This window comes from Molothrus ater, chromosome 27 (assembly GCF_012460135.2).
Source record: "Molothrus ater isolate BHLD 08-10-18 breed brown headed cowbird chromosome 27, BPBGC_Mater_1.1, whole genome shotgun sequence".
NCBI classification, from domain to species: domain Eukaryota; kingdom Metazoa; phylum Chordata; class Aves; order Passeriformes; family Icteridae; genus Molothrus; species Molothrus ater.
In genome coordinates this window covers 5,285,959-5,555,117 of record NC_050504.2, presented here as the reverse complement: position 1 = coordinate 5,555,117, position 269,159 = coordinate 5,285,959, and the positions used below count along the sequence as shown (strand labels likewise).

At 58.3% G+C, this 269,159-nt stretch overlaps 19 protein-coding genes across 38 annotated transcripts in view; 9 read left to right on the top strand and 10 right to left on the bottom strand.

Annotated features, from left to right (window-relative positions):
- Positions 1–18,603, top strand: part of KPNB1 (karyopherin subunit beta 1) — a 25,247-nt gene extending 6,644 nt beyond the window's left edge. The window contains exons 4-22 of one of the 2 annotated variants that reach the window (XM_036398874.2): positions 441–641; positions 2,363–2,515; positions 3,091–3,150; positions 3,252–3,341; positions 4,226–4,336; positions 6,205–6,306; positions 7,136–7,360; positions 8,005–8,196; positions 8,643–8,773; positions 9,712–9,859; positions 10,125–10,196; positions 12,249–12,393; positions 12,992–13,074; positions 13,704–13,811; positions 14,451–14,594; positions 15,075–15,180; positions 15,683–15,797; positions 16,404–16,565; positions 17,109–18,603. In XM_036398874.2, coding sequence (XP_036254767.1) covers positions 441–641; positions 2,363–2,515; positions 3,091–3,150; positions 3,252–3,341; positions 4,226–4,336; positions 6,205–6,306; positions 7,136–7,360; positions 8,005–8,196; positions 8,643–8,773; positions 9,712–9,859; positions 10,125–10,196; positions 12,249–12,393; positions 12,992–13,074; positions 13,704–13,811; positions 14,451–14,594; positions 15,075–15,180; positions 15,683–15,797; positions 16,404–16,565; position 17,109 — 2,349 coding nt within the window. In that variant the 3' untranslated portion in view covers positions 17,110–18,603. Of the gene's footprint in view, positions 1–440; positions 642–2,362; positions 2,516–3,090; positions 3,151–3,251; positions 3,342–4,225; positions 4,337–6,204; positions 6,307–7,135; positions 7,361–8,004; positions 8,197–8,642; positions 8,774–9,711; positions 9,860–10,124; positions 10,197–12,248; positions 12,394–12,991; positions 13,075–13,703; positions 13,812–14,450; positions 14,595–15,074; positions 15,181–15,682; positions 15,798–16,403; positions 16,570–17,108 lie in introns of those variants that run through there. The other variant, XM_036398873.2, reaches the window with a different exon arrangement.
- Positions 18,604–25,108: 6,505 nt separating this feature from the next.
- Positions 25,109–35,522, top strand: TBKBP1 (TBK1 binding protein 1). 2 transcript variants are annotated; one of them, XM_036399147.2, is made up of 11 exons: positions 25,109–25,332; positions 26,636–26,942; positions 28,099–28,323; positions 28,398–28,520; positions 28,608–28,712; positions 29,054–29,195; positions 29,275–29,435; positions 29,681–29,730; positions 32,448–32,566; positions 33,345–34,087; positions 34,312–35,522. In XM_036399147.2, exons 3-11 carry the CDS (start codon positions 28,102–28,104, stop codon positions 34,438–34,440), a joined length of 1,794 nt encoding a protein of 597 aa, XP_036255040.1. In that variant the 5' UTR covers positions 25,109–25,332; positions 26,636–26,942; positions 28,099–28,101; the 3' UTR covers positions 34,441–35,522. The 2 variants fall into 2 exon arrangements, with proteins under 2 accessions (XP_036255040.1, XP_036255038.1); XM_036399145.2 differs by having other exon boundaries at positions 32,426–32,566.
- An 11,951-nt stretch (positions 35,523–47,473) lies between these two features.
- Positions 47,474–56,937, top strand: TBX21 (T-box transcription factor 21). Its single transcript, XM_036398678.2, has 6 exons — positions 47,474–47,898; positions 54,422–54,576; positions 54,667–54,788; positions 54,866–55,024; positions 56,072–56,133; positions 56,214–56,937. The coding sequence occupies exons 1-6, from the start codon at positions 47,474–47,476 to the stop codon at positions 56,857–56,859; spliced, it is 1,569 nt and encodes a 522-aa protein (XP_036254571.2). The 3' UTR covers positions 56,860–56,937.
- Positions 56,938–57,308: 371 nt separating this feature from the next.
- OSBPL7 (oxysterol binding protein like 7) lies at positions 57,309–65,891 on the bottom strand. 3 transcript variants are annotated; one of them, XM_054517442.1, is made up of 23 exons: positions 65,847–65,891; positions 64,473–64,665; positions 64,207–64,323; positions 64,024–64,077; positions 63,789–63,902; positions 63,609–63,707; positions 63,401–63,521; positions 63,221–63,324; positions 63,045–63,143; positions 62,835–62,964; positions 62,617–62,741; positions 62,421–62,501; positions 62,210–62,341; positions 61,316–61,406; positions 60,829–61,118; positions 60,045–60,182; positions 59,907–59,970; positions 59,720–59,798; positions 59,474–59,618; positions 58,697–58,838; positions 58,492–58,618; positions 58,292–58,414; positions 57,309–57,779 (listed from the first exon to the last, which is right to left on the bottom strand). In XM_054517442.1, exons 2-23 carry the CDS (start codon positions 64,563–64,565, stop codon positions 57,671–57,673), a joined length of 2,577 nt encoding a protein of 858 aa, XP_054373417.1. In that variant the 5' UTR covers positions 64,566–64,665; positions 65,847–65,891; the 3' UTR covers positions 57,309–57,670. The 3 variants fall into 3 exon arrangements, with proteins under 3 accessions (XP_054373417.1, XP_036255029.2, XP_036255030.2); XM_036399136.2 differs by lacking the exon at positions 65,847–65,891 and having other exon boundaries at positions 64,473–64,775; XM_036399137.2 differs by lacking the exon at positions 65,847–65,891 and having other exon boundaries at positions 63,051–63,143; positions 64,473–64,775.
- Positions 65,892–66,618: 727 nt separating this feature from the next.
- Positions 66,619–70,131, bottom strand: MRPL10 (mitochondrial ribosomal protein L10). The gene is made up of 5 exons (XM_036398713.2): positions 70,068–70,131; positions 69,175–69,344; positions 68,269–68,433; positions 67,767–67,911; positions 66,619–67,314 (listed from the first exon to the last, which is right to left on the bottom strand). Exons 1-5 carry the CDS (start codon positions 70,105–70,107, stop codon positions 67,070–67,072), a joined length of 765 nt encoding a protein of 254 aa, XP_036254606.1. The 5' UTR covers positions 70,108–70,131; the 3' UTR covers positions 66,619–67,069.
- LRRC46 (leucine rich repeat containing 46) lies at positions 69,970–73,536 on the top strand. Of its 3 annotated transcripts, none has more exons than XM_036398704.2 (8): positions 69,970–70,303; positions 70,632–70,717; positions 70,796–70,856; positions 70,937–71,045; positions 71,720–71,766; positions 71,846–71,955; positions 72,121–72,190; positions 72,973–73,536. In XM_036398704.2, exons 2-8 carry the CDS (start codon positions 70,687–70,689, stop codon positions 73,511–73,513), a joined length of 969 nt encoding a protein of 322 aa, XP_036254597.1. In that variant the 5' UTR covers positions 69,970–70,303; positions 70,632–70,686; the 3' UTR covers positions 73,514–73,536. The 3 variants fall into 3 exon arrangements, with proteins under 3 accessions (XP_036254597.1, XP_036254596.1, XP_036254595.1); XM_036398703.2 differs by having other exon boundaries at positions 71,846–72,190; positions 72,973–73,133; positions 73,215–73,536; XM_036398702.2 differs by having other exon boundaries at positions 71,846–72,190.
- On the bottom strand, positions 73,369–77,304 carry SCRN2 (secernin 2). Its single transcript, XM_036398701.2, is given in 10 exon segments — positions 73,369–73,453; positions 73,885–74,054; positions 74,439–74,616; positions 74,695–74,860; positions 75,882–76,097; positions 76,194–76,393; positions 76,523–76,704; positions 76,995–77,194; positions 77,197–77,265; positions 77,268–77,304. Coding segments are annotated over 9 exon segments (1,407 nt in total). The 3' UTR covers positions 73,369–73,453; positions 73,885–73,895.
- A 3,713-nt stretch (positions 77,305–81,017) lies between these two features.
- On the bottom strand, positions 81,018–82,145 carry SP6 (Sp6 transcription factor). Its single transcript, XM_036398705.2, has one exon. It carries the CDS (start codon positions 82,122–82,124, stop codon positions 81,018–81,020), a length of 1,107 nt encoding a protein of 368 aa, XP_036254598.1. The 5' UTR covers positions 82,125–82,145.
- Positions 82,146–90,536: 8,391 nt separating this feature from the next.
- Positions 90,537–100,333, top strand: SP2 (Sp2 transcription factor). 3 transcript variants are annotated; one of them, XM_036398694.2, is made up of 7 exons: positions 90,537–90,587; positions 91,917–92,018; positions 93,237–94,205; positions 94,784–95,069; positions 96,909–97,083; positions 97,790–97,983; positions 98,908–100,333. In XM_036398694.2, the coding sequence occupies exons 2-7, from the start codon at positions 91,935–91,937 to the stop codon at positions 99,006–99,008; spliced, it is 1,809 nt and encodes a 602-aa protein (XP_036254587.1). In that variant the 5' UTR covers positions 90,537–90,587; positions 91,917–91,934; the 3' UTR covers positions 99,009–100,333. The 3 variants fall into 3 exon arrangements, with proteins under 3 accessions (XP_036254587.1, XP_036254591.1, XP_036254588.1); XM_036398698.2 differs by having other exon boundaries at positions 91,917–91,997; positions 98,908–100,239; XM_036398695.2 differs by lacking the exon at positions 90,537–90,587 and having other exon boundaries at positions 90,988–92,018; positions 98,908–100,239.
- Positions 100,334–100,928: 595 nt separating this feature from the next.
- Positions 100,929–104,442, top strand: PNPO (pyridoxamine 5'-phosphate oxidase). Its single transcript, XM_036398714.2, has 7 exons — positions 100,929–101,023; positions 101,382–101,506; positions 101,952–102,051; positions 102,585–102,638; positions 103,142–103,270; positions 103,373–103,443; positions 103,522–104,442. The coding sequence occupies exons 1-7, from the start codon at positions 100,979–100,981 to the stop codon at positions 103,685–103,687; spliced, it is 690 nt and encodes a 229-aa protein (XP_036254607.1). The 5' UTR covers positions 100,929–100,978; the 3' UTR covers positions 103,688–104,442.
- A 3,298-nt stretch (positions 104,443–107,740) lies between these two features.
- PRR15L (proline rich 15 like) lies at positions 107,741–109,083 on the bottom strand. Its single transcript, XM_036398717.2, has 2 exons — positions 109,003–109,083; positions 107,741–108,313 (listed from the first exon to the last, which is right to left on the bottom strand). Exon 2 carries the CDS (start codon positions 108,310–108,312, stop codon positions 108,013–108,015), a length of 300 nt encoding a protein of 99 aa, XP_036254610.1. The 5' UTR covers position 108,313; positions 109,003–109,083; the 3' UTR covers positions 107,741–108,012.
- Positions 109,084–110,042: 959 nt separating this feature from the next.
- On the top strand, positions 110,043–117,499 carry CDK5RAP3 (CDK5 regulatory subunit associated protein 3). The gene is made up of 15 exons (XM_036398699.2): positions 110,043–110,051; positions 110,290–110,347; positions 111,526–111,657; positions 112,049–112,149; positions 112,235–112,283; positions 112,697–112,875; positions 113,529–113,665; positions 113,989–114,136; positions 114,610–114,690; positions 114,819–114,887; positions 114,980–115,058; positions 115,539–115,627; positions 115,733–115,941; positions 116,897–117,068; positions 117,153–117,499. The coding sequence occupies exons 1-15, from the start codon at positions 110,046–110,048 to the stop codon at positions 117,216–117,218; spliced, it is 1,575 nt and encodes a 524-aa protein (XP_036254592.1). The 5' UTR covers positions 110,043–110,045; the 3' UTR covers positions 117,219–117,499.
- A 5,697-nt stretch (positions 117,500–123,196) lies between these two features.
- On the top strand, positions 123,197–133,821 carry NFE2L1 (NFE2 like bZIP transcription factor 1). Of its 4 annotated transcripts, none has more exons than XM_036398690.2 (7): positions 123,197–123,256; positions 123,962–124,166; positions 124,572–125,023; positions 129,194–129,409; positions 129,825–129,914; positions 130,295–130,456; positions 130,651–133,821. In XM_036398690.2, the coding sequence occupies exons 3-7, from the start codon at positions 124,574–124,576 to the stop codon at positions 131,980–131,982; spliced, it is 2,250 nt and encodes a 749-aa protein (XP_036254583.1). In that variant the 5' UTR covers positions 123,197–123,256; positions 123,962–124,166; positions 124,572–124,573; the 3' UTR covers positions 131,983–133,821. The 4 variants fall into 4 exon arrangements, with proteins under 4 accessions (XP_036254583.1, XP_036254584.1, XP_054373386.1 ...); XM_036398691.2 differs by lacking the exon at positions 123,197–123,256 and adding an exon at positions 123,573–123,835; XM_054517411.1 differs by lacking the exons at positions 123,197–123,256; positions 129,194–129,409 and adding an exon at positions 123,573–123,835.
- A 3,295-nt stretch (positions 133,822–137,116) lies between these two features.
- On the bottom strand, positions 137,117–144,654 carry CBX1 (chromobox 1). Of its 3 annotated transcripts, none has more exons than XM_036398715.2 (5): positions 144,563–144,654; positions 141,802–141,974; positions 140,011–140,188; positions 138,953–139,047; positions 137,117–137,516 (listed from the first exon to the last, which is right to left on the bottom strand). In XM_036398715.2, exons 2-5 carry the CDS (start codon positions 141,939–141,941, stop codon positions 137,372–137,374), a joined length of 558 nt encoding a protein of 185 aa, XP_036254608.1. In that variant the 5' UTR covers positions 141,942–141,974; positions 144,563–144,654; the 3' UTR covers positions 137,117–137,371. The 3 variants fall into 3 exon arrangements, with proteins under 3 accessions (XP_036254608.1, XP_036254609.1, XP_054373387.1); XM_036398716.2 differs by having other exon boundaries at positions 141,802–141,971; positions 144,563–144,643; XM_054517412.1 differs by lacking the exon at positions 137,117–137,516 and adding an exon at positions 137,613–137,709.
- Positions 144,655–145,478: 824 nt separating this feature from the next.
- SNX11 (sorting nexin 11) lies at positions 145,479–150,816 on the top strand. Of its 6 annotated transcripts, XM_036398712.1 has the most exons (8): positions 145,479–145,543; positions 146,356–146,417; positions 146,634–146,682; positions 147,098–147,184; positions 147,746–147,846; positions 147,938–148,036; positions 149,280–149,480; positions 150,093–150,816. In XM_036398712.1, the coding sequence occupies exons 3-8, from the start codon at positions 146,662–146,664 to the stop codon at positions 150,379–150,381; spliced, it is 798 nt and encodes a 265-aa protein (XP_036254605.1). In that variant the 5' UTR covers positions 145,479–145,543; positions 146,356–146,417; positions 146,634–146,661; the 3' UTR covers positions 150,382–150,816. The 6 variants fall into 6 exon arrangements, with proteins under 6 accessions (XP_036254605.1, XP_036254599.1, XP_036254601.1 ...); XM_036398706.1 differs by having other exon boundaries at positions 146,634–147,184; XM_036398708.2 differs by lacking the exon at positions 145,479–145,543 and adding an exon at positions 145,631–145,985 and having other exon boundaries at positions 146,634–147,184.
- A 682-nt stretch (positions 150,817–151,498) lies between these two features.
- On the bottom strand, positions 151,499–214,031 carry SKAP1 (src kinase associated phosphoprotein 1). The gene is made up of 13 exons (XM_036398676.2): positions 213,962–214,031; positions 212,784–212,889; positions 210,013–210,038; positions 204,552–204,659; positions 169,332–169,409; positions 168,597–168,680; positions 168,145–168,269; positions 167,794–167,857; positions 167,233–167,418; positions 165,384–165,440; positions 164,623–164,735; positions 152,534–152,641; positions 151,499–151,852 (listed from the first exon to the last, which is right to left on the bottom strand). The coding sequence occupies exons 1-12, from the start codon at positions 214,029–214,031 to the stop codon at positions 152,543–152,545; spliced, it is 1,116 nt and encodes a 371-aa protein (XP_036254569.1). The 3' UTR covers positions 151,499–151,852; positions 152,534–152,542.
- Positions 214,032–235,786: 21,755 nt separating this feature from the next.
- Positions 235,787–237,579, bottom strand: HOXB1 (homeobox B1). The gene is made up of 2 exons (XM_036398979.1): positions 237,024–237,579; positions 235,787–236,097 (listed from the first exon to the last, which is right to left on the bottom strand). Exons 1-2 carry the CDS (start codon positions 237,577–237,579, stop codon positions 235,787–235,789), a joined length of 867 nt encoding a protein of 288 aa, XP_036254872.1.
- A 10,472-nt stretch (positions 237,580–248,051) lies between these two features.
- On the bottom strand, positions 248,052–249,927 carry HOXB2 (homeobox B2). Its single transcript, XM_036398675.1, has 2 exons — positions 249,552–249,927; positions 248,052–248,512 (listed from the first exon to the last, which is right to left on the bottom strand). Exons 1-2 carry the CDS (start codon positions 249,925–249,927, stop codon positions 248,052–248,054), a joined length of 837 nt encoding a protein of 278 aa, XP_036254568.1.
- A 6,144-nt stretch (positions 249,928–256,071) lies between these two features.
- HOXB3 (homeobox B3) lies at positions 256,072–260,498 on the bottom strand. 2 transcript variants are annotated; one of them, XM_036398912.1, is made up of 2 exons: positions 260,075–260,498; positions 256,072–256,856 (listed from the first exon to the last, which is right to left on the bottom strand). In XM_036398912.1, the coding sequence occupies exons 1-2, from the start codon at positions 260,496–260,498 to the stop codon at positions 256,072–256,074; spliced, it is 1,209 nt and encodes a 402-aa protein (XP_036254805.1). The 2 variants fall into 2 exon arrangements, with proteins under 2 accessions (XP_036254805.1, XP_036254806.1); XM_036398913.1 differs by having other exon boundaries at positions 260,093–260,498.
- Positions 260,499–269,159: the final 8,661 nt, after the last annotated feature.

The window sequence follows — 269,159 nt, the reverse complement described above, 5'->3', positions numbered from 1 at the left end:
GTTCCCCGGTGATCTGTGGCCGGTCTTTCCCGGGTTCCCCAGTGATCTGTGGCCGGTCTTTCCCCGGTTCCCCGTGATCTGTGGCCGGTCTTTCCCGGGTTCCCCAGTGATCTGTGGCCGGTCTTTCCCCGGTTCCCCGTGATCTGTGGCCGGTCTTTCCCGGGTTCCCCGGTGATCTGTGGCCGGTCTTTCCCGGGTTCCCCAGTGATCTGTGGCCGGTCTTTCCCCGGTTCCCCGTGATCTGTGGCCGGTCTTTCCCGGGTTCCCCAGTGATCTGTGGCCGGTCTTTCCCCGGTTCCCCGGTGATCTGTGGCCGGTCTTTCCCGGTTCCCCGTGATCTGTGGCCGGTCTTTCCCCGGTTCCCGGTGACCTGTGGCCGGTCTTTCCCGGGTTCCCCAGTGATCTGTGGCCGGTCCCTGATGCCCGTTTGTGCGGCGCAGGTGCTGCAGACGCTGGGCACAGAGACGTACCGGCCCAGCTCGGCGTCGCAGTGCGTGGCCGGCATCGCCTGCGCCGAGATCCCCATGAACCAGTGGCCCGAGCTGATCCCGCAGCTGGTGGCCAACGTCACCAACCAGCACAGCACCGAGCACATGAAGGAGTCCACGCTCGAGGCCATCGGCTACATCTGCCAGGACATCGTGAGTGCCCGGGGCGCTGGGGCTGCGGCTGGGATAGCGCGGAGGCCGTCACGGCCTGCGATGGGTGGCTGGGGTCCTTGGGCTGGAGATTTTGGGGTTCTTTGGGTTCCATTCTCTGGGTTGGAGATGTTTGGGTTCTTTGGGTTCCATTCTCTGGGTTGGAGATGTTTGGGTTCTTTGGGTTGGAGATTTTTGGATTCTTTGGGTTGGAGATTTTTTGGATTCTTTGGGTCGGAGATTTTTTGGATTCTTTGGGTTGGAGATTTTTGGATTCTTTGGGTAGGAGATTTTTGGGTTCTTTGGGTTCCATTCTCTGGGTTGGAGATTTTTGGTTCTTTGGGTTCAGTTCTTTGGGTTGGAGATTTTTGGATTCTTTGGGTTTAAGTTTCTTGGATTCTTTGGGTTCAATTCTTTGGGTTGGAGATTTTTTGGATTCTTTGGGTTGGAGATTTTGGATTCTTTGGATTGGAGATTTTTTGGATTCTTTGGGTTGGAGATTTTTGGATTCTTTGGGTTCCATTCTTTGAGTTGGAGATTTTTTGGATTCTTTGGGTTGGAGATTTTAGATTCTTTGGGTTCCATTCTTTGGGTTGGAGATTTTTTGGATTCTTTGGGTTTGATTCTTTGGGTTGGACATTTTTTGATTCTTTGGGTTCAATTCATTGGGTTGGAGATTTTTGGATTCTTTGGGTTCCATTCTTTGGGTTGGAGATTTTTGGATTCTTTGGGTTGAAGTTTCTTGGATTCTTTGGGCTGGATTTTGAGTTGGATTGGTTCTTTGGGTTGGAGTTTTTTGGATTCTTTGGGGTGGATTCTTTGGGTTGCATTTTGGGATGGATTGGAGTTTTTTGGATCTTTTGGGTTGGATTTAGGTTTGGGTTTTGGCTTGGATTCTTTGGATGGGATTTTGGGTTGAAGTTTTTCGGATTGGTTGGGCTGGGTTTAGGATTGAGTTCTTTAGGTTGGACTTTTTTGGTTGGATGTTGGATTGGGGCTTTTTAAGTTGGATTTTTTGTTTTTTAAGGATTCCCAGGAGATTTTTTATGGTCTGGGGCTTTTCCAGCCTTTAGGAAATCCTGATTTCCGGGAGACTTTAAAATTATCTTGGAGGGCTTTCCTGACATTTGGATTCCCAGGAAACTTTGGTGATGCTTTGATGATTCCCAGCCTTAAGGAATTCCTGATTTCCAGGAGATTTTTGCGGCTCTGGAGGGGATTCCCTGGTTTCCAGGAGATTTTCCCCCTGCTGGCAGCTCCAGGCAGGTTCCTGGAAGGCCTGACCTCCTTTCCACCCCAAATCCAGGTCACCATTCCTGAAGGGAATGCGGAGCCTCCGTGTCCCCACAGGGCTGGGGAAAACCTCAGCTCAGCATCCACGTCCCAGAGCAAACGGGGATCAGCCTTGGCATCCTCCCTGGGCTGGAAAATCTGGAATTTCCTCTGGCCAGGGGATTTCTGGAGGATTTGTGCTCAGTTCAGGTTTCTCCTTCCCATCCCAAGTGCTGCAGGAATTCCTTGGATTTCCCATGATTTCCTGGTTTATCCTAAAATTTTTCAAAAACATTTATTTGTAGATCCTGACCAAAAAAAAAATCCCTTTTATTTGTAGATTCTACTGCTTGGAAACAGAAAAAAATCTATTTAAATAATAAATAAATTTAAAAAATCTATTTAAAGAATAAATAACTTTATCCAGATTTTTTTTAATATTTTTTTTTCAGGATCCAGAGCAGCTCCAGGACAAGTCCAATGAAATCCTGACTGCCATAATCCAGGGAATGAGAAAGGAGGAGCCCAGCAACAATGTGAAGCTTGCAGCTACCAACGCACTCCTGAACTCTTTGGAATTCACCAAAGCAAACTTTGACAAAGAGGTGAGGGAAACAAAACCCCAAAAAAGCCAAAATCTTGGGGAGGGATTGCAGGGGGAGCTGCTGATCCACGGTCAGTGATGAGGGTTCATGCACCACGCTGAGTTTTGATGGATAAATCCTGTGGAAACTGAGACTTGGATCCAGCTCTGGCCAGGGAGGGGAGCACTGGACCTTTCCCCTTTCTTTCCTTCTTTTTTCCCTTTTTCCCCCCCCCTTTTTTTTTTTTTAAGAAATTGCTGAAATAATTCAGGGACCAGCACGATTTTTGAATTCTGAAGTTCTGCTGTGTCTTTATTTTGGACAGCCTTGAAATGGAAGTTTTGGATTCCGGTTTTGGGGGGGAAAAAAATTTCCATTTTGGTGGAAAAAACCACTTCACTTTTGGGGAAAAATAGACCCATTTTGGGGGGAAAATATTCCCACTTTGGGGGGAAGATGGTTTAAAGTAGAGCAGGGAGTGGTGCCCTGTGTCTGTGCTGGTCCAGACCTAAATTCGCCCTCCCTGGGGAGCCTTTAAAAGCTTAAATTCTTCTTTGAACCCCTTTTAAGGTTCTTTTATTTCTCTTTTTTTTCAGTCTGAAAGGCACTTTATTATGCAAGTAGTCTGTGAAGCCACACAGTGTCCAGACACAAGGGTGAGTAAATTCAAAATTCCCTTCCTGGGGAATCTCTGCCTGCCAAAAATATCCTAAAAATAGGAAAATTGTGTGAAATTGGGCATTTTTCTCTGCCCCAGGTACGAGTGGCTGCCTTACAGAACCTGGTGAAGATAATGTCCCTTTATTATCAATATATGGAGACCTACATGGGGCCTGCCCTCTTTGCTGTGAGTGATTTATGTTTTATTTATAAAATAATTTTAATAATTAATAATAAAATTATTTATATATTTCTAATGAACATGTATTAATTTCATATATAATTAGCATATATTAATATAATGTAATAGTATAATAATATTTATACACTGGTATAATAATAGATGTTAATAATATGTAAGTAAGATATTAAATTAATCTATAATGAATTATTTATTTATAATAAGTAAATTTTATTTCTAATTCTCATATTTATTTCTCTGATTTTTCTCTGCTCGTATTTTCCCCCATTTGTATTTTTATTTCTCAGGTTTATTTCTCTGATTTCTCCCCATTTGAATTTATATTTCTCACTCTTTTTGGCTGATCTCCCTGTGTTTATATTGATATTTATTTTCTTGATTTTCCTCTACTTATACTTCTGTGATTTCCCCCATTTGTATTTCTCATATTTATTTCTCTGCTCTCTCTGTACTTGTATTGGTATTTCTCACATTTATTTCTCTGATTTTCCTTTGTTCATATTTATATTTCTCATGTTTATTTCTCTGATTTCCCTTATTTATATTTCTCATGTTTATTTCTCAAATCTCCCTCAATTTCTGTTTCTGTTTTCCATTTTTATTTCTCTCAAGGCCATCTCTTTAAAAAGTTCCTTTCCTGATTTTCCTTTGTATCCCTGGGAATCCCAATCCCTAAAAACCACATCCTTGAAATTCCAAATGGGACAAAAACCTCAGTTCGAGGTGATAAAATAAGGGCGAAAAATCCGATTTGTAATTTTCAACCTCAATAACTTGAATTTCCCCCAATCTCCTCCTGATCTCCCACAAACCAGGATGAATTCCAGGCAGGATCAATCCCTAAAATCTCCTTTTTTTTGGCATGGCAGATCACGATTGAGGCAATGAAAAGCGACATAGACGAGGTGGCTCTGCAGGGCATCGAGTTCTGGTCCAACGTGTGCGACGAGGAGATGGACCTGGCCATCGAGGCCTCCGAGGTGGGGCTGGGGTCCCCTCATCCATGCCCTGGGATTCCCCTCATCCATCCCCTGAGAATCCCCTGAGATTCCCCTCATCCATCCCTTCATCCATGCCCTGGGATTCCCCTCATCCATCCCCTCATCCATCCCCTGGGAATTCCCTCATCCATGCCCTGGGATTCCCCTCATCCATCCCCTCATCCATCCCCTGGGAATTCCCTCATCCATCCCCTCAGATTCCCCTCATCAATGCCCTCATCAATGCCCTCATCAATGCCCTCATCAATGCCCTCAGATTCCCCTCATCAATGCCCTCAGATTCCCCTCAGATTCCCCTCAGATTCCCCTCAGATTCCCCTCAGATTCCCCTCAGATTCCCCTCAGATTCCCCTCAGATTCCCCTCAGATTCCCCTCAGATTCCCCTCATCCATCCCCTCATCCTTCCCCTCATCCATCCCCTCATCCTTCCCCTCATCCTTCCCCTCATCCTTCCCCTCATCCATCCCCTCATCCATGCCCTGGGATCCCCTGCTCTTCCCCTGAAATTTGCCGTTCCTGGCTTTGGCCACCCTGGGAGCTCCTCCTGGCGTTCCTGGGGGGAAATGGAGAAATTCCTGACTGGTTTTGGGCTCACAGCTCCACCTGAAAAGCCCTAAAAGAGATTTTGGCTCCTCTTTTTGGGAGCTTTAAATTCTTCCTTTGGGGGTTTTTAGCTCCTCCTTTGGAAGTTTTTTGGCTCCTTTGGGAGTTGAGTTTTTGCTCCTCCTTTGGGGATTTTTGGCTCCTTTTGGAAGTTTTTTGCTCATTTGGGAGTTCAAGTTTTGGCTTCCCCTTTGGGACTTTTTAGCTGCTGATTTGGGAGTTAGTTCCTCATTTGGGGCTCGAGTTTTTAGCTCCTCACTTGGTTCTGGCCCAGGTCCTGCTCCCCCCAGGTAAATTGGAGGTTTTTAGCTGACACTGCATTCAGAATTCCTGTTAATCCCAAAATCCTGACATGGTTTGGGTTGGGAGGACCTTAAATCCCAGCCATGGGCAAGGACACCTCCCACCATCCCAGCTTCTCTCCAGCCTGGTGGGTTTTGTTCAAATAACCCAATTTTACCATTCTTATTCCCTATTTCCACCTAAATCCACATGCAGCTCCTATCACAGAGCTCTCCCATGCTTTTCCTGGAAATAATCCGTGGGATTAATGAAATAATGCCCAAAATTTTGGGGTCTGCCATGGTTATGACAGAGTTTTTCTTCCAAAAGATGGTACACATTCCCTAAAATCCATGATTTATGAGTCAGACCTGGAATTCTGGATGAAATAAAAGTAATTATCCTGTGGAATGGCTGGGGCTGGAGAGGAATTTGGGGAATTTGTTCTGCGTGCAGATGCTGTTTGCAGAAATTGTCTGTGGAGATCAATAACAGCTGAAACTTTGAAGGGCTCTGCATGAATCACATCCATTTTTTTAAAAGCAGCTAAATCTATATTTATGCTTGCATTCCCAAAAAATAAAAAAATCAAGGATAAAAGGACAGGCAGCAGCAGTGGGGTGGGGTTTATTTGCTCCAAACCTTTTGCTCCTTCACCTTGGGGTCACTTGGTAATTGCACCTGACAGCCAAGTGAAAATGGGGATAATTGTGCCCTGTGAGGAGGGATGAGGAATTAAAGTGGATTTTGGAATATTTAAAGTGGATTTTGGAATATTTACCTCAGTGCCAAAGTGCCCTTGAGGCAGCTCAGAATTTGTGCTGGGGAGGAGGGGGGGGGAAAAAGGGAATTTATGCCTCCTGGAGTTGATCATTCAGCCTTTTAATGCTGAAAAAATTATATAAAACCAGATAAAAATATTGATGAAAATAAACTTTTCACCTCTTCTTTTTCCCTGCAGGCAGCAGAACAAGGACGGCCCCCAGAGCACACCAGCAAGTTCTACGCCAAGGGGGCACTGCAGTATTTGGTCCCTATCCTAACCCAGACCTTAACGAAACAGGTGAGTGCCACATTCCTTGAGGGAATTGCAGCTCAGGAGCTCTTCCTGCCCCCCTGGCTCCTTCGGGAATGGGGTTTTGGATTCCTCAAAATCCCTTTTGGATCCCCAAAATGCCTCAGGAGGCGGCAGTCCCTGGTCTGTGATGAGTTTTCATGCACCACTCTGAGCCAGTGATGCAGCAATTTTTGGGCTGAGACTGGGACTTGCCTCCTTTTTTTCCCTGATCACATCCCAGCATTTGTGGTTTCCAGAGGGTTTGGTGATTCCCTGTATTCCTGAAAGAATATTTGGGATATTCAACCAAATATTGCACAGCCCCTGCCTCATCTGAGCTCCAGTTCCTGGGATTTTTGAGGCCTTAGTCCCTGTTAAACTATATCTAAAATAATTCCAGGGATTTATTGGAGCTGTGCTTCCAAGATTTGTGGTTCCCAGAGGGTTTTAGTGATTCCCTCTATTCCTATTTGGAATATTAAACCAAATATTCCACAGCTTCCTGTGAGCTCCCAATCCCTGGAATTATTGAGGCCTAGGTTTATTTACTTCCTGTTAAACACTTCCAGGGATTTATTGGAGCTGTGCTTCCCAAGATTTGCGGTTCCCAGAGAGGTTTGGTGATTCCCTCTATTCCTGACAGAATATGCTCCTGTAACTTGTATGGTTGTCCTTGTTCCCAAGCTGTAAAAGGAATTATTTTATCTCCCTGCTCTGTGAAGAGAGCTCACCAACCCTTAATATGTATCTCAGACCCACACTGTAAAGCAGCACAAAATCTGAGAAAAACTAAAGTTCAACTTCATTGCATCGCCGGGTGATGTTCTTCCCGCAGGATGAGAACGACGACGACGACGACTGGAACCCCTGCAAGGCAGCAGGGGTGTGCCTGATGCTGCTGGCCACGTGCTGCGAGGACGACATCGTCCCGCACGTGCTGCCCTTCATCAAGGAGCACATCAAGAACCCCGACTGGAGGTACCGCGACGCGGCCGTCATGGCCTTCGGCTGCATCCTGGAGGGGCCCGAGCCCAACCAGCTCAAGCCTTTGGTCATACAGGTCAGTGCTGGGCACGGCCTGCAGCTCAGAATCCTGCGGGTCTTCAGGGGAGGCTGTTCGGTTTGCGTGAGGTTTTCGTTTAAGGAAAATCAGGAGGGTGCCATCTGGTTTTGGAGGTAAAAATGCCCTTTTTAGGGGCTGCTAGAGCTAAAAGTCTTGTGGTTGTCTGGAGGAGAATGTCTGACTTCCACATGCTCTTATTTAAAAAAAAATCAGAAGGATATCACCTGTTTTGGACGTTTCCGGAGCCTGAGTTTTGTAGGGTTTTAGAGCCCAAAATCGCTGGGTTAATTGATCTTATTTTAAGGAAAATCAGAAGGATGTCACCTGTTTAGGACATTTCTGGAGCCTGAGTTTTGTAGGGTTTTAGAGCCCAAAATCGCTGGGTTAATTGGGAGAGAATGTCTGGTTTCTACATGATCGTATTTTAAGGAAAATCAAAAGGATGTCACCTGTTTTGGAGGCTTCTGGAGCCTGAGTTTTGTGGGGGTTTTGAGGGTTTCTTTTGAGGAAAATCAGGAGGGTGTAATCTGGTTTTAGAGGTAAAAATCTCTTGTTTGGGGGTTTTTAGAGTTTAAAATTGCATGGTTATTTATAGGAGAAATTTTTTTTCCCCTCACGTGGTTTCTCCTGGCTCCTTCCAGGCCATGCCAACGTTGATAGAGCTGATGAAGGATCCCAGCGTGGTGGTCAGGGACACGACAGCCTGGACCGTGGGCAGGATCTGCGAGATGCTGCCCGAGGCCGCCATCAACGACATCTACCTGGCCCCGCTGCTGCAGTGCCTGATGGAGGGGCTGAGCGCCGAGCCCCGGGTGGCCACCAACGTCTGCTGGGTGAGGAGCCCCCCAAACCCCGCAGCAATCCACACCCAGTGGGAAAAGCAGCTCCCGGTGGGATCTGGAAGGGTTTTGGTGACACCAGGTCTGAGCGTTCTGCCGGGAGCAGCGCTGAATTGTGCTGGCTCTTCTGTGCTCATCTGTGAATTTGGTGGGCAATTCCAGAGACTGGCAGTTCAGCCCTGCTCCAGGCAGCTTGTGCAGATGCCTGGGACTTTTTCCATGAGGGAATTTTCCTTAATATCCAGCCTGGACATCCCTTAAGGCTGTTTGGTCTTGGCTGTCCAAATCTTGCCCGTTTCCCCTCACGAATCTCTCCTTTTTTCCCTCACGTTTTCCCCTCACGGATCTCCCCCGTTTTCCCCTCACGGATCTCCCCCGTTTTCCCCTCACGTCTCGCCCATTTTCCCTCAAGTTGGACATTTTGATATTTTGTGTCCCAGGCCTTCTCCAGCCTTGCTGAAGCTGCCTATGAAGCTGCAGATGTGGCTGATGATCAGGAAGAACCAGCAACCTACTGCTTATCCTCCTCCTTTGAGCTGATAGTGCAGAAACTGCTGGAGACTGCAGACAGGTAAAGCAGCCTCTCCAGAAAGCCTTTTCTCATTTATTTCCCGCTCCACGCTCTCAGGCTCTTCTTGGCAGCTGAGATCTGGTGTTGGATTAAAACGTGGCTTTAGTTGGTATAAAAAACCCCAGAGGAACAGAGGATGCAAATCCCAGGAAAACAGCTCTTCCCACTGAATAATTTCTCATAATTTTGTCCATATCTGGTTTTAGGAAGTCCAGAAGTGTCCCTTCTCCCTTTTCCTTCAAATTTCTCCCGTTTCCCCTCACATCTCCCCCATTTCCCCCTCACATTTTCCCCTCACATCTCCCCCATTTTCCCCTCACGACTCCTCCATTTTTTCCTCACGTTTTCCCCTCACATCTGAGGGAAAATATTTTGCTCTCAGATGCAGGGGGAAAAAAAAGGCTAAAACTCAAATTTTATGGTGGCTCGAAGGTCACAAAAATCTGACAGCTCCAGGTTCAATCCCTGGATCAGCTCCATGGACTGATGGAGCTCTTTTTGCTGCTGATTCTCCTTAAAGCCTTGTCCCAGTTCAAAATTTAAACTCTTTCCCTGTCTTCATTTGCATCCAGCCAGGAGTGGAGTGTCTGGCTCAAGGCTCTGGAGCCCATCAATCATCTCCGGTGCCTCAATTCCAAATTTCACACCCTCAGGGGTGGCTGGGGAGGGGCTCTGAAGTGCTGCTCACCTGACACCAACTCCGAGGCTCCTTCTGTCCCTCTCCTTGTTGTGAGAGCTGCTGAAAATCATTTCAAAAACTGAAAATCGTTAGAAAGAAAACTGCCAGAAGCGGCTTCACAAATTCCCTTTATTTCAAGGCTTTTCAAGTGGCTCCTGCTTGTCACAGCACTCAAATGGAGCTGTTGCTGGTTTACTAAAATTAAAAAAAATCTGTTTCCAAGCACTTGGAGCTGCAAATCTTCCTCCTTCTGTTGCAGACCTGATGGACACCAGAATAACTTGAGGAGTTCTGCCTATGAATCCCTGATGGAAATAGTGAAAAACAGTGCCAAGGACTGTTATCCTGCTGTCCAAAAAACCACCCTGGTCATCATGGAGAGGCTCCAGCAAGTGCTGCAGATGGAGGTGGGTAAATCCTGATTTAAAATTAAAAATTTAAATTTAAAACTCTATCCCTGAGAGTGTCCAAATCCAGGGATGGTGGGAGGTGTCCCTGCCCATTTGGGATTTAAGGTCCCAAACCACTCAGGGTTTCTATATTCAGCTTCTTCACAGCCCCTGTGCTCTGAAATCTGAAAAGAACAAATATTTAAAGTACAACCTGGCTCTCCCTGGAGCTGCCAGGATCCCAGGCAGCCTCTTCACATGTGGGATTTTGTTCTTGTTTCAGTCTCACATCCAGAGCACCTCTGACAGAATCCAGTTCAACGACCTCCAGTCTCTTCTCTGTGCTACTCTCCAGGTAAGTTCCTCTCTCCTGCGTTTGCTGTGGGAATAAAGTGGTTTTTGAGGTGTTTTTGTGCCCCTAAAGCTGCAACCTCAGCTCCTGGTGCTGAGAATTGAATGAAAAAAGTGGATTTTGGGTCCCAGCTGACACGTGGGAGGTGATGCAAGGTTCAGAAGTCTCTAAGTTGTGCTCTAGTGACAAAATTCAGGGCAATGTGACTCAAAGAATGCTGCTGGGGATTTTATAGGTTGTCTGTGCTGTCAGATTGGTTCTTGGGTTGGCTACAGCCTCAACAATCCCACAGACAACAACAACAACAAAAAAATTCCCCCAAGGCTTTGATTCCCTCATCTGCCTCTTGTGCTCAGTGCACTTGATCCAAATGGCACCAATTAAAATGTTCTGAGTGTCCTCAGAATTCCCAATTAAACATCTGCTAATGAGCAGGAGCCACCAGGGCGGTGCTTACTGCTGCAAATACTGCTCAAAAAAGGGTTTTTTTTCCCCAAAAAATCAGCTCAGAGCAACCCAGGTGCTCTCCAGGTTGATCCCAGGTTGTCCCTAATTTCATCCTCAAAAGCTTCATGTTTGCTTTCACTCTCCAATTTTACGGTAATTTTTGAAAATAATGGGAAATGGGAATAAACTGTCCTTGGAAAGGGTTTTAATGGAGAATTTTTGCCCTGGAATCTCACAGGATGGGCACTGATCTCTGCCTGGGGAGTGTAATTGAGGTGGAATTAAGATGCCAATTTTAATGTCTAAATGTGGTTTTTTATTATCATCCCAGAACCTGAACCTGAATTTTTTACCCAGTTGCAGCAAATGCTAAAAAACCACAGAGTAAAACTCAGCAGAGGGACTTTTTTCAGTATTAAAAAGATAAAATATATGGGGGTTTTTCCCAATTTTTTTTTTGTTGTTGTTTTGCTGGAAATGCAATTACGAACATCCAGCAGAAGAAAAAACATTTGTTAATATTGAAAATTAAGTGAGAAAATCCCATCCCTGGAAGAATCAACTTGGTTTAGTGGGATGTGTTACTGTCCATGGAATTTGGGGATTTTTAAGCTCCCTTCCCACCCAAACCATCCGGTAATTCCATAAATCAAATCTTAATTATATAAACAGCCAAAGTCCATTTTTGTGGAGTGCAAAATTAAACTTTAAATAATTACGTTCTTCTGGAAATTAAGGATTTTTTTTTTCTTTTCCTGGGAACTGTTGTATTTTGACCACTTCAAGCATTTCTAAACTTTTAATTCAGAAGGGTTCAACCCCTACAAGCTCAGCTGCGACAGAAAAGAAAAGGATTTCATTATTATGTTTTTTTTAATAGGCTAAATTTGGGCTGGTCACATTTAATTCCAGCTTACACATGGCAAAGCTTTGAGAACAGCCCATGCAGCAGGAAAGGGAAATTCAGCTGGAAAATCTGAATGCAGCCAAATGAACGGGACTTTGCAGCCACAAAAGCAGATTTTTTTGGCTGCAAAAGGGTTCAAACAGCAGCTCTTTCATCCTTATCAAAGCTCTCAGGGCTGTGGGAATGCTTTATCTGTAGGATAAGCAGCAATTTTTGCCCAAATTCCACGATTTTTCCCTCAGAATGTGCTGAGGAAGGTGCAGCACCCATTGGTGTGGGAATGCTTTACCTGTGGGTTGAGCAGTTATTTTTGCCCAATTTCCATTATTTTTCCCTCAGAAGGAGCAGACCCATTGATGTGGGAATGCTTTATCTGTAGGATAAGCAGCAATTTTTGCCCAAATTCCACGATTTTTCCCTCAGAATGTGCTGCAGAAGGTGCAGCACCCATTGGTGTGGGAATGCTTTACCTGAGGGATGAACAGTGATTTTTTCCCATTTTCCATGATTTTTCCCTCAGAACATGCTGAGGAAGGTGCAGCACCCACGGCTGTGGGAATGCTTTACCTGTAGGATGAGCAGTGATTTTTTCCCATTTTCCACGATTTTTCCCTCAGAAGGAGCAAACCCAGGGCTGTGGGAGTGCTTTACCTGTAGGATAAGCAGTGATTTTTGCCCGTTTTCCACGATTTTTCCCTCAGAACGTGCTGCGGAAGGTGCAGCACCAGGACGCGCTGCAGATCTCGGACGTGGTGATGGCGTCGCTGCTCAGAATGTTCCAGAGCACGGCCGGCTCCGGGGGGGTGCAGGAGGACGCCCTGATGGCCGTCAGCACCCTGGTGGAAGGTCAGGAATGGGGTTGGATCCGGGAATTTTGGGCAAAGTGGTGAAAAATGTAATTTCTGGTGCAGGGAAGGTGGGGGGGGCTCCGTCCATGGAAGTGGCCGAGGCTGGAGGAACTTGGGATAGTGGAAGGTGTCACTTTAAGGTCCCCTTCAACCCAAGAAATCCTGGGATTCTGAAATCCAAACCACCTTAGAGAGTGGAGTTTTGGTTTCTTGTATTTTTTTATTATTCCCAAAGAAAATGTGGATAAGGCAGTAAAGGAGAGTTGGGGGTGTTCACATGGCTGAAGTGTCCAAGGCCAGGCTGAACAGGGCTTGGAGCAGCTTGGGAGAGTGAGAGGTGTCACTTGAAGGTCCTTTTTATCCCAAAAAATCCTGGGATTCTGAAATCTAAACCACCTTGGAGCATGGAATTGTGGCCTGGTGTATTTTCTTACTATTTCCTGTAAGAATTTGTGAATTTCACTGTTCTCAGTTGTCAAGTGGGACGTTGCTTTTCGCTGGGTTTGGGTGGAATTTGAGGGATTTCTGATTTATTGTTTATGGCAAATGCCAGGAATCGGGATTTTCCTTCTCACTGGAATGTTTTCCCTGCACAGTCCTGGGTGGAGAATTCCTGAAGTACATGGATGCCTTCAAACCTTTCCTTGGGATTGGTCTGAAAAACTACGCTGAGTACCAGGTGTGGATCCTATTTCTCCCTTTTCCAGGGAAATTGTGGCTGCCCCACCCCTGGAATTTTCCAGGGCCAGGTTGGATGAGTTTGGGGATAGTGAAAGGTGCCCCTGCCCATCCAGTGGGGTCACTTCCAACCCAAACAATCCCAGGATTCTCAAATCCAAACCACCTTGGAGCGTGGAATTTTGGTGTCTTAGGTTTTCTTAGTTACTTCCAAGGAAAAGTGTGGATAAGGCAGCAAATTCCGCTTGGAATGTCAAATCCTGGTGTCCCCCAGGGGAATTTGGAGGTTTTTTTCCCCAGCCCAGATCCTGGCTGGGATTTGCCCTTGGTTATCAATCCTGATGGCCTCCATGGGAATTTTGGAGTAGTTTTTCCAGCCCAAATCCTGTCTGGGATTTCCCCTTTGGAATTGGAATTTAGGGATGTTTTTCCAAGCCGAATCCCTGCCACTCCTGGATGTGCTGCCCTCATGCCTCACCCCCGTGCTGTCAGCCAGCTCGTTATCCCCTTTAGGATTTAATCACCCTCCCATCCCTCCGGAGCACCAGGACGACCCCAAATTCCTGGGGGACGACCCCAAATCCCTGGGGATGATCCCCAGTGCCAGAGCTGATCCCTGCTCCGTTGCAGGTCTGCCTGTCAGCGGTGGGGCTGGTGGGGGACCTGTGCCGAGCCCTGCAGTCCAACATCCTCCCCTTCTGCGACGAGGTGATGCAGCTGCTCCTGGAGAACCTGGGGGTGAGTGGGAGATTCCCGAGTAACAGTTGGATGCTCACTCTTCCCAGGGGAGTGGGAGGTGGGAGAAGCCTGGGAAAAGTGGGAGGAATTCTCCGGGAATGTCTCGTGTTTGGCGACGCCGTGCGGTTTGAACGGCGGCCAGGAGGTGCTGGGGGCAAGGGCGTTGGGTTCTGGGGGAATGTCTCATTTATCAGCTTGCTGAATTCCTAAATCAATTCCTTCTTGAATTCCTGAATTCCTCCCAAATTATTTTCTCTCTCCCACTCTGCATTGCTCCCCCTGAATTCCTGAATTCTCTCCCTGAATTCCTTCTGAATCCCTTCCTGAATTCACTCCTTCCAAGTTCCTTCCTTCCTTCCAAATTCCTCCCTCCCTTCCTGTTGAATTCCTTCCTTCCAAATTCCTTTCTTCCTTTTGGATTCCTTCCTCCCTTTCCCACCCTCTCCCACGTTCCTGGGACATTTCCAGGCATTTTCCAACCCCTGGCTGTAGTTGCTCCAACATTTGACACCCCTTCCCCTGCAGAAGCATTCCGAAGCACCCCACACAACCCCCCCGGCGCAGCCTGAGGCCATTCCCTCCTTCCCTTTGCCCCTTCCCACACCGATCCAGGACCTTTTTGGGATGCTTTTTTCCCAGAATGAGAACGTGCACAGGTCGGTGAAGCCGCAGATCCTCTCGGTGTTCGGGGACATCGCCCTGGCCATCGGGGGCGAGTTCAAGAAGTACCTGGACGTGGTGCTCAACACCCTCCAGCAGGCATCCCAGGCCCAGGTGGACAAGGTGAGCTGTGCCCAGTCCCAGGGGGCATTCCCAAGGTCTCGCCTGGAAGCCTAAAGGGGCTGGGCAGAGTTAAAGGATTAAAGTAGGCATTTGTTAAAAGGCTTCAAGGGTACACCTTGGGCAGCACAAGAGCCTGGCCGTGGCTACACCCAAGATGGACTCAGAGTCAGGAGTTTTCTCACTTTTACAAGTTTTGGTCCATTTCCATATTGGGGTTAATTGTCCATTTACAGGCTATGCAGTCCCATCCTCGCAGATTGCTCCCCTCAATTTGCCTTGTTCACACTTTTTGGGCCTTTGTGTTGTTCACACTTTTGGGCCTGAAGCTGCAAGGTTGTCCTTGGCCCTGGGGCTGGAAAGGGATTGTTTTGTGTGCCTGAGCTGCGAGCAGAACGTGCTGACGCTCCGTGTGAGTGCAGAGTCTGGGAAATGAGGGAGCTGGAGCTGAAGGCAGGGCTGTGTCCGTGTGTCTGTCCCCAGTCCGACTACGACATGGTGGATTACCTGAACGAGCTGCGCGAGGGCTGCCTGGAGGCCTACACGGGCATCATCCAGGGCCTCAAGGGAGACCAGGAGAACGTGCACCGTGAGTGGGAGCCCTGTGGGATCCACCCTGGAAACCAGCCACCTCCTGGCGTGCTGGATATTCCCAGATACCCGATGCAAACCTCCCCAGGCCTCCTTTTGGGGTTGTCGTGTCCCTGCTCCTTCCCTTCCTTTGAAATCGTCCAGTGTCACCTCCAAACCACATCTCCTTTTTTTGCCCTTACTCCCCTGAATCCCTTTTCCCCCATGAATTCCCTTTTTCCCCTGAATTCCCTGAATTCCCTTTTCTCCTGTTGATTCCCCGAATCCTCTTTTTTCCCTGAACTCCCAGTGCCACATCCCCACATTCCTGGGACATTTCCAGGGATCCAGGAGCCCCCCTGAGCCTCCTTGTGGGGTTCTCACATCCCTGCCACAGCAAAAACCCCAAACAATCCGGGATCGTTTCCGCTCCCCAGAGGGAGGGTCCAGGTGGGCCCCGGGCTGTTTTTTGGGAGCATCCCAAGCGCTGCCAAAGCTCTGACCAGGCCTCTGCCCTGCAGCTGACGTGATGCTGGTGCAGCCCAGGGTGGAATTCATCCTGTCCTACATCGACCACATCGCGGGGGACGAGGACCACACGGACGGGGTGGTGGCCTGCGCCGCGGGGCTCATCGGGTGAGGCCTCCCCGCCCGCTCCTCCCAGGAAAAACCCTGGCATCGCCCCCTTCTCCTGCCTCCCTGAGGCTTTCCGGGTCCCTTTTGGGGTTGGAGTTGGGTGTTTGGCTCCAGGAGGGAAGGGATTTCGCAGGTGAGAGAATCATCACCACAATCCCAGGTTTAGGATTTTTCCAGGTGCTCAGTGCCCAAAACCCGCATCCTTGGGGAACAGAGGAAGCCAGGTTAAGATTCTGGAATCTGCCCTTTTTTCCTGCCTGGCTGAAGTTTTTAGTGTCAGTTTTGGGGTTGGGCTTCGGGTGTTTGGCTCAAGGTGTGAAGCGGTTCTGAAGGTGAGAAACTCGTCACAGAAATCCCAGATTTAGGATTTTTCCAGGAGTTTAGAACCAAAAAAAATCCTCATCCTTAGGTAACAGAGAAAGCCAGGTTGAGGCGTTTTCATTTCTCCTGCTGAATTGAAGGAGAATTATGGCGAAATCAACCTTTGGCCAAGAACTGGAGCATTTTTAATCCCATTTCTAACTGCGATTTTCCCAAAATCAGCCCCCGACCAGCATTTTGTGCCACTCACATGGGGTTTATTTCCCAATTCTCCTCTGCATCCAGGGATTTGTGTACAGCTTTTGGGAAGGATGTCCTGAAATTAGTAGAAGCCAGACCCATGATCCACGAGCTGCTAACGGAGGGGAGGAGATCCAAGACGAACAAAACTAAAACCCTCGCGACCTGGGCCACGAAAGAGCTGAGGAAACTCAAGAACCAAGCTTGGTGAGGGCTCATCCCCCTTTTTATCCCACCTAAAACATCATGGAATTGGCTCAGCTTAGCCTTGGAAGACTCACGATCCCAAAGTTCTGTTTTCCTGCTTTTTTTGGGGGAAAAAAAGCCCCATTTGGGGGTCTCTTGACCCTACAAAGTCGATTTTTCTCTATTTTCAAGTTGGAAAAGTCTCTGAGATTGAATTCAAGCCAGTTTTTTCCCTCACATTTTTTGTTTATTATTATTATCTCTTGATTTGATGTGTTCAGGTTTGGGGGTCTCTGTTGTAATCCTGGACTGTTAAATTTGGGAAAGTCCACAAGGTAGAGTCCAGCCCAAGAGCCCCATTCCCACGTTTTTAAACACTTCCAGGGCTTTAACTCCCTGAATTCCCTTCTTCCTCCTGACTCCCCTTTTTTCTCTGAATTCCTTTTCCCCCTTTTTTTCCCCCTCAATTCCCTTTCCCCTCTTGAATTCCCCAAATCCATTTTCTCCCCCACAAAATCCCATTTTTTCCCGCCCTAAATCCCCTTTTCCTTTTCCCTTTTCCAGATCTGTTACCATTGGGACGACACCTGAGGACCCCCACTGGATTAAAAAACCAACAACAACACCAAGAAAAAAAAAAGGAAAAATCTCCAATCTCCTACAAAACCCCCCAAAAGCCCCGGGAGTGAGGACGTGTGCGGAATGTTTGGGAATGAGAGGATGCTGAGGATGCGTGAGTGAGGCTCGGAACAAAAATCCCAACCTTTGGTGACCCCCGGCATCCAGGAGGGAATTCTGTGCCCTAAAATTTCCAAAAAAAAGGGGGAAAAAAGCAAAATTCCCTCCAGCCCAAGAGCGGCTGAGCTCGGAGGAGAAAATGAGGGAAAAACGGGGAAAATTGGGATTAAAGTGGTGCTCTGTGAGGTTTTGGCTGCTGGAGAGAGAGAGAGAGAAAGGTGGAAAATTGGGGATTTCCCAGGGATTTGGGATTTTCCCAGGGATTTGGGAGTCTCCGGGATGAGGCAAATCCCAGAGCAGAGAGAAGGAGTTTCAGGAGGAGTGAGTGTGTGTGAGTGAGGTCATATCCACATTCTCAACTTCCCAAAAAAAAAAAAAAAAATTCATTGCAGTTTCTCTTTTTTTTTTTTTTTCCCCAAAACTACAAAAAAAAAAAATTCCGGGAAAAAAAAAAAATAAAAGACAAAAAAAAAAAGACAAAAAAAATCTAAAATATACAAAATTTAAGGGTTCAGCTGTTGCATTTCATAACTGAGGTTCAGGCAGTAAGAGATAGGGAAGAAAAAGTAGAAAAGAGGGAAAAAAAATGAAATTTAAGGAAAGTCGCTTTTTTTAGGGATTTTATTTTTAGGGAATGCTGAATGTTTGGAGCTCTTGGCTTGTCCTGCTCAGCAACAAAAGCGCCTTTCCTTCCTTAAATATTCAACTGTGAATGTAGAAATGGGGGAAAAAAACACAATTTTTGGGTTGCGGGGAATAGAAAAATCCATTTGTCCAGCGAGTTTCAGGCTTCAAAAAGTCCAAAAAAAATTTAAAAAAAAGTCAGGAAAAAAAATTTAAAAATCAGATTTTTTTTAAAAAAGTGCTGCAAATTGGGAAAAGAGATCTCCTGACTCGGACTGTAGCAGAATCAAAATTGTGCCAAAGAGGTGAAAAAAAAAAAAATAAATAAATAGAAATGTGCACAAAAAGAAAGAAAAAATTTAAAAAATTCAGGTGATATTTGGAGAGGAAATTGGATGTGGAAAGAAAACCACAAAAAATGGGATTAAAAGCTGTTTATTTGGAATTATTTGGGATTTTTTTTTTTTGCTTTCTCAAGGCTCGATTCGGATCAGGCTTGATGTGGTTTTTGGTCTCTTGCTGCACTTGGAAAAACACAAGGAAAAAATAAAAAACAGGAAAAAAAAAAGGAAAAAAAAAGAAATTTATATAAAATATATAAATATATAACTTGAGTTGAGCTGACAACGCCGGCGCTTGTAAAAGGTTTCTATTTTTCCACTGCAGTTGAAGATGAATAAAATGGTGTCAAACATTCCCCAATATTTTCCTTTTTTTTTTTTTTTTTTTTTTTTTTTGGGATACTCTTGGCTCTTTTCCAGAGGGAAACCCAGGAAAAAATTGGGATTTTTAAATGGATTTTGGGGGTTTTTCCCCAGTAATCCACAAGGAATTTTTTCTTTGCCGCTTCCTGAATTTCTCGCCGTGTTGGGAGCGGAATTTTTCCTCTGGAAAAAGGAAGAAAGGGGGGAAAAAATCAAAATAAAAAGGTTTTGTTTTTTTCTTAGGATGTTCAGGGTTTGGAGATTTGGAATTTTCACTTTGTTTGCAGCTCTGTGGAGGTGTCGGGAAAGCTCCTGGGAGGGGGAGCAGGAAAACTGGGCAGGATTTGCTCCTCAGTTCCTACAAGGTTGATTTTTATTTTTCCTTTTAATTTTCCAATTTTTTCCATTTTTCCCTTAATTTAATTTTTTTTTATTTTTCTCATTTTTAATTTTATTTTTCCTTTTTTTCTTCATATTTTTAGCTTTTATTTTTCCAATTTTCTTTTGGTTTTCCTTTTAATTTCTTTTTCATGTTTCTTCTAATTTTCATCTGGTTTTCTCTTGATTTTTTTTTTCTCTGAATTTTTCCTTTATTTCCCTTTTAATTTTTCTTGGTGTTTTTTTTTTTCCTGTCCCTAGTTTTCTGTTTTCCTTTATTTTTCCTTTTTCATTTTTTGTTTTTCCTTTCCTATCCATTTTTATTTTCCATTATGTCTTATATTTTCCACTTTATTTTACTTTCATTTCTTTTAATTTTTTTTATTTTATTCTTTCTCTTTTTTTCCCATTTTTCTTTTTTTTTTCAATTTTTCTTCCTCTTTTTTCTCAATTTTTTTCGATTTTTTCTCACTATTTGTCTTCTTTTTTTTCCAATTTCTTCTACTTTTTTCCCTTTTTATCAATTATTTCTATTTTTTTTCCTTTTTTTTTTTCAATTTTTCTTCCTTTTTTTCCATTTTTCTTCCTTTTTTTCCTTTCCCCTTCAACTTTTCCCCATTTCCCCCAACCCTTTCAACCTCTTTTTTTTTCCCACCATATTTCTTCATTTTTCCTTTTTTTTTTTTAATTTTTCCCCCCATTTTTCCTCCTCCCCTTCCCTTCTGATTCCCCTTTCAGTCCCTCCCGGCTGCCCCAGCTCGTACAGGGTATCAGACGTGAATGTGCCTTCAGTGCTCTGCCCACCGCGCAGAACCGACAAAAACGACCCAAAACACCCCAAAAAACCCCAAAAAACCCCAAATCCGAGGAAAAACCCCGCGGCTCCCGCCGGGATCCCCTCCCAGCGATGCCTTTTCCCTCTCCTTGGGGCGCGGGCGGCGATGCCCAGAGGGGGAACACAAAGAGAGAAAAACGCGAGAGAAAATAAATACAAAACCTCTGAAACAAATGGAATTACAGACAAAAAGAGAAAAAGAGAAAAAGCCAAAAGCCAAAAGCCGCGCCCGGGCGGGAGGAGCCGAGCGGCGCCGGGGCCGGGGCTGCTCGCGGCTGAGGCAGCGCAGAATAAACACTGAGAGTAGTGCAAGAACGCGCCTCCAGACTCGTCTTTTTGGGGGGTTTTGGTTTCTCTTTTGGGGTTTTTTTGTTTGGTTTTGGGGGGTTTTCGTTTGTTTTTTTGGGGTTTTTTTTTTAGTTTTGAAGAGTCTTTTGGGGCCTTTTTAGGGCCGTGTTTGGGGGCCATTTTGGGGGCTTTTTTTGGCTTTTTGAGAAGTTCTTTAGGGCTGGGTTTGGGGGCCTTGCTCAGGGGTTTTGAGGCCTTTGTTGGGAGGGTTTGTTTTGGCTTTTTGAAGGGTGTTTTGGGGCCTTTTCAGAGCCGTTTTTGAGGGGTTTTGGGGCCATTTTGGGGTCGTTTTTTGGCTTTTTGAAAACTTCTTTAGGGCTGGGTTTGGGGGCCTTGCTCAGGGGTTTTGAGGCCTTTTTTGGGAGGGTTTGTTTTGGCTTTTTGAAGGGTCAAAAAAGCCTTCGTTTTGGGGCCTTTTCAGGGCCGTTTTTGGGGGCTTTAAGGGCTTTGGTTTTTTGGGGGGTTTTGTTTTCTTTCTAAGGGATTTTTCTGGTTATTGGGAACCTTTTTGGGGTCGGTTTTTGGCCTTCCTGGGGTTTTTTTTGGTGGGATTTCCTTGGGCTCTTTTGAAGGTTTTTGAGCTTTGTGAGGGGCGAGGGCTTTTGGAAGGGTTTTTGGGACATTTTTGGAGCTTTTTTTTGGGACTGGGTTGGGGCCTTTGCACTTCTTTTTGCCTTTCCTGGGGCGTTTTTATGGGGGCTTTTGGGGCCTGTTTTGGGTGGTTTTTATGGGGGCTTTTTGGGGCCTGTTTTAGGGGGTTTTTGGAGGGCTTTTTGGGCCTGTTTTGGGGGTTTTTGGAGGGCTTTTTGGGCCTGTTTTGGGGGGTTTTTGGGGGGCTTTTTAGGCCTGTTTTGGGGGTTTTTGGAGGGCTTTTTGGGCCTGTTTTGGGGGGGTTTTTGGAGGGCTTTTTGGGCCTGTTTTGGGGGGTTTTTGGAGGGCTTTTTGGGGCCTGTTTTGGGGGGTTTTTGGAGGGCTTTTTGGGCCTGTTTTGGGGGGTTTTTGAGGGCTTTTTGGGCCTGTTTTGGGGGGTTTTTGGAGGGCTTTTTGGGCCTGTTTTGGGGGGTTTTTGGAGGGCTTTTTGGGGTGTATCACAAGGAATTTCCTCCTCAAATCCGCCCCTCCTCGATCCCGTCGCTGCCTGGGCATGGATCGAGCTCTTCCAGCATCCTCTGGGATTTCTGAGGGGCTTTTTTGGGGCTGCACCACCAGGAATTTGGTGGTGCTGGAGATGCCAAATTCCTGGGCATCCCACATTCCCAGAGATCCCAAACTCTTGGAGATTTCGGAATCCCCGCTGGAGATTCCCAAATTCCTGGAGATTCGGCTCCGTCAGCAGCTCCAGGCCCCTGATCCCTTTCCCTCGGGATGGATCCCTCATCCCCCACAACCCCAAAGCTGCAGCTCCACCTTCATTAATTAATCAATCAATCAATCAATCAAATCTATCAATCAGCAAATGAACCAACCCCTGGCTGCTCCTCCAGCTCCACAAAAACCCCAGGAAAACCCTGGGCAGGATCCATTTACTCACCTCCCAAACCAAACATTAAAACCCCCACTTTTATTTTCATTTTCCCTAATTTTTAACTTTTTTTTTTTTTAATTTTTTTTAATTTTGATTTTTCCCTGCTGCCTCATTTCCCGGGAGCCTCTGCCAGGCTCCTGCCCCCGCTCGGAGACGCCGTGGGAGGGGAGCGCCGAGCTCGCGTTTCCTCTCCGGGGGAGCCGGAGGTGGCAGCGCCGTGTCCCCGGTGCCACCTGTGCCACCGCCCCGGCCCGGGGACACGCCGCCGTTCCCGGGCTCAGCCAGGAGCGGCCTGATGCTCTCACCCCCTGAAAGAGGAGGGAAAGGGCCTTTCCTTTGGAAAAAGTGGGGAAAAAAGAATCCACAAGTGGATTTTGGAGGCGGCAGCGCTGTGTCACCGGTGCCATCTGTGCCACCACCCCGGGGACACGCCGTTATTCCCAGGATTATTCCCAGGATTATTCATTCCCAGGATTATTCATTCCCAGGATTATTCCCAGGACTGGCACTTCCCAACGCTGATGGGCTGAGCTCCCACCTAAAAGAGAAGGAAAAGCTGATTTTCTTTGGAAAAAGGGGCAAAAAAAAGGAGCCAGGAGTGGATTTTGAAGCCTCAGAAGTGACGCCAGGCATCCGCGCCACCGCCCTGGCCTGGGGACGCCACTGTCACTCCCGGGATCAGCAGCTCCCCACGTGGATTTATCCAGGAGCCTTTCTCTGGGTCTGGGCTGGTGCTCTGGACTCCCACTCCGGGGGAAGAAGCTGCTTTTCCGTGGGAAAGGAGGGAAAACCCAGCCACGAGTGGGTTTTGGAGCCTCGGACGTGGCACGGTGGCCTCGGGAGCTTTGCCCAGGCGCTGTCACCCGCAGGGGACAGGACACCCTGGAGCCGGTGCCACCCTCTGGAATGGGATTTTCCAGCCGAGAAAACGTTGGGAAGGGGGAAAAAGGACACGGGGGACAGAGGGGGGTTCCCGATGGGGCTCCATGGACAGCCCAGCCTTGGGAAGAGCAGGGGATCCATGGGGTGGCCCAGCGCTGTCCACAGAGGCTCTGGGGACCCCGAACTCCCCAAATCCCAGGGCGGGGACAATTCCAGCAGCTCGGACCTGTCCTGCCTCCCTCTGCTCCTCCGTTGGTCCCCACGGTTTGTCCCCAGCTCCCGGGGACCTCCGGGGGGGTCCCTGCATCCACCGGGACACCCCGGGATGGTTTTGCTTCCAAATTAACGCCCGGCCTGGCGGAAATCCTTCATTTGCACTTCAAAGCGCTCGGCAGCCAATCCCCGGCAGGAGCGGCCGCTCGGGGCTGTTCTGGGGCCCTGTTTGCGGCAGATCCCGTCCCTGCTGATCCCCGCGGGTCCCTGCGGGTCCCCGCGGGTCCCGCCCGCCCTTCCCCGCCGCTCTCCCACCCTCGGGGCACCTTCCAGGGGCTCTTTGCCTTCCCCAGGCCGCGCACCGAGGGCCGTTCCCGGCTGGAAATCCCGACGGGAGCGGCCTCCGGCATTGGCCTCCCCGAATATTCCCGGCCTCGTGGTGCGGTTTGGGCTCCGCGGGAGCCTCCTGGGATCTCGGCATCCCCGGGCGGTGCCCCCGATGCCAGGGATCCGCCTGTGCCCCCAGCGCAGGATCCAGAGCCTGGATCCCCTCCAGGCTCTCCAGGACGCCCGATCTGCATTGGGAATCCCAGTCTGAAGCTCCCAGTTTGAGGCTTTGCTCCCTCTGATTCCCCTGCTGGGACCCCAAATCCCGAGCTGGATTTTCCAGCGGTTCCTTTGCCCCCTCGTGCCAGAGCCACGCTCAGCACCAGGATTTCTCTGCGCTGGCATCTCCCAGCTCAGCTCTGGGGCCGGAGCCCCCTCCGTGCCCATCCCTGGGGCTGCTCTTCCCCCTCAGCTCCCCCAGAGGCCTCGGCAGGGATGTTTGGAGCGTCGGGGCCCCGCAGATTCCCCCTGGCCCCAGCCCTGAGGCTCTGCCGCCCATTCCAGCCCCTCTGCCGGGGGGGATGAGGCCCTGGTGGGAATCTGGTGCCACGGGGGTCACTCAGGGCCGTGGCTCTGTCCGTGCCGTGGGTCTGTCCATGCCCTGGGTCTGTCCGTGCCGTGGGTCTGTCCGTGCCATGGCTCTGTCCGTGCCGTGGGTCTGTCCGTGCCGTGGGTCTGTCCATGCCATGTGTCTGTCCATGCCCTGGGTCTGTCCGTGCCGTGGGTCCGTCCGTGCCGTGTGTCTGTCCATGCCGTGGGTCTGTCCATGCCGTGGGTCTGTCCGTGCCGTGGGTCCATCCATGCCATGGGTCTGTCCATGCCGTGGGTCTGTCCGTGCCATGGCTCTGTCCGTGCCGTGGGTCCGTCCATGCCATGGGTCTGTCCATGCCGTGGGTCCGTCCATGCCATGGGTCTGTCCATGCCGTGGCTCTGTCCGTGCCATGGCTCTGTCCGTGCCGTGGGTCCGTCCATGCCATGGGTCTGTCCATGCCGTGGGTCTGTCCGTGCCCTGGGTCTGTCCGTGCCCTGGGTCTGTCCATGCCCGGGGTCTGTCCGTGCCGTGGGTCCATCCGTGCCGTGGGTCTGTCCATGCCATGTGTCTGTCCATGCCCTGGGTCTGTCAGGGCCGTGGGTCCGTCCATGCCCTTGGTCTGTCCGTGCCCTGGGTCTGTCCGTGCCGTGGGTCTGTCCGTGCCGTGGGTCTGTCCATGCCCTGGGTCTGTCCGTGCCGTGGGTCCATCCGTGCCGTGGGTCTGTCCATGCCCTGGGTCTGTCCGTGCCGTGGGTCATTCCAGGCTCTGTCCTGGGGCTCTGTGGTGGCACTGACCGCACCGAGGGCTCTGCAGGGCTCTGTCCGTGCCGTTCCCGGCTCTGTCCTCGGCCACCAGCCCTGCAGTGACCCCTCCCGGGGGGGTTTTTGTCCCCCGGAGCCCCCGGCAGCCGCGGCGAAAGGAGAGCAGCTATTAATAACCCTGCGCACCCGGGGAAAAGATGTGATTCCATCATGGAAGCGGCTCCGAGAGCAACCCAGGGAATAAAATGTTCGGGGAGGGGGGAGGGGGGTTGGGGGGCGGGGGCAGGGGCAGGGGGGGAGCCCAGCCCCCCCCGCGCGGGGCCGCGGCTCCGCGGTGCCGGAGCCCCCCGGGATGGGGGGGAGCCCCCCGGGATGAGGGGGAGCCCCCGGGATGGGGGGGAGCCCCCGGGATGGGGGGGAGCCCCCGGGATGAGGGGGGAGCCCCCGGGATGAGGGGGAGCCCCCCGGGATGAGGGGGAGCCCCCGGGATGAGGGGGAGCCCCCGGGATGAGCCCCCGGCCCCGCCGCCACCCTGGGGGCTCCGGGCGGGCGCGGGAGGGGCCGGGGGTCGGTGGGGCCCCCCCGGTCAGGCCATGGCGGGGGTGTCGGGGTCCGGTCCCGGGGATGCTCCGGGGGGGGGGGGGGGGGTCACAGCCCCGGGGGCGGCCCCGGCGCGTGGCGGGGGAGGGGCTGGCGGCCGCCCGGTGCCCACGTGGTTTGTCGGTGTCTCCGGAGCGGAAGAAACGGCGGCGGGGCCGGGGCTGCGGCGGGGACCGGGAACGGGAGCGGCAGCGGGACCCGGCGGGGCGGGGACGGAGCCGCATCCCGGCGGGCGCCGCCGCAGCGCAGCAGCAGCGCCGGTGAGTGCGGGGCCTGGGCCGGGGGCACCGGGAGCGGCGGGGGGGCAGAGCGGGCAGCCCCCGCCCCACCGGGCCTGTGCTCCCCCGCCACAGCGCGACCCCAGCCCCGGCCCCAGCCCCATCTGCCCCCGCCGCCTTCGCCAGCCCCGCTTCATCCTCATCCGCGGCTCCATCCTCAGCCCCATCCTCATCCTCACCCCCATCCTCACCCCCATCCTCATCCTCACCCCCATCCCCATCCCCATCCCCGGCTGGATTCGCATCTTCATCCCCACCCTCATCCCCATCCCCGGTTCCGTGCCCATCTCCGCCCGTGCTTCCATCCCGCTTCCGTCCCCATCTCCTGCTCCATCCTCATCCCCATCCCCGGCTCCATCCTCATCCTCATCCTCATCCCGTCCCGGCTCCGCCCCGGACCCCTCCTGCGTTTCCGTCCCCGTCCCCCGCCCGGCGACCCCCGGCGCGCTGCGGCCCCGGCCCGGGGGCGTTCGGGGACGGTTTCCCGGAGGCTCCGGGGCCGCCGCAGGCCGGACCCCCCCCGCTCACCCCATTGCGACCCCCGGCCGCGCTCACCGGCGCTCCGGGCCTGGCTCCGGGGCTCGGGGGCGCGCTCGACCCGCCCCCCTTTCCCCGCCCGTTCTCCCCCGGTTCTCCCCCGGTCCCCCCCCGGTCCCACGGCGATTCCACGCCCGCTGCCCTCTCTCGTGGCCGTGGCGGTGCCCCCAGCCCCCCCCCCCCCCCTTCGGCCCCTCAGAACCGGGACAGCCCCGGGGGGGTTCCGGCAATGAGGAGGGGGCTCGCCCCGGCCGCGGCTCGGGGCAGGGGGGGCTGCCCCAGGCCGGGCCCTACCGAGCGCATCCTCCCGACCCCAAAAAGGTTTTTATGGGGGGGCCAAGGCCTGTCCCCAACCCAGCCGGGTGCCAGAGGCCCGGCAGCACCCACAGCCTGGCACATCCCATCCCATCCCCATCCCATCCCATCCCATCCCATCCCATCCCATCCCATCCCATCCCATCCCATCCCATCCCATCCCCATCCCCATCCCCATCCCCATTCTCGTTCCCAGTCCTGTTCCCGTTCCTGCTCTTGTTCCCAGCCCCGTCCCCATTCCCACTGGAGCCCTGAGCCGGCCGAGCCCTCCAGCAGTGTCCCAGTCCCGGGGAGCTGCAGCCCGATTTTTGCTCATTTCCAAATCCCATTTTTGCTTTTTCCCAAGCCCCATTTCTGCTTTTTCCCAAACCCCATTTCTGCTTTCCCCAACCCCATTTCTGCTTTCCCCAACCCCATTTCTGCTTTCCCCCAGGCATTTTCAGGCCTCGAGGAGGGGCCGGGAGCGTGGAGGGAGCGGCGGTGCCGCGGGGACCCCGCCTGGACCCCGATGAGAGCAGCTCCGGCTCGCGCCGATGTCCGGAGCTCTCGCACCTGAGACACGCCCGTGCCAGCCCGTGACAGCCTGTGACACGCCTGTGCCACGCCTGTGCCACGCCTGTGACACGCCTGTGACACGCCTGTGACACGCCTGTGACACGTCTGTGACACGCCTGTGCCCGCCCGCAGCCCTGCCCAGCCCGCGCCGCTTCGCCCCGCGCCTGGGGCCCGCTGCAAGGCAGGTGTCCCGGGGAAACTGAGGCACGGCAAGCGGGGAGCAGCAGGGACGGCCCGGGGGGCTCCGGGCCAGGCCGGGGACCCGCAGCCGCCTCCAGGCCCTGAGTGCTGGGGACAAAGGGGGCGCTGTCACCGCGGTGCCTCCGCTGGCAGGGCCTGGGACCCCCCCAGGGCTCCGGGGATCTTCGTTTGGGGGGTCCCCAGAGCTTGGGTATCTCATCCTGGCTTCGGGGGTGCCTCAGTTTCCCCAGGCGCTGACGGCAGTGCCCTCCCTGCCCGAGCAGAGCTGCGTCCCCTCTGTCACCGCCCCGGGGGTGGATTGAACACCCCTGGTCCGTGATTTATCCCCCGGTGCCCAGGGGAGCCCCGGCCAGGGGGTGCCAGCGGGGCCGCGCTGTCCCCAGGCCGCACCAGCGGCTCGAGGGGGCCGCGCTGTCCCCTCCCCGTGCCCCTGCAGATCCCTCCTCCCTCTGCCAGCTTCGTGCCATGAATTATTCGTGCGGCGGTGCCTCCCAGAGCTCTGCCAGGGCTGCGCCTGCCCGGGACAGGGCACAGCGCCACAGCGGCCGCGCTGCCTCCGGGCGCTTCTCCCACCGGGAATCGCCCCGGGAGCCCCGGGCGCGGCCGAGCCCCGCGCGGGGTCAGCGCTGCGGCAGAGCGGGACGGGCGGGGCGGGGACCCCGGCAGGGGCTGGGGACAGCGCCGGGAGCCAGGCGGCCCCGGGGGGTGAGCGCAGCTCCGGTATTTAGGGCACGGCTGCGAGGCGTGGGAGGCCGGGAGCAGCTCGCGTGCGGCGCGGGGCGGGAGCGGCGGCACCGGCCGCTATTTCTGGTGCTCGTTCCCCCGAGGGGACGGCGGGAATGTCACCGTGTCCCCCCCCCGGGGTGCTCTCTGCTCCCACCCTCGTGCTGAGGGAGCCTGGGCGGTGTCAGCAACTCTGTCCCCATGGAGGTGATGGCACGGCATGGCCAGTGTCCCCTTGTCACCCTCGGGGACGGCGTGGGGTTGGAGTTGCTGGTGGTGGCAGCTCCTGGCGCTGTCACCCGGCGCCACTGAGCTCCCACAGACCCCGCCCTGGCTGGGTCACCACCCCAGAGCCCCAGCGCCGCCCTGGCCGGGCCCAGCCCTGCCCCGGGGTCACCCGTGTGTCCCCACAGGCAGGACATGGACTCCATGTTCGAGGACGACATCAGCATCCTGACGCAGGAGGCGCTGGGGCCGGACGAGGACTGGCTGGACAGCCCCAACACCGACCTGTCGGGCGAGATGTGCTCGGCCTCGCACTTCGCCCTCATCACCGCCTACGACGACATCAAGAACCGCCTGACGGGGCTGGAGAGGGAGAACTCCACGCTCAAGCGCCGCCTCAAGATGTACGAGGTCAAGGTGAGGGGTCGGGGGGGCCCGGGGGGCGCGCGGGGCCGGGGGGACCTCGCTGACCGCCCGTCCCACGGCTGCAGTACCCCCTGATCGGAGAGTTCGGCGAGGAGCACATCTTCTCCCTCTACGAGGCCAAGGAGAACTCGCTGCTCAAGAGCGAGAAGGCGTCGCTGCAGCAGCAGCTCAACCAGTTCCAGCACGAGGTGAGGGGGACAGGGGGCCTGGGGGGGCTCTGGGGGGTTCCCCGAGCCGGCACCCACCCCCAAATCCCCCCCACCTTTCCCCGGCAGCTGCAGAAGAGCAAAGAGCGGGAGGAGCAGCTGGAGGAGATGATCCAGGCCTACGAGAAGCTCTGCGTGGAGAAGGCGGACCTGGAGACGGAGCTGGGAGAGATGGTGGGTGACAGCCACCAGCAGGGGACAGCGGGGTCCCTGTCCCTTCTCCGCCGCAGCCCCCGGGCCCCCGGTGTCCCTGTCTTTGGGGATGCAGGGCTGGGGGGAGTTTTGACCACGTTGGGGTTTTAGGGATGCTCGGGTTCATCCATCTCCACACTGTCCCGGGCACCCCCGGCTCCCCTTTCCCAGCCAGGGAGCCACCGCTGCCACGCCGCTGTCACCAGATCGACCCCACTCCGAAAAGCGACCCCAAAATCCGCGTGTGCCGGGCTGGGGGGGCAGGGGAGCCCCGGGGAGGGGCCGAGGCTCAGCCGCGTCCCCTCTGTCCCCTCGCCGTGCAGCGGGCGCTGGTGGAGACGCACCTGAGCCGCATCCGGAGCTTGGAGCAGCAGCTGCGGCAGCGCGACGGCGGCGCCTTCCCCGGGCTGGGCGCCCAGGACGTGCCGTTCATCGCCCTGCACCCCAACCCCGGCCTGAGCCACGGTGAGCCGCCCCCTCCCCGCCCCGCCGCGGCCCCGGGAGCCCCGGGCCGCGCCGGGGCTGAGCCGAGCCGTGCCCGCAGTGCTGGAGCGCGCCGGGGGCTGGCAGAGCCGCGGGCTGGAGGCCGAGCTGGAGGCGGCGCGGCAGGAGAACCAGCGCGCCCAGCACCGCGAGGAGCACCTCAAGGCCGAGTGCGAGCGGCTGCAGGCGGAGCTGAAACACCTGCAGGACACCCGCGAGCAGGTGCGGGGCAGGGCCGGCCTGGGACCGGCCCCGTCCGGGTGGGGGGGACTGGGAGAAGGAATGGGGCAGGTGCGACCCCAAAACCCCCCCTATCCCCCCTTCCTGCTGGGAGGTGTCTGAGGAGGAACAGGGCAGGGTCTGACCCACAGGGCCCCTCATTCCCGGTATGTGGGGTTTGGGTGCTGGGAAGCGCCTGACCCCGCAGGACCCCGGTGCTGGTGCTGAGGGGGCTCTGCTGTCCCCAGGAGCAGTCGGAGCGGGACATGGCCTGGGTGAAGAAGGTGGGCGACGACCAGTAAGTGCTGGGAGGGGACTGGGAGGACACTGGGGGGACACTGGGGGGAGCCCCTCACCGGCTGTGGGGCACGGTGGCCACCCCACACCTCCGCACGGGGGTCCCGGGGGGCTCCCTGCATTGAGTGCTGCAGTGGGGGGATTCCGCACCCCAAAACCGCCAACTGCGCCCCGGGGGCTGGGGGCTGAGCGGGGCTGCGGGCGTGGGGTGCCCGCTCCCGGTGCCTGGTGCCCGGTCCCGGTGTCCGTGCGTTGTCCCGGTGTCCAGTTCCGGTGTCCGTGCATTGTCCCAGTGCCCGGTTCTGGTGTCCGTGCGTTGTCCCGGTGCCCGGTCCCGGTGTCCGTGCATTGTCCCAGTGCCCGGTCCCGGTGTCCGTGCGTTGTCCCGGTGCCCGGTTCTGGTGTCCGTGCATTGTCCCAGTGCCCGGTTCTGGTGTCCGTGCGTTGTCCCAGTGCCCGGTTCCGGTGTCCATGCATTGTCCCAGTGCCCGGTCCCGGTGTCTGGTGCCCAGTCCCGGTGCCCGGTTCCGGTGTCCGTGCGTTGTCCCGGTGCCCGGTGTGGGCTCGGCGCTGCCTCCAGAGGGCACTGACGGCTCGCGGCTGCCGAGAGAGCGGCACCGAGCGGCACCGAGCGGCACCGAGCGGCACCGAGCGGCACCGAGGCGGTCGCGGTGTCCCCGGACCCCCCCAAACCCCCCCGGTGGCACCGAGGCGGGGGCGCTGTCCCCGCTTTCACCCGGTCCCCAGGGCGGCGGTGACAGCGGGGCCGAGCTGCGGACAGATGGGAGGTGACACGCGGCCGGGAAGTGCTCGGGAGCGGTGTCGGGGCCTGGCTCCAGCCCCTCGCTCCGGAGGCGTTGGAAGCTGTCGCCGTTTCTGTCGTCCTGGCGCAGATCAGAGCCCGGGGAGCCGGGGAGCGCTGGGTCCCTGCCGGGGCCGCTCCCGCCTCTCCCTTCCCCTCCTGAATTCCCTCGATTTCCACAAAATCACCCGAGCTCACCCCCCGATCGCCCCCACCCCTTTCCCGCAACATCCACGGAAATTAAAACTCCCGAATGTCTCCATTAACGTTCCCCCATCACCCAAATCTTTATTTTTTAAGCCCGAATTCACCACGCTGGGATGGGGAAACTGAGGCAGGGCTGGCTCCTCACCCCCTCCCCGGGCACAGCTGTTCCCTGCGCGCTCTTTTCTTGCCGATTCAGCTCTTTTTTGTCACCTGCTTCTCTCCGCCGCTGTTTTCTTGGGTGTGAAAAGCGCCTTATCGGCGTTTTCCATCTCCGGGTGATTTTCTGGTGCTTCTGCCGCGCTGTGCTTGGGGCGGGGGTCCCCCCGCGTCCCGATCTTCCTTTTATTTTGGTTTATTTTCTGAGATTTGAACTTTTTTTGGCTTTCTGAGCTCGCGGTTATTCCCTCTTGCACTCCCTCCCAAGAAAAGCCAAATCTTGAGGAAAGCCCTGGAGAGAGCAGGGTGGGGATTTGGGGGGGTCAGACCGCCCCTCCCACTGCCCCGCCCCGCGTTTTTGGGGGGATTGTGTGGGTTTCAATGACTCTTGCACCCATGGGTGCCAATGTCGGGCACGTCCCCACCCCTGGCTCCTCCAGCTCTGCAGCAAAAAGGGCCTGGGGGACACAAAGGTGACATCCTGCGGGTGTCCCCTAAGGTTTTTGTTTTTCTTTTCCTCCTTTTCTTTCTCTTCCTTTTCCTCCTTTTCCTCCTTTTCCTTCTTTTCCTCCTTTTCCTGCTTTTCCTCCTTTTCTTTCTTTTCCTTCTTTTCTTTCTTTTCCTCCTTTTCCTTTTCCTCCTCCTCTCTTTTCCTTCTCTTCCTCCTTTTCATACTTTTCCTTTCTCTCCCATTCCTTCTCTTCTTCACCTATTTTCTTCCCTTTTGCTTTTCTCTCTTTCTATTATTTTCCTCCTTCCCCCCTCACTCTTTCCCCTCCTTTCCCTCATCCTTTTCCTCGCTTTCCCCTTCTCCTCCTCCTCCTCCTTTCCCACCTCTCCGGGCCGCCGTGCCCGGGGGCTCGGCGGGGCCCGGCGCTGTCAGCCGCGGTTACGAGCGGCGGCTCCGGTGCCCGCGGTGTCACAACGGCTCAGCGGGGCCGCGCCGGGACGCGCCGAGCTCCGGCCCCGCGGCTCCGTTCTCCCCTCGCGTCCCCGCCGAGAATCCCGGCTCGGAAAGCGACACCAACTTGGGGCAGGATTGATGCTTTTGGCAGCGCTGCTGCTGCTCCGGGGCGCGATCCGCGGCCGCAGCTTCGCCCCTCGGAGCTGGAAAAATGAATTTGGGTCGGGTTTGAGTTGGTGCTGGGGCTCCGCGGGGCCGTGTCACCCGCAGAGCCACTGTGTCCCCTTCGGGAATTGTCCTCTGGGTTGGGTGGTGTGGCAGGGGTGGAGAGAGGCAACCTCAGACACCCTGAGGTGCCTTTTTTGCACCCTGGGCCATTATTTCCCTCCCTTTCCTATTTTCCTGGGGGAATGCTGGAAGCACCATCCAGGCAGCAGCCCCAAACCTTTTCTAGTTGTATTCATTAAAAAACCAAACCAAAACAAAAACCAAAAACCAAACCAACCAAAATCCCGGGGGGAGGTCAAGCCCTGCTGAAGGATTCAACCCCCGCTGAAGGATTTAACCTCTCCCGAGGGGTTTAATGGGATTTAACCCCTGCTGAAGGGTTTCTCCCGGGAACCCCAGGGCCCCCTTTGCCCCTCTGCAGGGTGAACCTGGCGCTGGCCTACACGGAGCTGACGGAGGAGCTGTGCCGCCTGCGCAACCTGAGCTCGCTGCAGAGCCAGATCCTGCGGGCGCTGCTGCAGGACAAGAGCCCCAACGGGGGTAAGGGGGACCCGGGGCTGCCAGGCCGGGATGGGGGGCACGAACACCGGGAAAAGGGGGGGTGGGCTCGTCCTGCGGGTGGGGGTGTCGGTCCCCAGGGGTGCCCAGCCCCGGGGGTGTCCCACAGCAAGGGCGTCCCCAGCTGGGTGTACCCGTACCTGGGAGCCTCTCATCCCAAAATGTCCATCCCTGGGAATATCCCATCCCAAAACCATCCAGAATTGGGAGCATCCATCCCTGGGAGTATCCATCCCAAAATATCCTCACCTGGGAGTATCCATCCCAAAATATCCACACCTGGGAGTATCCATCCCAAAATATCCTCACCTGGGAGTATCCATCCCAAAGCAGCCGTACCTGGGAGCCTCCCAGCCCCAAAATTCTCCAGAGCGTCCATAACTGGGAGCGTCTCATTCCAAAGTATCTGTACCCGGGAACATCCGTATGTGGGCTCACCCACACCTGGGAATGTCCCATTCCAAAACCATCCACACCTGGTGGTATCCATCCCAAAATATCCATCCCTGGGACCATCCATCCCTGGCTGTATCCCCCCAGAATCTCCCGGGGGTCCCCACAGCCGCATCCCCCCCGCTCCCTCCGGGCTGCCCCTGGATGCCGAGGCACATTTTCCACATTTTCCACATTTTCCACATTTTCCACATTTTCCACATTTTCCACACTTCCCACACTTTCCACATTTTCCACATTTCCTCGCTTTCCGAGCCGCGGCGCTGACGCGGAGCACTTCCCGCGTGTCCCCCTTGTCCCGTGCCAGGCCAGCGCCACTCGCCGCTGTCCCAGTGCCACTCCCCGGCCCAGCAGCGCCGCTCGCCCGCCCCGCAGTGCCCCTCGCCCGTTCCTCCGGGACGCTCGCAGTGCCAATCCCCCGCCCTCCAGCGCCGCTCGCCGGGACCCCCCAGCCAATCTCCGGCCCAGCAGCGCCGCTCGCCCGCCCCCGGCCCGTGCCAGTCGCCGGCCCAGCAGCGCCGCTCCCCGGTGCCGCCGCCCAGCCAGTCCCCGGCCCAGCAGCGCCGCTCGCCCGCCCCGCCGCCGCCGCCCTGCCCCTCTCCGAGCTCGGCATCCCCGCACCGCCTGCCCGGCGAGAGGATGGAGCTGGCCTACGCCAAACCCTCGAGCCGCCACATCAAGGCCGGCTTCCAGGGCCGCCGCAGCTACTCGGAGGTGACCAACGTGGCCCTGTACCAGCAGAGCCGCTCGCTCTGGCTGCAGCCCGAGGCCTCCACGCTGCCCAAGCACCGGCCCTACGGCGAGGTCTACCTGGGGGCCGCGGGGGCCCCGCTGAGCGCCCACGAGCCCTTCGAGGAGCACGTCCGCTTCGAGAAGCAGTCGTCGGACGAGGAGGAGTGGGCGCTGCCCAGCCCGCCCAGCCCCGAGGCCGGCGCCATCCGCTGCGCCTCCTTCTGCGCCGGCTTCCCCGCGCCCGACGCCGACGCCGCGCACCGGACGGCGGCCGCCTACGCCCGCGCCGAGCACGCCCAGTCCTGGCCTTCCATCAACGTAAGGAGGACCCCCCCCCCCCCCAAACTCCCCGCGGGGTTTTGGGGTGGGTTTGGTCGAGGGAACCCCCCCGGCGCGGTGGCGCCCGCAGTGAGGTGGGTGCCTCAGTTTCCCCGTTCGTCACCGGGCCTCGCGGCCGGCTGGGGGCAGCGGGGGGTTCTGGGGGGTGGCAGAGGGGATGTGGCCGGCGCGGGGGTCCCAGCGCCGCCCTGTGCCCCCCGCAGCTGCTGCTGGAGACGGTGGACTCGGAGGTGCGGAGCTGCCCGCTGTGCCAGCTGGCCTTCCCCATCGGGTACCCGGACGATGCCCTGGTCAAACACATCGACTCGCACCTGGAGAACAGCAAGATCTGAGCCTCGCCCCCTTCCCCACCTTTGGATGCTGCATGGAAACACCGGGAGCGCCCGGCTCCCGAAATACCTCCAAGTCTTGAGTAGCTACGGAAAGACTGAGCCCCCCCCGCCCGCACCCAGAGCCCCCCGGAGCCCCCGGCCCGCTCGGAGCGGGTTCAGCCCCGTGCCAGGGGTACCAGGATCCCCCCGAGCCCCCGGCCCGCTCGGAGCGGGTCCATCCCCGTGCCAGGGGTACCAGGATCCCCCCGAGCCCCCCGGAGCCCCCGGCCCGCTCGGAGCGGGTCCATCCCCGCCCGCCTCACTCCCGTGCCAGGTCCGGGTGCTCTGCCCGGGGCACCGTCCCCACCGTGCCAGGCGGTGGCCGCAGGGGACCCGTCTGTGCCCCTGGGTGTCCCCTGTCCCCTCGAGTGTCGCTGCTTGATCTCAGGGAGGATCCGAGGGGCCGAGTCCCGGATCCGGCCCCCAGGAAGGAGGAGAGGGGAAGGGGCCGCCCCTTCCCCGGCCCGAGGGGTCACAGGTGGGGTCGGGGGTGGGAGCGGGGGCAGCTGCTCGTTCTCGGTCCCCTTTGAACCTTTCCTCTCTTTTACATTAAAAGCACCCCCCAGCCCCCGGATTTCCCCCCCTCCCCACAACGATGCTGCTGAGAAACGAGCCCGGAGGAGCAGCATGGACCCCCCCCCCCCCCCCGACATTGCACTGGGCTCCCCGGGGCTCCCCCTGACCCCCCCCGCGCGGCGTGGGGACAGCGCAGCCCCCCAGCAGCCCCCCCCAACCCCCCGGCCCCCCGCTTTAACCGGGGGCTGCAGGCGGCTGCTCTCGCTGAGCCCCCCCCGTCACCCCCGTCCCCCCACGTTCGATCTACCTCAAAGCCGCCGGGAGAGGGGGGGGCGCAGCGCTGTCCCCCCTCCCCGGCCGCTGGCGCTGCATGTCCCCCCCGTGTCACAGCGCACACCCCCCCACACACACACACACACAACGCCGGGGCGCGGCCCCCCCGCCCCACGCCGGGACCCCCGGAACGAGGGACCCGCCCGCCCTCGCTGCGACCACCGACTCCAATAAAACCTGCCCGAAACGCCTCGGACGGGGCGGAGGCCTCTCCTCTCTGGGGGTCCCGGGGGGGGCTGGATTTGTCCCCCCGGGAATGGGGCTGGGGTCGGGGGGCCCTGGGGGTGGCAGGTCTGGGGCGCCCTGCAGCTCCCGGCCCGTTTGGGGCTGGCTGGGCAGGTGGGTGACACAAACGGGACAACCAGAACCAGACCAGAGCTCGGCAGGCTCGGGGTGACAGAAGGGGCACGGCCGGAGCTGGGGGGGCGGATGGCGGGGGGACTCTCCCGGGTTTCCTGGGGGGCTCTGGGCAGGGGGGGCTCTGTCCGTCCCTCCCTGCTCTGCTATTGGGGGTCCCACAGCCCCTCCTGCGGGAGCGCCCACCCCGGGCTCAGCTCCGGGAGCTGGGGGGGTCCCGGCGCGGTCCCCGAGCAGGTGCGCAGGCGGCTCCCAGCGCCGCGGGCCGATGGTGTGAAGGAGATAAGCGCGCGCCGCAGCCTTATCGCCGCCCATCTCCCGTGTGCCCGGGCACGGGGCAGGAAGAGCAGCCCCTGCCCATTGCCCCCCCCCCCCCCGGTGGGCACCGGCAGCCCCAGCGGGGCCGGAGGGCGCGGGCAGGGCCGGGGGGCACTCGGGGACCCCCTTGGGGACGGCGCCCGCGCCGTGCCCGGGGTGCGCGGGGCGGGGGCCGGGCCGTCCCCAGCCGGGACCGGGAGCGCTGGGACGGGGCCTCCCTGCGCTGGGGGGGGGCCGGCCCCCACCTTCTCCCCCGGTTTTTCTCTCTTTTTTTGAAATCACGTGATAAATGCCAAACGGCGCTGCCGTTACTCATCCCGGCCCCTCCCGGCGCCGCTTCCCCCCGGGGGCGGCGGCGCTGACTCAGGACCTGCCGGGCTCCCCCGGCACCGCGGGGACCCCCCCGCGCCCCCGAACCGCCGTCCCTTCAGGAGGCGTCACCTGGCGCAGCAGCAGCAGCGTCCCTGCGATGCTCAAGTGAGTCTGGGGGCTCCCAGCACCCCAAAGCCGCTGCCGGGGGCTCTCCCCGCTCCCGGGGCTCTCCCGGGGCTGTCCCGGGGCTGTCCCGGGGTGCCCGCGGGGCTCGCTGGCCGCGGCTCGGGGCCGTGCTGCCCATTTTGTCACCTCCCGCCACCGGGCGGGGCGCAGCCCCCCTCTGTCCCCCGTGGGGAGACTCCGACCCCTCCCCGGTGCGAGAGGGAGGGAGCGGCTCCCACGGCTGCCCCCGTGCCTCAGTTTCCCTTTCCCACCGCCTGGCTCCGCTGCCCACTGCGGAGGGAAGTGGGGGTGTCCGGGGAGGGCGTTGCTGGCCCCGTTTCCTGTGACCCCCCCCGGAGCTGCCAACCGCAGGCCTGGGCTGTGCCTTTGGTGGCAGCACTGTCCCACGGGGTGTCCTCGCCCTGCCACCCCCGCCGTGTCCCCAAGGCCACCCTGAGCCCCCCTCGGCTGCGCCGCCCCAGGGAGGCTGCGGGGGATGTGGCCCCGCTGTCCCCAGGGGTAGGGACAGGGGACAAGGTGGCGTTTGGTGGCTCTCGGTGGCCTCCCGAGCCCGGCTGGAGGCACCAGGTCCCCCGTGTGGCCTGGCCGTGACAAGGACAAGCCAGGCCTGCCTCGGCCGTGAGGATGGGGAGGGCTACGGGTGCTTCTTGCGGGGACAGGGGCTGGGCTTTGTCACCTCCCGCCTGTCCCGAGGGCAGTGGGAGCATCCCGGGGGGAATTGTCCCCTCTAAGCGCCGGGGGTGTCACAGCAGCGCCACAGGGCACCGTCCCCAGGGCCAGCCAGGGGTGCGCAGCGCCCTCACACCCTGCCCTGCCTGTGTCCCCCGCCCCTGGTGGGACACACCTGGCTCCTGTGCCCTCTGTCCCCCGTGTCCCCATGTCCCCCGTGTCCCCATGTCCCCATGTCCCCATGTCCCCATGTCCCCGTGTCCCCTCTGTCCCCCATGTCCCCGTGTCCCTCATGTCCCCTCTGTCCCCCATATCCCCATGTCCCCGTGTCCCTCATGTCCCCTCTGTCCCCCGTGTCCCCATGTCCCCGTGTCCCCATGTCCCCATGTCCCCATGTCCCTCATGTCCCCTCTGTCCCCCATGTCCCCATGTCCCCATGTCCCCGTGTCCCCATGTCCCCGTGTCCCCCATGTCCCCCGTGTCCCCTCTGTCCCCCATGTCCCCATGTCCCCGTGTCCCTCATGTCCCCTCTGTCCCCCATGTCCCCGTGTCCCCATGTCCCCGTGTCCCCATGTCCTTCATGTCCCCTCTCTCCCCCATGTCCCCATGTCCCCGTGCCCCCATGTCCCTCATGTCCCCATGTCCCATGTCCCCATGTCCCCATGTCCCCATGTCCCCATGTCCCCGTGCCCCCATGTCCCCTCTCTCCCCCATGTCCCCATGTCCCTCGTGTCCCCATGTCCCCGTGTCCCCATGTCCCCCACGTCCCCGTATCCCCCATGTCCCCATGTCCCTCATGTCCCCATGTCCCCATGTCCCATGTCCCCATGTCCCCCATGTCCCCATGTCCCCATGTCCCTCGTGTCCCCATGTCCCTCGTGTCCCCATGTCCCTCATGTCCCCATGACCCCGTATCCCCCATGTCCCCATGTCCCCATGTCCCCGTGTCCCCCATGTCCCCCGTGTCCCCTCTCTCCCCCATGTCCCCCATGTCCCCATGTCCCCCATGTCCCCATGTTCCCATGTCCCCATGTTCCCATGTCCCCATGTCCCCGTATCCCCCATGTTCCCATGTCCCCGTGTCCCCATGTCCCCCATGTCCCCTCTGTCTCCATGTCCCCATGTCCCCATGTCCCTCATGTCCCCATGTCCCTCGTGTCCCCATGTCCCCATGTCCCCATGTCCCCATGTCCCATGTCCCCATGTCCCCATGTCCCATGTCCCCATGTCCCCATGCCAGCGGGTCACACCTTGCCATCTCCTAGGCAACAACTTCATTTCATTGTTTTTCCCATCAAAACCCCCTCTTATTTCGGGCACTTTCAAGGTTTCTTTTTCCAGCTTTCAGTTGGGTCGGTTTTTTTTTTTCCCCTTTTCTCAGTGTTTTTATCATTTAGGGGAAAAACGAAACAATTCTCCCTGCTCGGGCCCCGCTTTCCCCTGCCGGGGGGAGGAGGGACCGAGGCCGCTTTGGAGGGACGGGACCGTCCTGGTCCCGCTGGCTGCGGGTGTCGCTCGGGGATTCTCCGATGCCCTCTGAGTGGCGCTGGGGTCTCATTCCCGGCCGTGCCTTTGTCCTTCCGGGGGGATCCCTGCGAGCACCAGCGCGGGGGGGCTGCCGGGACCCCCAGCCCGGCTCGGGGGACGCGCCGCCGTCCCCGTGTCCCCTCCGCGGCGTTTATAGGAAACGGCTCTGCGAGGAAGTGCCCGGCTGGCTGCCCCCGTGAGGGTTTTTTTCCTGCCGTGGGCGCCCCGGGGCTGCGGGGGATCCGGTGTGAGTCAAAGCCGGAGCCCCGGGGTTCAACCGCAAGCCCGGAGCTGCCGTGTCATGGCAGAGCCGCGCCAGAGGCGTTTATAAGAAATGGAGGGGCTGCCCTGAGGGGGGAGGGACCCCGCTGGCACCGCGGCCGTGCCCGCCACCCCTCGGGGACCGCTGCCCTGGCGCCGGGGCTCGGGTCTCAGCCCGGGGCTGCTGCAAGGGGCCGGAGCTGCTGCGCCTCAGCCTCGCAGCTCAGCCCCTGCCCGGGGTGCCTGGATCCCCCCAAAGTGCCCGAACCACCCAAGGGTGCCCTTGTCACACTGAGGTGACCCCAGGCACCTCATCCAGCTGGAGGCCTGGTGCCAGCATCACCCCTGAGTGGCTCTGTCCAGGCTGGAAATCCAGTGCCAGCATCACCCTGGGTGCCAGCATCACTCTGGGGTCCTCAGGTCACCCTGGGTGCTTCATCTAACGGGGGGTGCCGGTGCCAGCATCACCCCTGGGTACCTGTACCCAGCTCTGTTCAGGTGCCAGCATCACCCCTGGGTACCTGTACCCAGCTCTGTTCAGGTGCCAGCATCACCCCTGGGTGCTCCCATCACCCCCAGGTGCCTCAATCCTGTTCCTGCCTCACCCTGGGGTACCCACACCCCGAGCGGGGCTGCTCCTGTGTCCCCCCGGTTCTCCTGTCCCCCCTCCTGTGGCTGCCCTGCTGTCCCCGCTGGCCCCGTCCCACTCGTGTGCCAGCAGCTCCTGGCCTCTCACAGATGCTCTTCCTGGAGGTTTCCACACCTGGGGACAGCGGTGGTGGCGCTCGCGGTGCCTGGGGACCTCCTGCCCTGCACACTCCGGGGAAGGCCACGCCGTGTCCCCTCCTGGCCGAGCCGCCGCGGTGTCCCCGCTGCCCGTGACAGGATGGGCTCTTTGCTGTCGCCCCCTCCCCGTGCCCAGCTATGGCGGCCTCGAATGACAGCGCCGGGGGGACAGGGCCCCACACACACGGCACAAACGCGGCCCCGGCTGCCATGTGCCCAGCGCCATCGCGGCTGCCGCGGAGCGACAAGCGCCACCGGCCCCTCGGGAGCCGCGGGCCGCCCCGGAGCCGCCGCCGCGCTGCGGGGAGGTGACGGAGCCAACGCGCCGTGACACGGGGCTGGCGGAGCCCCCCCCGCCTCGGCCAGCGCCTCGGCAGCGCCCGCCGGGGGCAACTCTCGGCTGTCACAACCCATCTGCGCTGGGGACAGCGTCTGCCGGCGCCGTAAGTGGGGTTAAACTCGGGGTCACCCCCACCGAGCATCCAAAGGGAGGGGGCCGGTCCTGCTGGAAAGGATCCCCCCCTCCCCAAATCCCTCCGTGTCCCGGCCCTGCTGTCACCAGGGTGGGGCGGTCGGGGGGGGGGGACAGTGAGCGCGTCCCCCGGTCCCCCGTGGCTCTCGGGGACAGCAGCGATGGTGGCCGGGCACGGCGGTGGCCCCAGGGCCGCTCCTCAGCGCTCGCTGCGGGTCGCGGCGGCCACGGGGACCCGCGGGGCCCCAGGTCCGGCACCCGCCTGAACTGCGGTGACCCGCGGGGAGCGCGGCCAGCGCGGCCCCCGGCACCGCGCCGCCCTCCCGGGGTCGCAGCCCAGCGCTGCCGGGTGGATCCGGCCCCGATCCCCACCGGGGCTGTCCTGGAGCCCTCCAGGGCCGCGATCTGGGGACAGTCGGGCCCCGCCGGGCCGCAGGAGCCGGGTGCCGGGCAGGTGCGGTTTGGGGCCGGGGTCCCAGGGCCCTGGCAGAGGATCGTGGTGTGGGTGGCGAGTCCCCTTCCCCTCACCTCCACCGCCCCCCGTCCTTTTCGTCCCCCCCGCCACCGTCTGGGCTCTCGCGGTGCCGCCGGACCCACGGGCGGCTCCTTTTAACCCGCGGCTGAAATGAAACCGGCTCCGGCTCCTTCCCCGTGACCTATTTTTAACATTTGATTGGAATCTGTTTGTTTCCTTTTTATTTTCCCCTCCTCTCCTCGCCGTTCCCGCGCGCCGGCCCCGGGTGCGAGCGCGGTGTCAGCCCCGCGTCACATCAATTAACGCGCGCGGGGCGTCATTTGTCACTTCGCATTTCCCCAAGGCCACCTCGCCGTGGCCGCGGCGGTGGCGGGGGGCGCACGCCGGGCTGGGGGTGGCCCCCCCTGGGGTGAGGGGAACGAGGATTCTCCTCCTGCCCCGTGGTTTTGGGGCTGGGGCGGGGGGGGAGGCACCGGGACGCGGCTGCCGCCGCCGCCCGCCCCTGTCGGTGGGGTCCCGGTGCCGGGCGCGAGGGTCGCTGGCGGGGGCCGGGACACCCGAGTCCGGCCCCCCCCGGCCCCGAGCAGCCGGTGCCGACACCTCCACTTCCGTCGGCAGGGCCCCCTCGGGTATTTTTAACCGCCGGCGCTGCCGCTTGGCACGCTCCGAGCGTCCGTCCCTGCCTCCAGCTGCCTCCCCCGGCCCGCGCCGCCCCCCGGGGCAGCACCGGGGCCTCCGGAGCCGCACCGGGCGCTCCGCGACTGCACGGGACAGGATCGGGACTGTGGGACTGGGGTGGGCCCAATGGGGCCGACCCGAGCAGGGTGGGACCCCACGGAGCGGGACGGGGCCGTGCAGGGCAGGAGGGGATCCTGTGGCGGATGTCAGTCCCCAAAAAGCAGCGCGGGACCCCACAGAGTGGGGAACTTCTGGAGCAGGGTTGGGGGATGGAAAGCAGGAATAGGATCAGACTGTAGGGGAACATGGGACCCGGCAGGGTTGGACCCTACAGCTCCTGCAGGGCAGAACCTTCCAGATCGTGGTGGGATGCTGCGGGACAGGATGGGACCCGGCAGGTGGGACAGTCCCCTATGGGACAGGACTGGTCCCAGTGGGTCCGGATTGGTCCCAGTGGGGCCGGATTGGTCCCCTTTGGTCAGAATTGCTCGCAGTGGGGCAGGAGCGGTAGCTGTGGGGCAGGATCCACATCTCCACCCCTTCCGCCGGGCAGGACCATCCTCATCCCCATCCCAGAGGGGTCCAGCCCCCCATGTCCCCACGTCACCCACGTCCCCCAGCCCGCGGGACCCCTCCCCTGGCCGGGTCCCGGGCCGGGGGGGCTCCGTGGCGGGCGGGGGCAGCGATCCCGCACACGCGCTGCCCGCGGGGCCCGCGCGTTGTCAGAAGCTGTAGCCCGTGTCTCGCCCGCCGTCCCCCCGCCCGGGCAGCGCACATCACTCCCCGGCCTTCGCCTCCCGCTGACGAAGAGGAAGGGCCGGGGGCGCCGGCCCGGAGCCCCCCGCGCCCCCGTCACGCTAAGCCGGCCGGACAGGGGCTGCAGCCCCGCGGCGCTCCCCAGGGAGCCGCGCTCCGCGCCGAGGATGCGGCTCCCGCTGAAGAAAATCACCTCGTACAGGAGCGGGGCGAGGGGCCGGGCACGGCGGCGGGGGGTGAAACGGACTCCCCCGACTCCCCCCGGACCCCCCCCGGACTCCCCCGGACTCCCCCGGCCTGGCGCACCGTGGCGGCCTCATGCGCGCACACGGGCGCAGCTGCGTCCCTGCACACCCGCGGTGCCGCCCTTGCGCATCCCGGCCCCCACCCGGCCCCCGCGCACACTCGGGGACCCCCTGGCACCCCCTCGCCCCCTCAGCCCCCCTTGCACACCCACACCCCCCCCCGGCCGTCACACACCTTCGCACACCCACGGGCAGCCCCAGCGCGCTCTTGCGCACCCCCGCAGCCGCTGACGGCCCCGGTGCTGCGGCCCCAGGCGCGGGGGGCGCCCCCGAGGCGGTGACACCCGGACACGGCGGGAGCTGCCCGCGCACGCCGCCGCCTCCCACGCGGGGCTGCCATGGCCAGGGTGAGGAAGAGGAGGAGGGACCGGAGCCCAAGCGCGGATCGGTCTCCGGGGGGCAGGAGGGGACAGGAGGGACCAGGGAGCCGCCACCGCTGAGTCCCGGCAGCGGGACCACCGCAGGGAGGGGTTTTGGGGACCCCCGGTGCCACCCAAGCCAGCGCTCCCCGGGGGCGCGGTGACAGCGGGGACGGGGGGCACGGGGGGCACGGGGGGCACGGGGGGCACGGGGACAGCGGTGCGGGCGGCGCGGGGCTCAGCACCAGCCGGGTTTTGGGTGGCAGCGGCTGGAACGATGTTAATGACTTTTCTTCCTGTCGCTCTCCTTTTACACCGAGGGCAGCTCCGTAACCAGAGCCGCTTCCTTCCCCGAGATTAAGGAGCCGTCTGCTCGCCCTGCCCGGGCCGCTGACCCCCCCCCGCCACCGAAGTGTCACCCCCGGCTGGCCCCGGCCTGGCCCTGCTGGGGACACCCGCCCCCGTCACCCTTGGGTGCCCCTTCCCCGCGAGGGCCGAGAATCCTCCCAGGGCCGCCCAGGACTTGGGGTTCGGGGCTCCTCAACGGGAACGGGGCTCGCCGCGACCCCCCCGCTCCCCTCCCTCCCTCCCTCGGTGCCCCCGGGGGGCTCCCCCAAAGCCCGGGGGGGGCGCAGCGCCCGCTGCCAGCTCGGGGGGCGCTGGGGCAGGGAGGGGAGGGTGACAACGCCGGGCTGAGGAGCCGCGGGGCGGGGGAACAGCGGCTGGGACCCCCCAAACCCCCCCAGCACCGGCTCTGCCCGTGCCCACTCGGTGCCACCCGCGACTCGATTTCCCCGCTGTGACTCAGAGGAGCTGGGGGACCTGGCCAGGTCCTGCGGGGGGGACAAAGAGCTCAGGGTGGCCTGGCCGTGGGACGGGAGGGGGCCCGGGGGAGGGGGTCAGGAGGGCTCCGGGGGAAAGCGGGGATGCGGCACCGGCTGCGGGTGGGCGGCGGATGCGGCCCGGGCCGGGGGTCCCGGGGGGGGCGGCGGATGCGGGGCCGGGCCGGGGGTCCCGGGGGTGGCAGGTGGCCGGGCCGGGCCGGGGGCCCCGCGGTTTGTGCACTTGGTGGCTCCGTGGAACGCTCGTCACCGCGCTGCCTTCGAGCAGCGGCGAGATGCAAATTCCTCTGGGGTGGGGGCAGTAATTTTGTATTTTTGGTTCTCCCTGAGCCCAAATTTAGCCCCCGCGGGTGCCCGGTGCGCTCGTGCTCATTTTAATAATGAAAACAGGAACGATGCCACCGAACAAGAAAATTACCCGCAAGTTTCCCCTGGTTCCTCAGAAGCCAAATTCCACGGCAGAGGCAGAACCTGCCTGGGGGCTGGGCTGCAGGGGCGCGTGGGGACGCTTCGGGGACACTTTGGGGACGCTTCGGGGACACTTTGGGGGCTACAGAATTGCCCCCCCCCGGCTGGGTGCGACCCTCGCCCCTCCGCGGGGTTTTGGTCCCGGGATGATGCCGGGAGTGGGGACATGCAGGGTGGCGGCGCTCCCCAGAGGGAACAGGGGACAGGGGAAATCCGGGGTAATCCCCCCACGGCGGGTCCAACCCCCACCCCGCGACCCCCTGGAGACCCCAGGGATGGAGGAAACTGAGGAACGGGGGCTGTGCCGGGGTTGGCTCAAGGGACGCAGAGCTCGGTGCCGCCGCTTCGCAAGGGAGGTGGCCCTTGGTGACAAATGTGTCCCCAGCCCCGGGCGCATCCTGCAGCCGAGCCGCTTCCTCCCGGCCCCTCTGTGAGGGCGTTGGGCACCCCCGAAGCCGCGAGGGTGGCCGGGAGGGACCGGGCGCGGCGGCCACACGGAGCTGGCCTCGGCCACCCCGGGCTGTGCGACAGCAGCCACCCACAGAGGGGAAACTGAGGCACGGGGCTGCCAAAGGAGGGGGTTCAAGCCCGAGGAGGTGCCGGAGCTCCCGCGCTGCGGGAAGGGCCCTGCGGGGGAGGGTGCCCGGCCGTGGGCAGGGCTGGAGCCCAAATCCCCGCGGTCCCTCTCTGTGGAGGGCCCAGCTCGGGCTCGGAGTGTCCCGAACCAAGGGACGCTGTGTCCCAGAGGGGGCCGGGATGTCCCAGAGCATCCCCGTGGCCGGCCAGTGGAACGGCTGGTGGCTGTTCAAGGTGATGGTCAGGACACGGCTGCTGTCCCTGCTGTCCCTCCCGGCCCTGCACGGGGACACCTGTGACAACCATCTCCCCAGGAGTCCCGCCGCGTCTTCCAGTGTCCCTGGTGTCACTTTACGGTGCCAGGGGGAGGCTCAAGGCCGTGACATCCTGAGGACAGGGCCCTGTCCCGCCCCTCCGGACCCCGCTGCTGGCCCGGCCAGGCCCGGGAGCCCCGGGGCGCGGGGGGCGGTGGTGGCGGTGGGGGCGGTGGTGGCGGTGGTGGCGGTGGTGGCGGTGGTGGCGGTGGGGGCGGTGGTGGCGGTGGTGGCGGTGGTGGCGGTGGTGGCGGTGGTGGCGGGTCCCCAGCTGCGGCCGCGCTGGGGACCCTGGCGAGCCCGACACCCTCTGGGTGCCACGGCGGCTGCTCCCTCAGCGGGGGGGTGTCCCTGTGAATTTGTCCTCGGCGGCGATGGCAGAACGGGGATGAATTAGCGCGTGGTGACGTCAGGAGCGCTGGTGCCCCGGCGCTCGCTCCCCCCCCCGTTAATGAGTCGCTCCCCCCATCCTTAACCCCCCTCCGGCCTTGATTTTCCCTCCTAGAAAAAAACAATTCTGGAAATTTCCTTGGTTTCCTTCATTTTCTCACTTGGGGTCTCGGCGTGGGGGTCCCTGCCGGGTGGGTGGGAAGGGGGTGGCAGCGCCCTGGGGGTCTGGGGGTGCCCCGGAGGGTGGGGACAGCCGGACGGGGCGATGCTGGCCCCACCGCCAGCCTCAGGGAACCAGAAAAGGGCGGGGAGGGGGCGGTGGGGGGCAGCAGGGGGAGCTTTGCATAGAGATTGAAGGCCGGGACCGCTCTGAACAATGGCAGCGCTGCAAGGGCGGCCCGAATGGTGCTAAGGTGTGTGTGCTGGGGCAGTGCAGAACCGCCGGGACACCCCGGGACACCCCGGGACACCCCGGGACACCCTCGGGACACCCCGGGACACCCCGGGACACCCTCGGGACACCCTCGGGACACCCTCGGGACACCCCGGGACACCCCCGAGCCTGGGGACCCGGGGGTCCCGTCCCGGCCGCCCTGCCCATCCTTAACTCGCCATTTCCTCCTGCTGGGCTGGGCCGCTCCGGGGAGAGGCAGCGCTGTCCCCATTCCTCATCCTCATCCCCGTCCCTGTGACCGACCTGTCCCCATCCCGGGCCACATCCTCATCCCTGTCCCCATCCTTATCTGTGCCTTCATCTCCACCTTTGTCATCCTCATCCGTGTTCCCATCTCCAATCCTGTCCCCATGCCCATTCCTGTCCCTTGTCTCCATCCCTGTCCCCATCCCCAGTCCTGTCTCATCTTCATCCCCACTGCTGTCTCCATTCCTGTCCCATGTCCCCATCTCTGTCCCTGTCCCTATTCCTGTCCCCATACCCAGTCCTGTCCTTGTCCCCATCCCTTTCCCTGTCCCCATTCCCATCCCTTGTCCCCATCCCCATTCCCATCCCTGTCCCCATTCCTGTCCCCGGGGTCACACCCATGACCCTGATCCCCGGGGTCCCGGTGTGGGTTCGGTACCGCCCCCCGTGTCCCCCTGTCCGTCCGTGCCCACCCCAGCTCCAGCGGGGTCCCGCAGCTGCCAGGAGCGGGGACAGTGGCAGTGCCACCGTCCCTGGGTGCGCTCTGGGGGTGGCACCGCGCCGCTGGCAATGGAAAATATTGACGGGACCGGGCTGGGCTCCTGCCAAGGGCCGCGGCCACGGCGGGGACAGCGCCTGGGGGGGCTCCGGGGGACACCGGGACTTCCCCGGGCACCGCGGGGTCAAGGACAGGGGCCGGGATGGCCTGGCCTGGGCTGGGCACGGGACCGGGCACGGGACAGGGCACAGGGGGTGGGCACGGCCGGGCCGGGCTGAGCCTCCCGGGGATCTCAGGCCACCCCAAAACAGAGAAGGGGAGGGGGACCAGGAGCCCTCAGCGCCACCCCCCCAGCGCGTGCAGTGTCACCAGAGCAGGGGAGGACCCGAATTGTCCCTTCCCTGTGTCCCCCCTGAGCCCCGAACAGCGACAGGAGCGTGGCCCCCGTGGCCCCCCTGTCCCCGCGCTGTCCCTGCCGCCATCCCTGTCCCCGTCCCGCGCTCCCGCGTCCCCTGCCCGCGTCCCCCGTCCCGTGCCCGGCTCCCCGCGTGTCGCGGTCCCCGCGCTGTCCCCGGCCCGCCCCCGGCCCGCCCCGCTCGGGGCTGGGGAGGGGCTGCAGGCGGAGCTCGGCAGCGGAGCCGCTTCTTTGGATAAGAGGCGCGGGGCCGGGCAGGTGGAGCGCGTGAGGCACCGGCACCGGCACCGGCAGCGGGCGCGGAGCCCCCGCGGCACTTTCGGGGTTTTTCCGGCTGCTTTTGGGGATTTTTGCCGGGTTGGTTTTTTTGCCCCCGCTCCCTCTTGGCCGTCCCGGAGCCGCCGCCGCCGCTCGGCCCCCCCGGTAGCACCGGGCATGGAGGGGGCGGCGGGAGCGCGGCCGGGCGGGCAGCGCTGAGCGGCGCCGCGTCCCGGGGACCCCCATGAGCGGCTGAGCGGGGCCGGCGCCCCCCGCCCGTCCATGGGCGCGCTGGAGCCGGGCACCGGAGCCCCCCGGCCCGCCGCCCCCATGCTCAGCGCCGCCGCCGGCTTCGCCAAGGAGCCGCCGGGCCCGCGGGACGCCGCCGCCGCCGCTTTCTTCGGTGATGGAGGGGCACCGGAACCGGGAGCCCCCCCGCTCCCTTACGGCGCTCCCGGCGGCTTCGGCGGCCGCTTCCTGGGGCCGTGCCCGCCGTACCGGGCGCCGCCGCCCCCCGCCCCGCCGCTGGAAGGTTACGCGGGCGCCGAGGGCGGGTTCGGCGGCGGGGGGGGCCCGCTGTGCCCCCCGCTCTGTGCCCTGCCCGGGTACCGGGCGGCCGGGAAGGTGCAGGTGATGCTCAACAATTTCCCGCTCTGGGCCAAGTTCCACAAGCACCAGACCGAGATGATCATCACCAAGCAGGGCAGGTGAGCACCGGGGGCACCGGGGACCATCGGGGACCACCGGAGAGCCGGGGGCACCGGGAGGGCCTGGAGGGGACTGGGCTGGGCTGGACAGGGACGGAGCGGGACGGGGGCCGGCGGGGACCGGGCTGTGCGGGCACAGGGAAGGGTCTCGAGACGTGTGAGGCGACGGAAGGGACGAGGTGGGGATACCGAGGGGAACCTGAGAGCCCCGGGGGAACGGGGGCACCGCCGCAGAGATGGGCAGCGCCACCGGCGCCGGGCAGGGCGGGGGTCCCGTGCGGGCACCGGGGGTGCGGGGATGGGGACACAGCAGTGACGGGGTGGGACAGACCCGGTGAGGGGCTGGGGGGGTCCTGCCTCGCCTCCCCAAGGGCTGGAAGGGCGGGAGGTGTTTGTGGAGCTGGGGGTGTAAGAAGGGACCCCCGTCCCCTCGCGGGTTTTAAGAAAAGCCTGGGAGGGGGAGGCAAAGCATCCCGGCCGTCCCCTGGTGCTGTTTCCTCGGGGGTTGAGGCTTGTGGGAAGCAGAAAAGGGTCTGGGGGTGTCCCCAGCTGTGTCAGGGAGGGTCAGGGGGTCAGGAGGGTGGCAGCGGTGGCGGCGCTGCCAGGGGCCCGCAGGCGGCTCTGATCCGGCCCCAGCCCACGGGCCGGATCCGGAGCTCGGCCCTGCAACAAGTGGAGAGGAGCTGCTGCCACCCCAGGGCGCCGTGGGCGGGTGGGTGGCACCCTGTCCCCTCCCTGTCCCCTCCCTGTCCCCTCTCTGGGCTGGAAACCCCCCCGAGCTCTGTGACCAGGGCAGGGGCAGCGTTTTGGGCACGTCCCGGCTGCCAAAATGGCCCTTGGTGACGCCACCGCCGGGCACTCGCTGTCCCCGCCGTGCTGGGCTGGAGAGGATCGGGGGATTTTGGGGGCTCTGCCCGAACCCCAGTTTGGGGGGTCTGGGCGCCCTACAGGCCCTGTGGGGCCGTGGAGTGGCCACGACGTGGAGCAAGGGGACTCCAAAATGTCAACCCCGTCCTTGAGCCCCACACTGGGGTGATGAGGATGAGGAGAACCCACCCTGGGCTGCACTTTGGGGTCCCCCTGGCAATGGGATCACGGCAGGGATCCCACACAGCCCTGCCGCCCCCAGATCACCCCGAGGGGCCCCAAAACCCCGAGCCAAGAGCTGCGCCCCCGCTCTGTGCCCTCAGCAGCTGGCACGGACCCCCCAGGCCCTGCTGCCCCCCCTGCCCAGGGGTGCCTCGGTGCCCCCTCGGCCGCAGACAGATGGTGTCACTTCGATGCTGAGCCCGACCTGCTGGATGCGGTGGAAGTCTAAACACGTTAGGGCCGCTTGGTTTGGCACGGCCGAGCCCGGGGATGCTCCGAGCCCGGCACGGAGGGGGGGACGCGTCCCCAGGGGGTGGCAGGGGGGGCGGCCACCCCAATTTGTTGTTTGTCGCCCGCCACCCCTCAGGCCCCGCAGGAATGTGCTGAAATTCCGCCTTCCCCCCCCTTTTGTGCTCTCTTTCCCAGCTGGGCGCTGGGGACGTGCCCTCCCCGCCGTGTCAGGGCCGGAGCTGAGGGTCTGGAGACTGAGGCGGCCCCGCAGATTCCTCCCCCCTGCCCCGCTGCGCCTCTGCGTTCCTCTCCCAGCCCGAAACCGCCAATTTTGGGGTTTTTTTCCCCATCTCCATCCCCTGGCACGCCGGGGCTGCGGGCTGGGGGGGTTCGCCCGCTGCAGGGGGGGCTCACGCAAGCCCAGCCCATGGAGAGCGTCAAACCCCGAGCCACAGAACATCCGTTTCCCCCGACCCTGAGCTGCTTTTGCAGCGTGCAGGGCCGGGCTGCAGCGCTGCAGAGACAGGAAAGAAAAGGAAAGAAACCCCAGCGGGGCTCGAGGGAGCCGTGAGCCCCAAAGGGGACCCCAAACCCCGGGCTGGGGGGCTCTGGGGCAGGGAGGGCGCGCGGTCCCGTCCCGCCCGCTCCTCAGCACCGATGGGTGCAGGACCCGGCGGGATTGAGCCTGGGGGGACACGGGGGCGCTGGGCGGAGCTGGCCAGGCCTGCGATTGACCCTGCTGGCACCGCTCCTGCTGTCCCGTGCCAGCCCGAGCCGTGCCAGCCTGAGTGTTCCAGCCTGAGCCGTGCCAGCCTGTCCTGGGCCACCCCAGCCCAACCATCCCCGTGCAGACCAACCCCGGCCGGCTTCACACGACTGTCCCCGTCCCTGTCCCTGTCCCTGTCCCTGTCCCTGTCCCCGTCCCTGTCCCTGTCCCTGTCCCTGCCCCTGTCCCCGTCCCTGTCCCTGTCCCCGCTGTGTCCCCCGTGGCTCCTGGGCCCGGCAGGGCAGGATTCCTGCAGAAACCCCCAGGATTCACCAGCACCCCGGCAGTGCTGGGCACGGGGAATTCCTGCCGGGGCTGGCTCTGCCCTTTGGGGTCTTTTGGGGCACTGCCTTTTGGGACAGGGCCCGTCTTTGCATTTTGAGGGGACTCGGGGGCTGGCCCTGTGCTTCGGGGTGACACAGGGGTTGGCTTTGCCTTTCGAGGGGACACAGAAGGGCTGTCCCTGTCACTGGGGACACGAGGGGCTGTCTCTGCACTTGGAGGTGGCTCAGAGCCGCCTTTGGGGGTGCAGGGGCTCTCTCTGCGTTTGGGGACACCAGGGACGGCTTTGCCTTCAGACAGGACACTGGGGTGGCTTTGGGGACACAAAGCGGCTTTGATCTGAGGGGTGGCCGTGCCTGAGGAGGGACCCCAGAGGTGGCAGCGCATTCTGGGGACCCTGGGGATGGCTCTCTGGGCCGGTCGGGCTGGGGACACGCAGGGCCCGGCCGGCAGCTCGGCGGGGTTGGTGCAGACATGTTGTGACTTGTCACCGTGTCCCGCTGCGCTGTGACATTTGACTGTGCCCTGTCACCCACACGGGCGGTGCAGCTGTGCTGTGCAGATGTGCAGTGCCACGCAGCCCTGCCCTGTCACCGGCTGCCACCGGGACTCGTCCAGCTGTGCCACCGCGCTGTGGCACCACGGCGTGCATTGCCGTGTCACCGTGCCATGTCCCCCTGCCATGTCCCCATGCCATGTGTTGGTGTGTCACCATGTCCAGCAGCTCTTCCATGTCACCATGCCATACATTGATGTGTCACCGTGCCATGTCCCCGTGCCATGTCCAGCAGCCACGCCATGTGACTGTGCCATGCTCTATCATCACACCATGGCACCGTGCCGTGCATTGCCGTGCCACCACCCCATGTCACGCTGCCCTGTGCCCTGTGCCATGCAGCGGGGGCTGGCCCATGTCCCATGTCCCATGTCCCGTGTCCTGTTCCCATGTCCTGTTCCTGTGTCTCATGTCCCATGTCCCTTGTTCCACGTCCCGTGTGCCACATCCCATGTCCTGTTCCCATGTCCCTTGTCCTGTGTCCTGTGTCCTGTTCCCGTGTCCCGTGTCCCATGTCCCACGCGGCCCCGGTGGCTCCTGTGGTCCCTGCGCTGCCTCCGGGTGAGGAGGAGGATGAGGAGGAGGATGAGGATGAGGATGAGGATGAGGATGAGGATGAGGAGGAGGATGAAGATGAGGACGAGGACGAGGATGAGGATGAGGAGGAGGAGGCTCAGGAAGCCGCAGCCCCCCCGAGCCTGCCGGGGGCTGGGGAGGTTCTGCCGGGGGTTTGGAGCCCCCGGCCCTCCTTTGCTCCACCTGGCTGCCCTCCGTGTGTCCCCAGCCCCGCAGTGTCCCCAGTTGTCCCCTCGGTGTCCCCTCGGTGTCCCCTCGGTGTCCCCAGCCCCGCAGTGTCCCCAGCTGTCCCCTCGGTGTCCCCTCGGTGTCCCGGTGCCGCCCCGAACCGAGCGGTTCACACCGGGACAAGCCCCGAGCGCCTGAACAAAACCGTCCGAGGGTGAAACCAGCGGTGCCCACCCGCCTTTTGGGGAGGGGGCACCTCCCAAACCGCAGCGCCCGGGCCCGGGGGAGCCGAGTGCTGCCCGGGCCGGGCTCGGGCTCCGGGGGTTTAAAAATAAAGGCGAGGCGAGCGCGGTTTCGGCTCCTGCCCCCGCCCTGCCGTGCCCGTGCGGTTTCCCCGCAGCGTGTGAGCGCCGGGGCTCGGCTGGCAGCGCGGGGGAACGCGCTGGGGAGAGAAAGGCAAAAAAAAAAAACCAAAAAAAGCTTTTTTTTTTTTTTTTTTTTTTTTTTTTCCTCTGTGCTCCTTGCAGAGCTGGGGCCGGTGCAGCAGCGCGCTGGGAGCTCGGCCCGGCCGGGGCCCAGCCTCGGCTCGCAGCTCCCGGGTGGTTTTGAATGCGGTCGCGATTTTCGATCAGCGGCTGGAACCCCCCGTGCTCGCTGATGTGAGCAGATGCGAGCCCGCGGGGACGGCCCCTGTGGGGACACAGAGGGGACAGCGGGGTCTGAGCGCGCTCGGGGGCGCCTGGGGGACCTGGGCACGGCCGGGATGCTCGGGGACAGCGCCGGTCCCCAGCACGAGCAGCTCCTCACCCCGGCTGCTGCTGGCTCCGCTTCTTTCTCTTTTTACTTCTCTTTTTATCTTTATCTTTTTCTTTATCTTCATCTTTATCTTCTTCTTTATCGCTTTCTTTATCGTCTTTTTATTCTTATTCTTACTATTTTCATGCTCTTGTTTTTAGTCTTTATCTTCTCCTTCGTTCTCTTCTCCTCCTGATTCTTCATTTTTTCCTCTTATTTTTTTCATAGTTTTTCATTTTTCTCTTCCTTTTTCTACTTCTTTTTCTATTTTATCTTCCTCCCCCGCCCCTTCTTTTTCTTAATCTTAATTTTCTTCTATTTTCTTTTTCTGTAATTTTTTTTCTTCTCATTTTTTTCTTTCTCTTTCTATTTTTTTTTTCTTTTTCTTCTCTTTCTTTTTCTATTCCTCACTCTCTCGCAAGGGCAATTTTGAGTCAGCCTCCACCCGCTGACTTTTCTTTCCACTGCTCTTCCCCCGGCCCCGCTTCCTGCAGGGGGGGGCCCGGACCCCCCTTTTCCCCCCGAGTCCCCCCTCCCCTCAGGAACTGGGGGTGAAGGTTCCCCGGGTGGGGAATTGAGGGGTGGTGGCGCTGGTGGCGTTCTGGCGGGGGTGACATTAATGGGGTGACCGGACAGCAGCGGGGGGGACACACCGGTGTCCAGCTCCGGCCATCGGGGCTCCAGGAGTTGCCAAAATTCCATGGCCGGGAGCCACGGGGGGGCCTGAACTGGTGCCCACGGCCGCGGCTGGAGGCCCCGACACCAACCTGAGCTGGCTACTGGGAATATTGGGGATACTGGGGATACTGGGGACACTGGGGATACTGGGGATACTGGGGACACTGGGGCTGCTGGGGACATTGGGAATACTGGGGATACTGGGGCTGCTGGGGATACTGGGGATACTGGGGACACTGGGGATACTGGGGATACTGGGGATACTGGGGACATTGGGGACACTGTGGACACTGGGGATACTGGGGATACTGGGGACATTGGGGACACTGGGGACACTGAGGATACTGGGGATACTGGGGATACTGGGGCTACTGGGAATACTGGGGATACTGGGGATACTGGGGATACTGGGGATACTGGGGATACTGGGGATACTGGGGATATGGGGACACTGGGGATACTGGGGATACTGGGGGTACTGGGGACACTGGGAATACTGGGGATACTGGGGATATGGGGATATGGGGATACTGGGGATACTGGGGACATTGGGGATACTGGGGATACTGGGGATACTGGGGATACTGGGGATATGGGGATATGGGGATACTGGGGATACTGGGGACATTGGGGATACTGGGGACACTGGGGATACTGGGGGTACTGGGGATACTGGGGATACTGGGGACACTGGGGATACTGGGGATATGGGGATACTGGGGACACTGGGAATACTGGGGATACTGGGGACATTGGGGACACTGGGGATACTGGGGACACTGGGGTTATTGGGGACATTGGGGTACTGGGGATATGGGGACACTGAGGATATGGGGACACTGGGGATACTGGGGACACTGGGGATACTGGGGATACTGGGGACACTGGGGATATGGGGGCACTGGGGATATGGGGGCACTGGGGACACTGGGGATACTGGGATGAGTCCCCACGAGGGGCAGAGCAGCGGGCAGAGCAGCGGGCAGAGCTCTCCCAGGGCAGCGCTGTGGTTTGAGGGGACGCCCGGGAGGCAGCGGGTGCAGCCCCGGGGGGGTGGCAGCTGCCACCCCGTGGTCCCCCCCGGTGCCACCGTGTCCCCTTCCTGCCCTTGGCGCGGGCTGGCGCCCGGCCCGAAATAGCAGCGGTGTTGGTTTCCGATCCGGAAGGTGCTTGGGGAGGGGGAGGAAGGTGCCGGGGGGGGCTCGGCCCCGAGAGCAGCCCCCAGCTGCCGGGGTCACTCAGCTGCTCGCGGGCACCCGCCGGCCGCGGCAGCGGGGGGGGCAGCGCCTGCCTCAGTTTCCCCATCACCCCCGCCCCAAACTGCCCCGTGCGCACGGGCCGGGCGGGGGCTGACGGTGTCTGTGCCTCTGTCCCCTGCCCAGGCGAATGTTCCCCTTCCTCAGCTTCAGCCTGTCGGGGCTGAACCCCGCGGCGCACTACAGCGTCTGCGTGGACGTGGTGCTGGTGGACCAGCACCACTGGCGCTACCAGGGCGGCAAGTGGGTGCAGTGCGGGAAGGCCGAGGGCAGCATGCCAGGTACGGGCCCTTCATCCCCCCTCCTCCTCCTCCTCACCGTCCTGCCGCTGCCGGGGCGGGGGTGACGCCGTGGCCGCTGTCCCCGCCCAGGGAACCGCCTGTACCTGCACCCCGACTCGCCCAACACGGGCGCGCACTGGATGCGGCAGGAGGTTTCCTTCGGGAAGCTGAAGCTCACCAACAACAAGGGAGCCTCCAACAACGTCGGACAGGTGAGGGGAGGGTCCCGCCGCCCTGGCAGCTCGCTGTGACCCCCCCTGACCGCTGGCCGTCCCGTTTGACCCCGCAGATGATCGTGCTGCAGTCGCTGCACAAGTACCAGCCGCGGCTGCACGTCACGGAGGTGAAGGAGGGCGAGGGGGAGGACGGGTACCCCTCCCCGCACACCCACACCTTCGCCTTCCCCGAGACCCAGTTCATCGCCGTCACCGCCTACCAGAACGCCGACGTGAGTGCGAGCCCCCCGCCAGTCCCCCCCAGCATGGAACCCCCCCAAAAACCCCCCAAGAGCACAAAAATCCCAGCAACTCCCGCAGCGGCCTCCCAGAAACCAGCTGGGATATCCCAGCGCCACCACAGCCACCCAAAACCGCCCCCAGGGCAGCCCCGTTAATCCCCCCAGCAGCATCCAGGGGGTGCTGGGCTTCAGGGAAACCCCCCGGCCTCGGCCCAGGCCACCCCCGTCTGCCAGCACCCGGGGCTGCAGCGTCCCTGCGACCCCAGGTACATCCCCTTGGCATCCCAGGATCGTCCCCCGTATCCCCTCAGCCTCCCAGGATCTCCCCCTGAATCCCCCCAGCATCCCAGGATCGTCCCCTGCATCCCCTCGGCATCCCAGGATCTCCCCCTGCATCCCCCCAGCATCCCAGGATCGTCCCCTGCATCCCCTTGGCATCCCAGGATCGTCCCCTGCATCCCCTTGGCATCCCAGGATCGTTCCCCGTATTCCCTCAGCCTCCCAGGATCGTCCCCTGCATCCCCTCGGCATCCCAGGATCTCCCCCTGCATCCCCCCAGCATCCCAGGATCTCCCCCTGCATCCCCTCGGCATCCCAGGATCGTCCCCTGCATCCCCCCAGCATCCCAGAGGCCTCCGTATCCCCTCAGACTCCCAGAGCCTCCCTGTGGATCCTCTGACCCCCTGACACTTTCAGCCACCCCCTGGTCCCTTCAGCACCCACCATCCCTCCCAGAACCATCTCACGCATTCCCACATCATCCCAGGACCTCCCCCTGTGTCCCCCCAGCATCCCAGGGGCTCCCAGTGCCCTCAGATCCCCTCAGGTTTCCAGAGCCTCCCCTGGATCCCTTCAGCCTCCCCCAGGGTTCCCCATTACCCCCCAGGACCATCTCTCACATCCCAGTTCCCCCCTCCCAAACCCCTTCAGCGTCCCCCAGCCCCCCAGCACCGCCTGCCCAGGCGAAGGGCGGGATTCTGCTGGGATGGGGGGGAAGGAACGAGCTGCCAGCAGCGCCCCCAACCCACATTCCCCCAGATCACGCAGCTGAAGATCGACCACAACCCCTTCGCCAAAGGATTCCGGGACAACTTTGACTCGTGAGTGTCACCCCCGCTCCCCTCCCGGCCCCATCGGGCGGGAGCAGCCCCCCAAAACCCGCACCGTGTGCCCCCCCCAGGATGTACCCGGGCCCGGAGAGCGACCGCCTGACCCCGTCCCCGCCGGAGGCTCCGGGCTGCCAGCAGCTGCTGCCGGCGCCGCGCTTCCAGCCCTTCCTGCCCGAGCAGTTCCCGCTGCCCCCGGGCCGCTTCTTCGGGGGGGAGCGGGGGGCGGCAGCGCTGCCCCTGCCCCCCAAGGACGCCCCGTCCTGGTTCTTCCCCCCGCAGCAGCCGCCGGGCCCCGGCGCGCTGGACTACGGCGGCTACGAGGGGGGCTACGGGGGGGGCAAAGCGCTGCCCTACGGGGTGAAGCCGCTGGCGCTGCCGCCCGGGCCGCACCCGCCCCTGCCCTTCTACCCCGCCGAGGGCCCGGGGGGCTTCGCGGGCGGCTGGAGCCCCGCGCAGTTCGGCCCCAAGGGCGGCGCCGCGGCCCTGGGCTGGTACCGGGAGCCCCGCGAGGAGAAGGGCAAGGAGCTGGAGGGCTGGGGCAGCGAGGCCGCCGCCGCCGGGGACCCCTCGGACTCGGGGCTGTACGAGTGCAAGCGGCGCCGCGTGTCCCCCCCGTACCCCTCGAGCACCGAGAGCTCCTCCCCGCCCCGCAACGGCGACAGCTACGACAAGGAGCCGCTCGCCGACGGCGGCTACTACGGCTACTACGGCAACTGAGGCACAGCGGGGCTCAGAGCCTCCCCGGACACCCCAAACCTGCGTCCCGTGTGCCCCCCAGCCCCACATCCCGGGGCTCAGCCTGACAATCAGCCCCCGGTGCCACCCCGGAGCGGCGGCGGGGGCCAGCGGGGAGGGCAGGGCGGGGAGGGCCGTGGGGAGGGGGTTGTTTTTGGTGTGGGTGGTTTTTAAGGGAGGGGGGGTAATGCTGAAGTATTTATTGAGCCCCCCCGCGCCCGGTGTGGGGCGGGGGGCAGCAGCATATCGCAATAAAGGGGGCACTGTGGGACACGGCTCTGGGCAGTTCTGTGCGTGTGGGGAGGGAAACTGAGGCACGGCAGGGGCGTGGGAGGGGCTTGAGCGTCCCCAGCTCAATTTGAGAGGGGGTTCTGAGCCCCCCGGGGCTGGCGATGAGGGGAGGGAGAGAAGGAATCTCTCTGCACACCCCAGCTCTTCACAGCCTTTATTAGAGCAGCCCCTGTGCACAATTTGGGGGGGGGGGCAGTGGGGTCCTCCCGCCCGCGGGCACCCTGCGACCCCCGAACCCCCCCTTATCATCCTGTGCCCCCAGGGCAGGGGGGCACTGCCAGCCCCTGCCCCAAAGTGCCTCAGGTGTCCCCAAGGCTCTGCCCCGGGGCGGGGGGGAGGCATTGCCAGTGCCCCCCTCCCACGTTTCTATCACAGTTTTACTGAAACAGCGGCAAAATGGCTCGGAAAGGGAGGGGAGGGGGGCTCTGCACCCCCAGTGCTGGGGGGACCAGCCCCGCTGCTGTGAGGGGCTGGGGGGCTCAGCACGCCCGGGTTTGGGGCGCTACCAGAGCACGGCGCTGTCCAGGTGCGAGAAGCCGGGGTCCAGGCGCAGCTTCCAGTAGGTGTTGTTGGTGACCCAGGACTCCTTGCCACTGGCATCTGTCACACGCCTGGCGCGGGGCGGGGGGCACGGTTGGCACTCCCAGGGGGCTTTTCCCATTCCCTGAGAGCCCCACGCTCCTCTGAACCATGAGGCCTCCGGAGGGTCTCACAATTCCCTTAAATCCCCCACACCTCCCTGAACCATGGGGTGCCCTCAGGACGCCCATGGCGGGGGGGTTTCCCCATTTCCTGAGAGCCCACATCCTCTTGAGCCTTGGGGTGCCCTCAGGACGCCCATGGTGGGGGGGTTTCCCCATTTCCTGAGAGCCCCACATCCTCTTGAGCCTTGGGGTGCCCTCAGGACTCTTATGGGGGGGCTTTCCTCATTCCCTTAAAGTCCCCCCACCCCTGTGAGCTATGGGGTTCTTTCAAGACTCCTGGGAAGGGTCTCCCCATCCCATAAGATCCCCACATCCCCCGAGAGCCCCACATCCCCTGAGCCAAGAGCTGCCCTCAGGACCCCCAGCAGGTCTCCCCTCCCCCTGATGCGGGGGTCCCAGCCCCGGCAGCCCCCCCAGACCTGAAGAAGCGGGCCTGGTGGGTGATGTTGTTCTCCTCCATGACGCGGCGCCGGTCGCGCTGCAGCTGCTCGATCTGGCGCTTCTGCGCCTCGGCCGCCGGCACGTTCCCCTCCTCCAGGTACCTGTGGGGACACGGGACAGGGCTGTGACCCCGGGCCGGCCCCAGCCCGCCCAGCCCGGCCCCCGGGGCGCTGCTGACCGCTGGTCCGGCCGCAGGCGCGTGTCCGTGGAGGGCAGCACCCGGCGCAGCTCCGGCGTCAGCTCGTTCAGCTCCAGCGCGAACTGCGTGAAGCCGTAGCTCCTCTCGTGGTCGCGGGGCATGGGGTCTGCGTGGGGGGCGCGGGGGCGGTCAGAGAGCCCCCGGAGCGGGGGAACCCCCCCGGGCGTCCCCCCCAGGTCCTTACTGGCTTTCCAGACGCACTGGCCCGGGGCGGGCCCGCGGCGCAGCCCCTCGTGCCACTTGCCCGCCAGGCGCTCCACGGCCGTCCCGGCGCGGCTCAGCACGGCGCCCTGCACCTCGTTGGCCCCCGCGCCCCAGTACCGGGCCTGCGGCCACCGGGGCTCAGCCAGCGGGGCCTCAGCGGGGCGGGGCCGGGAGCGGGGGGCGGGGTCATTGGGGAGGGGCGGGGCCGCTGGGAAGGGGTGGGGCTATGGGGAGAGGGCGTGGCTAGGAGCAGGTGGGGCAATTGGGAAAAGGGTGGGGCCATGAGGAGGAATCTTCTGGAAAGAGTGGGGTAATCTGAAAGGGGCGTGGCCACTGGGAAAGGGTGGGGCCACAAGGAGAGGGTGTGGCTATTGGAAAAGGGAGGGGCAATGAGGCTTTGGGTGGAGGCTTCTAGAAAGGGCAGAGCCAATGGGAAAGGGTGGGGCTATGATGGGTGGGGTCATTTGGAAAGGGCGGGGCTACTGGGAAAAGGGTGGGGCCAGGAGAGTAATTGGCAGAGGGTGGGGCACTGGGGGGTGGGGTCACTGGGGAAGGGGTGGGGCTATCAGGAAGGGGTGGAGCCATAAGTGAGGGGTGGGGCCAGACAAGGGGCGGGGCAACAACACAGTGTTTAATTGCCAAGTCTGTAAAGGGGCGGGGCCACACCTGAGGGGGCGGGGCCGGGCCATGATAATGCAGAGGGGCGGGGTCAGGGCAGCGTGTGGGCGGAGCCCGGGCAGGAAGGGGCGGGGCACACCTTGCAGAAGGTGAGCTTGCAGTGGTAGGAGGCGTCGCGGGTGTTGCGGATCAGCACCTCGCCGTAGTGCTCGATCCAGCGGGGCCCGCTCAGCACGTTGTGGATGCACGTGGTCACCTTGTTCCACTCGTAGTGGTCGCCGGTCCTGCGGGCAGCGCCCTCGTGGGTGGGCACGGGGGGCAGGGGGCACGGGGGGCAGGGGGCACGGGGATGTGGGGGCGCCCATCTGTGGGGCTGGGGTCTCACCTGGGCAGCTGGACATTGACGGTGCCCATGGGGACGATCTCCAGGGATTTGCCCCAGAATTTGTTCTTCCACCTCATGTCTGGAGGAGGAGGAGGAGGAGGAGGAGGAGGAAGAGGAGGTGAGACCCCCCCAATCCCCCCGCCCTGGGGGGACCCTCCCAGTGCCCAACACCCTCCCGGGCTCTCACCTTGCCAGAAGACAAAGTTGTCGGACTCGGCGTGGCAGGCGGAGATGGGAGGGTGGTGGGAGACCTGTGGGGACAAGGAGGGACGTGCCAGCGCCCCGCCCAGCCCGGGGAGCCCCCCAGGACCCTCCCCGTGCCCACCTGCTCGCTGATGAAGCGGAAGCCGCGGTCGGGCCGCACGCACTCGTAGGTCTCGCCCAGCACGGGGTTGAAGGGTTTGCTGCCCGCCCGGTAGTAGGTGGAGGCGTAGGCGGACACGGCAAAGGCGGCCACGTACACCTGTCACCATGTCACCATGTCACCGTGTCACCGTGTCACCGTGCCACCGTATCACCATGGCACCGTGTCACCGTGTCACCATGGCACCATGTCACCGTGCCACCATGTCACCGTGTCACCGTGTCACCGTATCACCGTGTCACCGTGTCACCATGTCACCATGCCACCATGTCACCGTGCCACCATGTCACCGTGTCACCGTGTCACCGTATCACCATGGCACCGTGCCACCGTGTCATCGTGTCACCCCGTCACCGTGTCACCGTGTCACCGTTTCACCGTGTCACCATGCCACCATGTCACCGTGCCACCATGTCACCATGGCCATCGCGACGCTGTCACCACACCCGGCACGGGCACACACCCGCCCTCCCCCGTTCTCACAAGTCCCAGGAGACCCGTGTGTCCTCAAGCACCTCTGAGCCCACTGAATCCTCAAATTCTCCCCTGTTCCCCGTGACTTTGGGGTCCCCTGTGTCCCCAAAATCCTCAAAGTCTCCCTGTTCCCACATAACCCCTGGTGTCCCAGCTCCCCCCGGTGTCCCGACTCCCCCCGGTGTCCCCTTTGCCCCCCGGTGTCCCCTCTGCCCCCGGTGTCCCGGCTCCCCAGTGTCCCCTCTGCCCCCGGTGTCCCCGTTGCCCTCACCAGGCGCTGCCGGGGGTCGCGGGCGCGGCTGGCCCTGTCCAGCAGCTCGCTGTACTCCAGCTCCTCGCAGAGCCGCTGCAGGGTGTTCAGCGGCTCGTTCAGCTGCACGGGCAGCGCCACGCGGGACAGGTCCTTGCCCACGCTGCTCCGCAGGAGCCCCCACAGGCTCACGTCCCCCGAGGGCGCGGGGGGCGCGGGCAGGCGGCTCCTCCGCCGCGGGTCCGGCCCCGGCAGCTCCAGCGGCGGCTCCAGCGGCGGCGGCTCCGCCGGCAGCCCGGGGCGCTCCGCTCCTGCCGGGCAGCGGCCGGTGGCACGGAGCGCCCCAGTCCCCGGAGCTGTCCCTTCCCCCGTTCCCCCGTCCCGTGCTCCCCCGTTCCCGTGTCGGGAGGCAGAGCTGCCGCCGCCTCGGTTCCCCCTTCCCGCACCTCCGCCGGTGCCGCTCCCCCCCCGGTGCCCTCCCCGGTGCCCTCCCCGGCGCTCCCCGCACCTGTCGGGGGACGGCCCGGCCCCCCCGGCTCGGTGGGCTCCTCGCAGACGCTGGTGGTGACCTCGCTGATGCACGACTCGTCCTCCGAGGGCTGAGGAGGCGCAGGGACCGTCGGCGGCTTCGGGGGTCCCGGGGGGATGTGGGGGGGACCCCACGGAGGGGGCGGGGGGGGGCGCTACCGGGAAGGGCCCCCCGGAAAGGGTGGGAGGAGCCCCGGGATCCTGGGATGGGGGTGTCGGGATGGGGGGGTGGGGGAGCAGCGGCGGGGGCAGCACCCGCCCCCCCCCGGGGCTCAGAGACTGCGGAGACCCCGAGAGCGGGGAGAGAGGGGGGAACCGGGGGCTGGGGGGAACACGGGGAGCGGGGGGGAACCGGGGCCTGGGGGGGACACGGGGAGCGGGGGGATCCGGGGGCTGGGGGGAACACGGGGAGCGGGGGGGATCCGGGGGCTGGGGGGAACACGGGGAGCGGGGGGGAACCGGGGGCTGGGGGGGACACGGGGAGCGGGGGGATCCGGGGGCGTGTGGGGACACCGGGAGCGGGGGGGATCCAGGGGCTGGGGGGAACACGGGGAGCGGGGGGGAACCGGGGGCTGGGGGGGACACGGGGAGCGGGGGGATCCAGGGGCTGGGGGGGACACGGGGAGCGGGGGGGATCCGGGGGGCTGGGGGGAACACGGGGAGCGGGGGGGACACCGGGGGCTGGGGGGGACACGGGGAGCGGGGGGGATCCGGGGGCTGGGCGGGACAGCGGGAGCGGCTCTCGGGCCGCCTGATGAGGTGGGACGGGGGAGAGAGAGGGGACCGATGAACCCAGAGCAGAGAGGGGTGGCGGGGGGTCTGCAGAGCCGCCCATAGCAGAGCCCCCCATAGCAGAGCCCCCCAAGCCCCTCACCTCGTTCTCAGACGAGCTGGCGGAGAGGAAAACCTCGCAGGCATCGAAGAACTCGGTGTGGGAGTCGGCCAGCGAGACGATGCTGCGGTTGGAGAGCTGCTGCTCCCGGCCCTTGGCGGGCAGCGCGTCCGGCTGCGGGCACAGCCACCGGCTCAGCCCCGCGCCGGGGGCGCCACAGCACCCCCAGACCTCCCCTTCCCACCGCCCTGACCTCATCCGGGTGCAGCGAGGCAAAGGAGTCCAGGGTGGTGTCGGAGGAGACGGACAGGGAGTGGAAGCGGCGCAGGGCGGGCTGTGGGAAGGGCGAGGCTGAGCCGAGCCCCCCGGCCGGTCCCCTGCAGCCAGGACAGGGCTGGCAGGGCCAGGGGACCCCCGGAGCAGCCCCCGAGGCCCCCGTGCCCCCTCACCCCGGCGGTGCCGGCGCTGCCGGGCCGTGGGGCCGGGCCCTGCCGGTCCAGCGCCCGCCGCATCTCCTCCAGCCGGGCCCTCTCGGCCACCAGCGCCGCCACCACGCTGCTCAGCGAGCCGTGCACTGCCGGGGCACACGGGGGGGTCAGGCTGAGCCCCAGCAGCCCAAAACCCGCCCCGGGACCCCCGCCCAGGCTCGGCCCCCGGCCCATCGCACCTTTCTGGGCCAGCACCCAGAAGCTGCGCTGCAGCTGGCTGTACTCCGGGGGCACGCTGAAGGGCAGCTGGCTCTGCGACGGCTCCAGGTAGCGCGACAGGTTGGGGACAGAGCCGTGCAGGCGGCCCACCTGGGGGGACACGGGGCTCAGGGGGCTCGCCCGGGGGGCTCCGTGCCCAGGCAGAGCTCGGGGTGGGGGCTCCAGCTCACCCTCACCCTGCCGATGGTGTCGTCCTTGGCGAAGCTCTGCGTGCACCAGATCTTGGTGCTCCTCCGGCCCTTCTTGGGCCTCTCCGTGGCAGCTGAGGGCTGTGAGGGACAGGAGGGGGCTGCAGCCGGGAAAGGGGGGCCCGGGACCCCCTCCCTCCCCCGGCTGTCCCTCTCACCTGGCCGCCGGAGATGAGCGGGGCCGAGGGGATGCGGTGCAGCGCCTCCAGGTGCTGGAGCATTCCCGTCAGCTCCTGCAGCTTGGCCTGGCACTCCGACAGCTCTGCCAGGGGCACGGGGGTCAGGGAGCGGCCACGGGGACCCTGCCCGGCCCCACACCCCCCTCGGGCCCCGCTCACCGGCCGAGCAGCGCTCCAGCCCCTCGCTGTCCTTCAGCCAGGCGCTCACCTTGTCCCGGGAGCTGGCCAGCGTGGACAGGGCAGGGGCGCTGCCCGAGGGCAGCATCCGCGTCCACTGGCCCTGCAGCGGGGCACAGAGGGCATTGATCGTGCCAGGGGCCGCCTGCCCAGGCCCTGCCTGGCGCTGTCACCCCCAGCTGTCACCCACCTGCGTGCTGGCCCCCGGGGGACACGGCCCCGGCCGCTCGCCGTGGTGGTGGGAGCACAGGCTGCTGACCCAGCTGGAGAACACCTCCGGGGACTTGATCTGGGGACAGGGCCGGGTTGGAGGGACACCACCCGATGTCCCCAAGCCCGTCCCAGCCCAGCTCCGGCCTCCCAGTGGCACCTTGAGGTGGTAAATGTTGTCCTCCGTGTCCAGGTCAACCCTCTGAGCCTTCTTGTTGACGGACATGACGGACTGACGGACATCGATGGCACCGTGCAGCTTGCCCTTGAGGACCTGGGGGAGCGCAGGGACGCCTGTCAGGGGACAGAGCCCCCTCCTCAGGGGGACCACGGGGGTGTCCCCAGCCCTGAGCCCCCGGGGAGGCTGCGTGGCCACAGCCTGGGCACACACTCACGTCCTGGCGCGTGGTGGAATATTTCAGGATCCCGTTTTCCAGCACGAAGTACCGCTGGGGATGGAGGGGAAAGGTTTGTTCTGGGAGGGGGTGCAGGCAGCAGCCCCTAGAGCCAGCCCCCCCTGCCCAAATCCTGCAGGCCCAGCCCGGATCAGGGCTCCTGGTGCCAGCTCTGCCCCTTACCTTGTGCCAGCCCTTCAGGGGCCATTTCCTCTTCTTGAGCAGGTACCCCTCGTGCCGCTGCGGCTGCTGCCCGGGGCTGCCCCGGGGCTCCTCCACCACCTCCCAGCTCTCCGAGCCCTGCGGGGACAGGGGTCAGCGCGGGGGTCCCTGAGCACCACAGGCTGCTGCCCACCTCGTCCCCAGGCAGGGACATTCGGTACCCACAGCCCCCAAAGCCTCCCTGTGCTCATTCCGAGCCCCCCAAATCCCGATGCAAACCCTCGGACCTGCTGCACGCTGCTGTGCTTGGAGGACACGGTGCTGTTGGAGCGGGACAGGGCCCTTTTCGGGGAGCACGGGTCCTTCTCGTGGCTGCCCATGGCCGGAGAGCGGAGGGGCCGGGGGGCACCGGGCCGGGCCCCCGCTCCCGTCGGGGCTGCGGGGCCGGGGCTCCGAGCTCGGCCGTCAGGGCGGGAGCCGCTGCGGGGAGGGCACGGCCGGTCAGGGAGCTCGGGGACGGCCCCTGCAGCCGCGCCGGGAGCGGGGAGGGCGGGGATGGCCCCGTCCCCAGCCCGCGGGGGGCTCTGCATGGCAGCGCCGCCGGCACCCGGAGACTTCTGCGTGAGCCGGAGCCTTTGACCCCGGCAGCGTTATCGCGGCTGTGCCACCCAGTCCGGGTCCAGAGTCCGGCCCCGCCGCCCCACGGGCCGGCGAGCACGGGGCGAGCCTGGCACAGCCCGGGGTGACACCGGGGCCAGCCTAGCACAGCCCGGGGTGACACCGGTACAAGGACCAGCCAGCCTGGCACAGCCCGGGGCCAGCCTGGCACAGCCCGGGGTGACACCGGGGCACGGACCGACCAGCGCGGGGCGAGCCTGGCACAGCCCGGGGGTGACACCGGTACAAGGACCAGCCAGCCTGGCACAGCCCGGGGCCAGCCTGGCACAGCCCGGGGTGACACCGGGGCACGGACCGACCAGCACGGGGCCAGCCTGGCACAGCCCGGGGCCAGCCTGGCACAGCCCGGGGTGACACCGGGGCCAGCCTGGCACAGCCCGGGGGTGACACCGGTGCAAGGACCGGCACCGACCCCGGCTCCATCCGAGCCCTGCAAATCCCGGCGTGGCCCCGCGCCCTCCCGGCACGGCGTTTGTTCCCCTTCGCCATTCCAGAGGGGGAAACTGAGGCACGGGAAGCGTCTCCTGGCCTTGCCACCCCCCCCCGGCGCTGTCCCTAACGGGGCATCCATGAGTCCCGGCCGCTGCTGTAGGATGGATCCCGGGATAACCCCGGGACAGCGGCCAAGCCCGGGCACCGGTGAGCACCGTGCCGGTAACGGCGGCACCGTCACCGCCGTACCGATACGGTAACCACGGCACCGGCAGACAGCCACGCTGCCCCAGATAACCCGGCACCGGTATCGGCGGCTCCGAGGGGAGGCACCGGGGGTCTCCCGGCTCTCTGCCGCAGGTGCTGCCCGGGATCGGCACCGACCCCTCGCACCGGAGCGGGGCTGCGCCGGTACCCCCGGGGCTCTCCATCCCCCGGCGGGGCAAAGCCCGTCCCGGCGTCCCCGCGCCGGTGTCACCGCCCGGGGCAGCGGGGCCCGGGGGTCGCGGGGCCGGCCGGACCCTCCCCCCGTGCCGGTGGCCGGTGCTCACCTGGGCGGGCGGCGGGCGGGCGGCGGGGGCCGAGCGCATCCTGCCCGGCGGCGGCGGCGGCAGGAAGCGGAACACGGAGGGCGGTCCGGAGCCGCTCGGCTCTGCCCCCTGCTCCGTGGAGGACCGGAGCCGCCAGCGCCGGCGGCCGCCGGGACACCGGGAGCGCCCGCACGGAACCGGGGCAGCTCCGGAGCCCAGCCGAGAGCAGCCCCGGGGAAACGGGCGGGGAGAGGCAGCACCGGCGGGGGTCCCGGGGTTGGTCATCCCACGGGGGTCCCGGGGTTGGTCATCGTACGGGGGTCCCGGGGTTGGTCATCGTACGGGGGTCCCGGGGTTGGTCATCCCACGGGGGTCCCGGCAACCACCGACCCGCGGCGGTCCCGGGATGGGTGTCCGAGGGTCTCAGGATCATCATCCCTTGGCGACTGCCAACCCACGAGGGTCTCAGGGATCACTGACCCACCGGCATCCCGGGAATCCCCAGCCCATGGGGGTCTCAGGATCATCGTCCCGTGGGGCTCTCGGGGCTGATCATCCCATGGAAATCCCGGGAATCTCCACCCCGTGGGGATCCCGGCAATCCCTGACCCACGGGGGTGTCCGGGCCCACCCCTCCAAGGTGGTCCCAGGGCATTCCCACCCTGGGTTTGCCTCTCCCACCCCCAGCTCTTCTCCCTCAGACCCCCAGAGCAGCCCTGGCCTCTCCCCCCACCCTCGGGGGGCAGGACCACCCCCCACCCACCCCCAAAATCGCAGACAAGGCCTCGGCATCTCCACACAGAGACTTTAATGGGCAGGACAGGGAGCCCGGGGTGGGCTCAGTGTTACAGCACAGCCCCATCCCAAAGCCACGGGGCTGGGAGTGCCCCAATCCCCCCGGCAGGGTCCACCCCGCGCTCCTCCTCCTCTGGCTGCTCCCAGAGAGCCCCGATCACAGCTGGAGCGATCACAGCTGGAGCGATCACAGCTGGAGCGATCACAGCTGGAGCGATCACAGCTGGAACGCCGCTGGGACGATCCCGAGGGAGCACAAGGGAACGGCCACGACTCCCTGCAGGGCTGGGGGGGCAGCGGGACCCTCAGTGCCAAACCCCCAGCCCCTGACCCCGCTCTGTGGGGCTGCAGAATTCCATGGGAATCGTGTCCACCACCCTCCAGCCCCTCACCCGGGGCGCTCCCCGCTTCCCGTGGCCAGGGCAGGAGCTGGTTCCCGGCTCCCAGTGTCAGTGGTTGCCGGTGCCGGGGCCCGGGGGAGGCTCCGCGGCTCCGCCCGCGCCCCGCAGCCGCCGGATGTGCTGCTCCAGGAGCGCCGTGAGGTGAGCGGGGCCGCGCTGGAGCAGGGAGCAGGTCTGCGAGGGCAGCAGGGACAGCGCTGCCACCGTCTGGCCCTGGGACACCTCCAGGGGCGGCAGCCGGGCCACGTTCTCCACCCCCTGCCGGCTCAGGATGGTGTCGTCGATGCAGGCGCCTGGAAAAGGGAGCCGGGGGTGGAATCCCAGAGCCCCTGGGAGGGGCTGCTGGCTCCTGCGGGCTGCCTGCCCCGTCTGCAAGGATGCAGCTCCATCAGGGGCCTCATTCCCAGCCCCGGGCCGGCATTCCCAGCCCTGATGAGCCTCCCGAGCCCTGGGCAGGCCCTCCTTCCCAACCCTGGGCTCACATTCCCAGTCCTGGATGAGCCTCCCGAGCCCTGGATCCCCATTCCCAGCCCCGTTCCCCCACTCCCAGCCCCATTCCCCCATTCCCAGCCCCATTCCCCCATTCCCATCCCCGTTCCCAGCCCCGTTTCCCCATTCCCATCCCTGTTCCCAGCCCCGTTTCCCCATTCCCATCCCCATTCCCATCCCCACTCCCAGCCCTGTGCCCCCACTCCCAGCCCTGTGCCCCCAGCTCAGTGGCGTGGGGAGCAGGCCAGGCTCTCACCCAGCAGGTTGACCTGTGGCACCCCCTTGAGCACTCTCAGCATCTCCCTGGCCCGTGGCTCCGGGCTCACCAGCAGGATGTTCCGGCACACGAACAGCGGCAGCAGATTCCTGAGCTTGGACTGCGCCAGCACCGGCCGGGCCACCTGGGACAGAGCTCAGGGTGAGACCCGGGGCCACCGGGACAGCCCAGAGCCACCGGGACACCCCCAGGATATCCCCAGGATACCCCCAGAGCCACCGGGACAGCCCCAGAGCCACCGGGACAGCCCCAGAGCCACCGGGACAGCCCCAGGATATCCCCAGGATACCCTCAGACCCACCAGGATACCCCTGGAACCCCCAGGATACCCCCAGAACCCCCGGGATACCACCAGAACCCCTGGGATACCCCTGGAACCATCAGGATACCTCTGGGATACCCCTGGAAGCACTGAGATACCCCCAGAACACCCCAAGAACCCCCAGGATACCCCCGGATCTCCCGCGAGGCCCAGCCCCACCTCGTTGAGCACGAACTTGACGTGGATGTCGTGGCGGCGCAGGAAGTGCCGCAGCGTGGCCACGTCCTCGTCGGCCATGGCGTTGTACTGGCACACGGCCACCATGCGGCTGGCACGCAGCGTGGCCTCCAGCTGGGCACGCAGCACGCGGGCATAGCCGTCCTCCTGGGGACACCAGGCACGGCGGTGGCACGGGGGACGGCACCGGTGCCACAGCACTGCCCGTACCCGTCCTCCTGGGGCCAGGGAGTGTGGGGACGGGAGGGACCACTGGGGACAGGGAGTGTGGGGACAGGGGACAGCCCCGGTGTCACAGCAGTGCCCGTACCCGTCCTCCTGGGGACAGGGAGTGTGGGGACGGGAGGGACCACTGGGGACAGGGAATGTGGGGACAGGGGACAGCCCCGGTGTCACAGCAGTGCCCGTACCCGTCCTCCTGGGGACAGGGAGTGTCAGTGTGGGACAGGGCACAGGGGACAGGGTGGGACCCCTGGTGTGATCCCGCAGCTGGAAGTGCTGGGGGGAGATGGTCCCAGGGATTGTGAGGTGGTGCTGTGGGTTTTGGGGTGTTCCCATGGATCCCAAGGTGATCCCATGGATCCCAAGGTGATCCCATGGATCCCACCATGTTCCCAGGGATCTCAAGGTGTTCCCAGGGATCCCAAGGTGATCCCATGGATCTCAAAGTGTTCCCAGGGATCTCAAGGTGCCCCCCCCAGATCTCAAGATCCCATTCATGGGGTCTCACCTGTTTCCCAGCCCCCCATCCCACCCCATGGGATTACACCCTTCCAGGAGCTCCAGCCGGGCTGTGTCCCCCACCCGTGCCCCCTCCCGCAGGAACCCCCCCCAGAGCCATGCCGTGCCATGCCATGCCATGCTGTGCCATCCCGTGCCGTTCCGTACCTGCTGCTGGCGGGGCGCGGGGCGGGGCAGGCAGCGTGGGGGCAGGGCGGGCCGCGGGGGCAGGTACTCGGTCAGGGCCAGCAGCTTCTGCCGCTGGAAGTGCATGGCCTTCCAGTGCCGCGTCACCGCCTTGGAGCCGCGCCGCAGCAGCTGCAGGGCGGGCAGCCAGGCTGCAGGGCAGCGCTCAGTATGGGCACCGATACCGGCACCGGGCAGCCAGGCTGCGGGGCAGCGCTCAGCACGGGTACCGGCACCGATACCAGCATCGATACCGGGCTGCCCGGGGCTGCGGGGCAGCGCTCAGCACGGGTACCGGCACTGGGCTGCCTCGGCCCGGCCCCAGTCCTGGCCCTGGTTCCTGATCGTGCCCCAGACCCACTCGTGTTCCCGGTCTCTGCCCCCTCCCGTTCCCTGGCCCAGGCACGTTCCCAGTCCCGTTCCAATTCCAAGCCCCTGCCCCAGTCCCGTTCCCAGTCCCATTCCCATTCCCATTCCAAGCCCCTGCCCCAATCCCGTTCCCAGTCCCATTCCTATTCTAAGCCCCTGCCCCAATCCCGTTCCCAGTCCCATTCCTATACTAAGCCCCTGCCCCAGTCCCGTTCCCAGTCCCGTTCCCATTCCAAGCCCCTATCCCAGTCCTGTTCCAGTCCCATTTCAGGCCCTTGTCCCGTTCCCATTCCCACTCCCAGTCCAATTCCTGTCCCAGTCCTGCCCCGTTCCCATTCCAAGCCCCTGTCTCAGTCCCAGTCCCAGTCCCAGTTCCGTTCCCATTCCTGTCCCTGTCCCGTTCCAGTCCCAGTCCCGTTCCCATTCCAGGCCCCTGTTCCATCCCGTTCCCATTCCAGGCCCCTGCCCCAGCCCCGTTCCCCTTCCCGTTCCCGTTCGTCTCTCACCCCGCCGCCATCGCGTCCCGCTACCACTGAGCGCCGCCATCTTGGTCGCGCCGGCGCAAGGGCCTATGGGAAGGTGGACGATTCGTCACTTCCGGCGCGCCCGTCTCCATAGCAACGGCGTAACGCGGCCTAGGCGCGGCCTGGTTGCTCGGATACTCCTGGGATGCCCCTGGACCGGGGGTCGCTGAACCCCCCAAAGTGAGGGACTGAGCCCCAAACCCAGGGAACCGCTCCCGGTGAGCCCCCTGCCCTTTCCGAGGCTCTCTGAGCCCCAAACCCGCGGTACCCGCTCCCGCTGAGCTGCCGTGGCTCCATCTCAGGGGTCTCTAAGAGCCCCCGTCCAGTGGGGCCTGGTCCCGGTGACCCCCAGGCCCCATCCCTGGGGGTCTCTGAGATCCCCAGACCGGGGCTCCCGGTCCCACTGATTCCTGCAGTGCCATAATCGCCCTGGGTACAGAGCCCCTCCGCCCACCGTGGGGTCCCAGCCCTGACCCCACCCCAGCAATCCTTTCCCCACTGACATCCCCAACCCACAGGATTGTTTAGAACCCTCTGTTCCCTCAGACACTGCTCCTCCATCACCCCTGAGTGGGGACAAGGACCCCCAGGCCACCCCGCCATGGCTGAGCAAGGGGACGCCCTTTGTGGGGGTGAGTGAGGCACTGGGGGGCTCCTCCCGGGCAGGAGGGGCTGCCCCTGCCCTGGACCCCCTCTCTGAATCCCCACAGCCCCCGAGGAGCCGTCCCCAGGAGTGACCCTCAGCGACGGCCTCATCATGGCCCACACCCGGTGAGGATCCCCCAGAGCCCCCCTGGGCTGGAAGGGAGGGGGCTCAGGGCACCCCAAAACCCCCCCTGTGCCCCCTTTAGCTCCACGGGGCCGCTGCCCACTGGCACCGTCCGCTTGGACCGGGAGAACATCTCCTGCATCGGGAAAACCCGGGGGCAGGAAAGGATCCACAGCCTCTACCTGCAGCAGGTACGGAGCTGGGGGGGCAGAGACAGCCCAGGCTTGACACCCCCAGTCCTGATCCCACAGACACCCCAGTCCTGATCCTGGGGGCACAGACACCCCCAATTCTGATCCCACAGACACCCCCAGTCCTGATCCTGGGGGCACAGACACCCCCAATTCTGATCCCACAGACACCCCCAGTCCTGATCCTGGGGGCACAGACACCCCCAGTTCTGATCCCACAGACACCCCCACTCCTGATCCCACAGACACCCCCAGTCCTGATCCTGGGGGCACCCCCAGTTCTGCTCCTGTTTTCCCTCCCCAATATCCAGAAGGGAACAGTTTCCCCCCACCCTTGAGGGTTTCGGGGGGTTCCAGTTTGGTTGGGTTCCAGTGACCCCCCCGGTCCCCCCACAGGGGTCTCTGAGCCTCCCTCCATTCCAACCCCCTGGAATTCCAGTATTCCCAAACCCACATAGGATAACGCAGCTGGATTTTGGGATGTCTCCATGTCCTCCCACCCCATTCCCTCCCCAGAATCTCCCGTGTTGCCCCCAGGATTGGTTGGAGCAATCCCAGCACATTCCCAAAATGTGAATTTTCACTCAGCAGGCAAAAAAAAACCCCAAAAAAACCAAAACAACAACAACAACAAAAACACGTTGGGTTTTTTTTTTTTCTATTTTATTTTCCAGAACCAAATTGAGAAGATGGAGAATCTGGAGTGTTTTCCCAACCTGAGGTACCTGAGGAGGGCTGGGGAAGGGGACCAGGTGTCCCCAGGGGGCTGTGACACCCCCCTGCCCTCCTGAGCCCTGCAGGTTCCTGTGCCTGGCTGGGAACCGCATCCAGAGGGTGCAGAACCTGCAGGGGCTGTCCCAGCTGAGCCTCCTGGACCTGTCCCACAACCTGATCCAGGTGCTGGACACAGGTGGGAGCAGGGACCCCTCCAGGGCTGTCCTCGATCCCATTCCCACCCTCCTGCCTCAGTTTCCCCGGCTGTGGGGGTGCAGTGCTGCTTTGGGGGGGGTTTGGGGAGCAGGGATTTTGGCTCCCAGCTCAGCCCCCCCGTGCTTTCCCTGTTCCATCCTGGCAGAGGAGCTGCCCCGCAGCCTCCGGATCCTGGACCTGGCCGGGAACCAGTGCACCCAGCAGGAGGGATACAGGTGGGGCAGGAGGGGAGAAACAGCGCCCCAAAATCCGGGAGGAGCCTCGGGGGGACCTGACTGTGGCATTCCAGCACTTGCCGGAGAGCTGGGAAAGGATTCTGGGCAAAAGGGGAATGGATTCACATCGCCAGAGGGGATTTGGGGAAGGAATTCCTGGCTGGGAGGGTGGGGAGGGGCTGGGATGGGACTCCCAGAGGAGCCGGGGCTGCTCCTGGATCCCTGGCAGTGTCCCAGGACAGTTTGGATGGTGGGATGTGTCCCTGGGTGGAGCTGGATGGGATTTAAGGTCCCTTCCCACCCAAACCATTCCATGGAATATCAAACACAGCCTGGCCCTCCACACCCCAGGGATTGAATCCCTGCTCAAACCCCAGGGACTGAATCCCTGCTCTCCATCTCAGGGATGTGAATCCCTGCTCAAACCCCAGGGATTGAATCCCTGCTCTCCATCTCAGGGATGTGAATCCCTGCTCAAACCCCAGGGATTGAATCCCTGCTCAACCCCAGGGATTGAATCCCTGCTCTCCAAACCCCAGGGATTGAATCCCTGCTCTCCATCTCAGGGATGTGAATCCCTGCTCAAACCCCAGGGATTAAATCCCTGCTCAACCCCAGGGACTGAATCCCTGCTCTCCAAACCCCAAGGATTTGAATCTCTCTTCTCCAAACCCCAAGGATTTGAATCTCTCCTCTCCCCCCTCAGGCTCTGGTGGGCTGAGGGAGGATGGGACCCCCACTCCCAATCCCACAGCTGCAGAAAATTCGGCTTTTCCGCGCAGGGATGGGGTGCTGGCAGCGCTGCCCCAGCTCCTGCAGCTGGATTCCCAGCCCGTGCAGGGAAGCGTGGCCGAGGAGGAGGAAGGAGGAGGCTCCTGCAGCAGCGAGGAGGAGGAGGAGGAGCTGCTCCCGGTGCTCCGGGCTCCCTTCACGGTGGACAGAGGTGCGGGGGGGCACAGGACACGCGGCCGGGTCCCGGGGCCGGCAGTGCCGCGCTCTCTGCAGCTGCCGTCGCTCCGGGCAGGTTTCCTCGGGGACGTGCGCCGGGAGCTGGCGGGGCGGGCGCGGCTGCGGCGCACCCTGAGCCTGGAGGAGCACCGGGCCCGGCTGCAGGAGCTGCGGGAGCGCCGGGCGCTGCTGCTGGGCCCGGGGCAGGGCGGCACGGCCCGGCCGTGTCCCCAGCCCTGTCCCCAGGGGCACCCGGGGCCACCGCCGCCACCTCTGCCGGCATCCAGCGGGTCCAGCCAGCCCCCAGGCGAGGCCCTGCAGATGGAGACCCGTGCCAGCAGAGCAGAGAATGGGCAGTTATCCCAAATACCCTGAATAAAGGCTTTATTCCCACCCCAGTCCAGCCTGGTGCCACCCTGAGGGGCTGGAAAATGGGGAAAGCATTGGGCAGGACCCCCAGTCCCATATCCCATATCCCATATCCCATATTCCTGTCCTTCCCTGGAAGGATAAAGGGGCTGGAAAATGGGGAAAGCATTGGGCAGGACCAATCCCATATCCCATATCCCATATCCCATACCCCATATCCCATATCCCTGCCCTTCCCCTTGCACCCCATTCCAGCCTGAGCCCACCTCCAGGGCAAGCTGGGGACTGGGAGTCAGGAAGAGTCAGGGTCGGGCTCTGGGAGTGTTTTGTGATTCCCTGTCCATGACAAACGCCGTGAGGAGGCTGAGCCCACTCACCTGTGTGGGGTTTAGGTGTAAAACTTCATCTCGGCCTCCACGCAGTCGAAGAAGAGGTCGGCCAGCTCCTGGGGGCTGGGGCTCACGGTGCCCTGCAGCAGCTCCCGCATGCCCTGCAGGCCCTGCTGCTCCAGCTCCTGCAGCGTCCCCAGGAGCTGCCGGCCCCACTCCTGCAGGGAGCAGGGACGGGTCAGGGAGACCAGGGAGTCCGGAATGGGATCAGAGAGCTCAGAGCTTGATCCCATTGCAGGGTGGGGAGGGGTCTGTGAGGGCTGCAGGGTCTGAGAGGTCTGTGGGGTCTGTGGGATCTGCAGGGTCTGTAGGGCCTGTGAGGTCTGTGGGATCTGGGAGGTCTGTGGGTTCTGTGGGATCTGGGGGCTCTGTGGGGTCTGCAGGATCTGTGGGATCTGTAGGGTCTGTGGGTTCTGCAGGGTCTGCAGGATCTGTGGGGTCTGTGGGATCTGCAGGATCTGTGGGATCCACGGGCTCTGTGGGATCTGCAGGCTCTGCGGGCTCTGTAGGATCCATGGGGTGTGCGGGGTGTGCTACGGTACCCGGTCCCGCTCCATGAGCTCCAGCGCCGCCTGGTGCCGCCGGTAGAGCTCGTGCCGCCGATCCACGGAGCTCCGGAACCGCGGGATCTGCCGGGCCGGGTCCTGCGGGAAGCTCGGGGATCGCACCTGCGGCGCCGCCTTGATGCCGGCCACGAACACGAAGGGCTTGAAGACAGAGCTGGGGGAGGAGCCGGGATGAGAGAGCAGAACCCGTGCCGGGATGAGAGAGCAGGAACCGAGCCCGGCCGAGCCTCACCGGGAGGGGTCGGGGGTGCCGGTGAGGAAGTGCACGCAGGGCAGGGCGGGGTCGCGGGGCAGCACGGACACCATGCTGCCCGCCGTGCGGAACCCCTCGCTGTCCACGCAGATCCCGCTGGCCTTGTCCCGCAGGATGGACATCAGCGTCTCCTCCGTGATGTGACCTGCAGGGACGGGCAGGGCCACCTCAGCACCGCCAGCCTGGCCGGGGGCAGCGGGGAGGCACTGGGGAGAGGCGTGGGTGGCTCTGGGGACACACCAGGGTGAGATGTGGGGTGGCTCTGGGGACACACCAGGGTGAGGTGTGGGTGGCTCTGGGGACACACCAGGGTGAGGTGTGGGTGGCTCTGGGGACACACCAGGGTGAGATGTGGGGTGGCTCTGGGGACACACCAGGGTGAGGTGTGGGTGGCTCTGGGGACACACCAGGGTGAGGTGTGGGTGGCTGTGGGGACACACCAGGGTGAGGTGTGGGGTGGCTGTGGGGACACACTGGGGTGAGGTGTGGGTGGCTGTGGGGACACACTGGGGAGAGGCGTGGGTGGCTCTGGGGACACACTGGGGCGAGGTGTGGGTGGCTGTGGGGACACATTGGGGCGAGGTGTGGGTGGCTCTGGGGACACACTGGGGCGAGGTGTGGGTGGCTGTGGGGACACACTGGGGTGAGGTGTGGGGTGGCTCTGGGGACACACCAGGGTGAGGTGTGGGTGGCTGTGGGGACACATTGGGGCGAGGTGTGGGTGGCTGTGGGGACACACCGGGGTGAGGTGTGGATGGCTCTGGGGACACACTGGGGCGAGGTGTGGGTGGCTGTCCCCACGCCAGGCCCTGTCCCCAGGAACTGACAGCACAGAAGCAGTCTTTGGCGAGCCATGGGTGGCCATCCCTGTTCCCATCCCTGTCCCCACCTGAGCTGCCACAGGAGCTCCTTGCCAGCGTGGAAGCAGCCCTTGGGGAGCCATGGACGAGTATCCCCATCCCTGTCCCTGTCCTGTCCCTATCCCTGTCCTCATCCCCATTCCTGTTCTCATTCTTGTCCCAATCCTGTCCCCATCCCTGTCCCTGTCCTACCCCCCTTCCTGTCTCTATCATGTTCCTATCCCTGTCCCTGTCCTGTTTCCATCCCCATCCCAGTCCTTATCCTATCCTTGTCCTGTCCCCAGCCCATCCCCGCCCTGTCCCCACCTGCGTGCCGCTGCAGCAGCTCCCTGCCCGCTCTCAGCCGTGCCTTGGCAGCCTCCATGCGCGGGGGCTCTTTCTCCAGGGAGAACGCCCGTGCGAAGCTGAACTCGCCGTGCCCGCTCCACCAGCCCTGGCTCCGTGCCCGCTCCCGCAGCCCCGCGTGCTCGGCCGTGATCTCGCTGCCGATGCTCAGCTGGTTGGAGATGTTGCGGCTGCCCTCTGTGCCAGCCGGGCCCGGGGGTCACTCAGGGCGCTGTGGGACCCCCGGTGCCCCCCGTGCCCCCCGGTGCCCCCCGTGCCCCCGTGCCCGCTCACCGCGGATCCGCTGCGCTGCCCAGTAGCGCCCCGCGGTCTCCAGCAGCCAGGCCTCGTTGCGGTCGGCCAGCAGGAAGGTGTTGTGGTACACGAAGGGCTCCGGCTCCTCCTTGCAGCTCCCGCCCTGCCCGTGGCGCTCCAGCAGGGCCGTCATCACCTCCAGGGCCTCCCGGGCAGAGCTGCCCCGCTCCAGACCCAGCCTGTGCCAGCAGGGCCCGTCAGGCAGAGCCAGGGGCTGGGCACGGGGCTGTCCTCATCATCCTCATCATCCTCACCATCCTCACCACCCTCACGTTCATCACCTTCCTCGCCATCCTCACCCTCCTCACCTCACCAGGTCCATGCCCAGCAGCGCCTCGGCCTCGCCCAGGGGCTCTCGGGTCCACACGCCCTCGTTGCCCACGCAGACCCCGCAGTCGTTGGCGCCCATCTCGGCCCCCCAGAGCCAGGCGGGGCGGCTCAGCACCACGGCGTGCGTGTGCTCTGCCTGCTCGATCTGCAGGTACGTGCACTGCGGGGACACGGGGGACAGGGGGACACCGGGCATGGCCAGTGCTCTCAGCCACCCCGGCACACAGGGGTGACACCTGGCACACTGAGTGCTCTGTCCCTGCAGCCACCCAGGTACACCAAGGTGCTGTGCGGGGACACGGAGGTGACACCTGGCACCCTCAGTGCTCTCAGCCACCCCGGCACACAGGGGTGACGCCTGGCATGATCAGTGCTCTGTCCCTGCGGGGACACACTCGGGTGAGCTGGCACCTGACGCCTGCAGCCCCTTTGGCCCCAGCACGGTCTCACCTGGACTTTGTCCCCAGGCCGGTGGGTGGCAGCGGGGACATAGACGATCTCCTGCACCTCGTCCCGGGGCCGATCGGCGTTCTTGGCGAAGATGACGGCGGGGGACGCCGTGTGCGGGGGCATGGCCACGAAGCAGTCGCAGGACGAGGGCACCGGGCCGTGCCCCGCCATCCTAAACTGGGTCAGGGCGGGCACCGAGGCGATGTCAACCCCCGGTCCCTGCCCCGGATGTGTCCCCGGGGTCCCTTTGGGGCTGGGCATGGAGGGGCTGCCGTGGTCCCTGAAACTTGGGGGACATCAGGGACCCCATGGCGGGGTGACCTGGGGGGCAGCCCCCGCCCCGGGACCCCGCAGCTCCGCTCCGACCGGAGCCACCCCCCTCCCAGCGCCGGTAACCGGGACCCCCCAGCACCGACCGCGGACGGGAGCCCCTCCCTCCCAGCGCCGGTAACCGGGACCCCGCGGGGGCCTCCCGTCCCCACGGACCTGCCGCTGCTTCCGCAGCTCCGCCGCTGCCCGGACCCGCCCCGGCCCGCCCTGTCCGGCCCCGGCCCGCCCTGTCCAGCCCCGGCCGTGCGACGGCGGCGCCCGGTGGCCGGAGGCCGCACGGCGGCAGCGGCGGGGACCGGCACCGGCACCGGGACCCGCGTGGGTCGGGGGCTGCGGGTCCCAAAGGAGCCCGGGGACGGGGGTCCCAATTTTCCTCCCGTGGGGCAGGGACGGTGCTGGGGCTTCCCGTGGGCAGCGCCGGCGTGGGCAGCGCCCGGCCCGCGGGGGGACCCTGCCCGCCCGGCCGGCCCGGGGGGCGCAGGATGGGACCCGCAGGGGGGGCTCGGCTGTGTCACCCCCAGAGCCCGCGGCTCCCGGGGTCCCCGTGCTGAGAAGCCTTGGAGAGCCGAGGCCGGGCTGGGGGACCCTGAGCCCCTCCGGGGGGATGGTTTGGGGTCGGGATCCCAGACCCCTGAGCCCCTTAGAATGAATGATTTGGGGTCGGAATTCCGGACCCCTGGGTCCCTCGGTGGGGAGGGTTTGGGGTCGGGATCCCAGACCCCTGAGTCTCTTGGGCAGGGCTGATTTGGGATCGGAATTCCAGACCCCTGGATCCCTTGGAATGAATGATTTAGGGTCAGGATGCCGTACCCTGAGTCCCTTGGCAGGCCTGATTTGGGGTCGAGTTGCCAACCCCCTGAATCATTTGACAGGGCTGATTCGGGGTCCGGGTGCGGGACCCCCGCGTCCTTGGGCAGGGATGGAGCCGGAGAGCCGGAGCGTGGAAAACACGCGGCGTTTATTCCAGTACAAAACCCAAACCCCGCAGCCCCGCAGCCTCTTCACAGCACAAACGCTCCCCTCGCCGGGCCGGGGGCACCCCCGGGGCCGCCCCGCTCCGTCCCCCGCAGCCGCCCCCAGCCCGGGGCCCCGCCGGGCCGGTCCCTCCCTGCCCCGGGGGCGGGCGGGGGACGCGGCGGTTCGGGGCGCGGGGCCGGGATCCCCACGCCGCAGCAGGCTGGACTGGTTTCCCGGCCGCCGTCCCTCCCCACCCGGTTTTACAGCCTTCATTGCCCCATCGCGGCAGGCAGAGCCCCGGGGCTGCGGGGGCTGAGCGCACCTGGGGGGGCTGAGCGCACCTGGGGGATGCTGAGCGCACCTGGGGGATGCTGAGCGCACCTGGGCCCCCCCGCAGCCCCCCAGGCTGGATCAGCTCGCTGAGGCTGAACCCCGAGTGCCGGCGTGGCCGTGGGACCTCCCCAGCCCAGGCGTGGGGTGCCCCTGGTGCAGCCCCCCCCAGTCTGGCCCCAAAAGGCCGGAGCCCCCCTCCCGCAGGTGCTGCTGGAGCCGGGCTCGGCCGCTAAAGTCCCGTTGGTGCCACTCTGAGGGACATTGGGGAGGGTCCAGAGCCCCCCCAGGGTCCCTTTGGGAGGTGAAATCCCATCTGGGGGACCCCGAGGGGGGGAATTTTGTGCTGGAAAAGGCAAATTCCGGAGTCGGGGACGTCCTTCGAGAGCTGGGAGAGCCCAGGTCACCCGAGTCCTGCGGGGGGACAGCGGTGGCCGGGCTGGGGACACGTCCTGGGACCCCCCCCAGCGAGACTTCACCTCGTGCTGGGGGTCCCAGCCCCAGGGCTCGCCCCGCCCGCTGCTGCAGCCCCTGCGCAGCCCTGGGGACGGGGACAGCGGTGGGGACAGCGATGGGACCCTTGCAGGGGCCCGAGCCCTCCCCATCCGCACAGCCCACGGCCACAGCTCCGGCCTGGGACCTCCACTCTGCCCGAGCGGCAAAGCCTGGCTTCACCTTAATAAAATAATAATAATTAATAATTAATAATAATAATAATTAATAATTAATAATAATAATAAAACACTCAAAACCGAAGGCCTTGGGGCGCCCTCTGGGCACGGACCCCACTCGACTTCACCTCTACCCCTTCCCCCCCTGACCTCGGGGTGCTCCGAGCCTGGGCAGCCCCTGGCACGGCCCCCCCAGAACCCCAGGAGGGGCCGGGCCGGGGCTCAGCGCCCCCCAAATCTCCCTCCCTCCCCAGATTCCCAACTGGTTCGAGCTGGTGCTGGCTGGGGGGCAGCGCCGGGGGGACCCCGGGTGCCTGGAGCAGCCAGCGAACCCCCACCCCCCCAAACCCCCCTCCCCAGGTCCCGCTTCAGCTTCTCCTTCTGTGTCCGAGGGGTTCTGCCAAAATCGGGGTGTAAGACCCCAAAAGATCTAAAAACCGAGATTCACGGACCCGCAGCCAGGGGTGAGGGACAGATACGGGGTGCCCCGGGGACAGGGAGTGTCCCCAGGGGAGGGAAACTACGGGGTCCCTGGTGGGGGAAGGCCCGGGGGTCCCGGGAGGGAAGGGGCAGCTCTGGGGTCCCCGGGGGGACGGGCAGCATGCAGGGGCCGGGCAGAATTCCCTGGAGCTACGGGATCCCGGGGAGGGACGGCTACGGGGCACAGGGGACGGGCAGCATGCACGGAGGGGACGCGGGGTCCCCGAGGGGCCCGGGGGGCGGCTGCGCTCCCCGGGAGGGGCAGGGGGCGCGGGCAGCCGGCCCGGGGCGGGGGTGCCCGCAGGGAGGGGCGGGGGTCGCGGGCGGGCAGCGCGGCCGTGCCAGGCCGGAGGAATGCGGCCGCCCCGGCTCTCCCGGGCCCGCGGCCGCCCCGGTGCTTCCCGCGGCGGTGGGTGTGGGAAAGCTGCAGGTGTGCGCTCGGGCCACCGCCCGCCGCGGCCCCCGCGGCCCCCCGAGCTCCCCACGGCTCACACTCGCGCAGGAATTCTCTTTCTTTTTTTTGGTTTCCCTTTTTCTCCATTTGAGCCACGATTCGGGCCAAAAATGGGTTTCGCATCCTCGAGCCCCACAGCCAAAGCGGGGCTGCAAGGGCGGGGGACCCCCGCCGGCTCAGCCGCCCCAGCTGGGGCCGGGGGATGTCGCCGACCCCCGCGTGTCGCCCGTGGGTGGCTGCGCCAACGCCTCGTGAGCGACGGGAGAGCGGGGCAGGCACGGGGGCGGCTGAGCCCGGGGTGCCGCAGCTCGGAGGGGACCGTGGGGAGGGCCCGGGGGGCTGCGGCCGCCCCCACCCCGAGCGGAGGCTCCCGGGTTCCTCCTCTACCCTCCTCTCTCCCTTTCTCCTTCTCCTTCCTCCCCTTTGGGCTGGACGTGCCCGGGCAGCTCCCGCTCCTTCGGCTGCCATTGATGTTCCTCCCAAACAGCCCCGCCGCCTGCCAGCAGCCTCCCGAAAAAAAAAGATTTGGGAAGCCGGGGGAGGATGAGTGCGGGGGGGAGGGAGGGAGAAGCGGGGCGGGAGAGCGGCAGCGGCACAAGTGAAACCGCCGCGGGGCAGCTCCGGCTGCGGCGCTCCCCAACGCCGCGCCGGGGCCGGGGCCGCGCCACCAGCGCCGTCCCCGGGCTCGCCGCCGCTCCCGGCACAAGGAGCCAGCCCTGCGCCGCCCCCCGGCCCGAGCCCCTCCGGAGACCGGCCCCGAGGGCTGCCCCCGGCCCCCGCCCCCGCTCGGGGCTCAGCGGCTCAGTTTGTGGGGGCGGCCGTGCCCCCCTCCGGCTCCCTCTTGCCTCCCTTGGCGGCCGCCGCGTCCCCGGCGCCTTTGCCCTCGGGCTCGGGCCCGTCCTTGCCCCCGTCGTGCGTCTTCATGTGCTTGCCCAGGTGGTCGCTGCGCATGAAGACGCGGCCGCAGACGGGGCAGGAGAATTTCTTGGCGCCCGTGTGGGTCTGGAGGTGCCGCTGCAGCTCGTCGGAGCGGGTGAAGCGCTTGCCGCAGAAGAGCCAGTTGCACACGAAGGGCCGGTCGCCGCTGTGCCAGCGCAGGTGGGCTTTCAGGTGCGAGGTCTTGGCGTAGGCCTTGCCGCAGCCCGGGATGTGGCAGTTGTGCAGGTGCTTGCGCTTGGCCCCCTCGGGGCAGGGGCCGCCCCGCTCGGCCTCCTGGCAGTTGGGGCAGCGGCACGCCGCCTGCCCCCCGCCCCGGGGCACGGCCCGCCGGGCCCCCTTGGGCCGCCCCCCGCCCTCGCCCTCCGCGCCCCGCGGCTCCGGGGGCCCCTCCAGCGCCTTCACCCCCTCGGCCGCCAGCAGGTGCTGCGCGGGCGGGGGCAGCAGGTGGGCGGGGGGCGCGCAGAGCTGGTGCTCGGCCCCGCCGTACCCGCCCAGCCCCGCGGGCAGCCCGGGGTGCGCGGGCACCGGCAGCCCCGCGCCCTGCCCCGGCGGCAGCTCCATCCAGCTGGCCCCGGCGTGCAGCTCCCACCAGTTGACGCCTCCGCCCTCCTCGCCGGGGGCTCCGGGGTGCGGGGGCCGAAACCAGGGCTCGTAGGGATGCGCCATGTCCGGGGCGGCCGGCAGCAGCTTGGCGTAGGCTCCGGGCGCGGCGGGGCCGTCGGGGGGCAGCTCTAACCTCGGGGGGCCATGGGGCTCGTAGGCGGCGGCGGCGGCGGCGAACGCGGCGTCCTCGGGCCCCGGCAGCGGCAGCTCGGGCGGCGGCAGCGGCGAGGCGAAGTCGGGGGCGCCCGGCGCGGCGGGGCCGTGCGGCTGGAAGGGCTGCAGCGGCTGCAGGTCCAGGTGGGTCGGGGAGGCGCGGGGCGCGTCCGAGGGCTGCGATCCCAGGGAGCCGCAGACCGCCGTCAGCATCGCGGGGCGGCGCGCACGGACCTGCGGGGCCAAGCGGGGCGGGCGGGGAGGGGGGAGAGGAGCTGTGAGAGGAGGAGGGGGCGCAGCTCCGCGCCCCCCGACCCCGCGCGCACCGGAACCGGCACCGGCACCGGCAGCCGCGGCCTGGGAGTAGCTGAGCCCCCACCGAGGGGGTTGCGCTGCTCTGCGACACCGCTGTGACACCGGGATGGTGGCACCAGCCGGGGGGGGGCACCCCTCACACCCGTCCCCGCCCCCTGTGCCAGCCCCTGGTGCCGCTCGGTCACGTCTGCAGCCCGGAGGGGTCGGTGCCTAATTCCAAAATCCGAGGAAGCCTCCAACGTCTGCTCGGGCACCTCCCCGACTGTGTCCCCCAACACTGCCAAGGGGACGGAGGTGGCATCCCCAAACCCACGGCGGGGACACGCGAGGCCAACCTGTCTCTGCCGCGTCCCAGGCGGGCTGGGAAAGCCTCGCCCCCCGCCGCTGCCGCCCCCAGGCCAGGCCCAGCTGGGAGCCCTGGGGCTGCTTTTGGGGGGCTGCCCCCCCGGGCCGGCCGGCAGCGGGAGGAGGCAGCGGAGCCCCGGGCCGAGCCCCCGGCAGCGCTTTGAAGCCAGGCCCGGGACGGCTTCGCCCGCACCCCCGGGGCACCCCCGGGGCAGCGGCGGCGCCCCCAGACCCCCGGGCAGCCGCAGCCTCCAGCAGGGCGGCCGTGACTCAGCGGGAGCTGCGCAAACCCCACGGGGCCGGGGACGGGCCCCACCCCGGTGTCGAAATCCACCTGCCGGCACCGGCTCCCGCCCCCCGGCACCGGCTCCCGCCCCCCGGCACCGGCTCCCGCCCCCCGGCTTCCCAGCGGCGCCGCCGTGAGGGGCGGCCGGGACCCCCCCACTCCCACCGGCCGCTCTCGTCACCATCCCCCGGGCCCGGCCACCCCCAGGGCCCGCGGGGGACAGGGACAGACCCTCGGAGACGGGGACAGACCCTGAGGGACAGGGACAGACACTCGGGGACAGGGACAGACCCTCGGGGACAGGGACAGACCCTGAGGGACAGGGACAGACCCTCGGGGACAGGGACAGACCCTCGGGGACAGGGACAGACCCTGAGGGACAGGGACAGACCCTCGGGGACAGGGACGGACCATCAGGGACAGGGACAGACCCTCGGAGACGGGGACAGACCCTCAGGGACAGGGACAGACCCTGAGGGACAGGGACAGACCCTCGGGGGCAGGGACGGACCCTCGGGGACAGAGTCGGACCATTGGGGACAGAGTCGGACCCTCAGGGACAGGGACAAACCCTCGGGGACAGACCCTGAGGGACAGGGACAGACCCTCGGGGACAGAGTCGGACCACTGGGGACAGGGACAGACCCTGAGGAACAGGGACAGACCCTGAGGGACAGGGACAGACCCTCAGGGACAGCGACAGACCCTGAGGGAGAGGGACAGACCCTCGGGGACAGGGACAAATGTCCCTGCTTGGGGGGTGCTGGAAGATTTGGGGTGGGGGATCCCCCGAACGGCCCCCCGTGCCCCCCAATGCCCACGCTGTGATTCCGGGGTCCCCACAGTGCTGGAGACCCCTCAGCCGCGTGGGGACCCCGTTTTCCCCTGCCAGGCGTCACCCGGGCAGGCAGGGGGACCCCAAAGACCGGGGTGGGAGTTTGGGGGGGTCCCAAAATCCCCCCGACGGGACCCGCCCGTTCCTGTACTGCCGACACAGGTGGGGCTCGGCCCCCAGGCTGGGGGCAGGATGAGCCCCCCGGGGTGGCAGCTGAGCAGGTTTGGGGGTCCTGCTGCCCCGTGGGGGCTCGGCTCTGCCCACCCCAGCCCTGGGGACTGTCCCTGCCTCCCGGGGGCACGGGTGGGCTCGGGGGGGGCTGGCACTGCCGGCTCCATCGCCGCCTCAGGGGGTCCTGAGACCCCCGACCCTGATCCCCACGAGCTCCGAATTGGGGTCAAAGCCACGAAGTGCGGGCCCCTCACGGCCTTTCGGGTGCTGGCACGGATGGGACCCCCAGGGCTGAGGGACATCCCGCAGCCCCCCAAACCCCCGCGGGACGGGAGGGACCCTCCGGGCGCTCCGGGGCCGCTCCAACCCCGCCGGATCCAGAACGGGGCTCTCCTGGGACACCCCAATCCCAGCGATCCCCCCCGGCTCGGGGGTCCCACCGACCCCACCGTGACCAGCGGCACCAGAGCCCATCGCAGCCCCCAAAGGCGGGAAAGGGCCGCGACCGGGATGGGGGAGCGCTGGGAGCACCCCCCTGCACGGGCCTGTCCCGGCCGGGCACGGAGCCTCCCAGGACATTTTTCCATCCGGGAATGATGACAAAAATCCCCAGGGGCCCCCAGCGTCCTCCCTCCCTCCCTGGCGGGGCTCAGCGACGCGTTGGCCATTTCACCGCAGGGAAACTGAGGCAGCGGCGGCTGAAGCGTCCCGTGAGTCACGGCCCGGGCTGGGCACAGGCGGCCCGGCCCCGTCTCCCGGCTCCGCCGGTGCCTCGCCCCGCGGCGGGGCCGGGCGGGCGCCGCTGCCCCCAGCACCGGCAGCCCCGACGGGGGCACGGGGGCGGCGGCGGGGCCGGGCTCGGGGGATGCCGCGGCTCTGGGGGCGATGCCGCGGGTCCCGGGGGATGCCCGGGTGCCGGGGGGCGCGGTGGGATCGGGACCGTCCCCCCCGAGCCGCGGCGGAGCTCCCGGGGGGTTTGGGAGGGGAGCGCGGCCGCACCGGTGGCGGCGGGGGGGTCCAGCCTGTGCAGCCCCCGCAGGACTCGGCACCGCGCGAGGGTCTCGGAGCCCCGGGAAGAGCCGCGGCCGCGAGGGGCGGGGGTCGCGCCGGAGATCGGAGGGAGGGGACGCAGCGCGGGGTCCCGGGAGGCGGCGGGGCCGGGAGCGCCGCGCTCGGGGGCCAGCGGGGACTCGGCGGGGCCGGAGCGGCAGCGTCCCCGCCGTGGGTCAGGGCGGCCGCGTCCCCGGGACCACCCCGAGGGTCCCCGGGACCATCGCGAGGGTCCCCGCGGCACCGGGGGTACGTACGGCTCTAGCGGCGGCTCGGTCCCGGCGGCTCCGTCCTCATGGGCGCGGGCGCTGCTTCCCGAGGGGACCCCGAGGGACCCGCGCGGCTCCCCAGGGACGGGGCACCCACTGGGCCGGGCGAGCAGGAATGGCCGGGTCCCAGCCCGGCCGCCGGCTCTTCCCTCCGCCCCCCCGCCCAGCTCCACCCCCGGCCCGGTGATTTTAACCCTTGGAGGCAGAGCCGCAGCCCCGGCGCTTGACAGGAGCCGGCTCCGGTCTCAGGATCCGGCGGATGAAAGCGGAGGGAGGGGACGGGAAGTTCGCAGCAGACACCGCAAACAGGGGGGTAATTAAAGAAGAAAGCAACAACCGCCTCCCTCCCGCGGCCCTGGCCGCCTCCTCCTGCCACCCCCGGGGACCCCCGGGCGCCCCTTCTGTCCCCACGCCCCTCCAGGCCCCCCCTCGCCTGCTGGTGACACACGGGGGTGGCCGCCCCCCGCCTGCCACCCCCGCTCTGTGTGCCCGCACAGGGGCGGGCACCTGCTCCTGCCCGCAGGGATGTCACCTGTCCCCGTGGGGGGCTCAGTGCCCCCCACTGCCCCTCGGTTCTGCCCGTGGCACCAGTGGGACGGGGGGGAATACACAGGGGACAATTTTGGGGTCACAGCTGGCAGGAGGGAGTGGGACACAGGACCCAGCGTGACCCCGATGGATTTGGGGCGACCCAGAAGCACCCGGGAGGCGCTGGCGGAGCCTGTCCCCGCTCGGGCGGGGGTGTCCAACCCCCGTGTCTGCCGTGTCCCCCCCGAGGCTGCCGGGAGGGACAAACCCCGCGAGCCGCCGGGTGACAACACCGCGGCCGCTGGAGCCACTTAATCACCGGCGCGTCCTGTCCCCATTTCCAACCGCTGCGCCCGCCCGGCGGCCCCCGCAGCCCCCGGGGACCCCGGTGGGCACGGGGGGAGTCCCCGGCTCCCCAGATCCCACGGGCGAAGGCGGCGGGGGCCCCGCGGAGCCGGGCCGGGGCTGGCAGCGCCGCGATCGCGGCCGGCGCGTGGGAGCCCGCAGCTCCCGGCGAGCGCCCGGCCCGGCCGAGGGAGCAGCGAGCTCCGCCCTGGCCGCGGGGAAAACTCGGCTGGGTTTTCATCATCCCGGCACGGACGGGCCCGCCGCCGCCGCCAACCAAACGCGGCTGCCCGGTGGGCTGAGAGCGGCACCAGCGGAGGGGATCGGGGCACCGGGACGGGGGCACCGGGATGGGGATGGGGACATTGGGATGGGGACACGGGATGGGGATGGGGACACCGGGATGGGGACACGGGGTGGGGACATGGGATGGGAATGGAGACATTGGGATGGGGACACAGGGATGGGGGACACTGGGCTGGGGACACTGGGATGGGGACTCCAGGATGGCCCCTTTGGGGTTTCTGGCTGTGCAGAAATGGGGCTGAACACACGCACGGGGCTCTGTAGGGCACATCTGGGGGGATTTGGGCACACCCCAACCCCAGGGTCCCACTGCGCTCGCTCTCCTCTGCCTCCCCAGGAGGATCCAGGGCTGTTCCCGCGGCTGCTCCAGCCTGGGGACCCCCGAGTGCTCTTGGGGTTGGGGTGGCGCCTTGGGCTCCCTGGCTGGCCCTGGGGGCCGGATCGTGGCCTCCAACAGCTCTGGGGGGCAGACTTGGCATGGGCAGCTCCAGCCACCCCAATTCCCATCCCCATTCCCATCCCATCCCCATTCCCATCCCAATCCCAGTTCCCATTCCCATTCCCATCCCAATCCCAGTCCCCATCCCTGCTGTGCCACCACAGGGAACACGGACGGTGCCTCCTGGTCCCCAGCTGCCCCTCAGCCACCCCGCACACATGGCCTGTCCCCGTCCCTTCGCCCCAGGGGCTGCTCCCAGTGCTCCCAGTGCTCCCAGTGCTCCCAGTGCCCCCAGTGCAGGATGATCCCAGGCTCTCCCATCCCGGCCATTCCCGCTCCAGGAAGGGGCTGCAGGGTGGGAGGACGTGGGGGACACGAGGGGACAGGGATGGGGGTCTGGGAGGGCCAGGACCACCTCAGGACCACCTCATCCCACCAGCACCACACCCCAAACCTCCCGGGACCCTCCAGACCCACCCCAAAACAGATCCTGGGCTGGGACCCTGCTGGGAGGGGTCTGGGAGCAGGAGGAGGCTGCGGCACCGCACTGGGGGCACGGGGGGCACGGGGGGCACGGGGGGCACCAGGATTTGGGGTCTGGGGGCTCCCGGAGCCCCCCCCGGCAGAGCTGGGACCACCCAGGGCAGGGAATCACAGGGGGGATCCGAGTGTCTGAAACCCCGAGCAGTGCCTTGAAATTACTGCTAATTACAGCTCATTTGCATAAATTATAAGGCAAGAGGCAAATGCCGCCAATCCCTCCGAGTGATCAGGCAGCGGGGGGGGGGGGGCAGAGGGGGGACAGGGGGGGTCGGGGCTCCCCAAAACTGCAGCGCGACCTCGGGGTGTCCCCAGAGCCCGGCAGGGGAGGGACACGGCCCTCGGTGGGTGACAGGGAGGGGGACAGGGCTGGGGGTGGCACTGGGGGGTTCCGGGGGTGTCCCGGGGGTGTCCCACCGTGTCTCGGAGCTCCTCCCTGTCCCCGCCCCTGCGTGCCCCCCCTTGGCCGGTGCCGCTCCCCGCTCGGGGTGCCGGGGGGGCTCTGCCGCGGGGCTGCGCCGTCTGGGCCGCCCCGTCCCTCTGGGGACAGCCCGGGGGCGCCCGCGGGGCCCAGACGGGCCCGGGCGGAGCCGCCGGATCCTCCCCGCGGGTCCGGGGGGGCCCCACGCCCAGACGGGCCCGGGGGGGGACGCGGGGGTGACGTTGGAGCTGCCGAGCCCGGGGGGGACCCGGGGCTGCTGCAGGTGGCGCATGGGGACAGGGCCAGGTGAGGGGGGGACGGGGGTGGCACTGGGGGGGCACGGCCCTGGGGAGCGGGCACAGTCCTGGGGGGGTGTCACGGTCCCCACGGGGGTGTCACAGCCACCATGGGGGTGTCACAGTCCCCACGGGGGTGCCACGGTCCCCACGGGGGTGTCACAGCCACCATGGGACTGTCACGGTCCCCACGGGGGCGTCACGGCCCCACGGGGGTGTCCCAATACCCGCCAGGACACCCCCGTGTCCCCCCTCGCTGTCCTCCAGCAGTGCCACGGCCGGTGCCCGGGGCACAGCTGGCACACCTGGCACGGCTGGCACGGCGCTGCCCCCCGCTGCCCGAGGCCAGGGCGGCCTGCCATCCCGGCAGAGATCTCTATCGCGATTATCGCGACGGGGTTGCCCTGCCCGCAGCGCGTGCCCGCGGGCGGCGTTTCCTCAGCGATCGCTGTCGGGACTCGGGCTCCGCGCCGGGGCTGGGGCTCGGTGCAGCCTTAAACGCGAGTTTTAATTGGAGTTTTAATTAGTCCCGTGCTAATCTCGCTGCCGTATCTGCGCCCCAGCGGCCCCGCTGTCAGTCACGGCCCGGGGAAACCGGCCCGGAACGGGCGGGAGAGCGGGACAGGGACAGGGGACAGCGGGGACAGGGACAGGGATGGGGACAGGGGACACTGGGCTGAATTGGGGACAGGGGACAGCGGGGACAGGGACAGGGACGGGGACAGGGGCACGGGGGGACAGGGATGAGGACAAGGATGGGGACAAGAATGGGGACAGGGACAGGAATGGGGACAGGGATGGGGACAGGGACAGGGATGGGGACAGGGGCACGGGACAGAGACAGGGATGGGGACAGGGGCACGGGGACAGGGATGGGGACAGGGACAGGGATGGGGACAGGGGCACGGGACAGGGATGGGGACAGGGACACCTTTCCCCAGCAGAGACCCAGCCCAGCCCCCGCGCTGCCCCCGGGGGTGTCCCCGAGTGTCCCCAACCCCGCGAGCCCCCAGCGCGGGACTGAGGCGGGCCGGGGGGAGCCGGGGAGGGTTTTGGGGCGCGGGCCGGGGGTCGGGTGAGTAAGCGGAGCGGGGAGGGCGGGGGTGAGGGCGGGGAGGCGCTGGCCGCGGCTGCTTCCCACAAATGGAGGCCCCGCGGCCACAGACACGGCACAACAAAGCACCGGGCAATTATTTGGCTCCAGTGGGAGCTGCCGGGCCCGTGGGGGCTGGAGCCAGCTGGGCACCCCCGGCACCCCCGGGCGGCACCGCCGAGGGGACCCCGGGAGGGTGAGGGACCCCCCAAAAGGGGATGCGGGACATTGAGCACAGCCCAGGTTTTGGGAGGGGCTGGGGATACCCATCGCTTTTGGGAACCCCGAAATCTGCGAGGGGATTGGGGATCCGCGTCTCTTTGGGGACTCCGAAATCGGCAAGGGGATTTGGGATCCCTGGCCCTTCTGGCAGCCTGAAGACCCCAAAGCTCTCCAAGAGCCCCGAGCCCACAAAATTTAGAAGGGGACTGGGGACCTCCATCCCTTCTAGCGCCTTGAACACCCCAAAACACTACAAGCACCCTGAACCCCCAAATTCTGTCATGGGAATGGGGACCCCCATCCTCTCAGGGAACCCCCATCCCCTCCGGGACACTGAATCCCCCCTCGCCCCTCGCACCCCGATTGTTGTCAGGGTTTGGGGACCCACATCCCACCCCAGGTTCCGCAGGGACCCCCCGAACCCCGCTGTGCCTCCTCCCCGCGGGAGTTGGGGACCCTCGGGGGCGCCATCGCCCCGGAACCCCCCGATCCCCTCCCTGGGACCCCCCGGATCCCCTCCGTGCCCGCCCCGGGACCCCCCGGATCCCCAATCCCGGGACCCCCGGACCCCCCTCACTGGGACCCCCCGGACCCCCCTCACTGGGACCCCCCGGAACCCCTCCGCGCCACCTTTGATTGGGGAGGGGGGGGGCGAGGGGGATCCCCGGGACTCCCCACCCGCCGGGGGACCCCGTGACGTCATCCGGCTTCAGCTGCCCCCTCCGCCAATCGCAAGCGCAGCTCCGGCGCCTCGCGACTTCCATTAATTCATTAATCTGTCAATCAAATTATTGTGACCAATCATAAGGCGTGTTTTGTGCGGATCACGCCCAAGAGTAACTCCGCCCCCTTGAAGGCCTGTCAATCAAACACGATAGCCACAGGCTGGGCTTGCGTCCATTGGCTGTCGATGCTGTCAATCAGAGATATTCCCTGCTATTGGCTCTCCGCTGCCGTCCGTCACCTCAGAGCTCCGCGCCCATTGGCGGAGCCATCCCTCCATCACGCGCTTTACTGCTCGGCGCAGCTGCCCATCAACCGTTTCCCCTCCTCGGATTGGCCGTCTCTCCACCATCTCACCGCCCATTGGCCAGATCGCAAAGCAGCCGGGCGGCGATTGGCCCAAACCCCCTCTGTGGGCGGGCGCAGCAGGGCGGTGCCCGGCGGAGGAAGATGGCGCCGTGAGCGGGTCGGAGCCGCCGCCGCCCCCGGCCGGTCAGTGCGGGGGGAGCGGGGCCGGGCCGCGGCCGCTGCGAGGCCGCCGGGGCGGGGAGGGACCCGCGGCCGCCCCGAGCCGCCCTCCCCCTGCGCCCGGCGGGCGGGCGGCGCTTCCGGCAGCGGGGCCCGGTCGGGGGCGGGCCCGGCCTTTGGGACCCGCCTCCCCCGGGACCGCCCGGAGCGGCGGGGGCGGCCCGGGGGGACCGGGGAGAGCCCGGGGGGGGCTCCGGGGGGACCCTCGGGGGTCGCGGCCTCATCCCGGCACGGGGGCGGCGGGGCCGGTTCGGGGATCCCGGGATGCTCGGGGAGCCCCGGGGATGCTCGGGGGTCCTGGGGATGCTCAGGGGTCCCCGGGATGCTCGGGAGTCCGGGGGATGCTCGGGGAGGTCGCCGAATTTCCTTATGGGATTCATTCCCCTGATGGGATTCGGGATGGTTCCCAAATTTCCCTGGTGGGATTCAGGATGATTCCCAAATTTCTCTCATGAGGTTCATTTCCCCAATGGGACTTGGGCTGTTTTTCCTTATGGGATTCCTTTCCTTGGGATTCATTCCCCTGATGGGATTCGGGATGGCTCCCAAATTTAGGGGCCTCTGCTTCACCACGAGTGGGAAACACACGGAGGGATCACGCCAGGCTTCCCTGCATTAATATCCCCATTTATTGTTCTGGGAAAATAGGATTTCTCCAGGGAAAATGGGATTTCTCCAGGGAAAATGGGATCTCTCCCAGAAAAATGGGATCTCTTCCAGAAAAATGGGATTTCTCCAGAAAAATGGGATCTCCCTGTCCGGGATCTGGCTCCTCCCTGGCCGGCCCAGCCCCGCTCTGATTCGCGGTCGGGGCTGTTGATCCTCAACTCTGCCCTAAATTCCGATGGAAGGGAGGGAACAACCACACAAAATCCCCGGAAAAACGAGAATATTTCAGGCTGGGAATGGGAAGACTTGGGGCTAGAAATGGGAATATTTCAGGGTAGGAACAGGAATATTTCAGGCTGGGAATGGGAAGATTTGGGGAGATTTCGTCTCTCTGGGCACACCTGCTTTGAAGCTGGGCTCTGCCAGCTTTTAGGAGGCTGCTCCTTCAATCCAAGGCTATGCTGGAATTCAGGAGAACGAGGGAAATCCAGGAGTGCTCCCTGGGATTTCCCTTGGGAACCAACCAAAGCCCCAACCCTGGAGAGGGGAGAAGGTGGCACATGGGGGGCAGCCCCCCGGGGTGAGGTGGGATGGGTCTGGGGCGCACCAGGCAGATCCTGGGGGGGCCAGAACCCCGGGCTGGGCTCCCCGAGGAGCTGATCCCCCCCTGCTCTGTGCCCACAGCCCGAGGGACAGCACAGCATGGCTGCCACTGCTGCTGTCAGCCCCAGCGAGTACCTGCAGCCCGCCAACGCCGCCGCCCAGGTGAGCCCAGCCCCTGCCCAGGTGAGCCCAGCCCCTGCTCAGGTGAGCCCAGCCCCTGTCCGAGTGAGCCCAGCCCTGTCCAGGTGAGCCCAGCCCCTGCCCAGGTGAGCCCAGCCCCTGTCCGAGTGAGCCCAGCCCTGTCCAGGTGAGCCCAGCCCCTGCCCAGGTGAGCCCAGCCCTGTCCAGGTGAGCCCAGCCCCTGCCCAGGTGAGCCCAGCCCTGCCCAGGTGAGCCCAGCCCCTGCCCAGGTGAGCCCAGGCCCTGTCCAGGTGAGCCCAGCCCCTGCCCAGGTGAGCCCAGGCCCTGTCCGAGTGAGCCCAGCCCCTGTCCGAGTGAGCCCAGCCCCTGCCCAGGTGAGCCCAGCCCCTGCCCAGGTGAGCCCAGGCCCTGTCCAAGTGAGCCCAGCCCTGCCCAGGTGAGCCCAGCCCTGTCCAGGTGAGCCCAGCCCCTGCCCAGGTGACCCCAGCCCTGCCCAGGTGAGCCCAGCCCCTGCTGGGGGAGCCAGGAGGGCAGGACAGCCCCTGGGGCATTGCTGGGGGCTCATTCCCTGTCCTCATCCCAGTGTTCTTCCTCCTGCCCGAGCATCTCTGATGTTCCCAGCCCATATCTCGGGGTGGGTTTGGGATTTGAGCTGCCTGTGATGTTCCAAGGGGAAATCTCTGGGAGTTTCCAGGATGTCCACAGCTTTGGGATGGTTTTAAGGATGGTTTGAACCTTTAGGATGTCTTTAAGGATGGTTTGAAGCTTTAGGATGTCTTTAAGGATGGTTTTAAGGATGGTTTGAACCTTTAGGATGTCTTTAAGCATGGTTTGAAGCTTTAGGATGGCTTTAAGGATGGTTTGAAGGATGGTTTGAAGCTTTAGGATGGTTTTAAGGACACAAGGATGGGATTTAAAGGGATTTAGGGACACTGGGATGGGATATTAAATGCCACCATGGCTGAAAGCAGTGGGTGCTGGACATCTGCAGGAATTCCTTCGCAGAAAAAACTGGGATTGGGATGGGCTGCCCGGAAAGGTGGTGGAGTCACCTGGGGGTGTTTCAGGAAGGACTGGACGTGGCCCTCAGTGCCATGCTGGGGTGGCAAAGTGTCCCCGGGTTGGACTGGACCATCCCAAAGATCCTTTCCAGCCTCGGTTGTTCGTTAATTAACGCGGGTAATTAATCAGCTCCCTGGGTCAGGGCTGTGTCATGAGCCGTTCTGCGGGTGCTGGGCACTAACTGCCCTCTCTCCCCAGGACTCCCAGCCCTCTCCCCTGGCCCTGCTGGCAGCCACATGCAGCAAGATCGGTCCCCCCGCCGTGGAGGCGGCCGCGGCGCCGCCGGCGCCCCCCCAGCCCACCCCTCGCAAGCTGGTGCCCATCAAACCCGCCCCGCTGCCCCTGGGCTCTGCCAAGAGCAGCATCGGCATCCTGTCCTCCAAGGGGAACCTCTTCCAGATCCAGGGCTCCCAGGTGGGCACCTCCTACCCCGGGGGGCAGCTGGTGTTCGCCATCCAGAACGCGGCCGTGCTCAGCAAAGCCTCGCGCTCCTCCTCCTCCTCCTCCTCCTCGTCCTCCTCGTCCTCCTCCAACATCCAGTACCAGGCGGTGCCGCAGCTGCAGCCCAGCGGGGCTCAGACCATCCAGGTGCAGCCTAACCAGATCCAGATCATCCCAGGCACCGGCCAGGCCATCCTCACGCCCTCCTCCTCCTCCTCCTCCTCCTCGCACAAGCCCGTGCCCATCAAGCCGGCCCCGGCGCAGAAAGCGGCGGGAGCGGGCGGCGTGGTCAAACTGCCCGGGGGCGCCAACGTCACCCTGAGCCTGCCCCCGGCCCTGGTGAGCCCCGAGGCGGGCGGGCAGCCCCAGCTGCTCACGGACAGCCCTTCCAAAGGCGGCAAAAAGCCCCGGAAAAAGGCCCCGTCCCCCGGGCAGCCCGCGGCCGTGGCCGTGGCCGAGCAGGTGGAGACGGTGCTGATCGAGACCACGGCCGAGAACATCATCCAGGCTGGCAACAACCTGCTGATCGTGCAGAGCCCGGGCTCGGGGCAGCCTGCAGTGGTGCAGCAGGTGCAGGTGGTGCAGCCCAAGCAGGAGCCGCAGGTGGTGCAGATCCCGCAGCAGGCGCTGCGCGTGGTGCAGGCGGCCTCGGCCACACTGCCCACCGTGCCCCAGAAATCCTCCCAGAACTTCCAGATCCAGGCGGCCGAGCCCACCCCCACACAGGTACGGCCTCCTTGGGACCTTCTCCCTGCTGCTCCCCTCTGGTCCTCACCCAGGGTTTGGGAGCTGGGGGGTTTGGGAGATATTCCCAGCTTGGAGTCTGGTTTGGGCATTGCTGAGGGGAGGTTGGGAGTGCAGCCATGCCCTCTGCAGGGATTTAGGAGCTCCAGCTGCTTTCATAGGTGCTTTTTCAGTGTCCCTGAAAGCTCCTCAGTGCCACAGCTGGGGCTGGGATGAGCCAGCCTGCTGGAAGTTCCTGAGTCACAAAGGGAGGTGGGAGAGGGATGGTGTCCTTGTGTCACCTTGGGCAAAATCCAGGAGCCTTCTCCTTTCTCCAGAGGTCCCACAGAGGTGCAGATTCACCTCCCAGTGAGGGTGGGGAGGAGCTGGGCTGCACTTCCCACACAAGCTATGACTCCCCCATCCCTGGAAGTGTCCAAGCCCAGCTGCAGCAGAAGGAAATTAAAACACGACAGCCTCCAAACCCCCCCCACCCCACCCCAAACCATTCCAGAATTCCCGAGCTGCAGGGGCGGATCCTGTCCCCACAAACCCCAGCCGTGTTCCCTCCTGCCGTCCAGGTTTACTTCAAGACCCCCTCTGGCGAGCTGCAGACCGTGCTGCTGCAGGAGGCCTCGTCCATCCCGCCGCCGCCGGGCGCGTCCTGCGGCAGCCCCGGTACCGGCCCCGGCAGCGCCCGCAGGCCGGCCCCGCGCAAGGAGCGGCCGCTGCCCAAGATCGCCCCGGCCGGGGGCATCCTGAGCCTGAGCGCGGCACAGCTGGCAGCAGCTGCACAGGCCATGCAGACCATCAACATCAACGGCGTGCAGGTGCAGGGCGTGCCCGTCACCATCACCAACAGCGCAGGTGGGTGGCACTGATGGCACGGATGGGGACATGGGGACATGGGGACATGGCAGGGGCAGGGTGTGCCCGTCACCATCACCAACAGCGCAGGTGGGTGGCACTGATGGCACGGATGGGGACATGGGGACATGGGGACATGGCAGGGGCAGGGTGTGCCCATCACCATCACCAGCAGCGCAGGTGGGTGGCACTGATGGCATGGATGGGGACATGGCAGGGGCAGGGTGTGCCCGTCACCATCACCAGCAGCGCAGGTGGGTGGCACTGATGGCATGGATGGGGACATGGGGACATGGGGACATGGGGACATGGCAGGGGCAGGGTGTGCCCATCACCATCACCAACAGGTGGGTGGCACTGCTGGCATGGATAGGGATGGATGGGGCAGGTGCAGGTGAGCCCCCCAAGGATGGGAGGTCCTTAAAACAGATCAGATCAGATTAAATCAGATCCCCTGAGGGACATGGGGACAGTGGGGAGCTCACTGAGCTTCCAGAGGAACGAGGAGCTCTCCCAAGCTCCCAAACCCAGGAGAGGCACATTCACACACCCAGCTCCGTTTTTCCAGCTCCACTTTTCAGGGATCAGAATTCCAAGAGTGAACCCCTCACTCCAGGGATCATTCCAGGGAATGAACCCCTCACTCCAGGGATCATTCCAGGAATGAACTCCTCACTCCAGGGATCATTCCAGAGTGAACCCCTCACTCCAGGGATTATTCCAGAGTGAACTCCTCACTCCAGGGATCACCTGAACCCCTCACTCCAGGGATCATTCCAGGGTGAACCCCTCACTCCAGGGATCATTCCAGGAATGAACCCCTCACTCCAGGGATCATTCCAGGGAATGAACCCCTCACTCCAGGGATCATTCCAGAGTGAACCCCTCACTCCAGGGATCTCCCCAGACCCCAAACCAGCCGGGCCCCGCTGCTCCCCGTGCCAGGAGTGTCACGTCCCTGCAGCCGCCCTGTCCCCGCTGCAGGGCCAAACCCTTGCCCAGAGCCGCGGGGAGGGTTATCCCTGTGGGGAGCTTTATCTGCTCCCTGAGATCAGCCCAGCCCTGCTGCCTGCTTGCTTGGTGCCCCAGCCCTGGCTCTGCTGCTGCTGCTCCTGGCCAGGCGTCAGCAGAAATCCCAACCCCACTTTCCCACTGTGCTGTCCTCCCAGGACCGCCTTTGTGGGGGGGGGATTGAATTTAATTAGCTGTTCCAATTAACGTGGAGGGGACTGGCAGGACCTGCTGCGCACAGCCCAGCCAGGGCTCAGCTCATCCCCGGCGCTGCCTTCCCTCGCTTGGCGCTTCCCCGCCGGCTCTGCCTGCTCTCCCTCCCCGCTCTGCTCCTCTGCTGCAATCCCCCTTGTTCTTCCCCTCCTCCTCCTCCTCCTCCTCCTCCTCCTCGTGGTGCTGCCCTGGGAGCAGCAACCCCAACCCCAACCCCAACCCCAGCCCCAATCCCCATCCCAGCCCCGCTTGCTGACGCTGACCCCCTGTTCTTCTTTCCAGCCCCTGTCGCGGCTGCCAGGGACGCCCGAGCCTGGAGCGGCCCTTAGGCTGCGGGGTAAGTCCCGTTTTTTTGCTCAATATATTGCACGTTTTTTCAAAGTTTCTTTTTTGTTCCCTCTTTGAGCCCTTTTTTTATTCCCCGCCCCCCTAAAAGGGTCGAAAACAACTTTTTTGAAAACTTTGAAAAACCGCACAGTATATTCAGAAAAAAGGGGACTTACCAGGAGAGGCACGTGGCAAAGGGGGCCGTGCTGCATGTGGGGGTGAACTCGGGGTGTTCCCTGTCCGGAGGGCGCAGATGGATCCTGACTGCCCCTTTCCCCTCTTCCCCAGGCCAGCAGCAGCTGACGGTGCAGAACGTGTCCGGCAACAACGTGACCATCAGCGGGCTGAGCCCCACGCAGATCCAGCTGCAGATGGAGCAGGCGCTGTCCGGGGACATCCAGCCCGGCGAGAAGAGGAGGAGGATGGCCTGCACCTGCCCCAACTGCAAGGACGGCGACAAGCGGTGGGTGCTGCGAGTGGGAAGGGCTCAGCCCGCTTGGGTCTGCCTCTCCTGGGCTGTCTGAGAGCGGTTCAATCTCTGGATCTGCCCCTCCTGGGCTATCTCAGAGCGGTTCAATCTCTGGATCTGCCTCTCCTGGGCTGTCTCAGAGCGGTTCAATCTCTGGATCTGCCCCTCCTGGGCTGTCTCAGAGTGGTTCAATCTCTGGATCTGCCCCTCCTGGGCTAACTCCAGGTTCATCCCCCTGGATCTGCCCCTCCTGGGCTGTCTGAGAGCGGTTCAATCTCTGGATCTGCCCCTCCTGGGCTAACTCCAGGTTCATCCCTCTGGATCTGCCTCTCCCGGGCTAACTCAGAGTGGTTCAATCTCTGGATCTGCCCCTCCTGGGCTAACTCCAGGTTCATCCCTCTGGATCTGCCTCTCCCGGGCTAACTCAGAGCGGTTCATCCCCCTGGATCTGCCTCTCCCGGGCTAACTCAGAGTGGTTCATCCCGCTTGGATCCACCTGTCCTGGCTTTAACCCAGAGCAGCTCATCCTGCTTGGATCTGCCTGTCCTGGGTCTAACCCGGAGCGTTTTACCCCCCCGTCCCACCTGGCCGTGCTGACGCCACCTCTCCCTCTCCCTCTCCCTTTCCCTCTCCCTCTCCCTCTCCCTCTCCCTCTCCCTCTCCCTCTCCTCTCCTCTCCTCTCCTCTCCCATCCCTTCAGGCCGGGTGATGGTGGGAAGAAGAAGCACATCTGCCACATCCCCGAGTGCGGGCGCACGTTCCGCAAGACGTCGCTGCTGCGGGCGCACGTGCGGCTGCACACGGGCGAGAGGCCCTTCGTGTGCAACTGGGTGTTCTGCGGCAAGCGCTTCACCCGCTCCGACGAGCTGCAGCGGCACGCGCGCACCCACACAGGTCTGCACCGCGCCGGGGGCCGGACGGAGCCCCGGCAGGGCTGGGACGTCCCTGGGGTGTCCCCGTTCCTCCCAACAGGGCTGGGAAATCCCTGGGGTGTCCCCGTTCCCAAAGCAAAACCCCCAAAAGGGCTGGGGTATCCCTGGGGTGTCGGGGTGTCCCTGTTCCCAGGGCAAAACCCCCAAAAGGGCTGGGACATCCCTGGGGTGTCCCCGTTCCTCCCAACAGGGCTGGGGTATCCCTGGGGTGTCGGGGTGTCCCTGTTCCCAGGGCAGAACCCCCAAAAGGGCTGGGGTATCCCTGGAGTGTCCCCATTCCCAAAGCAGAGCCCCCAAAAGGGCTGGGAAATCCCTGGAGTGTCCCCGTTCCTCCCAACAGGGCTGGGAAATCCCTGGGGTGTCCCCGTTCTCAAAGCAAAACCCCCAACAGGGCTGGGACATCCCTGGGGTGTCCCCGTTCCCAAAGCAGAACCCCCAATAGGGCTGGGGTATCCCTGGAGTGTCCCCATTCCCAAAGCAGAGCCCCCAAAAGGGCTGGGACATCCCTGGGGTGTCCCCGTTCCTCCCAACAGGGCTGGGGTATCCCTGGAGAGTCCCCGTTCCCAAAGCAGCTCCCCCAAACACATCTGGGACATCCCTGGAGTGTCCCCATCCCCAGGGCAGAGCCCCCAAACACATCTGGGGTATCCCAGGCTCTCCTCCATCCCCAGGGCAGAGCCCCCAAACAGGCCTGGGGGACCCCCAGGTGCCACCACCCCGTTGGGAGCACGGGGATGATCTGGGCAGGTTCTGCCCGGGTTCTGGGGGGCACTGGGGGATTTTGGGGGGGTCTCTGGTGTCAGGGGCTAACGGGGCCGTATCCTGGGGTGTCCCCTGAGGCCCCTGGCCGTCCCTGGGGGTGACCCCGTTTCCCCTGTCCCCGCAGGTGACAAACGCTTCGAGTGCGCGCAGTGCCAGAAACGCTTCATGCGCTCCGACCACCTGACCAAGCACTACAAAACCCACCTGGTCACCAAGAACCTGTAGGGTGGGGGCACCCCCTGCGCCCCACGGCCCGGCCCCACAGCCAGGGGCCACCCACAGCACTCCAGGGAGGGACCTCGGGGACGTCCCCGGCCTCCCGACCGCGCTGGGCACCCCGAAAACGGCGCTGGGGGCGTCCCTGGGGCCCCACGGGTTTGGGGGGTGCCCCAGGGTCCCCCCTGTGACCCCACAGATTTACGGGGTGCCCCAGACCCTCCCCTGTGACCCAGAGCCTCCCTTGTGACCCCAGAGGTTTAGGGGATCACCCAGAGCCCCCCAGCCCCATGGGGACCCCCAGAGCCCCCCAGCCCCATGGGGACCCCCAGTTTCCCCCAGAGCCCCCCAGGGCGTGGGGCAGGAGCCCCGAGGGGAGAGGCTCCAGAGCACATTCCTACTTTATATTTAAAGTCTATAAATAGCTATAAATATCTATATCCCCTTTGGAAAATCCCTGTTTTCTATCGGATCGTTGCCTTACACTCCCCTGTCCCCGCCCTGTGGATCATGAGTGCTTTTTTAATCTATTTAATCCCCTGCCTTCCTCTCCCTTCCTCTCCCAAAACTCCGTTTTTCCCCCCCCTCATGGCCAATTCCTCTCTCCCAGTTTTTATTTCCGAGCAACGTTGGTAATTCCCCCTTTTTTTTTTAATTTTGGTTGCAATTTTTCCATCCCTTTTTTTTCCCTTTTCCTTCCTTTTTTTTTTCTTTTTTCCCCTTTTCCCTTCCTTATTTTTTATTTTCACCCCTTTTTCTTTCCTTTTCCCCCCCTTTTTTCCTTCCTTATTTTTTCCCCTTCCTCCTTCCTTAGTTTGTATTTTTCCCCTTTTTTTCTCCTTTATTTTTTATTTTTCCCCCTTTTCCCGTTTTTTTATTTTCTCCTTTTCCCTCCCTTTTTTTCCTTTCCCCTCCTTTTTCCTTCCTTATTTTTTATTTTCCCTCTCTTTCCTTCGTTTTTTTTTCCATTTTCTCTTCCTTATTTTTTCTTTTTTCCCCCTTTCCGTTCCTTATTTTTTCTTTTCCCTCCTTTTTCCTTCTCTTTTTTTTTTTTATTTCCCCCCCTTTTTCCTCCCTTGTTTTTTTCTTTCCCCCTTTTCCTGTCCTTATTTTTTATTATTTTTTCCCTTCCTTTTTGTTTCCTTTCCCCCTTTCCCGTGTGTGCCCCCCGTGTACAGTGTACATTGTATCATAGATTCTATTGCTTTGGAGCTTTTAAATTAAACAGAAATTCCGTTTATTTTTGCCTGCTGTGCCGGGCCGTGCTGTGCCTGCCCTGTGTGATCCTCCGGGAGCTTCCCCTGCTCAATAAAAACCCCGAGGCGCCTCCAGGTCCTGCTGCCTCCGGGCTCTGGGGATTTGGGGGAGTTGGGGGGGATTTGGGGAATGGGTGGGAATTGGGGGAATTGGGGGAATTTATGGGATTTGGGGGAATTTATGGGATTTGGGGGAATGGATGGGATTCACAGGAATGGATGGGGTTTGGAGGCATGGATGGGAAATTGAGGAATTTTAGCAGGAAATGGTTCAGCTCCTGCTGTGAGCTGCTGGCTCAGGAGTGGGGGATTGTCCCCAAACCCTTGTGCCCAAACCCCCGTCCTTGTCACAGCATCCCAAACACTCCATACCCACATCCCTGTCCCCAGTGTCCCCAACTCCCTGTTCCCACCATGTCCCAGCCCCTTGTCACCGCCTCCCGAGGCCCAAATGTCCCAAATCCCCACATTGCCGTCCCCGTGTGTCCCCGCTGTCCCCTGGGTGTCCCCCTCCCGCGGTCGTTGCCCCTTTAAGGGCCCCCGCACCTCTCTATACCAGCCACTACTTCCGGGTCTTTTGTCCCCGCCCCTTCCACCTCCTCCAATGGGCAGCCAGCTCCTACGGAGGCGCGCACGCTCTGCCGCTGTCTATTGGCTGCGCTGTAGGAGGCGTGGCCGCTCTTGGCCACGCCCCCGGGGCCGTGGGGGCTCCGCGCGGCCGCGATGGAGCTGGAGCAGCTGCGGAAAAGCTACCGGGGGGACAGCGAGGTGGGACCGGGACCGGGGGGACAGCGAGGTGGGACCGGGACAGGGGGGACAGCGAGGTGGGACCGGGACAGGGGGGACCGCGGGGGTACCGGGACAGGGGGGACCGCGGCGGTACCGGGAGGGCCCCCCAAAGCCCGGAGAAGCCCCTCCCGGGCAGGGTGACCGTCCCCGAGGCTTGGGGCCACCCCGCAGCCAGGGCGACGCTGCCCCAGGTTGCCCCCAAGCCCTGCGGTGTCCCCACGTTCCCCTTGCTGCCCCTCAGTGCCGTCCCCGCTCTGTCCCCTGTGCTGGCCGTGCCCTCGGGCGCGGTGCCCTCCCCCGGTGTCCCCTGAGCCCCGGTGTCCCCCGGTGTCCCCAGGCGTTCGAGGAGTGCCACCTGGTGTCCCTGGAGCCCCTGGAGCAGTTCCGGGCCTGGCTGCAGGACGCGCTGCAGTGCCCGGACATCGCCGAGCCCAACGCCATGTGCCTGGCCACCTGCTCCAGGTGACACTGGGGGGACACAGGGGGGACACTGGGGGGACAGGGGCCATGTGCCTGGCCACCTGCTCCAGGTGACACTGGGGGGACACAGGGACAGGGGGGACACACAGCGGGGACGCCGAGGGGACATGGGTGACACACAGAGGGTGACACAAGGGTGACACAGGTGACATGGGTGACACACAGAGGGTGACATGGGCGACACTGGGGTGAGACAGGGGTGACACACAGGGTCACCCAGTGTGTGTGGGGGGACACCGAGCGGTAGCACAGGGGACACCGGGGACACTGGGGGGTGGCACGGGGGGGGACATTGGGATGATACAGGGGGTGACACTGAGGTGACACAGAGGTGACACTGAGGTGACACTGAGGTGACACAGAGGTGACACTGAGGTGACACAGAGGTGACACAGAGGTGACGCGGTGCCTGGGCGCTGTCCCACAGGGACGGGCGGCCCTCGGCGCGCATGGTGCTGCTGAAGGGGCTGGGGCCGGACGGGCTGCGCTTCTTCACCAACTACGAGAGCAGGAAGGGCCAGGAGCTGGTGAGGGACACACGGACACACACAGGGACCCCCAGAAATCAACCCCGAGAAATAAATCCCGAGAAATCCCAAATTCCGGGAGCTGGTGAAGGACGGGGACCCACAAACACCGGGAACCCCGATAAATAAATCCTGAGATATCCCCATAAATCAATCCAAATAAATCCTGGAGCTGCTGAGGGACAGGGACCCTGAAACACCAGGAATAAATCCCGATAAATCCCGATTAATAAATCCTGATAAATCCCAATAAATAAATCCCAATAAATCCCAATAAATCCAAAATTCCTGGAGCTGGTGATGGACAGGGACCCAGAAACACCAGGAATAAATCCTGAGAAATCCCAATAAATCCTGATAAATAAATTCTGATAAATCCCAATAAATCAATCCCGATAAATAAATTCAAATAAGTCCTGATAAATAAATCCCAATAAATAACCCCCGATAAATCACGATAATAAACCCCGATAAATGCGGAATTCGGCCCCGGAGCAGCGCGGTTCTGCCTCAGCTCCCTCCTGTTCCCGCAGGACTCCAATCCCTTCGCCTCCCTCGTGTTCTACTGGGAGCCGCTCTGCCGGCAGGTGAGGGGGACCCCAAATCCTGGAGGGGGATTTGGGGCTGGGCGTCCCCCCCGGTGGGCACTGGGGTCAGACAGGGCGGGGGCGGCTGCGGTTTTGGGGGAAAATCACGGAATGGGGGTTCTGTGTTTGGGAGCACCTTTGGAGCCACTGGCCGGATCCCAGGGGATGGTGGTCCCTGAGTTTTGGGTGGAAAAGTCGGGAATCGGGTGGTTTTGTGCTTAGGAGCCCCTTTAACACCACAGGCCTGAGCGCAGGGGATGGTGGTCCCCAGCAGGCATGAAATCCCTGCATTGTTTGGGTGGAAAAGTCAGAGGATGGGGCAGTTCCATGCTTGGGTGCTGCTGGCCAGACCTCAGGGGATGGTGGCCCCTGAGTTTTGGGTGGAAAAGTCGGAGAATGGGGCAATTCCATGCTCGGGAATGGGAACTGGGGTGGCCCAGGTGCGCATCGAGGGCTCGGGGCTGCCCCAGGCGAGGGCTGAGGTCCCCAGGTGCCGTCCCCAGGTGCGCATCGAGGGCTCGGTGCGGCGCCTGCCCGAGGAGGAATCCGATCGCTACTTCCAGTCCCGGCCCCGGGGCAGCCAGATCGGGGCCCTGGTCAGCCGGCAGAGCTCGGTCATCCCTGACAGAGAGGTGAGCCCAGGGCGGGATCGGCGCTGGGATCCCTGTGCCCTTTGGGATCCCCGTTCCCTGTGGGATCCCCTCACTCCCCATTGTTCCCCTGGCTCCCCGCAGTACCTGCGGAAGAAGAACGCGGAGCTGGAGGAGCTGTACCGGGACAAGGCAGTGCCCAGGCCGGATTACTGGTGAGACCGGGGGGCTGAGCCCCCCCGAGCCCCCCAGATTCGCCCAGAACCGCCCCCGAGCGCGGGTGTCCCTTGCAGGGGCGCGTACCTGGTGGAGCCGGAGCTGGTGGAGTTCTGGCAGGGCCAATCGAACCGGCTGCACGACCGCATCGTGTTCCGGCGGCTGCGGGACCGCGCGGCGCCGCTCGGGGCCATGACCCACCGCGGCCACGGCGACTGGGTCTACGAGCGCCTCTCGCCCTGAGCCCGCCCGGAACGGCCCGGGAACGGCCCGGGAACGGCCCCGGGAATGGCCCGGGAACGGTCCCGGAACGGCCCCGGAACGGTCCCGGGAACCGCCCCGGAACGGTCCCGGAATGGCCCTGGAACGGTCCCGGGAATGGCCCCGGAACGGCCCCGGAACGGTCCCGGGAATGGCCCTGGAATGGCCCCAGGGAATGACCCCAGGTGTCGCAGCCGCCCTGCCCTGTCCCTCGCTGTGTGCTGGGGATGGGCCCGGAGCTGCCCTCACCCCATCTGCAACCATTCCCAGTGGTTAATTAATTATGTAAATGATCGTGCAGGGTCCAGCTGTGACCCCAGTGACCCCCCTGTCCCCGTCCCTGTCCCCGTCCCCGTCCCTGTCCCTGTCCCTCGCTGTGTGTTGGGAATGCCTTCAGAGCTGCCCTCACCCCGGGGTGTGTCTCCAAATCCATCTGCAGCCGCTCCCGGTGGTTAATTAATCGTGTTAATGATCGTGCAGGGTCCAACTGTGATCCCAGTGACCCCCCTGTCCCTGTCCCCGTCCCTGTCCCTGTCCCTGTCCCACCACTGCCGCCCATCTCTCCATGCTTTGGCTGGAATCGTGGAATGTGCTCAATTCCCAGGTCGTTAATTGTTGTTTAATTAACTTAAATCGTGTCGCCGCTGTCGTGGGCTGCCCCGGGGCCATGAGACCCGAAACCTCGGCGCGTCCCCTCCTCCAGCTGCCGGAAAAGAATAAATCGGGATTTATGTGGAGGCGTGGAGCCTGTGGGTCCGTACCGGGCTAATGTTTAACCAGGCAGGGCTGGGCACTCCCGGGGCGGCCGGGGGGGCTCGGAGCTGCCGCCAATCCCGGGCCTGGACCCGGCCCTGGCTGGAACCAGCCCCAAAACCGGCCCCGGTTCCGTGTTCGCTGTCCCGGAGTGGGACCAGCCCCAAAACCGGCCCCGGTTCCGTGTTTGCTGTCCCGGGGGAGTGGAACCAGCCCCCAAAACCAGCCCCGGTTCCGCGTTTGCTGTCCCGGGGGAGTGGGACCAGCCCCCATAAACCGGCCCCGGTTCCGCGTTTGCTGTCCCGGAGCAGAACCAGCCCCCATAAACCGGCCCCGGTTCCGTGTTCGCGGTCCCGGAGCGGGATCAGCCCCAAAAGCGGCCCCGGTTCCGTGTTCGCCGTCCCGGAGCGGGATCAGCCCCAAAAGCGGCCCCGGTTCCGTGTTCGCTGTCCCGGAGCGGGATCAGCCCCAAAACCGGCCCCGGTTCCGTGTTTGCTGTCCCGGAGCGGGATCAGCCCCCAAAGCGGCCCCGGTTCCGTGTTTGCTGTCCCGGAGCGGGATCAGCCCCCAAAGCGGCCCCGGTTCCGTGTTTGCTGTCCCGGAGCGGGATCGTGCCCGTCCCGGGGGCGGCAGCGCAGCCCTCGCACCCAGGCACGGTGGCCCCGGCGCTGCCGCCCCCTTTGCGCCTCTGTCACAGCCGCCGCTGGCTCTGGGCCCTCCGGGCTGTCCCTCGGGGAGGACGGGAGGGGACCGGGCGATGTCGCCGGATTTGAGCTGTCCCAAATTCCAGGGGAGGGGCAAAGGGACCGAGGGGCTCCTCCCGTTCCCGCCAGGACAAAGCCCGGGATCCGAGCGCCACAGGAACGGGGCTGTGAGCACACAGAGCCGGGGCGGGACCGGGACCGGCCCCGGGGCAGCTGGCACCGGCCCCGGGAAAGCGGGAAACCGATAAACCGGGAAACCGGGAAACCGATAAACCGGGAAACCGGGAAACTGAGAAACCGGGATACCGGGAAACCGATAAACCGGGAAACCGGGATACCGGGAAACCGGGAAACTGAGAAACCGGGAAAGCGGGAAATCGGGAAACCGAAAAAACGGGAAACGGGGAAACTGAGAAACCGGGAAATCGGGAAACTGAGAAACCGGGAAATCGGGAAACCGAAAAAACGGGAAAACGGGAAACTGAGAAACCGGGAAATCGGGAAATCGGGAAACCGAAAAAACGGGAAATCGGGAAACTGAGAAACCGGGAAACTGAGAAACCGGGAAACCGGGAAATCGGGAAACCGAAAAAACGGGAAACCGGGAAACTGAGAAACCGAGAAACCGGGAAACCGGGAAACCGAGAAACCGGGAAACCGGGAAATCGGGTAACCGGGAAACTGAGAAACCGGGAAACTGAGAAACCGGGAAACCGGGAAACTGAGAAACCGGGAAACCGGGAAACTGAGAAACCGGGAAACTGAGAAACCGGGAAACCGGGAAATCGGGAAACCGGGGCTGGGCTCGGGCTCGTGGCGCCCTCCGGAGCCGGCCGGGGCTGGAGCTGCGGAGCTCGGGAGCGGCCGCGCCCTCCCCTCCCGGACCCGCCTCTGCTCCCTCCTCCTTCCCCGGGTCAGGGATTCCCCGGCACGGCCCCGCGCCCTGCAGGGTGGACAAGGGCTGGGAAACCCGGCCCGGAGGGAAAACCCCCAAAATCCCGCAAAATCCACCCAAATCCACCAAATCCCCCCATTCCTACCCGTTCCGGGAGAAATCTTACCCTCCCCGGGTCCAATCCTGCCCACCCCCGAGGGTCCAATCCTGCACCCATTAGGGTCCAATCCTGCCCAGCCCATGGGGTCCAATCCTGCCCCAGGGAGGGTCCAATCCTGCCCGGGGAGGGTCCAATCCTGCCCACCCCCGAGGGTCCAATCCTGCCCCAGGGGGAGGGTCCAATCCTGCCCCAGGGGGAGGGTCCAATCCTGCCCAGGGAGGGTCCAATCCTGCCCACCCCCCGAGGGTCCAATCCTGCCCACCCCCGAGGGGTCCAATCCTGCCCAGGGAGGGTCCAATCCTGCCCCAGGGAGGGTCCAATCCTGCCCACCCCCGAGGGGTCCAATCCTGCCCCAGGGAGGGTCCAATCCTGCCCCAGGGGAGGGTCCAATCCTGCCCACCCCGAGGGTCCAATCCTGCCCGGGGGAGGGTCCAATCCTGCCCGGGGGAGGGTCCAATCCTGCCCAGCCCCTTACAACCCCCCCCCGAGGGTCCAATCCTGCTCTCCTTGGGGTCCAAGCCGGCTCTCCTTGGGAGCGATCCTGCCCCGTTTGCGTCCGACCCTGCCCCGTTTGCGTCCGACCCTGCCCCGTTTGGGTCCAATCCCGATCTAAAGGGACCAATCCCAACCTAAAAGTACAAATCCTGCTCTCCTTGGGACAAATCCGGGGCAACTGGAAACCGGGAAACCGGGGCTGGGCTCGGGCTCTTGGCGCCCTGCGGAGCCGGGAGGGGCTGGAGCTGCGGAGCTCGGGAACGGCCGCGCCCTGCGGAGCCGGGATCGTGGATCGCGGATCCCGGGATCGTGGATCGCGGATCCCGGGATCGTGGATCGTGGGTCCCGGGATCGTGGATCGTGGATCGCGGGTCCCGGGATCGTGGATCGTGGGTCCCGGGATCGTGGATCGTGGATCGCGGGTCCCGGGATCGTGGATCGGGGATCGTGGATCCCAGATCGCCGCTTTCCCCGCCGGCTCACGGAGCCGGGAGGGCTCCCCGGGCTCCGGCCGGCCCCGTGTCCCCCCTTCCAGGGGTCAGGGATTCCCGGCATGGCCGCGCTCCCTCCGGGGCTCCAGAGGGATCCAGAGGTGCCAGGAGGGATCCGGGGATCTGCGGGAAATCCCTGGAGCCGCCTCTGCCTCCAGCCCCGCGTGTCCCCTTGTCCCGCGGGGTCAGGGATTCCCCGGGATGGCTCCCAGAGGGGTCCCAGAGGGATCCAGAGCTTTCCATGCCGGGGTTGGGGATCCGCGGGGCTCTCCCGGAGCTGCCTCCGCTCCCAGGCTCGCTTTATTAATCACAGTTAATTAGCGGCGGGCGCGAGCGGCGTGGGATCCCCGCTTCCAGCAGCGGGGACGGATTCCGGGGGAACGCGGCTCCTCCGGGAGGGATTCCCGGGGAAATGCGGCTCCTCCGGGACGGATTCCCGGGCATGGGTCCCGCGGGGTCGTTCCCTGGGCACAGGGAAGCGTCGCACCCCCCCTCGGGCGGGACTCGGCAAGGACGCGGCTCTGCAGCCCCTCGGGATCGGGACACGGGCGGGGCTCGGCCCCAAAAAGTGACGGGAGGAGGGGATTGGGATTGGGAATGGGATCGGGATCGGGGCAGAGCCGGGCGGGCCCCGCGGGGAGTGTCCTCATTCATCCCAGTACGGACCAGTCCGCGCTGGGCAGCGGCAGGGACGGGGAGCGCCGGCCCCGCTCTGCCCCGGGGTCAGTCCTGCGGCTCCGGGATCATCCCACAGGTAAATTCCATTAAATTCCATCCTGAGTCCTCCCCGGGGCCGACCCCCGCCCCGGTCACTGCTCCTCGCGCTCGCCGGCCCCGCACAGGCTGGGATGCTCGGCCAGCGTCGCCCTCACTTTCTTCTTCTCCTTGAAGCGCCCGGAGTGCGAGACCTTGACGTGCTTGCCCTTGGTGCTCTTGTCCACGATCTTCTCCAGGCGGGCGGCGAAGCCGGGGGTGCCCTCGGGGCCGGTCCCGTCCGCGCTGTCCCCGCCGGGCGCCGCGGGGCCCTCGGGGCTCTCGTACAGCACCGTGGGCGCTGCCTGGCGCTTCCGCAGGAAGGTCAGCTTCCACCAGCCGTGCCCGTCGGCCATCCTGGAACGGCACCGGGGCTCGGGCTCCGTCCCGGGGCTCCCTCCGCCCTCCCGCAGCCGCATCGGGGCCGCGGCGCTGCCCTCCCGCGGGATGCTCGGGGCGGGATCCGCCGCGGGCACCGGCACGGGGCGGGCGTTCCACGGCTCGGGCATTCCGGGAAAAGCCGGGAAAAGGCGGCGGGCAGCGCCGGGAGCTGCCCTTATCAGCCACGTGTAGCGGGAGGGAGCGCGGAGAGCAAACAGGAACAGGAACTGGGCGCAGGTGGCACCGGGGAGTGCCGGGGGCGCTGCCCGGGGTCCCCCCGGCCCCACGCCGGCCTCGGGGCTCGCTGCTCCCGCTGGGGCCGGGGCAGGTTCCGGGAAGGCTCCGGAGCCCAGCGTGGCGGGCACGGAGGGGATTCCCAGGGCCCGGGGCCGAGCCCTGCCCCGTGTCCCGGTCCCTGTCCCCGTCCCTGTCCCCACCCCTGTCCCCGTGGCGCTCAGCCACCAGCGAGCCCTCCCCGATGTCGCTTTGGGGATAAAAACCCCTTTTCCCTCAGCGACACGGGGACAGGGGCACAGAGACCGCGGCCACCGCCCCGCTGGTGGCCCCTGTGTCCCCAGCGCCAGGTGGGACCGTCCCCGGCCGTGTCCCCAGTGTCCCCGGGGGTCCCACAGCCCATCCCCAGCCCGGACACCGCACCCCGGTACCTGCTCCTGCCGCCTCCGGGGGTCCCGGGGGTGTCCCGGGGGTGTCCGGGGGTCCCAGGGGTGTCCCGGGGTGTCCCGGGGGTGTCCCGGGGTGTCCCGGGGTGTCCCAGGGTGTCCCGGGCGTGTCCCGGGGGGCAGCGCGGGCAGGTGCCGCTCACCTGCGGCTGTCCCGGTGTTCCCGTCAAGGTGAACCCGCTCCCAAACCCCTCCTGCCGGAGCAAACAGCGGGGCCGGGCCAGGCACGGCTGAATATTCATGACAGGGAGCGGTGCCAGCCCCGGGAGGGTGGCCCGGAGTGGCCTCGGGTGGCCCTGGGTGGCTCTGGGTGGCTCTGGGTGGCCCCGGGTGGCTCTGGGTGGCCCCGGGTGGCCGGGGATGTGTCCTGGGGCTCCCAGTGGATCCCAGTGGATCCCAAGGGATCTGGGATCTGCTCTGGGGATGCTGGGGACCCCGCAGGGTTTGGGATCTGCCCGGGAGCCTCCTGTGGATCCCCGCAGGGACGGCTGGGGGCGATCCCGGGGATCCCGGCTCGGTGCTGGGGCACCTTGGGACCCGGACCGGGATTGGCGCCAGGTTTGGGACCGGGATTAAGGCCGGGATCGGGATCGGGACCGGGACCGGGGTTTAGGACTGGGACTGGGATTATGGCCGGGATCGGGATCGGAATTGTGACCGGGAGCAGGATCGGGATTGGTTCCAGGTTTGGGGCCGGGATCGGGATTGGTTCCAGGTTTGGGGCCGGGACCGGGATTGGTTCCAGGTTTGGAGCCGGGATCGGGACCGGGACCGGGATTTGCTCCGGGAGCGGGATCAGGACCCCCAAACTCCCACCGCCCGCTCCGATTGGTCCGCGCTCATCCCGCCCCTTTCACCTCCAGCCAATGGAAACACAGGGACGTGGCGCTGCCTCCGAGCTGCCGCCTTCTGATTGGTGAGAGTTCGACCTCTGGGCGGAGCGCGTTTTGATTGGCCGAGGCGCGGGCGCTGAGGGAGGCGATTGGCTGGGGCGGGAGGGCGGAAGTGGAGAGGCGGGGCCGGGAAAGATGCAGGTGCGGACCGGGAGCGGGACCGGGAGCGGAAACGGGAGCGGGATCGGGATCGGAGAAGGGCTCGGGAGCGGGATCGGAAACAGGAGCGGGGAAGGGTCCGGGATCGGGTCCAGGCGCGGGGCAGCGGGGACAGCCCGGGCCTGGCGCTGGAGCGAGGGGTCCCGGCCCCGCTCCCGGTGCCGGTGCCGGTGCCGCTCCCGGTTGCCGCAGCCCCGCCCCTGCCGTGTTCTCCCCGCAGGCCGCTCCCCAGGACTACCAGAATGTGCCCATCGACATCCAGACCAGCAAGCTCCTGGGTACGGGAGTGAGCCCCGGCTCTGGTCTCTCCCGGCTCCGCTTTCCCTCCAGACTGGGCAGGAGCCGGGAATTTATCCCGGTTATCCCAGCCCAGCTCCCGCTTTCCCCTCCAGCTGCGGATCCGTCCCAGGCTTTGGGAAAAGACTCGGGAATTCCTCCCGGTGTTTGCTCCCCGTGTCCCCAGAGCCCGGGGATGTCCCCAGAGCCCGGGGATGTCCCCAGAGCCCGAGTGTCCCCTCGGTGACCCCCCTGCTGGACCTGGGGCACTGCGGGCGGCGCTGTCCCTGCAGTGTCCCTGTCCCCATGGCGATGGCACTGTCCCCATGTCCCCGTGTCCCCATGGTGATGGCACTGTCCCCATGGTGATGGCACTGTCCCCGTGTCCCCATGTCCCCGTGTCCCCATGTCCCCGTGTCCCCATGGTGATGGCACTGTCCCCATGGTGATGGCACTGTCCCCATGTCCCGGCGGTGTCCCTGTCCCGGTGTCCCCATGGTGATGGCACTGTCCCCATGTCCCCATGTCCCCATGTCCCCGTGTCCCCATGGCGATGGCACTGTCCCCATGTCCCCGTGTCCCCGTGTCCCCATGGTGATGGCACTGTCCCCATGGCGATGGCACTGTCCCCATGTCCCCGTGTCCCCATGGTGATGGCACTGTCCCCATGGCGATGGCACTGTCTCCATGTCCCCGTGTCCCCATGTCCCCATGGTGATGGCACTGTCCCCATGTCCCCGTGTCCCCATGTCCCCGTGTCCCCATGGCGATGGCACTGTCTCCATGTCCCCGTGTCCCCTGTCCCCACGGTGATGGCACTGTCCCCATGTCCCCGTGTCCCCATGGCGATGGCACTGTCCCCATGTCCCCGTGTCCCCATGGTGATGGCACTGTCCCCGTGTCCCCGTGTCCCCATGGTGATGGCACTGTCCCCATGTCCCCGTGTCCCCATGTCCCCGTGTCCCCATGGTGATGGCACTGTCCCCGTGTCCCCGTGTCCCCATGGTGATGGCACTGTCCCCATGGCGATGGCACTGTCCCCATGTCCCCATGTCCCCATGGCGATGGCACTGTCCCCATGTCCCCGTGTCCCCATGGTGATGGCACTGTCCCCATGGTGATGGCACTGTCCCCATGGTGATGGCACTGTCCCCGTGTCCCCGTGTCCCCGTGTCCCCAGACTGGCTGCTGGACCGCCGGCACTGTGGGCGGCGCTGGCCGGCGCAGGTGGCGCAGGTGCGGGAGCGGATCCGGGCGGCGCTGCAGGACATGCCCGAGCACCCCGAGATCCGAGAGCTGCTCCAGGGCTCCTGTCAGTGCTCCGGGACCGGGGGGGATCGGGGTTTGGGGGGATTTGGGGTCGGGGTATTGGGAATTGGGGTTTGGGGATTTCAAACTTGGGGTTTGGGGGTTTGGGAATTGGGGTTTGGGGTCTGGGGTTTGGGGATTTCAGATTTGGGGTTTGGGGGTTTGGAATTTGGGGGTTTGGCGGTTTGGGAATTGGGGATTTGGGGTTTGGGATTTGGGATTTTGGCATGGATCTCCCCCCCCGGCAGAGCCAGGATTTGGGGTGGAAGGGTTGTTCACAAAGGGGTGGTGGTGGCAGCTCAAAAACCTCCCAAAACCTCCCGGGGGTCTCCTAAAACCTCCCAGGGATCCCCCAAAGCCCCCCAGGGCTCCCCTGACCCCGTTGCTCCCCCCAGACCTGCACTATTTCCACTGCCTGCGCATCGTGGAGATCCTCAAGGGCACCGAGGCCTCCACCAAGAACCTCTTTGGGCGCTACTCGTCCCAGAGGATGAAGGTGGGAACGCCCTCCTCTTCCTCCTCATCCTCCTCTTCCTCCTCTTCCTCCTCCTGCTCCTGCTGACCCTCGTGTCTGTCCCCAGGACTGGCAGGAGATCGTGTCCCTCTATGAGAAGGACAACGCCTACCTGGGTGAGAGGGAATGGAAATAATGGGAATACTGGGAATAATGGGAATAATGGGAATTCCCCGAGGCGTCCCAAAGAACGCCCTGGGTGGGTGGAATTCAGTCCCCAAACTGGGATGGACTGGGATGGGACAGGATGGGATTTGTGGGAAGGCCAAAGCCCAGTGGGATTTAAAGGGGAATTTGGTCCCCAAACTGGGATGGGATGGGATGGGATGGGATGGGATGGGATGGGATGGGATGGGATGGGATGGGATGGGATGGGATGGGATGGGATTTAAAGGTGAATTCGGCCCCCAAACCGGGACAGGGCAGCATTTAAAGCCCAGGGCTCATGGGAACGCCCAGTCCCAGTGGGATGAGCCCCCCGGGATGCCGGGACCCCCCTGGCCCCCGGGGTGACCCCGGTGTCCCCCAGCCGAGCTCTCGAGCCTGCTGGGGCGCAGCATCAGCTACGAGCTGCCGGCGCTGCGGAGGCAGCGGGGCCGGTGCCTGCAGGCGCAGCAGGAGCTGGCGCGGCGCGAGGACGAGTGCCAGGCGCGGGCAGGGGAGCTCCGCGAGCGCTTCCTGGGCTCCTGCCGCCAGTACGGCATCGCCGTGAGTGCCCCGGGGAGCCTGGAACAACGGGCTGGGAATGGCCCTGAACAGAGCCTGGAACGGGCTGGGAATGGCCCCAGGGGGAGCCTGGAACGGGCTGGGAACGGCCCCAGGGGGAGCCTGGAATGGGCTGGGAATGGCCCTGAACAGAGCCTGGAACGGGCTGGGAATGGCCCTGAACAGAGCCTGGAACGGGCTGGGAATGGCCCCAGGGGGAGCCTGGAACGGGCTGGGAATGGTCCTGAACAGAGCCTGGAATGGGCTGGGAATGGCCCCAGGGGGAGCCCAAAACGGGCTGGGAACGGCCCTGAACAGAGCCTGGAACGGGCTGGGAATGGCCCCAGGGGGAGCCCAAAACGGGCTGGGAATAGCCCCAGACCAACCCTACAATAACCCCAAACAGACCCTAAAACAGGCCTGGAATAACCCCAAATGGGGCTGCAATGACCCCAAATGGGCCCCAAAATAACCCCTGAGCAGAGCCTGAAACAGGCCTGAAACAGCCCCAAACAGGGCTGAAATAACCCCAAAATGGGCCCCAGAGTAGCCCCTGAACAGAGCCTAAATCAGCCCTGAAATAACCCCAAACGGGCCCCAGAATAACCCCAAACAGAGCCCAAAACAGACCCCAAGTGTCCCCGCGGTGTCCCCAGGGCGAGGACGTGCGCCGGGAGCTGCTGGCTCAGGTGCAGGCGCTGCCGTCGCTGCTGTCCCGCGTCGGGGACGGCGCCAGCGCCCTCGGGGACGCCATCGAGCTGTACCAGGCCTGCGTGGCCTTCGTGTGTGACAGGTGGGGGCAGCCCTGACACCCCAAAGTCAGCCCCAAAACAGCCCTGACACCCCCGAAACAGCCCCAAACCAACCCCAAAACATCCCTCAGCTCCCCTAAAAGGGCCCCAGCTCCCCAGACCTCCCCAGAACAGCTCCTGGTCCCTCCAAAACCCTGGAACTGCGGATGCTGAGGTGTCCCCATCCCCGATGTCCCCATAACCAACCCCGTCCCCAAATGCTGTCCCCCTGCTCCCTGTCCCCATGCTGTCCCCATGTCCCCGTGCTGTCCCATGTCCCTGTGCTGTTCCTGTCCCCATGTCCCTGTCCCTGTCCCCGTCCCAGCCCCGGAGCGCAGGCGCTGCCGCTGCTGCGGCACGTGGTGTCCCACGGGAACTCCTCGGTGTTCCGGTGGCGCACGGGGCAGGAGCCGCTGCGGCTGGAGCGGCCCCAGCCACCCCCGGAGGCACCGGAGCCGCCCCCGCAGGACACGGTGGGTGCTGGCCAGGGGACACGGGGGACACGGGGGACATGGGGGACATGGGGGGACATGGGGGGGACATGGGGGGGACATGGGGGGGACACAGTGAGTGCTGCCCGGGGGACACGGGGGGACATGGGGACACCTCTGGTGCTGCCGGGTGGGTTTGGGGCCGGCCGTGCCTCACGGGGTGTGGGGTTTGGGGTTTGGAGTTTGGGGTTGGGCTGTGCCTCACGGGGTTTGGGGTTTGGGGTTTGGGGTTAGCCGTGCCTCACGGGGTTGGTGTGTGGGGTTTGAGATTTGGGATTTGAGGTTTGGGTCAGGCCGTGCCTCACGGGGTTTGGGGTTTGGGGTTTGGGTCAGGCTGTGCCTCACAGGGTTTGGGGTTTGGGGTTTGGGTCAGGCCGTGCCTCACGGGGTTTGGGATTTGGGGTTTGGGGTCGGGCTGTGCCTCACAGGGTTTGGGGTTTGGGGTTTTCCCGCAGATCGATTGGGGGGATTTCCCCACGGAGCCGCCCCAGGGCGGGGACATCGACTGGGGCATCACGGTGGAGCCCAGCCCCCAGGTGGGTGACATCCCTGTGTCCCCCCGTGTCACCCTTTGTCACCTTTCCTCCCTCAGGGGGACGGTGGCGTTGGTTGGGGCGATGTCCCTGTGTCCCCAAATCCCCCCGTGTCACCCTTTGCTCCCCAGGGGGACGATGGCATCGACTGGGGTGATGGAGAGAAGGGACAGGAGGGGACGATCACAGTAGAGCCCCAGGTTTGTGACATCCCCATGGCCAGGGGTGTCCCTGTGTCCCCAAATCCCCCTTTGTCCCCTTGTGTCCCCCTTTGTCACCCTTTGCTGTGCAGGGGGACGATGGCATCGACTGGGGTGATGGAGAGAAGGGACAGGAGGGGACGATCACGGTGGTGGAGGCTGGAACTGACGGTGAGCAGGGCTGGGGGGTCCTGGGGGGCACAGGCAGCTCCCAAATCCCCCCAAATTCCCCATTCCCAGTGCCCCTGGAACCCCAGAGGGGTTTGGGATGGGGCAGGGAGTGGGGTTTGGGTGCTGGGCAGGGATTTTGGGTTCTGGGCAGGGTTTCTGGGTTCTGGGCAGGGATTTTGGGTTCTGGGCAGTGTTTCTGCGTTCTGGGCAGGGTTTCTGGGATCTGGGCAGGGTTTTTTGGTTCTGGGCAGGGTTTTTGGGTGCTGGGCAGGGATTCTGGGTGCTGGGCAGGGTTTCTGGGTTCTGGGCAGGGTTTTTGGGATCTGGGCAGGGTTTCTGGGATCTGGGCAGGGTTTTTTGGTTCTGGGCAGGGTTTCTGGGTGCTGGGCAGGGTTTTTGGGATCTGGGCAGGGTTTCTGGGTGCTGGGCAGGGATTTTGGGGTGAAGCTGAGCAGGCTTTGGGGTCCCACCCCGCTGCAGCCCCCGAGGGCGTTGCCCGTGGCTCGGACGCGCTGACCCTGCTGGAGAACCCCGAGACTCGGAACCAGTTCATCGACGAGCTCATGGAGGTGGGCACCAGGGACACCGGTGGCCCTAGGGGTGGCCCTGACAGTGGCCCTGGTGGTGGTGTCCCCGTTGCTGTCCCTGACGCTGTCCCATTCCCTGTCCCGCAGCTGGAGCTGTTCCTGGCGCAGCGGCTGCTGGAGCTGGAGGACGAGGCCCTGGACGTGGTGGCCCTGAGCCAGTTCCAGCTGGCCCCGGCCGTGCTGCAGGGCCAGAGCCCCGAGCGCCTGCGGGCCCAGCTGGCCACGGCCCGGGGGCTGCTGGCCCAGCTCTGCTCCCGCAGCGTGCAGCACCTCTGCATGATCCTCGCCTCGCCCAGGTGCCTGCCCTGCCCCAAACAGGCCCCAAACTGCCCCAAAACAGACCCTAAAATGATCCTTGCCTCGCCCAGGTGCCTGCCCTGCCCTGCAGGGACAAACTGCCCCAAAATAGACCCTCCAATAGCCCCAAAACAGACCCTCCAATAGCCCCAAAACAGCCCCTAAAATAATCCTAAAAAAGAGCCTAAAATAGCCCTAAACCAGCCCCTAAAATAGGCTTAAAGAAGCTCCCAAAACAGACCCTAAATAGCCCCAAAAAAGCCCCTAAAATAGCCCTAAAATAGCCCTGAACCATCCCCTAAAATAGCCCTAAACTGGCCCCTAAAATAATTCCTAAAACAGCCCTAAAGAATCCCCCAAACCAGCCCCAAAACAACCCCAAAACAGCCCCTAAAGTAGCCCTAAACCAGCCCTTTACTGGGGCAGGAGGGGGGGCCCTGCAGTGTGTCCCCGCTGTCCCCAGACAATGTGACCCATTGGGGTCTCTGTCCCCATGTCCCTGTCCCCGTGTCCCTGTCCCCATGACCCCGTGTCCCTGTCCCCATGACCCCCTGTCCCCGTGTCCCTGTCCCCATGACCCCATGTCCCTGTCCCCGTGTCCCTGTCCCTGTGTCCCTGTCCCCATGACCCCCCTGTCCCCCTGTCCCCAGGTACGTGGAGCGCGTCACGGCCCTGCTGCGGCAGCAGAGTCTCCAGGCCGAGCTGTACCCCAGCCATGCAGTGTGACCCTGTGTCCCTGTCCCCGTGTCCCTGTCCCTGTGTCCCTGTCCCCATGACCCCCCTGTCCCCTGTCCCCAGGTACGTGGAGCGCGTCACGGCCCTGCTGCGGCAGCAGAGTCTCCAGGCCGAGCTGTACCCCAGCCATGCAGTGTGACCCCATGTCCCTGTCCCCGTGTCCCTGTCCCCGTGTCCCTGTCCCCATGACCCCTCTGTCCCCCTGTCCTGTGTCCCCAGGTACGTGGAGCGCGTCACGGCCCTGCTGCGGCAGCAGAGTCTCCAGGCCGAGCTGCTGCTGGCCAAGCGGGAGGCGCTGGGTCAGCGGCGCCGCCAGGCCCTGGCCGAGCAGGGAGCGCTGGAGCCGCGGCTGCAGCAGCTGCAGGAGAGAACCAGGGAGCTGCAGAGGCTGGTGAGGGCCGGGGGGACACCCCGGGAATGGCCCCGAGCCCCCCGAGCCCCCGGTGGCCCTGAGCCCCCCCCGGTGCCGTTGCAGATCGAGGCCGACATCTCCAAACGCTACGGGGGCCGCCCGGTGAACCTGATGGGCGTCAATGTGTGACACCAAGCTGTGACATCTGGGGGACGTCCAGCTGGGGCCCCTGGGGACACCAACCTGGGACACCCGATGGGCGCCAGCCTATGGCAGCTGAGGGACATCAAAGTGGGACAGCCAGGGAACACCAGCCTGTGACAACCAAGGGACATCAGCTGGGACACCCGGGGAACACCGGCCTGTGACCCTGGAGGGACACAGGGAGTCCCAGCCCTCCCAGCCCCCCTGGCCACCCGGGGGTGCTGCGGGGTTTGGGGGTGTCGGTGAATAAACGCAAATTTGTGTCACATCGGGGGAGAGGAGCTGTGTGTCACTGAGGGGAGGGGGGACAGGGACAGGGACAAGGACAGGGACAGGGACAGGGACACCCGAGTGGGGGGCGAGAGCTGGAGCCGGGCTGGGACCCCTCTGAGCCCTCCCCGGGGCCCTGGGGCTGTGCCCGCCGTGGGGACAGGCCTGGGGACAGCCCCGCGGCTCTGGGCGGGCTCGGGGCCACCAGCGCCCCCTCCTTTGGGCGGCCCGGGGCTGTCACGGCACAGCGGGCACGGATGGCGCCGTCCCTGGCGCGGTGACACCGCTCGGTGACAGCCGCGCTCCCCCCCCCGCCACCGGTGATTAACGGCCTCGTTAATTGCCCGCCGCCTGTCGCGGAGCCGGGAGCCGCCGAGGGTCCCCCGGGAGCGGCTCCGGGGGTCACCGTCCCCATCGTCACCACAGCGAAGGCACTGGGGGGGCCGGGGAGAGCCTTCATCCCCCCCCGGGACCCCGGCCCTGACCCCGGGACAAGGACAGGAGGGACAGAGGGGACAGAGGGACAGGAGGGACAGAGGGACAGAGGGACGGGAGGGACAGGAGGGACAGAAGGACGGGAGGGACAGAGGGGACGGGAGGGACAGAGGGACAGGAGGGACAGAGGGACAGAGGGGACAGAGGGACAGAGGGACGGGAGGGACAGAGGGACAGAGGGGACAGGAGAGACAGGAGGGACAGAGGGACAGAGGGGACAGAGGGACGGGAGGGACAGAGGGGACAGGAGGGACAGAGGGACAGAAGGACAGAGGGGACAGAGGGACGGGAGGGACAGAGGGACAGGAGGGACAGAGGGGACAGGAGGGACAGAGGGAAGGGAGGGACCTGCAGCAGCCCCAGCCCCCCCAAAACCCGGGGTCCCTCGCGGGTCCCTGTCCCCTCTCGCTGTCCCTGCCATGCGGTGGCTGTCACAGCCTGGGGGGCGTCCCTGGGGACAGAGGGCCGGCACCGGGCCGGGAACGGGGACCCCGGCAGTGTCCCCTCCCCCCGGCCGGCTGCTGCTCCCTCTCCCCTGCCAGGAGGGCTTTAATTACCAATTAACGTCGCTCCATCTGTCCCGGCCCTGTCCCCGCGTCCCCGCTCGCTCCCTCAGCGCCGGGACCCCCCCGCCAGCTGGGGGCGGCTCCGCGCCCCCTCCCGCTGTCCCCAACTGTCCCCAACTGTCCCCAACTGTCCCCGCGGCCACCCCCGGCCCCGCCTGTCCTGTGCGCTCCCCGTCTGTCCCTCCGTCCATCCCTCCGTCCATCCCTCTGTCCATCCCTCCTTCCATCCCTCTGTCCATCCTCCCCTCCCCGATCTCTCCTCCATCCCCTCTCCGCCGCATTTTTAGGGCCGAGCAGCCGCTCCCAGCGGGGCGGGGACCCCCCGAGCCCCCCGAGCCCCCTCCCCAGGGCAGCGCTGCAGCTGCTCCGCCGCCCCCGCATTTCCCCGCTAACACCGCGCGGAGCGGGGCCGCAGCTGCCCCGAGCCCGGGCACCGAGGTGCCACCGAGGTGCCACCGAGGTGTCACCGATGTGCCACCGAGCGGCGACAGCTCCGCGCGGGGAGGGGGGGACACGCTGGGCCGGCTGGGGAGGTCCCGGTGATCGGGGGGTCCCGGGAGTTGGGGGATCCTTGGAGGGGAAGGGAACAGAAACCAGGGAGCAGTCGAGGCACCGGAGAGGGGAAAACTGTCGGGGGTTATTTTTGGGGGGGGGGCTCACCCCCCCATGGGTGTGATGAGCTGGGGAGGCTCAGCCTGAGGATTTTGGGGGGGGGGGGGGCACCCCAAAACTGTCCCGCCCTGTTCTGTGACCGCTGTTCTCCCCAAACCGCCCTGCACCCCACACGGCTCTGGGGTGTTTGGGGTGCTGTGGGATATTTGGGGTGTTTGGGGTGCTGTGGGGTGCTGCATGATGCTGTGGGGTGTTTGGGGTGCTGTGGGGTGTTTGGGGTGCTGTGGGGCCGCTGTCCCCCCGCCCTGTCGCCCCCCGCTCAGCCCCTCTGTCGCCGGCAGCGGTGCCTTTGTCCCCGTGTCACCCGGGGGGCACCAGCTGTCACCGCCGGGGCCTTCGCGCTCCTCCTCCTCCTCCTCCTCCTGCCCCTCTTTGTTCTCGGGCTGCGGAGGGAGGGGGGCACACCCAGGGTCGCCATCCCGAGGGGACACGGGGGGGACACAGAGCCCCCAGGGATGGGGACACCCCCAAAGCGGGGACAGGAGGGGACTGGGCTGGGGTTTGGGGGGCGCTTCGTGCCCCCACCCCCGGCTGGCGCCGCTTTGGGGGTGCCCAGGGTGTGCATAGGGGGGTTCCCGGGTTTGGGGCGTCCCCGGGGGGTGCCAAGGGAGGGGACCCCCTGTGATTGAGGGGGGCGCTACAACTGGGGAGGAGGGGAAGGGGGTTATGGGGCGCAGAGTTTTGGGGCGTCCGGAAGGGGGATTCAGGTTTGGGGGATGAGGACGGGGTCAGGGCGGGGTCTCGGTTTGGGGGTGAGGGCGGGGTGAAGGCGGGGTCCCGGTTTGGGCGGGGTCAGGGCGGGGTCCCGGTTTGGGGGTCTCGGGGCGGGGCCCTGCGCGCTGCTGCAGAATCACCGGCAGGCGGCGCTGCAGGACCGCGAATGCGCGACCCGGGGCGGGGCACGAGGGGCGGAGCCACGGTGGGAATGGGCGTGGTCATTCACCTAATAAGGACATCGTGATGTGTAAGGGGCGGCGCTATGCAAATGAAGCCGGTGTCGCAAGGCGCGTTGGGAAAGAGGCGCGCTGGGGCCGCGGCCTTGGGGGGGAGTAGGGGCGGATTTTGGGGTCCCAGGGATGAATTTTGGGGTCGCATTGGGGCGTGGGGGACTCTGGACAGGCTGTGCCAGCCTGGGGGGCTCTGTAGGGTTGGGGTTACCCGGGAATGGGGCGAAACCCGAGTGGGGGGGTCCCAAAAAGGGAGTGACCCCAATGTGGGGTGGGGTCTGTGGGGTTGGGGGTTCCCGAAAAGGGGGTGATCCCAATGTTGGGGTGTCCTTAGGACGGTTGTCCCAAGCCTGGGAGGGTCTGTCGGGAACATCCATGGGGAGTGGGGGGTCCCAGCCCCATGGGACCCCTGTGCTGGACCCGTGGAAGTGATCGCTCCATAAAGGTTGGGATTTAACAAAAACCCATAAACACCCCAAAAAGCCACCCTAGCAAGGAAGGGAAGAGCCGGGTCCGCCCCAACACCGGATTGGGCGGGAAAATCTTTAATTGCGGCTGGATGCAGCTGGGAAGGACAAACTTCATTAGTGCCTAATTAATCCCTGGATGTCATCAGCGCTGGGGGCAGATCCCAGACCTGGGAAGGGGCTCCTGGATCCATCCCAAATAATCCCAACCCCTGCTCCCATTCCCTGAGCTCTCCCAGTCTGGAATTTTCCAGTGACTCACCCGAACCCTCCCTCCCTTGTTCGTTTTCATTTTTGGGGTGGGGCGTTTCCCTGGAGGAGAAAAAAATGGGGAAGGGGCTCTTGGATTCAGGGGATCTTGGATTTGGGGACCCCAAATAATCCCTGTCCCTGCTCCCATTCCCTGAGCTCTCCCAGCCTGGAATTTTCTGGTGACTCACTCGAATTTTCCCTTGCTTGGGAAGATTTTTTCCTTTAATTTTTGGGGCTGGGAGCATTTTCCTGGGGGGCAAAAATGGGGAAGGGGCTCCGTGCCCCCCCCTCCAGTGGCACGAGGTGGGCACGGGGACAGGGCCAGCTGTCCCCAAATAGCCCTGGGGACACCAAAAATAACCCAGAGGGACAGCCCAGCTCGGGTTCCCAGCTGGGAACTGGCACGGGAGGGGTTTGGGGGGGCTGCCAGACACCCCCTTTTCCCTTTGGGGGGGATTTAGGGTGGGCAACACCCCCAAAATCCAACCCAGGGGGGATTAGGGTGGAAAAGAAGCCCAGATCTCGATCCCAGGGGGAATTTAGGGTGGGCAACAACCCCAAAATCTATCCTGGTAGGGTTTAGGGTGGAAAAAAAACCCCAAATTCAACCCAGGGGGGTTTAGGGAGGGAAACACCCCCAAATCTCCATCCCAGGGAGGTTTAGGGTGGAAAACATCCCCAAAATCCATCCCAGGGAAGGTTTAGGGTGGGCAACACCCCCAAAATCCATCCCAGGGAGGGTTTGGGGAGGACATGACCCAAAATCTCCGGGATCCAGGCACTTCCAGCCCCTCAAACACCTTCCCTTGTCTCCCTGGAGTCCTCCCTGGATCTCTGGAGGTTTTGGGGGGCACAAGCAGCCTGGACAACCCTGGGGTAACCTGGCCAGCCTCTCCCTGCCGCCAGGCCTCAGATCCCACGGTTTTTTCCCATGGGATTTTATTTTTCCATGGTTTTTTATTTTTTTTTCCCGGGATGAAGCAGCGTCTGTGGCATCCTGTCTGTCCCGGCAGGTTTCTGGGGCAGGGCAGGGGTGTCTGGGACGGGCAGGAATGGCAGGATCGGGGTGGCGCTGCCCCAGCCGCCCACCTGCCGGGCTGGCACCGGGCCGGGCAGGAATGGGGCCCAGGGATGGGCAGGGATCCGTGTGGGGTGGGGAGAGCAGGCAGGAATCCCACACAGATCCATGGGGGAAGGAGTGAACAGGCAGGAGTCCCAAATGGAGCAGGGGTGGGCAGAAATCCAACAGGCATCTGTGTGGGAAGGGGAGAAAGGGCAGGAATCCCACAGGGATCCGTGTGGGAAGGGGCAGGAATCCCACACGGAGCTGGGATGGGCGGGAATCCCATGTGGATCTATGTGGGAATGGGAGAAGGAGCAGGAATCTCACAGGGATCCATGTGGGAAGGGCAGGAATCCCGCACGGATCCATGCAGGCAGGGGTGAATGACCCGCTCCGGGTTTGAACCCTGCCCTGTAGATGTTTAATTAGGTTACGGGGTTTTAGGCTGGGTTAGGGGTTGATGACCCTGGAAAGGAAAGGGAAGGCCAGGGCCTGATGCTAGCAGCGCTTTTCCACCTTTTTTCACACAGATCCCGGCCCGGAGCAGATTTTTGGGCAGCTGAGGTGGTTGGGAAGAGCCCCAGCCTGGCCCTCACCTGCTGACACCCAGCAGTCACTAACACCGGCCCTGGGACCCCCGGGGGCCATCGCCCCCAGATCTCCCTCCATGTCCAAGGCCTGTGGGTGCTCCCGAGGGGAACAAGGCTGAGGAGCCGCCTCGGGAGCGGCCCCCTCAGAGCCCGCCGGGGGTGCGGGCCCAGCGCGGCCCCGCCATGGCGGCCTCACCCCACTGAGGGCCCGGGCCGCCCGTTGCCTTGACAACCTCTGCAGGGCGAGGGGGCGGTGCCCTTGCCCCTCAGCGATTGGTGAGTGATGCTGCCACTCAAGCGCGTGAATCCTGTACGTCGTCTCATTGGTTTCTGCCGCTGTCACTCAGTAAAGACTTTGCGCGCTATTGGATGGGTATGTTGTCAATCAATCGCAGAGCGGGGACAGCTGCTCTTGTCTATTTCTGATTTCCCATTGGCTTGGCTGCGCTGAGCGCGAGGGCCGCCCGCGCCTCTCCGCGTGCCCATTGGTCAGTTTGCCTGCCAATCAAAGCGGCGCCGGGGAGGCGGGAGGAACTCTCCGCCGCCCGCTTCCCATTGGTCCGCGCCTCGCTCCCGCCTGCCCTCGGCGGGCGATGATTGGCGGCGGCGCCAGGCGAGGCGGGCGGGGGGGGCGGTTGGGCCGGGGCGGGGAGCGGGAGCGGCGGCGGCGGCGGGGCCGGAGCAGCGGCGGAGCCCGGCGGGTACCGGCGGGGGCGGAATCTGTGGTGGCGGAGGGTGCGGGGGGGCGGTGGTGGCGTGCGGGTGGTGGCGGCGGCGGCGGCGCGCGCGGGGCGGGGCGGGCGGCGCCGAGAGGGACGGCGAGGCCGCGGGAGCGCGCGCGCGGGTGGGGCGGGGTCACGTGGCCGCGCCGGGGGGGGGGGTGTGTGTGTGTGTGTGTGTGTGTGAGTGTGAGGTCACGTGGGGCCTTAAAGGGCCCCGGGAACGGGGAGCGCACGTGGCCCCCACCGAGGACCCCCCGAAACCGGGGAAACCCCCCCAAAACCGGGGAAACCCCCCCCAAAACCGGGGACCCCCCCAAAGCTCGGCATCCCCCCAGCTCAGGCTCCGCTCCGCGGGAGCCGCCCCGGCGCGCTGGGGGCGGCGGGAGCGGCGCGGGGCGGGCCCGGGAGCGTGGCCGGTGTTCCATGGAACAGCCCCGGCCCGGCTGGAGCTGGGCTGAGCAGGGACGGGCGGCCGGATTCCTCCGGGCTGCGGGAAGTTGACGCACCGGCCTAAGAATAGCTCGGGCAGGGGCAGCGCGGACGGTGCTGCCGCCGGAGGTAACTCGGCCGAGGCAGGAGAACCGGGAATCGCGGTGAAATCCCCCGGGTTCGGCGCGGGGCAGGCGCTGTGCGGGCAGGGTGGTGCCCCGGTGTTACCGTGTTTGCTCTCTGGTTACATTTCAGCTGCTGATGAAATCGCAGCCGGGAGCGTTGGAGTCTTTGGACCTTCCCATGCTCGGGACCTTTGACTCATAAAAGGCTCCTGCAGAAAGCGTCGGGAGCAGAAGAGGAGAAGAAGGAGGAGCTGCTGGAAGGAGCAGAGCCCGTGCCGGAGCGGGGGCAGCTGCGGGGGCACACGGAAAGTCGCTGCATGTGGAGTTTTCGGACAGTAAGTCACATGGATCGCGGAATTCCGCGTCTCCGCGTGCTCCGCGGGATAAAAACAAAAGGGAAGGCGAGGGTGGAGCTGCCGGCGACAATTCCCGGCTTCAAACTTTGGTTTTCTCCAGTTCTCCACGCACCAATTTCCTGCCTTTTCAGAGGAAAACCAAACCTCGTTGAACTAAAAACCTTTCGAACGTTCTTTAAACATTCCTCCTGGCTTTTAGCTCTGCCCCGAAGGGCAGAAATGATTATTTGAAAGTGGGGCAGAGCAAAGCCAAACCCACCCAACCTGTTGTGTGTTGTGTGCGGAGGCTTCGCCCTCCGACAGCTCCTCGCTGTCCGTCCCCAACCTCCATCCTTGTTTGTTTTTAGCTTTTATTTATTTATTTTTAATTTTTCCCCGAACCAGAGATGCTCTCCCTGAAGAAATACTTCACGGAAGGGCTGATCCAGTTCACCATCCTGCTGAGCCTGATCGGGGTGCGCGTGGACGTGGACAGCTACCTGAGCTCGCAGCTGCCGCCGCTGCGCGAGATCATCCTGGGCCCCAGCTCGGCCTACGCGCAGACCCAGTTCCACCAGCTGCAGAACACGCTGCACGGCTATGGCATCCACCCCAAGAGCGTCGAGCTGGACTCCTACTTCAGCGCCCGCCGCCTGCTCAGCCAGGTGAGGGCTCTGGACCGGCTGCAGGTGCCCAGCACCGAGCTCAGCGCCTGGCTGGTGCACAGGGAGCCCGAGGGGCCGCAGGACGGCGGCGGCGGCGCCGACAGGGACGCCGGGGCCGAGCAGGGCTTTGGGGAGGAGCTGGAGGACCTGGGAGCCGTGGCAGCGCCCGCCAACGGGGATCTCACCAAGGAGGTAGGAAGCGGGGGGCTCTGGGGTGCGTTGAGGGAGGGCTTTGGGTTCGGCTTGGGCGTTGCTGCGTTTGGCACTCGGGGTGTCGCAATCCGGGAGCCGGGCTGGGTTTCAGCGCTCCCGGGGTAATTCCGGGGTGGTTTTCCCTTTTTGTCTGCTCTGTTCTGGCTGCAGAGGAGCAGTGAAAGGAGGGGGAAGGAGCTGGGGCCCCTCGTGACTCTGGGGATTGGGAAAGCGAGCAATGCAGCTGGGAAATAAACAGGGCTGTTGGGAAAGAGCCTGGCCCAGGTGTGGAGCAGGTGGTTGGGCTGCTGGGCTGGAGCCCGGCCAGGAGCCTGCTCCTCCCTCAGTGTTCCTCCCCAGGAGTCTGCTCTCCCTCAGAGTTCCTCCCCAAAATTCAGCTCCTCATGCAGTTTTCCTCCCCAGAATTCAGTTCCATGCTCACTTTTCCTCCCCAAAATTCAGCTCCTCATGCAGTCTTCCTCCCCAGAATTCAGTTCCATGCTCACTTTTCCTCCCCAGAATTCCATTCTTCACTCAGTTTTCCTCCCCAGAATTCCGTTCCTCGCTCAGTTTCCCTCCCCATCTGGCTGGGCTGGGCTGGGCTGGGTTTGGTTTTCCTGCTGGAGCCCTGACCTTTGGGAAGGCTGGGATGTGATTCTGGCCCCGGGAGCTGCTGCTGAGGCTGTGGCAGGGCTGCCTTGGTCACGGCTCATCCCGGGTTCCGTGGGGGCTGATCCGCGGCCTTGGCTCCTGCCAGGGCCAGGGAATTGGGCTGTCAGTGCTGATCCGTGTCCCCAGGTCCTTCCAGGTCTATGGAATGGGAGTCTCAGTGCTGATCCATGGCCTCAGGTCCTTCCTGAGGGCTGTGAAATGGGGCTGTCAGTGGTAATTCCCAGCCTTGGGTCCTTCCAGTGGTGTTAAATGGGGTCTCAGTGCTGATCCGTGTCCCCAGGTCCTTCCAGGTCTATGGAATGGGGCCATCAGTGCTGATCCGTGTCCCCAGGTCCTTCCAGGTCTATGGAATGGGGCTGTCAGTGCTGATCCGTGTCCCCAGGTCCTTCCAGGTCTATGGAATGGGGCTGTCAGTGCTGATCCGTGTCCCCAGGTCCTTCCAGGTCTATGGAATGGGGCTGTCAGTGCTGATCCGTGTCCCCAGGTCCTTCCAGCACGGCTCTGCCCTCCCAGCAGGGCACCGGGAGCCACTGGCATGTGCTGCAGCAGGGGTTGGGATTGGGGCTGGGGTTTGGGATCGGGATCAGGGTCAGGCTGTGGGAACAGCTGTGGGGGGAGCACTGCAGAGACTGAGCTGGAGGTGATGATGGAGCAGGCCCTGGGAACGTCATCCCCATTTCCCCGCCTGTTCCAGGGGGAAAACCCCGCTCTGGGCTGGCAGCAGCGACCTTGGAGGTGCCAGAGGGACACGAGGCTGAACGTCCCCCTGGGGATCCCCAGGGAGGCCATTCCCAGCCTCGGGAACGGGATCGGGTGGATCCTTGTGCAAGGTCACTCCCGGGAGGCTCCGCCACCCTTCCTGAGCTGGGAATTCCTGGCTCTGAGGAGCTTTCGGCAGGGAAACCGGGCTCAGATTTGGGGGAATTCGGGCACAGAGAGGCCGGGAGCTGCCTCCCTCCCCGGGCAGGGAAACCGGGCTCAGATTTGGGGAATTCGGGCACAGAGAGGCCGGGAGCTGCCGTTTCCAGCGGCCTCCCCGGGCCTGGCTGTGCTGGGAGTGGAGCCCGGGCATCAGGGAATCAGGGAGGGGTGGGTGGGGGAGATCCCGGCCCTTCCCGCATCCCCCTGCTCATCCTCGGGGCTCTGTTTCCCATCATTTCCCCCTGATCCCGGCTTTTCCTCCATCTCTGCTCACTCTCAAGGCTCCGTTTTCCATTATTTCCCCCAAAACCGTGCCAGACAGGATCCCTGGCACTCTCAGGGCTCTGTTTTCCATTATTCCCCCCCAGTCCCGGTTTCTCCCCCATCCCTGTCCCTCCAGGCTCTGTTTCCCATTATTCCCCCCCATCCCAGTTTCTCCCCATCCCTGTCTCTCCAGGCTCTCTGTTCTCCATGATTCCCCCCGATCCCGGTTTTCCTCCCTCCCCGCTCCCTCCAGGCTCTGTTTTTTCCGCGGTTCCCGGAGCGGTGCGGGCCGGGAGCCGCGGCCGCGGTGGCTCCAGGAAATCCCGTCTGGCTCCCACGTCACTCCCTCGCCCGATCCCGCGCCCTCCTCCCCCGCAGTTTCATTTTGGGGCTGTTTCAGGGGGCGATTTTCCAGCCCGGCTCCCCGGAGGGAGCTCCGGGGGCTGTGCCCGCCGGCCCGGGCGGGGACCGGGCTGCAGATGGCTCCGGGGGCCGGCCTGGAAATTTTTCCATGACTTTTCCTGGCACATTGCGACTCCCGGTGGGTTGTGCGCGGTCCAGGCGCGACCTTGCCGGGGGAATACGGGCGATATAAATAATTTTGGGAAGAGCTGGAACTCGCTCCGGGAATGCTGTGCGGGATTTTTTTTTCCTTTTTTTTTTTTCTTTTTTTTTTTTTTTCCTTTTTGGGCGTTGCAGCACCCGGAGAGCGGGCGGGGCGGGAGGGGAATTATGAAATCCACTTGATTTTTATCCCACGGATAAAAAAATGCCCATTTTGAGCCGGGGCTAAAGACAAAGCTGGGATTAAATCCCGGCGCTTCCCTCTGCAGCATTGGGGGTGGGGAGGGCGGCGGAGGCTCCGTGCCCGGGGCCGTTTCCACAACACGAGGATAAAAATACGTGGGGCATGTGATGAGCTGCGGGGGCTCCGCGCCGTCCTCCCCCGCCCGGGGGATCTCCTTACACTTGGCCGCGGTTACCGGGGCCGGGGCGTGCCCGGGCCGAGGCGCACCGTGCGAGGAGGGGAGGGGGCGCGCCGGGGGTCGCGCCCTGCGGGCCGGGGTGTCCCGGGGGCCGGGCCCAAGGTGACCCCGGGCTGTGGCGGCTCCGGGCCGGGGGTCCCGGTGTTCCCCGCCCCCATTCCCCATTCCCGGTGCGGTGCGGGCGGGGCCGGAGGGGGGGGGGCGGCCCCGCTGCGCCAGGGCGGGGGCGCGGCCCGGTGGGCACTGATTGGCTGAGCGGGCGGCCCCCGCCGGCGCTGATTGGTCAGGGCGGCGGCCCCCATTGGCGCTGATTGGTCGTGGCCACCGCCCGGGGCGGGGCGGGGCCATCGGCGGAGGGGGCGGGGTCTGGGAGCGCCGCATCCCGGCGGGGCGGGGGCGTGGTCTGGCGGAGGGGGCGGGGCTTGGCGGCCGCCGCAGCCGGGAACGGCGGGGGGAGGGTTGGCGGGGGGGGGGGGTGGGGGGGGCGGCCCCGCCGAGCCCCTCCCGGTCCCTCCCGAGCCCCTCCCGGCCCCGCCGAGCCCCTCCCGGCCCCGCCGCCCGCCCGGGGGCCGCCGCCGCAGCCACAGCAGCATCCTCCGCACCGGGGGCGGGGGCGGCTGCTGCCGCCGCAGCGGGGCCGCGCGGGCACCTGTGGCCGGTGGGGCGGAGCGGAGCGCGGCTCCCCCCGCCGCTGCCGCCGCCGCCCCGGCCGGCGATGCGTGCGCGGCGCCGCGCCCCGGCCAGCCCGCCCCGCCGCCGCCTCCTCCTCCTCTTCCTCCCCCGGGGACCATGATCGGCGTGCGCCGCGGCCCGGGCGGCAGCTGGGGACATGAGAAAGGTACCGGGGCCGCCCCGAGGAGCGGGGGGCTGCGGGGGGAGCCCGGGGGGCTGCGGGCAGCCCGGTGCCGGCGGGGAGCGGGCAGGGGCCCGGCGGAGCGGCACAGGCGGCGGCGGCTCAAGTTGCATCAGGTGGGTGGGAATGCGGGGATTTTCCTGCCACCCCACCCCTTATGCAAATGGCCGGGATGGCACCACGGGCTGATGCAAGGCGGGCACGGCGCAGCCACCGCCGCGACGCGGGCCCGGGCGGCCCCCGCCGCCTCTCCCGGCGGCGGGCGGGCGGCCATGGGCGGCGGGCAGGGCAGCGCCGGCCATGCGGAGCCCGCAGAGCCGCTCCCGGCCGGCCCGCCCGGCTCCGGAGCCCCGGCCGAGGGGGGCCCGGCGGGTGGGCTGCGGGACGGGCGGGGGTCCCTGGGGAGGGGCCGCTGGGCGGGGACCCCCCCCAGGGCAGGCCAGGGGGCTGAAGGAAATGTGGTCTGTCTTGCAGGACATCGATTTGATTGACATCCTGTGGAGACAGGATATTGATCTCGGCGCTGGGCGAGAGATTTTTGACTACAGCCACCGTCAGAAAGAGAGCGAAGTGGACAAAGAGCTGAGCGATGGGAGGGAGCGCGGGGACAGCTGGAGGAGTGCAGGGAATGAGGTCTTGGATAGAATCCCGCTAGTTGATGGAGAGACCGGGGAGAGTTTCCCTGCGCAGGTAACGCCCCGGGCCGGCCGGGCTGGGGCTGCGCTCCCGGGGCCCTGCGGCTCTGCCGGTGCCGCTGCCCGTGCGGGGGCTGCTCCAGCAGCAGCAGCAGCAGGGCTTGCCCAGGAGGGCAGCAGGATTTGGGCAGGGCCGTGTCCCCATGGGCAGCCGCAGAGTCGCCCTGGCCCGTGTGGCCGGCGGGGACAGCAGGGACAGCAGGGACAGCGGCTGGCCGGGAGCGGCGGCGCTGGCGCTTTCCCGTAGCCCCGAGCGAGCAGGAGGATGGAGCCAGCACAGGAGCACTGGGTGGGGCTCTGGCTCTTTTTGGATGCGCTGCGATCCAGCCCTGCTGGAAGGGAGCTGATTCCTCCTCAGCAGCAGCTCCCAAGGCCCTTGGCTCCCATGCCCTGTGTTTGCTGTCCCCCAGGTGCCCGGAGCGGAGGACCAGACAGCCCTGTCCCTGGAGGAGTGCCTTAGGCTGCTGGAGGCCACCTTCCCCTTCGGGGACAATTCCGAGGTGAGCCCGTGGGGTGGATCCCCAGGCTCTCCCTGCCTCGCTCGCTGGGGTTTCGGTGCCTCCCGTGCGTCTCCTGCAGCAGCAAATTGGGTTTGGCTGCTCCAGGAGGCTCCAGGCACCCTGAGAAAACACGCGGGGAGGGAGGGCTGTGGTTAATTAAAACCTCCTGGCTTTGCTCCTCGTTAGTTCACGGGAAAGCGGGCGGGAAGGGCGCTGGGCTGGGGGGTGGCTGCATCACTGAGCATCCATCCCTGAGCATCCCTGAGAATCCATCCCTGAACATCCCTGAGCGTCCCCAATCATCCCTGAGTGTCCCCAGTCACCCCTGCTCATCCCCGCTCGTGCCCGAGGTGCCAGCCCTGACTCCCTGGCGTGCTCAGTTCCCAGCTGCGGATGTCTCGGCCCTGAGCGAGGCCGTGCCCGGGCAGAGCCGGGCCCCGGGCGGCCCCCCCAGCCTGCTGTCCCCTCTGCTGGCCGAGTCCGAGTCGCCCTTCGACCTGGAGCAGCAGTGGCAGGACCTGATGTCCATCATGGAGATGCAGGTGAGGGTGGGAAGGGCCTCGTCCCTCCAGGTGTGAATTCGGGTCCTGGCCCGCGCGGTGACACTGCGGTGACACCGTGCCATCCCCGTGCCATCCCCGTGCCATCCCCGTGCCACCTGCGAGCTCCTGGGTGGGATCTGGCCGCGTCCTTGGCACGGGGGCTCCTCCACCGAGCTGTGCCGCGTCTCTTGCAGGCCATGGAGGTGAACAGCACGAGCGCCGAGAGCCTCTACGGTGGCACCGGCGGGGACCTCCTGGCGTCCAACTACAGCCTGGCCCCCGGCACGCCCATCAACCAGAACGTCAGCCTGCATCAGGCCTCGCTGGGCAGCTGCTCCCAGGACTTCTCCCTCTTCAGCTCGGACATCGAGAGCCCCCCCATGGCGGGCGGCTCGGCCCTGCTGCAGCTGGCGCCCGACAACTCCACCGGCCTCAACAGCACCTTCGGCTCCACCAACCTGAGCGGGATCTTCTTCCCGCCCCAGATGAACGGCACGGCCAACGAGACGGCCGGGCCCGAGCTGCCCGACCCCCTTGGGGGGCTGCTGGACGAGGCCATGCTGGATGAGATCAGCCTGATGGACTTGGCCATCGAGGAGGGCTTCAACCCCGTGCAGGCCTCGCAGCTGGAAGAGGAGTTCGATTCCGACTCAGGTCTTTCCCTGGATTCCGGCCACAGCCCCGCGTCCCTGAGCAGCTCCGAAGCCTCGTCCTCGTCGTCCTCTTCCTCTTCGTCCTCCTCCTCCTCCTCGTTTTCCGAGGAAGGCGCCGTGGGCTACAGCTCGGACTCGGAGAACGTGGACTTTGAGGAAGCGGAAGGGGCGGTTGGCTACCAGCCAGAGTACAGCAAGTTCTGCCGCATGAGCTACCAGGACCCGGCGCAGCTCCATTACCTGCCTTACCTGGAGCACGTGGGCCACAACCACACCTACAACATGGCCCCGGGCGCCCTGGACCCCGAGGAGCCCAAAGCGCCCGGCGCCGGCAAGAAGAGCGGCAAGGAGAAACCATCCGAGCTGCTGGACAAGCAGCTGAGCCGCGACGAGCACCGCGCCAGGGCCATGAAGATCCCCTTCACCAACGACAAGATCATCAACCTGCCCGTGGAGGAGTTCAACGAGCTCCTGTCCAAGTACCAGCTGAGCGAGGCCCAGCTCAGCCTCATCCGCGACATCCGCCGGCGCGGCAAGAACAAGATGGCGGCGCAGAACTGCCGCAAGAGGAAGCTGGACACCATCCTCAACCTGGAGCGCGACGTGGAGGAGCTGCAGCGCGACAAGTCCAAACTGCTCAGGGAGAAGGTGGAGTTCCTCAAGTCCATCCGGCAGATGAAGCAGAAGGTGCAGAGCCTGTACCAGGAGGTGTTTGGGCGGCTGCGGGACGAGCAGGGCCGGCCCTACTCGCCCAGCCGCTACGCGCTGCAGTACGGCAGCGACGGCAGCGTGCTGCTGATCCCGCGCGCGCCCGCGCCCGCCGAGCCGCAGCCGCGCCGCCAGGAGCGCAAGCAGAAGGACAGGAGGAAGTGAAGGCGGCGGCGGAAGGGAGAGCTGGGATGAGGGCCGAGCCTGGAGGTGCTTGCGGAGGGAACTTTGATGCCTTCTTATCCGATTCTGTCTCCTGGAGCCGCGCGCGGCGCCGGCGGCGCCGGGGACTCTGCGGGAGCGGCCGTTCCCGAGGAGCCGGGGACGGGGCCCAGCCCAAGCCCAGCTGCCACCGGCCACCCCCGGGGTGCTGGGAGAGCAGGGACGAGCTGGCATCGCTGCTGGGGAGGTTGGCACGAGGTGGATAAAACAAAAAAAAAAACAAAAAAAAAAAAAACCCGACAAAAAAAAAATCCCACAAAAAAAAAAAAAACAAACTACTGTTAGGAACTGGCTTTAAGTAAGAGAAAAAAAAAACAAAAAAGAAGAAAAAAAAAAGAGATTTAAGCGAATGGACTTCAAACCAAGTTATAGGAGAGACGTTTTTCTGAACTTCCAAAGTTCTGTGATTTCAGGTAGTTGGTTGTTTTTAATTTTTTTTCCCTCTTTTTATTTTATTTTATTTTTTTGGTTCCTTTTTTGGTTTTTTTTTTCCCTTTTTCCTTTCATCCCGACCCCGTTTTTTGCCATCGGTGTGTGTGAGATATTCCAGATTTCTCCTTCCTCGATGGAGATCAGACCAGGGCACACGTGGAGAGACACAAAAAGTGGCGTGACTTCCATTAACCCTTTCCAGCCCGAGGAAGAGCAGAGCCGGGGGGGGGGGTGACTCCCGTTAACCCTTTCCTGCCCGAGGACGCTCGGAGCCGGGGGGAAAGGGCAAGAAATCCATCCTGGGAGGAAGGAGAGCGAGGGGGGATCCGGGCAGAGCTCGGGGATGGGGAAGGGATTTTGGGTCAGGAACAGCACAAGGGGAGCGCTGGGACCCCGATGCCGAGCTCGGCCCCGGCCTTGGGGCGCCCCCTCGAGCATTCAGCAGCTGCAGGGCCCCGTCCCACAACCACGCTTGGCTTCTCTGGGGGTTCCAGCCTTGACTTTTTCCCTCCCCCTTTTAGGGTCTAGAAGTGCTTGTGTTGAGTAAAAAACAAACAAACAAAACAAAACAAAAAAAAACCTAAAAAAAAAAATTACAAAAAAAAAAAAAATAGAAAAAAAAAAAAAGGGAGAAGCCCAAACGTTCAAAGCTGCTCAATGTTCTCTTTGCCATAAAGATTCCGTGTAACCGTGTGATCACATTATAGGATTCTCTTCTGTCCCTAGAGGTGTTGGTCTGACTTCCTTTGTTTTTCAGGAGGGGGGTGGGGGTAGTGCCTTGATCACTGTCAGGTCTCCACACCTCGGAGACCATCCTAGAGCTGTATTTCCATATAGCACAGCTGGGAGTGTTCTGACTTTACCAGCAACCAGAAAAAAAAATATAGAAATTAACAAAAAAAAAAAAAAAAAAAGGAAAAAAAAAAGCTTAAAAAAAAATAAATAAAATGAAAAAAATGAAAATAACGGCTTTTCCGAGCCAGTCCTGTGCACGGGATCCAGGGAGGATCCCGGGGTGGGGCTTCCACCTGGGAAAGCAGCAGGGAAGGCCCGCTGGCAAGATGTGTGTGGGTTTGTGGGAATGGTTTCCAGGTTTTTTTGGGAATGCTTGGAGCTGGGATGGGCCGGCCGGGAGCCCCGAGCCCCCTCTGGCCCCCCGGGAATGAAGCACAAGAGTTGGGGTGTGGGGAGGTTGGAATGCAGAGAGAGCCCTGTGCGTGTGTTTAAATTATTTCTTTTTGTTTCCTCTTAGAAACTTATTTTGATTTGAATGATCTGTGACCTGTCAGGGAGAGAAAAGAGATTGTTGTGAGCACAGGACAAAAAAATAAAAACGGCTTATTCACTGTACCAGCCTCGGCTCCAGGGCTTTTATTGGGGATTCCAGGGGCTCTGGGATGAAACGGTGGGAATTTGGGGATTTTCTGCCATCACTGCAGCTCCAGGTCCAGCTTGGATGGGAGGGAGCTGCTCCAGCTCTGCAGGGGATGGAGAAGGAGGAGGAGAAGAAGAGAAGAAAGAAAAAGGAGAAGAAAGGAGGAAAAATGGAAGGAAAAGGAGAAGAAGGAGCACAAAGCGTCCACATGAGCTCTGCAGTAACTCCACGCTGGACCCACGCTGGATCCACACTGGACCCACGCTGGATCTACACTGGATCCCTGCTGGATCCACGCTGGATCCACGCTGGATCTACACTGGATCCACGCTGGACCCACACTGGATCCACGCTGGACCCACACTGGAACCACGCTGGATCCACGCTGGATCCACACTGGATCCACACTGGACCCACACTGGATCCACACTGGATCCACACTGGATCCACACTGGACCCACGCTGGATCCACACTGGACCCACACTGGATCCACACTGGACCCATGCTGGATCCACACTGGACCCACACTGGACCCACACTGGATCCACACTGGATCCACACTGGATCCACGCTGGATCCACACTGGACCCGAGGTGCTCCTCGCTCTCCTCCTGGTGGGGATTCCGGACATTCCTCAGGGCCAGGCTTAGGCTGGGATCCGCGCTGGCAGAAAACCCCACGGGGATGGAGCTCACGGGAAGGGACCCACGGCTCCTCCTGGGATCCACCCTCCAGGAGCCATCCTCTTCCTCCAGGAGCCATCCTCTTCCTCCAGGAGCCATCATCTTCTCCAGGAGCCATCCTCTTCCTCCAGGAGCCATCCTCTTCCTCCAGGAGCCATCCTCTTCCTCCAGGAGCCGCCACTGCCTCCAGGAGCCATCATCATCCTCCAGGAGCCATCATCATCCTCCAGGAGCCATCATCATCCTCTCCAGGAGCCATCATCATCCTCTCCAGGAGCCATCCTCTTCCTCCTGGAGCCATCATCCTCTCCAGGAGCCGCCACTGCCTCCAGGAGCCATCATCATCCTCCAGGAGCCATCATCCTCCTCCAGGAGCCATCATCCTCCTCCAGGAGCCATCATCATCCTCCAGGAGCCATCATCATCCTCTCCAGGAGCCATCATCCTGCTCCAGGAGCCATCACCCTCCTCCTCCTCCAGGAGCCATTATCCTCATCCAAGAACCATCATCCTCCTCCAGGAGCCTTTATCCTCATCCAAGAACCATCATCCTCCTCCAGGAGCCTTTATCCTCATCCAAGAACCATCATCCTCCTCCTCCTCCAGGAGCCATTATCCTCATCCAAGAACCATTCCCCCACTCATCCTCCAAGAACCTTCCTCCTCATCCAAGAACCCTCCTCTTCCTCCACCAATAAACCCCAATCCTCCTCGTCCTCCTCCTCCTCCTCCAGGCCCTCAGACCCCCCCGTGCCCCGTCCCCAGCCCTGCCGGGTCCCTCCCAGCGCCCCCAGGCCCTGAGCAGGGACCCCGAGGTCACTTACCCGCTCCCAGGCAGGGCTCAGGGCTCTCCTCTGCAGCCGGAGGCCAAAATTAACCCAGAACCTGCTCCAGAACCTTCTCCAAAGCTCTACCCTGGCTCAGGGCTCTCACCTTCCCTCCGTGTCCTGCTCTACCTGGTCACTCATGGCTGGAGGAAAGGGAGCAAGGTAAAGAAACGATTAAAAAAAAAAAAAAAAAAGGATAAAACCAAAATCATTAAAAACAAATAATTTGAAAATCGGGATTATAAATCTAAAATTTTATTGAGACAAAAAAAAAAAAAAAAAGGCAAAACAAAACAATAAAACCAAAATAAAAACTGGACAGAGCTCGGTATGAAGTTAAAATCCAAACACGAACTTTTACATTTGCACACGGATTTTTGCACAGGAACCCAAACACATGCTCATAAAAAAGGTTTGTACAACGCACCTCGAGATCCCACCCCTGGAGTCACTTAAATAGTTCAGGATTTGGGAAATAAATCTGATTTCAAAAATCAAAAAACCCCCCTGAGGTTCTGGGAAAGCAGCAGCTCCCAGCCTCGATTCGGGGAGAAATTGGGATTGATTGGAGTTTTGCTTGTGCTGCTGTTGGTTCCTCTCCCTCCCACATTCCCTCCCTGCTGGCTGGGCAGGAAAATCCAGGGTGAGAAAAAGAAGAGAAATTCAGGAAATCTCTTTTTTTTTGGGGGGGGGGGATTTTCCCCCCTAATTTGGAGAAATAGCACCTTAGAACGGAAAAACAAAAACAAAAAAAAGGGTTAAAAAGGCAATAAAAGGGTTAAAGTCCATCCCCCCCATACAATGCACGTGTCAGGAGTGGCAGTTCTGCTGCAGGACGATACAGAATCACAAAGTTGCGTTTTCACAAAGTCTCCCCTTTCGTCCCCCTCCCACCCCAAAAATTCCCTCCCCCTTTTCCCCAAAAGTTCCCCCTAAAAATCGCTCGAGGATCAGCTCCGGAGATTTTGGACATTCACAGTTTCAGTGTCTCTGTCCCCAGTTCTGGCAGCAATTCTGGGATCTTCTCCCTTCCTCCCTTAATTTTTTTTTTTAGTACATTGATTTTCTTTGCTGAATTCAGGTTCTTTTTTAGGAAAAACAAAAACCCGAATTCAGGTTCTTTTTTTAAAAAAAAAAAAAAACCAAACAAAACAACCCCAAAAATATGGAAACGATCTGGGAACGTCATCACCAGACCTCATTTCCCTCCTTGATTAAAAGTGATTGAATTCCCCCCAAAATATCCCTCCCTTCCTTCCCAAAGGATAACACCAGGAAATAGCAAAAAAAAAAAAAAAAAAAAAAAGGAAACAAAGAAAAAAGGAAAAAAAAAGGAAAATAAAAGGAAAATAAAGATCCGAATCAAAAGACCTACACACATGCTACGCCTTAAAAATGCAGAGTTAACACTATTGGGAACAAGGCTGGGGCTGTGGGGTGGGCTCTGGGGGGAGCAGGATCCATCTGCAGTCCCAGTCCCAGTCCCAGTCCCAGTCCCAGTCCCAGGCCCAGGCCCAGTCCCAGTCCCAGTCCCAGGCCCAGTCCCAGTCCCAGTCCCAGTCCCAGGCCCAGTCCCAGGCCCAGTCCCAGTCCCAGGCCCAGTCCCAGGCCCAGTCCCAGTCCCAGGCCCAGTCCCAGTCCCAGGCCCAGTCCCAGTCCCAGTCCCAGTCCCTGTCCCGGCCATCCCGGCGAGTCCTTCATGGAAGGGGCTTTGCTTCCGCTCCCACTGCTCCGAGACCCCTCCCCACCCTCGGTTCCCACCCACCCCAAGCCTCCACGTCCCCCTGGGCGCTGCCTCCCTCCCCCATCCATCCCAATGGAATCTGCAGTTCCAGGGGATCCTGGGGAACGTGGGCACGGCCGGGAGCAGAGGAGCGGCTGCAGGGCACAGAGCCCGGCCTGGGGGCCCTTCCAGGGCACCTCCAAACCCCTCCTTTGCTCACACCCCACAAGAGTTCGGATCTTCTTCCCAAAACAAATCCCCCAGAGCTGCCCGGAGCGGGGCCAGCGGGGCTTAGTTCTTGTCCTCTTTCTTGTCATCGTCCTCTGAGGGGTACGAGTGCCATGTCAACCTCTCCTCGTAGAACGAGATCACCACCTGCGGGCACTTGATGTTGGCTTCCTTGGCGGGCACCAGGTCGGCCTCGTCAGAGTTCTTCCTGTAAGGGCAGAGCAGAATGGAACTCTCCTGATATCCCAAAGACCCCTAACCCTGACCCTGACCCTAAACCCTGACCCTGACCCTAAACCCTAAATCCTGATCCTGACCCCAAACCCTGACCCTAAACCCTGACCCTAAACCCTGACCCTAAACCCTTGGCGGGCACCAGGTCGGCCTCGTCAGAGTTCTTCCTGTAAGGGCAGAGCAGAATGGAACTCTCCTGAGTCCCACAGACCCCTAACCCTGACCCTGACCCTAAACCCTAAATCCTGATCCTGACACCAAACCCTGACCCTAATCCCTGACCCTAAACCCTGACCCTTGGTGGGCACCGGGTCGGCCTCGTCAGAGTTCTTCCTGTAAGGGCAGAGCAGAATGGAACTCTCCTGAGTCCCACAGACCCCTAACCCTGACCCTAAATCCTGATCCTGACCCCAAACCCTGACCCTAATCCCTGACCCTAAACCCTTAACCCTGACCCTTAACCCTGACCCTAAACCCTGACCCTTGGTGGGCACCGGGTCAGCCTCGTCAGAGTTCTTCCTGTAAGGGCAGAGGAGAATGGAACTCTCCTGAGTCCCACAGACCCCTAACCCTGACCCTGACCCTAAACCCTGACCCTAAACCCTGACCCTGACCCTAAACCCTTGGTGGGCACCAGGTCGGCATCGTCAGAGTTCTTCCTGTAAGGGGAGAGGAGAGGAGTCAGGGAGGGAACAGGAGAAATGGGGGAGCAGGAGGAGAATAGAATTCCTTGGATGACCCAGGGAACCCTAAGCCCTGACCCAAAGCCCTGACCCTAAGCCCTGACCCTAATCCTAAGCCCAGATCCTAACCCCTAACTCTAACCCTAAATCCTAAGCCCTGAGCCTAACCCCTAATTTTAACCCCTGACCCTAACTCCTAACCCCTGACCCTAAATCCTAACCCCTGACCCTGACCTTTGGTGGGCACCAGCTCAGCCTTGTCCGAGTGTTTCTTGGGATGCAGGAGGAAGAGGAAGTCAGAAAAGGGAGGGGAGAGAAGGAGGAATGGGAAAAATCAGGGACCAGAAGGGGAATGGAATTCCTGAGGGGCTCAGGATGACCCACAGACCCCAAACCCTGAACCCCAAACTTAAACCCTGAGCCCAAGCCCTGACCCTTCCCTGGGATCGGAGCCTGACGTCCCCTCCTGTCCCGATCCCCTTTCCTTTCTCCAGGACCAACATTCCCACATCCCCACTGCTGGAGCTCCAAACCCTTCCCTGGGATCGGAGCCTGACGTCCCCTCCTGTCCCGATGCCTCCTTTCCTTTCTCCAGGACCAACATTCCCACATCCCCACTGCTGGAGCTCCGAACCCTTCCCTGGCCGCGCTGCAGCCCCTCCAGGAGCGGGCACGGCACACAGGGACGGTGCCGAGGGAGCCCCGGGAGCAGCCCTGCAGCCCTCACCACTTCATCAGGAACATCAGCTCCCCGCTGGAGTCCGTGGCTCCGATGATCCGCTCCGGCTCGAAGCCTCGCGCGAAGCCTCGCGGTTTCTCCGACTGGGAAAAGGGGGAAAAGAGGGAGAGAATTCCATGGGTGAATTCCCAGGGTGACGTTCCCGGCTCTGGGAGGGGCAGGGAGGATCAGGCCGGGGCTCCAGGCCTGTGGGGAGGCCCCCAGGGCTCCAGGAGAGCTGGGAATGCTCAGCTGGAGAAGGGAAGGAGCCAGGGAGAGCTGGAGAGGGGCTGGGATAAGGCATGGAGGGACAGGACACGGGGAACTGGTTAAACTGGGAACGGACTGGGAAACCTGAATGGGATCAGACTGGGAACCCAGACTGGGATCAGACTGGGAAACCAAACTGGGATCAGACTGGGAAACCAAAATGGGATCAGACTGGGAAAACAGACTGGGAACGGACTGGGAAAACAGACTGGGATCAGACTGGGAAAACAGACTGGGATCAGACTGGGAAACCAAAATGGGATCAGACTGGGAAACCAAAATGGGATCAGACTGGGAAACCAAAATGGGAACAGACTGGGAACCCAGACTGGGATCAGACTGGGAACCCAAACTGGGATCAGACTGGGAACCCAAACTGGGATCAGACTGGGAAACCAAAATGGGATCAGAGTGGGAAACCAAACTGGGAACAGACTGGAAAACCAGAATGGGATCAGACTGGGAACCCAAACTGGGAAACTAAACTGGGATCAGACTGGAAAACCAGACTGGGAACAGATTGGGAACTCAAACTGGGAACAGATCCAGGGAGAGCTGGAGAGGGACTGGGATAAGGGATGGAGGGACAGGACACAGGGAACTGGTTAAACTGGGATCAGACTGGGAACCCAGACTGGGAACCCAGACTGGGAAACTCGCCAAGCCAAGCTCAGCCATCCCCTCCTTCCCCCTTCCCAAACCTCCAGCCTCCCATTCCTTGGAGAAGCCCCTTGGAAAGGCTTTTCCAGGGATTTTCCTTGGAATCCCTTTTGTCCAGGGTCCCACTGCAGCCTCACCTCCTCCTTCTTCTTCTTTGGTTTGCTCTCCTCCCCTTTGTCCTCCGTGTCGGACTCGGCCTTGCGCTTGCTGCCCTCGGATTTCTCGCTCTCGTGGGCGGTTTTCTGGGACTGCAGGAATTCCGCGATCAGGTCCGGGCAATCCAGGTTCTCCTCGGGCTCCCAGGTGTTGTCCTCGCTGCCAGCAAACACAAACCCCTCGTTTTTTCCCGTTTTTCCCCGCTTTTCCCAGCCCAGAAACCCCAGGATGCGGCACCACCGGGGTTTGGGGTGTTTGGGCTGATCCGGGTGGGAATGCTGGATCCAATCCCACATCCAACTCCCCTGGCTGGATCACGGATACTCTGGGATGTTTATCCACCTCTTCATCCCAGAGTTTTTTCCCCTCAGCTTCCACAGCTGTTCAGGGAATCAAAAATTCCCAAAAATCCATCCGGAGCTGGCTGGGAAAACTCTGGATTCAGAGCTTGGAGGAAAGGCAGGAAATTCCCTTCTCAGGAGAGAATTCCTTGGATCCCACACTGGGATTGAGGGGGGAAATCCCCCCAGGATCTGTTTCCAGGTGGCAATGGGATATTCCCACCCTGGCACTTTCCAGGATTCTCTCTCCCTCCCTGCTTGGCATGGGAAATCCTTGGGAACCCCGGGATTTTCCAGGATTTTCTCTCCCTGCCTGCTTGACATGGGAAATCCTTGGGAACACTGGGATTTTCCAGGATTTTCTCTCCCTGCCCTGCTGGAGCTCCTTCGGAGCACTGGGATTTTCCCTGGGATGGGAAACCCTTGGGAAAACTGGGATTTCTGTGAACTCCAGGGCGTTACACGAACTCAAATTCCATCAGTTGTTAATCCGGATTAATCCCAGGTCACACTCCCAGATCCCGACCTCTCCATGATTTTTTCCCTCCCTGCTCTCCCTGGGATGGGGAATCCTTGGGAACAACATGATTTTTGTGGGAACACCGGGATTTTCCACGATTTTTTCTCCCTACTCTCCCTGGGGTGAGAAATCCTTGGGAACACCGGGATTTTTGTGGGAACACCGGGATTTTCCTTGGGAACACCGGGATTTTCCAGCAATTTTCCTCCCTGCTTTCCCTGGGGTGAGAAATCCTTGGGAGCAGCATGATTTTTGTGGGAACACCAGGATTTTCCTTGGGAACACTGGCATTTTCCACGATTTCTTCTCCCTACTCTCCCTGGGGTGAGAAATCCTTGGGAATAACTGATTTTTGTGGGAACACCGGGATTTTCCATTATTTTTTCTCCCTGCTCTCCCTTTGATGGGGAATCCTTGGGAACAACATGATTTTTGTGGGAACCCCGGGATTTTCCATGATTTTCCCTCCCTGCTCTCCCTTTGATGAGAAATCCCTTGGGAACCCCGGGGTTTTTGTGGGAACCCCAGGGTTTTTGTGGGAACCCCGGGGTTTTTGTGGGAACCCCGGGGTTTTTGTGGGAACCCCAGGGTTTTTGTGGGAACCCCAGGGTTTTTGTGGGAACCCCAGGATTTTTGTGGGAACCCCAGGGTTTTTGTGGGAACCCCAGGGTTTTTGTGGGAACCCCAGGGTTTTTGTGGGAACCCCGGGGTTTTTGTGGGAACCCCGGGGTTTTTGTGGGAACCCCGGGGTTTTTGTGGGAACCCCGGGATTTTTGTGGGAACCCCGGGGTTTTTCCGGCACCGCGGGGATTTATTTCCCCCTTTTCCCAGTGTCCCCCCGGGGCAGGAGGAGCCCCCGGTCCCACCCCATCCCCGTTCCAGGGGCGGATCCGTGGGGAACGAGGACTCACTCGGAGAAGCCCTTCCACTTGAGCAGGTATTCCACCTTGCCCTTGACCACGCGCCGGTCCAGCACCTTCTCCACCACGTACTCCTCCTCCTCCTCCTCCAGCACCTCCTCCACCTTCTTCTTGTTCTGCTTTTTTCCCATTGTGCTGGCCAGCTTCTCCGCTTTCCCGGGCTGCTGCGGGGGGACACGGCGGGAATCCGGGATTGCGGGAATGCTGGGAATGCTGGGAATGCTGGGAGTGCTGGGAATGCTGGTTTGGGATGAGCCGGGCGGGGATTGGGGCCCCTTCGCAGCAGGGAATTCCCTGGATCCCACACTGGGATTGAGGGGGAATCCCGCCAGGATCTGCTTCCAGATGGGAATGGGATTTCCCACCCTGGAACACTGGGATTTTCCTTGGGAACACTGGGATTTTCCCTGGGATAGGAAATCCTTGGCAACACTGGGATTTTCCTTGGGAACATTGGGATTTTCCTTGGGAACACTGGGATTTTCCTTGGGATTTTTCCACCCATGTTCCTCTCTTCTTGCCCCGCTGGAGCTCCTTGGGAACACTGGGATTCTCCTTGGGAACACTGGGATATTCCTTGGGAACACTGGGATTTTCCTTGGGAACACTGGGCTATTCCCTGGGATAGGAAATCCTTGGCAACACTGGGATTTTCCTATCCCAGATATTCTCCCTGACCCCACTGGAGCTCCTTGGGAGCACTGGGATATTCCTTGGGAACACTGGGATATTCCCTGGGAGCACTGGGATATTCCTTGGGAGCACAGGGATATTCCCACCAAAAACAGGCGAAAAATAAAGCTGGGATCAGGGCAGGAATCCAGGTGGGAACTCCCGGAGCAATCCCAGTGGATTTTGACACAAAGATTTGGATTTCTGCCTTCCCCGCTCTTCGATTTCAGCAATTCCATGACAATTTTCTTTCCTAAAAACTGCTCCAGGTTTTTTTTGGTTTTTTTTGTTTTTTTTTTTCTCCCAGCCTTTCCCAAATTTTTCCAGCTCATTCATCCCAGAGCTGTTCAGGGAATCAAAAATTCCCGAAATTCCACCCAGCGCTGGCTGGGAATATTCTGGATTCCGAGCTGGAAAAACTCTGGATCCAGAGATGGGAAAAGCCTGGATTCTGAACGTTTTGGGGCATTTTCTGGGATCTGTTTTTTCCCAGATTCCCACAAGGAATTCCCAAGGGCTGCATTCCAAGCCCATTCCCAGGGCTTTTTGGGCATTTCCCAGCTGAATTCCGTGGATTCCAGGAGCCCGACCCGACCCTCTCCGTTCCCGGAGGAATTTTGGGATTCATCCCTCTTCCCTTCCCACACTTCCAGCCTCGTTCACAGCAGATCCCAGAGTTATCCCGCCAGAATCCCAATCCCGGGACCCCTCAGTTTTATGGGAAGCTGCTCCCAAACCCATCCCCGGCATCCCCCCCATCCCCATTCCAGGGAGAATCCCCCCGCAGGATTCCCAGGATAACCGCGATCCCAAATCCGCTTTTTCCTGGGGAAAGCTTTCCCAGCTCCTTCTCCAGGCACGCGAATCCCGCCGGGATCCCACAAACCTTTCCCGGCTCCCAAAATCCCGGCAGGTTTCCCCCAGGGCAGCTCCTCCTCCCCTCCCCGCACATTCCCGACCCCAGCTCCGCCCCGAATTCCTGAATTCCCTTTCCGAGCCCGGATTCCCGGGATTTTTCCCGTTTCCCGCCAAAAGCTGTCGCTTGTCCCTCCCCGGTCCCGCTTCCCATCCAGACCCCTTCCCCTCACAACGCGGGGTGTTTGCAGCCCCGTCCCCCAAAATCCCAGTTTTTCCCCTCGCAAATCCCCTTTTCCTCCACCAATCCCAGTTTTACCCCTCGCAAATCCCCTTTTCCTCCACAATTCCCACTTTTTTCCCCTCACAAATCAAAACCCATCACTGACCCCTTCCCTATCCCCCAGAGTCCATCCCTGCACTGATCCCCAAATTCCTCCTTAAACCCCTCTCCATCACCCCAAAATCTGTCCCTACACTGATCCCAGCCCTAAAACCCTCCCCTACACCGATCCCAGCCCCAAATTTATTCCTACACTGACTCCATCCCCGAATCCATCCCTACACTGACCCCAGCCCCAAATCCCCTCTCCATCACCCCGAATCCATCCCTACACTGACCCCATCACCCCAAAATCCCTCCCTACAGACCCCAGCGCCAAATTTATTCCTAATTACCCCAGATCCATCCCTACACTGACTCCATCCCCAAACCCCTAAATCCATCACCCCCAAATCTCTCCCTACACTGACCCCAGCCCCAAATCCATCCCTGCACTGCCTCCATCACCCCAAAACCGGTCCCTACACCGACCCCAGCCCCAAGCCCCCTCCCCAAACCCCCTTACTGACCCCAGCCCCAAATCCCTAAATCCATCACCCCAAAACCGGTCCCTACACCGACCCCAGCCCCAAGCCCCCTCCCCGAGCCCCTCACTGACCCCATCCCCAAATCCCTAAATCCATCACCCCAAAATCGGTCCCTACACCGACCCCAGCCCCACGCCCCCTCCCCGAGCCCCTCACTGACCCCATCCCCTCTCCCCTCTCCGCCCCCAACCCCCCCCCACTCTCCTCCCCCCCCCCAGCCCCCCTTTCCCCCCTCCCCCCTCCTCCCCTCCCCCCAGGGCCGCCCCGCCCCCCCTCACCCCTCTCACCACCGACCCCCCCACGCCGCCAGTGGCCGCCGGGCCCCCCCCGCGGCCGGTGCCGGTTCCCCGCTGACCTTGCACAGCCCCGCCGCCGGTGTCCGAGGGAAGGGGCGCGGGGAGCGCGCACGGGGGTCGGGGGAGGCCCGGGCCTGGCCGCGCTCCGTCCGCCGCCCTGAACAAAAGAGCCCGGCCAGCGCCGCTGCCCGCCGCGCGCACCGCGCCTGCGCCGCGCCCGCGCGGGGCACGCCGGGAGCTGTAGTCCGCGCCGCCGCCGAGCCGCAGTGCGTTCCGTTGTGGGGCGCGAGGTGTGATGGGAGGTGTAGTCCGCGGAGAGCGGCGGCGCTGCGTGCGCGCGAGGCGGGATGGGCGGTGTAGTCCGGGATGGTCAGGCCTCTCCGTTCTGCCCGTTGTTAATAAAATTAGAGTCATTAACGAGGAGAAAGTCTTTGAGTTCAAGCCGTGACTCAAAAGCGCCTTTGTCCTTCAGGTCAGAGCCCCGAGTGCCACTTCCAGTGGGCTGTGCCCAACCTGTGCCAGCGCCCAGGGAAGGTCCTGTTTATGGGTTTCATAAATAATCTTATTTAGGGAATCTTGGAATCGCTCAGGCTGGAAAAGCCCTCTGAGATCGCCAAGTCCAACCATTCCTCTGGGGATGGGGACTCCAGCACCGCCCTGGGCAGCTGTGCCAGTGAGGTATCCCCATTTCCACGGAGAAATTCCTGCTGATGCCCAGCCCGAGGCTGTTCCCTTTCCTCCTGTCCTGTCCCCGGGAAGCAGAGCCTGACCACCACGGCTGCCCCATCTGTCAGGGACTTGTGAAGAGCCAGAAGGTCCCTCCTGATCCCTCTTTTCTCCAGGATAAACATTCTCAGCTCCCTCAGGTGCTCCAGCCCTTCCATATCCCTCCTTGTGCCAGGGCAGGGGCGGCGCCCGCCACCACAGGAGGGCCCGGACTACAATTCCCAGCATGCCCCGCACCGGAAGTTCCGGCACCGCCCGCGCTATAAAAGCCCGCGCGGGCCGCCGCCGCTTAAAGGGGCCGCGGGCTGTGCGAGGTGAGGGGGCCCTGAGGGGTGGGCGCGGATTTGTGGGGGGCTCCCGGTGTCCCCAAACCCCCGGGAGGAGGAGGCGGCGGCGGCGCTGGGATGAGCTCACCCCCGTTCCGCGGCCTCTCCCGGCGGGGCCGGCCCGGGGCTGGGTCCGGCTCGGGGCTCGGCTCCGATCCCGTCCCGAGAATTCCCAAACAGCCTCGGCAGTTCCCGCCGCGGCGTTTTCCAGCCGGCCTGGGAGAGGAATAAATGGGGCTCATTCCCGTTTTCCCGGCTTTTCCCCGGGTTTGGGGGCTCGTGGCGGTCCCCGGTCCGCGGCCTCTCCCGGCCTGGGCCGGGCCCGGCTCCGGTCCCTGTCCCGAGGAATCTTCTCCTTCCCTGGAAAGGCGAAACAGCCCCGGGAGTTCCCCCTGCGGTGTTTTCCAAGCGTGGGAAAGGAATAATCGGGGTTCATTCCCGTTTTTCCGGCTTTTCCCGGGGTTTTGGGGCTCGCTGTGGTGCGGGGCATTGGGGTGGGATGAGGAATCCTCTCCTTCCCTGGAAGGCAAAAGATCCTGAAAAAAGATCCTGAAAAAAAAAACCACTTCCAATGTTTTAGTGTGTCCAAGGAAAATAGGGAATAAATGGGGTTAATGAAGATCCTCAGGAACTCACCCACTGCAGGGAAAATCAGGAATAACTGGGGTTCATTCCCGTTTTTCTGGCTCTGGATGGGAATGAGGATTCTTGCTGTTCCGGAGGGTTGGGAAAGGTTTTCGGGGGTGGATCAGGATAAAAGATAAGGAGCCCGCGATAACAATGAGCACTTTCCCTGGCAGGCATTTCCCTGGAAATGAGGAATTTCCCTGGAATTCTCTCCTTGAACCCCAATCCCGGGCAGGTGAGAGGCAGCAGAGCCTTCGGAAAATCCCGAATTTGAGGAAAACGACCCCAAACTGAGAATCCCAGAGCACCTTCAATTGAGGCTTTCCCCAAATTCCAGGGATTTCCATTCTTCCCAAAAACTGCAGTATCCCGGAATTCTGGGGGCTGCAGGATCTGTGGAAAACCCGCAGAAAGGATTTCTCTAAATCCCCTTTTTTTTTTCCTTTCCCAGATGTTTCCCGCTGGGCTCTGGCTCTAGGATGTTGGAGAACCGAGAGGAAGTGAGGAGCGGTCCTGGTTTATCCCCCAGATCCCGGAACTGGGGCGAGCGGAATTCTTGGGAATTCCATCCCTGTGGACAATTCCTGGGAGAACGTGGGGCTGAGTCCCACGGGGCGGCTGGGAGTGGGAATGTCTGGAAAAGCGGGGATGGGGATGGGGATGCCTGGAGGTGTTTGTGCCATTCCCAGGAAACGGGAAAAGCAGCGATGGGGGGGATCCCGGTTCTTTTGGGCCCCTGATCCCATTTCTGGGAAGCTGGGAAGGCAGGAATGGGAATGTCTGGGAATGTCTGGGGGTGTCTGTGCCGTTCCTGGGAAGCTGGAACAGCAAGGACGGGCTGGATCCCCGTTCCCAGTCCCAGTCCAGGACAGCAGGGTGGGGATGGTCCCTGAGCCCGGTCCCGGCCTCCCGCAGGAGCTGACCACGGTGCGGGTGCAGGACCCGCGCGTGCAGAACGAGGGCTCCTGGAATTCCTACGTGGATTACAAGATCTTCCTGCACGTGAGCTGGGAACGGGGCACACGCGGGAGGGTGGGCTCGGGATGAGCCCCGGGACGGGCTCTGGGCCGGGATTGTCCCCAGGAGAATGGAGGGGATGGGAATCCTCGGGATCAGGGGGATCCTGCAGGGACTGAGATCCTGGTCCTTGATCCCACGGGGAGTTCCCATGGAGAATTCCCATCCTGGATCCTCTGTCCAGGCCAGATCCAGCCCCTTGAGCCCATGGGTAATTCCCAGAGATCAATCCCAGGCATCGTTCCCGTCCTGGATCCCTCCTGGGGACCATTCCCAGGGATTCCTCCCAGGGATTCCTCCCAGGGTCATTCCCGGGGATCTCTCCTGGGGATCCCTCTTGGGGATCATTCCAGGGATCATTCCAGGGATCACTCACAGGGATCACTCACAGGGATCCTCAGGGACCACTCCCAGTGATCCTTCAGGGATCCCTCCCGGGGGTGATTACCATTCATCCCTGAGGGATCCCTGAGGATCCCATCCATGATCCCTGAGGATCCCACCCATGATCCCTGAGGATCCCACCCATGATCCCGGTGCTCCCAGACCAACAGCCGGGCCTTCACCGCCAAGACCTCGTGCGTGCGGCGCCGCTACCGGGAGTTCGTGTGGCTGCGGCGGCAGCTCCAGCGCAACGCCGGCCTGGTGTAAGGGCTGGGCTCCCGGGATCCCCCCCAAACTGACGGCACCTGGGGTCCCCACGGCGCCCAGACCAAAGCTCCACCCCAACTTTTCCAGGCCGGTGCCGGAGCTGCCGGGAAAATCCGCGTTTTTCGTGGGGAGCACGGATGAGTTCATCGAGAGGCGCCGGCAGGGGCTGCAGCACTTCCTGGAGAGGTGGGCAGGGGTTGGGGGTTGGGGTTGGTTGGGGTTTGGGAGGGTCTGGGATTTGGGGTCTGGGATATTTGGGGTTTGGGATGGTTTAGGATTTGGGATGGTTTGGGATTTGGGGCTTGGGGGATTTGGAGTTTGAGATATTTGGCGTTATTTGGTATTTGGGATATTTGGGGTTTGGAGTTTGGGATTATTTGGTATTTGGGGTTATTTGGAGTTCAGGGGATGGGATTTGGGGCTCGGGATTTGGGGAGGGTGCAGTGCCCCGGGGTGGCCAGGAGGTGGCAGCAGGGAGGGCTGGGTCACCCTCGTGTCCCACTCCTGTCCCACTCCTGTCCCTGCTGTGCCACTCCTGTGCCACTCCTGTCCCTGCTGTCCTGCTGTCCCTCCTGTCCCACTCCTGTCCCACTCCTGTCCCACTCCTGTCCCTCCTGTGCCACTCCTGTCCCTCCTGTCCCACTCCTGTCCCACTCCTGTCCCTTCTGTCCCACTCCTGTCCCACTCCTGTCCCTCCTGTGCCACTCCTGTCCCACTCCTGTCCCACTCCTGTCCCTCCTGTCCCTGCTGTCCCACTCCTGTCCCTCCTGTCCCTGCTGTCCCACTCCTGTCCCACTCCTGTCCCTCCTGTCCCTGCTGTCCCTGCTGTCCCACTCCTGTCCCTGCTGTCCCACTCCTGTCCCACTCCTGTCCCTCCTGTGCCACTCCTGTCCCACTCCTGTCCCTGCTGTCCCCCTGCTCTCCCCCTGGTGTTCCTGCTGTCCCTGTGGTGTCCCTGCTGTCCTTCCTGCCTGTGTGCCCAGGGTGGGAGGTGCCAGCAGAGGGGCCAGCAGCGGTGCCGTGTCCCTGTGTCCCTGCGGGTGCCAGCAGCGGCGCCGTGTCCCTGTGTGCCCGGGGTGGCAGCAGGTGCCAGCAGTGGTGCCGTGTCCCTGCGGGTGCCAGCAGCGGTGCCGTGTCCCTGTGTCCCTGCGGGTGCCAGCCGCGGTGACGTGTCCCTGTGTGCCCGGGGTGCCAGCAGCGGTGCCGTGTCCCTGTGTCCCTGCGGGTGCCAGCAGCGGTGCCGTGTCCCTGCGGGTGCCAGCAGCGGTGCCATGTCCCTGTGGGTGCCAGCAGTGGTGCCGTGTCCCTGTGTGCCCGGGGTGCCAGCAGCGGTGCCGTGTCCCTGTGTCCCTGCGGGTGCCAGCAGCGGTGCCGTGTCCCTGCGGGTGCCAGCAGCGGTGACGTGTCCCTGTGCTGTGCCTGTCCCCAGGGTGCTGCAGAGCGCGGTGCTGCTCTCCGACAGCCGCCTGCACCTGTTCCTGCAGAGCCAGCTGCCCGTGCCCGCCATCGAGGCCTGCGTGCAGGGCCGGGGCCCGCACTCGGTCACCGAGGCCATCCTGCGCTACGCCATGGCCGGGCCTGCCTGGGGACAGCGCGGGGACGGCGGCGGCGCGGGGCTGCCCGGGCCCGGGTGAGGGCAGGGGCAGCGGGGCAGGGGCTGGGCTGGGCAACGGAGCAGGGGGAGCAGCCCGGGACAGCTCCAGGACCTCCCCGTGGATCCCAGGGCATTCCCAGCTCCTCCCCGTGGATCCCAGGGCATTCCCAGCTCCTCTGGATCCCAGGGCATTCCCAGCTCCTCTGGATCCCGGGGCATTCCCAGCTCCTCTGGATCCCGGGGCATTCCCAGCTCCTCCCCGTGGATCCCAGGGCATTCCCAGCTCCTCCCCGTGGATCCCAGGGCATTCCCAGCTCCTCCCCATGGATCCCAGAGCATTCCCAGCTCCTCCCCGTGGATCCCGGGGCATTCCCAGCTCCTCTGGATCCCAGGGCATTCCCAGCTCCTCCCCGTGGATCCCAGGGCATTCCCAGCTCCTCCCCATGGATCCCAGAGCATTCCCAGCTCCTCCCTGTGGATCCCGGGGCAGAGGAGCCCAGGCGGGGGAGCTGGAGTGTCCCTGAGGTGGGAACATCCATGGACCATCCCTGCCCCTTTTCCAGCTGGGATGGAGCTGCCTGGGTGGGGCCGTGCCCGGGAATTCCCGACATTCCCTGGGTCATTCCCTTTTCCTGCTCTGTTTTCCAGCTGTGCCAGCCTGGGGAGCACCCAGGGCTGCCTGGAGAGCTTCCCCTACTGGGGTGACCTGGGCATGGACGAGGCACGGCCGGAGAGCCCCGAGCGTCCGGCCGGACACGGAGTGACCCCTCTGGACAGCCCTGAGTGTCCGGCTGGACATGGAGTGACCCCTCTGGACAGCCCCGAGCGTCCGGCTGGACATGGAGTGACCGCCCTGGACACCCCCGAGGGTCCGGCTGGACATGGAGTGACCCCTAAGGAGAGCCTGGAATTCCTGGAATTCCCAGCTGGACACTGAGTGACCGCTCTGGACACCCCCAGGCCCCGCAGGCCTCGCTGGGAGAGGGATCAGCGCCACTGGGGTGGCCGGGCTGGATGCACTGGGAGCACTGGGAGCACTGGGAATGCGGCCCCAGCCGGGGCCGAGCTCTTCCCCAGCACATTCCTGATATTCCCGATATTCCCTGATGTTCCCAGCAGTGTTTTCCTCACTCTGCTCCTGCTCAGATCCCTCTGGAATTCCCAAACTGGGACAGTCTGAGCCTGGCATCCCGCCGGGAAGAGCGAGGGATGGGGCTGGAATTTGTGTCCCCTTCCCTCTCGGCTGCTCCAGGGATTTTTGGGAAAGCGGGAGCAGCCCGCGGGTGGTTTTGGTGTCTTCCCCTCCCTCAGCACTTGGTGTGGGCAGGAAATAAAAATAAATAAAAATTAAAATAAATGAATAAAACTCAAACTGGAAGTGGAGGAGATTTTCCGGGTTCTGCCGGGCTCGGGGGTGGGAGAAGCGCCGGGAATTTCGGGATTTGGGAATTCCCCACCCCGGGCGGGGCTTTTGGGGAGGTTTTGGGGAGGTTTTGGGGAGGTTTTGGCTCCGGGAATGTTGGGAATCCCTTGGGGGCAGCGGGAATGGCAGGAGGAGTTGGGGACCCCGAGTGCGGCTGTGATTGGCTGGGCCCCTCTTGAATATTCATTAAAAAATCGTTAATATTCATGAGCCTGTCGCTGCCGTGGCCTGGATGTGCCCGGGATGGGATCGGAATCCAGGGATCCACCCAGATCCTATGGATCCGCTCCGATCCCAGGGATCCATTCTGAACCCAGGGATCCGCTCCAGAGGGATCGGAGCCGAATTCCAGAGGGATCCGAGCCCCGTTTGGGAACTCCGGAGGGATTGGGGCCGGCAGGGCCCGGCCACCATCTGTGAGGGAGGGGAGGGAGACCAGGAAAAGCCAGGAAAAAAACCAGGAAAAAACCAGGAAAAGCAGGAAAAACAGGAAAAAACCAGGAAAAGCAGGAAAAAAACCAGGAAAAAACCAGGAAAAGCCAGGAAAAAACCAGGAAAAGCAGGAGGAGGAGGAGGCACTGGATTCACCCTCACTGCAAAGGGGCCATTGGAGAGGAAAAAGGGATTTATTGAGGGGAAACACCTGGGTTTGGGATAGGGGAACACCTGGGTTTGGGATCTCCAGGGCATTTGGGATTGACCCAGGAAAAGTGGGATAACGGGAGCGGGAGATCTCCAGGGGATTTGGGATTTTTGGGAACACCGGGGTGCGTGCCTCAGTTTCCCCACGGAACGGCTCCAGGAGGGATTTTTGGGATAATTCTGCTCGATGCCAGCGCTGGGTCCTCTGTGGGTGGCTCCGCTGCGGGAATCCCGTGGGATTTGTGGGATTTGTGGGATTTGTGGGATTTGTGGGATATTTGGGGCCCAGGGAATGCCCTGGGCTGCGCTGGCGTTGTCCCCACGCCGCCGTTCCCGGCCCCACCTGTTCCAGGGAAAAGGGGGGATGGAGACGAGGACACCACGGGCACCCGGGCATGGATCCGGGACCCCAAACCCAAATACCAAACCCTGCAGCCCAAACCCCAAACCCCAAACCCGCAGCCCAAACCCCAAACCTGACCGCAAACACAAAACCTGACTCTGAACACCCAACCCCAAACCACGCACCCCAAATCCGACCCCAGACCCCAAATCCCAAACCTGACCCCAAACCCCAAATCCCAACCATGGCCCCAAACCCTGCACCCCAAACCTGACCCCAAACCCCAAATCCTGAACCCCCAACCCCACTCCCCAAATCCCAAACCCCAAAACATGACCCCAAACCCCAAACCTGACCCCAAACCCCGAATCCCAAACGTGACCCCAAATCCTGAACCCCCAACCCCATTCCGCAAATCTCAAACCCAAAACCTGAACCCTCACCCCAATCCTGACCCCTGACCCCAAATCCCAAACCTGACCCCAAACCCCGAATCCCAAACGTGACCCCAAACCCCAAATCCTGAACCCCCAACCCCACTCCCCAAATCCCGCACCCCAAACCTGACCCCAGGGCTGACCTCAGGGCTGACCCCTGACCCCGCAGGTGACCCCGCACCCCAAACCTGACCCCTGACCCCAGGGCTGACCCCTGACCCCGCAGGTGACCCCGCACCCTCACCTGTCCCGGTCACGGCTCCAGGTCGAAGGCGGGCGCCAGGAATTCCCTCGGGACGATCCCGATGTCCCGGCCGAGCTCCCCCACCCACCACCCGTGCCCGGGGTACTCCTGTGGGGCCGGCACCAGGGTCAGGCCCTTCCTTTGGGCTCTGACCCCAAATCCCACAAAAATACCCCCCAAATCCCACCAAAAAATTATCAAAATCCCACAAAAAAAAAAACCCAAATCCCACAGAAATACCCCCCAAATCCTACAAAAAATTATCAAAATCCCACAAAAAATACCCCAAATCCCACAAAAATGCCCCCCCCAAATCCTACAAAAAATTATCAAAATCCCACAAAAAAAAACCCCAAATCCCACAAAAAAACCCCCAAATCCCACAAAAATAACCCCCAAATCCTAAAAAAATACCCCACATCCCACAAAAAAACCCCAAATCCTACAAAAAATACTCCAAATCCCACAGAAATACCCCAAATCCCACAAAAAAATTATCAAAATCCCACAAAAAATACCCCAAATCCTACCAAAAAACCCCCCAAATCCCACAAAAAATACTCCAGATCCCACAGAAATACCCCAAATCCTGCAAAAATGTCCTAAACGCCACAAAAGTACCCCAAATCCCACAAAACTACCCCAAATCCCCTGGGTCATGGTTTGGGGTTTGCGCCAGGAGGGGTAAAAACCCCAAATTTAATCCTAAAATCGAAATTTATCCCAACAGCCCCTAAAGCAGACTGAGCTGTGTCTCAGACGCTCCGCGGTCCCAGGTTCAAAACAGTCCCAATTGTAAACCAATTTTAACCAATTTTAACCAATTTTAACCAATTTTAACCAATTTTAACCAATTTTAACCAATTTTAAACCAATTTTAAACCAGTTTTTACCAATATTGAACCAATTTTAATCCTTCTCTGCTGAATCTCGGTATAAATCTCAGGACAAACCTGGGCCTAAATCCCGGGATTTTCCAGCATCCGAGGGGATGGAAAAAACCCCAAATTTATCCCTAAACCCCGAATTTATCCCTAAAATCCGAATTTATCCCTAAACCCCGAATTTATCCCCAAACCCCGCAGGCTGGGCCGTTCCACAATCCCAAACCCGATTTTAACACCCGATTCCTTCCCTGTTGGATCTTGGGCTAAGCCTGGGCCCAAATCCAGCCCAAATTTCCCAAAATCCCGGGATTTTCCAGCATCCGAGGGGATGGAAAAAACCCCGAATTCATCCCTAAAATCCGAATTCATCCCTAAAATCCGAATTTATCCCTAAAATCCGAATTTATCCCTAAAGTCCAAATTTATCCCCAAACCCTGCAGGCTGGGCCGTTCTGCAATCCCAATCCTGATTTTAAAACCCAATTCCTTCTCTGCTGAATCTCAGGCTAAACCTGGGCCTAAATCCAGCCCAAATTTCCCGAAATCCCGGGATTTTCCAGCATCCGAGGGGATGGAAAAAACCCCGAATTTATCCCTAAAGTCCGAATTTATCCCCAAACCCCGAATTTATCCCCAAACCCCGCAGGCTGGGCTATTCTGCAATCCCAATCCCGATTTTAAAACTCCATTCCTTCCCTGTTGGACCTCGGGCTAAGCCTGGGCCCAAATCCAGCCTGAATTTCCCGAAATCCTGGGATTTTCCAGCATCCGAGGGGATGGAAAAAACCCCAGATTCATCCCTAAACCCCAAATTTATCCCTAAAATCCGAATTTATCCCTAAAATCCGAATTTATCCCCCAACCCCGCAGGCTGGGCCGTTCCGCAATCCCAATCCCGATTTTAACGCCCAATTCCTTCCCTGCCGGACCTCGGGCTCAGCCTGGGCCCAAATCCAGCCCCAATTTCCCCAATCCCGGGATTTCGGGGGCGCGCGGCCCCGACCGCGCCAGCCCAGCTGCGATTTCCCCCGCGCGGCGCAGGAGGAATTAAAAGCGCATTAAAAAGCGGCGGCAGCGGCGCTCGCTCCTCGGCTGGCGCTGCCAAATTGCCCCGCGCCGCCTGGCGCAGATGTTCGTTAATTATGCTAATTTTTATTAAATCATTAACGCCGAGCCCCGGCTCGGCGGAGGAGGCGCCTGAACCCTGCTCCGCTCCTGCCCGCTGGAATTCCGGGTTTGGGGGGAGCAGGAGGAGGAGGATGATGATGGTGGGGTTTTGCTGGAGTTTGGTTAATTAGGGCTTAATGAAGGCTCTGCTGCGCTGGGCGGGGGGGGAATTTTGGGGGGTTTTATGGGAATTTTGGGGGGTTTTATAGGAATTTTGGGGGGTGTTATGGGAATATTTGGGGGGTTTTTTGGGAATTTTGGGGGGGTTTTATGGGAATTTTGGGAGGGTTTTATGGGAATATTGGGGGCTTTTTTGGGAATTTTGGGGGGTTTTATGGGAATTTTGGGGGGTTTTTATGGGAATTTTGGGGGATTTTATGGGAATTTTGGGGGGTTTTATGGGAATTTGGGGGGATTTTATGGGAATTTGGGGGGTTTCATGGGAAGGATTGGAAAGGAGCGGATGAGTGGGAAAAGGGATGCCGGGAGTGGTGTGGGGGACACTGGGAGCACTGGGAACAGCTGGGAAGTGGAGCAGCGTCCTCCCCATTCCCGGGAATCCGCGGGAATCGGGAAATTGGGAATCTGGCGCCATTGCGAAGCTGGGAGTGGATTCGGGGTCGCTGGAATTCCTGGGAATTGGATTTGGGGTGGCTGGGAATGGGATTTGAGGTCAGCCGGACTCTGTCCTCCCCATCCCAGGAATCCCCAGGAAACGGGGAATCCCATCCCACCGAGACCGGTCCCATCCCAACGGGGTCCACGTGTCCCATCCCAACAGGATCCATCAGATCCCACCAGGATCCACGTATCCCATTGGGATCTGTCCCATCCCATTGGGGTCTCCATGTCCCATCCCAACCCGCCAGAGCCCACACGTCCCAAAGATCCAGGATTTGTCCAATTGACCATTCCCCATAAAAACACCAAATCACAGCCCCAGCATTTACCCCACCCTGCCCGAGGGACCCCGGGGTGACACCGGGGTGATACCGGGGTGATACAGGGGTGACACTGTGGTGACACTGGGGTGACACCGGGGTAACACTGGGGTGACATCAGGGTGACACTGGGGTGACACTGTGGTGACACTGGGGTGATACTGGGGTGACACTGGGGTGAGACCGGGGTGACCCTGGGGTGACCCTGGGGTGACACTGGGGTAACACTGGGGTGACCCTGGGGTGACCCTGGGGTGACCCTGGGGTGACACTGGGGTGACACTGAGGCGACACTGGGGTGACCCTGGGGTGACATCAGGGTGACACTGGGGTGACACTAGGGGGACACGGGGGTAACACCGGGGTGACACCGGGGTGACACTGGGGTGACACCGGGCCCGGCTCCGTCCCGGTTCCCGGCCGAGGCCCGGCGAGCGCGGCGCCGCTCGTCGCCGCTCGTTCCCGCTCGTTCCCGCTCGTTCCCGCTCGTTCCCGCTCGTTCCCGCTCGTTCCCGCTCGTTCCCGCTCGTTGCCGCTCGTTCCCGCTCGTTCCCGCTCGTTCCCGCTCGTTGCCGCTCGTTCCCGCTCGTTCCCGCTCGTTCCCGCTCGTTCCCGCTCGTTCTCGCTCGTTCTCGCTCGTTCCCGCTCGTCGCCGCTCGTTCCCGCCCGTTCCCGCTCGTTCCCGCTCGTTCCCGCTCGTTCCCGCCCGTTCCCGCCCGTTCCCGCCCGTTCCCGCTCGTTCCCGCTCGTTCCCGAGCGCGGCCGGAGCCCGAGGCGGGCTCGGCTGGGGCCGCCGCTCCGCGCTCGCTTCACCGGCCGGGCCCATCTGCGCCGCGCGCTGCCGCCCCGAGAGGCGCCGCCGCAGCTCCGCATCGCCGCTAATGCGCTCCTAAATCACCTCCCCCGCGCGCTTCGAGGGCCATTGCCGCCGCCGCCGCCGCCGCCGCCGGTTCATCTGGAGTGCACGGCGGAACGGGGGGCGCGGCGAGGGCACGGCCAGGGCAGGGCCGCGGTTCCGCCGGGACTCCCGGGGAAAAGGAAAAAAATCGAAATAAAAATCTGCGGGGAGGGGCTGGGAGGGTTTGGGGGCGCAGGGATGTTTGGGTTTGGGGGTTCCGGGGGTGCGGGGATGGGGGGGATGCTCGAGGTTCAGGAGTTTTTGGGGTTCAGGGGGATCCAGGGGTGCGGGGATGAGCAGGGATTGAGGGATGCTCGGGATTCAGGAGTTTTGGGGTTCAGGAGGATCCAGGGGTGCAGAAATGTCGGGTTCGGGGGTGCAGGGATTGAGGGATGCTCGGGATTCAGGAATTTTGGGGGTCCAGGAGGATCCCGGGGGTGCAGGAATGTCGGGTTCGGGGGTTCGGCGGTGCAGGAACTGCAGGGATGCTCAGGACCCTGAAGCATTCGGTGTCCGGGAGGATTTGGGGGTACAGGGAGGGTTTGGGGGTGCAGGGATGAGCAGAGAGCAAGGGGATAGGCGGGACCCAAGGGATTTGGAGGTTCAGGAATGCAGGGATTGGGGGAAAAGCGCAGGAATTGGGGGGAAAAGCGCAGGAATTGGGGGGTTCACATCTCCACGATTACCTGGGGGATGAACTCGGGGGTTTGGAGTTTCAGGGGTGCAGGAACTGGGGAGAAATACACCAGAAATGGGGGGCGGGAATGTGCCAGAATCGAGGGTTCGCATCTCCAGGAGAACTCGGGGGTTTGGAGTTTCAGGGATTGCAGGAACGGGGGTGAAACGCGCCGGGATCGGGGTGAAATGTGCCGGAATCGGGGTGAAATGTGCCGGGATCGGGGTGAAGCCCCCCAGAATCGGGTTCAAGCACCCCAGAACGGTGTGCAGCCCCCCATAACCGGTGTGAAACACTCTAGAGTCGGGGTGAAGCCCCCCATAACCGGTGTGCAGCCCCCCATAACCGGGTTCGAACACCCCATAACCGGTGTGCAGCCCCCCATAACCGGGTCCAAGCCCCCCATAACCGGGTCCAAGCCCCCCATAACCGGGTTCGAGCCCCCCATAACCGGGTTCAAACACCCCATAACCGGGTTCAAACACCCCATAACCGGTGTGCAGCCCCCCATAACCGGGTTCGAACACCCCATAACCGGTGTGCAGCCCCCCATAACCGGTGTGCAGCCCCCATAACCGGTGTGCAGCCCCCCATAACCGGTGTGCAGCCCCCCATAACCGGGTCCAAGCCCCCCATAACCGGTGTGCAGCCCCCATAACCGGCCTCGAGCCCCCAGCACGGGCGCTCCCCGCTCTCCGGCGGTGCCGGCGCCGGGCCCGGGGCTCCGCAGCGCGGCCGGGGCAGCGCTCGGGCTCTGCCGCATCCCCGGCGTTGCCGCGGCAACCGGAGCGGCCCCGCCGCCGCCGCTGCCCCCGGGGCCGCTCCCGCGGCTCCACCTGCGCCCCGCGGCCCCCGGCGGGGTCAGCGCGGGGTCGGCAGAATTAATGAAGGCGGGCGCTAATGAGGTGTCGGCGGCTGTTGATGCTCTCCGTGTGTCGGGGGCACTCGCGTTTCCAGAGCTCATTATGGGCTGCAATTAGGCTGCGGCACCGCCAGATATTGAGCTCCGCTTTTTGGGGGTTTTTTTCCTTTTTTTTTTTTTTTATCTTTTTTTTTTTTTTTTCTCCTTCCACCCTTAAATTAGCATTTTAATAACGCCGCTGCCGAGCGGGGAGAACAACACCGAAATTGGCCGTTTTTCACGGGGAAAAACTTCCCGGCTCGAGTTAATGGCAGAGTTGTGAGGGAGAGAGGGGAAAAAAAAAAATAAAAAATAAAAATGAACCTTTCCCGCCTATCCCAGCGGGAAGGGGAAAAAAAAGGGGGAAAAAAATGAAATGAAATGAAATAAAAAAGCGGGAGCGATTTTTATTTGGTTTATCGCACGCTCCGGCTCCGGAATTCGCTCCGAGGCCGATGATTTTCGGCTTTTTCGGCTTTGAAGCCGCGCCGCGATGCAGAGGAGCGGGCGGAGGAGTCGGGGCCGCCGCGGGCGGGTTTGGGGCCGTTCCACCCGCCCCGAACCCCAAATCCCAAATCCCCGGGGAAGGCAGCGGGGTGCGGATCTGGGAGCAGCAAGCGCCGGTTCCGGGATGGGTCCGAAACAAAATCGGATCCAAAACCCGATCAAAAATCAGATCCAAAATGCGATTCGAAAAATCAGAGTAAAAATCCCATTTAAAAAAATCCGATCAGAAATCCCATTAAAATCCCATTAAAATCCCATCAAAAATCGCTTTCCAGACAAAACCCCGGGGTCGCTTCCCCCTCCAAGAGTCATCGGGATTGTTCCCCGAGATTCCCTGGATTTGGGGCAGGGAAAGGGGATTTGGGGACAAGGCGGGGAGGGCGATTGGGAAAGGGGACACGGACACGTCGCAGCTTTAGGGGGAATTGGCAGAACCGCCCCTTTTCTTCCTGGATTTTCAACCCAGTCCCGATCCCGATCCCGATCCCGATCCCGATCCCGATCCCAATCCCGATCCCGATCCCGATCCCAACCGCTTCCTTTTCCAGCAGAATTCCCGATCCCGGTTATTTGGTGATCCCAAATCCCCTGGGATTGGGAATTTTGGGATGTGGGGAAAAGGGGAGGGACCCTGGGGACGGAGCTGGGAGAGGGGCCTGGACTGGGAGAACTGGGAGAACTGGGAATGGGGGAACTGGGAGAACTGGGAATGGGGAACTGGGAGAACTGGGAGAACTGGGAATGGGGGAACTGGGAGAACTGGGAATGGCGGAACTGGGAGAACTGGGAATGGGGAGAGCTGGGAGAACTGGGAGAACTGGGAATGGGGAGAGATGGGAGAGCTGGGAATGGGGAACTGGGAGAACTGGGAATGGGGGAACTGGGAATGGCAGAACTGGGAGAACTGGGAATGGCGGAACTGGGAGAACTGGGAATGGGGAACTGGGAGAACTGGGAATGGCGGAACTGGGAGAACTGGGAATGGGAGAACTGGGAGAACTGGGAATCTCATTTGGGAATCCCATCCTTGCCCCCGATCCCTGAATTCCCTGCTCCCGGAATCCCTCGGGATCAATTCCCGGGGTTTTCGTTCAATCCCGCATTTACTGGGGGCAATTCCCAGGAATTCCAGCCATTTTAGGGATCCCGAATTCCCTTTTCCCCTTCCATAAAACCGGGATTTTCCCTCCTTTTCAGTTGGAAAAGGGAATTTTAAAAAACTCGGGAATAAAAGGGCAGAGCCAGCGGGATCAGGGGGATTTGGAGCTGGGAAATTCCCAATTTCCCCCCAAATCCAGGCTCCCCCCCATCCCGGATTTCCCACCACTCCTTTTTTGGTTTGTTTTGGGTTTTTTGGTTTGCTTTTTGTGGGATCGTTTTAAACTCGGGATTTGTTTGGGATCTGCGGGAAGGGCTCGGGAATTCCGGGAATTCCACGGATTCCAGAGGGAACCGGAGCCCGGGGATGTCGGGAATGCGCAGAATTCCCGCCGGGATTTGGGGCCAGCCCCGGGAAAAGGAGCCCTGGGATGCTCTGGGATGTTGTTCTGGGATTTCTGGGATGTTCTGGGATTGTTTTTTCCCCCCGCAGTTTCTGCGTTTCTCCCGTGGTTTTCCATGGAAAAATTCCCGAATCTGCCGGCAGGGGTGGGTGCGGACGGAACGGAATGGAGGCGGAACGGAGAATGCAAAATAGAAAACAGAAAGCAGAAAGTGTAAAAATTACAATATAATATCTGAAATTTAAAAATTTTTAAAATATAAAAAGTATAAAGTATAAAACGGAAAATATAAAATATAAAAAAAATATATAAAATGTAAGAAAAGAGTAAAATATAACATATAAAATGTAACATATAAAGTATAAAATATAAAAATATTTGAAAAGAAAATATAAGCTATAAAACATAAAAAATAAAAAATATTTTAAAAATGTAAAATATAAAAATGAAAATGTAAAATGTAAATATAAAAGTAAAAAAAAAAATTAAAATGTAAAATGCAAAATGCAAAAATGTAAAATGTAAAATGTAAAAAATCAAAAACTAAAAAAAATTGAAAATTTCGATTTAAAAATATTTAGTGGGAATTATAAAATGCAAACTACAAAGTATTAAATATAAACTGTAAAATCGAAAACAGAAAAGCAATGGAAAATCTCCCATTCTGTGGAGCGCATCCAGGAGTGAATGGAATTCTCAGGATCCAGGAAAATCCGGGAATTTCTGGGCCAGGAAGAGCCCCCGGAGCCTCCCCCAGCCCCAAACCCCGAATTTCTGCTCAGCCCCGGAACAAATCCCAGAGAAAAATCCCAGTTCAATGCGAGGACCCAGGAATTCGGTTTATTTTCCTGTGTATTTATTAATTCTACCATTTATTAAATTAAAATACTATTTATGACTGTTTTAATTGTCATTTTATTACTTTTAAATTTTATTTATTATTCATTATTTATTATTCTTAATTTTTCTATTATTGATGAACACGAATTTCCCTCTTTGTTTACCTGTTTGTTTAGTGATTGATAATGAATTAAAATTCATTTACCTCTTTGTTTTCATGTTTATTTGCTAATTTATAATGAATTAATAATTAGTGGGTTCTTGTACCTGTTTATTTACCTGTTTGTTCAGTAATTGATAATGAATTAATTAACATTTATTTATCTGTTTGTTTACCTCTTTATGTATTAATTTATAATGGATTTAAATAGCTGTTTATTCATTAATTAACATTAATTTACCTGTTTGTTTACATGTTCATTTATTAATTTATGATCAATTTATTTCTCTATTTTTATTAATTAATTAACATTAGTTTACCTGATTATTTATTAATTGATTAACATCAATTTACCTGATAATTTATTAATTTGTAAGTAATTTCCTTCCCTGTTTTTTTATTAATTTATCATTAATCCACCTCTTTATTTAATAATTAAGAATTAATTTAGAATCGATTAATGCCCCTATTTATTAATTAATCCTTTTATTCCATTAATTAATAAATTAATGACATTTATTAAATTAATTCATTGTCCCAGCCGAGGCTCATCCCTGGAAATTCCCAAGGCGCTGATCCCAAATCCCTCCCGGTTTTCCAGGATCCTTTGGGATTCCCAGTTCCTATGGAAATGTGGGAACATCCCGGAATTCCTGGGAATCCCAGCCCCGATTGCCGCCGCATTCCTGGGGCTCACCCCGGGACTCCCGGCTTTTCCTGGAGAGCCGATCCCGGAATGGGCGAGGGAATCCCCGCGGAGGGAGAAATCTGGGGTGGGGATCGGGGGTGGGCAGGTGAGGATGGACGGGGAGGAATTCGGGATCCGGGATCAGGAATGTGCAGGTGAGGCCCTGAGTGGGGAGAAATTTGGGATCCGGGATCAGGAATGCGCAGGTGAGGCCCTGAGTGGGGAAAATTCGGGATCCGGGATCAGGAATGCGCAGGTGAGGCCCTGAGTGAGGAAAATTCGGGATTTGGGATCAGGAATGCGCAGGTGAGGCCCTGAATGGGGAAAATTCGGGATCTGGGATCAGGAATGCGCGGGATTCATTCCTGAGGATGAGGAAAATTCGGGATGCGGATTTGGGGATGCGCAGGTGAGGCCCTGAAGGTTGGGCACAGTTTGGGATCAGCCTCGTCCCTGTCCCCATCCCCATCCCCATCCCCATCCCTGTCCCCATCCCTGTCCCCATCCCCATCCCCATCCCCATCCCCATTCCCGTCCCTGTCCCCATCCCTGTCCCTGTCCTGGGGGAGACTGGGAATGACCCGGAGTGACCAGAGGTGACCAGAGGTGACCAAAGGTGACTGGGGGGTGATCAGGGGTGACCAGGGGTGGTCAAGGTGTGACCAGCGGTGACTGGGAGTGACCAGAGGTGACCAGAGGTGACCGGGGATGACCAAGGGTGACCAGGGGATCACTGGGGGGTGTCTGGAAGTGACCAGGGCTGACCGAAGGGTGACCAAGGGGTGACCAAGGGGTGACCAAGGGGTGACCAAGGGGTGACCAAGGGTGACCAGGGGATCCTGGGTGACCAGGGGGTGTCTGGAGGTGACCAGAGGTGACCGAGGGATGACCAGGGTTGATCGAGGGGTGACCAAGGGGGTGACAGAGAGGTGACCGAGGGGTGACCAAGGGTGACCAGAGGGTGACCAAAGGGTTACCAGGGAGTGACCAGGGGGTGACCAAGGGGTTACCAGACGGTGACCGTGGTGTGACCGTGGTGTGACCGGGCGGTGACCGGGGGTGGCCGCTGCCTTCCAGCTGCCGCCACCGCGGCGCTGCCGCCGTTCCCAGCGGGATCATTGCGGGCACCGGGCGCAGCTGAGCCCGGACCGAGCTCATCCCGCGCCGCCTCCGGGGACGGAGCGGGGCGGGGAGCTCGGGGCCGCTCCCGTCCCCGGATCCATGGAAATGCCACTAGATGTCACCCCGCGCCTTCGGCTGCCGGGCGGGAGCGGGAATTCTCTGCCGGCGCTTCCCTCTCCCGGTTTTACCGGGCAGGGATGGAGGGAATGAACGGATCCCGGTTTTACCGGGCAGGGATGCAGGGAATGAACGGATCCTGGTTTAGGGCAGGGATGCAGGGAATGAACGGATCCCGGTTTAGGGTCAGGGATGGAGGGAATGAACGGATCCTGGTTTAAGTCAGGGATGGAGGGAATGAACGGATCCCGGTTTAGGGCAGGGATGCAGGGAATGAACGGATCCCGCATTCCCACAATTATCCTGGAGGAGGAATCGCTGGGATGGGAAAAGGGGAGCAGGGCCAGGAATTGGATGTGGGAATGGGGTTTTGTTGGGATTATGGAATTCCAGGATCGAGTGGGTGGGAAGGAGCTCAAACCCCATCCCACTCCCAGTCCTGCCATGGGCAGAGACTCCTCCCGCTATCCCAGCCCAGCCTGGCCTTGGGCACTGCCAGAGATGGGAATTCGGGATGGGAATTCGGGATGGGAATTCGGGATGGGAATTCGGGATGGGAATGACTCTTCCCTTTTCCCGAGTGAATTCCCGGTGTGTTCTCCTGACAGGGGTTTCGGGAACGCGGCATTGGCCCCTTTGGGGTTGTCACCCTGCACCTCCCAGGTCCACGGGCCCGGGATCGCTTGGGATCAGCATCCCCGGGGTTCCTGGGATCAAACAGGGCCCGGTTTCCCTGGAAGTGCCGCAGGAGCACCGGGGCAGGGTCGGTTTCCTCATCGGGGATCAGGCCCTGATCCAGCCCCAACAATTCCACCATTCCCTGACCCCATTCCAGCTCCCGGTGCCCAGTTTTCCCGGGAATGCCGGGCCGGGAGGGCGCCAGATGGGATTTTATAGGAGCCGCTATTCCGTGGTCGGAGCCAGCGGGCGCCGCGAGATTAATTCCGCGAAATTAATTGGGACAAGATTGAAAAGGAAATTAAGGCGCAGCTGAGTGAACATTCCCAACCTTTTCCCTCCTCCTCCTCCTCCTCCTCCTCCTCCTCCCATCGCTGCCTCTCTCTCCTCTTCCCGTATCCGGAATTTATGGGGAGAAGCCCCCGGGCTCCGTCGGTTCTGAGCGAGGGATTCGCCCCTGGAGCCGCCGGAATTCCCGCCGGGATCGCGGGGTGTGGCCCCGAGCTGATCCCGGCGCCGCCAGCCCCGGATGAACGCGGCCCGGGGGACCCCAGCACGGGCAATTCCCCAAACTCCCAAATTGGGAATCCCCAAAAATGGGGAATTCGCAGGTTTCCAGAGCGGGGTGCAGGATCAGGACGGGGAGCTGCTCCTCTGACTCCAAAGCAAGGCCCAAGTAGGCCCCGATTCCAGTAAAAACCAATAAAAAACAATAAAAACCCAGCAAAGTCCAATAAAATCCCCTCCTGACATCATTAATTCGCTTTTTAATCTTAATTTTTGAGTGATTTTAGCACCTTTTGGCCTTGAAAATGAGCCCGAATCCCAAAAAATTCCCACTCCTATCTCACTGAGGACGTGGACGAAGCCGCCCCGTTGGAAACGGGAAATAGAACGGAAAATGAGCCAAATTCCCAAAAAATTCCCAAAAATTTCCCCCAAAAAATTCCCAAAAATTTCCCCAAAAATTTCCCAGAAATTCCCCCCAAAAATTCCGTCTCCTACCTTGCTGAGGATGTGGATGAGGTCGCCCCGTTGGAAGGAGAGCTCGTCGGGATTGTCCCCGCGGCAATCCCACAGTCCCTGGTAGTAATTGGAATAATCCCAGCCGGAATTTTCTGGGAAAAAGGGAGGAGAAAAGGGGTCAGGTTGGTGGGGGATTCATAGGAACGGGATCACGGAGGTGATTCCAGAGCCAAAAGTTCTCCTGGAGCTTCTCCGGGGTGGGAAAGGCCCCCGAAATCCATCGGGAATGTTGAATTCTGAGGTTGGGAAATGTCGGGAATTCCACGGAATTCCATCACGGGCTCGCTGGCTGAGGGGTTGGTGCTCCCCAAAGAGTTTGGTCCCAGTTTCCCAGGAATCCCTTTCCCAGGAATTCTCATCCCAGCCCCTTTCCTGCTCCCCAGAGGGACAGGAGGGTGTTGGGAGCATCCTGGGAATATCTGGGGGGATCCCGGGGGGGTTGGATCCCAAAATTCCTGTGGGAAAATTCCTGTGGGAAAATTCCTCCCTGGCTTTTTAGGGATAAAAATCCCACTAAAAAAAAAAAATCCCCAACACCTCTTTTATCCCAGGAATTTTGGGAGATGTCTCACATCGGGAAGAGTCTTCCCAGGTGGAATTCCACCGGTGGGGGAGGAGTCAAATCCCAGGAATTCTCCCGTTCTCCACATTTTCCACAGCCCAGGATGCTCCAAGGCGGCCGAAATCCCAAAATATTCCCCCCATCCATATCCTGGGGATTGTTTGGATTGGGATCTCACCCTCCTCGCTCCCGAAATCCTCCTGATCCTCTGGGAATGGTGGCTCCAGCTCCTCACCTGGGGAGGGGAAAAAAACAGTGGAAAAATCCAGGGAAAACAGAGGAAAAACCAGGGAAAATCCGGGAATGTCGCAGCTGCTGCAGGCCCAGGGCTCCGAGAGAATCCTGGGAATAAAAAATTCCCAGAGGGATGGTGGGGACAGGAGGTACCGAATAAGATTTTGATGGAAAACCAAAATTGCTGTGGGCACCGGGAAAGAGAAATCCCTGAATTCTTGGGGAAAAGAAATCCGTGGGAAGAGAGGAAAAGGAAATTCCAGAGGGGGAAATTCCCGGCTGGGAACGCGAGGGAGGAAGGAGGAATTAGGGAGGAAGGGATGGAAGGAACGATCCCGGGAAAAGGCAGATTCCAGAGGGGCTGGGAAGGCTTGGAAAAACGGGAAGGGAGCGGAGCTGGGTGGAGCATCCCGAATTTCCGTCCCCATCCATGGAAAACCTATTTCCCATCCCACGGACACCCCTGCCTGCGCCTTGTCCCATCCCCAGGCACATTCCTGGAGGATTCGGAGCTGGGAAATCCAGGAATGGGATCCATGGGGACAAGAGCAGCCCCTCCCCACCATCCAGGGCTTTTCCTGGGATCAAATCCGATGGATCCAAGGGTTTTCCTGGGATCAAATCCGATGGATCCAAGGGTTTTCCTGGGATCGGGCCTGCAAGTGAAGCTCGGCCTTCCCCACCCCACCCAACCCTTGGGTTCTCCAGGACGGAATCCAAAAGGGAAAAGCTGGAAAACTTTGGAAAATTCCACTTCTCCCTCCCACCCCACTTTTGGGATCCTCATCCCGGGGGTCCGGAGCCGCCGGCGCATCCCGGGAAGCTCCGGAATCTCTGCGGAGCCGAGTTTTTAATGGAGCAATTTGATTCAATTTTCCAGTCGATAAAATTCCCCGGCAGCGCTCGGCGCTTCCGAACGGACACCTTCACTCCTGATTTAACATTCCCATCGAATCCTTCCCGGGAAATTGGAAAAATTTATCACCTGTGAAATTTTATTTGGCCTCGGCCGCGTCTGTTTTTGTAAAACTTCATTAACGCCGAGGAAATTATCTCTCCGTGGCTTTTCCCGGTTTTTTTTTATTCCCGTCTCCCGGGTTTTTGGGGTTTTTTTTTCCGTGGTTTTTTTTGGTCAGGAGGTAAAGGAGGGAGAAGGGTGGGATTGGGGATTTTCCTGGGGTTTTGGGGGGTTTGGGATGGAGGAAGATCCCAAAACTTCCCAAGATGAGGAGTTGGGTTATGCCAGGGAAGCTGGGAAGGCTAATCCATGGAAATCCATGGAAATCCATGGAAATCCATGGAAATCCATGAAAAGGCATGGAAGTCCACGGAAATGCATGAAAACCTATGGAAATCCATGGAAGTCCATGGAAATCCATGAAAAGCTATGGAAATCCATGGAAATTCATGGAAACCCATGGAAATCCTTGGAAAACCATTAAAACCCATGGAAATTCATGGAAATCCATGGAAAACCATTAAAACCCATGGAAATTCATGGAAATCCATGGAAACCCATGGGAAGCCACGGACATCTGTGAAACGCCATGAAAATCCATGAAAATCCATGAAAACTCTGAGGGCTGCTCCACCAGAATCCCTGGGATCTGAAATTCCCAGGAAAGCGAGGTTTGGATTTGGGAGGTCCATCAAAAGCTGGGAATAAAGAAACGGGATAAAACCCTGGAATTTTGGGTGGGTTAAAAGCAGAGACGCGGGAACGGCGCCGGTGTGGGAACAGTCGAGGTTTCCTCGCGGTTTTCCAAGAAAAAGTTGGGAATCTGGGAGCTCACCTGGCATCACCTCATAGATGTCATCACCTTCCAGCTCCGGCTCCTCCGGATTCAGGGCGGAGCTTTGGGAATTGTTCATGGAATCGGAGCTGTCCCGGTCCTTGGAGAGCTCTTCCTCCTCCTCCTCCTCCTCCTCCTCCTCCTCCTCCTCATCCTCGTCGCAAGGAATGGTCAGGGAGCTCAGGTCTGCCAGGAGGGAGGGGGAAAAGGGGTGGAAAAGTGGGAATTCTCCCGATTCCAGAGGGGTGGGATCGAGATGCAAATCCCGCACCTGAGAACAGGCAAAAAAACCCAAGGAAAAACCCAAGGAAAGACGGGAAAAACCCAAGGGAAGATGGGAAATCCCAGGAAATAGCCCCAAATTCAGGGATGAATCCTGAAGGGACACAGCCGGGGGGTTCCGGAGGGTTCCAGAAGGTTCCGGAGGGTTTCTGGAATTCTCTCTGCCTCCATCTGGAGCAACTCCCCCCAAATCCGGGCGTGGGTGGATGGAAAGCCCCGATCCAGGTGGGACAACGCTTCCCAAAGATCCCGAAAAACCGGGAGCCGCTGCAGACTCACCCCTGAGGAGGAACCGGATCTGCTCCACCCAATCCTGGGCCTCGGCCGGGCTCGGAGCTGTGAACTGCCAGGAGAATCCGTTATCCCGGGATTATTTGGGATTTGGGATTTGGGATGAGGGGGACAGGGATCCGCCATTCCCAGCCCTGGGGCACCGGGAAAAGCCATTCCCAGGGTTTATCCACCTGCTCCAAGTGGGAGCGGAGCACAGCCAGAATATCCCAGGAAAGCTGGAAAACCTAATCCATGGAAACCCATTCCCATTTCTCGCCCGATATTTCCGTTTCCCCTCCAGAATTCCCTTTTCCCCCCAAAAATTTCCATTTTTTCCATTTTCCCGCCGTTTCCCACCTCGTAGGAGCGTTTTCCGGGACAGAGCAGCTGGAAGCAGCATTTTTTCCGGGAATCTTTCCGGAGCTGCGGATCCAGGCGGGCCTGGTAGCGCTCGATGGGAAAGGAGCCCTTGGGCTGCTTGCCTGGGAAAAGGGAATTGGGCAAAAATTGGGATTTTCCAGCGTTTTTCCCCACCGCTGGATGCGGCTCAGAGGGGGTTTCATCCATGGAAGGAAACCGAGGGGAGTGGCTGGAAAATTCCGGGAAACGGGAATGTCCAGAAAATCCGGGAAAGGGGAATGGATGGAAAACTCCGGGGAGGGGGAATGGCCAGAAACTCCCCTTTGCTCCAATGGGAAAAACCCCAAATCCCGCTGGGATTTCCCCTCCCAGGAGCTGGGAATTGCAATTTTCCGTGGTCATTCCCAACTTTTTTGAATCCAAAAGCTGGGAATTCTTTCCCCACTCACTTTTCTCGCTGGCGTAGTAGAGGAAATTCCGCTGGGTGAGGACGCACCAGCGCTTGTGCCACTCGGAGCCGAAGAAGCTGGGCTCTGGAAAACAGGAAAAAAAACGGGGAAAAAAATGGGGAAAAATGGGAAAAGTCAGGAAAAATCAGGAAAAGCAGGGAAAAAGGTCTCCATTTTACTCCTTTGGGATGCGTTTCTCATGGATTTGACGCAGCCAGGGAACGCGTTTGGGGTTGAATCTCTGGGAAATGTTGTTCAATCAGAAATTAGCGGGAGTTAAGCCAGGCCTAACTCCGAGCTGAGCTCAGGGAAAAGCCAGGAGCTGTTTCTGCCTCTTCCCATCAATAATTCCTGAGAAAATCCCATTAGGGGAGGGAATAATTTGTGGCTTTCACGGGAAAAGGGAGATAAGGCCGAGGCTGATTCCGAGCCCGGCTCTTATCTCCACATTAAACGTGGCATGATCCCGAATCCCTGGAGCTTTTCCCGGCTTTTTCTCCTCATTAGTTTTGCCCTCCAGGCCTGGGCCGGGCTTAATTTAATTCCAGGATTTAATTTGGATGCTCTGGAAAAGGGAATGAGCCAGGCAAGGCGTTGGAAAAACCTGGAAGCTCCTGCCGGTGGAAATCCGTGGATTTCCTGACTTTTCCTGGGTTTTTTCAGGCTGGAAATTCGGGATTTTCCCAAATTTTCAGGTGGTAGCCCTGGATCTTCTCCTGGAATTCCGGGTTTTACCTCGGGATCTCTTCTCCAGGTATCCTTGCTTCAAAATATTCCCGGAATCCTGGATGGGCCGTGGGATCTCCTCCAGGCCTGCAGGGAGCAGAGCAAAGGAAAACCTTGGAATTCACCATTCCCATTCCCACATTCCGAGGTTTCCCGCCCCTTCCTTTGGGGAAGCAGTGTTGGGGGTGGAAATCCCAGTTTTTCCCAATCCTGCTGATATTCCCAGCATTGGGAATAGGGAACGGGGTCTTGGAATTCTGGGATTCAGTGGGATGGGGCTGGAGCTGCCCTTTTTCCCTGGAATCTGGTTGGGTTATGGACACGGAAAACCCAATTCCCATGGAGGATCTGCCCATGGAATCTCATCCCAGAGCCCGGAAGGGCTCTGCCATTCCCAGCTCATCCCAAAAAACCCAGGGAATCCTGGGATGGTGGGCGGTGACCCTGGACGAGCTTTAGGATCCCTTCCGTCCCAAATTATCCCCTGATAAATCCACATAAAAGTGAAAAACATGGAGATAAAAATATAAAAATATAAAAATATAAAAATATAAAAATATAAAAATATAGAAATATAAAAATATAAAAATATAAAAATACGGATCCCTAACTAGAAAATCCCTGGAGTTCCTCCCCTGCTCCCCAATTCTTCCCTAATCCCAACATTCCAACCCCGGCCCTGCCCGGCCGAGCCCTCCCTGATCCACAATGAGCCGGAAAATCCTAAATCATTCCCTAATGGAGCGTCCACCCCATCCATCAGCGGGCGGGAATTCGTCCCCATTAATTCCCTAATCCATGATAAACTTCCCGTCCTTTCCTGTCCGCGCGGGGACTCCGTAAATCCCGACTTCTGCTCCGGCTCCACCGGAGCGTTCAGGTGTGCTCCGACCATTCCTCGTTAGCCCGACGGCCTCATTTTCCCGGGAATGGCCTTGGAGGCCTCGTTTTTCCGGGAATGGCCTTGGAGGCCTCGTTTTCTGGGAATGGTGAGGCCTTGGAAGCCCCATTTTCCGGGGAACGGCCTTGGAGGCCTCGTGCTGTACGCAGAAAAACTTGGGAATTCTGCAGGCAGCAAACTTGGGAAAAAGTCTGGAATTCTGGGAAAACTTGGGAATTCCAGAGGCAACAAATCTGGGAATTTTAGGCGTGGCAAAACTCAGGAATACCAAGGGCAGCAAACTTGGGAATTCCGGAGGCAACAAATTCGGGAATTCCAGAGGCAAGAAACTTGGGGTAACTCCCCACAGCAGGGCAAATCCGGGGAGGGGGGGGGGGATCCAGCATTTTTTGGGATTCTGTCCAAGATGACGTTTAGCCAGGGAACAGCTTCCATAAATCCCGGCTCATCCTGGGACGCCGCGGAACGCCGGGATCAGCCCCCGCATCCGGCCGGGAAGCGCGGCCGGGGCTCGACCGCGTCTTCTCCCGTGTTCCCGATAAGGAGCTCATCCATCAGGGCCGGGGGGAAGGCAGAAGGGCGGGAACGGGGTTGGATTTATCGGGAATGTGTCATTCCCTCCACACGCCCCGCGGGATAAATGGATCCTCCATCATCCCCGGCCGCTCCGCACCTGCGGCCGCGCGCGCTCCGCGCTGACCGGAGCCAAGGATTTGATGGATTTTCCCCGACTTTAATGAACGTAAACAAACAAAGGAGAGAGGGAAACATCAAATAATTCCCGTGACAGCTCCCAAAAGGAGCCGGGAGAGTGGGAAGCGCTTCCCAAAGGGAGCCGCGTTTGATGTGGGACCGGGATTTGTAAACAGCGGCAGCTCCGGATCGCGCCTTATCCAAATATTTCCCTTTCCCAGCGCCGGCTGAAAGTCGGGATTGACGGCTTTGGACTCTTCAACTTTCAGCTTTCACCCCGCGGCTCCGGAGGGAGGGAGAGCCCACCCCCCCCCCATTCCCGCTGGAATTCGTTCCCTGATTTCCCCTTGGAAAAGCTGATGTGGGGCAGCTGGAGATCCGACTCCCAGAGCTGCTTTCCCCCGGCATTCCCGGTTTTCCAGAGGGTCCCAGGCCCCTCCAAGGACCTCTCAGCCCCAAAGGAGGAGGGAGGGGGCAGTGACCTCAACTCCTGCCGGGATCTGTTCCCTAATTTTCCCCCTTGGAAAAGCTGACGTGGGACACCTGGAGACCAAACTGGCCCCGCTCTCCCTGCTCATTCCCGGATTTCCAGAGGGTCCCGAGCCCCTCCAAGGACCCCGTGGCCCCAGATGGAAGCAGCGGAAGAGGGAGAGAGGGAATGGGATTCATTCCCAATCTCCCCATGGAAAAGCTGATCTGGGGCACCTGGGGATCAAACTGGAGCCCCTCATTCCCAGTTTTCCAGAGGTTTCCCGTTTTCCTCTGCTCACTGCCCTCATCCATCCCATCCCTGTTTTCCATCTGGGTCAGGGGCTGCTCATGGGTCAATCCCAGGGGGATGAAGCTCCCCCAGTCATGGATGAACAGGATTTGGGAAGCTGAGCCTTGCGAGCAAATCCCAAATCCCGGTGGGATCCTCCTGCCCACCCACCCCCTTTTCCTCATTCCCAACCCCTGGAATTTTCCCTGGGGCAGCAACCCCAGGGAAAATCCCAGATTTTAGGGAGCTGAAGGTGTCACACAGTGGGAATTCCACCTTTAATCCCGAGTTCAAATTCAGGAATAATGGGAAGGGAATGAAAGGACCTTCCTGCCATAAATATCCCGGGAATTCCCACCGGGGCCCTGGGGTTATATCCCGGCTCTTTAAAAGCGTATCCCAAGAAAATCAAGCACCTCCATCACCTTCCTGGGAATATTTACGGCCTCTGGGAAGGGCCGGCCAGCAGAATTCCCACGTGGAATTCTCCAGGAGCCGGCAAAGGTCAGCGCAGGGACGGGCGGGGCTGAAGGATTTCCCTCCCGAGATTCCGGGGCCGGGAGATCCCAACCCTGGAGCTGCTCCCGAGGGATTCTCCCGGGGTTTGGGGTCGCGTCCCGGGCCAGGAATTCAGGGAAAGGCCGTGTCATTCCAAGATTTTGCCACAAGGAAGCAGCAGAAGCTCAGGATTGGAGCCGGGAGAGGGAGCGGCCCCGGTGGGAGCAGCAGCGGGGGGCTGGGATCCCAAATCCCAAATTTCCCACCCCAAAAAGGGGCTGGGAACCCCGGCTGGGATCCCAAATCCCAAATTTCCCACCCCAAAAAGGGGCTGGGAACCCCGGCTGGGATCCCAAATCCCAAGTTTCCCATCCCAAAAAGGGGCTGGGAACCCCGGCTGGGATCCCAAATCCCAAATTTCCCATCCCCAAAAAGGGGCTGGGAACCCCGGCTGGGATCCCAAATCCCAAATTTCCCACCCCAAAAAGGGGCTGTGCTGATCCCTAAAATCCCCTGTCCCAGGGGAGTGCAGAGCCTCACTTTTCCCCAGTTTCAGGGTGGCAATTCCGTCTCCAGTTCCTGCTGGGAATTCCAAAGGAAGCAGAGAGGAGGTCGGCAGGTCCCTGTCCCCGTCCTTGTCCCCATCCCTGTCCCTTTTCCCGTCTCTATCCCTATCCCCATCCCAGCGCCCCCAAACCCCTTTTCCCTGGTTTTAGGGTGGCAGTTCTGAGCCCCGTTCCCACTGGGAATTCCATGGGAAGTGGATGGGGGTTGGCAGGTTCCTGCCACCATCCCTGTCCCTTTTCCCATCCCACCCCACTGATCCCACCCCACTGATCCCATCCCATTGATCCCATCCCACTGATCCCATCCCACTGATCCCATCCCATCCCATCCCACCCCATTGATCCCATCCCATCCCATCCCACCCCATTGATCCCATCCCATCCCATCCCACCCCATTGATCCCATCCCATCCCATCCCACCCCATTGATCCCATCCCATTGATCCCATCCCATCCTGGTCCCCTCAAACCCCTTTTCCCATTTTTGGGGTGACAGCTCCGAGCCTCATTCCTGCTGGGAATTCCATGGGAAGTGGATGGGGGTTGGCAGGCCCCTGTCCCCTTTCCCGTCCCTTTTCCCATCCCATTGATCCCACCCCATTGATCCCATCCCATTGATCCCATCCCATCCCAGTCCCCCCAAACCCCTTTCCCCATTTCTGGGGTGCCCCCTCCGCGCCCCATTCCCGCGGGAAGCTCCAGCCCCGCTCCCTCCCTCTCCTCTCCCTCTCCTGACCTCATCACTTTTTTCCCCCCCCCTCTCCAAAAGTGCTGAGCGCGGCTTTCCCGGGAATTATTTATCCGCGGGAGAAATGATTAAAAAAATTATTGGGAAAAAAAGGGAGATAAAACAAAACATCGATCGCCGGGGCCGCATCCGCCTCTGGGAGCGCTGGGAAGTGACAGCGGATAAAGGATGGCGGGGCCGGAAAAACAGGGAACGGCGTTTTTATGGCAGCTCGGGTTCCCACAAAGCCATAAATCCGGGATGTGGTGGGTCGGGAGAAAAGCTCCGGATGGGGAACTTTGGGCAGGAGTGAATCCAGGTGGGATCAGAGCTCCAGGAGTCCCAAAATCCAGGTGGGATCAGAGCTCCGGGATCCCAAAATCCAGGTGGGATCAGAGATCCAGGATCCCAAAATCCAAAAGGGATCAGAGTTCTGGGATCCCAAATTCCAGGTGGGATCAGGGCTCCGGGATCCCAAAATCCAGGTGGGATCAGAGCTCCAGGATCCCAAAATCCAGAAGGGATCAGGGCTCTGGGACCCCAAATTCCAGGTGGGATCAGGATTCCAGGACCCCAAAACCTCAGCTGGATCAGGGTTTTGGGATCCAGGGGGGACATTGGGACCTTATCCCTAAATCCTGGTTGGATCAGGGCTCCCAGACCCCAAAATCCAGGTGGGATCAGGGCTCCAGGACCCCAAATTCCAGGTGGGATCAGGGCTCCAGGATCCAGGGTGGACTTTGGGCCCTAACCCTAAAATCCAGGGATTTGGGATTGAACAGAACCCCAGCAATGGGATCCCATGGGAACACAGCCCCTTCCCAGCCCGGATCTGATCCCAAACTTTCCCCTCGGGGCCGTTCCCTCATTCCCTGGGAAGGGAGGGACGGGAACATCACCGGGAATTTGTAACGCGGATCTGACATTTATGGGAAATTGGGAAAGTGAGGATTTTATTGCTCTCTCCGTCAAAACCCGCGGCTCCATCCGAGGCCCGGCAAATGTAGGATCGATATCCCGGCCTTTAATATCATCCCAGAAAACCAAAAAAAAAAAAAAAAAAATCATTATCCCGTTATTTTTATTATGGAGTTACGGCTGAAAAATGGGACCGGGGTGGTTTCCATTTCCTCGGCGTTTTTTACGGGGCTTTTTTTTTTACGGGGTTCTTCCCTTTCCTGCTGCCTCTGGATCAAATCCTGCTGGGATGGGAAGCAGGATCCGGGTGGGGATGGGAAGGGCCTGGCTCTGCTCCAGGATGGGATTTTGGGAGCCTTGGGGTTCCGGGATGGGATTTTGGGAGCCCCGGAGTTCCAGGATGGGATTTTGGGAGCCCCGGAGTTCTGGGATGGGATTTTGGGAGCCCCGGAGTTCCAGGGTGGGATTTTGGGAGCCCCAGAGTTCTGGGATGGGATTTTGGGAGCCCTGGAGTTCCAGGATGGGATTTTGGGAGCCCCACATCTCTGGGATGGGATTTTGGGAGTCACAAATCTCCAGGATGGGATTTTGGGAGCCTTGGGGTTCCGGGATGGGATTTTGGGAGCCCCACATCTCTGGGATGGGATTTTGGGAATCCCAGAGATTCCCTCAGCTCTGAGATGGGGATTTTGGGAGTCCCAAATCTCCAGGATGGGATTTTGGGAGCCCCAGAGTTCTGGGATGGGATTTTGGGAGCCCCACACCCCTCCTGAGCCTTGGGAAGACAGACTCATCCCCACAGAGTCCCAGGCTGGGAGAGGATTCCCAGCGGGACAGAATTCCCGGTGTCCTGCCGGGGCCTTGGCGGTGCCACCGCTGCTGTCCCCATCTCCCTGCCAGGCACTCCTGGATTCCCGGGATTTATGGGATTTATGGGATGGGGGAGCACCAGGGCGGCCAAATCCTCAACTCCACCTCGGAGCCGGGATGAGACGGATCCGGGACGGTTCCTGGGATCCGTCCCATGATCCCAGCTCCCATTCCAGCTGCCGGGAGCTGGGACTGGGACCGGAAATCCCAGCCTGGAGCACATTTGGGACTTCCTGTCCCTTCCAAATCCACACTTGGATTCCCGGGATTTATGGAATGGGGGAACACGGAGCCAACACCTCCGCCTCGCTCCGGAACCAGACGGATCCAGGATGGTCTCCGGGATTCATCCCACGATCCCAGCATTTCCCAGCCTCCCCCGGGGTCCCCGGAAGGCCGGGATCAGGGCGGTGAATCCCAGCCTGGAGCAGCATCCCGGCAATCCCCGGGAATCCTCTCCGTGCCCTCCTCATTATCCCATTCCCAGCGGGAAGTTCTGAGCTCCTTCCCGGCTCCTGCTATAAAAAAGTGATGGATGGCCGGGAAAGCTCCGGGAGTTCATCCATTCTCCCATTAAATTTCCCTTTAATTGGTCCCGGAGTCAATCAGGAACTCGTCGGGCAGTGAATTAAGGAAACGAAAAAGAGGGGGGAAAAAAAAATCCACGGAGAGTGGGGGAGTCTTTGTGCTGTTCCTGGGTTAAAAGTGCTGGATTTGCTCCCAGAGGGGCTGGAATTCCACGCCGGGAGGGTCCTGCATGGATTGAGGGATCTCCAGGAGCAGGGAATCCACGGAGTGCCGCCAAATCACCAAAAAATCCTTGGAAAACACGAGGAAATCCGGGCGGGAGCGACAATAAAGCGACGGGAGAGGGACGATGGGAAGGGTGGATAACGAATCCATGACATTCCCTGGGACTGGGGCGGCATTCCCGCGGCATGGAAAACTCTGGGAATACACAGCGGGAATTCCTGGGCTGGTGGGAATGGGCAGGGGCAAAGCCGAGAGCAGCACCTGGAGGCACCTGCAGACCCATCCCGAGTTTTCCGGGAGTACTCAAGGAAGGACCAACGGACCGTGGAGAATTCCTAAAATTCCTTTGGAAATCCGGAGAGGGGAAAGCCGGGATGGGCCATTCCAGGGCCATTCCAGGGCCATTCCAGGGCCATTCCAGGGCCATTCCAGGGCCATTCCAGGGCCGTCCCCGTGGGATTCCAACTCCTCCATCCCTTTGCCCACGGATCTAAAGTTTGGGATTGACGCGTCCCAGCCCAGCCTGAGCCAGGGCAGGATCTTCCCTCGGGGAATGTTCTTCTGTTTCCCATTTCCCCATTATTTTTTTTTTAATGGAATTTCAGAGTGGGATCAAACCTCTCCCTGCCCTACACGCCTCCCACCCCTTCCAACCTCTCCATCCCTCGGGAACCCCGGGATCAGCTCCGTTCCCCCTTCCAGGAGCGCTGGGAACGGCTCCATTCCCCCTTCCAGGAGCCCTAAATCTCCTGGCGGGAGATTTACGATTCCCATTCCCGTTCTTTACTGCAAATCCAATCGGGCAGTAATGGTGGAACACGGGAACGCCGTCACCCAGGGCTGATGGCTCCCATAAAACCGATGTCATTCCAAACGGATGAGTTTATAAACGGGAACAAACCCTCGGCGCTGACAGGAACATGAAACCCATTCACCATTTAAACGCTTCCCATTTTTTATCCCGAGGATTCGCGGCTGCCGGGGAACGCGGAGCGCGGCCGCGGGGAGGGGACGGGCTCGGGATCCTAAAGCCGGGCTTAAAATCGCCCTGGACCTGCTCAGTCCAGCAGGATTGATCCATTTCCCGCTTTGGAAAAGCCCCCGGTGACCCCAAGGTGTCATAAGCCCCAAAATCAGCCCTAAAACCAGCCCTAAGACCAGTCCTAAAACCAGCCCTAAAACCATTTTGGGTCTCAGCATCCAGCAGGATTTATCCCTTTTCCGCTTTGGAAAAGCTCCCCGTGACATAAACCCCAAAAGCTTTTTGGAAAAGCTCAAAGGTGTCATAAACCCCAAAACCAGCCCTAGAACCAGTCCTAGAACCAGTCCTAAAACCAGGATAAAAACCAGCCCTAAAACCAGCCCTAAAACCAGCCCTAAAACCAGCCCTAAAACCAGCCCTAAAACCAGGCTTAAAACCAGCCCTAAAACCATCTTGGGTCTCAGCATCCAGCAGGATTTATCCCTTTTCCACTTTGGCAAAGCTCCCGCTGACCCCGACGTGTCCCAAATCCTAAAACCAACCCTAAAGCCAGCCCTGAAGGCCGCCCTGGCCCTGCCCCGCATCCATCAGGATTTGTCCCTTTCCCGCTCCGGAGAGGCTCGGGGATCATCGCCGTGGCGACGGGCGCGGATCAATCCCCGCTCCAGGTGTGTTTGGATTGCTCCTGCCGGAGATTTCCCGGCCGCTCCGGGGCCCTTTCGGCACCTCCTCATTTCCCCGAGCAAATATTTGTGGGATATTGTCCTGGAGCTGAGGCGAGGGGGGAAAAGGGGGAGAGCTCCACCTGCTCCCAGAAATCCGTGGTGGTTTTCTCCCGGGATACTTTGCTGGGAAACCAGGGAAAATCCCAAACAGGGAACGGTGGAAAGGTTTGGGATGGAAGGGCCTTAAATCCCATCCTGTTCCCACCCCATTCCTGAGGGCAGGGACAATTCCCATTGTCCCAGGGTGCTCCAGCATGGCCTGGGAGAATTCCAGGGATCCAGGGAATCCCAAAATCCCGCCTGAATCCTCCTTTTCCACTTGGAGCATGCCCCTGTGTCCTGTCATCCCGATTCCCCATGAAAATACCCGGGATGTCACCCCAGAGGATGGGGAACGTCCCTGCCCAGTGCTGGATCCCGAGAAAAGCCAGAAAATCCAATTTTCCCGCTCCAATGACGGATTTTCTCCTTCTGGAAAACCGGGATAACGCAGGAGAGCTTCTCCTGGGAAGGGCCTGATGATCCTTAGCACCAGTGGGAAAACAGACAGGGTTTTTCCCTGGTATTCCAGGAATTAGGATGGGAATGATGCTGGATCAGCCGGATCCAGCTCTTTCCCTTGGGAAAAAGGAGTGGGAATACCTTTGGCTCCGTGGGAGGATTCCTTTGGAGAGACCCGTGACCCCCGAGAACCCACGGAATTACGGAGTGGGGTCGGGATGGGAGCGACCCCCAAGGCCAGAATTCCAGGACCTGGGAATCCTCAGGGATCTCATTCCAGGCCCCTGCCACCAGAGCAGGCTCAGACCATTGATCCAGGGATAAAACCGCAGAAAACTGGGAAAAAGAGGGGTAAAAAAAAATCCCATTCAAATATCCCAGAGCTGACTTTTCCAGACCCACCCATCCCGGATCCCACCGGGATCTCCTCCCTTCCTTCCTTCCTTCCTGCCCTGGGAGCAGCCTGGGATCCCATCCCAAAGGGAAGGAAGCGCCACCGGAGCCTCCGGCCCTAAATCCGGGCCCATCCCATGGAAATTCCGGAGCCGGGAACGTTTCCTCCTTCCCTGAGCAAATTCCGAGCCTTTGGCTCCATCCTTGTTTTTATTGGGAACGGGAAGAGCCCCTTCCCTAAAAATCCCATTCCCACCCCCAAAAACCGGGAAAAGCTGGAGCAGCCCCTGGATCCCACCCCGGGAAAACGTCTGGAATATTTGTAGCAGGGATCCCAAAATCCTGGGATTAATTTAGGCCCCTAATTAATAACAATCAATTGATGACAGGCTGGCATTAATTTAGGACAAGCAGCTTCCACTTCCAAGAGTTTTCCAAAGGTTTTTCCCGCCCTGCCCAGGGAATGGATGTCCCGGTATGGTTTTAGCTGGGATTTAGAGGGATCCGGGATAAAAATGGGGAATTTGGAGGAGGGATTGAGCTGAAATCTGGGATTTGGGATGCTCCAGCTCCTTCCCAGATGGCAGGAACACGGGAACTTGGGAACCATCCCTGAATCCCCCTTTTTTTTAGGGGACCCAGCCCCAGTTTTCCCACCCCAAACCAGGAACACGCCAAAAAAAAAAAAAACTGGGAATTTTTCCAGGTTCATCCCTTGAATATTTAACCGAGCCATGTTTTAAGGAAAAAGCCCCGATCCCGAGGGATGGATTTTCATCCTTTTCCATGTGGGAGCCGATGTTTCCCAGGATGAACGGCCCCTGTTTTCCCAAGCCTTCAAATCCCACTAAATTTCCGTTTCCCTGGAAGAACTCCGCAGAATCCCATAAAATTTGATTTATCCGCCTGCGTGAGCCGCACGGAACCGCAATTTCCAGGATAAATGCCGGGTGTAAATTGTGGTTTATGTCGGATTCCGACCGGCTTTACGAGTTTCCCCGAGAACACGGGATCTTCCCGCCTTTATTTCTTCCGTCGGAGCCTCCCCTGCCCACGGAGAAATTCTCGGGATCGGGGGCTCGGCCAGGAATCGCCTTTTTCCCACTTTTTTTTCCGGGGGGGGGGGGGGGGGAATTGTAGGAATTCTGGGGTTTGGGGTCGGTTTAAATCAGGTGAATTATAAGGGGAAGTCCCGGTGCCGTTCCCGGGGTTTTCATGTGAGGATCCGCCAGGATTCTCTGGAAAATCCTGGCTGGGAAAAAAGCTCATTCCCATCCAAAGTTTGGGCACAGCAAGGGGAAAATTCCTTGGGGATGTGGGTGGGAAAAGCCACTCATGGCCACCCTCATTCCCGCCCAAATTCCTGTCAGAGCCAGTGGAGAATCCCTCAGGAATTCCCCAGGAAAAGCCCCTCATTCCCACCCAAAATCCAGCCCCAAGGAGCAGAGAATCCCTTGGGAATCTTCCTGGAATGCCGGGGTGGGAAATGAAATGGGACAAACCCCGAGAAATCCTGGGAAAAGCAAATCCCAAAAATGTTCCGTGCCATGGGAATGAGGCCCAGGGATGGGAAATGAAATGGGACAATCCCCGAGAAATCCCGGGAAAAGCGAATCCCCAAATCCTCCGTGCCATGGGAATCGCCCAAAGTCCTTTCCATGGGGACACCAATCCATCCTTCCCCCGCTTCCGGAGGGAATGCGCCCAACCCATTCCCTGGATTCTCCCCAAAAAAAAAAAAAAATCCCTCACCACCAGCACAGCCCCCAAACCCAAGGCAACTTTTCCTCCAGCGGAAAGCCGGGAAAAGGTCAGGGAGCGGGAAAAATAATAAGATTTTCTAACGGCTTCCTTCGGAGCAAAATATTATCCGTTCTCCCGCTTTTTTTCCGGCTTTTATGGAAGGAGATTCTGCCAATTCCAAAGAAAAAGGAGGATTAAAATGAGCTTCTGCACCTTCGGGGGCCCATTTGGAAGTTTTACTGTACGGAGCTGACAGGAAAAATCGGGAATTAATATCCCGGAGCCGCTTCCGAGCTGCAATAGCAATTATTGGACTCCGTGTCCCTGGATAAATAATGGGGCCATTCCGCTAATTAGCTCCGACGATCCCGGCTCCGTGGAAATCCTCCCCCGCCCGGAAAAACAACGCCGGGCTTTTTTCGGGAATGGCGGCTTTTTCCACCTGGAAAAATGAGGGGGAAAATGGGGGGGAAAAAATGAGGGGGAAATGGTGGGAAAGTCCCGGAGTTGTTCCCGTGTTTGGGTGTGGAACGGGAGGCGTCGGTGGATAAAATTGGGAATGTTGATAGAGAATTGGGAATGTTACGGATTCCTGGGCCCCGCTCCATGGAAATCCTTCCCTGCTCGGAAAACCAGCTCGGGATTCTCGGGAATGGCGGCTTCTTCCACCTGGAGAAACGGTGGGAAAAATGGTGGGAAAACTGCGGGAAAATCCAGGAGCTGTTCCCACGTTTGGGTTTAGGACGGGAGGCGTTGGTGGAAAAATCGGGAAGGCTGACAGGGAGCTGAAAATGTTACGGATTGCTGGTGATTCCTAATAAAATTATTCCGGTGATTCCCGCTCCTGCGCGACCCCATTAATTCCGGAGGTGTTAACTGGGAGCAGAGCTCGGAATTAATTAATTAATCAATCAATCAATCAATCAATCAGCGTTCCGGGATGGCTTTCCCACTTCAAATCCTGGGGTTTTTTTGCGTTATTCCCTAATCCCTTCCGGCCTTGGGATTGCAGCAGGAGCTGCTGTTCCCTGGCATATCCCGACTCATTCCAAGGAAAAACGGGATCTCCGTCTCCAGCCCATCCTCACCCCCCAAATTCCTGGGATCCGAAGTTCCCGGGGATTGCAGCCTCATCCTGAATATCCCAAAATTAAAATATTGAAACCTCAGATTTCTCTGGATGTTAAATTCCCTTTTCCCACTTTTTTTTTCCCACCTCCCATCCCTCCTGGATTTTCCATAGGATCAGATCCCACTCTGAACGCTCCTTGGGATTGTTTGGATGGTATTCCAAGCTCCCTGAACTCCCAACAGCCCACTGATCGCTGGAATTATCCCAAATCCACCTTTTCCAGAGGGTTTGGAGCAGGGAATCAAAACTTTATTCCCGAAACTCCTTTTTTTTTTTTTTTTTTTAAAGCCTTGATGATCCAAGAAATTCCAGGTGCTGAAAAATTCCCGGCTCATTGCATGCTTGGAATTTGAGCACTTCCTTATTCCCTTTCCCAGCCCATCTGGATGATGTGCCGAAATCCCAGACCCCAAATCCCACATCCCAAATCCCAAATCCCATATCCCAAATCCTGTATCCCAAATCCCGTATCCCAAATCCCACATCCCTTATCCCACATCCCTTATCCCAAATCCTGTATCCCAAATCCCGCATCCCAATCCCGCATCCCAAATTCCACATCCCTCACCCCGTATCCCAAATCCCGCATCCCGGTCCCTCCCGGCTCCGCAGGCAGGGGGCAGTGGCGCCATTTCCCGGAGAACATTCCCAGCTGGAAATCTCCAAAGCGGGAAGAGGAGAAGGGTCGGGAATGAACCCCCCCCAAAAAACACCGGGAATTCTCCCCCTTCCATGGATCCACCGACCCCAAAACAATCCCTCAGCGGGGCAGGGACGGAGCCAATCCCGGAGGAAATCCAGGAATGGGAATTGGATGTGCCGGGGTTTCACCCCGTTCCCAGAAAACGATGGATCAGGGATTGCGCCTCGAAAATTCCAAGAGGAGCCTCCAGTTCCCTCCCATTCCAAGAATTCCTCTGTTTTTCCAAAGGCCCCATTGGAAAACCCCACAAATCCAAGGATCCATGGGGGGAAATCCCGCTGGGAAAGCCGTTCCCGCTGCGATATTCCAAGGAAACGAACAACCTTGGGAATAACTCCCTGATCCCTCCTTGGAGACCCTCATTCCCAGGAATGGGAATTCCCAGGGATGGCGTTCCCTGCTCCCGCCGTGCTTTTGGGATCTGCGCTGCCTCCTCCCCCTCTCCCGGGGCTTTTCCCGGTGTTCCCAGTGCCGGATCCCAGCCTGGAATTCCTGGCCCAGCCCCATGAGGAGAATTCCCCGACCCTTCTCTCCCCGTAGCTGGAAAACCGGGAATTCATCCCCGCACTTCTCCCGCTCCTGAGTTTGGATCCTCGGGGTTTGGTTTTCCCCTGCCCGTTCCAGAGGCAGGGAAAAACTGGGATAAAGCCATTCCCAAGGATTCAGCCCAGCCCAAGGATTGGTTATTCCCAATCCCGATCCAGAGGGATGAGTCGGGAGGAGAATCCGGAGCTCAGGAATTCCAGGAAAACTCCTGAGTGGGATCCGACAGCATCAAAATTGCTGGGACAGACCTTGGAGAAACAGGGATAGCACCAGGATGGAGGGATGTGGGCATGGGAAGAGGGAAAACGAGCAGGGAATTCCAGATCCTGAAGCAGGGATGTAACAAATCCGTGGAATTTTTAGGGAGAGAATCCCAAATTCCTGAGGGGTTCAAGAATTCCCAAGAATCCTGGGACCTTGAAAATCCCAGATCCCGAAGGTTCAGGAATTCCTCGGGATCTTGGGAGCTTCGGAATCCCAAAGGTCCAAGACTTCCCAAGAAAACCCCGGCACCTTTAGAATCCCAGATCCCGAAGATAAAAGAATTCCAGGAAAACCCCACTCCAGCCCTTCCCAGAAAACAAATCCCTGGGTTGTTCCCACCCCAAATCCACCCCCTTTCCCGAATCCAGGATGAGATTTCTCCGTGTGTTCACCTTTCCTGTAAAACCCTTTCCCTTCAAACTTCCTCTGGGAAAGGAGGGGAAAAGCCGGGTTTATCCCAATTTTTTCCTGAATTTATTCCTTGATTATTTTTAACGGGAATTAATCATTCCCGTGGGATGGAAGTTGGAAAATCCTGTGGGATCAGGGCTGGAAAATCCCTGTCCCTGCCCCAAACCGAACCCTTTTTGTTGTTTCCTTCCCATTTCCACAGATTTGACGGATTTTCCCTTAAAACCCTTCCCAGCATTCCCAAATTCCCCCAAAGCCGCGCTGGGAGCTCCAGCCCCCGTGCAGTTGCCAAGGGAAAACCCGCAGCCTTCCCAATCCTTCCTAGAATTCCCAATAAAAGCCGAGGCCGTGAACTCCAGGCGGGAATGGCCTGGATTTGACCGCGGGATGACCTCGCCCGACGGACACCGGCACCATCCGTCCTTTTTTACAGCATTCCCATTTTTTTTCCCTTGGAAAACGGATCCCTAAAGCCTCCCTGACCCTGCCCCGGGCGCCGGGAATTCATCCTGGGAAAAAGGGACAGCTCCTCTTTCACACAGCCCCCGGATTCCTGGGAGAATTCCGGGAGAATCCTGGAAATAAAAGGGAAAAGAGGATGTGGAGCTCGGCTAAAAAAAAGGGAAGAGAGGAATCTCGGATCTGCTTCTGTTTCCCACTGCTGGGATTTGGGGTTTTCCCAAATAAATGTTAAAAATCCTGATTTAAATATTCCTAAATATTCCCAAATATCCCTGTGTAAATGTCCTTGAATATCCCAGACTATCTGTATTTAAATATCCCCAAATATTCCTAAATGCCCCTAAATATTCCCAAATATTCCTATATAAATAATCCTAAATATCTCTAAATATCCCCGTTTAAATATCCCCAAATATCCCATTTTAAATATTCCTAAATATCTCTAAATACCCTTAATAAAATATCCTTAAACGTCCCTTTTAAAATATCCCTAAATATTCCTAAGTATCCCAATTTAAATATTCCTGTATATCCCCAAATATTCCCTAACATCCTGATTTAAATGTCCCTAAATATCCCCAAATATTCCTGTATATCCCGATTTAAATATTCCCAAATATTACCAAATATCCTGATTTAAATATCCCTAAATATTCCTGTATATCCCAATTTAAATAGCCCCAAATATCCCGATTTAAATGTCCCCAAATATTCCCAAATATCCTGATTTAAAATCCCTAAATATCCCTAAATATTCCTGTATATCCCAATTTAAATATTCCCAAATATCCTGATTTAAATGTCCCTAAATATTCCTGTATATCCCGATTTAAATATCCCCAAATATTCCCAAATATCCTGATTTAAATGTCCCTAAATATCCCTGTATATCCCGATTTAAATACCCCCAAATATTCCCAAATATCCCGATTTAAATGCCCCTAAATATTCCCATAAAAATCCAGGATTTTCGGGATCAGAGGGAGAATCCGCCTGGATGGGTTCCGTTCCCCGCCCTGCTGACTCCGGGATTTTTCCCTTCCAAGGACGCCCCCATTCCCATTCCCATTCCCATCCCCATTCCCATTCCCGTTCCCGTTCCCATTCCCATTCCCATTCCCATTCCCATTCCCATTCCCATTCCCGTTCCCATTCCCATTCCCGTTCTGTGCCCCGGATTCCCGGGAATTGCTCGGTGGAGATCCCCGCCAGTGCCCGGGGCCGGTGGGGACCCCACCTCGGGCCTCTCTCCGTGGGGTTTTTTTTTCCATGGATTTTCCCTTCCCGCCCGGAGCCGCCCGAGCTCTTTGGAGTCGTTAACGGCGTCCCCACCCAGCCCGGCCCCGCTTCCCCAGAAACTCTTGGGAGATTCCATGGAAAATCCCGGAAATCCGGGGAAGGGCTTCCTCAGATTCCTCCTCTTCCTCGGGAGCGGGGGGCAGAGAAGGAATTCCAAGGAATGGGGGAAGAGGGGAATCCACTCTGGGTCTGGGAGCCGGGGAGGCCCCGAACTGCGCCCGAGTTTTCCATGGAAAAGGCTCCAATCCCGCCCTCCTGGGAAGACGATTGGGAAGTTTCAGGATTCTCCTTCAAAGTCTCCTCAAAAAACCCCAGAATGGTTTGGGATGGAGGGAGCTCAAGGCTCATCCCATTCCCGCACCTCCCAATATCCCGGATTGCTCCCACCTGGCCTTGGGCACTTCCAGGGATGTGGAATCCCAGAGTTCCCCTGGGAAATCCATCCCAGCCCCTCCCCGCCCTCCCAGGGAGGAATTCCTCCCAAATTCCCAATGGAAAATCCTGATTTTCCAGCCTGGAACCTCTTCTCCGCCCCAAAATTTCCCTTGGACCCCATTCCTGGGATTTCCTCCAGAGGAAGGGATTTTTCCCAAATTCCCAATCCGAATCCCTTTTCTCCCATCCCAAAATTTCCCTAGGACCCCATTCCTGGGCTTTGGCAGGAAGGGATTTTTCCCGAATTCCCATTTTTCCCCAATTCCCAATCTAAATCCCTTTTTTCCCAGCCTAAAATCTCCTTTCTCCCGTCCCGAAATGCCCCTGGAATCCCCATTCCCAGGCTTTACCAGGAATCTGCTCCTGGAATGGGGTTTGAGCTGGCCCAGCTCTGGAATTCTCTGGAAGGACCCCCAGAATCCCCGAGGAAAAGGAGAAAAATGTGGGAATGCCCCGGGAATGCCAAAGGTGGGGGAAAATGGGCAATAAAATCCCGGGATTTGTCGGGAAAAAGCAATTCCAGAGTTAATCGAGGCAGAGGTCCCAAAAAAAGGGACTTTTGCCATTGATCCGGGAATATTCCAGATGAAGGAATTCCCGGCTCCTGCACTGTGACCCGGCGGGAAATGAAACATCCGCCCCTTTCCCTCTCCGGCTTTTATCCCTGACATTAATCCATGCCGGAAAAATCCATTTTCCCTTTTTATTTTTAAGGGGAAAAAAAAAAAAAAAAAAAAAAAAAAAAAGGCCAAGAGAATTTTCTGGCAAAAGGGGGGAAAAAAAGGGAGGTGTTTTTTTTTTTTTTTTATAGTTGGGAATTTTTATTTTAATTAAAAATCCTGGGATTTAGAATAAGATTAATCAATAAATCAAAATTCCTACAAGGGGCCCGGATCAAAGGTTAGAACCTGGGGTCATCCCAACAGTTCCCTGGGAAAAGCTTTCTTTGGATGAATTTTGAATGGAAAAACCTGGATATTTTTGCTGGAAAGAGGATTTTTATGGGGAAAAAACCCCAATCCAAAGGGGTTTTCCCAAGAGCTGGGCCATCCCCAGATCCCAAATGTTTGGAATTCCAAGGTGAGATTGGATATCCTTGGATGGATCCCATTCCAAAGCTTTCCCAGGGCTGGGATATTTGAGCTCCCACAGGATCCCTGTGCCCATCCAAGGGATTTATTCCTTCCCTTTTCTCTTGGAATTGCGCAGAAATCCGAGGAAATTCAACCCCGGCGAACAAATTCCATGGAATTCCCCCCAAACCGGCCAAGAGATCAGAACACCAAAGCAACGACGGTGCCGAAACCTCCCTGAAAACCCGGATGAAAGCCAAAACCGTGGAATTCCTCCCGAACCAGAGGCGGAAAAATCAAAGCGGCGCCGGCGCCGGAACCAACCTGAAAATCCAGATAAAACCCAAAATCCCGGAATTCCGGGCGGGAATCCAAGCCAGCATTTCCCACCCCCACTCAGATCCCCACGGGGATAAACAAATTCCAGCGGGGCAGGGAGCACGGAAAATCGGGATGGAGGCCACGGAATGACCCCCGGAGAGGGCCAGGAATGTCGCCACGGCCCGGCGCTCCCGTTCCACCTGGGCGGGCGCGGCGCACCTGGGGAAATCCATCACGATCCCGGGCCCGAGGAATGCGGGGACGGGGTTGATCTTTAACCAGAGCCCCCCCTGCCCGCCCCTGGAAACCTCGGAAAATTCCCAGGAGCCGCTCCCGGGGTTGTTTGGGAGCCACCTCGGGAAGGATCCGTCGGGGAAGGAGCCGGAATCCCGCGGCTCCGTCCGGAATTTGCCGCTCCGAGGTCACCGGGAGCGAGGCAGGACCCGGGGGAATGGGAAACGGGAAAACGAAGGGGTCGGATCGGGGCAGGTCCCCGGAAATGTGGGGTTTGCTGGGAAAAGGGGGGAAAACTGGAAAAAACCAAAATTCCTGGGTTTTGTGTGGGGATGGGGAAGAGGCCGAGGCCTCGCCAGAAATTCCAGCACCCGGAATCCCCTGAATCCCTGGAATTCCGGAATCCCAGAATCCCCGCAATCCCAGAATCCCTGGAATCCGGGGTCAGATCCGTGCCAGCGCATCCCCAAAATTCTGCCTCCCTCCCAAGCCCTGCCTGCCCTTCCCCGGCCCCAAAACCCTTTGGAATATCCACAAATCCAGGGAAAAGTGATGGGAAGAAGGAGCCCTCAATGGGCTGGGACATCGGGATCCTCCAGGAAGCCCCAAAATTCCCATTCCATGAAAATCAAATATCCCACGGAAATCGAATATTCCACAGAAATCGAATATTCCACAGAAATCGAATATTCCGTGCTTATCATTCCCGGCCACAGGTGTTCCCTTGGAATAAAGAGAAGTTTTCAGCTGTCCCAGAATTCCCTCCCCCGGAGCAGAACTGGGAATTTAAATCCATTTATTCCTGGAGCCGGGAATGTGGAAGGGGAGACAGGGATGGGAATTATTCCGAATGCCTGAGATGGGGGGAAAAAGCCGGGAATTGGGTTTGGGAGCTGCAAGGAAATGTTTTGGGGTGTGGGAAGAACGGTGGGGAAGGGGAAAAGATGAAAATAAAATGAAATGAAAATAAAGTAAAATAAAGCCGAAACAGAATAAAGTAAAATAAGATAAAATAAAGTAAAAATAAAATAAAATAAGATGGAGTCAGAATAGAATAAAATAGAATAGAATGAAATAAAATAAGGCATAATAAAGTGAAAATAAAATAAAACAAGTCCTTCCCAATGCCTTCTGTGAATCCCAGGGTGTTTTAAAACCCAGGAATATCCAACCGCCCCCAAACCCTGATTTAAATCCGGCCTCCCTGAATTTCCCAACCATTTCCATGGATTTTTTACAATCCCACTTTTTCCCCTTCCAACCTTTTTCAACTCCGACAAAAGGGAAAAATCTCTGCAGCTCTGGGGCTGAAAGGACTTTTTGGGAACATCTGTCACCGTAAAAGAGTGAAACCAACCCGAGCAGCAGCGAATTCCTTTTTTATTCCCTTTTTTATTCCCTTTTATTCCCTTTTTTATTCCCCGCTCCGAAATTCCTGCTCCAAAACTTTTCCTCGGAAGCATTTCCCAGCCCGGATTTCTTTTTGGTTTTTTTATCATTAAAAAAAAAAATTTATTTTTATTTCCCAGCCTGTGCTTCTTTTTGGTTTTCATCATTTAAAAAAAATCCTTTTGATTTTTATTTCCCAGCCCAGATTTCTTTTTGTTTTGTTTTTTTTTTTTTTTTGTTTTGTTTTGGTTTGGTTTTTTTTATCACTAGTCTGGATTTCTTTTTGGTTGTTTATCATTCAAAAAAATAATTTTGGTTTTTGTTTTTTTTTTTCCCAGCCTGGATTTCTTTTTGGATTTTTACCACTAAAAAAAACAAAAAAATCATTTTGATTTAAAAAAAAATAAAATTTAAACCATTAAAAAAAGAAATTAAACCGGGGAGCGAGTTGGAGTTGAAAAGCAGGGAGAGGATGAAGATAAGCGGGAAAAATCAGATTTATTTATTTTCCCCATCAATTGACGGGGGAGAAAGGGAATTTTTTTCGGCGGACGAGGGGAGGGAAGGGGCCGACGCCGGAGTTGTCGCTGGCTGTTTACACCGGGAGCCATCTGGCAGCAGAGATATAATAACAATTATTCCGTGGAGATTCCGCTGAGGAATCGCATCCCCGTAAATCAAATTAACGCCCCCTGCCCCTCCCCGCCTTTCCCGCTTTTCCCCCCTTCCTTCCCTGCTCCCGTTTAACCCCGGGAATGCTCCCGAACAAGGCGCCCTCATCATTAAGAATTGATTTTTTATTTATGGCCGCGGTGCCGCCCCGCGATATCCCGCCGCAATTCCGCCTTCGGAAACCCCGCGTTTAACGCCGAGATTTGTGCTTCCCAAATCCCTTTTCTCTTTTTTTTTTTTTTTTGTGGTGTTTTTTATCCCTCTCTCCCCCGGCGTGGAAATATCCGATATCCTTCATTAGCTCGATTACATCGGATAAGGGGTTTATTCCTTTAAATTATTTAACCTTGGGAGAACCCGCTGGGACCCCATAAATTCCGGCCCCGCTAATGAAAATCATCCGTTAGGGCCGTTCCCGAAGACAACGGGAAAAGGGATTAAAATATCTTGGAAAATCGACTCCCGTTTTGTTGTTGTTTTTTTATTTTAATCCTTGGAATCCGACAGACTCCATAATTCACCAAAAACCCTCCTTTTCTCCCCCCACCTCGGTGCTGATCCCAAAACTTTTCTTTTGCAGGATATCTGATTTTTCCCGGATTTTTGGAGTGCTTGGAAAAGCCCCCTTTGGAAGGAGAGAGGGTACTGAACTCCCCTTTTTTAGCTGAATTTGGCAGAATTTAGCTCCTAATTCCAGAAGCAAACATCCAGCAGTTTTTGTGGCTTTCCCTGATTTTCCTGGAATTTTGATCCAGGCCTGGGAATGGGAAGGGATGGAGCTCAACCCCAAAAACCGGATTAAAAACCAGTGGGGTTGGTGGAACTCCACGCAGGATGAGCACTGAGAAATTTTGGGAAGGTTTGAGGAAAAATCAGTGGGATTTGGGGTGGATTTTCAAGGGAAAAAGGCCCAAAATGCATCACCTGCCCTCTTTTCCTCATTAGGTTTTTTTTTTTGGTTGGTTTTGGGATTTTGGAGGGCGGGGGGGGAACATTTAAAGCACTTGAGGAGAGCCGAACAACCCCAAAAAATTCACCCAGCTGACCCTAAAGACGACCCGGGAATTCGGGCACAGAATAAATTCTGCATTATCTGGAATTCCCCAGTTTTCCCACAGGACATTCCCGAGCGGGACGGGATTCCCTGGGATCGGCCAAAGGTCTTGGAGGAGCCACCTGAGCAAGGAGAACCCTCTCCTCCCCTCCCCAGCCCAAGCAGCTCCAGAAAGACGCAAAAATTCAAACAATCAAAGCTTTGGAGGCGGAAATGTCCCAGTTCTGTCCTGCCCTGGGAGAGGGACCAGGAGCTGCCGGGTTTATGGAGCTCCAGAAGTTCCACGGAGGCACCGGGAAGGCCCAGGCCACGCTTGGGCCACTGGGCCAGGCCAGGCCCCCCAGAGCTCTCCAGAAGCACCAATAAATGGATTTTAAAGGCATCGGAGCCGGAGCTGCTCTCTGGGATTTGCCCAAATCTGGAGCAACCTCACCGGGATAAACCCGGAGCTGAGGGAGGAGTTCGGGATCAATCCCAGCAGGAAATCAAAGGCTCTGGATCCCCATTTTTCCCCGGATCCTCATTTTTCCCTGGGTCCCATTCCCGGAGTGTGCAGGAACACGACCACCCTGACCCTGAGAAAATCCCAGGTTTAAAACCTCGGTTTAAGGGCGGCTCCCCAACCTCCCAGCTCCCACAGATTCCGGTTCCAACCCTGAGAAAATCCCAGGTTTAAAACCTCGGTTTAAGGGCGGCTCCTCAACCTCCCAGCTCCCACAGATTCCGGTTCCAACCTCCTGCTCCAGCCTGGAGCGACTGCACCGGGATGAAACCGGAGCCAAGGGTTCAGGGTCGATTCCAGGCAGGGATCAAAGGCTCCGGATCCTCATTTTCCCCTGGATCCCTTTCCCGGTGTGAACACGACCACCCTGACCCCCTAAAACCCCACATTTAAACGGGGGCTTAAGGACGGCTCCATTTCCCAGCTCCGACAGATCCCAGTTCCAGTCTGGGATGAAACTGGAACCGATCTGGGGAGGCACCGGAGGCTCTGGAGCTTCGCCTTCCCCGGATCCCAGCCCCAGCGCGGGGGGAACACGAGCACCCTGACCCCTGGAACACCCCACATTTAAAGGATGATTTAAGGACGGCTCCTCAATTTCCCAGCTTCCCAGCCCTCCTGGAAACCAAACCCAATTTCCCTGCTTTAATCACCGCGCCTCGCTTTGTCTCCCAGCCCTTTCTTTGCCTTTCTCTCCCTTTCTTCTCCATTTATTTCCTTTCTTTTTGTTGGTGGTGGTTTTTTTTTTTTTTTTTTTGGTTTTTGTTGTTTTTTTTTTTTTTGTTTTTTTGTGCTAAACCTGTAAAAGGCGCCGGGCTCGGAGTTCATTTGGCCGCGGAGCTGATAAGCCATGAAAAACACGGAGCCGGCGATGGAAGCGCTGACAGCGCCGGCTCTGCCGCGGGCCCAGCTGCAATTTGCCTTCCAGGGCTGTCTCCGAAAACAAAAACGCTCCACACGCAGCATGCAAAGAAGTTCCGAGTGCGCTGGGGGGCTCGGGGAAAGAGGAGAAGGGGGTGGAAAAAGCCACATGGAAGACGAGAAGGGCGGGCGGCGCTGGGAGCGGGGAGAGAGCTGCAGATCAATCATTTATAATTAACAAAAATCCGATTGGGGCTTTAAATAGAGATCAATGTGCGGCGGGGCTGAGTGGATTGCGAGGATGTATTCACCTTCTCGTAACTCTCCTCGCGAGCTGTCACACCTCCCGAACCCCCATTTGTTTTGTTAACAAAGCTTCAGGGGGCGCCGGGCTCTCATTGAAATTTCATTAATCTAATGGAGTAAAGTCCTGGAGAGGGGGGAAAAAAAAAAAAAGAAAAAAAAAAAATCAAATTCTCGTTGGGCGAGATGGTACCTGGGAAAGATAACCTCTGGTTGAACTCCCCGCCTCGGCGGGCTCTGCCATCAGTCTGGGAGCAGACAGCAGCGGGATGATTGCAGCCACCGGCCGCAGATCCTTCTTCTGCTGCTGCCGCGGCTGCCGCTGTGTCCCCCCCGCGCCCCCCGGCCCAGCGCCGGCGCCGCCGGCCACGCGCTGGAACCACGGCGGGGTCACGGCTGGGACAGGGCCAGGTGCGAAATCACCAGGGCTGGTGTAAGACCACCATGGGCTGGTGTAAAACCACCATAGGTTGGTATAAAACCACCATGGGCTGGTGCAAAACCACCATGGGTTGGTCTGGAACTGCACTGGGGTCACGGCAGGGACAGGGCCAGGTGCGAAATCACCAGGGCTGGTGTAAGACCACCATGGGCTGGTGTAAAACCACCATGGGTTGGTGTAAAACCACCATGGGCTGGTGCAAAACCACCATGGGCTGGTGTAAAACCACCATGGGTTGGTGTAAGACCACCATGGGCTGGTGTAAAACCAACTTGGGCTGGTGTAAAACCACCATGGGTTGGGTCTGGAACTGCACCGGGGTCATGGCAGGGACAGGGCCAGGTGCGAAATCACCAGGGCTGGTGTAAAACCACCATGGGCTGGTGTAAAACCACCATGGGTTGGGTCTGGAACCACAACGGGGTCACGGCAGGGACAGGGCCAGGTGCGAAATCATCCTGGGTTTGGGCCTGGATCTGCACTGGGGTGACAGTGGGGACTGCGACAGGGTCGGGTGTGAAACCACCATAGGTTGGTGTGAAATCACCATGGGCTGGGTCTGGAACTGCACTGGGGTCACGGCGGGGACAGGGCCAGGTGTGAAATCACCAGGGCTGGTGTAAGACCACCATAGGTTGGTGTAAAACCACCATGGGCTGGTGTAAAACCACCATGGGTTGGGTCTGGAACCACACCGGGGTCACGGTGGGGACAGGGACAGAGGGTCAGGTCTTGAATGACCTTGAGCTTGGTTCTGGAACCACAGCGGGGTCACAGCTGGGACTGACAGGGGTTTGGGTCTAAAATCACCACGGGCTGGGTTCTGGGCCCACCACAGGCTCAGCTCTGGAACTGGGCACGTTGTCCCCTCAGATGTCCCCTCATGGAACCCCAGAGCTGTTGAGGTTGGAAAAAACCCCCAAGGTCAAGCGCAGCCTCCAAGCCAGCGCTGCCGCGGAATCGTGGAAGGGTTTGGGTGGGAAGGGACCTCAAAGCCCATCCAGGGCCCCCTCCCACTGTGCCGGGTGCCCCAAGCCCCAGCGTCCAGCCTGGCCAGGGACACCTGCAGGGACCCAGGGGCAGCCACAGCTGCTCTGGCACCCGCGCCACCCCTGCCACGTCCCCAAGTGCCAAATCCTCACAGCCCTTAAATCCCTCCGGGGCAGGAAACGGGGGGCGCCTTTTTTGGGATGTCCCCACTCCTCCCTCCAGCCACGAATCCCAAACTTCACCCAAATCCCCCCCCGCTCCAAGCCTCGACTTCTCCTTGGACCCCTCAGGGATTCTGAGGAGGTTTCCAGGGGAAAACTGGGGGGTTTTCTCCTGAAAACCTCGGCGTTCCTGCCGCTGCTGGATGCGTGACCTTCCCAGCAGCTCCCGCTCGCTTTTCGGGGATGTTGCATTCCGAATATCCCAGGAATCCCAACAACTGGAGCGACACAGCCACAGGAGACTCTCAACTTTCAGTTCACGCTCCTGGCAAATTCCTCGTCCTCCCGGCTGTGGGAAAGAGCAGGAAACTTGAATCCGAGCGAGGCGAGACCGTTAAAAAAGCGGAAATCTCACGGGTTCCTCAATGCCTGGCACCGCGGGCAGGGGCAGGAATCTTTGGAAAACTCCGGGAATTCAAGGGGGCGGTCATAAAGCTGAGCACAGACATCTGCACGGCCCCATTCCGCCCCAGCAGCGGCAGTTATCCCACAATTCTTTGTAAATTTATTGGGAAAATGAAATCGCCCGTTTCCCCGCTCCGAGATCCAGGTGGAGGATAAAATCCAGCTGCAATTTTGATTTGGGATAATCCCAGGCAGCGCCAGCTGTGGCGAGGCCTTGGCTGCCACCCCAAATCCTGCCTCGATTCCCAATTAAAGGAGCCCCCGATCCCACAGAAATCCAGGAAATCGAACCTGGAAAACCCCGATCAAATCCCTTTGATGGCCCTGGTGGGGCCACGCTGGTCCCACAGAGGCGGCACCGAGGGCACTCAGGAGATCCAGATCCCCCTCAGGACGTCCTCGTGTCGTTCTTTGGCTTTTTCCCCTCCCCTCCTTCCTGTTCTCCAAGGTCTTTCCTCCCCCAGCCCTGAGTTTTCCAAGCTCTTCTGTGGTGGGTGGAGCGGGACAGATGCTCCCTGTCCCGGGAAAAGCGGGATCGGCGATTCCATGGAAAACCCCGGCTCCTTCCCCTGCTCCACAGGCACCTGGGTTCGTGTCCGTGGATGAGCTGCTCCTCGTGACGGGGCTTCCCTCCCTCAGGGATGGAATTCCCAGGAGATCTGGGGCTGTCCCATCCCTGGGATATCGGGAATTGTCCCCCGATGGGACTGGAGGGGCTTCAATGTCCTTTCCCCACCCCAAAGCATTCCAGGGTTCTGGAAGGTTCACCTGACCCACCCCAAGCCCCTCCTTCCAGCTCCAGGGTTTCCCAGGCCGCGATCCTGCCGGACTTCAGGACAGCAGAGGGGAAAAGAAGCAGGAAAAACACGGAATTGAGGGAAGGACAGAGTGACCAGGACAGAGCAGCCCGGCCAGGACAGACGGACACAGCCAGGCTGGGGAGGGGCTGAGCCAGCAGATCCCAGCCTGGAACTCCCCCAGCAGCGAAACCAGGGAATTTTGGCACTTTAACACTGATTTCTCCATGGCCACAGCCCAAAATCCTGCCGTTTATTTTGGGCAGAGACAGCAGAATTCCAAGAGCACCCAGGGAGGAGGGAGTGAGCCGGGGATTCAAGGAGAGGGCAACATTGAGCCAGGAAAAGTCCCGGAGGGAATTCTGGAGCTGATATCCCACAGATATCCCACATTCCCAACCCTCTGCTTTCCCCAGAAATCCTGACCAGGGGTACCCCAAATTCCCACGTTCCCCACGGGTACCCCAAATTCCCACCCTGGCCATGGGGTATCCCACATTCCCACGTTCCCCACGGGTGTCCCACATTCCCAGCCCCTCTGTGGTTGCTGCCTCCTGCCCGGACCCACCTGTGGAATCCGCCCCCATCCCTTCCCGTTTATCCCATTCCAGCCCCGCTCCAGAATCGCCTTTCCCTTCCCCATCCAACCGGGATAAAGGACGAGCAGGGGGAGAGAAAGAAGGAAAATCTCTCCCCCCCCCCCCCCCCCCCACGGAACATTCCAGACGGAATAAAAACAACCCCAAAATTAATTTTAATTTTTTTTTCTTTTTTTTTTTTTAAAGCGTGGCACCTTTTTGGGAACGCGTGCGGGAGCAGGGAGGCGAGGAAATCTGGGAATGAGGGAGAGGCGCACGCACGGCCCCGATTCCAAACACACACACACGGACGAGCCTTGGGGGAATTGGGTGAACTTTTGAACCAGAGCTGCGCAGAGACAGAGCCGAGAGCCTGTTCCCACTTTAATAAACAATTCCCTCTTCTTCTTTTTTTTTTTTTTTTTCCTCTCTCTCTCTCTCTCTTTTTTTTTTTTTTTTCCCCTCAATTAATTAAGGTTTGGGAAGGGAGAAAAAAAAAAAAAAATGGCAGGAGAGGAGTAATGGAGCAGGCGGCGCGTTCCTTACAGATGGATCCTACCTTTGGCTGCTTATTAAATCTCTGCATGATTGCGCTGCAGAAAATTAATCGCATTGTTTTCCCTTTTTCCGAGGGCTCTGCAAACAGCCCGGGAGCGCGGCTGGGCTCCCGCTCCTCTCCCCCTTCCCGCCCGGGCTGGAGGAGCCGCGCTCGCTCCACCCGCGGGCTCCGGGCGCTGCTGGGGGAGCTGGGAGGGGTTCGGGGGAAGTTTGGGGTTTTCGGGTTTGGGTGAGGCAGGAGCTGGTGGGAAAGAGGGAAAGGGTTGGGAGAAATGTGCGGGGAGAGGGGAGGGATCCGGATCCCTGCAGGGCCCCTGGAAGGGTCGGGGATGGTGGAGATGGAGCCCAGATCCGGCTCCTCCTCATCCTCATCCTCATCCTCATCCTCATCCTCATCCTCATCCTCATCTTCATCCTCACCCTGGTCTTCACCCCGATCCTGATCCTCAGCTCCCTCCTCTTCCTCCCCCTCCTTCTCCACATCCTGATCTTCATCCTCACCCCGATCCTCAACCTCCTCCTTGTCATCCTCATCCTCATCCTGATCTTCATCCTCACCTTGATCCTTGACCTCATCCTGATCCTCACCCTGATCCTGATCCTCAGCCACCTCCTCTTCCTCCTCCTCCTCATTCTCACCCTGATCCTGATCCTCAGCCTCCTCCTCCTCTTCCTCCCATCCCCAAAGGCCCCAGCACCCACCCAGCGGTCCCAGTTTGAGCCCTGGACTGGGATGGGGTGGGGGGTCCGCCCCGAGGCCTGGCCTTTGGCCGGATTTGCATTCCCATTGTTTGGAGCAGGCTGAGCACTTCCACAGCTGCTCCCGGGCCGCTGGAATTTCCACCCAGGCCCTTTGGACACCAAAACCCGGGAAAACAATGGAGCAGGTGTGGGACCGAGGGAAATCCCTTTGTGCTCCCGTGGACAGGGACAGGGCACGGCCCCGGTCCCAAAATAACCCCAAAATAAACCCAAAATATCCCCAGCGACTCCCAAGGGAATTCCCCAAGTTCAAAAACGGGGAATGAGGCCAGCGCTGGGATATGGGGGGAGCTCTTTCCCCTCCCCACCCTTATCACCACCACCCCAGCACCCCAAAACCCCTTCCCAGGTGGAGGAACCCCAACTCCTCCTGCCCAGGCCCCGCTCCGAGTGTGGCCAGGCCCATCCTTGGTGCATCCATGGGTGATCCAAGGATGATCCAAGCATGATCCAAGGCTGATCCAAGGATGATCCATGGCCAGTCCATGGCTGTTCCATGGCTGATCCAAGGATGATCCATGGCCGGTCCATGGCTGTTCCATGGCTGATCCAAGGATGATCCAAGGATGATCCATGGATGATCCATGGCTGATCCATGGCTGATCCATGGCTGATCCAAGCATGATCCAAGGATGATCCATGGATGATCCATGGCTGATCCAAGGATGATCCAAGCATGATCCAAGGATGATCCATGGCTGTTCCATGATCGATCCAAGGATGATCCATGGCCGATCCAAGGCTGATCCAAGGATGATCCAAGGATGATCCATGGCTGATCCATGGCTGTTCCATGATCGATCCATGGCTGATCCAAGGATGATCCAAGCATGATCCATGGCTGATCCAAGGATGATCCATGGCTGTTCCATGATCAATCCAAGGATGATCCATGGCTGATCCAAGGATGATCCATGGCTGTTCCATGATCAATCCAAGGATGATCCATGGCTGATCCAAGGCTGATCCAAGGATGATCCATGGCCGATCCATGGCTGTTCCATGGCTGTTCCATGGCTCATCCATGGCTGTTCCAAGGCCGATCCATCCTGATCCATGCCTGTTCCATGGCTGCTCCATGGATGTTCCATGGCCGATCCATGGCTGTTTCATGGCCGATCCATGGATGATCCATGCCTGTTCCATGGCTCATCCATGCCTGTTCCATGGCCGTTCCATGGCCTGTTCCAAGGCCGATCCGCGGCCGCCGTTGCCATGGCTGCAAGGTGACCCCTCGGAGCCGCGGCCGCACCAGCCGGGGGCAGCGGGGTCAGCGCGCGACCGCTCCGACCCCCGGGGTGAAAAGTTCAGGCATCCCAGGAAAAACCAATACGGCCCCGGCGCGGCCGCTTCCCGATTTATTTCCATTCCCAGCAAGCCATGCATAGAAAATCCAGATAAATCCCATTGAGCCCCGCCGGGAGCCGCCGCCCAATGGATGCAAACAGATGTCCGCAGGGAGCGGGGGGCGGGGGCTCAATTAATATTTATTAATAATTTGATTAATCCCGCCCGAAAACCCCTTCTGGTGTTTCTGCCCAGCTTTAAAATCCTCGCTTTTAATTCCTCGCCCTCCCTGCGGAATTTTTTTTTGTGTTTTTCCCCGGGTGTTTTTTCCCGGCCGGGTGGGAATTAAGGGGGGGATAATGAGAATTTCCAGCGCTGATGTCCCCGAGGTTTTCCCGGGATTCTGCAGAGGGACGGGCCCCAGTTCCCAGCCCGGGGCTGGAATTTCCGCCCTTCCCGAGCTCTCCTGGAGCTCCCACCTCGGCAGAAGCTGCCACGAGGTGGCCACGAGGTGGCTCCTGGAGCCCTTGGAGAAAGTCCGGAATATTCCGAAGGGAAAACGGGAATTGCGGCGCGGGGGGGCTGGGATGAGGCAAACCAGCAAATCCGGGGTTTATGGCCAAAAAATTCCTCTTTTTTTTTTTTTTTTTTTTTTTGGTGGGGTGGCGGGAGGGAAAACCAGGAAATTTGGGATATTATATATAATTTTTTGGGGTTTTTTTTAATGCCTAAAATTCCCTGGAAAAGGGGATTTTTGTGGCTGTTTTTAAGGGAAAGGTGGAAGGGAAAAGCAAGAAATTTGGGGTATTATATATAAAATATATATTTAAAAAAATATGCCCAAAATTCCCTGGAAAAGGGGATTTTTGTGACTGTTTTTTTAAAGGATAGTGGAGGGGAAAAGCAGAAAATCTGGGATATTATTTTGAGGATATTTTTTAAAAAAGGGGATTCAAATTTCCCTGGAAGAAGGCAAGATGGAAAGTAAAAGCAGAAAATCAGGGATAATATTTTAAAACATTAAAAAATAAGCAGTGCCCAAAATTCCCTGGAAAAGGGGATTTTTGTGGCCGCTTTTTAAGGGATGGTGGAGGGGAAAAGCAGAAAATCTGGGATATTATAAAAAAAATATTTTTTAAAAAGAGGATCCAAAATTCCTTAGAAGAAGGGGTAATTAAAAGGAAAAGCAGGAAATCTGGGATATTACATAAAATATATTTTTATAAAAAAAGACGCCCAAAATTCCCTGGAAAAATGGATTTTTGTGGTTGTTTTTAAGGGATGATGGAGGGGAAAAGCAGAAAAACCGGGATATAATTTAATAAACATTAAAGAAAAAAACAGGAGCCAAGATTCCTTGGAAGAAGGGATCGTGGAAGGGAAAAGCAGGAAAAACGGGATATTATTTTAAAAGTGCTCTTTTGAAAAAGGTGCCCAAAATTCCCCGTAAAACGGGATTTTTGTGGCTGCTTTTTAGGGGATGAGGGAGGGGAAAAGCGGGAAAAGGGGGATGGGAAGGAAAAGCCGGATCCTAAACTTGACCCAGCCCTGATCCCATCCCAGGGATTTTTTTCCTGGCCTTGGCTGCTGTTCCCAGGGTCGGGGTCAGGGATTGGGATCAGGGCTGGGATCGGGGTTTTGGTCCATTTATCTCAACTCTCATCCAAAAACCAAATAAAAATCTTCCCTTTTCTGTGGGGTGTTTTTTTTTTTCCCAAGATTTTCCCAGGTTTGGGTGGGACCGAGGAATTTTTCCCCCTCAAACCAAACGGAATTTTTCAGGCATTGCCATCAAGAAATTCCCAAATTTGACCGAACCCCCGATTTCCCTGGAGCAGAAACTCAGGGAGGGGCGAAACCTTGAGGCAAAAAAAAAAAAACCTCAAAAAAAAGAACAAAACCGAGCTTTAAAAAAATAAAAAAAAATAGAATTAAAAATGAACAAATCCACCCCGGGCTCGGGAAAATCCTGGGATTTCCTGGGGAGGGACAAAAAATTGCCGAGGAATTCCCCCAAAGCGGCCCCAGACAAAGGCCGGGGTGATAAATGGGGCTTTGGGGTTAGGCCGGGGTTTAGGCCCGGTTTTATCTGAGCCGGGTAAACAGCTCATTAATCCCGAGACTAAATGAGGTGGGAATGCAAATATCGGGGGGAGAAGGGCAGGGGACAGAGGAGGGGAAGGGAAAAAGGGGAAAAGGGGAAAAATGGGAAAAACGGGATTGGGTTTATAGGGGACGGAAAATAAAAATGGGATTTATTTATACGGGACGGAGGAAAAAAAAAAGGGATTTGTTTTATTGGGGAAGGGGGGAAATGGGATTTGTTTTCAAATATTTTAAAGGGTTTTGAAGGATTTTTTAAAGATTTTAAAGGGCTTTGAAGGATTTTAAAGGGTTTTGAAGGTCTCTGAAGGATTTTAGAGAGTTTGGAACTATTTTAAAGGGTTTTGAAGACGTTTAAAGGGTTTTAGAAGGTTTTGAAGGATTTTAGAGAGTTTTGAACCATTTGCAGGAATATTTTTGAGGGTTTGGAAGGGTTTAAAGGGTTTTAGAGAGTTTTGAACTATTTTAAAGTATTTTAAAGGGTTTTAGAGAGTTTTGAACTATTTTAAAGTATTTTAAAGGGTTTTAGAGAGTTTTGAACTATTTTAAAGTATTTTAAAGGGGTTTTAGAGAGTTTTTAACTATTTTGAAGAATTTTTAAGGGTTTTAGAAGGTTTTGAAGGGTTTTAGAGAGTTTTGAGCTGCTTTAAAAGGTTTTAGAGAGTTCTGAACCATTTCCAAGGATATTTTTGGGGGCTTTGGAAGGGTTTAAAGGGTTTTAGAGAGTTTTGAACTATTTTGAAGGTTTTAAAAGGGCTTTGAGGGTTTTTAAAGGATTTTGAATGTTTTTAAAGGGTTTTAGAGAGCTCTGAACAATTTCCAAGCATATTTTTGGGAGCTTTGGAAGGGTTTAAAAGGTTTTAGAGAGTTCTGAACAATTTTAAATTATTTTAAAGGGTTTTGAAGGTTTTTTAAGGGTTTTGGAGAGCTCTGAACCATTTCCAAGGATATTTTTGGGGGGCTTTGGAAGGGTTTAAAGGGTTTTAGAGAGTTTAGAACTGTTTTGGAGGTTTTAAAAGGGTTTTGAAGGTTTTCAAAGGGTTTTAGAGAGTTTAGAACTATTTTGAGGGTTTTAAAAGGGTTTCGGAGGTTTTTTAAGGGTTTTAGAGAGTTCTGAACCATTTCCAAGGGTATTTTGGGGGGGTTTGGAAGGGTTTAAAGGGTTTTAGAGAGTTTAGAACTGTTTTGAAAGTTTTAAAAGGGTTTTGGAGAGTTCTGAACCGTTTCCAGGGGTATTTTGGGGGGGTTTGGAAGGCTTTGGAGGGTTTTTGGGGCACCCCATGCATGAGGTGTTTATCAGGGGATCCCGCAGCCCTTCCCCGCTTTTGGAGGGAGTTCAGAGAGCGCCGGGACCTCCCCTGCCCTAAATCTGCTCCCCCCTGGCTTCCGGTGCCTTCCCGGCCCGAAAACCGGCGCTGGAAAAGCCCCAGAAGCCATCAGTTCCCGGCTGAAATAAACTTCCCGTTTCTCCCCCAAATTCCAGGGGATTTTTTTGTTTTTTTGGGTTTTTTTTTGCGGCTTTGATGCTCTGCGGAGCAGCTCGCTGCGAGTGATGAATGAACGAGCGAATTAGTGATGAATTAATTACTCAGGAGGCGTTTGGGGGATTTGGGGTGGTTGCCTCCGGTGGGAGATATCCCTGTCCATGGCACGGGGTTGGATTTGGGGCATTTTTAGAGTTTTTTTCCATCCCAAACCGTTCCGGGGTTTCTGAGTGAAACCACCTGGGCTCCTCAGCGGCATCCAAGGGACAAATGGGATCCAAAGGATAAAATTCCCTAAATCCAGCCCGGCCCTTCCCTCCTGCACCTCCTGGGGCTGCCAAAGGTTCTTTGGGATTATCCAGGCCAGGAAAAGGAGTGGGAAAACCCCAAAAAAATCTGCCCAAACCCAGTGGGCTCCTGGCTGGGAAGGTGCCACAGTGAGGGGAAAAACCTGAGCCCAAATCATCAATCCCGACATCAGTCCCGGCCCCAAATCATCAATCCTGGCCCCAAATCATCAATCCTGGCCCCAAATCATCAATCCCGGCCCCAAATCATCAATCCTGGCCCCAAATCACCAATGCCGGCCCCAAATCATCAATCCCGGCCCCAAATCACCAATCCTGGCCCCAAATCATCAATCCCGGCCCCAAATCATCAATCCCGGCCCCAAATCATCAATCCTGGCCCCAAATCATCAATCCCGGCCCCAAATCATCAATCCTGGCCCCAAATCATCAATCCTGAGCCCAAATCATCAATCCCGGCCCCAAATCATCAATCCTGGCCCCAAATCACCAATCCTGACCCCAAATCACCAATGCCGGCCCCAAATCACCAATCCTGGCCCCAAATCACCAATCCTGAGCCCAAATCATCAATCCTGACCCCAAATCACCAATCCCGGCCCCAAATCACCAATCCTGAGCCCAAATCACCAATCCCGGCCCCAAATCACCAATCCTGACCCCAAATCACCAATGCCGGCCCCAAATCATCAATCCTGACCCCAAATCACCAATCCCGGCCCCAAATCACCATTCCTGACCCCAAATCACCAATCCTGGCCCCAAATCACCAATCCTGACCCCAAATCACCATTCCTGACCCCAAATCACCAATCCTGACCCCAAATCAGTCCCGATGGACGGGACGGGTCTGTGGGGTGGGATTGGTTTGTCTGGGATGTGTTTGTGGGGTGGGATTTGTTTGGGATGGGTTTGGGGGAGGATTTTGGGGTTTGGGGGAGGATTTGGGGGCCGGGTTTGGGTTCTTTGGTGGGGTTTGGGGATAAAATGAGAGGACGAGGTGGCGCCTGTGCATGGTCCTGGCCGGGCGCGTCCCCAAAACCCGTCCCCAATGCCCGATCCCAATGCGCGTTCCCGTCCCGGGCGCGCTCCCGACCCCGCGCGTTCCCGGCCGGCCCCACATGGGGGCGCTGCAGAATTCCGGAGCCGCCGCCGCGCCCGGAGGGACCGCGGGACCCCCAAATAAACCCGAATACACCGAATAATCCCGAATAAGCCCCAAATACACCGAATAATCCCGAATAAACCCCAAATACACCAGATAACCCCGAATAAACCCCAAATACACCGAATAATCCCGAATAAGCCCCAAATAAACCCCGAATACACCAAATAACCCCCAACAGACCCTAAAACCACCAAATAACCCCAAACAGAGACTAAATACATCATAATAACCCGAAATAGACCCCAAATCCACTAAATAGACCCCAACGGATCCCAAAAACCCCAAATCCACCTGAACAGACCCCTACAGGCACGGGCAGATATCGCTGAGTCACCCCAAATCGTGCAAATAACCCCAAATAATGCAAATAACCCCAAAGAGCCCCTGACAGACACAGAGAGACCCCCCAGACACACGGACACCCCAAATATTCCCTGACAGCCCCGAAAATCCATTGGCACCCCCAAATATCCCCTGAGATCCAGCGACACCTCTGGACGCCCCCAAATGTCCGTGGACGGCCCCGAAAACCCCCCGAGACGCCCCCAATATTTGCTGACAATCCCAAAAGTCTCCCAGTAAAGATGGACACGGCCAAATACTCACTGAGCAACGGGAATAAGGGAATGTCCCAAGGGATAAATAAATATCCAATGGGATAAATCAATATCCAAAGCAATCAATCGATACCCAAAGGGACTGATCAATACCCAAAGGGATCAATCAGTATCCCAAAGGGACTGATCAATACCCAAAGGGATAAAACCGTACCCAACAGGATAAATCAATGTCCAAAGGAAACAGGAATATCCAAATGGATCAATCAATAACCCAAGGGATCGATCAACATCCCAATGGATTGATCAATATCCCAAGGGATCGGTTCCCAGGAGGAATCCAAGCCAGGACAATCCTGTCCCAGGGGATTTTCCCCAGTCCAAATTCCTCCTCCTCCAAAATTCCCAGGGGTTTTTTTGGGAGACGCCATCCTGAATCCAACCTGTTCCCGTGAAATTCCGGGGTTTTTTTGGGGAGAAGCCATCCCGAATCCAACCTGTTCCCGTGAAATTCCAGGGGCTTTTTGGGGAGACGCCATCCCAAATCCAATTTGCTCCGGTGAAAAGCGGGATTTAAGAAAGTTGGGAATTCGGGAAGGTGGGAAAGGCCTCACAATGAATCCCAAAGGAACCAGCAGCAAGGTGAGCAAGGGATACCTGGAATTCCAGGAATATTATCCGGGATTTTCACGTTTAGTGGGAATGGACGAAGCGCTAAAAAAAACCCAAAATCCCCTCCGGAATCATGGGATGGACGGATGGAAAACCCAAAGGATTCCGGAAGATAAAACCCCAAGAATTCCGAGAAGCTTCGGCGACATTCCGGCATTCCAAGAAATTTTCCGGAACGGAATTCCCCCAAAAAATCAGCGACTCACCCTCATCAGGGAATTCTGTCGGGAACGGGGCCGGAGGAAGCCGGGAAGGGCCGAAATTCCAGCCGGGATTTTCCTGGGAGCCGCCGTGTCCGTCGTGCTCGTCCCCTCCTGGATGGGAGCGACCAGGAGAGGCTGAATTTGGGGAAAATTTGGAGGAATTTAGGAATTCCTAACCCCAAATATCCCCTTTGCTTCCCGTTCCCTCCAAAATCCAAACTGATTTTTGTGGGATTTCTGGGGTTTTAGGGAATTCTTACTGGAAAAACCCGGGAATGCCAAAATTCCAGAGGCCAATCCAAATCCTTGTCCCTGTCCTCAGGCCGTGACCACCTTGCCATAAATCCAGGTGAAAAAAAGAAAAGATTTACACTAAAATGGGCAATTTCCTGGGATTTTAGGGTAGAAGAGCTTGGAAATCCTTCAGGAGAGGGGGGAAAAGGATTAAAACACGGATTTCCTACATAAATCTATAGGAAAATGGATAAAACCGTGGATTTCCTACATAAATTTACAGGAAAATGGATAAAACTGTGGATTTCCTATATAAATTTACAGGAAAATGGATAAAACCGTGGATTTTCTATATAAATTTACAGGAAAATGGATAAAACCACAGATTTTCTATATAAATTCACAGGGAAAAGGATAAAAACCTGGATTTCCTCAAACAAATCACCCAATCCAGGGTGTGGAAAGGATCTTTCCACTCCTGAAATTAACCTCATGTTGAATTTTCCGGGGAACTTTCCTGCTGCCCTTGGATTTTCTGGAGAGGCCGCTCAGCGCCAGGTGCTGAGATCCCTTTTAACAAAAACCCGGCGGCGACAAAAGATTTTTAATTGGGCATTAAAAGGTTTTTAATTCAACATTTAAAGGTTTTTAATTCAATATTTGTTCAGGGCAGAGCGGGGCCGATAAGGGAGCGGGGGCAGCTGCTCCTCACTCAGCGCCCTCCAAACAGCCCCAAAAAGGAATTTCCAGCTGCTCCTCCGGCGCTTTCCGAATCAGGCCGGGCTATAAAATGATCCGGCATCAATAATTCCCATTTTTAGGGAAAAAATGGGAATAATTAAAAAAAAAAAAAAAAGGTGGGATCATCAAACAATCCAACATCGATAATTCCCATTTTTAGGGCTGGTTCCAAGCTCTGCTCAAATCCATGGGAGCGGAGCTGCTTTGTTTTCCTTCACGCCGGGAATATTCCGGAATATTCTGGAATATTCCTTCAGGAGCGACCCAAAGCCCCACAGCCCTTGCTCTGTAAAAAACCCAATCCCATTGTTTTTCCATTTGGATTGGCATCCCGAGGATTTCTCCCACTTTTTCCATAAAAAAAATCCTGATTTGCTGCTTCCCACGGAGGGATAAAAAAAGGGAATTAATGAATCCCAGGAAAAAACAAACAATTTCCATGGATGACAGGAAAAACCCTTCATTTCCCGCAGCTTTTATGGGAATTGCAATTAAATTTCCTTGGCTTGATCAGGTGCCCAGAGCTTCATTAAACATCTCTTAAATCCCGGGAAAAATCAATGCCAGGAGAGCTCCGGGTGGGATTTTATGAGGAGCGGAAGTGAAATCCCTGATTTTTTTACCTTAAAATCCAAATTTTTTACCTTAAAATTGTAATTTTTTTTGCCTTCAAACCCTATTTTTCCATTCCATCCATCCTTCCATCCCCAGCTTACCCCACCACAATCATCCCCAAAAAATCCCATCTAAACCCGAATCGTTCCACCACCATTTATTTTTGGGATGTGATCCCACCCAGAAATCCCAGGAATTCCTCCCAATATGTGTGAGGAGCCGATTTCCCAAATTTCCCGAAATTCCCAGATTTCCACCCTGAGCTGCCAGACACGGAATCCGCTCCAAGCCTCGTTTTCTCCCCTCATCCCAATATTTTTAGGGTTTTATTTTGTTGTTAATTATACGTAACAAAGCAAATTCCCGGCATCTAAAAACGCCAAGAAAAGGGGAAAATTCTTTGGGATGGAGGCTTTTCCGGGAGGGTTTTTTTGGGATGGAGCTGCTGGAGCTTGCAGTGATGGCCGGCGCCCAGCAGGTCGGGCTGCAAGGCAGCGGCAGCCGGGAATGCGCCGCTGGAATTTCGCCGCCGTCCCCTCCCCCAGGCACAGGGAAAACCATGGAATTCCTTGGGAATGTCCAAAACCAGCAAGGAATAATCCCAGGGGAGGATGGGGAGTTAAAACCGGCGGGTTTTGGGGCTCGTGGAGAAACGGGGGTGGAAGAATTTCAAATATTCCAATCTTGGCAATCCTGCAGCGGGTCGGAGTTTAGGGTGGGATAAACAGGAAAAGCTGAAGTTTTGGGATGGGGAGAATAATCCCAAGGGAAATTCAGCAGCTCAGGGGTTAAATTATTCCTGGATACAAAAAACGGGGAATAACTGGGGAAATTATTAATCCTTTTTCCCTTTTTTTTGGGAAGCGGGAGGGGCTGTTCCCACTGGGAACAATCTCAGATGAGGTTAATTAATTAATTAATTAATTGCTTGATTAAATCCTGCTCCTCCCAAACTTGGGGCCTTCATAAGGCCTCCTACCAAAATAATTCTACAGAACGGGTAATAATTAATTAATAATTCTATTATTATTCTATTCCAAGTGAAGCAATAACTAATTAATAATTAGGCAGAATTGCAAATAAAACCGAGCAGTAATTAATAAATAACTCTATAAAACTCCAAGGGAAGCTGGGAAATAATTAATTAGTAATTCAGCTGAATTCCAGGCTAATAATTAATTAATAATTCTACAGAGGGGCAATAATTAATAAATAATTCTACGCTAAATAAATAAGACTTCATATATATAGAATATATATAGAATATATATAGATATCTATATAATAGTACACTATATTATATATACATTATATATATTATATTCATAAGATATATATTATATATTTTTATTATATATAAAATATATATTTACATATAATTTAAATATATATCTATATGATATAGAATATAGAATATAGAATATAGAATATAGAATATAGAATATATCTCATATATATAATTCTAAAAATAATTTTGTTTTCTCTCTGTCTCCCCTGTGTTTTGACATCTCCCGGGCCGGAGTTTCGGTGTTTATAAACGGGGGAATTCCAGGGCCGGAGATTTGAACAACGCCTTCCAAATCTCGTCAGTCCCAAAGGTTTTTTCCTGCTTTTCCCCAAACACTTCATAAATCTAAGCCGGGTTTGGGAGCCTCGGCCCCGCTCAGCGAAGCTGGAGCCTCCCGGCATGAGCCAAAAACGGCTTTTTATAAATAAAACTTCCTAAAATCACCCAGCACTCCATTAATTCCTGGACACTCCGGCTCGGCTTCAAAGGGAATCTTTGCAGCAAAAAAGGGAATTTTTTGGGGTTTTTTTTGTTGTTTTAATGATTTGCTACTTGGCCTTGTCATAACTACACGGAGCAAAAAGGCGGCAGTGGGGAGAGGGTTGGGGAAACGTGAGGTTCCGGCTCCCAGGCAGCTGCAGCTCCGTGGATTTGGGGTTTTAGAGGGAAAAAGGTTTTCAAAGATCTGGGTTTGGGGTTTTTTTTGGGATTTTTTGGGGGGGGATTTTTTTAAAATTTACCTGAAGGGAGAGGACAGGGTGGACGTGGCAGCAGCTCCGCCACGACTCCAGCAGGATGGAGTTTTGTTCCAAGGCAGAGGGAAAAAGGGATCAGAAAATGGATAAAAGGGAGTTTAAATGATCCCACAAAATGATTCCGAAAAAGTTACGCCAAAAAATGAGACCAAAAATGGATAAAAATATCACCTAAACCAGGCCTACTACAAGGTGAGGCCTACTGAGGCCTACCGAGGCCTACTGAGGCCTAAGGGCCTACTGCGATTTTCTCTTTGTTAATTAATCCTTTTCATTAACAAAGCTCCCAATTTTTAAATCATAGTTAATCCAATTTCTATTGATGATTCCTGACTCTGGGGGGTTGGAATTTTCTGGGGTTAAGGCACGGAGCTGGGACAAGCAGGAGTTCTGGGTCCAGGCCCTGCCAAGGCACATTTTTGAGCCTCAATGTTCCTGAATTTCATAAAAATGGAAGAGCCATCCTCTCTCTCCTGCATGTTTTGACTACTTCTGAATATTTTAAGGAATTCTGCTGTTCAGCAGTTCAGGGAAAATCATATGGGATGAATTTTGGATGGAAAATGAAAGCGTCATCATCAGCTCCGTGCAAATAAATCTGGGTTTATTCATCTGCTTGGTTTGTGGGGGTTTTTTAATTAAATAAAGGGGAAAGTCGTTGCTTTCCAGAAGCTCCTTCCAAGCCAAACCATTCCCTGATTCCCTGATTTTTTGACGCTTGGGAGTGACTCCGTAACCTCTCCTTGAGGACCCTCGGAGGTGGAAAATGTGGCCCTGGAATTTCCCATTTTCCCAGTTTCCCGTGGGGTACCTGGCTGGGCGCTCCCTGGGCACTCCAAGGACTCATTCCCACTAAAATTCCCCACGGACACAGCAGGAATTCAAAGTGAGCTGGGCACTCCTTTCCAAACCCCTGCCCTCTCCCACTTCCTGATTTCCCACTTTTCCTTCAGCTTCTGACTCCATCCAAAGAATATTCCAAGGAACAAAAGGCTCCCTCCTCCCCCAGCCTTGAAATTCCATGAACTTTCCTGGTTTAAAAACCTCATTTGGAGCCTTTGATGCGCTCGGATCTTCCCTCCCTCCCATTTTTTTGTTAATTTTCCGCCCAGCTGTCCGTTGGACTTTTCCAAAGGGTGCCAGCTGCTGGATTCACGGGGAAAACAATGCTCGGGAAGCAATTAAAGCTCCGAGGCTCTGATTGGAATGGGACAACGCCGCTCCCGGCGGGAATTGCGAAGCTGCCGCGCTCCTGGCCTTGCCAGGAGGGGCTGGAAGCGAGCCCTGAGCCGGGAGGGAAGCGCTGGAATTTGTTCTGGGGAAAGGAGGGATCAGAGGAGCCCGAATGCCGGGAATGGGTTTAATTCCTGGATAAAGGATTGGATAGACTGGAACGCCAGGAAGGGATTTGTTCCTGGAATAAAGGATTGGAGGAGTCGGAATGGTGGGAATAGGTTGAATTCCCAGAGGAAAGGAAGGATTGGATAGGTTGGAATGCCAGGAAGGGAATTTGTTCCTGGAATAAAGGATTGGGTAGGTCGGAATGCCAGGAAGGGATTTTATTCCAGTAGCTCCCACCTCAGTGGAACTCCGGGAGATCCCCATGGATCCCAACCATTCCCAAATTCCTGGAGTTTCTGGAAAACTTCCCAGCCTGGGAATTGATGCCACAGAAATTGTGGGATTTGCTCTCTGGGATGGGATCCCTGCTGCAGAATTTTCCCACCCCAAGAACTGCCCCCCCCCCCCCCCCACATCCATAAAAACCCATTTTCCTGGGAATTTGGCACACGGAGCGTCCCCCGGTCCAACCCTTCCCAGCCGGACTCACCTCGGGGTGGGAATTCCGGGTGGTACCTGAAAAACCAAAGGGAAAAAGAGCCGTAAAATCCCAAATGTTCCTCAAGGATTATTCCAGCCTGAGGAATTGGGGATGGATGGGAGAACCCGGGAGCCCAGGGCAATGGGAAACACTGGGAATTCCAGGAGGAATTGGGATGGGGTTTAAGGCCCTTCCCAACCCCAATTCCATGGATTTCCAGCCCTTGGAACAGATCCTTCTCCAAACACAGAAATTCCTGCCACCTTTTTTTCCCTCAAATCCTTTAAAAGCCACTTCCAAGCCCAAAATATTCCAGGATTTTCACTGAGCTCATTCCCAGCAAGTGGAGGGTGATCCCAAAAATAAAAAAGGATTTAATATTAAAAAAATCAGGATTCTTTCCTCTCTCCCATTACACGAAAATCTTGGGAATTGTTTTAATCCAGAAACAGCACCAGGAAACTTGGGAATCCCACCGAGGGTTGGGAATAAAGCACAAAATGCCCATTCCAAGATGAGCTTTGGTGGCAGAGAGAAAATTTCCCAGAATATTGGGTTGGGAAGAGCCTTTTGGAGGAAAAACTGGGAATTTTTCAGGATGCCTTTGGGCCTGGTTCCCGGATTCCACAAGGAATTTTTTCTCCATCCTGTGGCTGCTCCATTTTATCCCAAAATCCCCAAAATCCAGCCCCACACGAGGGCAGCAGGGAAAGCAGCTCCGGCTTTTTATTCCCATATTTTTTTATCCTTAAATCCCGACATTTCCATGGAAAATCCCAATAATCCAACACTTAAGCAGAAAAACACCAGCTCTAAGAGATCCCTGCGTCCCCCCAATCCCAAAAAATCCAGCATTCCCAAAATTCGGGATATTTCTGCCTCCTGGACAAAGAAGAGCAGCAAAAATCCCGTTTTGGTTTTTTTTTTTTTACGGGAATTTTTTGCCTCAGGAGCTTTTCCCGGCCACGTTTTAGCGCCAACATTTCCTGAACGATTTTCTGTCACTCGCAATTCCCGCTCCGTGAAAGCACCGGGGCTTTGTTCCCGACCTCTGTCATTTTTAATCCCAGGAAATGGCCTAAAAAAAAAATGGGAAAATTGAGTTCCGTTCCCTCCCGGAGCAGCTCCGGGGAGGCAGATGGAAAAGGCCAAAAAAAAAAAAAGCTCGGATTTTTTCCCTGCTTTTTTTCTCATTTTTTAGGATTAAAACACCAGGAAAAAAAAAAATCTGATTTCAGCTCAAGGATTTGGTTTTAATTCCATGCTTGGATCATTTTTACTCTGGGAAGGAAAATTTGGGATAAAATGGAATTAGGGATGGGGGGAGGAGAGGTTCTTTGGGAATGTGGGAGAGTCACGAGCTCATTTCTGCCTCTGCCAACAGAAACCTTGGATAAATCCCGTAAATGCCGGACTTTGGGAGCCTTTGGATTTTCAGTAAGTTCCTCCCCAGAATTTTGCCCTTTTCCCGATATTTTCCCTAAATTTGGTGTCTCCCCCCCGCTTCCTGCAGAAAACTTCATCCCAAATCCTATTTTCTCCAATTTATTCTTGGATTTTTGGGCCTGCAACACCCAAAAAATGCAAAAATTTGGGTTTAATGGGATTTGAGCAGCGGGAAAATCCCAAAATCCAAACCCTCTGAGCAGGATCCATAAAATCCAGGTTGCTTCCAGTCAAATTCTCAGTTTTTCCTCATTAATGAATTAAATATTCCCAAGGGATGGGGTGGAATGGAACCTTTGGAGCCAGGATTTGCATGTCTGGGAAAATGAAATATTTTTTTAAAAATCGATGGTGGTGGACAAGATTTCCAAGAGGGGAGGAAAAAAAAAAATGGGAGCCAGGAAAATGGGATTGGGAATTCCCCATTAGGGGAGGAATGGATTTAAATTCATTTTTCGGCTCAGCTGAGGCTCTCAGGTTTCAGGTTAATGATGGATCCAGGAGGAAATGGATGGGAAAATTGGGATAATTCCATCAGCCGGGCTGGGAAAGGCTGGAAAATTCCGGAAAGGAACAACCCAGGAGGCTCCAAACAGAATTAGTGGTGGGAGTGAGCTCAGGGATAAAAGGAAGTGAAAATGGGATTAATTTAATTTGGATTAATGTGGGAAATGACTTCTTTAAAAGAAAAAGAGGGGAGAAAATCCCCATCCGGAATAAGTCAGGAATATCCGAGAATTCCTTCCCTAAACAGGGGGGAGAAAGTCTCCATCTGAAATTAGGGAATAAATCAGGAATATCCTAGAATTCCTTCCTCAAAAAAAGTGGGGGAAAATCCTGAAATTAGGGAATAAATCAGGAATATCCTAGAACTCCTTCCTTATAAAAATGGGGGGGAAATTCCTCGAATTGGGGAATAAATCAGGAATATCCCAGAACTCCATCCTTATAAAAATGGTGGGGAAATTCCTCGAATTGGGGAATAAATCAGGAATATCCCAGAACTCCTTCCTTATAAAAATGGGGGGAAATTCCTCAAATTGGGGAATAAATCAGGAATATCCCAGAACTCCATCCTTATAAAAATGGGGGGGAAATTCCTCGAATTGGGGAATAAATCAGGAATATCCCAGAACTCCTTCTTTACAAAAAGAGGGGGAAAATCCCTCATCCTAAACCAGAGAGAATCCAACCAAAACAACGACAGCTCCCCAGAATTCTCCCATTATCCCGAGCCTGGGACATCCACAGCGTCCCAAAGCGCGGGGGGAGCTCCTGCAGCGGGAGGAAGGCCCGGAATGTTCCGGAATTCCGGGGAATCCGGGGGAACCCACCTGGCTCGGAGGCGCTGGAGGCAGCGCAGGATGGCGGCGCCCTGATCCCGCGCCCGGGCGCTGAGCGGCTCCTCCCGCAAAGCCTGGCCCAGGTAATCCTCAGCCTCTGGAAAACGGGAAAACCGGGAATGGGAAAGGGAACAGCAGGAAATACGGGAATGGGAAAAGCAGGAAATGTGGGAATGGGAAAGGGAACATCAGGAAATATGGGAATGGGAATGGCAAAGGGGTCAGGAAATCTGGGAATGGGAATGGGAACATCAGGAAATATGGGAATGGGAAAGGGTTCAGCAAATCTGGGAATGGGAATGGGAAAATCAGGAAATCTGGAAATGGGAAAGGGTTCAGGAAATCTGGGAATGGCCAGGAAAGTCAGGAAATCTGGGAATGGGAAAGGGAAAAGCAGGAGACACAGCCTTGGGGGGAGGGATGAAGTTTCGGGGTGTTTTGGGGAGGGATGAAGTTTTGGGATGTTTTGAGGCAGAAAGATGAAGTTTTGGGGTGTTTTTAGGGGAGGGATGAAGTTTTGGGGTGTTTTGAGAGAAAGGATGAAGTTCTGGGGTGATTTGGGGAGGGATGAAGTTTTGGGGTGTTTTTGAGGCAGAAGGATGAAGTTTCGGGGTGTTTTGGGGAGGGATGAAGTTTTGGGGTGTTTTTGAGGCAGAAAGATGAAGTTTTGGGGTGTTTTTAGGGGAGGGATGAAGTTTTGGGGTGTTTTGGGGAGGGATGAAGTTTCGGGGTGTTTTGAGGCAGAAGGATGAAGTTTTGGGGTGTTTTGGGGAAGGATGAAGTTTCGGGGTGTTTTGAGAGAAAGGATGGAGTTCTGGGGTGTTTTGGGGAAGGATGAAGTTTCGGGGTGTTTTGAGAGAAAGGATGGAGTTCTGGGGTGTTTTGGTGGCAGAGGGATGAGCTCAGCGCTGCTGCAGCAGGAAATGAGAGCTGAAACCCCAAAACCACCAAAAGGCTCCCAGCTGCTTCCTCAGCACCCGCGTTTTTAGGGTCGGGGATGGGGAGCTCCCACCGCCCCCCGAATTCTCCTCGGGATCAGGGCCAGGGAGGCGCCGCAGGACCCAAGGACCCCAAAGCACCCCAGAAAAGCCACCCCAACCCTGTCCCAGCTCCACCCCAGAGCAGGATCCCCTCGTGGGGCAGGAGGGGGGCGAGGAGGGATCCGGTACCTTCCAGGAGCCTCTGGATCTCCTGCGGGATCGGGGCGTCCACGGCATCCATGGGATCCACGGGATCCATGGGATCCCTTCCCGCGGGGCCGCGATCGCTGCGGGGCGGAGAGGAGGAAGCCACGAGGGCGGGGACACCCCAAAAACGAGGGGGAGGAGGAGGAGGAGGAACCTTTGGGGTTTGGGCTCCTCCTCCTTTCGAACCCCAGCGGATCCCTGGGATGGTTCCCACCTCTCCTGGGCGACCCCAAAAATCCGGGCGGGAAAAGCTGAGCTCAGGCCAAGGAGCTCCACCTGGAATTTCCTCCCCGGGCTGTTCCTGCCCCCAAAATTGGGATTTTTTTCGTGTTTTTCCCCAAAAAAATTCCCATGGGGGAAAAACGGGGATGTTCCGGGATGAAATTTTCCCATTTCCCGCATGGGAAAGAGGTCGGGTTTGGAAAATGATCACCTGGGATGGGGAAAGGACGGAAAAACTCCCGGAAATCTGGAAATTTCCACATGGAAATACTCCTGGGAATCCAGAGCCGCTCCCAGGTGTTTTGGGCCCCTCTTTTCTGAGAAATAAAGGAAAAAAAGCCAAATTTGTTTGTTTGATTGGTTTTGTTGTTGTTTCTGAGCACAAACCAGAGGTGCCAGGAGGGCCCCAACTCTTTGGGGTTGGGATTTGAGGCCGTGGAGCAAAAGGAGAAACCCCAAAGCAGCTCCAGGGTTCTTTTGGGGCCGTTTTGGGTTGGGATTTGCAGGGCCAGCCCCTCATAAATCCCATTTCTCAGGGAGGGGGATTTTACGGATTTCCCAGAAAATTCCCAGCTGGACTTTGGGGATTTTGGGGTTTTCTCTTTGGGGACAGAGGGAGCGCCAGGGGATTCTCCAGATCTGGGACCCAAAACCTCGGGGCCACGTCACTTCCCAAGCGGGGACTTTCACATCCAGCACCTCCCAGCCCATCCGAGCCCTTTCTGGCTCAGATTTTAGACTCAGGTTTTGCCCCTCCTCCTTCACCTCGTTAGGCTCGGCTCAGCTGCAGCACGAGCTCGGTTTTAGGACCGAAACAGCCCCAAAAATGGAGATTTTGCAGCGGATGCTGAGGCCTCAAAGCACAGGAAACGCAGCTCGGGGGCCCCGAGCAGGAGATGGAAAATCAAAATATCACAGGGGCTGCCCCTCGATCTTTTCGGGGCCTCGTGTCCTTTTTGGGGGGCAAAGTGTGGATTTTTCCTGTCAAAACCTGCTCCTCTAATCTCCTGGCCAGGTAGGGTCTCCTGAGCTGGGATTTAGAGAATTAAAGCCAGGAAATAAAAAATAACGGAAAATAAAAATATCAAGGTAGGGTCTCAGGGAAAGAAGCTTCTTTCTTTTTTTTTTTTTTTTTTTTTTTTTTCTCCTTCTTTTTGCTCTGCCTTCCCTTTATTTTGTCACCAGTTCAATTTCTGGGTTTTGGAAGGGTCACAGATTTGGATTTGGGGTCAGCTGTGAAGGAGAAGGGGGGACTCTGGCACTGTCCCTGTCCTGCAGCGCCCCAAATTTGGGGATCCGGGATTCAGAACCTCCTCCCGGCGGGAGGAAATTCCCACCTGGATCCTCCCCGGTCCCGCCCTGCCGGCGTCCTGTGGAAATTCGATTTCCCGGGAAACGGAGGCGGGATTGGGCGTAACCATGGAAACGGAGCTGGGGAAAACGGGAGAGGCAGAGCCCCGTTCCTGTCGGGAATATCGGGAATATCAGGGGAATAATGGGAGAGGCAGAGCCCCGTTCCTGTCGGGAATATCGGGAATATTGGGAGAGGCAGAGCCCCGTTCCAATCTGGAATATCGGGAATATTGGGAGAGGCAGAGCCCCGTTCCTGTCGGGAATATCGGGGGAATAATGGGAGAGGCAGAGCCCCGTTCCTGTCGGGAATATCGGGGGAATAATGGGAGAGGCAGAGCCCCGTTCCTGTCGGGAATATCGGGAATATCGGGGGAATAATGGGAGAGGCAGAGCCCCGTTCCAATCTGGAATATCGGGAATATCAGGGGAATAATGGGAGAGGCAGAGCTGTTTTCCTATTGGGAATATCAGGAGGAAAACAGGAGAGGCAGAGCCCCCTCCCAATCTGGAATATCGGGGGAATAATGGGAGAGGCAGAGCCCCCTCCCAATCTGGAATATCGGGAATAATGGGAGAGGCAGAGCCCCGTTCCAATCTGGAATATCGGGAATATCAGGGGGAATAATGGGAGAGGCAGAGCTCTTTTCCTATTGGGAGTATCAGGAGGAAAACAGGAGAGGCAGAGCCTTGTTCTAGTCAGAAAAATTGGGAATATCAGGGGGAAATGGGAGAGGCAGAGCCCCGTTCCTGTTGGGAATATCGGGAATATCAGGGGGAAATGGGAGAGGCAGAGCCCCGTTCCTGTCGGGAATATCAGGGGGAAATGGGAGAGGCAGAGCCCCGTTCCTGTCGGGAATATCGGGAATATTGGGGGGAAATGGGAGAGGCAGAGCCCCGTTCCTGTCGGGAATATTGGGAATATCGGGGGAATGCCAGGGCTCCTGAAATCCCTGGATCGGGCAGGGCGGTGCTGTGGCTGGGGGAGCTGTGGAATGCTCTGGGCACACCTGGGGGGGCAGGAATTCCCATTTGGGATGAATTCACCCCAAAAGGGGCGTTGGGGGGACGGGAGGAGCGCGGCTCTCCACGCCTGGGTCCCCAAACCCTTCCCGAGGAGGCGGAACAGGAGCAGGATGGATGGGCTGGGTTAGGCCGGGCTTTTCCCGCTGGCTCTGAGCCGCGCTCTGCTGAGCCGGACACAAAGCCGGAGGCAGCGAGCGAGACGGACAGAGTGACAAGGACAGAATGAGCTGTCGCCTCCCATTTGTCACCGCTCCCCGAGGCTCCCGCTGCTCCCAAAGCCCGGCTCAGCTCCAGGCCGGCTCAGCCCGGGTTCATCCGGCCCGGAGCCCCCTCCTCAGGGTTTGCTGCGCCTGGAAATGCCAGGGCGTGGATTTCCCGAAGGATCCGGGGAGCCTGGACAGGGATCGAGGGGGGGATTGTCCCAAGGGACAGAAATTCCTGTCCGCAGTCTGTCCCAAACCTGCCCGGTCCAGCTCCATTCCCCGTCTGGAGGCTTCCCAGGATCCCAGGAATCTTCCCATGGCAGCTCCAAGGATCTGTCCCAAAATCCTGAAAATCTGAAATACCAAAATCCTGAAATCCCGAATCCTGAAATCCCCAAATCCCAAAATACTGAAATCTCAAAATCCTGAAATCCCCAAATCCTGAAATCCCGAAATCCTGAATTCCCGAATTCCCGAATCTTGAAATCCTGAATCGCAAAATCCTGAATCCCGAGTTCCTGAATCCTGAAATCCTGAATCCCAAAATCCTGAATCCTGAAACCCCAACATCCCGAAATCCCGAATCCCAAATTCCTGAATCCTGAAACCCCAACATCCCGAAATCCTGAATCCCAAACCCCTGCAAGAGGCAGATGTCACCAGTCCTGGTGAGGTGACCCCGAGGGCCAGGACTGATCCCTGAGCGGGGTGAAAACCATGGGAAAACCCAAAGAAAAGCAGAATTTCACCAATTCCTGCCTCACTCACCCCAGGTCCGGGCGGGGTTGAACTGAACGGGTGCCCCTGGGGCTCTCCTGTCGGGTGTCGTGATGGGATTTATGGGAACGCAAATGGGGCCCTGTCGGCTGCGGGCCGGGATTTTCCTGACGTTTCCAGCAATTTCCATTAAATCCTCGTGTTCCAGTTTGTCACCAGAGTGGGGCTGGGGGCAGGAGGAGCTCAGCGTGACCTCGGCTCGGGGTTTGGGGTGGAATCCGTGGGGGATCCTAAAGGATGGCCCTGCTTGGGGTTTGGGATTGAATCCGTGGGGAAATCCTAAAGAATGGCCCTGCTTGGGGTTTGGGATGGAATCCAGCAGGGAAATCCTAAAGAATGGCCCTGCTTGGGGTTTGGGATTGAATCCATGGGAAAATCCTAAAGAATGGCCCTGCTTGGGGTTTGGGATTGAATCCATGGGAAAATCCTAAAGAATGGCCCTGCTTGGGGTTTGGGATGGAATCCAGCAGGGAAATCCTAAAGAATGGCCCTGCTTGGGGTTTGGGATTGAATCCATGGGAAAATCCTAAAGGAGAGCCTTGCTCAGGGTTTGGGATTGAATCCGTGGGGAAATCCTAAAGAATGGCCCTGCTCGGGGTTTGGGATTGAATCTGTGGGGAAATCCTAAAGAATGGCCCTGCTTGTTTTGGGATTGAATCCAGCAGGGAAATCCTAAAGAATGGCCCTGCTCGGGGTTTGGGATTGAATCTGTGGGGAAATCCTAAAGAATGGCCCTGCTTGGGGTTTGGGATTGAATCCAGTGGGGAAATCAGCCCTGCTGTCCTTAAGGATTGTTTTTCCCAACAATTGTTCCCTGGGATGGGCTGGGATGGAATTCCTGGGGAATCTGTGGCCGTTCCGTCCCTGGAATTGTCCCGGGTGGGCCTGGCTGGAATTTCAGCTCCTCTCCCCCCGGACCATTCCCTGCTCTGCAATTCCCAGCTCCTGGCCCCGGGGTTGGGCAGGGCCAGGCCCGGCCTTGCCGGGGACACTCCCGGGACATTCCCGGGACATTCCCAGGCTGGAAAGGCCCCGGGGTTGGGCTCAGCCCCAGCCGGAATTACGGCCCCGGAGCAGGGATCGGGCAGGAATTCCGGCAGCGTTTATTGGGAATTGTCATCACCCCGGCGGGAACAGGATCCAGATGTTGGCAGGGAAATTGGGAAGGTGAAGGGTGGAGATTCTGGGGTGGAGAAGCTGCTCCTGGTGATTTATTGGGGTTTAAAATCCACAGGATTTGGGAAGGGGGCAGGGTTATTTTATTATTTTATTTTCTTTTCTTTTATTTTCTTTTATATTTTATTTTATTTTATTTTATTTTATTTTATTTTATTTTATTTTATTTTATTTTATTTTATTTTATTTATTTTATTTTTTATTTTATTTTATTTTTATTTATTTTATATTTTATTTTACTTTATTTTATTTTAATTTTTTTATTATTTTATTTATTTTATTTTATATTTTATTTCATTTCATTTCATTTTTTTTCCCAGGAGAGCTTTGAGATGGAGGAAAGAGAAACTTCCAGATCCATCACCTCTCCTCCAAACCCTTTTCCCTTATCCCAGCCACAATCCCAGGGATCCCAGAGTTTGGGATGAAGGGAAAAACTTCCATCCCCACCATCCCCTCTCCCCTTATCCCATTCCCCCAGATCCATCCCGAGCCTCTGGATGAATTAATTAATCACTTTGATGAGGATGTTAAAGCTTCGCGCCTAATTAGGGGCTGATGGATGGCGGCGCGCGCGCCGGAGCTGCGGAATTCCCGATTTTCCCTCTTTTCCCGCCTCTCCCCGCGCCCACCGTCCGGAATTCCCGATTTTCCCTCTTTTCCACGCCCACCCGTGAGCTCCCGGTGAGACGTTGACCCCTCTGCCTGCGACCCTGCCTGGGAAAGGTGGAAAATAGGGGAAATAAGGAAAAGCTGGGAAATATGGGAAATATATGGACAATATGGAATAGCTGGGAAAGCTGGAAAGTATGGGAAATATGAGAAAGCTGGGAAATACAGAAAATGTGGAAAATAAATCTGGGAAATGTGGAAAATAAAGCTGGGAAAGCCAAGAAATATGGGAAATATGGAATGGGTGGGAAAGCTAGAAAAGCTGGGGAAATCTAGAAAAGCTGGGAATCTAGAAAACTGGGAAAGCTGGGAAGTCTAGGAAGGGAAATATGGGAAAGCTGGGAAATATGGGAAAGCTGGAAAATCTAGAGAATCTGGGAAAGGCTAGGAAAAATCTGGGAAAATCTAGACCATCTAGAAAAGCTGGGAAATTGGGAAAGCTGTCAGGGAAGGAAGAGCCTCAGGGCGCTGAAATTCCCGCAGCTCCCGCATTTTCCTCCAGGGAATCTCCTCTCCCCTTCCCTGTGGGAGCAGAGAGAACGGGCCCAGGTTGAGGGAATTTGGGGAAGATTTGGGGCTCTGAACTCCCAAATTTTGGCCTCTTCCCGCCGGAGCAGTCCCAATCCCGAGCCCAGGCGGTGCTCCCAGATCCCAGAAAAACCTGGGGTCAGAGTGACCCCGGGGTTTGGGGCGCTCTGGGGTTGTCCCATCCCAAAATCAGCCTCGCACCCTCAACCCCCAGGCGAATCCGGGGAATTTTTGGGAAATTCCGGCGAAATCTTTACTGCCCCAGAACTTGGGCTCTGTGCCTTCTGACCGGACCAATTCCTGCCGCGAGAAGTTTCCAGCAGGGATTTTTTTGGGGCCAGAAGGGGGGGATTAGGACGGTCCCTCCCAGCAGGGAATATTCCGTGATTCCGCGAGGAGTTTGTTCAAACCGAGGCCTGGTTCCACTTTCTGGGCCTGACTCATCAAAATTCGGCTCACGCGCATGGAAACGACTCCAAAAAAACCCCCGAATTTTGGAGCTGCGCCGGGGATAAGAGCAGGAAGCACGAATCTGGGGTTTGGGGGTGCTGGAGATTCCCACAGAAAAGCGGAAAAGCGGCCGGTGAGGGGTGAGAATTCCCTCAGAATTCCGTAAAAAATCCACAATTCTCGGGTCCGGAGCTGCATTCCCGGCTGGGGGAGCAGCTGCCTGTCCCTGGCACAGATGAAAACCCATCCCTGGAGCCCGGCAGAATTCCATCGCAGCAGCAGCAGCTGCTCAGAAGCAAAAAAAAAAAAAAAAGATAAAAAAAATAAAATAAAAGGAATAAGAAATTCCTCATGAATAAATATGAGGGAAAAGGAGGGGGCGGGGGGGGGGGAATGGAAACGAAAATAATAAAATGAATAAAAGAAGTTCCTCATGAATAAATATAAGGAAAAGGGGGGGGGGGGTAAAATTAAAAAAATAATAATAATTTAAAAAAAAAGCTCGCCAAGAACAAAAGAAGAGGAAGTTCGGGGCAGCTTTCATCTCAGGGGGGGAAAAAAATGTAATTAATGCAATATCTGCCACGGCGGGGCTGGGTGGATCTGGGATCAGAGATAAGGAATTTTTGGGGAAGAAGGAGAGCCATAAAATGCAATTCCTGCGCTGTCAGCACCGGGGTGGGGGAACCCACAAAGTTCCTGCCCGGCCGCCTTTGATCCCCGGAATTCCTGGGGAAAAGGGCAAGTTTGGGGAGAGGGGAAAGTTCTGAGGGAAAAAAGGCTGTTTTGGAGGGGAAAAGGGCCTGGTTTTGAGGGGAAAATAGTCCCGTTTTGAGGGAAAAAGTGTCCAGTTTTGAGGAGAAAATAGTCCAGTTTTGGGGGGGGGAAAGCCCATTTTTAGGAGAAAAGGGCCTGGTTTTGAGGGGGGCACGAGACCATTTTTGAGGGAAAAATGCCCATTTTTGAGGGGAAAAGTCCTTTTTTGAGAGGAAAAGGGCCTGACTTTGAGGGGAAAAGAGTCCAGTTTTGAGGGGGAAAACTCATTTTTAGGAGGAAAGGGCCTGGTTTTGAGTGGAAAAGAGTCCAGTTTTGAGGGGAAAGTGCCATTTGTGAGGGAGAAAGTGACATTTTTGAGGGGAAAGTGCCCATTTGTGAGGGAGAAAGTGACATTTGTGAGGGGAAAGTGCCATCTTTGAGGGAAAAAGTCCTTTTTTTGAGAGGAAAAGGGCCTGACTTTGAGGGGAAAAGAGCAAATTTCTGTGAGGAAAAGCCCACTTTTAGGGGAAAAGGGCCTGGTTTTGAGGGGAAAATAGTCCAGTTTTTAGTGGGAAAAGGGCCCATTTTTGAGAGGAAAACAGTCCAGTTCTGAGGGGAAAAACTCATTTTTAGGAGGAAAGGGCCTGGTTTTGAGGAGAAAACAGTCCAGTTTTGAGGGGAAAGTGCCATTTGTGAGAGGAAAGTGCCATTTGTGAGGGAGAAAGTGACATTTGTGAGGGAGAAAGAGACATTTTTGTGGGGAAAAGCCCACTTTTAGAGGAAAAGGGCCTGGTTTTGAGGGGAAAACCATCCGGTTTTGAGGGGAAAGTGCCATTTGTGGGGAAAAGCCCACTTTTAGAGGAAAAGGGCCTGGTTTTGAGGGGAAAACCGTCCGGTTTTGAGGGGAAAGTGCCATTTGTGATGGGAAAAACTCATTTTTAGGAGGAAAGGGCCTGGTTTTGAGGGGAAACCAGTCCAGTTTTGAGGGGAAGTGCCATTTTTGAGGGGAAAGTGCCATTTTTGAGGGGAAAGTGCCATCTGTGAGGGAAAGAGAAACATTTTTGAGGGGAAAGTGCCATTTTTGAGAGAGAAAGAGACATTTTTTGAGGGGGAAGTACCATTTTTTGGGGGGAAAAGGGCCTGGTTTTGAGAGGAAACCAGTCCAGTTTTGAGGGGGAAAGCGCCATTTGTGAGGGGAAAAGGGCCTGGTTTTGAGGGGAAAATAGTCCAGTTTTGAGAGGAAGTGCCAGTTTTGAGGGGAAAGTGCCATTTTTGAGAGAGAAAGAGACATTTTTTGAGGGGAAAGTGCCATTTTTGAGGGGAAAGATCTCGTTTTTTGAGGGCTGCAGTTGTTGCAACCCCGACCTGATGTGGGGTTCTGTGTTTGCAAGCCCCCGCCGTGACTCAGGCCCGCGGCTCTGGTATCTCCCACCAGATTTCCTGCCCCTGGAACTCCTCCCTGCCGTTATCGCCTCCGTGAGCATCTGATCCCTTATCTCTTAGATAGGAGCGAATCTCAGATTTACAAATGCCGGCGTGGGGGGGGGGGGGGGAGGCAGGAATGCATCAAAGGCTGGGAATGGCTTCGGGAATGCTGGGACGCCCAAGGGAAAATCGGGAATATCTGGGGGAGAGGAGGCTCCTTGAGAGCAAATCTGAGTTTGATCCCTCAGGGTGGGATTTTCGGGGATCTGGAATCCCCCAGCGGGACCGGGACGGTTCTGCTCCTTCGGGTTTGGGGTTTTTTGGGGTTTTTGAGGAGATTTCGCTTCCGGGAGGGTGGGAGATCCGCTAGGGAGCACCTGTGGGCCGGGATATCGGCAGGGCTCCAGTTCCAGGGGCCCTGGAATGGTTCCTACGGTGGAGCTACAATCAGGGAAGGGATTTATCCTTTGTTTTTTTAGGCTGAGGGCTCCGAGATAAATGACAGCTCCGAAGATGCTTTTCAGCACTTCATAAATCAACCGCCAGCTGGGCAGTTTCACCTCAGAAACATCCCCTCTTTTTTCTTCCCTCCTTTTTTTCTCTTCCCTCCCTTTTTTCATTCCTCCTCTTTTTATTCCTCTTTTTTTTTTTCTTTCCCCCTTTTTTTTTTCATTCCTCATTTTTTTTATTCCTCTTTTTTTATTCCTCTTTTTTCCTTTCCTCTTTTTTTTTCATTCCTATTTTTTCCTTTCCTCCTTTTTTTTTCATTCCTCATTTTTTTTTATTCCTCTCTTTTTTTTTCCATTCCTCTTTTTTTTTTTCTTTCCCCCTTTTTTCATTCCTCTTTTTTTTTTTTTTAATTTTATTTTATTTCTTTCTTCCTTGTGCTGTAACTCCAATTCCTGATGGAAACAAAACAGGCTCTGGATCCTAAAGAGGCTCTGGACCCTAAATAGGACAAAACAGACTAAAAAGGATAAAACAGGGTCTGGATCCTAAATAGGATAAAACAAGGTCTGGGTCCTAAATAGGATAAATCAAGTTCTGGGTCCTAAACAGGCTCTGGATCCTAAATAGGATAAAACAAGGTCTGGGTCCTAAATAGGATAAATCAAGTTCTGGGTCCTAAACAGGCTCTGGATCCTAAATAGGATAAAACAAGGTCTGGGTCCTAAATAAACCCAAACACGCTCTGGATTTGTTCCTGGATGGATAAACCTGCTGTGAATGCGGGGCAAAATGTGGCTTTTTTGGGCCATCTGAATTCGCCCATGCATGGAGCAGCTCTGGAGCAGCAGGAGCAGGGCAGAGGCGCAGGGGAGGAGCAGAGTGGGGAGGAAATGGGATAAAAAGGAGGTAAAAAAAGGGGCAGGGAAAAATTTCCAGGGAAAATTCTGGATCCTCAGGTGTTCCAGGGGTTCTGGGCCTTGGCAAACGTCTGCGGGCGTGGGAAATGGTCCTGCATGGAAAAATGTCATTTCTGCAGGGAAAAAATGTCATTTCTGCATGGAAAAATGTCATTTCTGCAGGGGAAAATATTGTTCCTGCAAGGAAAATGTCATTTCTGGAAGGAAAATGTCATTCCTGCATGGAAAATGTCATTTCTGGAAGGAAAATGTCATTCCTGCATGGAAAACGTCGTTCCTGCATGGACAATGTCATTCCTGCACAGAAAAATGTAGTTCCTGCACGGAAAACTGTTGTTCCTGCATGGAAAGTATCATTTCTGCAGGGAAGAATGTCATTCTTGAAAGAAAATGTCGTTCCTGCATGGAAAATGTCATTTCTGGAAGGAAAATGTCGTTCCTGCATGGAAAATGTCATTCCTACATGGAAAATATTGTTCCTGCATGGAAAACGTCATTCCTGCATGGAAAATGTGGTTTATGCAAGGAAAAATGTCATTCCTACATAGACAATGTCATTCCTGCACAGAAAAATGTAGTTCCTGCACGGAAAAAAAAGTTGTTCCTGCATGGAAAGTATCATTCCTGCAAGGAAAAACGTCGTTCCTGCATGGATAATGTCATTCTGGAAGGAAAATGTTACTCCTGCAAGGCAAATGTTCCTGCTGAGGGGCTGAGCCTCGTTCAGGGGAGGCTGCGGTGCTGTGGTTTGGGAAAAAATGCCTTTGAATGGTGTGGAAAAGGAATTTATGGAACAGGGGCGGAAATCAGGCTGGCAGATGGGGGTTGGGAGTGTGGGAGTGGAGAAATGGAGAAATGGAGAAATGGAGAAATGGAGAAGTGGAGAAATGGAGGAGTGGAGAAATGGAGAAATGGAGAAATGGAGAAATGGAGAAATGGAGAAATTGAGAAATGGAGAAATGGAGAATGGAGAAATGGAAAAATGGAGAATGGAGAAATGGAAAAATGGAGAAATGGAGAAATGGAGAAATGGAGAAATGGAGAAATGGAGAAATGGAAAAATGGAAAAATGGAAAAATGGAGAAATGGAGAAATGGAGAAATGGAGGAGTGGAGAAATGGAGAAATGGAGAAATGGAGAAATGGAGAAATGGAGAAATGGAGAAATGGAGAAATGGAGAATGGAAAAATGGAGAAATGGAGAAATGGAGAAATGGAGAAATGGAGAAATGGAGAAATGGAGAATGGAAAAATGGAGAAATGGAGAAATGGAGAAATGGAGAAATGGAGAAGTGGAGAAATGGAGAAATGGAAAAATGGAGAAATGGAGAAGTGGAGAAATGGAGAAATGGAAAAATGGAGAAATGGAGAAATGTAGGAATGTAGGAATGTAGGAATATAGAAATAGAAAAATATAGAAATATAGCAATAAGACAATAACAGAAGGTGGAAATATAGAAATATAGAAGTATAGGAATATAGGAATATAGAAGTGTAGAAACACAGAAATCAAGGTTCCCGCCAGGAATCAGAAACTCCGTGGTGGATCCTGGAACCAGCCCAGACCCCCAAAATCTGGAATATTTCACAGCTTTGTGCACCCTGACCCTTCCAGGGTGGATTGAGCAGGAGCGACCTCGCCCCTGCTTGGCCCAGAGATGGGGAAATTTGGAAATTTGGGGTTTTCCGAAATCCACGTCTCTGAATTCTTTCTGTGGGTTTAACTCTGGGAAGTTAAAGGAGGGGAACGGGGGAGGTGTTTGTGCAAGCTCGGAGGTGTTTCCTCATGGGAATGAGTGGTGACAGATTATCTGGAGCTGCCACCCTTTATCAGCCTGGTGTCTGTAGGGCCAAACCCCAAATCCTGGTGTTTATGTGTCTGTAGGGTCAAACCCCAAATCCTGGTGTTTATGTGTCTGTAGGGCCAAACCCCAAATCCTGGTGTTTATGTGTCTGTAGGGCCAAACCCCAAATCCTGGTGTTTATGTGTCTGTAGTGTCAGGTGCCCAAACCCCAAATCCTCAGTGTTTATGTGTCTGTAGGGTTGGGTGCCCAAACCCCAAATCCTCAGTGTTTATGTGTCTGTAGGGTCAAACCCCAAATCCTGGTGTTTATGTGTCTGTAGTGTCAGGTGCCCAAACCCCAAATCCTGGTGTTTATGTGTCTGTAGGGTTGAGTGCCCAAACCCCAAATCCTCAGTGTTTATGTGTCTGTAGGGTCAGGTGCCCAAACCCCAAATCCTCAGTGTTTATGTGTCTGCAGGGTCAAACCCCAAACCCCAAATCCTGGTGTTTATGTGTCTGTAGGGTCAAACCCCAAACCCCAAATCCTGGTGTTTATGTGTCTGTAGGGTCAAACCCCAAACCCCAAACCCTCAGTGTTTATGTGTCTGTAGGGTCAAACCCCAAACCCCAAATCCTCAGTGTTTATGTGTCTGTAGGGTCAGGAGCCCAAACCCCAAATCCTCAGTGTTTATGTGTCTGTAGGGTCAAACCCCAAATCCTGGTGTTTATGTGTCTGTAGTGTCAGGTGCCCAAACCCCAAATCCTCAGTGTTTATGTGTCTGTAGGGTCAAACCCCAAATCCTCAGTGTTTATGTGTCTGTAGTGTCAGGTGCCCAAACCCCAAATCCTCAGTGTTTATGTGTCTGTAGGGTCAAACCCCAAATCCTCAGTGTTTATGTGTCTGTAGTGTTGGGTACCCAAACCCCAAACCCTCAGTGTTTATGTGTCTGTAGGGTCAGGAGCCCAAACCCCAAACCCTCAGTGTTTATGTGTCTGTAGTGTCAGGTGCCCAAACCCCAAATCCTGGTGTTTATGTGTCTGTAGGGTCAAACCCCAAATCCTCATTGTTTATGTGTCTGTAGGGTCAGGAGCCCAAACCCCAAACCCTCAGTGTTTTCTTCCCTGACCCCATTGGTTAGAGGTGAATTTAAAGCCTTAAAACAAAGGGAAAAGGGGGCAAAATAAGAGAAAATAAAAAGAAAAAAAAAAGGAAAAATCAAGGGGGGAAAGGATCATCCCCCCCTGTTCGCTATCTGTGGAACACAAGAACCACTTGACCCTGAGGCCCCGGCCCGGGAGGGGCTGAGCCCGGCCAGGAGCGGCCCCCGGGTGAAGGATCGGGGCAGAACCGGGTGAAGGATCAGGGCAGAACCGGGTGAAGGATCAGGGCAGAACCGGGTGAAGGATCGGGGCAGAACCGGGTGAAGGATCGGGGCAGAACCGGGTGATGGATGGGGGCAGAACCGGGTGAAGGATCGGGGCAGAACCGGGTGAAGGATCGGGGCAGAACCGGACAGGAACGGGGCAGAACCGGGTGAAGGATCGGGGCAGAACCGGACAGGAACGGGGCAGAACCGGGTGAAGGATCGGGGCAGAACCGGGTGATGGATGGGGGCAGAACCGGGTGAAGGATCGGGGCAGAACCGGGTGAAGGATCGGGGCAGAACCGGGTGATGGATTGGGGCAGAACCGGGTGAAGGATCGGGGCAGAACCGGGTGATGGATCGGGGCAGAACCGGGTGAAGGATCGGGGCAGAACCGGGTGATGGATTGGGGCAGAACCGGGTGAAGGATCGGGGCAGAACCGGGTGAAGGATCGGGGCAGAACCGGACAGGAACGGGGCAGAACCGGGTGAAGGATCGGGGCAGAACCCGGTGATGGATCAGGGCAGAACCGGGTGATGGATCGGGGCAGAACCAGACAGGAATGGGGCAGAACCGGACAGGATCGGGACAGAACCGGGTGATGGATCGGGGCAGAACCGGACAGGATCGGGGCAGAACCCGGTGATGGATCGGGGCAGAACCGGGTGATGGATCGGGGCAGAACCGGGTGATGGATCAGGGCAGAACCGGACAGGAATGGGGCAGAACCGGACAGGATCGGGACAGAACCGGGTGATGGATCGGGGCAGAACCGGACAGGATCGGGGCAGAACCCGGTGATGGATCGGGGCAGAACCGGGTGATGGATCGGGGCAGAACCCGGTGATGGATCAGGGCAGAACCGGGTGATGGATCGGGGCAGAACCCGGTGATGGATCGGGGCAGAACCGGACAGGATCAGGGCAGGGAGCCCCTGTGAATATCCTGGGATTGGGATCCGGGACAGGAACCGGGCTGGCACATCCCCTGTGAATATCCCGCATTGGGATCCAGGCTGGCAGGGATCCCTGTGAATATCCCGGGACAGGATCCGGGCTGGCAGGGATCCCTGTGAATATCCCGGGACAGGATCCAGGCTGGCACATCCCCTGTGAATATCCCGGGACAGGATCCAGGCTGGCACATCCCCTGTGAATATCCCGGGACAGGATCCAGGCTGGCACATCCCCTGTGAATATCCCGGGATTGGGGTCCAGGCTGGCACATCCCCTGTGAATATCCCGGGATTGGGGTCCAGGCTGGCACATCCCCTGTGAATATCCCGGGATTGGGGTCCAGGCTGGCAGGGATCCCTGTGAATATCCCGGGACAGGATCCAGGCTGGCACATCCCCTGTGAATATCCCGGGATTGGGGTCCAGGCTGGCACATCCCCTGTGAATATCCCGGGATTGGGATCCAGGCTGGCAGGGATCCCTGTGAATATCCCGGGACAGGATCCGGGCTGGCAGGGATCCCTGTGAATATCCCGGGACAGGATCCAGGCGGGCACATCCCCTGTGAATATCCCGGGACAGGATCCAGGCTGGCAGGGATCCCTGTGAATATCCCGGGATTGGCACATCCCCTGTGAATATCCCGGGACAGGATCCAGGCTGGCAGGGATCCCTGTGAATATCCCGCATTGGGATCCAGGCTGGCACATCCCCTGTGAATATCCCGGGATTGGGGTCCAGGCTGGCACATCCCCTGTGAATATCCCGCATTGGGATCCGGTCCGGCGAGCGCAGCCCTGGCCAGAGGCGGCCGCGGGGCCATCGCTCGGCGCTGCCCGGGGACCGTGGGACACCCAGAGCCCGCCCGGCGCTGCCCACGCTCCCCGCTCGGGATCTGACCGGCTCCTTTGATAATGTTTATTTGGATTTGCTCCCCGCCTGCGGGACGGGCGGGGAGAACACGAAAAAGAGATAAAAAAGCCCTCCCGGGGGACCTTCGGGGATTTGTTTCTGATTTATGAGGCGGAGAGGGACGGGGGTTGTTGTAGGGAGCGGCTCCGGGCCTGGCCAGAACCGGGAATTTGGCCAGAATTGGGAATTTTGGGGTTTTCCGGGGCTCTTCTCCCTCCCCACCGCAAATCCCAGGATTTGGGAACCGAATCCCCCAGCCTGGCCAGAACTGGGAATTTGGCCAGAATTGGGAATTCTGGGTTTTCTGGGACTCTGTTGCCTCTCCACCCCAAATCCCATTATTTGGGAACCAAACTCTCCTGAAAATCATCATTATCTAATAATTCCTTCTTAAAAAACCCCATAAATATTCAATTTCCCTTCTCATTTTCTCCCCCGCACTGAACATCCATTGGTTTTTCCTCAATTCTCTCACCAGAAAACCCCAAACACCAATTTCCGCTCCCCAAACTCGTATTTAAAATTTCTTTTCAGGCAAAAAAAAACCAAAAAAAAAAACCAACAAAAAAAGACCCACCACCACCTCAGTAAAAATCAATTTTTTATCACTTCTTAACCAAAATAAAAAAGGCGAGGAAGAGGCGATCACGGCGCTCTGGAGGGGAGATAAAGCCGGGTTTATCTCGGGGCGGTTAGGAGCGCGCCTCGGCTTGCGCAAGCCGGGCTCAAATCGGGATAAAAGCGGGCGGGAGCGGGGCCAGGAGCGCGGCCCGAGCCTTAGCAGAGCTCGGTATTTGCACTCCGATAACCTCTCGGTCCCAAAAAGAAAAACAAAATTTAAAAAAAGAGAATTTTGTGCTCCTCGGGTTTCAAACTCCCATAAAGAACTAAAAAAAAAAAATATGCGGAGCCTCCGAGAAAACAGCACCACGCTGGGTTTTTAAAATTATTTTTATTAATTTTTGCGCTTTTTTTTTTCCCATTAAAAATTCCCATTTCTGGGAGTTATTCGGAGTTAAATTCTATTTTTGTTTTTGAACCTGGAGGAGGAGGCGATGATTTGCGGGTGGGGCAGAGGAGAGCGAAGGAATTTATTCCGAAATTTGAGGTTTTTCGCCGCCTTTGATCCGCCGCTCGGGCGGATTCCTCCCCATCGGCGGATCAAGGCGGATTTTTATCTGTTATTTTTTATTAAAATCCCCTTTTTGTGGTAACACACAGCAGAAAAAAAAAAGAAAAAAATTCCGCTTTTTTTTGTTTTTGATGTTCCGAGTGAGGAAACGCCCTCGGAATGTTCCCTCTGAAGTGGCCACATCACAGGAAAGGATTTACAAAAAGCAGAATAATTCAGGAACGCTGCAGGGAACAAAAAAAAATAATAAAAAATTTTTAAAAAATCGCGTTTTTCTGCTGAGTGCTTGCCCAGGGAGAGAATTTCTTAAATTTATGCAAAATGAGCTCGGCGGAGCTGAAAAATCAACAAATAAAGGGAAAAAAAACCCACAAACCCTCATTAAAATAGGGAATTGTGGGGTTCCCTTTCCTGGAAATTGGGAAAACTCCCTGGGAAAATTCCGGCCCCTCGGGGATCAAGAAAGGGAATTATTCTCCCGTTGTCTCCCCGAGAATTTGCCCCAAAAAATCGACATTTTCCTCAAAAACGTGAAAATCTGAGGGGTTTGAACAGGTCTGGATTTCAAATTTGAGGGGAGGAAAAATAAAGGAAAAGGGGAAATGAAAATAGGGAAAGGAAGAGTTAAAAAGAAAAAAAATTTAAAATATAGCAGATAATGAAATCCAAATGTTAAAAGGAAGGCAAAATACAACATGAAAACAAAATTTAATTTAATTTCGCCTAAAAAAATAGAACATAAAATAGAATTAAATTAAATTTTAAAATGGAATAGAATAGAATGGAATAGAATAGAATAGAACAGAATAAAACAGAATAAAATTCAGCCTCCACACCAGCGTTTCCTGCAAAAACTCCCCCCAAAAAATGACGGGAGGCGAATTTTATTGAGTTTTATATTATTTTTTTATTTATTGAATAATTTTCCCTTTTATCGAATAATCTTCCCCATTTTTCCCGAGGCAAATCAAGTGCCTGACTTCAAACAGAAATCTGGATCCATTCATTCTTGGCTTTTGGAGAATTTTTTTCCCCTGGAATCCGGGAATTCCTTAGGAAAACCGGGTTTTGGTTTTTTGGGGGGGTGGTTTTGATCTTCTAAAGAAATTTGAAACTCCCCCGTGCAAAAAATGGGAATTCTCAATTTCTAATAAAAATTCTGAATTTTTAATAAAAGTGATGAGGGCAAGAATGGATTTTTTGCAGCTTTTTTCGCGGCCAAATTCTGGATTTTCAGGTAAAACTTTGCTGTTTCCTCTGGAAAATCCTTCCCTTGCTGCCTTCCTGCTTTTCCCAACAAACGGAATTTATTAAACACATGGAATTTATGGGATGTGTGGGATACATGGCAAATATGGCATACAGAGGATATATGGGATATAGGGAATACATGGATTATATTAATTATATGAATTATATTGAATATATGGGATTTATGGATTACATGGATTACATGAATTATATGGAATATATGGGATTTTTGAATTATATTAACTGTATGAATTATATGGAATATATGGGATTTATGGATTATATTAATTATATGAATTATATTGAATATATGGGATTTATGGATTATATTAATTATATGAATTATATTGAATATATGGGATTTATGGATTATATTAATTATATGAATTATATGGGATATATGGGATTTATGGATTATAATAATTATATGAATTATATGGAATATATGGGATTTATGGATTATAATAATTATATTAATTATATGGGATATATGGGATTTATGGACTATATTAATTATATGGACTTTGATTATTTCTATGGATTATGTGGAACATAAACGGTTGTCCCTCATTCTATAAAATAAATGAAAGTGTAAATAGAAGGTTTGGGATAAAACCCGACCGTGGCAATGAGGCCGAGTCTCCCTGGGGCTTCTCCAGCCTCCGCCCACCCGTCCCTGTCCCACAGGGATGCACCTGCCCGGGTCCTGAAATCCCCGATCCCAAAATCCCAGATCCCAAAATTCTGCGGCCCGAAATCCCCGGATCCCGAAGTTCCCGAATCCTGAAATCCCGGAATCCCGAAATCCCCAAATCCCGAAATCCCGGAATCCCGCATCCTCAAATCCCGAAATCCCTCATCCTGAAATCCTGCATCCCGAAATCCCAGATCCCGAGACCCCCAAATCCCGGATCCTCAAATCCCGGGTCCTCAAATCCCCAAATCCCCAAATCCCCAAATCCCCAAACCCCGGATCCCCAAATCCCGAGTCCCCAAATACCCAAATCCCGGATCCCGGAATCCCCAAATCCCGGGTCCCCAAATCCCCAAATCCCGTGTCCCCGAATCCCGTGTCCCCAAATCCCCGAATCCCGGATCCCAGAATCCCCAAATCACGAATCCCCAAATCCTCAAATCACGAATCCCCAAATCCCCAAATCCCGAGTCCCCAAATCCCCAAATCCCGAGTCCCCAAATCCCCAAATCCCGAGTCCCCAAATCCCCAAATCCCGAGTCCCCAAATCCCCAAATCCCGGGTTCCCAATCCCCACCCGCCCTGGGCAGGTCCCGGTGTCCCCCAGCCCCTCCCGGGCTGGGGTCGGGATGGTTGGAAAACTCGGGATGGGGAAAACAGGACAGAGCCGGGAGAGCCGCTGGTTTGGGGAGAAATTCCGGGGAAAAAGGGACGGGCTGGGAGCGCTGCTGGTTTTTGGGGGGGAAGAAGGGATGAGCCAGGAGAGCCGCTCTTTTTGGGGGGGGAAAAGGGCTGAGGTGAGAGCGCTGCTCGGTTTTGGGGAAATTCTGGGGCATAAAGGGCTGAGGTGAGAGCGCTGCTCGTTTTTGGGGAAATTCTGGGGCATAAAGGGCTGAGGTGAGAGCGCTGCTCGGTTTTGGGGAAATTCTGGGGCATAAAGGGCTGAGCTGAGAGCGCTGCGGCTGCGAGGGGCGCGGCCCGAGGGGTCCCGGGGGTCGGGACGGGGCCGGGGGGTCCCGGGGGGTCCCGGGGGGTTCCGGGGGTCCCGGCGGGGCCGGGGGAGGCGGCGGCGGCTCCGGGGCATCTTCCGGAGGGGCCCTTTGAGTTTCAAATGAGAGCCGCGAGCCTCTGTAGTGCCCGCGGAGCCGGCCTGGCCCCTCCTCACCGGGCACCGCGCCTAATGCCGGGCCTAACCCGGTCCCCATCCCGGGCCTAACCCGGTCCCCATCCCGGCCTAACCCGCTCCCAATCCCGGGCCTAACCCGCTCCCCATCCCGGGCCTAACCCGGTCCCCATCCCGGGCCTAACCCGGTCCCAATCCCCGGCCTAACCCGCTCCCAATCCCGGGCCTAACCCGCTCCCCATCCCGGGCCTAACCCGCTCCCCATCCCCGGCCTAACCCGGTCCCCATCCCCGGCCTAACCCGCTCCCCATCCCCGGCCTAACCCGGTCCCCATCCCGGGCCTAACCCGGTCCCCATCCCGGCCTAACCCGCTCCCCATCCCCGGCCTAACCCGGTCCCCATCCCGGGCCTAACCCGGTCCCCATCCCCGGCCTAACCCGCTCCCCATCCCGGGCCTAACCCGGTCCCCATCCCGGTTCCCAATCCCGGGCCTCACCCGGTCCCCATCCCGGTCCCAATCCCGGTCCCAATCCCGGTCCCCATCCCGGTCCCTGTGCGTGTGTTTTGGGTTCGTTTCTGTGTTTTCCTCCCGACCTTTTGCAAATAGGGACTGTTAAAAAAATCCCCTTTTCACCTTTTCCCCTCTGTTTTCCCCTCTCTTATCTCGGATTGGCTTCTCTAAAATCTTTTCTCGGGAGCGAATCCCGCTCCTGTCCCGGCCCCACTCCCAGTCCCTGCCCCACGGCCCAGGGATGCTCCAGCCCCAAATCCGGGGGGGTTTGAGCCTTTTTTGGGGTGGGAGGCTTTGTTTTAGTGTTTTCCCCCTGACCTTTTACAAATCGCCGCTGGAAGAAAAATCCCCTTTTCACCTTTTCCCCCCGGTGTTTGTTTCCCCTCTTATCTCGGGGCTAATTGGGCTCTCCAAACCCCCTTTTTTTTTAAATTTTTTTTATTTCCCGGGAGAAGGGAGCGTGTCAGAGCGGGGAGAGATTTTATCTGCGGGGCAGAGCAGGTACTTCCCTCCTCAGCCCTCATCCCTCACCCCGCCGAGCAGATTTGCAAATTTACCCAGGGCCGAACAATGGATCCTCCTGGCAGCCCCTCTGTTGACTTGTTTAGAAATCCCAGAGGCGTTTCGAGGTAAAAAGGTCAGAGCTGCACCGGGCCCGCTCTTCCTCCCTCCCCTCCGGCCCCGCTCCGTCCCTGCCCGGAGGTAAAAACGCGGAAATTTGGTTTATTCTGGGCCAAATCCCCTCTCAGGGCCGGCCTTCGGGGAGCTGAAGGGGAACAAACCGCGTCTGACGCTTCGGTTTTGGACTTCGAGGAGCGCGAATTCGGAATCGGTCGGAAATTCGGAAGAGCTCAGGAAAATCAGAATTTCCTCCCATCCCCAGCCCGCCCCGGGTTCCGCGGGTGCGAATTCCCGATTTCCACCCCGGGGACGATTTCCTGCTCTCATCAGGCGAGGAAATGAGAAATGAGGACAGAATTGCACCCGGGAAGCCGGGCCCGATTCCAGGAAAAGGGATCGGCCCCTTTGTTTGGGGTCGCTGGAACAGCCGCGGACTTTTCCTTCCTCCTCCTCCTCCTCTTCTTCCTCCTCCTCCCTCCCAGGCCCCAGAGATTCCCACTGGGCTGAAAAGACGCGAATTGAGGGGGGAAAAAAAAATAAAAATCAACTTTATTGGGCTGAGGTAGTTCCGTGTGGGGGCGCGGGGAGCAGGGGGGATCCGGCGGAGGAGCCACTCGGGTTTTCCCGATAATTCCAATTTCACCCGCGGGTTCTCGGTCCCGAATCCCCGCCGGGAAGGGAGGGAGGCAGGGAGGGCGTTAGGCCGCGGTTTAGTCTCGGCTTTATCCGGCTCCGATAAGGCCGAGGGGGTGCGGGGAAGGCGCTGCGGGCTCTGGGGCTGCCGGGAGCTCCCCGAACTCGCCCCCATCGCCTCTCGCAGGCGCAGCCCCGAGGGCAGCCCGGGCTCCTTTCCTCGATAGCGAAACCCCCTCCCCTCCTCCGCCGGCAGCAGCAAAAACTCGCGCGGAAATAAAACCCTGTAAAGCAGAAATAGTGCAAAACGGGAGCAGGAAATTGCGCTTTTTCTCTTTTTTTTTGCCTTTTTTTTTGCTTTGTTTTTTCCTTTCCTGAGGGTTTGGGTCTTGGCAGAGGCCTCGAGCGTCTTGGGCGCCTCGGGGCTCGTTTCAAGCTCTACAATCAGGAAATAAAAGGGAAAGGAAAAGATGCCCGTAACTCTTTTTTTTTGTGTGTGTGTGTGTATGTGGGGTTTTTGTTTTACATTCTCACAAGGAGGAAAAACGGGGGGGAGAGGGAAACAAAAAAAATCGTTGCGCTCGTTTTTCCAAAGGGGAGCGAACTAAATTAAAGTGGTTTTTTTTTTTTTTTTTTTTTTTTTTTGTTTGTTTTGTTTTGTTTTTCCTGGAGTTGAAAGTGCAGTTCCTAAAGGGGAAGGGGAAAGGCAGAGAAGTCCCTGAGACACGGAAATTGGGAAATTGCTCCGGCCGCCGGCCACGGCCGCTCCTTGGGAGCGCGGCGCCCGCAGAGGGGCTATAAATAAAGAGAGAGGCTCGAGCGGCGCCGCCCGCGTGGGGACGGCCCCGAGGGTCCTGCGGGGGCTCGGGGGGGGCTCAGGAGGAGCCGGAGCTGGGCGAGGCCTCAGGCGAGGATGGATCCGAGCCCTCGTCCTTGGCCGCCCTGCGGGCAGCGGCCGGGGCCAGCCCCTCCTTCTCCCTCTTCTTCTGCTTCATCCGCCTGTTCTGGAACCAGATCTTCACCTGCGTCTCGTTGAGCTCCAGGGTGGCCGCGATCTCCACCCTGCGGGCCCGCGTCAGGTACTTGTTGAAGTGGAACTCCTTCTCCAGCTCCGTCAGCTGCTTGGTGCTGAAGTTGGTGCGGATGGCGTTGGGCGGCCCCAGGAGCCCCAGCTCCGACGTTTTGCCTGAAAAAACCCAAAACCCGCCAGGGCAGGAGCGGCCGGAGCAATCCCTGCCCTGAGGGGTGTCCCCTTCCCCCTGCCCCGAGCTCCGCGCTCCCCCCGGCCCCGCTCCGGGCTCTGCTTTTCCCGGGGATCCCCACGGAGATCCCGGGGATGCATCTGGGGATCCTGGAGATCCTGGAGATCCATCCCCTCATCTTCCCGGCTGGGTTTTTCCCCCTGGGATCCATTCCCTGAGGTTTCCCCCTGGATCCATTCCCTGGGTTTTCCCCCCAGGATCCATCCCTGGATTTTCCCCCTGGGATCCATCCTCTGGATTTTCCCCCTGGGATCCATCCCTGCGTTTTCCCCCTGGGATCCATCCCCTGCGTTTTCCCCCTGAGTTTTCCCCCCGGGATCCATCCCCGGACCCCGTGGGAAGTGCTGGAAGGGGAGGAGGAGGAGGGTGATGATGGCGGGGGAGGAGGAGGAAGGCCGGGCTTTAAGGGAAGGTGGCGGGGAAGGAAGTGGAACAATGGAGGAGGGGATGGAGGGCACGGCTGGAGAAGGAGGAGGAAGCGCCGGGAGTTTCCTGCTCCGAGCTGGGCTTAAATCAGCCTCGGGCCTGCGGGAAGCCGAGCTCAGGGACGCTTGGTGGGATGTGATGGGAAATCTCTGGGTGGGGGTTAAGAAAAAGGCCCCAAACCCCAAACAAACCCAAACCCAAACACCAGGAAAAATACCCACCCCCAAACCCAAGGAAAGGACCCCAAAACCCAACCAAACCCAACACAAACACCAAGAAACCACCCTAAAACCCAACCAAACCCTCAAAACCCCCCAAAACCCAACTAAACCCCCCAAAACCCAACCAAACCCAACTCAAGCCTTTGCTCCTCTGGAAGACGACCCCAAACCCTCGGGACCTCAGCCCCGCACCCCACACTCACCTGTTTTGGGGGGGTTCCTCTTCACCCTCATCCACTCGAAGGTCTGCGCTGCCCCGGCCCTGGCGCCGGGCTCGGGGTGCCCCGGAGGCTCCGGCTCCTCGAGCAGGGCCCCCGAGATGTCCCCGTAGAGGCCGGGCAGGTACGCGGGGCCCGCGGGCGGCTCCGGGCCCAGGCCGGGCTGGAACTGCCCCGGCGCCCCGCAGAAACCCTCGGCCAGCGAGGCCGAGCCGTAGCCCGAGGGCCCCTGGAAGAAAATCCCGTCCGCGTCCTGCTGGGCCAGGTAGAGCTGCGGGTAACCCTGGGCCGGGTAAGCCGGGCTGGAGAAGCGGGAGGAGGACGAGGAGGAGGAGGAGGAGGACGAGGAAGGAGGGTGGAAGCCGTGCTGGGGGAGGTGGCCGGCGGGGGCCGCAGGGCCGAAGGGACCCTCGGAGCTCGGAGCGGGGCTGCCCGAGCACGGCGGGAAGGACGGGGAGGGCTCGGCGAGGTGCGGGAAGGCGGCGGTGCCGCGGTTACAAATTGCGAACTCCAAGAAGGAGTTCATGGCGGTATTGTCCATCTGCCAGTGATGGAGGAGGGTCAGCCCGTTTTGGGGGCGATGCCGCCTGCCCTCCAACCTCTGGGCCGTCTGTCAAAGCTGGGAAACTTCCTGCCCGGGCATGGGGGACCCCGCGGCTCCGCGGCCCAGCCGGGGGGGACCCCGCGGGCGGAGCGGGCCCAGCCCAATGAGCGCGGGGCTCCCGAAGTTTGCGGCCGGCTCCGGGCTCATCCATCACGGGCCTGACATTTGCATGACAAAGGGGCTTCAATCAAACCCGGCCCATCAATCTGATAACAACACGGCCGCGTCAAAATCTTCTCCTCAAAGACCTTAAAAGAGAGCGGGGTGCGGGGAGGCGCCGGGGGGAAGGATCGCGGCGACCCGCGAGTGGTTTTAAAGTGCTAAAAAGGGCCCCGAGTTATGCGGGGAGCCGGGCTCAGGCGCGAGTCCCGACTTTAAAAAGGTTTTTTTTGCCCCCGATGCCGGCTCGGTGTGAGGGAAAGAAAAGAGGGCGAGGGGATGGGGAGGTGCGAGCACAAAAGGATGCGCGGATGCTCTTTGATTCATTTGCGAACTTTTCCCCCCGAAGCGCCTCGGCCTTTTCCGGGGCGCTGAAAGCTGCCCAAGAAAAACCCGCTCGGTCTTCGCTTTAATCCGGGCTTTGTGCGTCCTAATTAAATCAACATTCTAATGAGAGGCCAAATAAAGTTACCGAGGGCAGAGCGGCTTCGGCCGGAGCCGCGCCAGGCCCGGCCTGGCGATTCCGGGATGGGAACTGAAACCGAGCCCTGCGCCCACCTGGGGACCTTCCCGTCCGTCCACGCGCTAAAACCGGGTTTAGGGGCTCACGTTCTGCACAGTCCCGACCAAATCCGGGTTTAGGGGCTCACGTATTGCACAGTCCCGACCAAAACCGGGTTTAGGGGCTCACGTAGTGCACATTCTCTACTAAAACCGGGTTTAGGGGCTCACGTTCTGCACACTCCTGACCAAATCCGGGTTTAGGGGCTCACGTTCTGCACAGTCCCGACCAAATCCGGGTTTAGGGGCTCACGTTCTGCACAGTCCCGACCAAATCCGGGTTTAGGGGCTCACGTAGTGCACATTCTCTACTAAAACCGGGTTTAGGGGCTCACGTTCCGCACAGTCCCGACCAAAACCGGGTTTAGGGGTTCACGTATTGCACATTCTCTACTAAAACCAGGTTTTTGGGGCTCACTCACTGCACATTCCCGACTAAAACCGGGTTTAGGGGCTCAAGTTCTGCACACTCCTGACCAAAACCGGGTTTAGGGGTTCACGTATTGCACATTCTCTACTAAAACCGGGTTTAGGCGCTCACACACCACGCACTCCTGACTAAGCTGGGGTTTTAGGGGTTGTGCACTGCTCAGTCCCCACCAAACCCGGTTTTAGGGTTTCATGCACTGCACAATCCCTACCAAACCCGGTTTTAGGGGTTATGTTATGCTCAGTCCCTACCAAACCCGGTTTTAGGGGCTCACGCACAGCACACTCCCTACCAAACCCGGTTTTAGGGTATCATGCACTGCTCAGTCCCTACCAAACCCGGTTTTAGGGTATCACGCACCGCACACTCCCTACCAAACCCGGTTTTAGGGGTTATGTTATGCTCAGTCCATACCAAACCCGGTTTTAGGGTATCACGCACCGCACAATCCCTACCAAACCCGGTTTTAGGGGTTATGCTATGCTCAGTCTCTACCAAACCCGGTTTTAGGGTATCACACACAGCACAATCCCTACCAAACCCGGTTTTAGGGTTTCATGCACTGCTCAGTCCCTACCAAACCCGGTTTTAGGGGCTCACACACCGCACACTCCTGACCAAACCCGGTTTTAGGGGTTATGCACTGCTCAGTCCCTACCAAACCCGGTTTTAGGGTATCACGCACTGCACAATCCCTACCAAACCCGGTTTTAGGGTTTCATGCACTGCTCAGTCCCTACCAAACCCGGTTTTAGGGGTTATGTTATGCTCAGTCCATACCAAACCCGGTTTTAGGGTATCATGCACTGCTCAGTCCCTACCAAACCCGGTTTTAGGGGCTCACGCACCGCACACTCCCTACCAAACCCGGTTTTAGGGGCTCACGCACCGCACACTCCCTACCAAACCCATTTTCGGGCGCTCTAAGCCACGCCGGGGCACTGAGCTGGGCTTTGCTGGGCCGCTGCCGTCGCCAGCTGAGGAGGAGGAGGGCAGAGCCTGCCTCCGGGCCGGGCTCAGAGAATGGGAGCAGGGCCAGGACACATTTATTTACTTGTTCAGCGGAGGGGGACAAGGGCGGACGCCCACAGCCATTTGTTCTTGTCAGGGATTTACGGCCCGGCCACGCTCCGGGAGCGGCTCCGCTGCCTCTCCTCGCCCTCTCCCCGGGCCAAAAGTTCACCCGAGAGCCAAACCCGGCGGGGAAAATCCATTTGCGCCCATCCCACGCGTTGGGGGCGAACATTTGGTGCCAAATTCCACCCCGGCGTCGCTTTCCCCGCCTCGTCTCAAGCCCAAAATTTGATTTTTTATTTTTTTTTAAAGCCGCTTCCAGCTCCCGTTCTTCCATTTAAAAAAAAAAAAAAAATTAAAGTTTCCATTCAAGCGCTTCTTTATTCATTTATTCCCGCTTTGCTGGGGCGCGGAGAGGCCCCGAAATGAGAATATTTCAAATGTGAACGTTCTTCAAAACTCTCTCCTCCCTTCTTTGCATAACTCCGAGCGGCTCTCCCGTCATTCCCCTGGCAGCAAAAATCGATTTCTAATTCGATTCCTTTGATATTTCGTTGCGTTCGGGTTCAAACGGGTGATTTATGGCTGTAAAACGAGAAAAAAAGAAAAAAAAAAGAAAAGAAAAAGAGAAAATGCAGATGTTTATTCCGGCCTGGAGTCGATGGGTTTGTGTTTCCTGCTGGTTTCCCACCGCGATCTCTGCTGCATCAAAGGGATTATTTTAAATGAAAATCACCAAAAATCGCGATTTTTTTCTTTTTTTTCAGTTGTGGCGGGGGAACTTTTCCTCTGAGCCAAGCCTGGATTAGAGTTGAGGTGAAAAATCCGGGTTTTTAAACATTTATTTGTTATTTTTTTTAGTGGATGGAACAGGGGTCCCAAAATCGGAGCCAGAATTGGCGAAATTGTGCAAAATTCAGCCTGAAACGGGGACGGGCAGCGGGGCTGGGGTTTGGGGCTGGGATCACCCCGGGAATTCGGGAAAATCGCTTTTTTATGGGGAGAACCCGGGCTGGAGCAAGGGCCCCGTTCCCAACATGCCCCGGCCCCCCCGGCTGCCCCAAAATTTCATTTTCTGCCCCCAAATTCCGTTTTCTGCCCCAAAATTCCATTTTCTGCCCCAAAATTCCATTTTCTGCCTCCAAATTCCATTTTCTGCCCCAAAATTCCATTTTCTGCCCCCAAATTCCATTTTCTGCCCCAAATTCTGCCCTGGGGGAGGAGCCCCAGCTCTTGTTCCGATGGGAGCATCTCGGTTTGAAATCTTTACTTTAAAATCTTTATTTTTAGCCTTTATCGGAAATCTTCATTTGAAATCTTTGTTGGAAACCCTTGTTTGAAACCTTCATTTTAAAAGCGTTGTAAATCCTGATTTTGACTCTTGGTTTGAAACCTCGATTTGAAATCTGCATCTTAAACCCTCATTTGAAATCTGTATTTTAAACCTTCATTTGAAATCTGTATTTTAAACCCTCATTTGAAATCTGTATTTTAAATCTCGGTCTTAAATCTGCATTTTAAATCTTGAACCCGGGGAGGTTTCTGTGCAGGCCACAGAGGAGGAACGAGGCATTTCCAGAGGCTCGGCAGAGTCTCCAGATGCTTCGGTTTTGGGGTTAAATACAACTTTTTTTGAGGTTTAATGTAACTTTTCTGAAGTTAAACATAACTTTTTTGGGGGGTTAAATAGAACTTTTTTGGGGGTTAAACAGGACTTTTTTGGGGCTTAAATAGAACTTTTTTGGGGGTTAAATAGGACTTTTTAGGGGTTTAAATAGAACTTTTTTGGGGGTTAAATAGAACTTTTTTGGGGGTTAAATAGAACTTTTTTAGGGGAAGCCTCAATTCGAGCTGAGGCGAAAAATCCGAATCTTTTTATTTGTTTGTCGGATGGAAGGGTGGGATGGGAGGGGTGGGAAAAGAGGGGATTTAATGAGTTACAGACATCGGGTCATGCGTGGGGAAAAAAAAAAAAAGCAGAAAATTCAAATAAAATAGAAAACAAACAAAAACACAACGGAAAAAAAGAAAACAAACCCAGATAATTCGGATAAAATAGGGGGGGGAAAACGGGGGAAAAGCGCAGATAATTCAGATAAAAGAGGGTGGGGGGAAAGGGAAAAAGGCCCAGCTAATGGGGATAAAATGGGATTATTGGATTATTCAGGGGATCCTGCCCTGCTTCCCTGGGAATCCCAGCGGCCTCTCCATGGGCTGGAGCCCGCCTCGCCTCATTAATGGGGGTCATTTGCATATTCATTAGTGCGCCGGAGTGGAGAGGAGGGGTCTGGAGCCGCTGCCCTGGGACGGGGATTTGGGGGGATCCCGAATTCCTGGGGATCCCCCCCGATCCCAAATCCCTGGGGTTCCCTCAGACCCCAAATTCCTGGGGTTCACTCAGACCCCAAATTCCTGGGGTTCACTCAGACCCCAAATCCCTCAAATCCCAAATCCCTGGGGTTCCCTCAGACCCCAAATCCCTGGGGTTCCCTCAGACCCCAAATTCCTGGGGTTCACTCAGACCCCAAATCCCTCAAATCCCAAATTCCTGGGGTTCACTCAGACCCCAAATCCCTCAAATCCCAAATCCCTGGGGTTCCCTCAGACCCCAAATCTATCTGGGGGTCCCAAATCCCTCTGGATCCTCTCCGATCCCAAATCCCTCTGGATCCTGTCCGATCCCAAATCCCTCGGGTTCCCTCCGATCCCACACCCAGGCCCCGCCCCCCCAGCCCATGGATCAATGGCCGCTGTGATCAATGGCCGATATCGGCAGCTCGCGTTTGGCGATATCGGGGCTCAGGAGACCCAAATCCGCCCTTTTTTTCCCCATTTTCCCCGCCCGAATTTCAGCTCCCAGCGAGGAAATGGAGCCGGGATAAACGCGGGGGGTTCCAGGTCGGGGTTCCCTCTCCCAGCTCCTCCCTTTGGGGCCTTTGGAGCGGCTTTGGGTGAAAAGCTGGAAATGGACGAGAGGGAAATAGAGAAACTGAGAGGGAAATGAAAGAGGGGAAAATAAAATGAGAGGGAAATTCCCCCAAATGCCCCAAAAGCTGCAGAATTCCCGGGAAAAGGGAACTGCCCCTGCCAGGCCCCGTCCCAGGGAATTCCCCGTTCCCATTCCAGGGAAGGTTCCCAGGGCTGACCCCGCATCTCCAGGAGCCGCTCACGAACACCTCCCCCTGCCAAAGCCAACATTTCCCCAGCGCGCCGCTCATTTGCATATTCCCCGCCTAATTACCGCCGGGCCATCGCCGTGTTTTGCCAACAATCAAGGGCCTGAATATGCTTAATATGCTTAATTCGCTTAATTAATGCCCTCCAGTTGCGCGGAACAGAAGGGCAGGGCTGCAAATACCCGCCCGCCGTTCGTTTGACGTTTTGGAGGAGGCAAAGAGAAGAACGGCAGAACCTCGCGGCCGCTCGATAATTCAGATTTTATTGAATATTCCCCCTCCCCTCCTCCCGACGCCTCGGTCTCGCTAATTAGGACAGATAGGAAGGGCCCTGCCGCTCGGGGGGGATGATGAAAACCGCGGCGCCGCGGTCGGGGAGGGCCTTTGGGCCGGGCATTGATCGGGGCTGGAGCCCGGGGAGCCGCGGCCGCGCCGGGAACTGAGCACGGGCCTCGCTGGGGACCGGGATCCCCGCCCCCGCTCGGGGTTTGTCAACGAGAGCGCCGGGTTTAATCTGGGGAGGGGTTTGGGGTCCCTTTTGCCACCCTCACTGGGGATCGGGATCGATGGGGGCTCGGGTTTGATCTGGGGAGGGGCTTTGGGGTCCCTTTCCCCACCCTCAGTGGGGATCGGGATCGATGGGGGCTCGGGTTTGATCTGGGGGGGTTTGGCGTCCCTTTCCCCACCCCTATTGGGGATTGGTATTGATAAGACCTTGGGGTTTGATCTGGGGAGGGGGTTTGGGGTCCCTTTCCCCACCCCTATTGGGGATTTGCAGCGAGAATAACTCGGGGTTTAATTCGGGGAGGGGTTTGGGGTCCCTTTTCCTTTCCCCATTGGGGATTGGTATCGATAAGAACTCGGTGTTTGATCTGGGAGGGGCTTTGGGGTCCCTTTCCCCACCCTCGTTAGGGACCATGGGGGCTCGGGGTTTGATCTGGGGAAGGGGTCTGGGGTCCCTTTTCCCACCCTCGTCAGGGATTTTTATCAATAAGGACCCAGGGTTTAATGTGGGGAGGGGGTTTGGGGTCTCTTTTTCCTCCCCCATCGGGGATTGGTGTCAGTTAGGGGTTGAGGTTTGACCTGGGGGGTTTGGGGGTCTCTTGTCCCACCCTCATTAAGGATTTGCAGCGAGAATAACTCGGGGTTTAATCTGGGGAGGGGCTTGGGGTCCCTTTTCCCGCCCCCATTAGGGATTGGTGCCGATGAGGGCTCGGGGTTTAATCTGGGGAGGGGTTTGGGGTCTTTTTCCCCACCCTCATTGGGGATAGGTATTGATGAGAACTCTGGGTTTAATTTGGGCGATTTAGGGACCCCTTTCCCCGTCCCTTTTCCAGGGGCTCCCTCCTGACCCCTTCCTCGGCCTCGCCCTTCCCCTCCTCCCTTCCCAGGGGAAAAGGGTGTAGAAATGCGGAAACGAAATCCACCCGTTTTGGGACATTTCTCCTCATTTTTAGGCCGAAGACCATCTCAGTGTGGGAATGACCATCTCCGTGTGTCAATGACCATCTCCATGTGTCAGTGACCATCCCAGTGTGCCAATGACCATCTCAGTGCATCCATGACCATCTCAGTGTGTCAATGACCATCCCAGTGCATCAATGACCATCCCAGTTTGTCAATGACCATCTCAGTGTATCAGTGACCATCTCCATGTGTCAATGACCATCCCAGTGCATCAATGACCATCTCAGTGCGTCCATGACCATCTCCATGTGTCAGTGACCATCTCCATGTGTCAATGACCATCTCCATGTGTCAGTGACCATCTCCATGTGTCAATGACCATCTCCGTGTGTCAGTGACCATCTCCATGTGCCAATGACCATCTCAGGGTGCCAATGACCATCTCAGTGTGTCAGTGACCATCTCCATGTGTCAATCACCATCTCCATGTGTCAATCACCATCTCCGTGTGTCAATCACCATCTCCGTGTGGAGTCAATCCGCCTCTCTTTTGGAGATTTGTTTCCTCATTTTTCACCTGGATACAGGAGGGGCCGCCCCTGGGGAGGCCTAAAGGATGCTCAGACCCCAAAACCAACCCGGGGCAAGGCCGAGCTTCCCCTGCTGGCCTGGAATGGGGCGGGAGGAGGAGGAGGAGGAGGAGGAGGAAGGTGGGAAGTGCCGGAGCAAATGGCGCTTTGATGGCACCGTCTGGCAGCTCCGAGCGCGCCGCAGCAGCCGGGGCTGTGAAATAAACCCCAAAATAAAGAATAAAGGGTTTGGGGGGGCTCTGCTGCCCCAGATTCGCGGCTCGGGGACCCCCGAGCGGAGGGGAGGCGGTGGGAGAGGGGCTGAGCTCGGCTCCAGCGCTGCCCTTTCCCCCTGGCAACGGGGCTGGGAAATTTAAATATTCAAATATTCAAATATTCACGGCCGGAGTGGGTTTTGAATGCGGGCAAGCGCCGCGAGGAGCGAGGTTCGGGCATTGCCGGCTCCTCGCCTGGAGAGGAGATTTGGGGACCCAAAGGTGGCCCCAGAACCAGCCCGGCCCCTCTTTGTTCGAGCCGAGAGAGATCACCCACAGCCATTCCCAAACGTCTCTCCGGCCTTCGCCTGCTTTTATTTCGCTTCTATTTATTTTTATTTATTGTATTTTCTCAGTGTGAACCCAGCCCCGCTCTGCTGCTTTTTACCCCAAATAAAAGATCCCAAATTTCCAACGTTCCCTGGAGAGGCGGGGTGTTGGGGGTGACCTCGCCCAGGCACTGAAAGCACCAAATTCACCCCAAAAATCGACCGTTTGTTGCAGCTCCGGACGTTTCAAAGCCCGGGAACTGTGGTGGATTCTGAGAGAAAGGAGGAGGAGGAGGAGGAGGAGGAGGAGGATGGGGATGAAGGGCGGGATTGGGATGTGGGAGGCCGGGAATGGCCCCGGAATTCGCGTGGGCTCCGCGCTGCCTTTGTGTTGTTTTCCCATCCCTTTATCCCCTTTATTTTTTAGGGTTTTATTCGGATTTTTTTCCCCCTTTTTTCCCCTCAAATTCGAGGATTTTTCCCGTCCCCGAAGCAGAACCCCAAAACGCTAAAATTAAGAAAGAACCACCCCGCTTTGATTGGCTGCAATAAATAAATAAACGAATAAATGAACAAACCCCGAGCTGGGGGAAAGCGAGCCCAGAACTCGGGGAATATTTCCTCTGGAATCGTTGGCTGGGAGCGAATCCTTTTGTCTCCTCCCAGGGCACACGAGGAGATGATTAAATCTCGTTACAAAGCAGGGAAAAGCGAATGATTTATGGAGGAAAACAAAACAAAACAAAACATAAAAAAAAAAAGCGCTTTTTTGGAATGAAATCCAGAGCAAACACGCTTCTGTCACTTTTATAAAGGCGTTTATTTACTCTATGAAAAAAATATACAATAAATAATTTGCCCTTTGCTACGAAAGGATTTGAATAAATAATCTACATCTAAAACGTAAAAAGAGGAAGGAAAATTCCCCTGTTTTTTTCTTTAATTTTCTTTTTTTTTTTTTATTTTATTACGAAATCTAAAAGTCTCGTTCTGATTCCTGAGAAAGTCGCTGGGGAGGAGGATTTATAAATTTAATTTTTTTTTTTTTTTTTTCTCTCCGGGGGCTGAAATCTCCCCCGTGCGTGAGAACCGCCGGCTGCTTCCTTGGAAATAAATAGGGGGGAGGAAAAAAATAAATAAAAGGATCACGAAATTACCTGAATTTTAGCAAAACTGGGGCCGCTCTTTCCCCTTCTGGAATAAATTTGGGAGGGAGGTTTGGGTGGCTCGGAGCTTCCAGCGGAAGTGGGAGGAGGCGACTGAATGGGAAATGGCTTCAGGGGGATTTTGGGGGGTTCCCCTTCTTTTGGGGGCTTTCCTCTTCTTTTAGGGCCGATTTTGGGGGGTTCCCCTTCTTTTGGGGGTTTCCTCTTCTCCTAGGCCAGATTTTGGGGGGTTCCCCTTCTTTCAGGGCAGATTTTGGGGCTTCCTCTTCCTTTAGGGCAGATTAAGGTGGGCTCCCCTTCGTTTAGGCCAGATTTGGGTCGTTGTCCTTGTTTTAGGCCAGGCTTTGAGGGTCCCCCTTCTCTCAGAGCAGATTCTGGGGGCTTCCCCTCTTTCAGGCCAGATTTGTGGTTTTCCTCCTCTTTTAGGCCAGGCTTTGAGGGTCCCCCTTCTCTCAGGCCAGATTTTGGGGCTTCTCCTTCTTTTAGGCCATATTTTGAGGGTTCCCCTTTTCTCAGGCCATATTTGGGGGGGTCTCCCTTCTCTCAGGGCAGATTTTGGGAGTTCTCCTTATTTTAGGCCATATTTCCGGGTTTCCCCTTTTCTCAGGACATATTTTGGGGGTCTCCCCTCTCTCAGGCCATATTTTGAGGGTTCCCCTTTTCTCAGGCCATATTTCCGTGTTTCTCCTTTTCTCTGGCCAGATTTCTGGGTTTCTCCTTTTCTCAGGCCAGATTTCTGGGTTTCTCCTTTTCTCAGGCCATATTTCCGGGTTCCCCCTTTTCTCTGGCCATATTTCCGGGTTCCCCTTTTCTCAGGCCATATTTCCAGGCTCCCCCTTTTCTCTGCCATATTTCCGGGTTCCCCCTTTTCTCTGCCATATTTCCGGGTTTTGCCCATTTCTCTGCCATTTTTCCGGGTTCCCCCTTTTCTCGGGCCATATTTCCGGGTTTTCCCTTTTCTCTGCCATATTTCCGGGTTCCCCTTTTCTCAGGCCATATTTCCGGGTTTCCCCTTTTCTCTGGCCATATTTCCAGGCTCCCCCTTTTCTCAGGCCATATTTCCGGGTCCCCCTTTTCTCTGCCATATTTCCGGGTTCCCCCTTTTCTCTGCCCATATTTCCGGGTTCCCCCTTTTCTCTGCCATATTTCCGGGTTCCCCCTTTTCTCTGCCATATTTCCGGGTCCCCCTTTTCTCTGCCATGTTTCCGGGTTCCCCCTTTTCTCAGGCCATATTTCCGGGTTTTCCCTTTTCTCAGGCCATGTTTCCGGGCTCCCCCTTTTCTCTGCCATATTTCCGGGCTCCCCCTCCTCTCCGGGCAGTTTCGGGGGTGCCGGCAGCGGCCGCTGCGAGGCCGAGCGCCCCAATCCCCGCGGCAGCCGCGGTCAGGGCAGCTCCAGCTGCCGCAGGTCCATGGAGCAGAGCGCGCTGCTGAACAGCTCCAGCTCCTCCTCGGAGAAGCGCAGGGGGCTCTCCAGGGAGCCCGGGCCGAGCTCCGGGCACGGCTCCACCGAGAGCGCCCCGAGCTCCGGCGGCGCCGGGGACCCGCGGGCCGCCCCCGCGCGCTGCTCCGCGCTCCCCGCGCGCTGCTCCGCGGCCTCCTCCGGCCCGGCCGAGGGCGGCTCCTCCCTGTGCTGCGTCTGCCTCTTGTGCTTCATCCTCCGGTTCTGGAACCACACCTTGACCTGGCGCTCGCTGAGCTGCAGCAGCGCCGCGATCTCCACGCGGCGGGGCCGGCACAGGTATTTGTTGAAGTGGAATTCCTTCTCCAGCTCCAGCAGCTGCGTGTTGGTGTAGGCGGTGCGGAGCCTCCTGGAGCCGCTGCCGTCCGCCGGCCCCGCCGCCTCTGCCGGGAAAAAAAAAAAAAAAATTCACGGGAATTGGCACCAAAATTCGTCCGTTCAACTTTTCCCGCTCCGGACGAGGTCTCTGCCCCGGGGGGAAAAGGGGATTTCGCTCCCTGGTCTCTCCCTTTAGAGCCCTTCCCTCTCTGCCGCCCTGGAGCATGAAAAGAATTCCTACCTTCCTTCTAAATCCCAAAAATGTAGGATATTTCTAAACTCCTAAATTTCTTCTCAATTTCTTCCAAATTTCTTCTAAATTTATTCTAAATTTATTCGCCATTTCTTCCGAGTTCATTCTCAATCTTTCTTCTCAATTTCTTCATTCCCTCTGTCCCGTTTTTTGTTGTTCTGTGGTTTTTTGGTTTTTGGGGGGTTTTTTTTGCCTTTTCCCGGTGCTTTGCTTTCATTATCCCACTTTTCCCGGGCCAATGAGTTGCGGTGTCCGCCCTGGTCCTGCCCGGCATTGCCCGAGCCCTGGAAATCCTGGAATTGTTCCTCCAGCGCTTTATCCCGAGGGAGGGAGGGAGGCCGAGCAGCGAGAGGCTGCTCCTGTTTCTGGGGGGGTTTGGGGTGCAATAATTTCATTTCGCAGGATCAGCCCTGGCTCTTTCACCTCCCCACCCATTTATTTTCCTTCTATCTCCGCGCATCTTTGGCGCTTTGTTGTCTTTGCTTTTCCCCTTTTTAAAATTTTTTTTTCCCTTTTTTTCCCCCCGTGGGCTGTAAAACCCCGCAGCTCTGGCGTTGAAAGCCGAACGAACGGAGCTGCAAACCCCTCCCGGGCCCTCCTCGCTCGGGCTTGGGCAGAAGTGGCAGAAATTTGTGATTTTCACTGGGAGGAGGAGGAGGAGGAGGAGGAGGAGGAGGAGGCAGCAGAGCCCCCCGGGGCTCCTCGCTCCGTGAATTCCCCGATCCCGGGGGAGCCTCCCGGGCAGGGGGATGGGCTGGGGCTGTTTTGGGCCAGAATTGGCCGTTTTCCGTATTTTTTTTCTCAATTATTTTCCATTTTCCGATGCACCCCCCCCCCCCGGCCATACGAACCTGCGGGAGATCCCGCGGCGGGCGCCGGCAGCGAGGAGGAGGAGGAGGAGGAGGAGGATGAGGATGAGGATGGCGGGGACGAGGCGGCCGCAGCGTGGCCGCTTCTCTTGGACGATTTCTTCTCCTTCATCCAAGGGAATTCCGCTGCCCGGGGGCCGGGCCGGGCCGGGCCATGCGGGGCTCGGCCGCGGCTCCTGCCCGAGCAAGGATCGAGGCTTTGGAGGAGGCTCTGCTCGAAAGGAGGAGGAATTAACGTCGAGTCCTTGATTGATGAAGTTTGAAATGTCTCCAGGACAGCGGGGAGAGACGTCAGGCACTCAGCGAGCGAAGGCTGGCTATTTATAAACCCGATCTCCCTCTCAAATTCAAAATTCATGGCTTTTCCAGGGCCCGGCTTTAAAAAGCGGGAGGGAGGCGGGGGAGAGGGAGGGGGAGGAGGAGGAGGGGGAGAGGGAGAGGAAGCGGAGGGCCTCGGGTTTGGGACGGCGGGGATGATGAGGGTCCCGGGCTTTTCCTATAATTGTTATATTGCGGTAACACGGGCGGAGGGGGACCCTGCTCTGCCAAACTCGAGGCTGGGGCGAAATTGCAGCCAATTCCTCGTCACGTGGGAGGCCCTGGCCAATGGCAGGAGGGGCCTGGTGGCAAACAGAAAGCGTTATTTGCTTTAATTGATTAAAAAAAGGGGAGGAAAAAGAGAGAGGGAGAGGGGAACCCCAGAAAAGCCAACGGCAGCACCCCAGAATCGACAGCATTGCACGGGCAGGGAGATCCTTCCTTCCTTCCTTCCTTCCTTCCTTCCTTCCTTCCTTCCTTCCTTCCTTCCTTCCTTCCTTCCTTCCTTCCTTCCTTCCTTCCTTCCTTCCTTCCTTCCTTCCTTCCTTCCTTCCTTCCTTCCTTCCTTCCTTCCTTCCTTCCTTCCTTCCTTCCTTCCTTCCTTCCTTCCTTCCTTCCTTCCTTCCTTCCTTCCTTCCTTCCTTCCTTCCTTCCTTCCTTCCTTCCTTCCTTCCTTCCTTTTCCCTCCACCTCTTTCCCTGCCCATTCCTTGCCCCATTCCCTGCCCCGTTCCTGCCGCTGTGAGCCCTTAGGAAATCAAGCGGGCCTTTGAGCTGAGTTTAGTTAAACCTTTAAGCTGAGTTTAGTTAAACCCGCCCGATTTCCGGGTTTAAATGACTCCTAAGGAGCGGCCTAATCCCTGTCCTTCCCAGGCCAGGCTTAATGGACCCTTTGCACCTCGCTCAAAGGCCGAGCGCGTTTTGAGGTCACGGCTATCTCTGAAATCGCATTTCTTCCTTCCCCATCCCCTTTTCCCCAATCAAGCAGCGCCGCTTCCAGAGTTTACAAAACAAATAAATAAAACGAAAAAGTAATTTCCCAACTTTTTTTCTTTTTTTCTTTTTTTCTTTTTTTCCCTTTCTTTCTTTTCCCTCTCTAAAGCGCCCCGGGTCCGCGCAGCCCGAGAAGAAGAGAGGAACCATCCCCATCAATCTTCTCCTGCAAGGCCTCCTGACAGCTCGCCCTGACTCACCCTGGGCACAGAAACTCAGCTTTTACCACGGGGGTTTTAACCCGGGGCAGATTTATAAACTTCAGTCAAGGGCAGAGACTCAAAAACAAAAAAAGAAAAAAAAAAAAAAAAGAGAGAGAAATTAAAATAAATCGGCCTGGAGGGGATGGAGTGGAGAAGGAGTTTTGGGGAGCTCCAGTTGTCCCAGTTTGCGGCCGGGAGGGACGGGGGGGGCTCCGTTCCCTGGAAACTTTTGTCACTCGAAGCATCCGCGTGGGTGGGGAGCGCTGGGGAGGAATCGAGAAACCCGAAGCTCCTCCAGCGAGCGGGGCTTAAGGAAATAATGGCGATAATTGAAAAAGCACCGAGCGCGGGCCCGGACTTCCCCGAGCGCTTCGAGGATCCGCGAATCAAAACCGGCCCGAAATCTGCTCCGTCTCGTGGGATCAATGATTAAAAGTAAAATAATCGGGGGTTGCTCCTTGCTGGCTGGTTCGGAGTTCCTGGGGTTTGAGGGATGGGATGGAGAGGAGGAATTTGGGGTGGAAGGTGGAAAATTCTTCCCAGCCGCTGGCAAAAGCTGACTCGGGGTTTTTGCTGGCACTCGGAGCCGCGAGGGGAAAAGAGAAACGAAAACTGGGGGGGATGAAAAGGGGGGAAAATGAGAAGAGGGGGGAGTTTAAAAAGGGGGGGAAAATAAAAGTGGGGGGATGAAAAGAGATGGGGGGGGAATGAAAATGGGGGGAAATGAAAAGGGGGAGAAAATTGAAATGAAAAGGGGGAAATGGAAGGGGGGATGAAAAGAGGAGGGGAAAGGAAAAGGGGAGAAAATGAAAAGATGGGAAAATGAAAAGAGGGAGGGGAATGGAAAGGGGGGAAAAAAGAAAAGTGGGGGGATGAAAAGGGGAGAAAATGAAAATACGGAAAAATGAAAAGATGGAAAAATGGAAAGGAGGGGGAAAATGAAAAGGGGAGAAAATGAAAAGATGGGAAAATGAAAAGATGGAAGGAAACGGAAAGGGGGGAAAAAAGAAAAGTGGGGAAATGAAAAGGGGGGGAAATGAAAATATAGAAAAGTTAAAAGATGGGAAAATGAAAACGAGGGGGAAATGAAAAGGGGGGGGGAAGGAAAAGGGGAGAAAATGAAAAGAGGGAGAGAAATGGAAAGGGGGAAAAATGAAAAGTGGAGGGATGAAAAGGGGAGAAAATGAAAAGATGGAAAAGTTAAAAGAGGGGGGAATGAAAAGAGGGGAAATTAGAAGAGGGGAAATGAAAAGAGGAGAAAAGGAAGACGGGGGGAAATAAGAAGAGGGAAAAGGAATAAAAAAGGAAAAGAAACTCTTGAGAAATTGGGATTTTTTCTCCCCACGCATCGCGCGGAGGCAAAGGGGAGAAACCTCCCGGGTGCGGGGAATGTTTCGCATCCTGGGGCGAATTCCCGAGTTCCCAAAGCCCGGGCGAGCAGCGCGGCCCCGCCGGGGAGGGAGGGCCCAGGGCGCGCCCCGGAATTGCTTTTTTCCCCTTTTTCCCGGATTTTCACCATTTCCTGGGAATCCCGGGCTCAACATGGCGCCGGAGCGGTCCGGGAATGGGAGCGGGGAGGGAGAAATGGTCCGCGAGAGGATCCCGGCCCAGGCCGGGACAATTCAATTATTTGATTGGTAAAAATACATTTTAAAATTGATTTTTTAAAATTAAAAACATTTCACAGGCCGCGTATGGGAGGTCGCTCCTTGGTGCTCCAGATCCCCTTATTATTTATAATTATGTCTAATTTTTAATTATGAAGCTGGAACTCGGTTTATGAGGAGGGCTCGGAGCTCGGGGTCGTTTCTCACGAGAGATTTTTCGCCACCACAGTTTTTTTATTTTTTAATCCCTCGGGGATTTGTCCTGGCTGTGCACACAGGTGGATGAAATGAGTGAAATGTGAAATATCTGAAATGTAGAAGTGTCAGGTAGAAAATGCGGTGCAGGGAATGCAGGGTATTGGATATAAGATGTAAAATTTAAAAATAAATAAATAAAATAAAAATGAACTATATAATAGAAAAATATACTATATAAAATATACGTTATGGACTATGAAATATGTAATGTGTAATATATTATATATATAACATATAGTATTTATTATATATAAATATAATCTATAAATATATAACCTATATAAACTTTATAAAAATATAAAAATACATAAAATACAAAACACAAAACCCCACGTGCTGCTCCTACACCCCAACCCCCTTTTTCTCCTTTTTTAATTTTTTTTTTGCTTTTTATTTTTTTGGGTACCTTTTCCAGCTTTTCCACCCTTTTCTCACGGGATTTTGAAAATCCAGGATCCCCCTCTCCTTCCCTGCGGAGGGGACCTTCATCCTCCTCCTCCTCCTCCTCACCCCCAGCCTTTCCAGCCCATAAAACTTTTATTGCCCCTCGCTGCTTTAATGGGAGTTTTCTTAGGGCTTTAGAGCAGAAAAAGCGAATTATTCACGGCTTCCCCGCCCGCTCTCGCTGCCGGCCCGGGGCTCTTCTCCCCTTTCGCTTTCCCCTTTTTTTGGGGTTTTTTTTTCCCCGTTTTTAACCCAAATTTGGGGTGCCCGGGGGGTGCTGCCGTGTACTCGTGGGTGCCACACATTCATATTTCGGAAATAATTCCATTGTTTTAGCCAGAGCTCGATTGTTTCGGCCAGAATTCAATTATTTAATATTCTATTAAATAACCTAGAAATTATGGATTTCATTCCTCGTCACTTCCCAGGACCCCGGATGGAAACTCTGGGCCATTTTTACATTTTCTTCTCTTTTTTTAAATTTTTTTTCCCCTTCTCCTTGTTTTTATTTATTATTTTTGGTGATTAATCCCTTTTCCTTTGTTTTCCTTCCCTCTCCAATGGCAGCCCGGGCCTGGCTCCACGTGATCGCTCTTTGTGGGCCCGAATTCCCAGGATTTCACCCCAAACCAGCTCCGCTCTCCATCCCTCTCCTTTTCCTCCCCATCTCCCTTTCCTCCCACAATTTTATTTTTTTTCCCTTTCAAATTTTTTTTTTTTTTTTTTTTTTAATTTTTTATCCCCAAATTAAACCAACCCCGGCCGGACAGGACGAGATAAAACGGAGAGCAGAAAAGTTTTATTGAGGAATTGTTGAGCAGACAAGAGGAAAGAAAAGAACTACTGTAAGAACAAAGGGAGGGCTGCAGCGAGAGGAGGGGCGGAGGGGAGGGAGCCGCGATGAAAATTCTTCTAATTCAGGACCAAACAATTCCAGTCTGCTCTGCTCTCATGCCTCCAGTAGAACTAATTACATTATTCATAAGTACCGAGGGAACAGAAAACTACTGCTTCTCCCTAAATTACAATAACTAAAAGAAGCTCGTGGTACAATGACAAGGGGAACACAATGTCCTTTTTTTTTTTTTAATTTTTTTTTTTTTTTACTTTTTTTTTTTTTCTGTTCTTTTTTTCTTGCTCTTTTTTTTTTTTGGGAAGGAAATACTAAAAAAGTACCGTTTGAATCTTATTTTTGTCGGGTTTTTTTTTTTTTTTCCTTGCTTTTCGCTCATATAAATACATGGTCTGGGGGGCAGGGGGGGGAAGGGGGATAAATAATACAAAAAAAAGAAAAAAAAAAAAAGGAAAATATCTTCAACTGCTATAACCAATAAATATATATGAATGTTCACCAGAACACACACCTAACTGAAGGGCGCCTCGACGGAGCTGAGAGCCCTTCAAAGTTGCTTTTTTTTTTAATTATTATTATTATTATTATTATTTTTATTTTAATACCCATTATATGTAAACTCTAAGTGCAACAAAGATGTCCCGGCAGGAAAGCGTCAGCGGATCCCAGGGATCCCCTGGCCTCTGCTTCCGTGGGAGGACATTCCCTCTGCTCAAAAATACCCTGTTTCACGTCAGCTCAAGGGAGAGGAGGAAAGGACAGCAGGATTTCCCCAACTGCTCTTTGTTTTCTTCTGCTCGTCAACCCTAAAAAAACACCCCCCCAAAAAAAAACCCCCAAACCCTCCCCAAAAGGAGAAATTGAGATTTCACCTCAGCAGAGGCGAAGGAAGGGAAATTTTCAGACCTGGCCGCTCTTTCTTCCTCTCTTTGTAAGTTTGGGGTGGGGGGAAAAAAGGGGGATTGAGGCGCTCCCAACGATTTCCTCGACCCTTTTTGGGGTTAGACCTCTCTTATCCCGAGTTTTTAAAGGGTTTTCTTTGTGGTGTTGTTTTGGAGGGGGGGAGCAGGGCCTGGAGGGACGAGCGTGGCTCTGGGGTGTTGGCAGGTTGGGGATTTGCAGGTTTGGGGGATTCGGGGGGAAAACCGCCCCGTGGGAAAGGGAATTTCTGCTTTTTCCAGCGGGAAATTGGATTTGTCCCTTTTCCAGTCAGAAACTGGATTTCTCCCATTTCCGGTGGGAAATCGGATTTCTCCCATTTCCGGTGGGAAATCGGATTTCTCCCTTTTCCGGTGGGAAATCGGATTTCTCCCTTTTCCAGTCAGAAATTGGATTTCTCCCATTTCCTGTGGGAAATCGGATTTCTCCCATTTCCGGCGGGAAAGGAGAACCCTTCCTCTGAGGGCTGGGAAGGAAAGCGCCGGCGGATCTGGAGAAGGACTCAAAGTGGGGAGAGCTTCCTGGTGGATCTCTTTGGGGTTCTTTGGACGCAGAGACCCCCAAAGCTTGGCTGGAGGACTCTTCTCCTTCCCGGCATTCGGGAGTTGTCGGTGACGATCCGGACGTGGCTTGGAAATGACGGATTTGGCCGCCCAAAGCCTGCAGGATCCCCACAAAACCACCCCGAGCCTGTTTTAGAAGCATTTGTGTCAAAACCCAGGAAGGTTCCTCCCTTCCAAAGCCACCAAACCCGCTCGGATTTTGTGCTCATAACAAACCCCACAACCCCGCCAGAACCAGCGAGGCCAGAGAGAAACCCAACACAACCATCCCTGAAACCCAAACCGCCCTTTTTTCCCCCCAAAAAAACACCACCAGCTTCCCCTCTCACAGGTGGGTGAGCTTGGGCGCCTCTTGGATTCTGCCCTGAGAAGTCGCGTGGTGCGACGAGAGCTCCGCGTAGGTGGCGTGGCTCTCGCACGGTCCGTGGGGCTGGCCCGGCGGGACCCCTCCGTAGTCCATGGCGCCGGCCTGGTGCTGCTGGCCCAGGTGGTTGAGGCCGTAGAGGGCCGGGCCCGAGGCGGGCAGAGCATCCACAAAGTTCCCTCCGACGTAGGCGGGGCTGCCCTGCATGGCGCCGTAGGCCGCGCCGTTGGCCTGCAGCACGTGCGGCTCGTACTCGGCCGCCGCCGCGGCCCCGGCGAATTTCTGCTGGCTCGGGCAACCCTTGAGGGCCGCCTGGTAGCCGGGGTTGGGCACGGCGTAGGCGTTTTGGTGGGGTTTGCCGAAGGAAGGCGGCGACGGCGCCTCGTAGGCGCCGCTCATGGGGTGCAGGGCGTTGAGGAACCCCGCCGAGGCCTGCATGGGCTGCGGGGGGCTGCCCGCGGGCGAGGGCCCTCCCGAGGAGGAGCCGCCCATGCCTTTGGACTTCTGATCCTTTTTGTACTTCATCCGCCTGTTCTGGAACCAGATCTTGATCTGGCGCTCGCTGAGGTTCAGCAGGTTGGCCATCTCCACGCGCCGCGGCCGGCACAGGTAGCGGTTGAAGTGGAATTCCTTCTCCAGCTCCACCAGCTGGGCGCTGGTGTAGGCCGTGCGCGCCCTCTTGGAGGCCGAGGAGCCCGGGGGGCTTTTCTCACCACCGCCACCGCCGCCGCCGCCGCCGCAGGATTCTGTCGCGCGCCCGGAATGAAATAAAAGAGAATTACTTACGGGCAGAAATTGAATGCGTCGCCTCTTAATAAACCCTCCCCTCGCCCCTGCGCCGCGGCCTGCGCTCCATAATCGTGTCATTTATTAAGAGTTCTGTTCTCCAAAGCTGCCCCTGCTTTATGAAAATTTGATCATGTCATGTCGGAGAGGATCCCAGGGCCCGTTATTGAGGAGGAGATTATTTCCCGCGGATAATTTTCTGGGAAATGACGTTTGGCAGGGCAGGGCAGGGCAGGGCAGGGCGGCCGCGGGGCCAATCAGAGCGGGGTGGGGAGGGGGCGGTGTGCACACAGGTGTGACACCAAGGTTTGGTGTGCACACAGGTGTGACACCAAGGTTTGGTTTGCGCACAGGTGTGACACCAAGGTTTGGTTTGCACACAGGTGTGACACCAAGGTTTGGTGTGCGCACAGGTGTGACACCAAGGTTTGGCTCTGCACACAGGTGTGACACCAAGGTTTGGCTCTGCACACAGGTGTGACACCAGGGTTTGGCCCTGCACACAGGTGTGACACCAGGGTTTGGAGTGCACACAGGTGTGACACCAAGGTTTGGCTCTGCACACAGGTGTGACACCAGGGTTTGGAGTGCACACAGGTGTGACACCAAGGTTTGGCTCGGCACACAGGTGTGACACCAAGGTTTGGTTTGCACACAGGTGTGACACCAGGGTTTGGAGTGCACACAGGTGTGACACCAAGGTTTGGCTCAGCACACAGGTGTGACACCAGGGTTTGGTTTGCACACAGGTGTGACACCAAGGTTTGGCTCTGCACAGGTGTGACACCAAGGTTTGGTTTGCACACAGGTGTGACACCAAGGTTTGGTGTGCGCACAGGTGTGACACCAGGGTTTGGAGTGCACACAGGTGTGACACCAAGGTTTGGCTCAGCACACAGGTGTGACACCAAGGTTTGGTTTGCACACAGGTGTGACACCAGGGTTTGGTTTGCACACAGGTGTGACACCAAGGTTTGGCCCTGCACACAGGTGTGACACCAGGGTTTGGTTTGCACACAGGTGTGACACCAAGGTTTGGTGTGCGCACAGGTGTGACACCAGGGTTTGGTGTGCACACAGGTGTGACACCAAGGTTTGGCCCTGCACACAGGTGTGACACCAGGGTTTGGTTTGCACACAGGTGTGACACCAGGGTTTGGTTTGCACACAGGTGTGACACCAAGGTTTGGCTCTGCACAGGTGTGACACCAGGGTTTGGTTTGCACACAGGTGTGACACCAAGGTTTGGCTCGGCACACAGGTGTGACACCAGGGTTTGGTTTGCGCACAGGTGTGACACCAAGGTTTGGCTCTGCACAGGTGTGACACCAGGGTTTGGTTTGCACACAGGTGTGACACCAAGGTTTGGCTCGGCACACAGGTGTGACACCAGGGTTTGGTGTGCACACAGGTGTGACACCAAGGTTTGGTTTGCACACAGGTGTGACACCAGGGTTTGGTGTGCACACAGGTGTGACATCAAGGTTTGGCTCTGCACACAGGTGTGACACCAAGGTTTGGCTCGGCACACAGGTGTGACACCAAGGTTTGGAGTGCACACAGGTGTGACACCAGGGATTGGTTCTGCACACAGGTGTGACACCAAGGTTTGGTGTGTGCACAGGTGTGACACCAAGGTTTGGTTTGCGCACAGGTGTGACACCAAGGTTTGGTGTGCGCACAGGTGTGACACCAGGGTTTGGTTTGCACACAGGTGTGACACCAAGGTTTGGTGTGGGCACAGGTGTGACACCAAGGTTTGGTGTGCACACAGGTGTGACACCAGGGTTTGGCTCAGCACACAGGTGTGACACCAAGGTTTGGAGTGCACACAGGTGTGACACCAGGGTTTGGTTTGCGCACAGGTGTGACACCAGGGTTTGGCTCTGCACACAGGTGTGACACCAAGGTTTGGCTCTGCACACAGGTGTCACACCAGGGTTTGGCTCTGCGCCCGCCTCTTGGAGAGGAAAACTCCGTAAATTGTGTTAATGGGGGATGAAGCGAGCACCGCGGGGTTTGTGCGAACGGATTTGTCGAAATTGCGGTGAATTCAAACTGAATTTTTGGTTTTTATCTGCATTCACCTGAGTTCTGGTAAGTCTGAGCTGAATTTTTGGTTTTGATCTGAATTTTTGTGAACTGCAGTAAATCCTAGCCAAAATTTTGGTTTTTATCCGAATTTATCAGTGGATTTTTGGGTTTTATCTGGATTGTGGCAAATCCAAGCTGAATTTTTGATTTTTACCTGAATTTATCTGGATTGTGGCAAATCCAAACTGAATTTTTGTTTTTATCTGAATTTATCTGAATTTTTGGTGGGGCACATGGAGAAGTTGGACACGGCACCACGCCTGCTCCCTCCGAGCGCCGGGAAGGCACCAAACAGAATTTTAGTGGTGATTTGAGCAGTTGGGGGAACATTTTCCCCAAATTTGCGTCCACCAGCCGGACCAGGGCTGGGTCCATCGCCTGTGGTTGTGTTTGAAATGAACCCATAATTAATTAATTAATTAATTAATTAAATAAATGAAGCAGGGGTGGGTGGGCAGGGCCAGGACCCCCCTGGGGTCTCACAGGGTCCTCTCCCCATCCCTGCAGAGGAGAAGGAAAATGTTCACACCCGTGAGCTCTTCCTTCCTCCCTTTGGGATTCTGGGCAGGAAAATGGGAACCTGGGTCTTGCCTAAACTGATTTCTGCCACCCTTAAGACATCTCTTTGGGATTCTGGGCAGGAAAACGGGAACCTGGGTCTTGCCTAAACTGATTTCTCCAATCCTTTGCCGTTCTTAGGCCTCTCTTTGGAATTGTGGGCTGGAAAACGGGAATTTGGGTCTTCCCTGAACTGATTTCTCCAGCCCTTTGGGATTCTTAGACCTCTCTTTGGACTGCTGGGGGTAAAAGAGGAATTTATGCCTTTCCTAAATGATTTCTGCAACCCTTAGGCCTCTCTTTGGAGCTCTGGGCTGGAAAACGGGAATTTGGTCCTTCCCCGAACCGATTCCTCCAACCCTTTGCGATTCTTAGGCCTCACTTTGGAATTCTGGGCAGGAAAAGCAGAATTTTGGCTTCCCCCGAACCAATTCCTCCAGCCCTCTGCCGCTCTCAGACCTCCTCTCCCGATTTTTTTGCCTTCCAGCCTCGCCATCCCCCAGCGGGCGAGGCCGGCGCGCGTCACCGAGGCCTCCCCATCTACCTGCGCCGGGCGAGCCGTTCTTCTGCTTGGAGTTCTGCCTCGACTCCTTCATCCAGGGGAAGATCTGCTTGGAGATGCTGCCGCTGGCCCCCAGGCCGGGTTTCCCGGGGGTGTTTTTACCGGCCTGGCCCGCGGCGCCGTTGGCGTTGTTGGCGTTGTTGGCGTTGTTGGCGTTGCCGGCGCCGTTGGCGTTGGGCGACGCCGGCGGCTCCGCGGGCCGCATGCAGCTCCCGTTGAGCTCCTTATTTTTGCCGTGGGACTGCAGGGAGCAGGAGGACCTCTGGAAGTCGCTCTCCAGGTGGGAAGAGGCCTGGAAAGGCGGCTGGGCGCCCTCGTAGCCGAACCCATTGCCGTAGGAGTAACCCCCGAAGAGCGTGGAGCTGTCGTAGTACGAGGCCTTCTGCATCTTTTTTGGCTACCAGGGTCTTGACACCCCTATGGCAGAACATTGGCACCCCGAGGCCACGTGACGGCCCCTCTCCAGCTGGCTGGTGGGAGCTGACCTGAAAGGTTAGGAGAAAAAACACAATAATAGTGCCAGGAATCCATCTTGGGGCCTGAAAGGCTCCTGACATGAATAGGGTCCCGCCGAACGGGGGGGGGAACAGATGCTGCCAGCAGATTTCACCCTGCCCGGGCTCGGAAAAAAATTTGATTTTTGAGAGGGTTTTTGGGGCGGCGGAGGTTTTCTTTTCACCGCTCGTTTCGCTCTGTGGCTCCGCACGGGACGGTCGCCGTGCGTCGATTTATTCTGGATTTATCCCCGCACACAAATCCCCTAAAACACCCCTGGGGGGGCTTGCGTCACTCACGGATTCACACACCCAGCTAAACCCCAAACCAGCGCAAATGTGAGAGCACAGAGCGGAGAATCGCCGGCCAAAAGCACAGAAACAACCAAAGTCCTGCTCTTCCTACCGAAATCACACACGGAGCAGCCCCCAGAATCCCCCCAGCACAGAAACTCAAAGTTCATCCCCAGGGTTTGTTTGCTTCGGAGCTGCAAACAGCAAAAATCCGTGTTTTATCCCAGCTAACAGCAAAAATCCGTGTTTTATCCCAGCTAACAGCGAAAATCCGTGTTTTTTCCCCAGGAACAGCGAAAATCCGTGTTTTATCCCCAGGAACAGCGAAAATCCGTGTTTTCCCCCCAGGTGACCACGGAAATCCGTGTTTTCCGCCCAGGTAACGCTGTCCCGGCACACTTGGCTCCTTTTTTGTTTACTCAGGAGCTCCCAGCGCCTCTGGAATTCGGGGCAGAGATTCCCAGCAGATCGGGGCAGGCAGGAATTCCAAACGCGGTTTCTCCCCCTGGCCTGCTCTGGGTCTCTCTCCCCTCCCTGACAGGTTCCATTTAGAAAATAAATCCCTCTTTTTATATATATATATTTTTTTTTTTTTTTTTTTTTCCCCGGCACGGTTTTGTGTTTCTCGTCCCAGGTCCAGAGCCGGGGAGGAGCGGATCCCGACCCCGCTGGGGTTTCATCGCTGTTGTTGTTTTTTATTTTTTTTTTTTCCCCCTCTTTCTCGTGGAAAACAAACACTTCACGAGGCCATTTGCTCCTCGCTTTGCGCCCCTCGGATTTTCCAGCGTTCCTCCCTCCCTCAATCCAAACTCAAAAAGTCTGAAAATACCCCAGTCCAAAGCCTTAAATCACAAAATTAAACCTCTTTTTTCCTCCCCTCCCTCTGTCTCTGAGATTTTTCTGATTTTTCTCCATCTCGTCTCTTTTCTCTTTCCTCCTTCTCCCAGCGGAAACTTTCTCCTCCGTTCAAACAGAGTAGAAATACCCAGGAAAAGAAAAAAAAAAGGTGAAAACTGCTTGGAAATGATCGGCAGAGGGATTTTTAACCAGGCACAGGCTCCCCTCTGCCTCGGGAGCCGCCGAGCGTTTGTTTGGGGATTGATATCCATTGTATATTTAATTCTATCTCTTGTATATTCAATTTTATCTGGGCCTCTTTCATCCTGCGGAACAAAACAAAACAAACCCCGCCGAGATAAAGCCCAGCGCGATATTTTTAAGTGCCGGGGCTTTAACAGAAGCCCCAGCTCGACAATAAATAACATTTTTTCCTCCTCCTTTTCCTGGCTGCTGTTTTTATGTCACGTCGCAGCAAAGCTCCGCTCGCTTCGCCCCATCCTGGCGGCGTCCGCGGAGGGACCGCGGGGCTTTTGGAAATTTATTTATTTAATTTTTTTTTTTTTTTTTTTTTACCCTGATTAAATCCTTCCCGCATTCCCAAATCCGCATCGGATCTTCCTCGGAGATGCGTTATTGTCTGCGCCCAGGGCAGATCCTCGCTGCGAGTTATTCTCCTCCTCCTCCTCCTCCTCCTCCTCCTCCTCCCTGGCCATGATAAATTTGTCTTATTAAAAAGTAGCCTCCGCTCCCCGAGCCGTGAATTAATTAATTAACAAACAGCAGCGCCTTTATTATGAATAGGTTTGCTGGAAATATCTGCGAGGGGGCAGAGGTGGGGATTTCTCCAAGGCCTTTCTGTCTGCTAAAGATTTACTTAAAAATAAAAAAAAACCCACAAAACCCAAAAAACAGCAAAAGAATCCCAAGGCAGAACCTCGCGAGGCTCGGCCAAAGCAGCTAAAAATAACGGCGATTATTCTTTTTTTTTTTTCTGGTTTTTTTGGGTTCTTGTTGTTTTAAACGTCCATAAAATAAATTTACAATCCCCTCCGCCTCGCTCGTGGCTCCGCTTTGTACCTCATCTCTCAGCGCCTCACAAATGCCGCTCATTTATCTTCGCCCGGGACGGCCGCAATCCTAATTATTTACTCCAAGGAATTGCTTAGGAAAGGAGGGGGAAAAAAAAGGCAAAAAAAAAAAAAAAAAAGAAGGAAAAAAAAAAAAAGCCCGGGCAGAATAATAAATATTCGATGATGTCGTGCTCCAATTAAAGGCGGGCGGGAGCAGCTCCGAGTTTCACTTGGGCAGCAGCGATTCCCCAAAAACTCTTTGCCCGCAACTTTGGAGGGCGAGGATTTGGGGCCATTTAAATGAAAAAAAAAAAAAAAATCAAAACAAATGAAGAATCGGGAGGGGGAAAGGTGAGGCAGCGGAAGGGGCGTGGGGAGGACGAGGATGCTCCGGGATAAAACAGAAATGTGGAAATGTGGAAATATAGAAATGTGGGAATGCGGAAATGGGGAATTGCGGGGATGCAGAAATGTGGAAATGCGGGGATAATGCGGGGATGCAGAAATGCGGGGATAATGCGGGGATCAGGCGGGGATCAGGCGGGGAAGGGGAGGGAAGGCGCCGAGGCCGCGGGGTTTTCGCCCCGGCCCCTCCATGTTGGAAAATCCGAATTTGGCGAGCCCGGGGCGCTCCTGGGGAAGGGCAGCGCCGTCCCCTCCCCCGCCCGCCGGCCGCTCCATGGCCCCGGCCCCGCCGTTAATTCCGGCTCGGATCAATCCCAAATATTCCGAGCGTGCCCCGCAACAATGGGGCGGGAGCTGGGGACGAGCGCGGGGCCCCGCGCCCGCAGAAACAACGAAGCGCCCCCAGATTTCCCTTCCTCCGTCCCCCCCCCGCACCCCAAAGCGACAACAGCTCCCCGCCCCCGGCTGGAAAAACGCGGGGAGAGGCGGAAAATCAAAAAAAAAAAAAAAATTAAATTTCAAAACGCGAGGAGAGGCAGGAAAAAAAATAAAAAATAAATAAAATTTAGAAAACGCGGGGAGAGGCGGAAAAAAAAAAGAAATGAAAAACGAAAATAAACCGCGTGGAAAGGCGGAAAAAAAAAATTGAAATAAATAAAAATACAGAAAAAGAGGGTGGGGGTAGCGGAATTAAAAAAAAAAAAAATAAAACAACAAATCCAGGCGGTGGGCGAGGGCTGCAAAAGAGGCTCTGCGTGGAAGGAAGCTTAAAGCTTGTGAACTCTTCTTGAACCGAGATCGGAGTCATATGGTCATAAATCATTGGGACATATACTCCGCCATTCACAAAGTGATAGCCTATTTGAGTCCGGCTTACCTTAGTCTCTGACGAGCCAAGCACAGGCAGACATAAATATATTTTCACATCCAGCATCCACGCAATCAATAAGCGAGGAGTGACCCCCCCTCCCTCTTCCCCTCCCGGTACTCCCCGCTTTTTGCTGCTTTTTTTTTTTTTTTTGCTGCTTTTTTTTTTTTTCTCTTTTTTTTTTCTTTTTTTTTTTTTTTTTTTTGGTCTTTCTCTCTCTCTCTCTCTCTTTCTCTGGCTCCTTTCAAAACGTTACGGGGAGAAACGCGCGGGCGAAGCGTCAAAAGGATCAAAAAAAATAAAAAAAAATTAAAAAAAAAATGGAAAAGATTCAATCCGTTTTTTTAATGGTGGGTGGAACGGATTGTTCAAAATGTTATTATTTAAAAAAAAAAAATTAAAAATAAATAAATAAACCAGAGGGGGGAGGGGGTTCAGCCGGGCGGTTACGGCGGCTCAAATTGTCTCGCTCGCTCTCCGTTAGGAGGGGTGGGGAGGGGATGAAAAATAAATAAAAAAATAACGATAAAAAGAAAAAAAAAAAAAAAAAATCGGGAGGGTTCCCAGCCTGGGCGAGGCGTGCGGGAAAAGCCGAGGGGGCTTTGGGGATGGCCAAACGCCGGCGGTTTCCACTTGGCCTCTGCTACGCGCCGCTCACTGATAACAATGGCCTCTGCTCGAGCAAAGGGGAAGAAGGGAGACGAGAAGGGAGGGAAAAAAAAAAAAAAAAAAAAAAAAAAGCGAAGGAAAAGAAGAAAAAAAAAAAAAAAAAAAAAGAAAAAGGGACCAGAAATTCAGGAATAATTCGGAGATAATTCGGAAATAATTCGGAAATAATTCAGAGATGATTCGGAGATGATTCAGAGATTATTCAGAGATTTCCCCCCCTCACCAGCACCACCCGGAGCCCCCCTGGAACCGCTGGGATTAAAATTCAGATTTAAATTTAAATGAAAAAGAAAATGAAAAGGAACCCGGCGGGAAGGCCGCGAGGGGTTGGGGGGTGATGGGAGGGGGGTTGGGAGCAGGGACCCCCCGAAATCGGGGTTCGGTTTGGGGCGCTGGGCAATGGGAAATTGTGGGGCCCGGCCTGGGCAGGAGGCGGCGGCGGCGCCTTTGATGCACGCGATGAACAATTAGGCGTTAATTTATGCAAATGAGCCCGGCCGGCGGCTGCCCCCGCCCCGCGGCCCTGCCGGGGCTCAGGGGGCGCCCCCAAATCCGCTCCTCGCGGCCTCCCCAAAAACCAAAGCCCGACCCCGGGGTTCCCGGATGCTCGGTGTTCCTACAACCCGGAGTAACTTCGGCGCAGTAACTCCGCAGGTTTCCCCACCCCGAGGATGCGCTCCTTAATTTTCCTCGTCACAGCCACCCCAAAAAACCAAACCCCAACATTTTTGGGGGTTTCTGGGGTGTTTTGAGCAATTCTCGGTGTGGCTACAACTCGGAGTAACTTCGGCGGAACTTTGAGCGCCCCAGAGCAAATCTCCCTTCTCCTCGGCCACCCCAAAACCCAAACCCCATTTTTTGGGGTTTCTGAGTGCTCGGTGTGGCTACAACTCGGAGTAACCTCGGCGGAGCTGTGGGCACCCCAGAGGATTCTCCCCCATTTCCTTCCTTGCAGCCGCCCCAAAACCCAAACCCCATTTTTGGGGCTTTTTGGGGCTCTTTGGGGCTGTTTTCAGCAATTCCCACCGTTGATACAACTCGGAGTAACTTCAGCGGAACTTTCACCACCCCAAGGGGGCTCCCCCCAGTTTCCCTCCTCCTCAGCCGCCCCAAAACCCAAACCCCAACATCCCTGGGGGTTCCTCGGGGGCGGTTTTGAGCAACGCTCGGTGTCGCTACAACTCGGAGTAACTTCAGCGCAACCTTGAGCACCTCAGAGCCAATTTCCCTTCTCCTCGGCCACCCCAAAATACAAACCCCAACATTTTGGGGGGTTTTTTGAGTTTTTTTTTTTTTTTTGAGCAACGCTCGGTGTCGCTACAACTCGGAGTAACTTCAGCGCAACCTTGAGCACGCTCGGTGTTGCTACAACTCGGAGCAACCTCAACGCAGCTTCAAGCACCCCAGAGCCAATTTCCCTTCTCCTCAGCCACCCCAAAACCCAAACCCCAAAATGTTGGGGCTTGTTATGAGCAATTCTCTCTGTTCCTACAACTCGGAGTAACCTCAGCGGGACCTTGCTCACCCCCTGGGCCTGGGGGGCTCTGGGGGCAGTGGGGGACCATAGAGAGAATTATGGTTGCTGTTAATGAAGCTAATTATGATTGCTGTTAATAAAGGTAATTACTATCAATAACCCCAAATTTACGATTTTCGCCCCTCCCGGCAGCAAAAACTTGGCCAAGAAGGGATTTTAGGGAGTTTTTTAGGGATTTTAGGGATTTGATTTTTAGGGATTTTAGGGACAATTTTTAAAGGCTTTTTAAAGGGATTTTTGGGAATTTTTTTTAGGGATTTTAAGGATTTTTTTTAGGGATTTTAGGGATTTTTTGGGGGATTTTAGGGATTTCCTTCTTAGGGATTTTAGGGTGGAATTTCAAAACCCCATAACCAGGAGGGGCTGGCGAGTGGGAGGAAGGCAGGGCTGAGGAATTGAGGTGTCTGCACATTTTTTTGCCTTTTTTTTTTTGCTTATTTTCCCCTTTTCTCCCTTTTTTCCTTTGGAATCGCGACTTTTGTTCCCCTCCCCGATTCTCTCCTTGAATCGTGGGCGCTCCCTCCCCGGCCCGAAAGTGCTGACGAGGGGGAATTTGGGGAAGAAAAAGGGAAAGAGGCGCCGCAAAAATCCAAAAATCCCCTTGGAGCTGCCTGGGATGGTGGGGACCCACCGAGGGGTCCCATCGCCTTTTCTTTCTTTATTTTTTAAAATTATTATTATTATTATTTAATTTTTTTTTTTAATTTCTGGGCACTGCACCTTCAGGCTGAGGACTCTGGAGGGCAAAACAAAAAGCAAAAAAAAAAAAAAAAAAATTAAAAATAAGAGGAAAAAGAAGAAGAAAAGAGGAAGAAAAGAAGAAAATAAAAGGGGGACAAAGAGAAAAATTTAGATTAAAAAAAATACAAGAAAAAAAGAAGAAGAAAAGAAGAAAATAAAAAGGAAAAAAAAAAAAGAGAAAAATTTAAATTAATTAAAAAAAAAAAAAAAGAAAAAAAGAAGAAAAAATAATTTAAAAAAAGAAGGACGCCCAAGGGAAGATTTGGACTTTTGGGGACTCCCTCAGCCGAGGTTTTCCAGGTGATTTTTCAAGTTTTATCCCGAAAATCCCGGGTTTCGCAGCCTCCAGCCCCAGCTGGGAGCCGGGACCACCGCAATTGGCGTTTTATGAGGGATTTCTTTCACCTCCCCTCCCCTCTCATCGCCCTTTTTATGAGCGGCTCCGACATCAATCTCCGGCTACGAGCCAGGTCCTGCCCGGAACGACGGCGTGGGATCCCCGGGAAAATGGGAAAAAGAGGAGGGAAAAGGGGAAAAGGAGGGAGAAAATAGGAAAGAGAAGAAAAAGAGAAAGAAGAGGAAAAAAAAGGAGGAAAAAGAGAGGAAAAAGGAGGGAAAAATAAAGAGAAAAAGAGGGAAAGAAAAGAGGAAAAAGGGGAATAAGAGGAAAACCAACCGCGGGCTGTTCACAAACTTCTATGGAGCTGAACCCTCCCCGCCCCAGATTTCTGCATTTCGGGGTTTTTGGAGCATTTCTGGTTTTTGGAGCCTTTCTGCATTTCGGGGTTTTTGGAGCATTTCGGGGTTTTGGAGCATTTCGGGGTTTTTGGAGCCTTTCTACGTTTCTGGGTTTTTGGAGCATTTCTGCATTTCTGGTTTTTTGGAGCATTTCGGGGTTTTTGGAGCATTTCGGGGGTTTTTGGAGCATTTCGGGGTTTTTGGAGCCTTTCTGCATTTCGGGGTTTTTGGAGCATTTCTGGGTTTTTGGAGCATTTCGGGGTTTTTGGAGCATTTCGGGGTTTTTGGAGCATTTCGGGGTTTTTGGAGCCTTTCTGCATTTCGGGGTTTTTGGAGCATTTCTGGGTTTTTGGAGCATTTCGGGGGTTTTGGAGCCTTTCGGGGTTTTTGGAGCCTTTCTGCGTTTCTGTTTTTTTGGAGCATTTCGGGGTTTTTGGAGCATTTCGGGGTTTTTGGAGCCTTTCTGCGTTTCTGGAGCTCCGGGACAGCCGGAGGTGCCCGGGCTGCCGGGGGCGGCTCCTCCTCAGGGTGAGAAATTCGGATTTTCCCCGCCCCGAGCAGCCGGGACAGCCCCGCGGGGCTGCTCCTCCCAATCAGCCGCAAATGTCGCGATAGGGGCGCTTCCCTAAAAGGCAAATGTCGCGACTGGGGCTTTCCCTTCCAAGGTAAATGTCGCGATTTGGGCTTATCCCCCTCTTCCAAGGCAAATGTCGCGATTGCCTTTGGGTTTCCCTTCCTTCCAAGGCCAATGTCGCGATTTGGGCTTTGCCTTCCTTCCAAGGCAAATGTCACGATTTGGGGCATCCCTCAAAGGCAAATATCGCGATATGAGGGTTTCCCTTCCAAGGCAAATACGGCTATATGGGCTTGGCCCTCCAAAGGCCAATGTCGCCATTTGGGGTTTCCCCACAAAGGCCAATGTCGCGATATGAGGTTTCATTTCAAGGCCAATGTCGCGATTGGGGGTTTCCCTCCAAAGGCCAATGTCGCAATATGAGGTTTCATTTCAAGGCCAATGTCGCCATTTGGGCTTCGCCCTTCCAAGGCCAATGTCGCGATATGGGCTTTACCTTCCTTCCAAGGCAAATATCACAATTATTAATAATAATAATGATGATGATGATGATGATGATGATGATAGCGATAATAATAGTAGTCTTAGTAATAATAAAATAAAGTAATAACAGAATAAAATAATGAAATAATCGGAGAGGTCAGGCCGTGGAGGGGCTGCTGAGGACGGACAGACGGACAGGACGCACGGAGCTGAATGAAAACTCACCGGGTGTCCGAGGGCGGCTCCAGCGAATCCGAGGCCGACGTGGGGAGAGGAGCGGGACTGAGGAGGGAAAGAAAAAGTAAAAATTAAAAATACAAAAAAATGTGAAAATGG

Excerpts from the sequence above, each read along its gene's own strand:
- HOXB2 (XM_036398675.1), bottom strand. The coding sequence starts at position 249,927 with ATGAATTTTGAATTTGAGAGGGAGATCGGGTTTATAAATAGCCAGCCT. Across the intron at positions 248,513-249,551 it reads CGCCGCGGGATCTCCCGCAG|AGGCGGCGGGGCCGGCGGAC; the intron begins GTTCGTATGGCC and ends TTTTCCCGGCAG.
- SKAP1 (XM_036398676.2), bottom strand. The coding sequence starts at position 214,031 with ATGGATCCCGTGGATCCCATGGATGCCGTGGACGCCCCGATCCCGCAG. Across the intron at positions 169,410-204,551 it reads GACAGAATTCCCTGATGAGG|GCCTGGAGGAGATCCCACGG; the intron begins GTGAGTCGCTGA and ends TGCTCCCTGCAG. Across the intron at positions 164,736-165,383 it reads GGATTTCGGGAGCGAGGAGG|AAAATTCCGGCTGGGATTAT; the intron begins GTGAGATCCCAA and ends CCTTTTTCCCAG.
- TBX21 (XM_036398678.2), top strand. The coding sequence starts at position 47,474 with ATGGGCGCGCTGGAGCCGGGCACCGGAGCCCCCCGGCCCGCCGCCCCC. Across the intron at positions 54,577-54,666 it reads GGCCGAGGGCAGCATGCCAG|GGAACCGCCTGTACCTGCAC; the intron begins GTACGGGCCCTT and ends GTCCCCGCCCAG. Across the intron at positions 54,789-54,865 it reads CCTCCAACAACGTCGGACAG|ATGATCGTGCTGCAGTCGCT; the intron begins GTGAGGGGAGGG and ends TTGACCCCGCAG.
- TBKBP1 (XM_036399145.2), top strand. The coding sequence starts at position 28,102 with ATGGACTCCATGTTCGAGGACGACATCAGCATCCTGACGCAGGAGGCG. Across the intron at positions 29,196-29,274 it reads CAACCCCGGCCTGAGCCACG|TGCTGGAGCGCGCCGGGGGC; the intron begins GTGAGCCGCCCC and ends CCGTGCCCGCAG. Across the intron at positions 29,436-29,680 it reads TGCAGGACACCCGCGAGCAG|GAGCAGTCGGAGCGGGACAT; the intron begins GTGCGGGGCAGG and ends TGCTGTCCCCAG.
- HOXB3 (XM_036398912.1), bottom strand. The coding sequence starts at position 260,498 with ATGCAGAAGGCCTCGTACTACGACAGCTCCACGCTCTTCGGGGGTTAC. Across the intron at positions 256,857-260,074 it reads AGGTAGATGGGGAGGCCTCG|AATCCTGCGGCGGCGGCGGC; the intron begins GTGACGCGCGCC and ends GGCGCGCGACAG.
- NFE2L1 (XM_036398690.2), top strand. The coding sequence starts at position 124,574 with ATGCTCTCCCTGAAGAAATACTTCACGGAAGGGCTGATCCAGTTCACC. Across the intron at positions 125,024-129,193 it reads ACGGGGATCTCACCAAGGAG|GACATCGATTTGATTGACAT; the intron begins GTAGGAAGCGGG and ends TCTGTCTTGCAG. Across the intron at positions 130,457-130,650 it reads TGTCCATCATGGAGATGCAG|GCCATGGAGGTGAACAGCAC; the intron begins GTGAGGGTGGGA and ends CGTCTCTTGCAG.
- SP2 (XM_036398694.2), top strand. The coding sequence starts at position 91,935 with ATGGCTGCCACTGCTGCTGTCAGCCCCAGCGAGTACCTGCAGCCCGCC. Across the intron at positions 92,019-93,236 it reads TGAGCCCAGCCCCTGCCCAG|GACTCCCAGCCCTCTCCCCT; the intron begins GTGAGCCCAGCC and ends CTCTCTCCCCAG. Across the intron at positions 97,984-98,907 it reads GCACGCGCGCACCCACACAG|GTGACAAACGCTTCGAGTGC; the intron begins GTCTGCACCGCG and ends CTGTCCCCGCAG.
- LRRC46 (XM_036398702.2), top strand. The coding sequence starts at position 70,687 with ATGGCTGAGCAAGGGGACGCCCTTTGTGGGG. Across the intron at positions 71,767-71,845 it reads GAGTGTTTTCCCAACCTGAG|GTTCCTGTGCCTGGCTGGGA; the intron begins GTACCTGAGGAG and ends TGAGCCCTGCAG. Across the intron at positions 72,191-72,972 it reads ACCCAGCAGGAGGGATACAG|GGATGGGGTGCTGGCAGCGC; the intron begins GTGGGGCAGGAG and ends TTTTCCGCGCAG.
- PNPO (XM_036398714.2), top strand. The coding sequence starts at position 100,979 with ATGGAGCTGGAGCAGCTGCGGAAAAGCTACCGGGGGGACAGCGAG. Across the intron at positions 101,024-101,381 it reads GCTACCGGGGGGACAGCGAG|GCGTTCGAGGAGTGCCACCT; the intron begins GTGGGACCGGGA and ends CGGTGTCCCCAG. Across the intron at positions 103,271-103,372 it reads CGGTCATCCCTGACAGAGAG|TACCTGCGGAAGAAGAACGC; the intron begins GTGAGCCCAGGG and ends GGCTCCCCGCAG.
- SNX11 (XM_036398706.1), top strand. The coding sequence starts at position 146,813 with ATGTCTGGAAAAGCGGGGATGGGGATGGGGATGCCTGGAGGTGTTTGT. Across the intron at positions 147,185-147,745 it reads ATTACAAGATCTTCCTGCAC|ACCAACAGCCGGGCCTTCAC; the intron begins GTGAGCTGGGAA and ends CGGTGCTCCCAG. Across the intron at positions 147,847-147,937 it reads CAGCGCAACGCCGGCCTGGT|GCCGGTGCCGGAGCTGCCGG; the intron begins GTAAGGGCTGGG and ends CAACTTTTCCAG.
- CDK5RAP3 (XM_036398699.2), top strand. Across the intron at positions 114,691-114,818 it reads CGGTGGAGCCCAGCCCCCAG|GGGGACGATGGCATCGACTG; the intron begins GTGGGTGACATC and ends TTTGCTCCCCAG. Across the intron at positions 115,628-115,732 it reads TCATCGACGAGCTCATGGAG|CTGGAGCTGTTCCTGGCGCA; the intron begins GTGGGCACCAGG and ends CCTGTCCCGCAG.
- CBX1 (XM_036398715.2), bottom strand. The coding sequence starts at position 141,941 with ATGGGAAAAAAGCAGAACAAGAAGAAGGTGGAGGAGGTGCTGGAGGAG. Across the intron at positions 140,189-141,801 it reads AAGTGGAAGGGCTTCTCCGA|CGAGGACAACACCTGGGAGC; the intron begins GTGAGTCCTCGT and ends GTTTGCTGGCAG. Across the intron at positions 139,048-140,010 it reads CAAAGAAGAAGAAGGAGGAG|TCGGAGAAACCGCGAGGCTT; the intron begins GTGAGGCTGCAG and ends CCCTTTTCCCAG.
- HOXB1 (XM_036398979.1), bottom strand. The coding sequence starts at position 237,579 with ATGGACAATACCGCCATGAACTCCTTCTTGGAGTTCGCAATTTGTAAC. Across the intron at positions 236,098-237,023 it reads GAGGAACCCCCCCAAAACAG|GCAAAACGTCGGAGCTGGGG; the intron begins GTGAGTGTGGGG and ends GGGTTTTTTCAG.
- PRR15L (XM_036398717.2), bottom strand. The coding sequence starts at position 108,312 with ATGGCCGACGGGCACGGCTGGTGGAAGCTGACCTTCCTGCGGAAGCGC.
- SP6 (XM_036398705.2), bottom strand. The coding sequence starts at position 82,124 with ATGCTGACGGCGGTCTGCGGCTCCCTGGGATCGCAGCCCTCGGACGCG.
- MRPL10 (XM_036398713.2), bottom strand. The coding sequence starts at position 70,107 with ATGGCGGCGCTCAGTGGTAGCGGGACGCGATGGCGGCGGG. Across the intron at positions 68,434-69,174 it reads CCGCGCCCCGCCAGCAGCAG|GAGGACGGCTATGCCCGCGT; the intron begins GTACGGAACGGC and ends TGGTGTCCCCAG. Across the intron at positions 67,912-68,268 it reads TCAAGTTCGTGCTCAACGAG|GTGGCCCGGCCGGTGCTGGC; the intron begins GTGGGGCTGGGC and ends GCTCTGTCCCAG.
- OSBPL7 (XM_036399136.2), bottom strand. The coding sequence starts at position 64,775 with ATGCAGAGCCCCCCGCGGGCTGGGGACGGGGCCATCCCCGCCCTCCCC. Across the intron at positions 62,502-62,616 it reads GCAGCGCCGGCACCGCCGGG|CCCGCCCTGCGCCGCTTCCA; the intron begins GTGAGGGGGCAC and ends CCCTTCCCACAG. Across the intron at positions 58,839-59,473 it reads GCAAGCTCACCTTCTGCAAG|GCCCGGTACTGGGGCGCGGG; the intron begins GTGTGCCCCGCC and ends CGGTGGCCGCAG.